This window comes from Aquarana catesbeiana, linkage group LG04 (genome assembly GCF_042186555.1).
Source record: "Aquarana catesbeiana isolate 2022-GZ linkage group LG04, ASM4218655v1, whole genome shotgun sequence".
Taxonomy (NCBI): Eukaryota; Metazoa; Chordata; class Amphibia; order Anura; family Ranidae; genus Aquarana; species Aquarana catesbeiana.
The window spans coordinates 27,700,746-27,989,103 of NC_133327.1; the positions used below are offsets into that span (position 1 = coordinate 27,700,746).

Sequence of the window (288,358 nt, forward strand, 5' to 3'; positions counted from 1 at the left end):
TATTTACTAAAGGCAAAGACACTTTGCACTACAAGTGCAGTTGAAACTGCACTTGTAGTGCAAAGTGGATTTGCCCTTAGGAAATAACACCCATTGTCACAGAAAACACCCATTAGAGCACAACAAAAGTGTTGGAGCGTTGAAACAATAATCCACACATTCTTGATTATCAATCTTTTTTTTTACTTTCAAAAGATTTTTATTGTTTCCAACATTTGACAAAAATGTAAAGAGTCATAATATCAGAGAAATTAATGAACACATACTGTTTGCATTGAAAAAAGAGAAGACGAATAAATTCAATATGCAATAATATGAGAATCAGGAGCCTGTTGTCATCGCGTTATAACGTGCCTCTTACTTGGGATCTTGCCTATACCCGTTATCATATTCGAGAGGACCCACTAAGGAGACCGAGAGGTCCCCTGGGCACCCCCTCTGGGGATCTTGCTGTGCCCAGAGAGAGCCCCCACAGTACTCCATGCAGCTCCCCCGAATTGAGGTCTGTAGGGCTCGTTTTTCATGTAAGAAATCACATATTCCCTGATCCAAGTCCTCGGAACCTGGGGTCCACTATAGTATATTCGCATTTACAAAATTCTCTATTGACGCAATGATGGAGAGGGTAAGTTAACATTACATGGAGAGAAGAGAAAGTAAAATAAAAGAGTGCAGAAAGGAGAGAATGGAGGGTAAAGAGAAGAAAAGACAAAGATGTCAGTCCACAGCTCTGGCATACTGGGAAAAGTCCTTTAAACTATCATGCCAGGTATGATAGATATGCCCACATATTTGGCCCAAGGTTCCCAGGTGGCCTCGAAGTCCTTGTTTTTGTCTAAGAGTCTTCCTGAGAGTTTTTCTTGTGACATAATCCATGAAATTTTACGTTTCGTAGATAGTAGGGATACTTTGGGTTGCTTCCAAGCTTTGGCGATTGTTAGTTTTGCCCCCAGTAAAATGAAGTGGATCAGTTTACACGTGTATTTAGGTAACCTGGGAAGGTTGGCGTTTAGGAGAGCAGTAGCTGGGGTTCTAAGAATTTGGTGAGATGTGACTTTTTGGATCATGGCGAACATCCTATTCCAGAAAGACCTGATTCTTGGACATTCCCACCATATGTGGGCCATAGTGCCCTTAAGTAGGCAACCTATAAAACATTGGGGGTCAGTAGGGATGAGCTTCGTGTTCGAGTCGAACCCATGTTCGACTCGAACATCGGCTGTTCGATCGTTCGCCGAATTGCGAACGATATGGGCCGTTCGCGCCAAATTCGTGTGGCGCATCACGGCCCATAATTCACTGCGGCATTGCAGTGCATTGCTTGCTGATGATTGGCCAAGCATGCACTATGACCCGCATGCTTGGCCAATCACAGCGCCGCCTTAACAGAGAGCCATAATTGGCCAAAGCCAAGGAGGCTTTGGCCAATTATGGCTCAGGGGATTTAGTACACGCCCCACACTATATAAGGCCGCCTGCACGGCGGCCCTGTGCAGTGTGTTCCGGTGTGCTTAGAGAGAGAGAGAGACAGTGTCATTTCATTTGAGTTAGCTAGATTAGGCAGGACAGTCAGTCAGTTAGCTGCACTTAAAGTGTATTGTGTATATATATGCATCCCAGGTGTTGCATATATATGTATATATATATATATACACTGTATTCAGTTTAGCTAGATCCGTTCCTGTTATCTTCTAGACTATTTACATTTAGTGCAGTGCGTCCTGCTCACAGTGTTCAGCTAGATCCGTTCCTGTTATATTCCTACTGACAGGCAGGCTTGTCTTGTTACAGTATTTTGAAGAAAATTACTGGTGTTCTTTTGATCCTATTAGTACCACAGTCAGGCAGCTAGACTATTTACAGTTAGTGCAGTGCGTCCTGCTCACAGTGTTCAGCTAGATCCGTTCCTGTTATCTTCTTACTGACAGGCAGGCTTGTCTTGTTACAGTATTTTAAAGAAAATTACTGGTGTTCTTTTGATCCTATTAGTACCACAGTCAGGCAGCTAGACTATTTACAGTTAGTGCAGTGCGTCCTGCCCACAGTGTTCTGCTAAACCTACAAGTAAGTGGGGTGCGTCCTGCTCACAGTGTTCAGCTAAACCTACAAGTTAGTGGGGTGCGTCCACCTCACAGTGTTCAGCTAAACCTACAAGCTAGTGGGGTGCGTCCTGCTCACAGTGTTCAGCTAGATCCGTTTCTGTTATCTTCTTACTAACAGGCAGGCTTGTCTTGTTACAGTAAATACAGCTACCTGAAGAAAATTGCTGGTGTTCTTTTGATCCTATTAGTACCACAGTCAGGCAGCTAGACTATTTACAGTTAGTGCAGTGCATCCTGCTCACAGTGTTCTGCTAAACCTACAAGTTAGTGGGGTGCGTCCTGCTCACAGTGTTCAGCTAAACCTACAAGTTAGTGGGGTGCGTCCACCTCACAGTGTTCAGCTAAACCTACAAGCTAGTGGGGTGCGTCCTGCTCACAGTGTTCAGCTAGATCCGTTTCTGTTATCTTCTTACTGACAGGCAGGCTTGTCTTGTTACAGTAAATACAGCTACCTGAAGAAAATTGCTGGTGTTCTTTTGATCCTATTAGTACCACAGTCAGGCAGCTAGACTATTTACAGTTAGTGCAGTGCGTCCTGCTCACAGTGTTCTGCTAAACCTACAAGTTAGTGGGGTGCGTCCTGCTCACAGTGTTCAGCTAAACCTACAAGTTAGTGGGGTGCGTCCACCTCACAGTGTTCAGCTAAACCTACAAGCTAGTGGGGTGCGTCCTGCTCACAGTGTTCAGCTAGATCCGTTCCTGTTATCTTCTTACTGACAGGCAGGCTTGTCTTGTTACAGTAAATACAGCTACCTGAAGAAAATTGCTGGTGTTCTTTTGATCCTATTAGTACCACAGTCAGGCAGCTAGACTATTTACAGTTAGTGCAGTGCGTCCTGCTCACAGTGTTCTGCTAAACCTACAAGTTAGTGGGGTGCGTCCTGCTCACAGTGTTCAGCTAAACCTACAAGTTAGTGGGGTGCGTCCACCTCACAGTGTTCAGCTAAACCTACAAGCTAGTGGGGTGCGTCCTGCTCACAGTGTTCAGCTAGATCCGTTCCTGTTATCTTCTTACTGACAGGCAGGCTTGTCTTGTTACAGTAAATACAGCTACCTGAAGAAAATTGCTGGTGTTCTTTTGATCCTATTAGTACCACAGTCAGGCAGCTAGACTATTTACAGTTAGTGCAGTGCGTCCTGCTCACAGTGTTCTGCTAAACCTACAAGTTAGTGGGGTGCGTCCTGCTCACAGTGTTCAGCTAAACCTACAAGTTAGTGGGGTGCGTCCACCTCACAGTGTTCAGCTAAACCTACAAGCTAGTGGGGTGCGTCCTGCTCACAGTGTTCAGCTAGATCCGTTCCTGTTATCTTCTTACTGACAGGCAGGCTTGTCTTGTTACAGTATTTTAAAGAAAATTGCTGGTGTTCTTTTGATCCTATTAGTACCACAGTCAGGCAGCTAGACTATTTACAGTTAGTGCAGTGCGTCCTGCTCACAGTGTTCTGCTAAACCTACAAGTTAGTGGGGTGCGCCCTGCTCACAGTGTTCAGCTAAACCTACAAGTTAGTGGGGTGCGTCCACCTCACAGTGTTCAGCTAAAGCTACCTGTAGAAGGTTGGTGGTGTTCTCATACTACAGGCAGGCAGTTGATTTTGCTAGCTGCAGTATCAGTACATATATATATATATATATATATATATATATATATATATATATATATCCCAGCTTAGTGCAGCTACAGGCCATTAGTATGTCTGGAAGGCCAAGAAGGAGAGGCAGACAGTCACAAGCCAATAAGAGAGGGCAAGCAGGCTCTGTGTCTAGTGCTGGTCGTGGAGACGGTGCATCCTCATCAGCACGTGGCCATGGGACACGCTTGGCCTTTTTTTCGGCAGCTGGCCATGTTGAGCCGCAACATGCGGAAGACTTGGTCGAGTGGATGACCAAGCCGTCCTCATCCTCCTCATCCTCTCTCACCCATGCCCAGGGTACTTTGTCTGGCAAAGCAGCGGCCTCTTCCCTTGGCTCAATGTCATCAGTGACTCCTTCCCTAGCCCCACCATGTCCTCCTGAGGAGTCCCTCGAACTGTTTGACCACAGTGTTGGGTACATGCTCCAGGAGGATGCCCAGCGTTTGGAAGGCTCTGATGATGATACTGAGCTCGATGAAGGCAGTAACACGAGCACGGACAGAGGGGGTGCCCAAGAAGGACAGCAATCTGGCAGTCATGCTCCCCCTGCTGCAGCATACTGCCAGGTTTGCTCCAGTGATGAGGAGGGAGGGGATGATGAGGTCACTGACTCAACGTGGGTGCCTGATAGGAGAGAGGAGGAGGAGGAGGAGGAGGAGGCGGCACATCACCAACGAGGCAGGATGCCCTCCAGGGGCCAGCCTAAGGGCAGCACATTGACTGCATCACACCCCAAAGCTCCACATGTGCAGGGCGCTGCAGTCTCTGCGCGTTTTTCAAAAAGTTCTTTGGTGTGGGCCTTTTTTGAGACAAGTGCATCAGATCGCACCGCTGCTATTTGCAACATATGTCTCAAGCGTATCTCGCGTGGCCAAAACATCTCCCGCTTGGGTACCACATGCTTGACCAGACATATGTTGACCTGCCATGCAGTTCGTTGGCAAGCGTATCTAAAAGACCCACACCAAAGAACAAAGAGGACCTCTGCTAGCTCCTCATCAGCTGAGATTTCCAACCCCACTAGACCTTCAGTCCTCTCTGAGACCTGCACTGAGAGGAATGAAGGTGTAGAATTAGGTGTGTCACAGCCACGTACTTGTGGGCAATCTGATTTTGGTACACCGACGTCAGATTGTACCAGACAAATTTCCCTGCCCCAGCTGCTGCACCGCCGAAAGAAGTTTGCTCCCAGCCATCCACATGCCCAACGGTTGAATGCTAGCTTGGCAAAATTGCTAGCACTTCAACTGCTGCCTTTTCAGTTGGTAGACTCTGCCCCCTTCCGTGAGTTTGTGGAATGTGCGGTTCCTCAGTGGCAGGTACCCAAACGCCACTTTTTCTCACGGAAGGCAATTCCGGCTCTCTACCAGCATGTGGAAGGCAATGTCCATGCCTCGCTGGACAGGGCGGTCAGCGGTAAGGTGCATATTACCGCTGACTCATGGTCCAGCAGGCATGGACAGGGACGTTACCTAAGTTTCACGGCGCATTGGGTGACTCTGCTGGCAGCTGGGAAGGATGCAGGACAAGGTGCAGTAGTGTTGGAGGTTGTTCCGCCACCACACCTCCAAAATGCTAATGATTGTGACACACCTCTCTCCTCCACCCCCTCCTCTTCTTCTTCCTCCATGGCCTCTTCCTCGGAACCAGCGGTGCTCCGTAGTCGTTCAAGGGGCTACGCAAGTACGCAGGCCAAAAGATGCCATGCAGTGCTTGAGCTGGTGTGCTTGGGGGACAGGAGCCACACTGGGGCAGAGGTTCTGTCAGCTCTGCAGGGGCAGGTTCAGAGGTGGTTGACGCCACGCCAACTTAAGGCAGGAATGGTGGTTTGCGACAATGGCACCAACCTCCTCTCTGCCCTCCGACAGGGACAAATGACCCATGTGCCCTGTTTGGCTCACGTCCTTAACTTGGTGGTGCAGCGGTTCTTGGGCAGGTACCCGGGCTTACAGGATGTCCTGAGGCAGGCCAGGAAAGTCTGTGTGCATTTCCGCCGGTCATATAATGCCAGTGCTCGGCTGACGGACCTCCAAAAGGAGTTTAACCTGCCCAAGAACCGCTTAATCTGTGACATGCCCACCAGGTGAAACTCAACGTTGGCCATGCTGCAGCGGCTGCACACGCAGCAGAGGGCCATCAATGAGTACCTGTGCGACTATGGCACCAGGACAGGGTCAGGGGAGCTTGTTTTTTTTTCCCCACGCCAGTGGGCCATGATCAGGGATGCATGCACTGTCCTGTCACCATTTGAGGAGGCCACGAGGATGGTGAGCAGTGACAGTGCATGCATCAGTGACACTGTCCCCCTTGTCCACCTGTTGGAGCACACGCTGCGTGGAATAATGGACAGGGCACTTGAGGCAGAACAGAGGCAGGAAGAGGAGGACTTCCTTAGCTCTCAAGGCCCCCTTTATCCAGACAGTGTTCCTGCGTGCCCGCCGATCACACAGGAAGAGGACGAGGAGGAAGAGGAGGAGGAGGAAGATTGTGTCAGTATGGAGGTGGAGCCTGGCACTCAGCATCAGCAGCAGTCTTTAAGGGATCAGTCCCAAGAAACACATGGACTTGTACGTGGCTGGGAGGAGGTGGCTGCGGACCATGTCGTCCTTAGTGACCCAGAGGACTCCGGACCGAATGCCTCAGCAAACCTACGCTGCATGGCCTCCCTGATCCTGCAAAGCCTGCGTAAGGATCCTCGTATTCGTGGTATCAAGGAGAAGGACCAATACTGGCTGGCAACCCTCCTTGATCCACGTTACAAGGGTAAGGTTGCGGACCTTATCTTGCCATCGCAGAGGGAGCAGAGGATGAAACATCTTCGGGAGGCCTTGCAGAAAGGTCTGTGCAACGCGTTCCCAAAGACTGGGAGGTTACAAACTCCTGTTTCTGGACAACGTGTTGCTGAGGCTTCGGTCAGTCAAAGAAGGAGCGGTGGAGAAGGTGGCCGTCTGACCGATGCGTTCAGACAATTTTTTGGTCCGCAGCCCCAAGGTATGATCGGTTCCAGCAACCATCGCCAGCGTCTGTTTTACATGGTGCAGGAATACCTAGGGGCAAGATCAGACTTGGACACCTTTCCCACCGAAAATCCTCTGGGTTACTGGGTCTTGAGGATGGATCACTGGCCAGAGCTTGCACAGTATGCAATTGAGCTACTGGCCTGTCCTGCATCCAGCGTTCTTTCGGAACGCACATTCAGTGCTGCTGGAGGCGTGGTAACCGATCACAGGGTGCGTCTGTCCACTGACTCGGTCGATCGACTGACCTTCATAAAAATGAATGAGTCTTGGATCACCACCAGCTACCAAGCACCTGATGCTGATGTAACCGAATAATTTTTTTTGAAATCTCAGATCCCTTCAAAGACTGCCTATGCTGATGCCGAGTGACTATCCCTGAGTAATTATCCTCTTCCTCCTCAATCATCACGCTGATAGCTTGTAAGAACATTTTTGGTTCTGGGTGCCACCACCAGTGCCTAAGGCACAATTTTTCAGCCCCTGTTTAACAGGGGCGTGTAATTACGATTTTTGATGTAATACTTTGCAGCAGGGCTCGTTCCTGCATTCCAACTAGAGTGTCTGTGAGGGGTTGCAGTGTTGTGGCACCAGCACCAGTGCCTAAGGCCCAATTTTTCAGCCCTTGTTTAACAGGGGCGTGTAATTACAATTTTTGATGCAATACTTTGCAGCAGGGCTCGTTCCTGCATTCCAACTAGAGTGTCTGTGAGGGGTTGCAGTGTTGTGGCACCAGCACCAGTGCCTAAGGCCTAATTTTTCAGCTCCTGTTCAACAGGGGCATGTAATTACAATTCTTGATCTAATATTTCACAGCAGAGCCCTGTGAGGGCTTACAGTGTTGTGGCCACAGCAACACCTAAGGCCCAAATTTCTGCTGAGTATATAGGGCAGGACCCTACTTTCAAACAACTAACTTACAAACAACTCCTACTTGCAAACGGAAGGAGACAACAGGAAGTGAAATCTACCCCTAGGAAGGGAAATTCTCTCCTGTAAGAGTTAATATGGGAAAAACATTTCTCCTTTCCACTGATGCTTTCCAATCCATTGGGACAAAAAGTGAGGTGAAATCTTCTGAAGAGGAGGAAAGACAGCAAAACAAATGTCACAGGGGTGATAACCCTTTCCTATGTTTTCCAAAAAGCTTAAAAAAGATTTTTTGGCTGGAGCTAAACACGTTAAAAATGTACCCGTTCAAAATTACAAAGAGATTCTACTTAACAACAAACCTACAGCCTGTATACTGCTGTTCAGAGTATATAGGGCCTGGTGGCCCCACACCTTTCCTTATTTTAATTTGGGTGCGGGGTTCCCCTTAATATCCATACAAGACCCAAAGGGCCTGGTAATGGACTGGGGGGTACCCATGCCGTTTGTCTCACTGATTTTCATCCATATTGCCAGGACCCGACATTACATTAAACCCGCAAGCAGTTTTAAATGAGATTTTTTCCTTTAAAAATGACATTTGGTGCAGGGACTGTTCTAAACACGGGAAACACGCGTCACTTTACAGGCATACTATAGACACCCCTCAGGTACAATATTTAAAGGAATATTTCACTTTTTTTTTTTTTACTTTAAGCATCATTAAAATCACTGCTCCCGAAAAAACGGCCGTTTTTAAAAGTTTTTTTTGCATTGATACATGTCCCCTGGGGTAGGACCCGGGTCCCCAAACCCTTTTTAGGACAATACCATGCAAATTAGCCTTTAAAATGAGCACTTTTGATTTCGAACGTTCGAGTCCCATAGACGTCAATGGGGTTCTAACGTTCGTGCGAACTTTCGGTCCGTTCGCAGGTTCTGGTGCGAACCGAACCGGGGGGTGTTCGGCTCATCCCTAGGGGTCAGCTGTCCAGTACATGGCAGCCAACCTCGCTGGTGTGAGGTACCATCTGGTCATTACTTTCAGATTAGATTCTATCAAAGAGATGTTCTGAATCCCCTTGAAAGCTCTACAGAATGATGTTCACCAGGAATCCAAACTCCAACTTATTTGAAGCTCTTCTTCCCAGTCTCTCATATATGGGTTTTTTTGGGTCGTATGGGCTAGTGACTGGTAGACTACAGTGATCCCTCCTCTCTGTTCTACGGTCTGACCGCACCGAATTTCAAAAGGGGTGAACTTGAGAGGGGACGTTGTAGATTTCCAGATTCCCTGGAGAAAGTGTTGAATTTGTTTGAATCTGAAATGTTCTGTGACTGGAATTTCTAATTGTTTGGTAAAAAATTTCATGGAAATTGGTCCTCCTGAATTAAAGAAATAGCAGATCCGGTACAACCCCTTATCCAGCCACCATTTAAAGTCTTTAATTTTTAGACCTGGTATGAAATCGGGGTTATGAAAGATATGTGAAAGGGGTTTGCATTCTGAGATTAATGAGCGATTCGATTTCAGTGTGTCCCACAGTGCAAAAGATTGGGATAGAATGGGTGAAAGGATCGGGGGGTCTGTTTTTTGCAGGAATCCCCAAGAGGTAATCAAGGGTATTTGAGGGGGCTGCCTGTCTCTCTATATAGATCCAGTCGGGTTTCTCTGTTTTAGAGAATACTGTAGAAAGCTGTGAGAGTCTGGCTGCCTGGTAATGCCAAAGCAATCTAGGTAGCCCCAATCCCCCTTCCGCCCTCAAACTGTACATTGTGGTCTGTGGAAGTCTATGGCCTGACGCCCCTCAAATGAATTTATTGACTTTTTGTTGAAATGTTTTCAGATGGTGCTTTCTAATACAAATTGGGAGGGCTCTAAAAAGATATAAAAGTCTAGGCAATAGTGTCATCTTGATAGCATGTATCCTGCCTAGCCAGGATAGTGCCCCTTTCGTTCAATTTTTTAAGTCAGTTTCAAGTTTCCTATATGTGGGAACAAAGTTAGTGGAATAGAGGTCCTCAATTTTAGCTGTGAGGGTGATCCTTAGATATTCTATGGATGAGTTGTTCCATTTGAAGGGAAAGGAATTTTGAAGAGATTTTGCTATATCTGGTTTCAGAGAGATATTCAGGGCGTGGGATTTTTCAAAGTTCATTTTAAGACCTGATACGGAGGAGAAGTCCCGAAGGATTTTGCATAAATTAGGTAGGGATGTGATCGGGGATGTTAAAAAGATGAGCATGTCGTCAGCGAATAAGCCGCATTTGTGGATCTGTGTGCCGCATGTAACTCCTTGGATGTTGGTGTTTGTGCGTATTGCTATTGCCAACATTTCTATGGCTATAGCGAAGATTAAGGGGGATAAGGGGCAAAAGAAGGAGGGAGCCCTCCCCTCCTTAAAGGCACAGGGGTGCACTGGACACCCAGCATATATCACAATCGCAGCCAAGGTTTCTAATGCATCCCCTCACCAGTATTCCAACAGTACAAGCAAAAGTCCACTGCCCCCACCTATAACTGGCCTTTGCAGCAAGGAGCACATGAAAGGGGTGACACATGTCAAGCAAAACCAAACCAACCATCCGAATTATCCTGTCTAACAGTATGCGTTAAAAACCGGGGTTTAGTTTAGTTTTCTTTGGTTTTGTTTGACATGCGTCGCCCCTTCCATGTGATCCTTGCTGCAAAGGCCAGTTATAGGTGTGGGCAGTGGCCATTTGTTTGCACTGTTGGAATACTGGTGAGGGGGCACACTGGACACCTTTGCTGCCATTGTGCTACAGTATATGCTGGGTGTTCAGTGCGCCCCTTTACCTTTAAGGAGGAGTGGGCTGCCCACCTGCCCTCTGCCTATCCATTATAATGCATGTGGTTCTACTATGGAGGCTCTCAAAATCTAGAGTTAGGACAACAGGTAATACTGGGGTGCCGTGAAGTGCTCTGCAGCTTATGCATGTATTTGCAAATGTGTGCAAACTAAACCCCTGTTTTTAACGCATTCTGTTAGACAGAATAATTTGGTTGGTTGCAGGCTGGTCGGTAAGTTGAGCTGGGAATTTTCTTCGGTTTTGTTTGACATGCGTCACCTTTCATGTGCTCCTTGCTGCAAAGATCAGTTATAGGTGTGGGCAGTGGCCATTTGTTTGTACTGTTGGAATACTGGTGAGGGCGCGCACTGGACAAATTTGCTGCTATTGTGCTATATGCTGGGTGTCCAGTGCGCCCCTGTGCCTTTAAGGAGGGGTGAGTTCTGTCCAGGCTCACCTGCCCTCTAGCTATCTATTATAATGCTTGTGCTTCCACTATGGAGGCTCTCAAAAATTGGAGTTAGGACTACACATCAATCATGATGCCTGACACCCACCAAAAGAAAAACCCCATAGACCACTGATGCATGCCTGTTCCATGGCTTCTCTTGGCTGAATGACAGTCCCTGTCACTAAAATGTAAACAAAAGAATAGAGTCTCTCGAGTGATGTGATTGACCAAATATAGACTTGACCATATTTGGTCAAAGATATAACAGGGATCCCCATGATATCAATGACCAAGTTACAGCTAACAAGATTCCTGACAAAATCTATAGATAATTTTAGAATCTATTAAGCAGATATAATAGAGCACTTTCAAAAGTATATTTAACTGACCAAAAGAGAGCAAATAAGAGAAGTACATTGTTAGTACCACATACACTTTAAATGAATAAAAACAAGATTCTAAGTGCATTTTTTTCCACAAATATTTTTTTATTGAGAACAATAAAAGTGGTACATACATTACATTACAGAAATCAAATGTAATCTTATCTTTAAGCGATCATGACGTGCATACATTAACAAGAACATTATTGCAAATAAGTCATGGAACATAGTAACCAGGAATAGACCAGGACAGTAACCAATAGGAAAAAGTATCATATAGATCTGTTCCAAATCAGAATAATGGTAACAATATCCCCACTGCATGTGTTTTATGGGGAGGCTTTAAATTTCAAGTAGTGGGGCTCAAACATTATTGCGTGAAACCAGAAAAATAAAGGGAGGGGTGAAAGAGGAAAAGAAAGAGAAGAGAGGAGAGAGGGAGAAAAAAGTAAGAAAAATAAAAAAAAGGTGGGGGACACTGGTGGATAGAAGAGGTAGAGGGGAGGGGAGGGGGGAGAGGATGGGGATAGGGAAAAGGGGCAGGTATATACCAGGGATATGAACAACTGGGATTAGTCCCACTCTGTCTTTCCACCCGCTCACCTGGGAAGAGTAGAGTCAGTTTCCACTTCCATGGTATGAACCGTGTTCAAGGAACATAATAACGAAAATGCACTGTAGTTTTAAAATGGATCCAACATGTCCATGTGTTTGTAAATTTTTGTATCCTTTCTTGGGAGATATGGATCAGTTCTTCCATCTCCTCTATCCTAGAGAGCCTGGTAATTCCTGGTGATTCCTTAATCATTGCGATGCGTGTGGAGCGCCAGTGACTTGTAGTACAGGGGGTATAGTCTAGGGCAGTGTTTCTCAACTCCAGTCCTCAAGGCGCCCCAACAGGTCATGTTTTCAGGATTTCCCTCAGACGAAACGGCTGTGGTAATTACTAAGGAAGTGAAACTGATCAAATCACCTGTGCAAAATAATGGAAATCCTGAAAACATGACCTGTTGGGGCGCCTTGAGGACTGGAGTTGAGAAACACTGGTCTAGGGGGAATGTGGTAATATGTGCGACAAGGTCATGGACTTCCCTCCAAAAGGGTTGGAGTGGTTCACATTCCCACCAGATGTGGAGCATGGGGCCTTCCGTTTACCCCCATTTCCAACAAATGTTGGGAATGGTGGGGGGGAATTTGTGAAGGCGTGCAGGCGTTCTGTACCATCTGGTTTCAATTTTATAACAGTTTTCTTGGATCACTACATTCAGGGAACCCTTGTGTGTGTATTCATGTATGGTGTCCCATTCCGCTTCAGTGAGGGATATCTGGTGGTCTCTTTCCCAGGACACCCATGAAGGGTCCGGAGTGGAGGGAGCACCTTCTGACAAAAGGGTGTATATGTAAGATATTAAGTGGCTTTGCAGTGGTTTCTGAGAGCATAGGGATTCAAAAAGTGTGCACTTGGTTATTGGTTCTTGGGTTGAGAGAAAATGTCAGAGCTGTCTATATACGTCCAAAAGGGGAGGGGATTTCTTTTGAGAAAAATTAGTGTGCTAGCACATCATCATGAGGCAATTCTTGTTCTAGAAAGGAGCTTGATTCACCAGGGGGAAAGTCTGGGTTTCCTCTTAGCGTGGTTAAGGGCCCTGGAACTGTGGAGAACGTTGCGGACGACATCGTCCTTCTAAAGGCTTGCATGGAGGGATGGATGAAAGGGTGCGTCTAAGCTCCCTTGGCCAATGCAGATGAAATAACCAGGGAAATGTGTGTATGCACAAAGGTGTTCTCTAGAGTCACCCATATCTTCCTAGACTTATGGATATTCCAATCCACAATCCTCGTGAGGTGACAGGCTAAAAAGTATTTATGTAGATCAGATAGCCCAATCCCCCCCCCCTTACCTTAGCTTTTGAGCGTGTAAGACGGGCGTATTTTATACCTGGGGGGGAGTTTCTCCAAATAATTGCAGAGCAGACCTTCTTGTAAAGTACAAAGAAAGATAGAGGGAGGTGGATTGGGATAGTTTGTATTAGATAGAGCAGCTGTGGTAAAATGATAATTTTGACAAGGGCCGAATGGCTAGGTCTGCCCAAACTTTCAAGTTCTTTTGGGTCTTAGTTAGGGCCACTAGGTAGTTCCAATTGTATAGGTCTGATAGTTTGCTTGTAATTTGGATACCAAGGTACGTAATTACATATTTTTTCCAGAGGAATGGGAAAGAGTCTTGACAATGGATCACTTTCTGTGTAGGAAGGGTAACATTCAGGGCATGAGATTTTGAGTAGGTAATTATGAGGTTCGACAGACCTCCAAATTGTTCTATGTCCTTCAGTAGGTTGGGAAAGGTGGTCCGTGGCGAATTCAAAGAGAGGAGAATATCGTCCGCGAATGCTGCAACCTTAAAGTCTCCGTCTCCTATGGTCAGTCCCTTGATGTCAGGATTGGATTGAGGAGGGGTTCTAATGTCAAAATGTAGGTCAGAGGGGATAACGGGCAACCTTGGTGGGTTCCTTTGCTAGTGGTAAAGGCATTCGATAGGCGGCCATTAACATATACCTTCGCTGAGGGAGTGGCGTATTGTGTCATTATGTGAGCGAGCATGCGGGGTTCAAGTCCAATTGCTCTTAGAACCTCTTGCATATAATCCCAGGCCACTCTGTTGAATGCCTTTTCTGTATCAAGTGAAAGGAAAAAGCCCTAAGTGTAAGATGTTGTAAGCCAGTGATGGAGATTCAATGTACGAATGGTATTATCCCTGGCTTCTCTTCCAGGGACAAAACTAGCTTGGTCTAAAGAGATAAGGTTGCGTATAAACGGGAGCATCATGTTAGCTAGAATCTTTGCGTATAGCTTGATATCCACGTTTAGCAAGGATATAGGTCTGTAGTTTGAAACTTGTGTGGGATCCTTGCCTTCTTTTGGTATAACAGTTATACTGTATGTGCTTCTAACATTTGTCCTGGAGAGGGCTGGGGGTTGGAAAGGGCATTGCAGGTTAATAGTAATTTAGACGATAAAACATCTAAGAAGCATTTATAATACTAAAGGGTGAATCCATCTGGCCCTGGGCTTTTATATTTTATATTGGTTTCTATTTATTTTATAGTGAGGGGGCTTTCCATTTCTTTGGCTTGTTGGGGGGTAATCGCTTTTGGGCTATATTGGGACAGGAAATCTCTAATCTGTTTAATGCGAGATTCTGTTGATGTCGGATCCAGATAATCAGATGTTCAAGATGATCAAGTTGTAGAGTTTTGAGTAAAAAAGTTCAAACTGCTTTGCAATATCCTTGTTTTTAGAGGCAAGTGTGCCCTGAGAATAAGGTGGATTGTAGAGGACATTTTAGATTCTTGTATCGTACGTGCTAGAAGCTTCCCACTTTTGTTGCCATGCTCATAAAATACTTTTTGACTGACAACATAGCATCTCCTTGTGCGCTTCCCTTGTTCCTCTAATTCCCGTGTACACACGAGCGGACTTTCGACGGACTGAACTCCGAAGGACTTTTTGACAGACTTTCGACGGAGTTCTGACGCAACGGACTTGCCTACACACGATCACACCAAAGTCCGACTGATTCGAACATGATGACGTACGACCGGACTAGAATAAGGAAGTTCATAGCCAGTAGCCAATAGCTGCCCTTGCGTCGTTGTTCGTCCGTCGGACTAGCATATAGACGAACTGATTTTTAGACCGGACTCGAGTCCGTTGGAAAGATTTGAAACATGTTCTATTTCTAAAGTCCGTCTGATTTTTCGACAGCAAAGGTCCAATGAAGCCCACACACGATCAAATTGTTCGGCGGATTCGTTCCATCGGACCTTTGCTGTTGAAAAGTCCGGTCGTGTGTAAACGGCATAATAGGGCGTACACACGGTCGGACTTTGTTCCGACATTCCGACAACAAAATCCTAGGATTTTTTCCGTCGAATGTTGGCTCAAACTTGTTTTGCCTACACACGATCGCACAAAGTTGTCGGAATTTCCGATCGACAACCACGCGGTCACGTACACCACGTACGATGAGACTAGAAAAGGCTGGTTCAGAACCAAGCGCGGCACCCTTTGGGCTCCTTTTGCTAATCTCGTGTTAGTAAAAGTTTGGTGAGAGACGATTCGTGCTTTTTCAGACTCGTGGCTTTCAGATCGTTTTCTGCCGTTCAGTTTGTGCTTGTGGGTTTGTATCTGCTCTTCAGTGCGTGCAGTCAGTTCGTATCAGAGTTTTCTGTGTGATCTTGCCTGCTCGTTGCTGTTTTTCAGGTCGCTCTTCACAGGCCTTGCTGTTCTTCAGTGCGTTCTGTTACTTCGTTCTGAGCAGCCGACCGTTTTCTAGCCATGTTTCGTATGCGTACTCCTCGTAGAGTTCGTGCTGTGCGGGGGCTTGGTGTTGGGGTCCTGACCTTGACACAAGTCCAGTCCATGAACAGGGTGGGGAGGAGTTCATGGACCAAGAATTGGTTGCTTCAGCATGACCAGTTCTGTCATATGCCTTTGCTCCGTGAGATCCGTGAGAATAATCCTGATGATTTCAGGAACTTTCTCAGGATGACAGACCCCGTGTTTCACCATTTGTTGGCTTCGCTGACCCCCTATATCAGCAGGCAGGATACCTGCATGAGGCAAGCCATCACTCCGGAGCAGAGGTTGGTCGCTACCTTGCGGTATTTGGCCACAGGGAGAAGTCTGCAGGACTTGAAGTTCTCGACAGGCATCTCCCCCCAGGCTCTGGGTATCATCATCCCAGAGACCTGTTCTGCCATCATACAGGTCCTGCAGAAGGAGTATATGAAGGTAAGATTTTTATCCTTTAATATCACATTTTATTGTATTGAATGTTTGCTAATATATTGTATTTCTTTCCTCATTCCCTAATTACCATGATTGTAATATGCTGTGAATGTCCCCTTTGTTCTCATGCATGCTGGATTTTTATGTAATTATTATTTTATGTCCTTCATACATATTTGCCCTTCAATAACCTCCCCAGCATGGTGTCTCCTGCCCTATATTCACCTCATGTAGTCACTTAACAATGTATTTTATCAGCTCTATAGTAGTGCTTTACCCCAAACACCCCCTAAAATGTTTGGAAATGTTATTTTTGATTTAAATTCAGGCAGAGTGCCAGAGGCTTTTTTTTGTGGTGTCCCCAAATTTTTTGGAACCCTCCCTCCCCCCAACTGCTAAGTCAGCTGATCACAATTCTCTATCCTCAATCATCTATCTGCTGACTTTGCCAAACCCATACACACTATACCCATCTCTTTAGTGCTCAGATTTATGGATGAATTCCCCAAAGCATGTAGTGCAAGGGCCTGCCTGTATACTTTCCAATGGTACTGTTTAAAGTTTTTGTATCCTATTATTATCTTGATAGGTAATATCAGAATGTTCAAATGTGCTCAAATGTGTACAGTGTGTATTTATATCTTTGTATTCAGACACTTCTTACCTGTCCAGTGGTCTGCCAATAGTGTAACTAAGGAGGGGCTGTTCCAAGTAATACCCATTATTTAGGCATTCATCTCTCAATGGAGTGAAGAGGGTTACCTGTCCAAGAGTCCCCCCCCCCCCTATAATGTTAGAAATGGCCCATGAGAGGGGGGGAGGGGGAATATGATAGGTGTACCTTATACTTTGTTGTTGTTAAATTCCCCTTAATAAATGCTATCTGGAGGTTGCCCAATAATGTTTGTGTCTAATCTGCTTGCCATGTTTCTGTGAAAAAATAGTAATGTTTATTGTTTTTTCCTCAACAGTTTCCTTCAACGCCACAGGAATGGCAGACTGTGGCCTCCCACTTTGCCCAGCGGTGGGACTTTCCTAACTGCGGAGGGGCAATTGATGGGAAACACGTCCACATCGTCCCACCACCCAACTCGGGGTCGTACTATTATAATTACAAGGGGTTTAAAAGTATAGTGATGTTGGCGGTGGTGTCGGCTAATTACGAGTTCCTGTATGTGGACATGGGGAAGAATGGCCGGATGTCCGATGGTGGAGTCATCGCCCAGACGGAGTTCTACAGGCATCTCCAGAATGGCAGTTTGGACTTGCCACCTCCAGAGGACAATGTTGAAGGTCTCCCATTTGTGTTAGTTGCTGATGAAGCGTTTGCGCTGGGGGACCACCTGATGTGGCCATTCCCGATGAGGACCCTCACCCCGGAACAGAGGGTTTTTAATTACCGGCTGGCCAGAGCCCGAAGAGTGGTGGAGAACACATTTGGAATCCTGGCCAGCTGGTTCCGATTATTTCTGACACCCATCCATATGGCGGAGTATAAACTGAACCATATAATACTTGCCTGCTGTGTTCTCCATAATTTTTTAAGAAAACATTCAGCCAACTATGCTGGCTCAGTTGGGCCTGAGGCCGGAATCCCAAATCCATCAACACTGACGGCGCTTGAAAGTGGCCGTCCTGGCTTGCCCTCCCTGAATGCCCGTGATGTCCGGTTACGATACCTGGAGTTCTTTGCGGGTAGGGGGGCTATCAATATGCCAGACAATCTGTGAAACCTTTTTCAAATAAAAAACAACCAAAAGAAATTATTTGTGGACATTTACTGCTTGTGTTTGTTTTAGCTGACCCTGACAGAAATGTGTTGAGTGCAGAAAATGTCGTGATTGGGTAACCTTATAAAAAACACTGTTGGCTGGTACTTCCTAAATGCAAAAACACATTTCACTACAAGTGCACTTGCAACTGCACTGAAACTGCACTTGTAGTGCAAAGTGTATTTGCCCTTAGGAAATAACCCCCATGTTTGCATAAAACAGCAATTACATCACCCCAAAAGTGTTGTAGCGTTGAGACAATAATCCACACATTCTTGAGTAACCAACTTTTTTATAGCTGCACAATCACATGTGCATTTACCAAAGGTTTTTAAAACGAACCAACATGTTTGTTGTATAACAATTTTTGCTGTAGCATTATCAAAAATTGAAATGTCCTTTTCTGATAAAACAGGCCTGTGTAAAACCAACAAGAAAGCCAAAAAAATTGAACTTACAAAGTTCACATATGGTAAAACCTGAAGGCTATATCAGACATGAGTATTTAGGAACTGTGTTTGATATAGCGTTCAGATGGGGGGAAATCACCTCTGGAAAAGCCAAATTTGGAAGATGCACACCAAGTTCAGAATGTCAACATGTGCTAGCTGCCATCAGGGGGGATCAAGGGACGTGTTTTGGGGGAGCAAGCCCTTCCTCACCGCTACTTTATAATTGAGGAAGGTGTTGCACCCCCAAAACGCATCCATTGATCTCCCGTGATGTCAGATAGCACATGGTGGCACACTGTGTGCATCCTCCAAATTTGGCTTTTCAAAACATTGCAAAAATATTTTAAAGATTGGACCACAATCCAAAAAGGTGATTTTGTGGCCTTTTAAATTCGCCCCAAAACATCAATGATGTTATTATTTTTTTTAATAACATCACTGATTTGTTGCTGTATGTTGTGCAATTTGAGATTACACCCCATGATCTCCCCGATCAGGATCTGGGCACTTTCAGAAGTAAAGCGTTCTCTCTCCCTCACATCATGATCACCTAAAAAGAAATAAAGAAAACAAAAATAGGTATCAAAAATCTGCCACCATCCATCTTTTTTACCTGAGCCTGTGGTCGCAGACACTCACCTGTTGTGGTGCCAGTCTCCACCACATCTTCTTCTTCCTCCTGCTCTTCTTCTTGGGTTTGCGGTATTTCACCTTCTTCCAGAGGTGGGGGGTCTCTGGTCTCCTGGGATGAGGGGTGTCCTCCGAGTCTTTTCTCCCCTATGTAAAACAAAAATGGTATACTTAGCACACAGATATTTGATGGCAGAACTAGAAATAGGAAACATTGCTTGGAAGTGGGGTACAATTGTCTATTTTAGCAGAGTTCCAAGATGTATATTTTTTATTGCCCTTTGTCAAGCTGCAATACTTTACCTGTCTTGTACAAGCTTCGCAGATGGAGACCCCCCTATAGTATACACTGGAGCACCTGTGTGGCCCCCTAATAAAAAGGGTGTTCTGGGGTCCCACACTAGTGCTCCAGTGTCCAGATGTGAAAACAGCTGCTCAGTGTCCTCTCCTTACACACAATCTAGTTGGCATTTCATTCTAGTAACAAACCCATCTACACAAACAAATATTTGGCATCCAAGTAGGCCCAAAAAAAATGTGGGAAAATGCATATGGCCTAAACAATGGTGTTTTAGAGGCCCAAAGAAAAATGTTTGATACGAACGAATAATGGGCCCATGAACATTAAAGTTGCCCTTTTAAACATTACAATTACTAAAAGCATATTGAGCAGAATGAACGGAATAAAGACAGAAAGAATAGGAACACAGCACAACTACTTTCTTTTTTGCAGCACTCTCCGGATCTTTCGGTACTGTTCTGGCTCTCTCAATTTCAGGTCCGACCACCGCTTCCTGAGCTGATCTTTTGATCTTCGGACCCCGAAATTCCTCTCAAGACTCCTGACCACTTTCGCCATGATCTTGGCCTTTCGGATGTTCGGGTTGGGGTAAGGCCCATACTTCCCATCATAGTTGGACTTCTTCATGATGTCGACCATCTCCAACATCTCCCCAAAGGACATATTTGTGGCCTTAAGACATCTCCTTCTGGATCGGGACGTGCCTGGATCCGGGCTTTCCTCCTCCTCCTCCTCGTTCCTGCAATTATCACGCACCTGCTGTGACTCCGCCATCATGCTCTTCACCCACTGCGCCAAAGAAAAGGGTGGGGAATAGACTAGAAAGAACGTCAGGGGTGGGCGGAGTTACACGCATGCGCAGTGTATATAAAGCGTAACACGCGCGCGTATTACGTACGATCTGTGAGCGGAGGAAGGAGCATTGGAGGCGCCGATCGTAAGAACGAAGGTAAGAGACAAACTTGTGCCTATACTGCTTCTACATTGAGGCCTATATTGTAAAAGATTAGGAGAGTTTTGTCTGACATTAGGCTTTGTCTTGTGTTGTGTCTTGCAGTGAACATGGATATGGTACTCAAAGATAATGACTTCATGTCAGTATTCGTAGATATGTTAAGGGAGCTGCCCTGTCTGTGGGAGATTAAACACCCCCATTTCAAGAACCAAGCAAAGAGGAAGGCAGCACTGGTGCAATTGTTGGTAATTGTGAAGCAGGTGACCCCCGCGGCAGACATCACCTATTTAAAGATATTAATTGGTGGCCTGAGGAGTACATATCTAAGGGAGCGCAAGAAAGTCCTGGATTCACAGAGATGTTGTACTATGACAGACTGCATTTTATGGCAGGCCAGACTGAACCCAGGCCATCCCTCTCCAGTCTTCCTTCCACGCTTCCTTCCCCCCCGGCTGAGGCTTCTGACGCCCAACCTGGGCCTTCCAGGCAGCAACACATGGAGGAGCCCAGATTGAGCCAGGTATAGCATTCCTCTAAATATTTCTGCTTGTCCAATCAATGATGTTAACTAGATGTTAGTTGGGAGTACTAATTTAGGATTGTGATTGATGAAGCAACAACTAAAACCATGTCCCTTTTTCATACACAGGGAAGTCTCAGCCAGGAGGTGGCCGGGCCGAGCCGGCTGGCTGATCTGCAGGTCCCTCCACCCCCCCTGAAAAGAGAAAGTGGCAGTAGGAGGAGTGCCCTAGAGGAGGCTACCGGAGGACTCTTTTGGAGGGCTACAGAGGTCCTGGGAGCACGACGGACCGTGGAGGAGGACATTGCTGCCGTCATTGCATATAAAATGCAGAGCATGGAGGAGGGCCAACAAGTAATGTGTGAGGCCCTCATATCGGAGGCTCTGGAGAAAGGTATGAGGGGCCAAATTACACCTGAAACACACCTTTGTGATGGTCCTCCTCCTCCTCCTGCAGGTCCTCCTCCTCGTCCTCCCTCTCCTCCAGGTCCTCCCAGTCCTCCTCAAGGTCCTACTCCTCCTCCTGCCACATCTCCAACTGCACAGCCACAGCCGGGAAGGAAGCATGAAAGGAAGACCAGAAAGTGAGGACCCTGGATCCAGTCTGGTCGGCCAAAAGATGCAGCCTCTTGTGGTACCACAGCCTGGGGACATACATGTCATCTGCTGCTATCCAAGTCTCTGCGAATCCCGGACCAGACTGCCCTCCCTTACATATGGACTCCTCAGGCCACCAATTTTGATGCTGAAGAATCGATGTCTGCCGTGGGGGTCCCAGGCTTCGCTAATTTCTCTTGTTGATCCAGTGTTGCCTTCCTCTTTGTTTGGTTCTGATCCCTTAATAAAGGATTTTTGTTTGGAATTCTACTCTCCTATGTGTTTTACTTTAAAAATGACAGTTGGTTTGTGAGGATTCAGGTACATTTCAAATATACAATGTGAAATGAACAAGGGACACCAACACCAAACAATCTCCTGGAGATTAAATAATACAAGATATCAATGGTGGTGGGGTAACTTGACACACAAAACACACACAAAAATATTCTGGAGTAAAAATAAAAATAACATTGAACAAAGATCAGCCTTGGAAAAAATCCAAACATTAAAGAAAAAAAAAGGCTGAAAATACAAAAAAAAAAAAAAAAAAAAGTCAGATGTGACAACTAATAATAATATATTCAGGGAATCCCACTAAAAAAACACAAATAAAACTTTGTGAGAAGTGTGTGTGAATATGAGCAGCAAAACTACTTAATTCTTGTCACATTATAAAGAAGAAGAGAGTGTGCTGTATTAAACCATTTTGAACATTGCAGCGTGACGAAAGTGCTGTATCCATTGCGAACGCTAAGTTTACCAGAACGAGCTGTCCCGTCTCGGAATTTCTTCTGAGCATGTGTGGCACTTTGTGCGTCGGAACAGGCCACACACGGTCGGAATTGACGCGATCGGATTTTGTTGTCGGAAAATTTTATCTCCTGCTCTCCAACTTTGTGTGTCGGAAAATCCGATGGAAAATGTCCGATGGCGCCCACACACGGTCGGAATTTTCCGACAACACGCTCCGATCGGACATTGTCCATCAGAAAATCCGACCGTGTGTACGGGGCATAAGAGGAGAGAACGTGTGTAATATTAAAAAGAAAAACTGCGCCGGTATGACGACTAAAAAAGCTGTAACTCAAAAGTGAAATATACACCAAACAAGTAAAGAGCAAAAAAGGAAGCTGCACTGATAGTGAATGAAGTAAACAAATCAATGTGATCTAGTGAAAAAATAAACCTATGACTTGATTGACAAATATAATAAAAACCCTGCAATATTGAACTAATAAAGGGTCATTAGAAAAACAGATGCAATAAATAATAAACCAAGTAGATCCTGGAAAGTGACAAAACAAAAGTAACCTGTTGAGTGAAACAAAGACAACCAATCCAGCAGATAAGTGAAAAATAATGCAATATGGGGCCCCAGGACAAGGTCCATATAGTGACAAAATGTGTAGGGAGCAGCGACGTGCTGATGTCACCGTGTGGTTCTCACGCTCCACTTACATGGGCGTGTTTGTACTATTTGCCAGCCGGCTTTGCTTGTTTTTATGGAAATTTTTGCATAGTCTGTTTGTCTGCACAGACTTTTTACAATAAACACCACCTGCTTTTACCGATGGCTCTTTTTATGGGCCTAAACTCGCTCACCGAGGATATGTTCATGGCTGCTTAGCTGATTGCTGGATATACATCAAATCTTCAGGAACGCCTGGCTCGCTAGCCACTGGAGGTATCGGGAGGATTTAAAGGCCCTGGCTGGGTATTAGCCACAAGCTCTAACAGCTTGTTTAGCTGGTAAGCCTTCAATTTATATGGTGGTGGATTCACGGTGTCCTTTAAGTATTGAAGATCCCTCACAGGGTGTTTCAATATCTATTCCCTGTTGAGAAGCATTTGGAAGAGACTTTTACAAACTTTTATTTTTATTTTTATTTTATTACACATTCTCAATTTTTTGTTGTGTGTAGTATTCCCTCTAGATGTTGACATCTTTATCCCTGGCTGCTTGAACCAGCAGGGCTTATACAGTCATGCTCATCTGTATCTTCTTTTTTGGAAGAGTCTGAAAAAGACTGTTTGCCTTGAAGGCTAGGAGACTACTCCTTGATAGAATAGATAACCCATTCACTGGGTGAGGAAACACTCCTTTAGAGTGACAATCTACTAGGTATCTTAACCTTTGTTGCTTGAACAAAGAAGCATTCATGCAGTCAAGTGCATCCACATCGCTCTCTTTGGAAACTCCGAAGAGGGCTATTTCACCTGGTATGGCTAGTAGGGATGAGCCGAACACCCCCCTGGTTTGGTTTGCACCAGAACTTGCGAACAGGCAAAAAATTTGTGCAAACACCGTTAAAGTCTATGGGACACGAACATGAAAAATCAAAAGTGCTAATTTTAAAGGCTTATATGCAAGTTATTGTCATAAAAAGTTTTTGGGGACCCGGGTCCTGCCCCTGGGTCATGCCTGTACAGTATCAACGCAAAAAAAAAAAGTTTTAAAAATGGCTGTTTTTTAAGGAGCAGTGATTTTAATAATGCTTAAAGTAAAACAATAAAAATTAAATATTCCTTTAAATATCGTGCCTGGGGGTGTCCTCAGTATGCCTATAAAGTAGCGCATCTTTCTTGTGTTTAGAACAGTACCACAGCAAAATGACATTTCTGTAGGAAAAAAAGTAACTTAAAACTGCTCTCGGCTGTAATGAATTATCAGATCCCGGCAATATAGATAAAAATCATTGAAAAAAAACGGCATGGGTCCCCCCCAGTCCTTTACTAGGCCCTTTGGGTCTGGCATAAATATTAAGGGGAACCCCACACCAAAATTTAAAATAAAATTGCTTGGGGGTCCCCCCAAAACCCATAGCAGGACCTTCAGGTCTGGTATGGATTTTAAGGGGAACCCCGAGCCAAAATTAAAAAAAAAAAGGAATGGCCCCCCCCCCCCAAATCCATACCGGATCCTTTTAGAACACGCAACCTGACAGGCCTCAGGAAAAGGGGGGGGGACAAGAGAGCGCCCGCCTTCCTGAACCGTACCAGGCCACATGCCCTCAACATGGGAAGGGTGCTGATCGGGCTCATCCCTAATGGCTAGGTGACTTCTCATTGCCAGAGCAGATAATCCTCTGAAAGAGTGAGGGAGAGCCACTCCTTTAAAGTGTATTGACAAAGTGCTTATTGAATGTAACATCCTGTTAGGTATCATCATCTCTATCCCTGGCTGCTTGAACCAGCAAGATACATTCTTGCCCATCTGCATCTTCCTCTTTATAGAGTATGAAGAGGGCTGTTTTGCCTGGGAAGGCTATGAGACTGCACATTGTTAGAACATATAACCCCTTCACAGGGTGAGTGGAAACACTCCTTATTATGCCCTGTACACACGGTCGAATTTTCCAACGGAAAATGTGTGATAGGACCTTGTTGTCAGAAATTCAGACCGTGTGTGGGCTCCATCACACGTTTTCCATCGGATTTTCCGACACACAAAGTTTAAGAGCAGGCTATAAAATTTTCCGACAACAAAATCCGATCCTGTGTACACAATTTCGATGCACAAAGTGCCACGCATGCTCAGAATAAATAAAGAGATGAAAGCTATTGGCTACTGCCCCATTTATAGTCCCGACGTACGTGTTTTACGTCACCGTGTTCAGAATGATCGGATTTTCCGACAACTTTGTGTGACCGTGTGTATGCAAGACAAGTTTGAGCCAACATCCGTCGGAAAAAATCCTAGGATTTTGTTGTTGGAATGTCAGATCAATGTCCGACCGTGTGTACGGGGCATAAGTGTACTGGCCACTTGTTTAATGAATGTGACAACCTGTTAGGTTTCACCATCCTCATCTCTGGTTGCTTCAATAAAGAAGCAGGATTCATACAGTCATGTTCATCTGCATTTTCTTTTTTGAAGAGCCTGAAGAGGGCTGTTTTGTTTGGGAAAGCTCTAAGACTGCTCATTGCCAGAATAGATAAGCTTTTCACAGGGTTTTGCCTGCCACTTAACAAAGCAGCCCACAAAAATAATTCAATGCAGTATAAAATAGTTTGCTTAGTAACAAACCCAAAAGAGTTAACTACTGCCAGAGAAGGATGCTTCCATCCACAGCCCTGATTCACCAGATGGTTAATGAACCAAACCTTGCCCTGCCAGGAATCAGGACATAATGAAAATGTTTTGTTCAGAACAGCAAAAAAAAGGTAGGACAATAATATTCTTCAATGTACACAAACCACCCAAGGGAAATTTAGACATCATAAAAGCATGCTTCTCACTTTTTTTGGGGGTGAAAAACTGGAGAGCACATAGAAATATAAAAGGATGTCCTATACTTCAACAGGCAATAGCTGGCTACAGTAGTCATCCACAGGCGACTCCTCTACCTTCTCTGGGAATGCTGATCTTCTGAGGCAGCTGGCACATGGCACAATAGTAAAGCAAACATGAGAAGCCACTAACGGCTTAATGCCATGTGTGAACAGACAAAGTATTACTTTGTGCACCTGTTATACAGAGTACTTCCTGTGGGGAGCTCAGGGTATGCATAGTGGCTGCAGGGAGCAAGGCACAACAATACAACATTACCTAGCAATGCAGTATTCATTTGGTACAAAGCATTTTTAAATTGAGCTCACCCAACCTCCGCCATCTGCCTGTAAACACCGGCACAGCGTGGGTGTGCGTGCCTAGGAGAGACTCTACCGACACCGCTGCCCACCAACATAGACCCAGCAGACCCCAGACAAGGCTGTTAGCAATGAAAAAAGCCACCCCGAGGACCAGCAGGGGCTCCCTGGATTATGGTTTACTTAGCTGAGACACAAGGGACTGTGTCCAGCCTAAACCCACACGCATGGACGGATGGCCAGCCAGGTAGAGGAGCACAGCAAGGCCCTGCACATAGGAGGAAAAAAAAGAGGAACACATAGGCTGCAGGTGGGCTCAAACTTGAGTTAAGGTCCTGGAAGCATAGTGGGGGCAAGGCCTATAGCCAGTTATACTGTCATGGAGCCGTCAGGAAAGGAGTTACTGATTTTTAGAGCAGTTTGGTCCATGCTTTATAAAGGTTTTCAGTGGATCAAGTGTAGGTGTAGAGTCCTGCAAGGGGAGGGGTAATTTTTATAAACTTGCTAGACATATGACTTTTACTAATCTGAATAACTTTCAAAATTATACATCTTGCCTTTGTTGTATGATATAATATTACACTTTTCAGAGTTCCATATTATCTAAAGGTATGCTCTGGATTTAAATAACAGTTACAAATGCTGTGAAAAAAACTGTAAACCATGTTTGGGAAATCTAATCTAATCTTATTCAATCTTCTCAACCAGACAAAAACGTGGCCCTTCAAGGCCGTGCAACTCAATCTACAAATTATGAAACTTTAAGCACAGCAACAAATGTCATTGATGGAAATTTGGACTCAGAATATACGCATGGTTCCTGCTTCTCCAGCAAAAGCCAACTGTCACCTTGGTGGAGGGTGGATTTATTGGTGAGCCATAAAATATCCCATATAATGATAACCAGTAGAGGAGACTGCTGTGCAGACTATCTAAATAAAGCAGAAATCCTTATTGGAGACTCTCTGGCCAATAATGGAAATAACAATCCGAGGTAAGTTATTCCTCTTCTCACGTTTCCCCTCTTTTCTCATATTCTCATTACCTCTCTTCCGCTCTTCTCACAGTATACCCTCTTCTTCTTTCCTCTTTCTTTTCCTCATAGTTTCCTCTTCTCTTTTCCTCTCCCATCATTCCTCTTATGATCCGCTCCTCTCATATTGTCCTTTTCTCTCACATTCCTTATCCCTAGAATTCTCATTTTTTCCTTTTCTATTATATTTTTTCCTTTTTTCCTGTCCCCTAATATTCATTTCTACTCATATTCTTTTTATTTGTTATTTTTCATTCAAATTCTCCCCTTTTCATCTCCTCTCTTCTTATATTATCTTCTCTCAAATTCTTCTCTTTTTCTCTCCTTCTCTCTTCTCACTTCTCCCTTTATAGTCTCCTGTTCTTTCATATTGCAATATCCTCTCTATTGCACCTCTTATATTGTCATCTTCTCTTTTCCTCTTCTCTTTTCCTATCCCCTAATGTTCTCCTCACCTCTTTCTATTTATATCATAGTCTCCTCTCCTTTTTACCACTTTTCCTATGTTATCCTCTGATATTCTCCTCTCCTTTTTCTCTCCCCCATATTATCCTGTCCATTCATATTCTTTCTCCTTTTGTATCCTCTGATCTCTTCAAGTCTCCTCTTATATTTCCTTTTCCCTCTCTTCTGTTACTTTCTACCTCCCCTCTCATATTCCTCTCTTCTCCCATTTTCTTTTCTCCATTCATATTTTCTTTTTTTTCTCCTCTTGTATTCTCCTCTTGTCATTTGCTCTCACATTCTTTCATTCTTCCATTATATTCTCCTCCTTTTTCTCTCATATTCTCCTTTCTTCCTCTATTTTAATATTCTCCTCTTTTTTTCTATTCTCCTCTTTTCCCCTCCTTTCTTCCATCTCTTCTTTTTTACAGTACTTCTCTCTATCCACTTCTACTATCATCCCTTTTTCTACTGTTCTCTTCCCTTCTCCTCTATTTTCCTTCTTTTCTTTCATATTCTTCTTGCCCTTGTGCCTTTTCATCTCCACTTTTTATAGCCTGATTTTTTTGCCCTGTTTATTCTTTTTTTTATATTTACTATCATACATAATCTCAAAAAATCCATATTCTCTTTGTTTATGTGCTTTTTCTTTTGGCATAGATGTGCTCAGATTACATCAATTCCACAGGGTTCCACTCAAACCTTCCACTGCTTCGATATGAAGGGCCGATACGTAAATGTCATCTTACCTGGAAAAACAGGATATCTCACATTTTGTGAAATTCAGATCTACGGAGTACCTGTGATTAATGATGAATGCTGGGTCTGCACAAAAATATGTCCCAATAATGACGATCAAGATTGCTGTCACTGCTGACAGATAAAACATAGTCTACATTGTAAACAATACAATATAGCAGATGCCAAGGGGTATGATCTGTGTTTATAAATTATAGCCCATAACAATATACAAGATGAGTTATTATGAGACACTATTTAAATGTAAATGATGTAAATGTAATTTTTAAATCATGGGCAGCCATATATAAAATATTTTGGATGGGTACTACATTCCTTAAGCGTGGTAGGATTTGATCAACTGCGGTTCAGTCATTATGGACAGGCAGTGTATGTACAAAAAAGAATGTTGTTCCCTTTGGCAGCAATTTGGAAAATCTCTGCTTCTGATGGCATTGTTTATTTATTATTGTATTGCTTCCTTGGAACGTCCTACATGGAGCCTTTGTGTATGAGTAGTTTTCCATTTACGGTGCCTCATACATCTGTATTACAGTGCCACGTACCTCTTATTTATGCACAGTGCCACTTTCTTCTATTTTCTAGGCTGTTCAGGGAAATTTAGTTCAATCAGACCTTGCATTAATGAGCAAGGGAAAAAAGTTCTCAAATAAACTTACAAAACAAAAAAAAGAGAGGTCGAGAGAGAGTGTACATCCACCCTAGTGTGACACAGCTTTATTACGTTAATTCAATAAAAAGACTTTAATCAATACACTCACATTTAACAGACAATAAAAAGGCACATCAATGTTGTCTGGCTATTCTACTGGGTCACGACTATAACTTCCGAAGGTCTCAGAACTGCTGGCTGGATGCCCGGATCCTAGCATACCCTAATGCGCATGGGGTATGCACATCCGCCCGGTCCAGCCGGTGCCGCACATCCTCAGTGAACCAACAACACCAGGGAGGTGAGGACAGGAGAGACAGGCTGGGAACTTCTCCTCCTGAACAAGAACCCGTCTCCTCTAGACCTCAAACTAGACAAAAAATTGTATGCACTTTCCAAGTCACTTACTGGGTGTCCTCCCCCAGGGATTGGCTGGGACCACATAAATATTCAGGCTGTAGATTTGACTCTTCCAGCCCACTACTTTCCAGAGGAGGACAGGAAAGAACACACATCAGACAGTTGCCATTGCGACATGTTTAGGAGTTGTCAAGGTTAGAAGTCACCTTGATAATGGAGGCCACAACTCTGAAATGTGTCCATCATGGCAACTGTCTGATGTGTGTTCTGTCCTGTCCTCCTCTGGAAAGTAGTGGGCTGGAGAAGTCAAATCTACAGCCTGAATATTTATATGGTCCCAGCCAATCCCTGGGGGAGAACACCCAATAAGTGACTGGGAAAGTGCATACAATTTTGGTCTAGTTTGAGGTCTAGAGGACCTCAAACTAGAGGTCCTTCTTGTTCAGGAGGAGAAGTTCCCAGCCTTCTGGGCAATCCAGCTGTGTTTTTTTCTGCTCATCAAGGTCCCAGCTGTGTTAGATGGGGGCCTATTCTACTGAACTTTGCTGGAGCCGACTGAGAGATTTATCTGGGAATATGGTCTGAAGAGTTCACAGGAGACATACTGTATCTGGCTCAAATTGTAAGGAGGCATCCGCATATCCAGGGACATTTGTGAGTACAGACCGGGACTGTGTGACTAGCTGCTAATACACTAGCTTGGGCAAAAACCTTGGGACAACATAGTGGGCCCTTAAAGGGGTAAGCGCTACACTTGAGATCAGTTGACTGGTCTTGTAACATAAGGAAATTATTCCAGATGGCTGCACTACCAATAATTCTTTTATTGAAGCTTCATATGACCAGTGGTTGACAGATGGAGCAGGGGACATTTGCACGAATATTTGCACGAAACGCATCTACCTCTTTGTTCCCTGGTCCAGCTGTCAACCACTGGTCATATGAAGCTGCAATAAAAGGATTATTGGAAGAGCAGCAGTCCGAAATCATTTCCTTATGTTACACAACATGCGAGCTGGGCTAGCACCTGGCTAGTGTGTGTGGGGATTAACCAGAGACTCACTCGCCTGGAGCGGCTTTTTTTGTTTCATTGATGACTGGTCTTGTAGTCTTCTGGGATGTGTAATGTTAACCCAGGAGGGTATGGGGAGGGGAGGTGTGACAACATTATCGTCCCCATGCGAGAAATAAGTAACTGGGAGCTAGTACCTCCTGAAAATGTGTAACAGGTAGGGTTAGAAGGAGGCTATGGAGAAATTGTTTGCTGCTGCCAGACTCATCTACCTTACCAACCTCTCAGTGTCTGCCACCCCTCTCTGCCAATCCCTACATTAGCTCCCAATTGCCCAGCAAAATTTTTTTTTTAAATATGTCTTTATAAATGTTACAAAAATAAAGTGTATTTACAACCAAGAAGTAAAAAAAGATGAGATTGCAATGTGTGTGTTCAGCATTAAACTTGCCGCCATATAGTTTGATTATATAACCATTGTGTAAGATAAACCAATAACTATGTAGAATACAAACATGAGCAATTATTATATTTAGATGCAGTCAGATGAACCTGTGCATTACAAAGTGGATAGTATATCTAATAGAGATTGTATAATCAGATTGCATTAAATGTGAATTCTGCTTATGCCTACCAAAGAAAAACTTTTCTGATCATTGTTTCATTCAACCTCATTCAAACCTTATCAATGCACTAGATATGAGCCCACCCAACTTTAGATTCCATAAAATCTGAGTAGATTGTATGGTAAGATTGTAGCATGTGTGGGCAGTTCTGATGGACACAATAGCAAACCTCAGAGCTTGAAATTTAAATCTAAGTCCAACACAAATTGTACTATAATTTAAAGGGTTAGTTCACCTTTAGCAAAAAATAAAAAAATGTCTATGCAGGTAAGAGCTGCCTGTGGATAAAAACCAACTGCAAAGTTTTGACTAAAGCTTGATAATGCCCTTGCTATAGGTGTAGGCAGGAATCATGGCAGAAAAACTCCCAAAGATAGTATTCCTCCATCCTCCCTTGTTGCTAGGATGTTGCTAAGACAACCCCAGCTGTTGCTGCTCGCTCCCCAACATCACAGGAATGAGCTCTGAAACCCCCACCCATGTTTGGTCAACTAACTCCTCCATTGCAGCATCGCTAAACTCAGAGATCCTGCAACAGGAGAGAGAGAGCGCAATGCGAGGGGGTTTGAATCCACTCGCAGTGCCTTTCAATGTCCTAGCCAGGTTTTGGGAGGTATGCAAATGGCCTACACCTATAGCAAGGACATTATCCACGTTTGGTCAAAGATGTGTAGTTTGTTTTTATGTACAGGCACCCCTTACCTGCATAGATAACACCACCATTCCAGAGTATCTGTTCAAGAATTGGGCACACATTTGCTTTTACAATAAAAAAATGATTTTTGGTATCCTCATCTTTTAAAGTGATCCAAAGTGCAAGGTACATTTATTACATACTGGCTCGATCCACTCCAAAGTAGCTGCATTAAGCATGAGGGAAAAAGTTTAGATGAGTGTGACAGATAGTGGGAGACTTATACGGTCACCCTCACCTAGGTACTAGGTAGGGTACAGTAAGTATATATTAAGACTGTCCACAGGTGTATTTTCTTAATTACAGGTAGAATACTGCTATTTTAGATGGGGATAGTATGTAATAAGCAAACCCTGATTTCTAATGAAGGGTCTGCTTTAACAAATAGAAGGTCCAAGGAAACTTCTACTGAGAGAAAATGGAGACTGCAGTTGCTAACTTCTCAGACCTCTCGGTATTCAATGCTGAAGGCTGTGCCCCCCCCCCCCCCCCCCAAAAAAAAAAGTCAGACAGGGGACAAAGGATCATTTACCAGTAAGGCCTGCAACTGATCTTTCCCCAATTCTGATTTACCATGCCTTGTTCTGCAGTGTGTCAGGGTGGAGGAGACATTTTTGGTAGAGGCAAGACTTCCTAGTATCACAGCTTCCAACAAGTATAACAGTGAGTAGCACAGGAGTGACATCACAAGAGCTCACTTCAGATCTACTCAAACTAGCAAACAAAGGCAGCATTTCTGAGCGAAACCCATTAGGGGGCACCCTGTTAGGGCCCTTTCACACATTGGTCCACCTGTCAGCTTTTTAGGCGGACCATATCAGACAATCCATTGCCCTCTATGAAGTGGCAGATGTAAAAATCCAAAATGAACAAACTAATATATATACAAGTAGCAGGAAAAATAGGGCAAAGTGGGGTCAGGCTGAGGAGCAAGGAGTAGCACATCAGTAATAGGCCAGAACAAGGGGAAGGTACACTAAAGCAGGTAGTACAGGTTCAAGGTTACAGGTACAGCGCACATGAGCAAAACACTGAGGCACCATAGACTGCTAGAGAAGGGGTTAAATACCCCTCCAGTTTCCCGCATCAGATGGGGATTAATTGCTTGGATCTGCTAGCTACTAGGAGACACGTGCTGGTGGATACTGGAACTATACCCTTCAGGTCCTGGAATCGCAGCACCACCAGCAGGTGATTAATTTCCTGACAGCAGGTCTTTTGGGGCTTCCCCATTAAGAAAAGTGCTAGCATACCAGCCCACAGGCAGTTTCTCACATTGTGCAACTCTCTCAAAGAATCCTCCAGAGTGAAGGTATAGACATCGGCCACTGTGCCTCCAGATAGGTTCACTTGTTGTCAGGTGCAACTTGCAGACTCAGGAGCCCGCAGGTAAATGAAGCTTCCAGGGGACTGGGAAAACACTGTCAAATTTCAGGTAACTCCAGAGATTTCTGCGTGACTTTTAGCTTGGTCCTTAATGGCTGGAAATTTGCTCAATTACAAAGATGTGGTTAAAAGCTTGACTAAGAACCACATGGGTGTTTTTGCTAACCTGGTAAAACTAAAAAAAATGTTTTTTTGTTTGTTTTTTCATACCAATAAAAGTGACATGGCCTTTTTTTGCCAGCTTCTGAGTCTGTGATCATTTTTTTATCTTTTTATTGAGGTAAGTATGGCAACATACACGAGAAATTTTCTCTTAGAAAATGTTTTCCAAATATTTTCAAAAAAAGAAAAAAACAAAAAAGACAGTGCTCTTACAACTAGCAAATCTGCAGTGAACAAGATAAAAGTACAGTGTGTGGTCTGACAATAGACCTATAGCAACAACATATGAACATATAGAGCAAGAGCCATCAAAATACAGATGTATATGCTGCCGGGAGACTCTTTATATTTTAGAATGATGACTATAAGGCAATTCCCATTTCTCCGGGATTAGATAACAAGGCTAAAGTAGCATCCCGGAGGGAAACCTTGGGGGGGGGGGTCTCCCGGGTTATTTTAAGAGGTGAATCTAGAAAAGAACAAGAAGAAAAGAGAGAGAGCGAGAGAAAGAAAAAAGAAGGGGGGGGGGAGCAAGACAGAAGGGTGGGGGGAATCAGGGCAGGGGATCCTGTCCCACTCTTCCTACTACAGTGTGATCTCCTTCAATACAGGATAGTGCAGAAGCACAAAATTCGCTGTATCCTGTGAGACAGGAAACGGACATGAAGCTTAGCTCCGGAAAGTGAGTTGATCCACAGTGAAAGATTCTTGTATTGCTCAGTTGTTTTAAAGTGAAAGAGCCATGTAAATGTAAACTTGGGTAATCAGTCTTATGAAATATGAATCAGCTCCTCCATTTCCTCCTTCTTGTTAATTCTAGCATATCATTCCCTGGCCAAAGGGACATGTGTGGACCACCAATGACCCGGGATGCACAATCTGGCTGCATTAATCAAATGCATAGCAACAGAATTTTTGTAAGTCTTACTAGAGAGAGAAGTGTGGTGCAATAAATATTGTTCTGGTGTAAAGTCTAATGCCGCGTACACACGAGTGGACTTTACGGCAGACTTTGCCCGGCGGACTTTTCAACGGACTTTACAACGGACTTTCTGAATGAACGGACTTGCCTACACACAATCAACCAAAGTCCGCCGAATTTGTACGTGATGACGTACGACCGGACTTAAATAAGGAAGTTCATAGCCAGTAGCCAATAGCTGCCCTAGCGTGGCTTTTTGTCCGTCAAACAAGCATACAGACGAGCGGACTTTTCGACCGGACTCGAGTCCGTCGGATAGATTTGAAACATGTTTCAAATCTAAGTCTGTCCAACTTTTGAGAAAACAAAGTCCGCTGGAGCCCACACACGATCGAATTGTCTGACGAAATCCGGTACGCCGGACCAAGTCTGCCGTAAAGTCCGCTCGTGTGTACGCGGCATAAGGTATAGGCTGTGACTCACACAATCTTATCATGGACCGTTTTCCAAAACAGATGAATCATTTTGCAGGCCCACCAAATGTGTAGCATTGTACCCACTGGTGATATTTTTAAATGATTGCATTATGGCTAGTTCTGTATGTGTGTTCATTCTGTGTGCTACCTTCAGTCCACTGCCTGGTAGACTTTAAATAAACTAAACTTCTTGTGAAATGTGCATCTGTGTGGACAGGCTTATCTCTCTAGCATCATGTCAGAAGGCTAAAGGCCAGTGTCAAAACCCACTCAGAGCAGGTCAAATGTAGAACAGAAGAAGGACCAGGCCATTGAATCATAAATGGTCTCACAACCATCTCAAACTTATGTCAGACTAATGTAATCAACACAAGCCCTAATACTATATCTGCATAAGCCACAAAGCAGTGCATGAACTGGTTGGGAATATAAAGCTTGATTATTAAAGGCATAGATGGGTATGTGCCTCAATCTACTGGCTAGTAAATTCTAAGAATAAATACCTTAGATCACGCTTGAAGCAAAACATACTCCTGTCCTCTGCACTCTGTGTACTACTTAGCGCTGACCCCTGCGGTACAAGTATCACGTGCAGTACTCAGTTGTTTCTGTCGCAAGTGCACTAATACGGCTACAATCACCTCATCCTTATAGTAAATCAGTCCAATTTATGGAGCTCACTAACTCTAGGGAGGATGCTCTCTTTAAACAGGGTTCTCCTTAGCTAGAGTAAAGGTTAAATGCGAAGAGATTTATTAAGGGCACCCAAGCAATGGAGAGTCCAAATACACTTAATTTAGTTCCCGTTTGAATATTTTATTAAAGAAAAAGGAAAACATACAAAGGAGAAAGACACAGGAGAATTAACCCCAAAATGAGGGGGAAGGAGCAGGATGCACAATAATGCTTCAAAGGGACAGTGACGCAGCCCAAAAGTGCATAAAAGTGGAGTTAAACATTTGACAACTGCAATACAAGGTATATAATAATAAGAACTGTCACTAGTGCCTATTGAGATCACACAATTGCATACCCTCATGACATCTGAACCAATGGTTGGTACCATATAGTATAGGTCACGAGCGATAAAAGACAATGTGCAATGTGAGAAAAGGACACTAATGGACCCAATAATGCAGAAAGGAGAAGGGAGATAAACTACCATTACATAAGTTCAGGGTCGGTGCTACCACTAGGCAGACTAGGCAGCTGCCCAGGGCGCACTGCCGCCTATGTCGCCCGGCCACTGGTGACCCTCTTCCCTCTCTCTGCAGCCAGCAACTATGTCAGTCTCAACACAGCAGGCCCCGCTCCCGAGGCTCTCCGTACAGTGTCAGAGGTGCTGCGGCGGTGGGAGAAGGACTGTGTCTTCTGTGACAGTGTCCTGACTGAATCAAATGGAGGAAGATAAGGAGACATCCCATGTGCTGTGTCGCTGCGTGCCTCTGATCATCAGTGCCAGACTGCCAGTGACCTGTCTATCTGTGTTTCCCACCACATGCGGTCACCAGCTCTGGCTCTCTGCCCAGTGCCGCACGATCCGTTACCCCCGAGAAGGTTGCTCTCCCTCCTGGCCTTGCCTGTCCTCCTGAACAATGGCAGGTGTCAGTGGAGTCACTGGTGGCGCTCCGGGCTTGGTGACAAGTGGAGCCTGCCTGGACTCGAGGCGAGCAGCGCTTGAAATGGTTTGTTCCTTGCACTGGCAGCGGCAGGGTCACGTCGTTGGATGCAGAGAGACTAGAATACATCTGCAGAGGTGAGCCCCAGATAGTCACTTGGTAAGTAAAAGTTTTCACTGTTACTGAAATTGCATAATAATGTTTGTAAAATGTATATACAGATATAGTGTATAATGATCTGCCAATCACTGATTTGTGTGTACCGAGGGGTCCCCCCTACCTCCCTGGTAAGGTTGCATTTGATTGGCACTGATAGGCTGCATTTGATGGGCACTGGTAGGCTGCATTTGATCGGTGCTGGTGAGACTACATTTGATGGGCGCTAGTAGGCTGTATTTGATCAGTGCTGGTGAGACTACATTTGATGGGCACTGGTAGGCTGCATTTGATCGGTGCTGGTGAGACTACATTTGATGGGCGCTAGTAGGCTGTATTTGATCAGTGCTGGTGAGACTACATTTGATGGGCACTGGTAGGCTGCATTTGATCGGTGCTGGTGAGACTACATTTGATGGGCGCTAGTAGGCTGCATTTGATCAGTGCTGGTGAGGCTGCATTTGATCGATGCTGGTGAGGTTGGATTTGATCGGTGCTGGTGAGGCTGCATTTGTTCGATGCTGGTGAGGTTGGATTTGATCGGCGCTGATGAGGCTGCATTTGTTCGATTCTGGTGAGGTTGAATTTAATCAGTGCTGATGAGGTTGCATTTGATGGCGCTAGTAGGCTGCATTTGATCGGTGCTGGTGAGGTTGCATTTGTAGGCTGCATTTGTTCGGTGCTGGTGAGGTTGCATTTGATGGGTGCTAGTAGGCTGCAATTGATCGGTGTTGGTGAGGCTGCATTTGATGGGTGCTGTTAGGCTGCATTTGATGGGTCCTGGTAGCCTGCATTTGATGGGCGCTGGTAGGCTGCATTTGATGGGTGCTGTTAGGCTGCATTTGATGGGCGCTGTTACTAGGGGTGGAGCCAATTTTTGAAAATTCCTTTATTAAAAAAAATTAAAAAACAATGTTCTCCGATGTAGATCCATCTTCAATCAAACACCCACCACACCGCCGGACCCGAAAAAAAAGAAGCCAGTGATGGAGGCAAACTGCCGAATGCCTGCTCCGCCATTTGACAGTTCTTAAAAAGGTATAGGCGGGGCCATCTGACAACATTACCCGGTGGCACCAACCCTTGTGATGTCACCGACCCAGCATGCACTGGGGCGATGATGTCTCAAGGAGGGCGGGGCCATCAGGTCGCCCCACTCCTTACCTATTTAAGAACTGTCATACGGCGGAGCAGGCATTCACCGATTAACCTTCGTCATGGGTGGAGCTTTTTTTTTTCCAGGTCCATCGTTGTGGTGGGTGTCATGATTGACGATGGATCTACATTGGGGGACAATGTTTTTTTATTTTTTTAAATAAAGGAATTGTCAAAAACTGCTTCCTGTCTTTATTTATTTTTGACACTTTTTTTTGGTGAATGAGTAGGGGGTAAATGTACCCCATACTCATTCACATAGTGAGGGGGCCAGGATCCGGAGGCCCCTTTGTTAAAGGCCCCCTGCCCGCAGACCCCCCCAACCACCGCCCAGGGTTTTCAGGAAGAGACCATTTTCCCCATCAACATATTGAGGGCATGTGGCCTGGTATGGTTCGGTTGGGGCGCTCGCTTGTACCCCCCCCTTTCCTGACCAGCTGGGCTGCATGCTCAGATGAGGGTCTGGTATGGATTTTGGGGGGACACCACAATAATTTTTGTGTGGGGTTACCCTTAAAATCCACACTGTTCAGGAGTCATCCAGTCACAGCGTAGCACGGGACAGCCACAGGTCACTATTGAAAAAGAAGTTTCCCCTTTTTCCCAAATTATTCAAGGATTTCCGATCTGCAAAGATTTTCACCTATTTGGATCTACTCAGGGTTTTTAACTTAATCGGGATCTAAGAGGGGATGAATGGAAGATAGAGTTTCTGACACAGCTTAGGCATTTCGAGTACCTTGTAATATTCTTCAGGCTTTGTATCGCCTCCGTTACTTTATACCATTTTGTGAATTACTGTACATCTTTAGAGACTTAATTGAAGTCCTCATAGTTGTGTACTTGGATGGCATCATTTTCCCATTGTCCTTGGAGGTTACAGTGATCACATGGTACAGACAGGGCCAATTACAGCCCATCTGTACCAAGTGATTAGTTGTGATAAATTACATCTTACCACAACAAAAATCACTGAATTAGGCCCTTTTCACATGGGTGGATAGAATTCAGCTTTTAGCTGCGGATAGATCAAGTTATCTACCGCAGCTAAACTCACACAATGCTTTCCTATGGCCCCATTCACACACTGCATTTAAAATGGAACAGTTTTGTTACATGGGGTTTGGTGCGGTTAGAAAAAATGAATTTGACTGCGTCCAGGACCGATTTATTGTAGCTATCTGCACATAACTGCAAGTAATCGCAGTGTACTATTTCTCCTGCAGATAGCAGCGGCAACAAGGAAAGAAATACAACAGGAAGCACATCAGAAATGGCAAGAATGTTCCAACGCAGCTAAACGCAGCTAAACACAGCCACATGTAAACACAGCTAATCGCAAAATACAACTGAAAGTGAATGCTGTGCCAGGATTCTCTGAATTTCAAAATAACAAAACATGCTTTTAACAGCGGAAGAACAGCCGCCCGTGTGAAAGGGGCCTTAATCAGTTTCATTCAGTAAAAATGGTTGCTTATACCAGTAAAATCCATTGGTACTATAAACAGTCATTATGTGTAAAAAAAAATCCTGATCACTTACCCTGAGTAGTACAGTATTCCTATTGTTACACTGTATTGCTCTGGTCAAATTGTTAAAAAAAAAAAAACATAAACAATTTTAAAAATAAAGAAAACAATAATAAAGAAAACAAATTAAAAACATTGGGAAAAAAATTTCAGTATTTTTTTTACTTTTTTTACATACTGTCACCAGTCAGGGTCCCCCACACCTGTTATATGATAACGTTGTACTGCACTAGTGACAGTATGTAAAACAAAAACAAAAAAATTGTGATTTAAAAAAAAAAATTACAACTTCAAAAAACTCATACTTGGACTTTCTACTTTCCAAAAAGGAGTAATTTGGGGATATTTGTACTGTCCTGGTGTTTTTGAGCCTCATGGATATCTATGTCCATAAAGACATGGAGGAGCGATTTTGGGGTGGAGGAACTTGACTGACCTCAACCTTATAGAACACCTTTGAGATGAATTAGACTGCGAGCCAGGCCTTCTTGTCCAACATCAGTGCACAAATGCACTTCTGGAAGAATGGTCAAACATTCCCATAGACACACTCCTAAACCTTGTGGACAGCCTTCCCAGAAGAGTTGAAGCTGTTATAGCTGCAAAGGGTGGGCCAACTCAATATTGAACCCTACGGACTAAGACTGGGATGCCATTAAAGTTCATGTGTGTGTAAAGGCAGGTGTCCCAATACTTTTGACAATACAGTGTATAATGTGTCCCATAAGAAGGTATCCTGTGTTTCCCATATCTAATTTCTCAGTTGTTCCGGTAGTGGATTTCCTGTGCTGGAAGATAAGAATTAAAAAAAAAAAATAACTGTTGCACAATAATTATCCTGACACAACAAAAAACTGTAGCGCTGTCTCATCAGAAACTGTAAATGTTTGTAACCGTTCTTGTAATTTTACATAGTATTAGAGGAAGATTCCCTATGGTAGAATGCTATTCTTTCTTAGGTATGTTGTAGTAGTAGCAATAATGATGATAATAATAATAATACTAATAATACTAATAACACTAATAATCATAATAATATAACTAATAACACTAATAATAATAATACTAATAACACTTACAGCATAATACTAATAACACTAATAATTATAATAATAATAGTAATTATAAGAATAACAATATTAATAATAATGCTAAAAATAAAACTACCTTATTTGGAACGATCACATTACAGCAATTGCTGATTCAGTACTCTTTGATTGTCCTAAATATTTTTCTGTACATTCTGTCTGATCACGTAGTTTAGGAATCCAGATCATTTTTTGTAAATCAGATGATTCTCCATATGTATCTTCAGTAGATGAACATACACAAGACACTAATCACACAATTTGTTTAGTTTTTAAATCGACGCACTCACCAACAATTACTTGTTTAATTTTTTTATGTTGTGCTGTTTCTACTGACAGTAGCAACACAAATGTATATTTTGATCTAAGTTTTTATTTATGGTCTCAAACCTTTTTTTTTGTACTATCGGGTAATGTGTATACTTGTTAACCACTTCAGCCCCGGAAGGATTTACCCCCTTCCTGACCAGAGCGTTCTTTGCGATTCGGCACTGCGTCGCTTTAATTGACAATTGCGCGGTCGTGCGACGTGGCTCCGAAACAAAATTGACGTCCTTTTTTTCCCACCAATAGAGCTTTCTTTTGGTGGTATTTGATCACCTCTGCGATTTTTATTTTTTGCGCCATAAACAAAATAAGAACGACAATTTTGAAAAAAACGCATTATTTTTTACATTTTGCTATAATAATTATCCCCAAAAATTATCTAAAAAAAACATTTTTTATCCTCAGTTTAGGCCGATATATATTGTTCTACATATTTTTGGTAAAAAAAAAAAAAATCGCAATAAGCGTTTATTGATTTGTTTGCGCAAAATTGATAGCATTTACAAAATAGTGGATAGTTTTATGGCATTTTTATTAATAATTTTTTTTTTTACTAGTAATGGTGGCGATCAGCGATTTTTATTGTGACTGCGACGTTATGGCGGACATTTTTTACACATTTTTGGGACCATTGTCATTTATACTGCAATCAGTGCTATAAAAATGCACTGATTACTGTGTAAATGACACTAGCAGTGAAGGGGTTAACCACTAGGGGGCGGGGAGGGGTTAAGTGTGTCCTAGGGGAGTGATTTCTAACTGTCAGGGGGATGGGCTAGTGTGTGACGTCACTGATCTCTGCTCCAATGACAGGGAGCAGAGATCAGTGACACTGTCACTAGGCAGAACGGGGAGATGCTGTTTACAACGGCATCTCCCCGTTCGTCCTCTCCGTGAGGCGATCGCGGGTACCCCCCGCGGCGATCGAGTCCGCGGGACCCGCGACCCGACTCACGGAGACCGCGGTAGGCGCGCGTGCACACGGCGGCAAATTCAAAGTAACGTACGGGTACATTACTTTGCGCAGCCGTGCCATTCTGCCGACGTAAAAGCACAGGAGCCGGTCGGGAACCGGTTAAAGACAGTCCATTTCAGATAAGGTTCACATGCAGTGTCTGCTGTGTAAATAAAAGGAAAGCTGGCATTCATTTTTTTTTTCAATCTGACAGCAGGGGATTTTATATTAGTAATATGGCAGGCAGTGCTGGGACAAGGTCCCCCAGCACCCAGGGCGAACTTTTCAAACTGCGCCCCCCCCCCCCAATCATCTTGCCTACACATGATCATTATACCTACAATTGGAGTGTAGAAGTCAGGATTGGATAAATTACAAAGTGCAAGGAGCACAAAGAAATGTGAGTGCAGGAGTCAGGAACAGGGTTATTTTTAAAATAATAAATTGGGCCCTGCTTCTAGAGGATGTGGCTTTCACTGTGCTGGCTATTGGGTGAGGCTTAAAGGGATGCGCAGTGCAAGGGTTCAGTAGCAAGTGATGCAGATTTCAGGGGTCAGTAGTGATGCAGAGTTCAGATCTTTATGACTGTGGAAGGGGGGTATTCAGAAGATCCAGGGCCGTCTTTAATATTGATTGGACCCTGGGCAAAACTTTTCTTGGGGCCCCCCCTCGATGCAGTTTCACTCTCCACCTGCTCTGAGACATACAATAAATAGCAGCTAGACTCAAAATCAGCTTACTGATCTAGATCAGGCAGCGATTGGTTGCCAGAGGTTACAGTGTATCATTACCGCTCACTGACTGGTTGCTAGAGGTTAAAGCACACATTACGGCTCACTGATTAGTTGTTAGAGGTTACAGCAAATGATTTCTGCTTGTTGATTGGTTGCTAGAGGTTACTGTGGATATGACCTCAGGGGGGCATGATACATATCAATGCTGCCAGCCAAGGCTATTTACATATGAATGTCGCCGCTATTTACATATGAATGTAATTTACATGTAAACACAGGGTCTGTCAGGTGAGTCATCTGTATACAACTGTAGGGCAGAGCTGGGCAGCATTTGTAGCAGCACTTCACACTGAGTTATTGGGACACAGCACGGGACTAAAACCTCGAGGGACGAGGGAATTTTAATCAGGATAGTTGGCAAGTATGAAGCAGCTGCTTTGGGCCCCACAAAAATGGCAGGGCCCAGGGCAGCTGCCCCTTTTGCCCTGCCTTAAAGACGGCCCTGAGAAAATCCAAATGTTTTTAGGGTCGGGAGGGTCTACTTTAAAGTACTTTTGCTGTTTTTGTTCAGAGTATCTACAATACTTTAGTGTGCATGAACTGGGGAGTGGTTCAGAAATATTAACCTGAAAAACAAAAATGTAATATATTGCAGCTTACCAATCATTAGATGTGGTGGCTGCATTTGTTTTCTTTTTTTTTTAAGGCTTTAGGCCTCCACTCTGGATAAAGGAGCACAGGGGGCACAGCAGACAGCAGCACTATCAGTCCGGGGGGAGGGGAGTGTTCATTTATCTAACAGATTTAAATACACTAACCAATTGAAGTAAAACTCCAGTTCACACTTTATAATTTACTGTAACAAATGTTTTCCCCATTTTTAGTAAAAAAATTTCACCTAAATATATACTGACCATTGTAAGCACCCCCCTGTCAGTGGTAAATGGTTTGTCTCATCTCTGTATCTGCAAGTGAGCTTGTTCTTTTGAAAAACAGCAGATTTGCTGGCTGGATCACCAGATAAAAACAAAAGAAAGCCTAAAAAAAGAAAACAAATGCAGCCATCACATCTAGGAATTGGTAACCTGCAATATAATAAATGTTTGTTTATGGGTTTAATGCCGCTTTAATGTCTATTCCACACTTGTGACCATGTTGCTGGTGACAGGTTTGCTATTGAGAGCAGAGAAAGTCATCACCTGACATTGCTACCATCCTGACAGGCTAGTCCTGCTGCTGGCTAGTTGACACCAACAACTGGATCATAAGGCCCCTTTCACACTGGGGAGGTAGGGGCGTCGGCGGTAAAACGGAGCAATTTTTAGCGCTGCTTTACCGTCGTTTTAGCGGCGGTATTCGGCTGCTAGCGGTGCGGTTTTAACCCCCGCTGGAGGCTGAAAAAGGGTTAAAACCGCTTGCATAGCGCCGCTATCCTATTGATTTCAATGGGCAGGAGCTGTTTAGGAGCGGTGAATACACCGCTCCAAAGATGCTGTTTGCAGGAGTTTTTTTTCCTCTCCTGCCAGCACACCACTTCAGTGTGAAAGCCCTCGGTCGAATCCCAGGTATGGCCTGTGATAGGAAAGCTGTAGAAATGCATGGACAGTCTCTAAGAAAGATCCCACTGAGATTCGAACTCGGATCAATGGATTCAGAGTCCAGAGTGCTAACCATTACACCATGGAAACTCTGGCACAGAAGTTGTCTCTGTACTCAGATATCCACAAGTTTCCTTTCTGGTGCATCTGTATGTCAGCATGCGCGTCGGTTAATCTGTGTCCCCTTTCATCTCATAGGATCTACTAGTCTACTATATTTTCCCTAGACCATCTACCCACACTTTTCCATTTAGACTTGGTCAACCAAGGGCCAGGAACTTAGACGCTGCCTTACCGAGGTCTCTGGGGTCAAACCTGGGATTTTGCAGGATGGTGCCAATGACCATGCGATAAGGAGCTTGTTGAAAAATAGAGTAGAGAGGGAGCTTGTTGAAAAGTTTGAAGATAATTAATGGAAACAAAAGAAATAAAAATACCCCAGCGTAAAATTCCATACATGCTTTAAAGCATCTCTGTCCCCTCCCTCTCTCCCTCTCTGAAGTGGAAAATGTGACCCTGGGCAGAAACCCTTTAGACTTGGCGTTGATCAGGGTCACCATAAGATGAATTTCTAGAATCCCCATGTTGTGCAAATCTGACCAAAAAAGGCCCCTCTTGAAAGACCTTTGAATTGAGCGTAGCTGGTGAGGTATGTGGGTACAAAAGGACACGCATCTCCCCGTCGGGGAAACGAACCCCAATTTCCCACATGACAGGTGGGGAGACTTTCCACTATACTAACGAGGACCACTTAGTTGCTGAGGCTATCGTCACCTCCCTTGAGTTGAGCGTAGCCGATGAAGTGTGTGAAAAATTAAAACTCATCGCCCTGTTGGGAGATCGAATCCCGGGTATGTCCCGTAATAAGAAAGCCGTAGAAATGCATGGACAGTCTCTAAGAAAGGTCCCACCGAGATTTGAACTCGGATTCAAACTCCAGAGTGCTAACCATTACACTATGGAACCTCTGGCACCAACGTTGTCTCTGTACTCAGATATCCACAAGTTTCCTTTCTGGTGCATCTGTATGTCAGCATGCGCGTTGGTTAATCTGTGTCCCCTTTAATCTCATAGGATCTACTAGTCTACTATATTTTCCCTAGACTATCTACCCGCACTTTTCCATTTAGACTTGGTCAACCAAGGGCCAGGAACTTAGACACTGCCTTACCGAGTTGAGCGTAGCTGGTGAGGTATGTGGGTACAAAAGGACGCGCATCTCCCCGTCGGGCAATCGAACCCTGGTCTCCTGCGTGACAGGCGGGGATACTTTCCACTATACTAACGAGGACCACGTGGTGGCCAGGGCCACCGTCACTTTCTTCACACTGGAGAAACAGTAGCGGCAGTTTTAGGTTGGTTTGCAGGCGCTATATAACACCTGCAAACCGCCCCAGTGTGAAAGGGGCCTTATTGTGACATAATGTACTTCAAGTCTGGTTTGCTAGGAGTTGGGTAATCCTGACAGTTTTATCTGTTACTATATCCCTGGTAGTTCCTAGGCCAAGTTAGAACATACTGTTCATCACAAGCCTATGGAAAACAGGATCTACCATACCACACTTCAGCACACCTCTACTTTCTGCTCGCCTATTCCAAGTGGACCTGGGAAAGGTAACAAGGAGATCACACTCTGACATGGGGGACTCTGATTCCCAACGAGGTTTATGGCAAATAATGTGTTTGTACAGCTGGAATCTCCCAGCGCTGCCCCAGTCTGCACATACACAGAGCTCTGTACTTAGACCTCAGGACTTCTCCTCCATCTCTGCTGACAATGTGGAAGGAGGGGGGGGGCTGTTAGAGCAGCTCTGTACCTTTTCCTGTGCTTGCACTGAGCTGTAATTTAGAGGCAGGGTATGAATGTAGCAGGGCACACTGACAGAGAGATCAGGGGAGCTGACAGCCATGTTTACACATACAGAGCACAGAGGAAAGAAACTTACATTTTGGCTGGGTTCCTTACATGGCAGCAAGGGATGGGGGCCATCTAACACTGTGCTCCATAACCACTGTATCGCTCTTTGCTGCAGCTACAAGTGTCACTCACAGATGCAGCAAAGACATGGAATGGAGATTCTGCACACTTCACACTTTGTAGAACACTGAAAACTCCCTGCATATCACACCTTATTAAACAGGTTTACTTTTTTTTTTTCTTTTTTACGTTTAGTGCAGAGTCCAGCAGGTTTACAGCACAGCCAGATAGAGTTTAGATTTCAGAATAGATCAGGATTCACAGTTGCAGAAGACAAAAACTATCCATCAATCCACTCACATCTTCACTCTGCCCTGTGCTGAGCTCTGATGTCTGCAGTGCTGAGCAGGAAGCAGTGATCGGGGCTGCAGTTTAGTGTTATGTTCTTGCTCCGCCCCCTGTAGAGAAGCTCTTCCTGTGACAGCCCCGATGGAGCTGGCCAGACTGAGAGGAACTCGAGCCCGGCCTGGGAGAGAGCGTCCCTCTAGCTTCTGAGATAGGACATGGATGTCACTCAGTGACAGTCACTGTACAGAGGAGGCAGCCAATGGGTGTGGTTGCATCGTTAGCCCCGCTTCTGGGCAGACTGTAGCAGCAACAGAGGATGCAGCATAGAGCGGTGTGAAAGCCTGACTATTCTGTGATTCTTATTACTGGCAACCCGCCGCCCCTCCCACGCTCCGCCCAGGGCAGCCACCCCTCCCGCCCCCCCTTGTACCGGCCCTGATGGCAGGTGGTCCAACGTTCTGGTAGTCCCAAGGAGTCTCAGGGATATCCAGAGGTGTAATTCTATGGTAGCATATTCTGAAGTGGCCAGCAGATGAAAGCCACAACTCTCCTGGTTACTGGGAAGATAGCTAGGCTGTCTGAGACAGCATGGAAGCCGAACCCAGGAAGTGACGTCAATGGGAAGGGACCAACAACCAGCATGGACAGCAAACCGTAAGTGATGTCTTCAACATGCGACGTGTTTCGGAACAGCTAATTGATTCCTTCCTTAAGCAATGACTCTTTGCTTGAAGAATCATCTTCATCTTTAATCTATCTGTCGGCCACTTCAGAATATGCTACCATAGAATTACACGTGCGGATATCACTGAGACTCCTTGGGACTACCAGAACGCCGAACCACCTGTAATCAAGGTCCTTCAAGGTTCTGTTCTTGGACCTCTCCTATTCTCGATCTATACCTCCACCCTGGGTCAGTTAATAGCCTTCCATGGCTTCCAATACCACCTTTACACCAATGACACTTAAATGTATCTCTCTACTCATCAGCTCACTTCTTCAGTCTCCTCAGGTGTCACAAATTTACTAACAGATATAATCTGTAGCACCCTCTAGTGTGCTAGAAGGATAGTACAGGTTTTTTTTTGAGAGTAGGTAAATTTCCAGGGTGTGTTTTTTGTGATCTGGGTTGGGAGTGACCTAGAATAGAGCTGGGTGACTCGCAGGTGGTGTCACTAGAACCTCCCACTTCTTTTCAGAATCTTCTAATGCTTTCTGAAAAGAGAGGTGGAGAGTGGAGGTGGAGTCACCTGGGGTATTCTGAGGAGCCCTGACCAATCCCCAATCTGGATTGGCAGGGGCCAGGCCTCCTTAAATACCCAGGTTCAGCCCAGCTGGGGAGGAGTTGATCGAGTTGAAGATGGAGATGGAGTGTTAGGCTGTCGGGGCCTTTGAGGGAGCTACCCAGTCTGGGGGGAGGGGGTGACCTTGGGCCTGGGCTTGGGTGCGGACGGACCCTCTTACACAGAGGTGCTCTGGTCAGGAGGCACAGGAGGAGCAAGAGAGGACAGTGGGAGAACACTGCCAGGCAAGTCTCCAGGAGCTCCACAGAGGCAGCCAGGAGGGCTGATGAGTGTTCACACTGTTGGGAGATCTAGGAGGCACGCCTGAGAGGACTGAGATGCAGCAGTTTGGGATGGGTGCAGAGCCAGTCTGGAGGATGGTGGTGGCACAGGCAGTGGAAAGGGGCAGCTGCAGCCAGGAGGGCTGGCAAGGCCTGAAGAGGTGGTGCTGGGAGCAGTAGCCACAGGGATAGCTAGCACTGGAACTTTACATTTTGCTACACCATAGGGGCCCATGGTCCCTGCCTGTAAAGGGGGTCTGCTTTAGGCCTGGCTAAGCTGTCAAGCCTACAGTGCTAGCTAGTCCAGGAAATACAGCAAGTAATGTGCTGGAGGAGTGAGGAGCGACAATCTGCAAGAAAGAAAGCGCAGGAGGAGAAGAGGAGATTGTATATACTGTGGTGTATATAGTAGTCCCAACTTTGACTGTTGATTACTTGGGCACCTCATAAGTTTCCTATCCCCCATCCAAGTTAAATTCCCCTCAATAAAACATAAAAAACAAGTGCAAGGACTGCTTTCATGTCTCTGTGCGAGTAAGGAGTATGTGCCTGGCTGGGCAGGGTGACAGACGGACCACTACATTCAGCAGCCCCTATGGGGTACCGCTACATATCATTCTGGATGTCACCCACTTCCTCAGACTCAATCTATCCATAACCAAGCTCATAATTGTTCCTCCTCCACATGCCCCTTCCCCTCATCTCTCTGTCAAGATCGATGGCACAAGCATCAACCCATCCCCGTGTGCCAAGGTTCTGGGTGTATTCCTGGACTCTGATCTATCCTTTAGGCCCCACATCCAATCACTGTCCAAATATTGGCACCTCAACCTCCCCAACATCTGCAAAATATGCCCCTCCCTAACCAATGGCACCACAAAGCTCCTAGTTCACTCCCTGCCATCTCTCACCTCCACTACAGCAACTCCCTCCTCATTGGCTTACATCTACATAGTCTATCCCCCTTCAATACATCATGAATGCTGCTTCCAGACTCATCCACCTTACCAATCGCTCTGTGTCTGCTACTCCTCTCTATCAATCCCTCCACTGGCTTTCATTCAACCCACCCTCCCAACAAATTCAGTTCAAAACAACTTGCAAAGCCATCCACAACTCTGCCCCCCAGCTACATCACTAACTTAACTCCTAAATAAAAAACCTACTCGTTCGCCTTGCTCCTCCAAAGACCTCCTGCTCTCTAGCTCCCTCGTCACCTCCTCCCATGCTCACCTCCAGGACTTCTCCCGAGCCTCTCCCATCCTATGGAACTCCCTACCCCAATCTGAGTATCTTCTACTTTTAGACAATTCTTGTAAACCCTCCTCTTCAGAGAAGCCTATCCTGCCCACACCTAACATCTGTACTTTTATTTTCTCCATCAGATCATCCTCACAGTTATTATCTTTTGTATCACTTGACCCTCCCTTTTAGATTGTAAGCTCTAACAAGCAGGGCCCTCTGATTCCTCCTGTATTGAATTGTATTGTAACTGTACTGTCTGCCCTCATGTTGTTGGCACTATATAAATATTGTATTACAATAATAATAATACCAAAAATGTGTTTATATATTTTTTTATTTATTTGATATAATTATTTTTTTACACTTTATTTTTTAATTTTTATTGCTATCACAAGGGGGTGAACAAGCATGGACAGATGAAAGATAGTTATTATGGAGGCACTGAGGGTCTAGCTGTATCCTTGGCCACACTAGCTGAGCTGTGACCCCGAAAGTGACGTAATACATGTTGTGCTTCCAGGGTCATTAGTCACAGGAGGGATCAGGGAACATGTGATCACTTTCAGAGCCCCATAGAAGTGATCGAGCAGATCAAAATCCCTTTTATTGAAAAGCCCTTCACTCCTAAAGGCTCCTAAAGCCACCACCAAGCTCACAGCTTGATTTACCTTCTTGTCTACCATGACATTTTTAAATGTATCTTGGTAGATAAGTGGCAAAAGATATTTACCTTTACTTACTGTCCTGCTAACAATGTTTTATCAGACACAAAGTAAGGGAAAGTCTGCAACAAGGACTCAGATAGCAATTGAAAGGTTTTTCTTTAGTAGAATAGGCTGGAATCATTTACAACTGTTTTTTTCTGTTCATGTCCCTGTTGCAGATTTTTCCTCACTTATTTCCGATGAAATCTGGAGACAGCATCCCAAAATCAGGGATGGACACTTTTATTCTGAGGACAACATTCTAAAATCAGGTGTGTCTGGTCATACTATTGTAAGCTGGGCAAAGTGGAAAGCAATGACATCAAGTCTCTGGCCTTGCTTGATACAGAAAAACAATCGATTCTGTAGGTTGGGGCTATATGCTCTGTTATATAAACACACTAGTATAATCAATTAACATTTGACGTGCCCTATCCATTCCTTTTAGTTACAGTACCTTGCAAAAGTATTCACCCCCCTTGGCTTTTTAGCTATTTTGTTACATTACAGCCTTTAGTTTAAATGTTTTTTTAATCTGAATTATATGTGATGGATCAGAACACAATAGTCTAAGTTGGTGAAGTAAAATTAGAAACATATACACACAAAACTATTTTTCAGAAATAAAAAACTGTTAATTGGCATGTGCATATGTATTCACCCCCTTTGTTATGAAGCCCATAAAAAGCTGAAACCAATTACCTTCAGAAGTCACATAATTAGTGAAATAATGTCCACCTGTGTGCAATCTAAGTGTCACATGATCTGTCATTACATATACACACCTTTTTGAAAGGCCCCAGAGGCTGCAACACCTAAGCAAGAGGCGCCACTAACCAAACACTGCCATGAAGACCAAGGAACTCTCCAAACAAGTAAGGGACAATGTTGTTGAGAAGTACAAGTCAGGGTTAGGTTATAAACAAATATCCAAATCTTTGATGATCCCTAGGAGCACCATCAAATCTATCATAACCAAATGGAGCTAACATGGCACAACAGTAAACCTGCCAAGAGACAGTCACACACCAAAACTCACGGACCGGGCAAGGAGGGCATTAATCAGAGAGGCAGCACAGAGACCTAAGGTAACCCTGGAGGAGCTGCAGAGTTCCACAGCAGAGACTGGAGTATCTGTACATAGGATGACAATAAGCCGTACGCTCAATAGAGTTGGGCTTTATGGCAGAGTGGTCAGAAGAAAGCCATTACTTTCAGCAAAAAACAAAATGGCACGTTTTGAGATTGCGAAAAGGCATGTGGGAGACTCCCAAAATGTATGGAGGAAGGTGCTCTGGTCTGATGAGACTAAAGTTGAACTTTTTGGCCATCAAAGAAAACGCTATATCTGGCGCAAACCCAACACATCACATCACCCAAAGAACACCATCCCTACAGTGAAACATGGTGGTGGCAGCATCATGGTGTGGGGATGTTTTTCAGCAGTCGAGACTGGGAAACTGGTCAGAGTTAAGGGAAAGATGGATGGTGCTAATTACAGGGATATTCTTGAGCAAAACCTGTACCACTCTGTGTGTGATTTGAGGCTAGGACGGAGGTTCATCTTCCAGCAGGACAATGACCCCAAACACACTGCTAAAGCAACACTTGAGTGGTTTAAGGGGAAACATGTAAATGTGTTGGAATGGCCTAGTCAAAGCCCAGACCTCAATCCAATAGAAAATCTGTGGTCAGACTTAAAGATTGCTGTTCACAAGCGCAAACCATCCAACTTGAAAGAGCTGGAGCAGTTTTGCAAGGAGGAATGGGCAAAAATCCCAGTGGTAAGATGTGGCAAGCTCATAGAGACTTATCCAAAGCGACTTGGAGTTGTGATAGCCACAAAAGGTATTGACTTTAGAGGGGTGAATAGTTATGCACATTGACTTTTTCTGGTAGTTTGTCCTATTTGTTGTTTGCTTCACAATAAAAAAAAAAAAAAGTTGTGAGGCAACAAAACACAAAAAAATGACAAGGGGGGGTGAATACTTTTGCATGTCACTGTATGTAAAATCTCTCCAGCAGGGACTCAGAAAAAAGCACATTTTTAATAGAATTGATGGATTTGGACTTTCAAAGATAAAGGTTTTGATTGTTTTCTGTATGTATACCTTTAGGTGTATCCGCAGCATCATAAGAATGATATTTCTACAGTCTGCTGCCCTCTTGTGGACCTTCTTTGGAGTTACTGCCGAATGTAAGAACCAAGTATAATATACAGTACAGCTATCATTATAGTGACTTTGTCACCACCACAAAGTCATAAGAAAGACCTTTTCTTACCTTTCTGATGGCCCATGTCTTGATACACTTCATTGTTACCTCTCCCCGGCTTCTGTAGGTATTCAACCCTTCTGTGTAAGTTGAATACTTATGCAATGGGCCTGTCTATTACTCTTTGTTGAGAAAGTTGTTCTTATTGTTACTTGTGGGATATTTATTAGTTTATCAAGTATGTTAGAGGGATACAGGTGCTATATTGGTATATTTATTTAACGGTAACTTGTGGGCTTAGTGTTGTAACTTTGTCTTTTTTTGTTGCTATTTGTTTATATTTATCTTTTTTTTTATATTTTTAGTTCTTTTATTTGCACGACAGTATGTCTCTGTGCTATTCTGTAATTGTAAAGAAAAAAATCTCTAAATAAAATTTGTAAATAAATACTAATGCGCAAACCACCAAAAGCAAGATAAAATCAAATCTAAATACAGTAGCTGCCAACAAAATAGGTGTTCACACACATAAACAAATTAATATAAAAGAGAATGCGGCACTTACTAAACCTCAAGGGTAAACTACAACTAATTAAAGCAGCTAAAGATAGCTCTAGAGAACAAATAACCACTGAAAGTGACTGTGCAAAAAAATGTGCAAATAGTGCAAAAATAAAAACTACAACTAATTAAAGCAGCTAAAGATAGCTCTAGAGAACAAATAACCACTGAAAGTGACTGTGCAAAAAAATGTGCAAATAGTGCAAAAATAACAGCTATGGTAAACAATGTGCAAGCTAATGATACAATCTCGCAAACAGCAAATATAAGTGCATAAAACAATTATGCAGTGATTGTGCAAAATAGGCCAAATATAGTTAAAAATAACAATTCAGGACTTTCAATAGTGCAAGCAAATTCTTGTGCAAGTAAAAACAAAGTCCAATGTGTAACAAAACAGTCTTTTAAGAAGTGCAATAAATCCAAATAAAGTGCTGAATCCCAATGTGCACGACTGTTCATCCAATATATCCAAGTGCATGTGCCACATTCCAATTAGCATACTCCATCCAATGTGAGTGATACCGTTTCCCCCAGCCTCTCACCTCATATATCAAGTAAGCAAGCCAAACTTGGACGATCCACACTGACCGATCAGTTTCTGGCAGATCGATTCCCCCGGTCACTCAGGAACAGTCAAGCTCTCAGGCTGGCAGCGCTCAGTGACATAAAAAAGCAAGAGGAGGGCTCCATGGTGTAGTATTTAACCAACACTTTAATAAAAAAAATAGTAGTAAATTACAGTAGAAGTAACGAACAAACAGCATGTAAACAGGACAGACTTCCGATCTCGGCCGCGACCGGAAGTGACGTCACCGCAGCTCTTTTCTCTGATGCGTTGCGTCACTGTCCACATGACTTTTTCAAAGGGTTTAGAGCCGTTGTTCTGCTGAGAAAGTCCCGCTTGGCGGATAAGGACCCCCCTCTACTGCAAAGGTGCTGTGCCTGCGCAGTAGGATCCGGCGGAAATAGGCAAAGATAAATAGGGGAAAATCAGCTTCGCTTCGCTCGCCACGCTTCGGGCACGGCCTCGCTTCGCTCGGCTCTTTTAGATTCCCCCTCTAGGTCCACTTGCATGGTGGGGAAGGAATCTGGACCCAGGGCGCAGGCGCCGTGTACAGCTGATTGTAGATTTTGATGTTCGGCTATCTCCGGCGGCTGCTAGTAGTTCGTACTGCGCAGGCACTGAGCCTGCGCAGTACAGGGGGGAACTTATCCGGCGAGGGAACTTTCCCGGCAAGACACCGTGAGTGTGGAGGTGACTTATATAGTGAATCGCAGTCATGGAAACCAACATTACAATAACCTACTAGAATATTTATCCAAATTCCTAAATGTTCCTATACCTCATCATCTAAAGAAAGAATCTAAGTATTTTCTTAAAAATATAATTAAAATTCATCACTGAAGGACAAAATTTACATAAGAACATGGTCCCTATTGAGAAATCATTCACAGCGCTCCATCTAGTGGCCAGTTATATAATAACATTCCTCGAAACAGGAGGAACAGCAGGGGCTTCACATGAATAAATATCTGGTGACATCTAGTGGATAATTACAAGGATGCGATCCACACTATAGAATGATACTCTGTGCAAGATAAATGATCATGATTCCTTTTAACTATAGGGAAGCCAATTTAATGGCCAGTTAAAAATTACTCCTCAACAACTGGGGAAAAAAAACACAGCGGGGCCATCTAATGGTTAAATAAGTAACTGCCAATTGTGACAATAATAATTGTAATAGGTTAAAATTATGTTAAAATGCAATGCATTGTGTCGAAGGATGCATACCTCAGTACAGGGAATGCATCATAGTAATGGACAATAAATAGATAAAAATATTTAAAATATATAAAGCCCCAGCATCTATTAAACATCAATTTAAAAATATATGAAACAAAGAGAATAAAAATCAATAATTGGAGATAAAACAATTTAGGTCAAATTCCACATCGTGTCCTAGTGGTACTAAAGTAAGGAGCTCATGTATCCATTGAGATTCTGCCTGGCTAAGTTTTATGATTTTATTATCCCCCCCTCCAGTGAGGTTTATACTTTTCTATCCCCCATACTAGTAGGGAGGAGGGGTCTCTGTTGTGATACTGATCATAATGCCTGGAAAGACTATGCTTTGGAAATCCATTTTTTATGTTTTGTGTATGTTCTCTAATGCCCTGTATACACGGTCGGATTTTCCGATGGAAAAAGTACGTTCGGATTGTGTTGTCGGAAATTCCATTGTGTGTGGGCTCCATCTGACTTTTTCCGTCGGAATTTCTGACACACAAAGTTTGAGAGCAGGATATAAAATTTTCCGACAACAAAATCCGATCAGTTAAATTCCAATCGTGTGTGCACAAATCCGACGCACAAAGTGCCACACATGCTCAGAATATATTAAGAGACGAAATCTCTTGGCTACTGTCCCGTTTATAGTCCCGACGTACGTGTTTTATGTCACCACGTTCAGAACGATCGGATTTTCTGAAAACTTTGTGCAACCATGTGTATGCAAGAAAAGTTTGAGCCAACATCCGTCGGAAAAAAAAAAAACATGGATTTTGTTGTTTGAATGTCCGATCAGTGTCCGATCGTGTGTACAGGGCATTAGTCTTTTCCAAAGCTCCCTTTTAGTTCTTCCAACATATTGTATCCGACAAGGACATTCAAGAAGATAGACCACCCCTTCCGTCTTACATGAGATGAAATCTTTAATCTGACACTCTTTCCGGGTGACTGCTGATCTCAAACTCATTTTTTTCTATTTGCTCTCTTTCGTGTGTCTACAGGTGTAACAGGCTTTCCCTTCAAAAAATATAAAATTCCTTTGGGCAGGTGGTTCCAACACATTTTTCCCAATGAGATCTCTGAGGATTGGGGCCCTCCGATAAATAAATGTAGTTTTTTCAGGTAACACGACTCCCAGATGTCGGTCGGCTTTTATGATGTTCCAGTACTTTTTGCATATTTTCTCGATCTGTTTGTGCTGGATATTATAATCCATTACCAGTGGGACACCATTCATACATTCTTTAATCTTAACTGAATCTTGTATCAGTGTTTCCCTATCTACGGCGGAACATCCTTTATTTTTTCTTTGTTGGTACAAAGTTTGCACAAACCTTTCACCAATGAATTCTGCTTGTTCGAGGAACACCTCCTTCTTTGTGCAATTTCTCCTTAGCCTAATCAGTTGGCCTTTGGGTATGTTATCCAACCATGGAGCGTAATGACAGCTATCTAATGGGAAGTAGCTATTCCTGTCCACCGACTTGAAATGTATTTGTGTCACCAAACTTCCATTCTCTTTTGAAATCTCCAAATCTAGAAAATTAATTTTCTCATCACTTATTTCCCCAGGTTAATTCGATATTTTTATTGTTCGTGTTCAGATCAAAACCAAAATCTATCAGACTTTCTCTGTCCCCTGCCCAGATTACGATGATATTATCAATAAATCATTTGAATAGCAGGAGTTGCTGTGCTTTGTTATATAGGGCTTCCTTCTCCCATTCTGCCATATATAGATTGGCCACACTGGGTGCGTATTTAGCACCCATTGCTATACCACAGATCTGTTTGTAGTAAATTTTCTCATACCAAAAATAATTGTGGTCCAAACTGTATTTCAGGCAATTGACGAGAAATTTCCTTTGCTTACGCTTCAGTCCACTGAGTTCTCTTAGAGCCCATTCAGTTGCCTGTATTGCCTCTTCAAGATTAATGATCGTATATAATGACTAGGGATGCGCCCGATGTTCGAGATGAACGTAAGTTTGACTCGAACATCGGGTGTTCGCCGAATAGCGAACAATTTAGGGTGTTCACAGCAAATTTGAAAGCCGCCGAACACCCTTTAAAAGTCTATGGGAGAAATCAAAAGTGCTAATTTTAAAGGCTTATATGCATGATATTATCATAAAAAGTGTTTGGGGACCTGGGTCCTGCCCCAGGGGACATGGATTAATGCAAAAAAAAGTTTCAAATACGGCCGTTTTTTCGGGAGCAGTGATTTTAATAATGCTTAAAGTGAAACAAAAAAAGTGAAATATTCCTTTAAATTTCGTACCTGGGGGGTGTCTATAGTATGCCTGCAAAGTGGCGCATGTTTCCCGTGTTTACAACAATCCCTACACAAAATGACATTTCTAAAAGGAAAAAAAGTCATTTAAAAGTACTTGCAGATATAATGAATTGTCGGTCCCTGCAATACACATAAAAGTCATTTTAAAAAAGGCATGGGATTCCCCCACAGTCTATTACCAGGCCCTTTGGGTCTGGTATGAATATTAAGTGGAACCCCGTACCACAATTAAAAAAAAAAAAATTGCGTGGGGGTCCCCCCAAATTCCATACCAGGCCCTTCAGGTCTGGTATGGATATTAAGGGGAACCCCGCGCCAAATTTATTTTAAAAAATGGCATAGGGTCCCCCCAAAAATCCATACCAGACTCTTATCCGAGCATGCAACCTGGCAGGCTGCAGGAAAAGAGGGGGGGACGAGAGAGCTCCCCCCTCCTGAACTGTACCAGGCCACATGCCCTCACCATGGGGAGGGTGCTTTGGGGTAGCCCCCCCAAAGCACCTTGTCCCCATGTTGATAGGGACAAGGGCCTCATCCCCACAACCCTTGCCCGGTGGTTGTGGGGATCTGCGGGCGGGGGGCTTATCGAAATCTGGAAGCCCCCTTTTACAAGGGGACCCGAGATCCTGGCCTCCCCCCCAAATGTACCCCTACCATTTCACAAAAAAAGTGTGAAAATGGTAAAAATGACATGACACGGCTTGAGGACAAGTCCTTTATTAAAAAATAAAAAAATAAAAATGTCCCACGAAGTCCTCTTCTTCTTCTCTTGCTAAGCCAATGGATCGAAAAAGAAAAAAAAAAACCTGCACGCCGCCACCGATCCGCCTCCATGGAAGGCACCCGCCATAATGACCGTCCTCTCAGGTGACAGTTCTTTTATAACTGAGGGCGGGGCCACATGGTGACGTCACCGGATGACCCTGGCCCCCTCTGACGCATGGGGACATTGCTATGGCTTCCCCGTAGCGTCAGAGGGGGCGGGGCCACTCGGTGATGTAACCAGGTGACCCCGCCCCCCCTCTGACACCACTTTACAGGCATACTATAGACACCCCCCAGGTATGAAATTTAAAGGAATATTTCACTTTTATTGTTTCACTTTAAGCATGATTAAAATCACTGCTCCCAAAAAAACTGAAGTTTTAAAACTTATTTTTGCATTGATACATGTCCCCTGGGGCAGGACCCAGGTCCCCAAACACTTTTTATAACAATAACTTGCATATAAGCCTTTAAAATTAGCACTTTTGATTATTCATGTTCGTGTCCCATAGACTTTAACGATGTTCGCACAAATTATTTGCCTGTTCCCATGTTCTGCTGAGAACCGAACCGGGGGGTGTTCGGCTCATCCCTAGTAACGATGCAACATCGGCTGTAGTAAGATACACAGGTCTATCATCCAGTTTAATGTTGTCAAGCAGTTGGAACAAATGTTTCGTGTCTCTAAGATATGAGTTATAGGGCGTACACACGGTCGAACTTTGTTCGGACATTCCGACAACAAAATCCTAGGATTTTTTCCGACGGATGTTGGCTCAAACTTGTTTTGCCTACACACGGTCGCACAAAGTTGTCGGAATTTCCGATCGCCAACAACGCGGTGACGTACACCACGTACGACGAGACTAGAAAAGGCCGGTTCAGAACCAAGCGCGGCACCCTTTGGGCTCCTTTTGCTAATCTCGTGTTAGTAAAAGTTTGGTGAGAGACGATTCGCGCTTTTTCAGATTCGTGGCTTTCAGATCGTTTTCTGACGTTCAGTTTGTGCTTGTGGGTTTGTATCTGCTCTTCAGTGCATGCAGTAAGTTCGTATCGGAGTTTTCTGTGTGATCTTGCCTGCTCGTTGCTGTTTTTCAGGTCGCTCTTCACAGGCCTTGCTGTTCTTCAGTGCGTTCTGTTACTTCGTTCTGAGCAGCCGACCGTTTTCTAGCCATGTTTCGTATGCGTACTCCCCGTAGAGTTCGTGCTGTGCGGGGGCTTGGTGTTGGGGTCCTGACCTTGACACAAGTCCAGTCCATGAACAGGGTGGGGAGGAGTTCATGGACCAAGAATTGGTTGCTTCAGCGTGACCAGTTCTCTCATATGCCTTTGCTCCGTGATATCCGTGAGAATAATCCTGATGATTTCAGGAACTTTCTCCGGATGACGGACCCCGTGTTTCAACGTTTGTTGGCTTTGCTGACCCCTTATATTAGCAGGCAGGATACCTGCATGAGGCAAGACATCACTCCGGAGCAGAGGTTGGTCGCTACCTTGCGGTATTTGGCCACAGGGAGAAGTCTGCAGGACCTCAAGTTCTCGACAGGCATCTCCCCCCAGGCTCTTCTTTGTGGACATTTACTGCTTGTGTTTGTTTTAGCTGACCCTGACAGAAATGTGTGGAGTGCAGAAAATATCGTGATTGTGTAACCTTATACAAAGCACTGTTGGCTGTTATTTACTAAATGCAAAGACACTTTTCACTACAAGTGCACTTGCAACTGCACTGAAACTGCACTTGTAGTGCAAAGTGAATTGCCCCTTAGGAAATAACCCCCATTTTCTCATAAAACAACAATTACATCACCCCAAAAGTGTTGTAGCGTTGAGACAATAATCCACACATTCTTGATGAACAATCTTTTTAATACCTGCACAATCACATGTGCATTTACCAAAGGTTTTTCTGACAAACCAACATGTTTGTTGTATAACAATTTTTGTGGTGTCATTATCCAAAATCAAAATGTGCATTTTATTGAAAACAGGCCTGTGTAAAACCCACAAGAAAGACACAAATCTTGATCTTACAAAGTTCACATTTGGTAGAACTTGAAGGCAATATCAGACATGAGTATTTAGGAACTGTGTTTGATATAGCGTTCAGATGGGGGGAAATCACCCCTGGAAAAGCCAAATTTGGAAGATGCACACAAATTTCACAATGTCAACATGTGCTATCTGCCATCACGGGGGATCAAGGGACGTGTTTTGGGGGAGAAAGCCCTTCCTCACCGCTACTTTATTATTGAGGAAGGGGTTGCACCCCCAAAACGCGTCCATTGATCTCCCGTGATGGCAGATAGCACATGTTGACACACTGTGTGCATCCTCCAAATTTGGCTTTGGGAAAAATCACAAAAACATTTCGCACATTGTAGCACACAAAAGAAGAAAGTGATTTGGAGGGGCTTTAAACTCGCCCCAAAACATCAATGATGTTTTTATATTTTGGAATAACATCATTGATGTTTTGCTTGATGTTTTCCAATTGTAAATTACACCCCATGATCTCCCCGATCAGGATCTGGGCACTTTCGGATGTGAAAGGATCTGGATCCACAACCTCACGATCACCTAAAAAGAGAGGAAACCCAACATAAATTAGGTTTCAAAAAAATGCCGCCATCCATCTCTTATCGGAGCCTGTGGTTGCAGACACTCACCTGTTGTGGTGACTAGTTCCACCACATCTTCTTCTTCCTCCTGCTCAGCTTGTGTTGGGGGGATTTACCCTTCTTCCAGGGGGGGGGGGGGAGGGGCTCTGGTCTCCTCGGATGAGGGGTGTCCTCCGAGTCTTTTCTCCCCTATGTAAAACAAAAATGGTATAATTAGCACACAGATATTTAATGTCAGAACTATAAAGATGAAACATTGCTTGGAAGTGGGGTACAATTGTCTATTTTAGACGAGTTCCAAGATGTATATTTTTTATTGCCCTTTGTCAAGCTGCAATACTTTACCTGTTTGGTAAAAGCTTCACAGATGTAGCCCCCCCTATAGTATACACTGGGGCACCTGTGTGGCCCCCCTAATAAAAATGGTGTTCTTGTGTCCCACACTAGTGCTCCAGTGTCAAGATGTGAAAACAGCTGCTCAGTGTCCTCTCCTTACACACAATCTAGTTTGCATTTCATTCTAGTAACAAAGCCATCTACACAACCCAATTCTTTGAAGACAAGTATAGGGTGTCAAAATGGTGGCCAAATGCATATGGCCTAAACAATGTTATTTTATCGTCCGAAATAACAATGTGTGATCCGAACGAATAATGTGCCCATGAACATGAAAGTTGCCATTTTAAACTGTACAACAGTTCCTAAAAGCACATGGAGCAGCACGAACGTCATAAACATAAAGAATAGGAACACAGCACAACTACTTACTTTTTTGCAACACTCTCCGGATCTTTCTGTACTGCTCATGTTCTCGTAATTTCAGGTCCGACCACCGCCTCCTGAGCTGATCTTTCGATCGTTGTACCCCGAATTTCCGGTGCAGACTCCTGACCACTTTCGCCATGATCTTGGCCTTTCTGACATTGGGGTTGGGGTAAGGCCCATACTTTCCATCATAGTCGGCCTTCTTCAGGATGTCCACCATCTCCAACATCTCCCCAAAGGACATATTTGAGTCCTTTAATCTCCTTCTGGATCGGGACGTTTCAGGCTCCAGCCTTTCCTCCTCCTCCTCCTCCTCGTTGCTGTACTTAGCACTATCCTGCTGTCTCTCCGCCATGTGCTCTTCCTCCACTGCGCCGAACGAAAAGGGGCGGGGAATAGACTAGAAAGAACGTCAGGGGCGGGCGGAGTTATACGCATGCGCAGTGTGTATAAATCGTAACGCGCGCATCTTACGTACGATCTGTGAGCGGAGGAAGGAGCATCGGAGACGCCGATCGTGCTAACGAAGGTAGGATCTAAACTTGGGCCTATACTGCTTCGAATTGGAAGCCTATATTGTAACAAGATTAGGGGAGTTTGGCCTGACATTAGGCTTTGTCTTGTGTTGTGTCTTACAGAGAAAATGGATGGGTTCAACGACCACAATTTCCTGCCCCTGTTCATAGACAAGTACAGGGAGCTGCCCTGTCTGTGGCAAGTGAGACACCCCCACTATAATCACAAACAGAAGAGGCAGGCAGCGCTGGAGAAACTGCTGGAGTTGGTGAAGCCGGTGGTCCCCACAGCAACCATCCCTTATTTGAAAGCTAAAATTGGGGGCCTGAGGAGCACGTATCTGAGGGAGCGCAAGAAGGTCACAGATTCCCAGAGGTCCGGAGCTGCAGCAGATGACGTTTATGTCCCCAGGCTGTGGTACTACGAGAGACTGCGATTTCTGTCAGACCACACTGAAGTCAGGGAATCCCTCTCTACTCTTCCTTCCATGCTTCCTTCCATGCCAGCTGAGGCTTCCGATGTCCAACCTGGGCCTTCCAGCCAGGAAGAAGTGGAGGAGCCCAGCTGGAGTCAGGTATAGCATTCTTCTACAGATTTCTGGGCAATAAAGAAATTATGTTTACTAGATGTTATTATTGATCACTAATTGCTGATTGAAAGTGCTTTACATATCAATAGACAGTAGTGGGCACCCAAAATTGGGAAAAGAATGAAAACTGCTGGGCTCAGAAGGATAGTCTGTTATATTTGTTAACATTCAATTTGCAGCAATCAGGAGGTGAAAATTGTGTGTGATTGATGAATAAAAAACTAAAACTATGTCCCTTTTTCATACACAGGAAGACCTCAGCCAGGAGGAAGTTGTGGAATGTGGCAGCCAGGAGGAGGCGGAGATTAGTGGCAGCCAGGAGGAGGCGGGGCTAAGTTGCAGCCAGGAGAAGCCTGGGACCAGTCGCAGCCTGACTGAGTCTCAGGTTCCTCCCCTCCGCCTTCCATACAAAAGGGCCATGAAGGCCACTCCGAGTCCCGTGCAGGATTCAGCATACAGGCTGATCCAGAAGGCTTTGGCGTCCCTCAGAGCCTTCCCCAGATCTGAAGAGGCCTTTGCCTGCATGGCTGCCACAAAATTGCAGGGCATGCAGGAGGGCCAACGCAAGATCTCTGAGGACCTGATTTATAAAGTCCTACGTAAGGGGTTGAGTGGGGAACTGACACACAAGACGGATGTCATGGAGAGGGACGATCCTCCTCCTCCTCCTCCTGCTGCCACAACTAGACCACCACAGCCAAAGCCTGGAAGGAAGCGTGGAGGGAAGACCAAAGAGTGATGGCCCTGGGTTCAGTCTGGTCTGACAGAATCTGCAGTCTCTTGTATGACCACAGCCTGGGGACACAGATGTCATCTGCTGCTTTCCGGATCTCTGGGACTTCTGGACCAGACTGCCCTCCCTTAGATAAGGACTCCTCAGGCCACCAATTTTGCTTTGAAATAATTGATGTGTGCCCTGGGGGTCCAAGGCTTCACCCACTTCTGCAGTTTCTCCAGCATTGCCTCCCTCTTTGTTTAGTTGTGAGCCCTTAATAAAATTTTTTTAGGGAAATTCTACTCTCCTGTGTGTGTTTTCATCCAAAAAGGACAGTTTGTTGGTGAGGATTCAGGTACATTTCTAAAGTACAATGTGAAATTAACAAGGGACAACAACACCAAACAATCTCCTACAGATTAAATAGAACAACATATTAGTGGAGTTGTGGGAACTTGTCACCAAAAACACACACAAACATTTTCGGGCGTACAAATCAAAATCACAAAAAAAAAAAAAAAAAGAGAAACACGAAAAAAGAATCGACATTAAAGTCCAAAAATAACAAAAAATGTTGTTGTCAGATGTGAGAAATCTAAATATATTGAGGGAATCCCGATAAATATAACGAAAGAAGTTTGTGAGAAGTGTGTGTGAATATGAGCATCAAAACGACTTAATTCTTGTCACATTATAAAGAAGAAGAGAGTGCGCTGTATTAAACCATTTTGAACATTGCAGCGTGACGAAAGTGCTGTATCCATTCCGAACGCTACGTTTACCAGAACGAGCTGTCCCGTGTTGGAATTTTTTCTGAGCATGCGTGGCACTTTGTGTGTCGGAACAGGCCACACACGGTCGGAATTGACGCGATCGGATTTTGTTGTCGGAAAATTTTATCTCCTGCTGTCCAACTTTGTGTGTCGGAAAATCCGATGGAAAATGTCCAATGGAGCCCACACACGGTCGGAATTTCCGACAACACGCTCCGATCAGACATTGTCCATCGGAAAATCCGACCGTGTGTACGGGGCATTAGTTTTCCTTACTATTGGCTGCAAAAACCAGTCAATGTATTCCCCAATTCTTGCTCCCATGGAGTTTATTCCATTCACAATCATTCTTCCCTGGAATCTTGGGGAGGGTGTATATAATGGGGATCTTACATCCCACAGGCTGAAGATATCTCCCTTCTTTCATGTTTAACAGACCTTTTGCCATACCCTTTTCTATCAGGTTAGCCAGTTCGTCTTTATACCTCACTATTGGGTTGCCAGGTAATTTTAGATAAGTATCTTCATCACATAATTGCCGATCAAGTTCTTCCTTGTAAGCTTGTTTCGATTGTATTACTATGGACCCTCCTTTGTCTGCTTGTCTTACTATGACATCTTTTCTTTCTTCCAATTTTTTTTTTTTGTTTTCAAAAAGTTTTTTATTTTGTTTTTAAGAATAACAGAGAAAGGGTTACAAATCCAAGACAATCAGAGCAATGAATACAAAGAGTGTAGGGATACGGATTATATGCAAAGACCAAGTACAAATATATACTGTTGAGTTATATATATCTATTAGAGCTATCGACATATTCTGAAAGTCTGAGATTTAGCTAAATAGATAAAACATGTCTAAAGACCAAATCAAAGAGAAAAGAAAAAAAAAAAGCCCTAAGCAGGAAAATAAAACGTACAAAATCAAAAAAGAAAAAGAAAAGAAAAACATAGAACTATCAGGTTTGGAGCCTAAATAAGAACCAAGGATTCCAGATGGCATCATATTGAGGGATAGTGTCATGTAGGGTGTGGTAGATCTTGTCTGCCAACATCATGTGGTCTATTCTTGCGATAACTTGAGAAAATGGTACTGAAGCTGATTTCCAATGCAGAGCAACCACCCAATGCAAAGCTATACAAATAGAGTGGATCAGTTTAACTAACGGTTTAGGGGTGTCTGAAGGGGATTGAAATAATAGACAGTGTTGGTATGAGATATTAAGAGGTTTGCCCGCTAATTTGTCTATTACTTTCAGGATCTCAGTCCATGTAGGGCGTAGTTTCTTGCAGTCCCAAAATATGTGGAGAAAAGAGCCTTGTTGCATGCATCCCCTAAAACAGAGAGGGGATGATTGTGGGTAGATCTTGTGAATATGCATTGGGGTGTAGTACCAGCGTGTCATCAGTTTAATGGCAGTTTCACGTACCATGATAGATTTAGTGCATTTGCGTAGGTTCTGCCAGCCCTTCACCCAGTCTATATCATCGACCTCAGGGTCTAACTCCGCTTCCCATTGGGATCTATATTTTAGGGTTGTGACCTCTGTGTTAACTTCCAGGTTAACATAGACTAGTGAAATTAGACCTTTTTGGCGGGGTGAGTCGTGGCATATGTCCTCATATAGAGTGGTGGAGGTCGCAGAAGAGCCAGTGTAATGCTTTTGGAAGAAGTGACGTATTTGTAAAAAGTGATAGAATTCAGTGTTTGGGATGTGGTACGTGGATTGCAACTGAGAAAAGGAGATAAATTTTGAGTTTATAAAAAATTTATCTAACGTAGTTAGTTTTAAATCAATCCAGAGTTGGAAAGAGGAGGGTCTATCAAAGGCCAATGGGAATCTAGAATCTCCTAGAAATGAGGCACACGGAGGGACAGCTGAGATGAGATTATAAGTTTTTTTATATGAGTCCCAGAGTTGAAGGCCAGCTTGCGTAATCAAATTTTTAGTGCCTAGGTCTGGTCTAGTCTGATTGTTTGACCACATAATGCCAGGGAGATATAGAGGGGCGATGGATTCGCTTTCAAACTGTACCTAAGGGACTCTGGAGTTATGAATATTCCATTGCGCTTGTTGAGTGTATCTACTGGCTACGTAGTAAAGCCATATTTGAGGAACCCCTAAACCTCTCTTCCAATTTTTTGATGCCATTTTTATGTTGCCGGAATCGTATACCTTCTTTATCTTCAGATCATGTTGATCTTTTAAGACCATCCTTCTAAAAACTTCAATATGTCCCTCATTGCCGATTGGGGGGTTGAACAGAGATTTATTTCTCAAGTTACTGAACTGGAGCTCATTCTCCACAATGTTATTTCTCCTTATGTTTTCTCCAGGTTTCTTCCGCATATATTTCTTTATATGTAGACTCCTGGCAAATTTATTAATGTCTACATACGCATTGAATTTGTTCAGGTTCCTTTTAGGGGCGAATTTGAGGCCTTTATCCAATATTTTCATTTCCTCTTTTGTAAGTTCTACCCCACTAATGTTAATAATCCTTTCTCCTATCACTCTCTTCTTCTTCTGTTTCTTGACACCTGCTCTGCATCCTCGCCTCTGTTTCCATTTCTTCCTGATCTGCTCGCTGACATTCTTCTCGGTGTTCCTTTTTTCTCTTCCCTGTCTTGAATTTTCTGGTGATCCTGATATCTCTCTTCTTCCTTTCTCGTTTTCCTTCCAGGTTTCTGATCCAGGCTCCGTCTGGTTGATCTCCTGGGTCCACTCTCTTGTTGATAACGCCTTGGAGAGTCTCGGCGTCTCATCTCTAAAAAACGCCACGGAGTTCTGTCTCGCATTTCTCTTTCATATTGATGAGACCGTTTCGGAGTTCTACCACTTTCATATTGGTCTCTAGGTATTCTTCCTTTTTTATCGTTTCTTTTCAGATGTTCATATCGATTATATGTGGGGACATTATACTGATTTTCATATCCTCCTCGTTCTTGTCTTTCATCATAATGGTATGGTCTATCCTTCCTTCTTCCATTTTCAAACTGATAGTTTTCATCCCTAGTTGTACGATTTCTCCATGGTGGTGTAGGGGATCTTCTTCCATAGACAGGCTGTTGAAACGGTCTAGGTGAGTTATAGGAATTATTTTTGTACCAATTGTCTTTCCAAAAGGGTTTTTTTCCAATTATTGTTCCCATTCCATCTTTGTTTTTGATTTGGAGTGTTAAAATTATTATGATTTCCATCTGTGCCATTATTAGGCTGATTCTTCACTCTATTCTTATCGTTTTTTGTTCTCACTTCCTGCTCTGGAGAACTATTATTGGATTTTAGCACAGGTTCTTCCAATTTATTCTGCCACTTAAAAACAAGGTCTTCTTCATAATCTTTCATATCCCTTTGATATTTCTTTTTTTCCCCGCAGCTGTTTCTTTATCTTTTTGTTCCATATCTCTATGTAGTTGGTTTGACAGAGCAATGAATTCAGGGAGTTCTTTTGATGTTTCCACATTAGCTTTTAGTTCAGAGATAGTTTGATCAAATGCCCTAATGCCCTGCTCTAAATAAAATTTGATTTAAAAAAAAGTATACTTGTTCCCCAAACTGCACCCAGTGGCACTGATTTACTAAAGGAAAGTAAGCTGTTAATTTTGCAAGGGAGCTTTCCCTGAGGTTAGTGAATGAGATGAAGGTCGGCTGGCTTCTATCATCTAAATATTTATTTTCTCTAGACTGGAATGGATGATTGTACTGGTTGGGCTGTACTAAGGAGTTAGGATGGGGGGGGGTGGTCTGTACCAGGAGGTGCCTCTCCTCAGGGGGAGTCTGTATTGGGTGGGGGTCTCATCTCAGGTGGTCTGTATGGGGGGGGGGATACTGTGCTGAAGGTTTAGGCTGGGAGGGGGGACTATACTTAAGGGGGCCTGTGCTAAGGGGTTAGGATGGGAGGGTGGTTTGTACTTGGTGTTCTGTACTGAAGGATTAGGATGAGCAGAAAGTTGTACCGAGGGGGGGAAGCTGTACTGAGGGGTTAGGATAGGAGGGGGGTCTGTATTGAGGGGTTATAATGGCAGGGGGGTTTGTACAAGGGGTCTATACTAAGGGGTTAGGATGAAAGGGGAGTTGTACTGGGGGCTGTACGCAGAGTATTGCGGGGTATTACGCAGAGTATTGCGGGGTATTATGCAGAGTATTGCGGAGTATTACGCAGAGTATTGCGGGGTATTACGCAGAGTATTGCGGGGTATTATGCAGAGTATTGCAGGGATGGCTGAGCATGGAGGGATGGATGGATGTGACTGCAATTGTCACTGAGCACCGCTGTGGGCACTACACATGCAGCCCACAGCGGTGCTGCCATCCGATCCCTCCCCCTCTCCCCTCACACTGTACCGATCGGTACAGAGAGGGGAGGGAGGAACCGGCGTCATGACATGACGCCGGTCTGTTGACATGTGATCGCTCCGTCATTTGACGGAGCGATCACATGGTAAACGGCCGCGATCAGCGGCCGTTTACCGTGATCCGTGATGCGCCGGGTCCTCTGGACCCGGCGGTCACGGAAGTTCTCGGGTGCGCGCCCCAGGGGGCGCGCGAGAGCAGTATTCTGGGAGGACGTCCCACGGACGTCCACCCAGAACTAGCCGACCGCGCTGCAGCCGTCTTTCGACTATGGCCCGGTCGGCAAGTGGTTAAAAAAAATATATATATTTTTTACTTTTTGCTATAATAAATATCCAAAAAAAAAAAAAAAAACTTTCTTCATCAGTTTAGTCCAATATGTATTCTTCTACATATTTTTGGTAAAGTAAGTGTATATTGATTGGTTTGCGCAAAAGTTATAGCATATACAAAATAGGGGATAGATTTATCGCATTTTTAATTTTTTTTAATTAGTAATGGCGGCGATCAGTGGTTTTTAGCGGGACTGCAACATTGCGGCGGACAGATCGGACACCCAACTGACATTTTTGACACTTTTTTGGGAACCATTGAAATTATTACAGTAATCAGTGCTAAAAATATGCACTGTTATTGTACTAATGACACTGGCAGGGAAGGGGTTAACATCAGGGGCGATCAAGGGGTTAAATATGTTCCCTCACTGTGTGTTCTAACTGTATGGGGGACTGTGTGACTGGGGAAACACACAGATCCATGTTCCTGCTTAGCAGAAAGACAGGATCTGTGTGATCTCCCCTGTCACAATGGAGATTTGCCTTGTGTACACGGGCAGATCCCCGTTCTGTCACTGCGGGGAACAATCGTGGGTCGCAAGCGGACATCAAGTCCACCGAACCCACTGATTGGCTCCCCCGCTGGTCAATGAAAGCGTGCCCACGCCCACTAATCGCCGCGTAAGAACTGGCGTACACCTACGGCGATTTGCGGGATCGAGCCACATTGCCGCAGTATAATTAATCATTTCACTAATGCTGCAATTGCTGTTTGTACCTGTAGTAGGGCCTACATTTTTTTTTTTATCCTACCTAAAACACACTTACACTGACGCTAACTGACGCTGATACTAATTATTATTATTTATTTTTTTTTAATCCTACCTAAAATACACTGACATTTGACCATGACCTTTGACCCTGATTTTGACCTTTGACCCTGACCTTGACCCTAACTCTAATCCTGACACTGACCTAGATGAAATCCTGATCTAGCTATTATACCTATTTTTTCTGTTATTTTCTTCCTTTTTTTTACAGACACTTTTACTTGTTTTTACAATGTTCTCCTCTAGCAAGGAGATAAAGGAGATGTAAATAAAATGTATCTCTCTCTCCATTCAAACCTCTCCATCCACAATGCAATTTTGATCCAATGTGCGATTATAGTATAACTAGCTTGTGATTTGATGCGATTTTGGCACGATTTTAATGCAAGTTTTACATCTCTGCCCTGGGGTAGCATGCCTGGGCGGAGGGTAAAAAAAAAGCATTGCAATCGCTTTCAGAATCACAAATAGCATGCAGAATTGATTTCTGTGTTTGCATTGAAGTCTATGGGGCCAAAATCGCACTGGAGTCTCACCAAAGTAGTACAGGAACCTTTTCCAAAATTATTACGTGGTGAGTTGCATTGATGTGAACAGGCACCATTAAGTTAATGGGGGTTATTTACTAAAACTGGAGAGTGCAAGATGTGGTGCAGCTCTACATTGAAACCAATCAGCTCCCAGGTTTTATTGTCAAAGTTTAATTGAATAAGCTGAAGTTAGAGGCTGATTGGCTACCATACACAGCTGCACCAGATTATGAGTGCTCCAGTTTTAGTAAATCTCCACCAATGTGATTATCCTTGTCATGAGATTCTGTATGACTCAAGTCACATCTGAAATCACACTAGTGTAAATCAAGCCTCCGAGTATAAAAAAAACACAGGGGTGGGCTGAACAATGACTGATCACAGTCAGAGGCCATCACAGTGATCAGGTGATCAGGTGCTTCTCCCGGCTCCCAATCATTAGTACAAAATGCAGTGCTCAAGGTGCTTATGTACACACATATGAGGTCTCAAGGAAGAAGATCCACTTCAGTGAGGTTGCATATACACTATATTGCCAAACGTATTGGGACGCCTGCCTTTACACGCACAGGAATTTTAATAGCATCCCACTCTTAGTCCTTGAGAACAGTTTGGGGAAGGCCCCTTCCTGTTTCTGTGCCTCTGGGTTAATACCGAGTCATTAAATCTTGGTCAATCCCTGGTGCCTCCCCTGTTTTTAGGACATTGGAGAATGTTCTGGAACTAGAGGACGGGTTTAGGAAGGGCTGCCATGAATATTTATGGGCCCTTAGTCAATCCCCAGGGGTAGGCCTGACAGGGGACTGAGAAACCCATAAATAAACATGGGCTATGCCAGCAGAGAAGTCAGGTGGAGATTGTAGAAGCAGTGCTGAGGGGGGCTGTCGGTGGCCCTTGCGGGATCCCTTACGGGGAGGGTTGAGCCTCAGTTAAGGCTGGCCTGCAAGGATCCCACCACAAGAGGCATTTGGAGGGATTCAAGCTGGAGAGAGCAAAAAGAAATAGTGAGTAGACCAGCACAGTGTAGGGACAGACAAGGGGAGAGACTGCCAGCTGTAGTAGTGCTCTTTTGAAGACAGCGGTGTGCCAAGTCTTCATCAAAACTTGCCCTGGGGAATCTCAATGTGCATGTCAGTCAGGAGGACTGGGAACAGGAAGACAACCAGGTGTGACTGGTGGCAGCCAGGTGGGCTAGCATCTTCTGCAAGCAGTGGAACTGGGATCATTGGCCACAGGGAAGCAGAAGGAAAGGTTATATGCTGTTTCACTTGTAGCGGTACCCCCCATAGGGGCTGCTAAGTGTTGTGGCCCACCTGTCACCCTGTCTAGCCTGGCGTTCACCTCTCAGACACTCCAAGACAGAAAAACAGTCCATGTGTTTTTATATTTTATTGAGGGATTTGAACTTGTATGGGGTAAAGAAAGTATGGGATGCTCAATGGAATTTCGCAGAACTTGCTGGGACAAATTAAATACAGCCCAGTATATACTCTCCATTTCTCCTCCTGCACATCACCTTCTCCCTAACGTTCAGGTCTTTCTCCTCCAGCGCATTGCTTCCTCTCTAATGTTTCCAGGTACAGCTAGCACAAAGTGATTAGGCCTAAAACTGGCTCAGCCAGCCTTAGTGATTGCCTTTTGCAGGCAGGGACCGCGGGGCCCTATAGTGTAGCAGAAATATAAAGTTAATGTTAGCTGTCCTACATGGGGCTATTGAGTCCAGTCAGTCATCTTCAGGCCCTGCCAGCCCTCCTGGCTGCAGCTTTCCCCTCTCCACTGCCCATGACACCACTGTCCACTCCTCCGGTTCTACACCCATCCCAGACTGCATTCTCCCAGTTCTCTCAGGCATGCCTCCTCAGTTCTTTCAGGCCCTGCGCATATCACTCACCAGCCCTCCTGGTTGCAACCAGTTGTTCCTCTCCCTGGAGACTTTCCTGATAGTGCTCTCCTGCTGTCCTCTCTTGCTCCTCCTGTGCCTTCTATCCTGGACACCCCTGTGGTTTGTATGAGGGTCCAGTCTACACCCGAGCCCAGGCCCAGGTTCAAGGCCCCCCCCAGACTTGGGAGCTCCCTCAAAGGCCCCGACGGCTGGCACTCCATCTCTAGCTCTTCCACCCGAACAACTCCTCCCCAGCTGGGCTGACCCTGGGTATTTAAGGAGGCCTGCCCCCTGCCAACCCAGGTTAGGGATTGGTCAGGGCTCCTCAGAACACCCCAGGCAGCTCCACTTCTCCTCTCCTCCTCTCTTTCTAGATCTTTCTAGAAAGAAGAGGGAGGTCTCAGTGATGCTGCCTGTGAGTCACCAGCTGCTACCCTGAGCCACTCCCAGCCCAGACCAAACCAAAACAAACAGGCCTGGCTGCCAGCGAGGCCTGCCTAAATTTACCTAACCTGCAAAAACTCTCTCTAGCACCTACCTACCGAGATGTTGCCACACACTCAATATGTGCTACTTTTCAATTGACTGAGAGTTCCTGCCTATAATGGGCTGTTGCTGAACTGAAAAGAAGCCTGTGCAAAAGATGAACGAAGTTTGTGCAGGTGGAAGGCTGAAGAGGAGTCTGTAACTAGGGAGGAAGTGTCCCTGAAGTTAAAGTTGTCATACTGGGCATCCTATAATCCCTTACCCCATCCAAGTTATTATCCCCTAATAAAACAACAAAACAAAGCCAATAGACTGATTTCTGTGTTCGGGTGAAACAAGGAAAGGCTGAGTAACTGCCTGTGCAGCAGTGGGGAGTCTTTTCACAATTTGCACAATTTGCAATTTACATGTGTAATTTGATTACATTACACATGTAATCTAGTTTCTTGTTGGCAGGTGCAGTTAGCTTGCCAGCCACTAGAGGGCTCTGTTGCCATTATAGCATGGAAAGGGGAAAGATGTAATTAGGTGTTAGCTCCCCTTTTAGAAAAGTCCCTCCTTAGTGAATGCAGGTAGTGCCCTTATAAATAGCAGTGTAGGTGGGGCCCAGGGAAGATGGGGCATGAGTGAGATACTGCACTTTTCTAAAGATGTAGTTTCCTGCAGTGCTGATTTAAAATGCCCTTGTGCAGGGCAGGAGTCCCAGGCGAGATGGTACAGAACATGGGGGAATAGCTATAGCACCCTGTTTCCCCCTGACCTTCCTCTGCACGTCCTGCAGCAGGGTGCCTAAGGCCTTGGAGGCCTGGAAAGAGTCCTCCTATGTGAGTAATAGTGGGAATGAGCGTGCTATCTGGGAGCATGCCTGGCTGAGCAGAACTATAGAAGAGACACCGAGAGAGACTGGTATACTAATGAAAGCAACTTGATACCCCTGACCCTCAGCTGCAGATCCTGTCACAAGGTGATGGAAGCTAATGTTATGGATTTACTATATATGGGAAAGTGGTCCCAATTCTGTGGTGCTCCCAAGGAGAGGAATATAGATGTAGAGGGAAGATGGCTTAAAATTATTATTATTATTATACAGGATTTATATAGCGCCAACAGTTTACGTATCGCTTTACCACTTGAGGGTAGACAGTACAAATACTTTAATACAGTAGGAATCAGAGGGCCCTGCTCCTTAGAGCTTACAATCTAGGAGGGAAGGTCAAGAGATACAAGAGGTAATAACTGTGGGTGATGTGCTGATTGAGAAGATAAATGTACAGTTGTTAAAATATGTGTACTTGTGAGCCGCTCTAAAGTGACAGCTACAGAATGTCTAACAGTTACATGTGGCAGTCTATGCCGAAGATTCTGCTGGTATGTGAATGTGATATGTTAAGGGAGTTGTGGAGTAACAGTAAACTTCAGAAAATGCATTTCTATGTAAACATTCCATTATTCTTTAATATTAAAGCCTCTGGCCAGGGATTTTGTGAGTGGGCCTCAGGTCAGGAGTATGACACAATATGGTGGAAGGTTCTTAACAACAGGTGTGAGGCTGTCCTATCCGAGAAGAAGACTTGTAAAATTTGGCACAAACACCTGCCCAATAGGAGTGCCCCTTAAAAGTTGGCCAACTCAAAGTAGAATTCCAGATTTAATTTAACTTAAAATGTTTGTTTGGGCCAACATGGCCCAAACAAACTGTTTTTGTTTCAAAATGATATGACCATTGTGTGTACTGTAATGGACTGTGGTAACATTGGCTACAAACAGGGAGTAGAGCTGTGTTCTGGCAGCAGTATGGGCAACTTTCTGTCTGCTTCTGGAATTAAAGATAGTTGGGCTGAGTGCTTCTCCACTATTTAGGAGAAATCTTGTATTCATATGAATAAATTCAAGGTATTTTCTGATTGGCTGAGGTTGAGAGGCTGGCAGACGATGTCACGATTTCCACCTTGGACAATCAGCCACTTTTTTGTTTCTTGCTAAATTGCTCAACCTCTCTGTTAGTATGCTGTTTATACAGACATGGGTGCAACAGCCACTCTCTTAGATTACACTGTTGAGTACTAGTTTTGCTACTGGATGGTACTGTTGTGTTTCATGTATTGTTTTATCCCATGGAACTACATGATTGTGATGTAATTTCCTGTCTCTGTGTTCCTGCTGTTTTCCAATGAAACAAAAAAGGCTCTTTGTTAGGGTTTACATACACTTTAAATAGAACTTAAAAGAGACTCTGTCACCAGACCATTCATTTCAACAATACCATTCTCCCTAGCCCAATTCCTAGTCTACCTCTCTCCCTTATCACACAAGACATTCCACAAATCACTAGCGATGCACATGAAAAATGCAGCAAAACAATGTATCCCCGTACACTGGAATTCAACACATGCCCCCACAACTCGAGAATGGTTTACTAAAATCCAAAAAATATCAGAAATGGAAGAACTAATTCATATTGCCCACGATAATCCTACCAAATTCACCAGGAAATGGAGCTGTTGGTTTCACTTTCAGTCGACACCTGAATACCACAATCTCAATAACCCATCGAACTAAAACAATCAAACACACATGCTTGAAGCAGTATCCTATATATATGGACCGCCAAATCCTTATCAAAACTGGTTTATAACCTTTCATTCCATCCCCCCTTAGGATTAATATTACTAACCGTGTCTTCAAAATACACAAACAAAACTGAGGTGGGAAGTCATAGAGGACCCTACACTTTCCGTCCCCCCTCCCCTTTTTACTACCCCAGCTCCCCTTCTCTCCTCCTTCCCGCCCCCTTAATTTGACCTACTCCCCATTTTCCTTATCCTCATCCCCCACCCCTTTCGAGATACCTAAGCCAATTACATACCTGCTATTCATACATACATACTCTGCCACATCCATTACCATCTAACACTTCAACTGATACACATACCCTACATTTATCACCCCTCCTCTCCCTAGAGGGGTGGACACCGGGTCGGAAAAGGATACCTAACAAACTAGTCCTTTTATTTACAATACAAATAGCTTACAGTAGTCCCTATTCCTGTATTCAACGTCACGCTAGGCATTAAACTCATGAGACATGCAAGCACTAATGGAAACACGAAATGGAACCAAGACCTGTATAACTGGGTATTCCATCTGAATTATCTTCACGGTATATTGGTGCCACATGTACTTTCGCTGTTTACTTGTATGTTGAGCTTGCTGTAAACGCTACTCTTATATTTAAATAATGGATGCTGTAGGATAAAACACAGGGACAGGAGATGTCGTCTCTCTCCCCCAGTAAATACTATCACAGTAAATACCCAATTGGGGTGTTTGGGGTTGATAGACAGAACTCTCAGCTCTACCCATAGCACCCATACGGTATATCACTGCTGGAATTGTTTACACATGTTCGTATTCTACTATGTCATATATACCTGTATAGTGAACTTCGCAATAATGAATCTAGATGTATGACAATGTTCATTACCTATATATGTTATCTGTAAAACTTCAATAAAAACTACTGGAAAAAAAACAAAACAATAACCTTCCCTTAAGAATATATGGCATTTAATGTCTTTGATGCTTGCTGTTGTTGGAAAGCTGCTGCAATAATTTTGCCATTTAAAATGTTGCTGGACAGATGGCTGAGCCCTTCTTGTTTTATTAAAAAGGACAGGAAAGCAATGAGGCTGTACCAGGAATTGACCAGTCAGATTTTCCAGAAATAAGAATTTATGGAAAGGTAATATACTGTAAGTAATTATATAAGTTACTACATATTTTACAGTTAGTGACAGGGTTTCTTTAATAAGATTACTAAATACTACGCATAGTATTTATTTGCATATATACTAATATACTACAATTGCATGAGGGGCAATATATCATTTTTTGCTGCTCACTAAAAACTAAGGTGTGTGTATCATCTTTACTATAGGTCCACAGTCTACACTAAGGTGACCAGGTGTCTTCAGTTTCCAGGGACAGCCCCGAAATTTGAGGAGACTGTCCCCTAATAGAAAGTGCCCCTGGATGTATCCTCAGTTGTATATTGTGTCCTTGACTGCATCCCTGGCTGGTGGCCCCATTGACATTCAGGAGACACTTGGCCAGGCTCTAGTTGCTAAGAATTGGATCTCTAACCCTCTCCTCCGTACCACTTGATTGGACAGTGCGGCCCCAGGAGAGGGTGGGAGGCGCCAATGTTGCTGGCAGCATCAGTGGTTAGGAACTTTATCTCCCTCTCTAGATGCACATGAACCAGGGCAGGGGAGAGAGCAGCAACGGAACCTGGGAATGAACTCCAAGTTCACTATCAACTACTGGAGAATCCCAAGCCCAAGGACAGGCTTAGTGCAGATTGCAATGGTGGTGGACAACTGAGACTTGGGGAAAGTTATGGTGGAGTCTGTGTGTACTGTCTGTTTTCCACTATTTACTGTCTTCTTCTGTACTGACTGTCCCTACCATCAACTACTCCCTCTATACTGCCTGCCCCCACTATCAACTGCCCCCTCTGTCCTAGCTTTCCCCACCATCCCCACCCCACTCCCTCTGAAAAAGTCCATTCCCACTATCAACTGCCCCCTCTGTCCTAGCTTTCCCCACCATCCCCACCCCGCCCACTCTGAAAAAGTCCATTCCCACCATCAACTGCCCCCCTCTGTTTTTCCAGTACCCACCTCCAACTTCCCTTCTCTGCACTGCATGTCCCCATCATCAACTGCTCCATTTGTACTGCCTTTCCCCACTATCAATTGCCCCCTTTTTACTGCCTGTCCCAGCATTCAACTGCTCCCCCTGTACTACCTGTATCCATCATCAACTGCCTCTGTCTATACTGCCTGCCTCCAACATCAACTACCACCCTCTGTACTGCCTGTCCCCACAATCAGCTTCCTCCCTCAGTATTGACTGCTTTCCCCATCAACTGCTTTCCTCTGTGCTGCCCATACTTGCCATCAACTGCACCCCTGTAATGCCTCTGTCCACCCTCAACTTCCCTCCTCTGTACTGCCTGTTGTCACCATCAACTCCCCTCTCTAGACTCCTTGTTGGCACCATCAAGTACTTCTTCTATACTGCCTGTCCCCACAACAAACTGCTCCTCTTTACTGCCTTTCCCCACCATCAATCACCTGCTTTGTACTGTCCGTCCCCACCATCACCTGACCCCCTCTGTACTAGCAGTCCCCACCATCAACTAACCCCTCTGTACTGCCTGTCCCCACCATCTTTTTCCTCCCTTTGTACTGCCTGTTTTTTTTCTTTCATTGCATTGACGCCAACACAATGGCATTTTTTGCTCCCTCTGACACCAATGTAGGGGCATTTTTCCCTTCCCAAGACACCACTTTTTTTTAAGTCCACGGTGGTGTAAAAACCTAAAATGGAAAAACTATTAAGTGAACAAAAAGCATGCATGTGAAGCACACACTAAAAAGTGCACATAAGGGTGTGCTTTAGTCCACCCCCTGAAGGAGTAGGACCTCTGCCCTGATCTCCCAGGGTACAAGGCTTCTGACAGGGTTAACAGGTTACCATGGTCTGCCTAGCCAGAAGGCTTGGCAGACCCCATTCTTCTAGGCCAGCCGAAGCCGACAATCGAAAACTTGGAGCTCTCCCGAAGAGAGACCCCCCCCAGAGCCAGGGGAGGGAAGAACCTGATGGCCACACATCATCCCCCTAGACATCAGGGCAAACCCAAGGACTCACACCCTTCATCTAGTGAGAAAACACACACAAAAGTGAAAGTGAGACAAATGTGGGAGAAAAATAAATAGTAAAGAAAAAAAAATTGTACACTGGCCGGGCCCTGAGGCACCACTGATGCAGGACATTTTTTTCCTCCCACTGACACAAAATCACAGACATTTTTCCCACTCTGTGGCTGGGGAAATTCTTCCTTCCCCGCTTTTATTATTGCGAGTACAAGGACTGAGCCATATGTATGCATTGAATATAGCAAATAGGCAAAAGTTTTATTGAACCATCTTTCTTTAAGCCATGCCTCAGGTTTTTTATATAATTCTGATCATGCTCACATTTTGCCACGCTGTTTCACTTTTTGACTGTAAAACCAGGCAGATTACCCTCATGAGTATTGTTAACATTTACATATTGTTTATAATATTTGAATATTTTCAATATTGATTGAAAGGGGGGGGGTATAATTTTGTGGGTATGCCTGTAGACGTGGTCAGTAGTGTGTTCTGGGACTTATTTTCAAAACCTGGTTAATTTTTTTTGTAAAATGTCTTTATTAATATTTTCTGCACAGTACAAAAAAAACAGATGAAACAAAAGAAGGAAAACAAAACCGCGCCACGCAGAACGGGATTCCAAAAACAGGTAGCAGTTAGAAAAACATCCAAAAACACACAAGGGTTCCTTCACAGGGGCAAAGCAGGTTCCATTAATTTCTGAACACAATCCCAGGCCTTAATGGTGGCTCGCATTGTGCCCATCAGTGGAAATTTAGCCCCAGAGCCTCTGTACACGAGGATACGCAGACTCTCATAGGAACCCAGTACTGCTGCTTCCAAGATCGTGGCAAAATCTCAGTCGTCCCCAAGAAGCCATCTACGTGCAAAAACGTCCTGGTAAGCCAAGAAATATTTATAAAGATCAGGGAGAGCTAGGCCCCCTTGTCCCCAGGGCTCCTGAAGTGCTTTAAGGCCTATTCTGGGAGGGGAGTTTCCCCATACGAACAAACCAAAAATGCCATGTGCCCGACAGAAAAAGGAGTGTGGAATCAAAATAGGGGAGTTACGTAAAAAATATTTTAAAAAATGGAAGTATCTTCATTTTTATAAGGTTTATATGTCCCAACACCGATAGCGGAAGATTCCTCCATATCTCAATTTTCCTTTTAAGGAGGTCCAACAGAGGCTGCAGATTCAGACCAAGGTAATCCGCTACCCTTGTAGATATGCAAACCCCTAAATAAGTAAATTGCATGAACCACTACAGTGGCAGCCCAGGGTCTGCCGTGGCCCTTGTACCAGAGTCAAGTGGTAGAAAAATGAATTTGTCCCAATTTACTTTTAGGTCTGAAAATTTCACAAAGTTATCAAAAATGCTAAGGGCTGCTCGAAGGGACAGGCCCAGACCCTTCAAAAACAGCAGCATATCATCTGCTAAATATTCCTTAATGTTCCCAACTTCCAAGGCCCCCACCTCAGGAGAGGAATGCAGCACCACTGCTAATGGTTCAATAATTAAGGAAAACACTATGGAATACACACCACAAAGAAGGGGGCCATGGAAGACCCAATTTTTAATGCCATCCAAGGCTTACTGTCTAATAAGGACACCCACTTACAATAATGTGACCCGAAACCCATACATTCTAACACCACTTTAATATAACCCCAATCAACAGAATCGAAGGCTTTGGCCATATCCAGTGAGACCACCATACTAGTTCCAGTTATTTTGTGAGAAAACCTGGTTACTTTTTTCTACACACCTAGAACATTTTCAGAAAACAGCAAGAGAAACTGGGTGGACCTGAGTAATTAAACTCAGCTTCTTTTTTTACTTTTCACTAACTTCACTAACTACTTCACGCCGTGCATTTAACCCTTTTGTGATGGAGGTAAAACAAATCCTAACACCTGAACAGAATTTCACAACTTAGACATGTGTTAGTAAAACTGTACATGTCATCACAACAACCTATTGTATCCAGGTGAATTATAACTTGATTTGTTTAAGACAAAACGGAAAATTGTATACTCACCTTTCCGTAATTTTCCTTTCCTGACGTATCTTCATGGCAGCATACACTTTGGGTTGTGACTCCGCCCCCACAACCTGATAGGACTACATAGCTATAAGTTGTAGAGATGGCCCCTGCCCAGTATTCTCCGTATATATATATCTCACCTTAGACGGGTGGGAGATTGTATGCTGCCATGAAGATACGACAGGAAAGGAAAATTACGGAAAGGTGAGTATACAATTTTCCGTTTTCCTGTCGCATCATGGCAGCATACACTTTGGGGAGTAACTCGCAAAGACTGGGTGGGAATTCAAACTAAGTTTATTAATCAAATAATAGAGGAATTGGCCTGGATAACGGATCTTCCGAAATCCACCGTGGATAAGCAGGCGGAATCCACCTTGTAATGAGACATGAAGGTGTTCCTGGAGGACCAGGTAGCCGCTCTGCAAATCGTCTCCGCCGAGACTCTACAATATGCCGCCCAGGAGGTTGCCACTGCCCTGGTGGAGTGTGCCCTTAAGCCCTCAGGTACTTGATGGTTACTCAGTGAGTAAGATCTCTTGATGGTCTTTACTAGCCATGAAGCAATGGTGCGTGAGGATGCCGCTTGACCTCTCCTGAAACCATGTGGGATAATTAGGAGGTTTTCCGACTTTCTGATGGATTTTGTTGCTGAGAGGTATTCTATAACGGTACCCTTAACATCTAGTGGATGAGGGTCTCCCTGATCCGTGCTGAGTGCTGGAAGATTAATCTCCTGATTAAAATGGAAGGATGAGGACACCTTGGGGATGAATCGATCCGAAGGCCTTAGGACTAGCCTGTCTGGAAGAACAACCAAGTATGGTTCGTTAACCATTAGAGCTTGCATCTCTGACACTCGCTTTGCCGATGTTATGGCTATTAAAAATGAAACCTTCAGCGTCAGATCCCAGAGGGATATGTTCTGCATTGGAAAAAAGGGTTCCTTGGATAATGACTCTAGAACAATTGAGAGATCCCAGACCGGGAATGACGGTTTTCTGGGGGGCCTCAGCTTTAGACAGGCCCTCTGAAACTGAACCACCAGAGGCTCTTGCGCCCATTTAACTCCTGTCAAGGCAGACAGGGCCGATACCTGGACCTTCAGGGTGCTTGACCTAAGGCCTTTCTCTAGGCCTGATTGAAGGAACTCCAAGATGTGAGACACCGACGGGGAGGACGAGTCCCAACCTTGCTGGTGGGAGAAGGAGACAAATTTTTCCCAAACTCTTCTGTACGTGATGTTGGTAGTAGGCTTTCTGGCCTGGAGTAAGGTATCCACCACCTTCTGGGAACAGCCCTGCTCTAGGTACCTAGCCCTTTCAGTCTCCAGGCCATCAAGTGTAGCTTCCCCGGGTTCGGGTGAAGAAGATGTCCCTGGGAGAGTAGGTCTGTCGTCAATGGGAGAGGCAGAGGCTCTGCCGTGTTCAGCTGCATGAGGGTAGTAAACCATGGCCTCCTCGGCCAGAAAGGGATCACTGCTATCACCAATGCTGTTGACTTCTTGAGCCTCAGGAGGAATCTCGCTATGAGAGGCGTCGGGGGGAAAATGTACCCCAGGTGAAAGTTCCAGGGGTGTTGGAGGCAGTCCGTCCCCTCTGCCGAAGGAAACGGTGTCCTTGATAGGAATCTCTGACACTTTGTGTTCTCCGGAGTTGCTGCTAGGTCTATCTCTGGAGGACCCCAGGTTCGGGATATGAGAGCATAGGCTTGTGGACTCAGAGACCATTCGTTGTTGGAGTGGAAATTTCTGCTTAGTGAGTCGGCTAAGGTGTTCTGGACTCCCGGGACATAAACCGCCCTTAGGTCCAGTAGATTCAGCTGCGCCCATTCCAGAACAGGACGGACCTCCTGTAACATGGACCTGCTTCTGGTGCCCCCCTGCCTGTTGATGTAGGCAACGGCCACCTTGTTGTCCATCCTTAGGAGGACGTGCTTCCTCCTCAAGTGAGAACTGAAGGCCAGGAGAGCCTGGAACGCTGCTCTCATCTCCAGAACGTTCGACACTGTATCCTGTGCCCTGAAAGGCCAACGACCCTGAGCCGCAAGGTCCTGATAGTGGGCTCCCCATCCCTGTAGACTGGCATCTGAGGTCACGGTTTCTTGATAGGGAGTGACTATCTGCCTGCATCTTCCCAAGTTGTGAGGACGTACCCACCACATCAACGATTGCTTTACCTCCTGAGAGATGAGGATTGGTTGGGACATTGATGTGCCCTTCCACTGACGTAGGAAGGAGATCTGGAGAGGCCTCGAATTCCATTGCGCCCATTGGACCATTGGAATGGTGGAAGCTAGGGAGCCCAGGATACTGAGACAGGTCCTGGCCGGGAGCATTGTAGCGGAGATTGCCCTTTTCACCTTTTGAATTAGAGGAGGGATTTTTTCCCCCGGAAGTTCCACCGTATTCTCCCTTGTGTCCAATTCGGCCCCCAGAAAGACCATTCTCTGTGTGGGATGGATGTTGCTCTTTTTCCAATTTATCAGCCACCCTAGGGACTGTAATGTGGAGACCAGGATTTCCCTGTGAAGGACAAGAGAGTCCTGGCTGTCTGAGAGAAGTAGGATGTCGTCCAGGTAATGGTGGACCCTCAGCCCGTTTTCTCTCAGGTGGGCTATTACAGGTAATAGGACTTTTGTAAACGTCCTGGGTGCGGTAGAGATCCCGAACGGAAGGCTTCGGAATTGGAAGTGCCGATGATTTAGGGTAAACCGGAGGAATTTTTGGAACTCGGAATGGATAGGGATATGCAAATACGCGTCCTGGAGGTCGATTGACAGCATCCAATCTCCCAAGTTTATTGCTTGGAGGATTGATTGAAGGCTTTCCATCTTGAATGTTTCCAATCGTATCGACCGGTTGAGGTTTTTTAGGTCCAAGACTGGACGAAGGTCCCCTGATTTCTTTTTCACTAAGAAAAGTGGGGAGTAGAAACCTTTGCCTCTTTGGGATGGCGGTACCTCCACTATTGCTTGTTTCTGGAGCAACTCTTGGATATACTGGACTAGGGATAGTCTTTTCTCTTGAGAGGGAGGAAGTCTGGTTGAGCAGAATTGGTCTCTTGGAGGACGACCTCTGAATGCCCACCTGTGTCCGAAATGAATGGTGGACACCGTCCATGGGTCTTTTATCATTCCCGCCCAGACCAACTTGAACTTTGTGAGTCTGGCCCCCACTACCGCTGGTTGGGCGGGCGAACCTTCAAAAGGACTTCTGGTCATTGGAGGCAGGGGTCTTGGGTTTCTGGAACTTAAGGAAGGACGTCTGGGGGTTCTTCCAGCTCCTTCTGTATTCCTTCCCGGGTCTATAGGATTTCGCATCCCTATATCTTTCCGGAAGGTTACGTTTAAAGGGAGGTGGCCTTTGTTGCTTCGGCCTTCTGTCCGATGGTATGAGACCCGACTTCCCGCCTGTTACTTTAGAGATTGCGGAATCCAGCTTTGCTCCAAAGAGGTTCACCCCATCATATGGAATCCTGCACCAGTTTGACTTTGAGGCGGGGTCAGCCGACCAAGGTTTAAGCCATAGCGCCCTTCTGGCCATTACAGAGGCTAACATGGACCTTGATGTGGATCTGATGGTATCTACGGAAGCCTCCGCCACGAAATCTCCCGCAAGGCTAAGTTCTTGTAAGGCCTTAGTGATCTGTTCTTGATCTGCGCCCTCAGTGACGAGCCTCGCTGTAGCTGAGGACCAGCTGGAGATAGCTTTCCCAACCGCCGCTAATGCCACCGCTGGCCTGCAGGCGCCTCCTGCGAACAGGTAAGCTCTCTTAAGGTCTGTATCCACCTTCCTGTCAAGCACGTCTCTGAACGTTACTGCATCTTCAATGGGGAGCGTCACGTGCCTGGCTAGACGCATCAAAGATGCATCCACTACTGGAGGAGAAAGTAAAGGAGATACTTTGGGTTCCTTGAGAGGGTACAGTTTGGTGAGTCTGTTGGACAGACTGAACTTCTTTTCCGGATTCTGCCACTCCTCCTTAATGAGCTCTTCTAACTCGTCGATGAATGGGAAAGCCTCCGGAACCTTCTTGAGGTTTGGGAAATATTTTCTCTGTTTAGGCTGTGTCTCCTCAAGCTCCTCCCAGTTAATCGCTTCCTTAACCGATCTGATGAACGGTTCTATGAGCGCGAAATCAAAGCCAGCTGAAGCTTCCGGCTCCTCATCATCCGACGGTAGGTCTTGCTCTCTTGATGCACTGGGAATGGTGGGTGAGGTGCTATAGGCCGTAAACTCCACATCAGGAGTTGAGACCTGGGGAGTAGAGACTCCAGTGGGTTCTATGGAATCCGGCTCTTTCTCCCTGGTGGCTTCATCTATGCACTTGCGGCAGGCTAGTTTGTCTGGGAGGGCCGTGGCCCCACATACCCAGCAAGCGTTCCCGGCTGGACGGGAAGGATGCGTAGAGGATTGGTGTCCTCGTGCAGGGTATCTTCTGCGGTGGGAACGGCTATGCCTTGAGTGGGATCGACTCCGTCTGCGACTCCCTTTGCGGCCTGAGCGACTTCTTCCGCGTGAGCGGCTGCGTCTATGGCCGGAGCGGCTTCTCCTGTGCGAAGATTCTCTTCGTCCTGATTTAGATGATCTTGCGGACCTGACAGGGCTGACCAATTAGGTAGCATTAGTACGGTCCTGCTCTCTTTTTCAATCTTCTGTACTTACCGCTGGAATCCCCCCCCCTTACCTATTAGGCTGGTGGTGATCTGCTGGGGCAGCGGCCTCCATAGGAGAGGAAGGTGAATACCTGAGAAAGGTATAGGAAGGTAAGAGCATGCAGCCAGGTCCCAAAAAACAGTGCATAAGTATTAGACACTTACCCAGAGGGAGAGGGTAGCTTTAGGAATGCAGAAGTTCAAAACAGCAGCAGTCAGAAGTCTTCCAGGGAGCAAGGAGAGTTCAGAAATGAAAAACAGGGCTTTTAAATCTGCCGCCATGGCCGCCGAGGTCACGACCCGCTCGCACATGCGCAGTAGCGGCGCGATGCGCCCGGCGCCATCTTGGAAACTGGCAAAATCGAAAGGACGCCCTGACGGCGCGCACTGCGCATGCGCGGAAGTGCCGAGACGCTCGGGAAGCCTGTAGGGAGGCACAGAGGGACCACAGAACCCAGCATAGAGGGAAAAAGACAAAAAGTGAGAATAAGAGGCATGGCGACCGCTGCACAACAACTAAGCCTGTTTAAGGCTTATATCAGACCGCAACATACCCCCGAGATCACCAGAGCGGGGCTCCTTCCATCTAGCTCGTTTAGAGGCTGTACAGGTAAGGACTTCCACCCAGGAGAGGCTAGAACCTGGCTGGGGCGAATTCGGTAAGGGGGTGCTTCTGATATGTTCAGTCCTTCAGGTGAGGAAAAATAAGAGAATACTGGGCAGGGGCCATCTCTACAACTTATAGCTATGTAGTCCTATCAGGTTGTGGGGGCGGAGTCACAACCCAAAGTGTATGCTGCCATGATGCGACAGGAAATCGGGCTTTCATTTGGTGGTGACTAGCAATAGATGTCTCCTGTTTTTTCTTTTTGTGTTTTTTCAAAGCAAACTAGCCCAATTTTTTTCTTGTTATTACCATAACCTACTGCCAAAGAACAAATACATTCTTATGCTCCTGAAAATCACAGTGGTACCACATATGTGTATGTTAGTTATTGTTTGTACCTATAGTAGGGCCCAGGAAACAATGGCGCACTTTATGTATCTTTTTAGCCTACCTAAAATTCACTGACCCTGACATTTGACCCCAACCTTTGACCCTGGCATTGACTTTTGACCCTGATCTTGATCCTAACTTTAACCCTGACATTGAACTAGATAAAACCCAGAACAAGCTCTTTCTTTCTTTCCATCTTTCCATTCAGGCCTCGTTCGTACTACTGCAATTCAATTTTGATCCAATGTAATTTGTGATTATGTAGTGCGACTTTCTTGTGACTTCATGCAATTTTGATTCAACTTTAATTCAACTTTAATGTGCCTGTGTTGGGGGAGTAAGGATGTGCCTGGGAGGAAGTTTGAGAAGTTCCAAAAACCCCACCAAAATCACTTGTAAAACTGCATGCAGAAGCAATTTCTATGAAGTCCATGGGGCCAAAGTGGAGTCACACCAAAGTAGTACAGGAATCGTTTCCAAAACCGCACCATGCTGAATGGGCACCATTGCATATAATGTGATTTGATTCTGTACGACTCACATCTCAAATCACACTAGTGTGAACCAAGCCTCAGAAAAGAAAAAAACACAGGGGTGGGCTGAACAATGACTGATCACTGTGATAACCAATCAGAGGCTATGACAGTGATCACGAGATTGGGAACTGGGCTTCCCAGTTCCAGATTGTTAGTATGAGACCCAGGGCTTGTGGTGCTATGTATGCATATATGAGGTCTTACAGAAGAAGTATTTCTACAGTCAGGGGCAAGCGGTTAATTAAGAAGTAGGGAACGTGTATTTCTGCTGTGACGTTTATAAACAGCACTGCAGAAATAAGCCATGGGTTCCCACTGTGCCTGGCAATGCCTGTGATCTGTGCCATCACCGGATGATGCACAGAGCCAGTGTGAGTGGCTCTGTACCTTAGAACCATTGTGATGATCAATCACAGCGATTAGGTGCAAACACTATAGAGGAATGAAAAGTATAAAGATTTGTAAAAAGGATCAGCAACAGATGATGGTTCATGATGATGGGTTTTCATTTATTATGGGATTGTTTTTTTAAACCTTTCCTTTTGCTCCCCTTCTCTCCTGTACACCAATACACCGTGCCTCTTAAATACATTGGACTGTCTACTTTGTAAAAAACGGTCATTGGGGGGGGGGATTATTTGTATTGTCCTGACTTTTTAGGACCTCAGGAAATGAGATAGGCCATCAGTACATCAGGATTGATCAATTTTTAAATATATACACCATGGTTTGGAGACTCTATAACACAGACTACATAATATACACCTATATGTTTTTTTTCCACCAAAGAAAGGTAGCAAAATACTTTTTGACCTACTTTTTGAAGAAAGATTGTTTTTTGCAAAGTTTTATAACAAAAACTAAGAAAAACAACTTTTTTTTTTTTTTTAAATGTTCAGTCTTTTTCTTTTATGTAGTAAAAAAATAAAACAACCTTGTGGTGATTAAATACCACCAGAGGAAAGCTTTATCTATCTCAAAAAATAATATAAAATTCATTTGGGCACAGCGTTTCATGACTAAGTAATTGTAATTCAAAGTGCGACAGCGCTGAAAACTGAAAAATGGCCTGGGCTGGAAGGAGGTGATACAGTCTGGTCTTGAAGTGGTTATGCACACATACACCTACAAGATTCACCTGCAGTAAAAGTTTGGTGAATGTCAGAGCATGCCCTACAGCCAGGCTCTCTGGAGTCAAGGCAACAAGACTGTATTGCTGGGATATAAATTAAGGTTTAGGTGAAGTTCTGTAGTCCTGCAGAGAGAGATGGGATGGGCTGACAACACTGCTTACCATTTCAGAGCAGCAAAGGAACTGTTTTTTTGTTTTTTGTTTTTTTATTATTATTATTTTTTTTAATCACATTTTTATTAATTTCCGATTATACAAAATATAAATACTTTATTCACAATCACTTTCACAAAATTCTTCCCTTTTTTCCTCTCCCTCCCACCGTTATCCCTCTTTCTCCTTTAACATATAATACATCTATTTTATTTTCCTCTGTACCCTTCACTTCTCCTCTCAGACTCCCACCAACATTGAATATTTCCTTGTACTCTTAACCACTTCAGCCCCGGAAGGATTTACCCCCTTCCTGACCAGAGCACTTTTTGCGATAAGGCACTGCGTCACTTTAACTGACAATTGCGCGGTCGTGCGACATGGTACCCAAACAAAATTTACGTCTTTTTTTTCCCCCACAAATAGAGCTTTCTTTTGGTGGTATTTGATCACCTCTGCAGTTTTTATTTTTGCGCTATAAACAAAAAAAAGCGACAATTTTGAAAAAAAAGCAATATTTTTTACTTTTTGCTATAATAAATATCCCCCAAAAAAATAAAAAAACAAATTTCTTTCTCAGTTTAGGCCGATATGTATTCTTCTACATATTTTTGGTAAAAAAAAATCGCAATAAGCGTATATTGATTGGTTTGCGCAAAAGTTATAGTGTCTACAAAATAGGGGATAGATTTATGGCATTTTTATTATTATTTTTTTTTTATTAGTAATGGCAGCGATCTGTGATTTTTATCATGACTGCGACATTATGGCGGACACATCGGACACTTTTGACACTATTTTGGGACCATTGTCATTTATACAGCGATCAGTGCTATAAAAATGCACTGATTACTGTGTAAATTAAATTGGCAGGGAAGGAGTTAAACACTAGGGGGCGATCAAGGGGTTAAGTGTGTCCTAGGGAGTGATTCTAACTGTGGGGGGGGATGGTCTCACTAGAACATGACAGAGATCACTGCTCCCGATGACAAGGAGCAGTACATCCCTGTCATGTTGCTAGGCAGAACAGGGAAATACCTTGTCTCCCCATTCTGCCGCTCCGTGATACGATCGCGGGCCACCGGCGGACATCGAGTCCGGGGGCATGGTCATGGAGCACGCGGCGGGCGTGCACGTGCCCCCACAATGCCACGATTTAAAGGGAACGTACCTGTACACCCATTTGCCCAGCCGTGCCATTGTGCTGATGTACATCGTCGTCGGCGCTGGTCGGCATGTGGTTAAACTGTATCCAACCACTCCATATATTTACACATTTTTCTATTTTATCCTCTCCATAATGATACCATTCTTCCATGTTATAGATAAATTCTACCCTTTTAACCCGATCTCTTATCGTTAGGCTTTCTGGTGATTGCCAATATTTTGGAATCCAGTATTCTGCTGCATTTATTAGGTGATATATTAGATGATTATCACTGATTTCTGTATTTGCGGCATTTTATACAGTCAAAACAAGGGAAAATGTGCATGTATTGTGCAGAAGAACTGTGTATCATTTTTTTTTAATAATGTTGACCTGACATACACATTAAAGCATAATGCCCCATACACACGATCGGAAATGCCGCCAGCAAAACTCCGATGAGAGCTTTTGGTCGGAAAATGCGACCATGTGTATGCTTCATCGGACTTTTGCTGGCGGAATTCCAGCCAGCAAAATATTGAGAGTAGGTTCTCTATTTTGCGGTCTGAAAAAGTTCCTATACGAAAATGCGATCGTCTGTATGCAATTCCGACGCGCATAAAATCACGCATGCTCGGAAACAATTCGACGCATGCTCGGAAGCATTGAACTTCATTTTCTCGGCTTGCCCTAGTGTTGTACGTCACAGCGTTCTTGACGGTCGAAAGTTCAGAGAACTATTGTGTGACTGTGTGTATGCAAGACAAGCTTGAGCGGAATTCCGTCGGAAAAACCATCCAAGATTTTTCTGACGGAAATTCCGCTCGTGTGTACGCGGCATAAGGGAAATAAATAATTTCACAATAGATAAATCCAAATAAATCCTTTTTTTAAAGGAATCAGCGGATTGGTCAGTCTCTGGCTGTGAATAGATGTGTTACATGTAGCATTTTACTGAGAAGCAATATAATTTTCAGCAAGTGCTCAATCTGCACAAATGAATGCAGCACACTTGAATATGCCCAAGAACTGCAGTACTGGAATATCATATCAAACCAAAATGATGTCTTTACACAATGTACTCTAGTTGCACTAAATAATAAATGCAGTATTATATCCGAAAAGTACTTTACAGCTTTAAATTTGAAATACAAACTTGAAATCCATATCATCTTATCTTAAACATTTAGAAATAGAAAGTTCTCGTTTTTCTGCAGATGTGACGGTTATTTTCTACACTTCCTGATGACTGAAGACATAACCATAGTTGCTGTTTCTAATATGATCTATGTCCTTATACAGAACGTACCGTTTTTTTCATTGATAATTATGACATACATGTAAAAGAAATCAACTTAATAAAAATATTGTTATTAATGGGTTTCTGTGTATTGTCTGTAATTATATATGTACATGTAGGAGACCATATGCATGAACATGTGCTGATTATATATGTAGGCTTGTGGTCTTGCTTTGCAGCGTTACACACAGTGGTTGCACTCCACTGCTCTTTCTTACAATGCGAATCTGTGTGTTTGTTGGCAGGTGCAATTAGCTTGCCAGACAGCAGTGGGCCCTGTTGCCATTATAGCATGGGCAAGGAAAATATGCAATTAGGTGTTAGCTACGCTTTTAGAAAAGTCCCTCCTTAGTGCATGTAGTTAGTGCCCTTATAAATGCCAGTGTAGGTGGGGCCCAAGGTAGATGGGGCATGGGAGTGAGATACCCCAAAGCTGCTAAAAATGTAGTCTCCCGCAGTGCTGATTTAAAATGCCCATGTTCAGGGCTAAAGACCCAAGTGAGGTGGTACAGAACATGGGGGAATAGCTGTAGTCACCCTGTTTCCCCTGACCTTCCTCTGCAGGCCCTGGACTAGGGTGCCATAAGGCCTCTTATGCAGTGGCGTTTGGTGGAGCAAACAACCTCCCCTGGGCCGCCGGTGGAGCGGCACTACCCCCCCCCCCGCTGCACTAACACAGCCCACCCCACCACCACCCACTGTCCTTACCTTGGATGTGGGCAGTGAGAGCGTAGCAAGCTCAGGGAAAGCTGCTCCGGTGAACTGTGTCCTCTCCTGGAGCAGCTTCCATGGTGTCTCCTCCTCCCGGCGCTAGGCGTCCAATAGAATCGCCTGACGTTTTGGTCCATCAGAAAACAGGTTCCATACCTGCTTCCCAATCCTGATTGGCGGGGAGGAGGATCAGTGTTGCAACAGCAAATTTTCAACACACCTGGGTGGGCTCCAGACGCAATGCTCTGCGTCCTGAGTCCACCCTATTTTGAAGCCTATTAGAGTATATGGCTCTAATCAGGTTCTTCAAAAAAACCCTGGTCACTCTAATTCATATGCCCGGTGACCCTAAAGGGGCCAGGCACATGAATAGGGGGCGGCAGCGGTGGCCGTGGATAGATTCACTCTACATGATTGTGATGTCATTTCCTGTTTCTGTGTTCCTGCTGTTTTCCATTGAAGTTAAAAAGGCTCAGCCATGGAAGCAAATAAGCAGATTTCATTGTTAAGGTTTGCATATATTAAGCAAATGTATGAAGTTTTAAATAGAGGTATGGCGCTTCCTTATAAAGTATGTACTTGATATTAATGTGACCGATATGAACTATACCATACACAAACAGTGATAAATAATCATATAAGTGCCCCCATAACTGGTAAAATATATGTGATACGAAACGTGAAGAAGACCCTAATTAGGTACCATATACCTATATGCCCAGGTAGTTTCCAAAAAGTACCACTAAGTGTGGCTGCTGATACACTATGCAGCTAATATGATGATTCCAACATATATATATGCAAAAAATATAAAAATTAATATAATATAACAGTGCAATCAAATCCAAAAAATTGTTATGTACCCAATGTGTAATAGCTTATATGGATAGAAAAAATGTTCTGTCACAAGTAATGCATCCCAAACTGCAAATAGCAGAAAATTATATGTATATAAATATGCAAAAAAGTTGTATACCAGTGCAATCAAATCCAAAAAATATGTATCCAAATGATCTACACAATGTGTCTCAACATAATTGAATAAAGAAAAAATAATAAAAAATAAAAAACACAAAAAAACTGTCACACGTGATACGTCCCAGATTGCAATTAGCAGATGAAAAAAAGTTCCAAGAGCTTGGTGACTGTGGTGCCCTTATAGATGAAAAATCCGTGACTTCTGTGCTCCCCCTTTTGGCTCCCCACTCACCGACTCCCACTGCCCCTGCAGGGGTAACAGACACTTCAGGATCCCAATCCCGTCCTCTTGGCCGATATCCCGTGGTCACTGAGATAGGATGTCCTCTCTCCCAGGCGTTTCCAAATAGCCTCTTTGTACCACCTCCTTATACCACGTCCAAGACAGGGATCCCCAAAGAAATCCTCATAAAAAGAGATGCCACCTCATAGTTTAGTAATTAAATTAAAACTTTATTACCGTAAAAAAGCTCCCCACATGGGAGAGATTAAAAGCATGTAACACTACACTATGGGTGAAGCCGAAAGCCAGGAAGTAATTCACCGCAGCGTGCGGTCCAGCTGCGTTCCAGGCTCTCTCGCTCCGTACCCGGAAATGACGTAAGTGCGTAGCTCCGCCTTACGCGTTTCGTCATCGACGTTTTCAAAGGCGGCCTTTATATGATTATTTATCACTGTTTGTGTATGGTATAGTTCATATCGGTCACATTAATATCAAGTACATACTTTATAAGGAAGCGCCATACCTCTATTTAAAACTTCATATATATGTTAGTCCTCTTTGAGGGCTTAACTAAAGGTGGCAGCATACCTTTCTTTCTTTTTTCTTTTTCCTCTTCCCCCTTTTTTCTCTCTTTGGGGTTTTTTACCCCTTGCACCTTCTATTACTAACCCCCTTCCCCTCCCCCCTCCCCACCCCCTTGGTCTTTTTCCTCCTCCCTCTTGTTTCCATATCTTGTCCCCCTCTTTCTGTCCTAAGCGCAGAGGTTTGTGTTTTTTGTATTAAGCAAATGTAGGCTATATACATACATTTTTTTTGTTTAATTAGTTTTTATTGAAAAACAAAGAAAGAGAATACAGTATACAGAGCATATACTGAGCAATATACATAACAAAACCGTAAGTGGTCCATATATCATAAATGACATGTTGTTAACACGACAGGAGACTGACTATTGCATAACATAGGTATTGTGTTATATGGTCTTAATTACTAATGTTGTCTGCCATCAAGTGATGTATGCAGCAGAGACTGCTCCAGAGGGGGCCACCAAAAAAAAAAAAAAAAATCTGATCATGGTATAATCCTCAGTATAGAGAATAAGAAGGGATAGGGTAAAAAAGAGAGAGGAAAGGGAAAGAGGTGGAGTAATTACAGGGGGAAGAAGAGGGGGGGAAGAGAAAAAGGGTTGAGTTAAGGGGGGGGAAGGGGGGTCTGCCTCAGTCCACACTCCCTAGCATGGCAAGATTAACAAGGAACGCAGTATTTATTTACCTTTCGACATAATCTCTGCATAGGCAGTGGTATATTTAAAGGTGAACCAGCAGGACCATATTTTCGTTACCAGATCTGATTTATTCCTAAGGGAGTGTGTGAGGTCTTCCATGTAGTATGTGTGATCTACTTCTAATAGCCATTGGCGTAGTGATGGAATGGTTGATTGTTTCCAAAAACGTGGAATGAGTGCTTTTACTGCGTTAAGCAAATGTGGCATTATTGATTTTTTATATGCTCCTGCTGGTGAGCCTGTACAATGAAGTAGCACCACCCATGGATCATTAGATATTTCAAAACCTTGGATCTCTTTTATCCAATATAAGATAGTTAGCCAGTACGGGCGAATAAATGGACAATACCACCAGACGTGGGCGTGTGTAGCTCTCTCGCCACATCCCCGCCAACATAGAGGTGATGTCTGTGGAAACGTCTTATGAAGCACCGCCGGAGTATAGTGCCATCTTGTAATCAATTTATAGTTCACCGCCACTGTTTTGGATGCCGTGGAGGATGTGTGGGCCATTAGCAGGATAGTAGATTTCTGTGCCTCTGATATCTCCTTATGGAGATCTTTTTCCCAACTGGCTAGGAAAGTAGGGTGTCCTGTGGTTGATAAAGACTGTAGTGCCTGATAGAAGTAGGAGGTAGGTTTCTCAACTGGTTGATCATCCAAAAGGCCCCTTCTATAAGCGTGAGTTCTGATGTGGTCCGAAAAGGTTTTGGGAGGGAGTGAAAAAAAGCTTTCAGTTGGCGGTATTTCCAGTGTTCCAAGGGCGTGGTCGTTGTGTTAGGTGACAGTGTGGACATGGGTACTATGCCCACCTGAGTGGTGACCTGGTGAAGAAGAGGTGTGTTGCCCATGTTCCAAGTGTAGGATCTGGGTTCCATGTTTCCGGGTGGAAAATAGTCATGGCCAGTTAGTGGCATAAGAGGGGAATTGTATTGCCATTTATGTGTCTTACTTAGAGAGTCCCATACCATAAGAGTTGAAAGTGTGAGCAGTGAGGTATTTGCAGATAGAGTCCTGTGTTTCTTAGAAATCCAAACTTGGGTAAAGAGATTTGATTGGCTTAATGACATTTCGAGGTGAACCCATATTTTGGAGTCTTTATGATATTTCCAGTCAGAGATTCTATTCAGCATTATGGCCAAGAAATATTGCTTAACGTTAGGTAAAGCCAAGCCCCCTTGGCGTTTAGATCTGACCAGAAGGTCCCTGGCTAATCTGGGACGCCTTCTGTTCCATATATATTTGCTTATCAGTGATCTGATCAATATAAAGAATCCCGCAGGAATTCCAAAGGGTATCATCTGAAGCATGAATAGCAACCTGGGTAGAACGTTCATTTTTACAACACTAATCCTCCCTAACCAGGAGTGCGCCAATTGTGTCCATTTTTGTAAATCTGATCTGATTGTGTTAAGGAGGGGTATGAAGTTAGTGCGAAATAGAGATGTTAGTTTAGGAGTAAGGTATATACCTAAGTATTTCATTTTTTCTTTTTGCCAGCTAAAGGGGAAGGATTGTTTAAGTTGGGATACAGTATGGGTAGGTACAGGAATATTTAGTATTTCTGATTTGGTTTGATTTTAAAATTGGAAACGACACTGAATTGTGAGAAGGCTGACATGAGATTAGGGAAAGAAATTTAGGGCTGTTGTATATAGAACAAAATATCGTCAGCGTAAGCTGCATATTTGTGTTCAAAGTTATCTACGGTGATTCCATGAATACAAGGGTTATGTCTAACTGTCGAGAGAAAGGGTTCTAGGGATAGAGCAAATAAAATAGGTGAAAGAAGGCAGCCTTGGCGCGTGCCATTAAAGAGTGTGAATGGCTTACTCAAAGTGCCATTTATACGTATTTGTGCCGTGGGGAAGTTATATAAGGTGGATATGTGTGAAAGGAGGGAGGGGCCAATTCCCAGGTGAGACAGCGTCGCCATGAGATACTCCCAGTCCACCCTGTCAAACGCCTTTTCTGCATCTGTTGAAAGTAAAAGGGTGGGCTGGGAGGATCTTCCCGCATAGTCTATTAAAGACAGGGTACGGAGTGCATTATCACGGGCCTCTCTGCTGGGAATAAATCCAGTTTGGTCTGCAGAGACCCAACTTGGAATTAGAGGTAGGAGTCTATTCCCGATGACCTTGGCGTATAACTTAGCATCTAAGTTCAACAGGGAAATGGGGCGGTAGCTCCAAAAGCTGCTAGGATCCTTGCCAGGCTTAGGTATCACGGTGATGTGCGCATGCAGGGTTTCAGGTCTTAGGGTCTCACCCGCAGAGTTCGCATTTGCATATGAGGCCAGGCGGGGCAGTAGGATATCTGCGAATGTTCTATAGTAGAAAACTGTAAAGCCATCTGGCCCAGGTGCTTTGCCATTGGCCATGGCCTTCAATGCAACGCGAAGTTCCGAGGTAGTAAACTCCCCCTCCAAAGCAGCTAGTGTGTCTGGTGGAAGTTTGGGTAAGTTAGCCTGTAACATATAATCGCGTATTAAGGTTGCCCGCGTGTCACTGTCTTTCACCGTGTTTTGAACGTGGTACAAATGTTGATAGAATGTTTGGAATTCTTTGGCTATGTCCGACGTTTCATATATTAGGTTGTCGGATGAAGTTTTAATTTTGTCTATGAAGGAGGCGGTTTTTTTCTGTTGTAACGAGCATGCTAATAGCCGCCCAGGTTTATTGCCCCATTCATGGTAACATTGTGCCACTATGCGTGAATGTCGCTTTTGTTCTATGTGAAACAGGGCTTTGAGTTCCTCCCTCTTTAATGTTAGAGTATGGAGTACTGCTTGTGCTTGACTAGTTTTATGTTGCTTTTCAAGAACACTGATGTCTCGTATCAGCTCAGCTTGTTGGTGTGTGTGTGTGTTCCTTCTTCTTCCTAGAACCTAGTTCAATAAATTTACCTCGTATGTGGGCTTTGTGCGCCTCCCAAAGTACAACAGGTGATGTGTCTGGATGTGTGTTTTCTTTAAAGTAGAGGTTCAACTCTTCACTGATCAGTTTTTTGTCAATATCATCATTAATAAGAGTTTCATTAAGTTTCCAATTTGTAGTTCTATGGGGCATTGAGGGGATTTTTATTTTGAGTATAATCGGGGCATGGACGAAATGGGGGATGTTTCGATCTCGGCATTGATAGTGAGCGACAAGTGATGGTGGTCTATAAAGAAGAGGTCAATTCTAGAGTAGGTGTGGTGAACTTGTGAGAAATGGGTGTAGTCTCTCTCCTTTGGATGTATAATCCGCCAAACGTCCATCAACTGTGAGTTGAATAGCCGTTTGCGTATGTATAACAGGCGTTTTTGTGGGATGCAAGATTTATCTTGGGAAGTGTCTATGCTGGGCTCTAAATTAGTGTTAAAGTCCTCGGCGAGAAGAACACAACCACGTGCGAAGTCGTGTAGTTTTTTTAGAGGTTTTTTTGGATGCAATAAAACTTGCTTGGTGACGGTTAGGCGCATATAAGGTTGCTAGTGTACATAACATGCCACCCAGGTTGCCCCGTAGGAACAGAAAGCGTCCATTAGGGTCACTAAGCATAGATTCTAATGTAAATGATACTCCCCTGCGGAACCCAATAGCCACCTCCTTAGCTTTGTGAATCTCCGATAAACTATAATACCAGATAGGGTAGTGTGGAGAAAAAAGTTTTACAGAGGTGGTGTGTGTGAGGTGGGTCTCCTGCAGGAAGACAATGTCACCCCACAAACTATCCAACTCCCTATAGAGATTGTGTCTCTTACCTGTGGCGTGTAGGCCTCTCACATTCAAGGATAGTAAGTTCACTGTGGCAATGGGGATCCGCAGAGAAGTACTATAGATAACCTATTTCCAAGGAGTGGGACCTGAGGCAGAGAGGAGAAGAGGCAAGAGGGAGGCAGGGAGAAGAGGGAGGGGTGGGTAAAGAAAGAAGGACATCGAGTGAAGAGAAAGAGCATACAATTAGCATTTTGTGGTAGACTTTTCGCAGACCATGCTGAATCATGGTCAACATGTGCACGCATTTGACTGCTGTGCAGAGGAGGGGTAGCCGTGCAGACCAACATCCCTGTGTCCACCGCCCTCAGAGGGCCCAAGGCATGAAAACGCAGGGCCACCCAGCGCCCCACGTGGGGGGGGGGGGGGGGGGGCGGACCGCCACAGCCATCAGACAATGATCACCAAATACGGCGAATTGATCGTCCCATAGCCCCGACGCCGACCCAGCAAACAAATAGACCTCATAGGGACGTAGTCCCATGTAAACATTGAGTATAAGGTTACATATTAAATACTGAAGAGAAGAAGCGTGAACTTAAAAACTTTTAATGTAAAATATAAAACATATAGCTCCTGGTACCTGGGGTGTATAACCCAAAATATGTCCGAGCACCTCTGTGTGATTAATAACCCACATGTAATCAATCGGGCTAATTATACCGCAATATGGTATGCATTAGGTGTAATGACAGAGGGGTTATATACTTGCGGACCAAAATGATCAGGAGCAGCAAGCCAAAGGAGTTGTAACGAAGAGAAAGCATGAACTGCCAGGGGCTTCGGTTAGCCTAGTTGAGGTGGAGTGCCATTTGCCAAGGAGCATGTTTGCGTTCAACTTTCTGCCATCTTGCTTCTGAGTTGCCGGGAAGGGGCGGGATGGTGTCCTGCCAACCCGGGAGTTCTGGTGGTGAAATGTTGACATCCATGCAGAATTTTTCTAGGTCTTCCGGGAACCGTAGAACTGATGTCTTCCCATCTCTGTGAGCAATCAAGGCAGCTGGAAATCCCCACCGATATGTAATAAGAATATTCCTGCGCTACCCAATTGGAAAAAGAAAAGAAAACAAGAACTCACAAAAATAGTAAAAACGCACGTATGCGACTGGACAGCTGCATGCACCGAAACAAGGGTCAGACATAAGCCCAAAATCAAACTGAGGTATAGGGGGGGAGGTGCTGCGCTAACCAGAAGAAAGCTGTAAATCTCTGTCTGTGGTCAATTAATAAAATGACATAAAATTGCATAATAAATCGCATAAATAAGTGTTGACACTAAAAAACATTCAAGTCTTAATAATCAGCATCATGTGTATGTGAAAAAAAGTGCATAAAAAATCCTTTTCAATTGGTATATACTAAATGACAAAAAAATTGCATGTTAAATCGCATAAATAAGTGTTGACACTAAAAACATATAAATCTAGATAATCATGTGTTGGTGCACAAAGGGACATAAACACTACTTCATGTGAATAATTCTAAATAAAAATACATAGAATAAATCAGAAATAACCTTCAAAAACATATCCTTATAAATGGTGCAAAACGTACAAAGTGCCAGTGCTTAAAGGTGATCTAGATATCGCAAATAAAACACATCAATCCAACGCAATATGGATAATAAATAATATAAATAAATGTCCCAATAATAGTGATATAAAATATATTGTGCTGGCCTGCGAAACAAATGACCAATGACATGCCAGTAAGTGCAGCAAACTTAAAGTGCCAGTGTAAGAGTCATTGAAGGTGCAAAAGCAAGTTCTGGTGTATTCAATAAAACAACAGTGGGGTGTCTGGGATGCAATTCACTCAGTGTCCTCTTCGTGCATAAAACACTAATATAAGCAGTGGCCCCTTACCTAGCGGTGCTAGGACAACCGCATGAATTGTAGCTAAAACGCCAGGTCCTGAGCCTCAATCGCGTCCCTATATCCAGGCTTGCCGGTGTTGGGTTATCCTAATGGCAGCTGATTACAAGTGGCTATGGTCCTATCAGGGGTCCTGGACCAGCGCGGATCCTAGCTCAGCCTCAACATCTCAGGTATGTATGTACAGGAATATGCAGGACAAAGGTACTTGATAGTGAATGATGTATTAACCAGGTAATGCTTTATTAAAAATCTTTAAGTAGATGTACTCACATAAAAACAATGCAGAGCAAACCTCTCTACTACGAGCAGCGAACTCATTCTGTGTCTAGCAATGTGAAACAGCCTATTCCGTCCCTACGCGTGACATCACCGATCACGTGACTTCTTCATCCCCACCGATAGTTGATTGAAGCTGTGCGTAACTTCTCGGTTAAAGGTCGCAGGGCTCTGCGACGTTCCAGTGTGTCCCTTGCCAGATCAGGGAAAAAGGAGAGTAGTGCGCCATCAAAGTCCAGGGACTTGGCATCTCTGGCCTTCCGCATGATTAGTTCTTTCTCCTCAAAGTAATGAACTCTGCAGATCACTTCGCGGGGGGTGTCTGCCGCAAGGTTGCCGTGGGCGAAGAGCTCTGTGCACCCGGTCTATTTTTAAGGGGTGATCCGCCGCTTGTCCCAGTAGATCGTTAAAAATACCTCGCACAGATGGGAGGAGGTCTTCATCCCCCGTGGCTTCAGGAAGACCCCTGATGCGGATATTGTTCCGGCGATTACGGTTCTCCTGGTCCTCGATCTTGTATAGGGCCATCCTGTGAGCGATGGAGAGTGAGCGAGTGGATGTCTGCAGATTCCTGATGGTGACTGCGTGTCTGTCCAGGCGCTGCTCCAATTCCTCAACTCGGTCCAGTACTTGGGAGAGTATTTGGGAGAGGTCCGCATGAACTGTGGAAACCTCTTTTTTAATTGCTCGTTCCAGTCCCAGTAGCATAGATGCTAACTCCGTTTTGGTAGGAAGCCCGCTTACTAAGGCTAAGCCCGCTTACTAAGGGATCGGCGCCGGAGCTCAGGGGAGAAGCGTCCTCACCGCTGCATGCCGAAACCACACCCCATATACATACATTTTTAATTAATATATAAATATCCTTTTTTTGCTGCTTAGCTTAAAAAAAAAAAGTGTGTGTGTAATCTTTACTATGGTTCCACAGTCTACGCTACCACACATGACCAGATGTGTTCAGTTTCCAAGGACATCCCCCAAATTGAGGAGTCTGACCCTTAATAAAGAGTGCCCCTGCATGTGTTCCCAGTTGTATATCATGTTCCTGACTGCATCCTGGACTAGCGACCATAAGAATTGGCGACCATAAGAATCTCTCACCCTCTCCTCCCCACAACTTGATTAGACAGTGCGGCACATGAGAGGATTGAAGACTGCAATATGGTTGGCTGCATCAGTGGTTAGGGACTTTATCCTCACTCTCTATACCCACATGAACCAGGGCAGGGGAGAGGGCAGCAACAGAGCCTCGGAATGGACTCCTAATCCACTACCATTTTGGAAGACCCAAGCCCAAGGACAGACTCGGTACAGGTGGCAATGATGATGGACAACTGAGACTTGGGGGAGAATGATGATGGAGTTTATGTGCACTGTCTGTTTTCCACTATTAACTGTCTTACTCTATACTGCCTGTCCCCATCATCAACTACTCCCTCTATACTGCCTGTCCGCACCATAAACTGCCCCTTTCTACTGCCTTCCTCAACCATCATTTACCTCCTCGGCACTGCCTGCCTCCACCATCAACTAACCCCCCTTTGTTATAGTTTTATCCACCATCATCTTCTCCCTCTGTACTGCCTGTTCCCATTACCAACTGCAATTTCTGTACTGCCTGTTTCTATCATCAACTGCCCCCTCTGTATTGCCTGTTTCCACCATCAAATGCCCCCTTTGTACTGTCTTTCTCTACTATCAATTGCCCCATTTTTACTGCCTGCCCCAGGTATCAACTCCTATACTACCTGTCCCCATGAGTAACTGCCTCCATCTGTACTACCTGCCTCCACCATCAACTGCCCCCCTCTGTACTGCCTATCCCCACCATCAATTTCCTCCCTCTGTATTCACTGGTATCACCATCAAATGCCTACTGCTTTGCTGCCCATCCCCACCTTCATCTCCCCCCCTGTGCTGCCTGTGTCCAGCTTCAATTACCTCCCCTGTACTGCCTATGCCCAGCTTCAACTTCCCCCCCCCTGTACTGCCTGTGCCCAGCTTCAACTTCCCCCCATACTGCCTGTGCCCAGCTTCAACTCCCCCCCTGTACTGCCTGTGCCCAGCTTCAACTTCCCTCCTCTGTACTGCCTGTGCCCAGCTTCAACTCCCCCCTCCCTGTACTGCCTCTGTCAAGCTTCGACTTCCACCCCTGTACTGCCTGTGCCCAGCTTCATACCCCCCCTGTACTGCCTGTGCCCAGATTCAACTCCCCCCCCGTACTGCCTGTGCCCAGCTTCAACTCCCCCACATATTGCCTATGCCCAGCTTCAACTTCTCCCCGTACTGCCTGTGCCCAGCTTCAACTCCCCCCCTGTACTGCCTGTACCCAGCTTCAACTTCTCCCCCTGTACTGCCTGTGCCTAGCTTCAACTCCACCCCTGTACTGCCTGTGCCCAGCATCAACTTCCCCCCTGTACTGTCTGTGCCCAGCTTCAACTCCCCCCCATTTTGCCTGTGCCCAGCTTCAAATCCCCCCCTGTACTGCCTGTGCCCAGCTTCAACTCCCCCCCTGTACTGCCTGTGCCCAGCTTCAACTCCCCCCCTGTACTGCCTGTGCCCAGCTTCAACTTCCCTCCTGTACTGCCTGTGCCCAGCTTCAACTTCTCCCCGTACTGCCTGTGCCCAGCTTCAACTTCCCCCCGTACTGCCTGTGCCCAGCTTTACCTTCCCCCTTGTACTGCCTGTGCCCAGCTTTAACTTCCTCCCTGTGCTGCCTGTGCCCAGCTTCAACATCCCCCCGTACTGCCTGTGCCCAGCTTTACCTTCCCCCTGTACCCAGCTTCAACTCCCCCCCTGTACTGCCTGTGCCCAGCTTTAACTTCCTCCCTGTGCTGCCTGTGCCCAGCTTCAACATCCCCCCGTACTGCCTGTGCCCAGCTTTACCTTCCCCCCTGTACCCAGCTTCAACTCCCCCCTGTACTGCCTGTGCCCAGCTTTACCTTTCCCCTTGTACTGCCTGTGCCCAGCTTTAACTTCCTCCCTGTGCTGCCTGTGCCCAGCTTCAACATCCCCCCGTACTGCCTGTGCCCAGCTTTACCTTCCCCCTGTACCCAGCTTCAACTCCCCCCTGTACTGCCTGTGCCCGGCTTTAACTTCCTCCCTGTGCTGCCTGTGCCCAGCTTCAACATCCCCCCGTACTGCCTGTGCCCAGCTTTACCTTCCCCCCTGTACTGCCTGTGCCCAGCTTTAACTTCCTCCCTGTGCTGCCTGTGCCCAGCTTCAACATCCCCCCGTACTGCCTGTGCCCAGCTTTACCTTCCCCCTGTACCCAGCTTCAACTCCCCCCCTGTACTGCCTGTGCCCAGCTTTAACTTCCTCCCTGTGCTGCCTGTGCCCAGCTTCAACATCCCCCCGTACTGCCTGTGCCCAGCTTTACCTTCCCCCCTGTACCCAGCTTCAACTCCCCCCTGTACTGCCTGTGCCCAGCTTTACCTTCCCCCCCGTACTGCCTGTGCCCAGCTTTAACTTCCCCCTGTGCTGCCTATGCCCAGCTTCAACTTCCCCCCCGTACTGCCTGTGCCCAGCTTTACCTTCCCCCCCTGTACTGCCTGTGCCCAGCTTAACCCCCTCCGTACTGCCTGTGCCCAACTTCAACTCCCCCCCTCTACTGCCTGTGCCCAGCTTCAACTTCCCCCCCTGTACTGCCTGTGCCCAGCTTCAACTTCCCCCCCTGTACTGCCTGTGCCCAGCTTCCACTTCTCCCCCTGTACTGCCTGTGCCCAGCTTCAACTCCACCCCTGTACTGCCTGTGCCTAGCATCAACTTCCCCCTGTACTGTCTGTGCCTAGCTTCAACTCCCCCCCATTTTGCCTGTGCCCAGCTCCAACTCCCCCCCCTGTACTGCCTGTGCCCAGCTTCAACTCCCCCCTGTACTGCCTGTGCCCAGCTTCAACTATCCCCCCTGTACTGCCTGTGCCCAGCTTCAACTTCCCCCCGTACTGCCTGCCCCCAGCTTCAACTCCCCCCCCCCGTACTGCATGTGCCCAGCTTTACCTTCCCTCTTGTACTGCCTGTGCCCAGCTTTAACTTCCTCCCTGTGCTGCCTGTGCCCAGCTTCAACATCCCCCCGTACTGCCTGTGCCCAGCTTTACCTTCCCCCCTGTACCCAGCTTCAACTCCCCCCTGTACTGCCTGTGCCCAGCTTTACCTTCCCCCCCGTACTGCCTGTGCCCAGCTTTAACTTCCCCCTGTGCTGCCTATGCCCAGCTTCAACTTCCCCCCCGTACTGCCTGTGCCCAGCTTTACCTTCCCCCCCTGTACTGCCTGTGCCCAGCTTAACCCCCTCCGTACTGCCTGTGCCCAACTTCAACTCCCCCCCTCTACTGCCTGTGCCCAGCTTCAACTTCCCCCCCTGTACTGCCTGTGCCCAGCTTCAACTTCCCCCCCTGTACTGCCTGTGCCCAGCTTCCACTTCTCCCCCTGTACTGCCTGTGCCCAGCTTCAACTCCACCCCTGTACTGCCTGTGCCTAGCATCAACTTCCCCCTGTACTGTCTGTGCCTAGCTTCAACTCCCCCCCATTTTGCCTGTGCCCAGCTCCAACTCCCCCCCCTGTACTGCCTGTGCCCAGCTTCAACTCCCCCCTGTACTGCCTGTGCCCAGCTTCAACTATCCCCCCTGTACTGCCTGTGCCCAGCTTCAACTTCCCCCCGTACTGCCTGCCCCCAGCTTCAACTCCCCCCCCGTACTGCATGTGCCCAGCTTTACCTTCCCTCTTGTACTGCCTGTGCCCAGCTTTAACTTCCTCCCTGTGCTGCCTGTGCCCAGCTTCAACATCCCCCCGTACTGCCTGTGCCCAGCTTTACCTTCCCCCCTGTACCCAGCTTCAACTCCCCCTCTGTACTGCCTGTGCCCAGCTTTAACTTCCTCCCTGTGCTGCCTGTGCCCAGCTTCAATATCCCCCGTATTGCCTGTGCCCAGCTTTACCTTCCCCCCTGTACCCAGCTTCAACTCCCCCCCTGTACTGCCTGTGCCCAGCTTTACCTTCCCCCCCGTACTGCCTGTGCCCAGCTTTAACTTCCTCCCTGTGCTGCCTGTGCCCAGCTTCAATATCCCCCGTATTGCCTGTGCCCAACTTTACCTTCCCCCCTGTACCCAGCTTCAACTCCCCCCCTGTACTGCCTGTGCCCAGCTTTACCTTCCCCCCCGTACTGCCTGTGCCCAGCTTTAACTTCCCCCCTGTGCTGCCTGTGCCCAGCTTCAACTTCCCCCCTGTACTGCCTGTGCTCAGCTTCAATTTCCCTCCTCTGTACTGTCTATCGCCACTATCAACTGCTCTCCATAGACTCCCTGTTCACACTGTCAACTACTCCCTCTTTTCTGCCTATCCCAACCATGAACTGCCTCTCTTTACTGCCTTTCCCCACCATCAATTGCCTGCTTTGTATTGCCTGTTCCCACCATCAACTGACCCCCTCTGTACTGCCTAACCTTACCATCAACTGCCTCCCTCTATACTGCTTTTTTTTCCCTTACTAAGACACTACTGATACGAGTCATTTTTTTCCTCCCACTGTCACCAAAGCGTGGAAATTTTTCACACACCAATGTTAGGGTAATTCTTCCTCCCACACTGTTATTATCATAGCTCCCAACTGTCCCTGATTTGGAGGGACTGTCCCTGATTTGGAACAAAGTCCCTCTGTCCCTCATTCCTCCTCATTTGTCCCTCATTTTGATCTGATCTATATAGTTGTATATAAAATGCACCTTTCAAAAAGTGTTTCTCCGTGCTAAACCTTTCATCCAATTTCTAAATTGCTGCATTTGTAAATTTTAAAAGCCAATATAAAGGAATAGTAGTGGTAAAAAAAAAGCCCTTGTGTATTTAATTAACCTTTTTTTGGTTAATTCTCCTTTAAGGGGGTGTGGCAGGGGGCGTGTCCTATGCTACATACGTTTTCTAGTAGGTGTCCCTCATTCCCATCTCAAAATGTTGGGAAGTATGTTATGTATACAGCAAATAGGCAGATGTTTTATTTAACCATCTCCCTTTAAATCCATGCCTCAGGTCTTTTATAATTCTGATCATGCTCACATTTTGTCACACTGTTTTCACTTTTTATCTGTAAAGCAAGGCAGATTACCCTCATGAGTATTGTTAAGAATTACATATTGTTTATAATGTTTGAATATTTTCAATATTGATTTTGTAGGTATGCCTACAGATGGGATTGTAATTTTGGGGTGTGAGAAAAAAACATGTGTGGTCAGTAGGGTGCCCTGGGGCTTATTTTCAAAACCTGGTTACTTTAATCTACACAGTTAGAAAATCTCCTTAGCTATAAATTGTTAGAAATCAGCATGGAAAAGCGGGTGGACCTGAGTAATAACATTTAGCTTCTTTTTTTACTTTTCATTTACCTTTCGTTCAGCTGCCAGAAGCAAAGAAAACACTTCGGGAGGACTTTGGAATTTGGATGACCATGTACCTCACTCAGCTTCCTACAATATTGGCCCAGTGTTATGAAATGGTGGCAGGTCGGGATGAGCCAAACTGTGCTGGGTTTGGTTTAAGCAGGGCTCAGTGTCAGAAACCATGAAATCAGACCAAGACAGAAGTACAGTTAAATCACACTTGTTTAATAATAAAAGTAAATAGAACAAACGTAGCCAGAGTTCAGGAACCTGAATGGATAGTCAGATAAGCCAAACGTCAGGGAGCCGGAGATGAGTGTAGTAAAACAGCAAGCAGGATCTGGAGCCAGACGAGATTTCAGCCAAGCAAGACTTTTAACAGGAATGCAGGAGAGCGTCTCTGTGATGTTGACTAAGACGAAGGCAGAGCTCCTCTGGACTGGACGGCTTAAGTAGGCAGGACTGATGAGCAGGATATCATCAACAGCTGAGTACCCGTGGAGAGATAGGAGCTGGTAATTAGCCAACAGCTGAGTGGCCAGCTCAGAGAAGGAAGGGCTGAGCCCAGCCCTGACACTCAGCAAACTTCAAAGTAGTTCAGATGCTGACCCGAACCCCATGGAAGCATTAAAAATGCCCAACTCCTTTGAATAACATTCTTGGGGGGGGGGGTCATTGTGGGTGCCCTAATCCTTCTTTTGAGGGGGCACATCTCTGTGACCTACAGCAGCCCTGATATTTATGAAGGAAAAAAATTGTTAAAATTGATGGCAAATTACATTTCATTCCTATTTTTATAAACAGCACAGAAACCCCCTCAAAGGGTCTGCTATAGATTTTGGGGGACCTTTAGAGCAGTATGTGCACTGCTTTCTTTCTTTGCAAATGTCAAAAAAAAAACATGATAAATGTATGAGGTTTCCCAGGAAATCCAAGGATTACATACATAATATGAATGAACTTTCAAAGCCAATTTGTTTTTCTTTACATTATGCTGTTGATCTTATAGCTGTCTGATTGATGGACTTCCATATGTTCAACATATACCAGACGGGTGGTCACCCACTACAATGTGAAGGATATGTGATAAATATATCTGAAACATTAATGTTGGTTTGACAGGCCTATAGAATTTTAGAGTTATTTTGTGGCATCAAAGGGCCAGTCAATAGAAGCAGGCTAGCTGGAACATGTTTTAATGTGTCTTGTGATATATGTGATTTTTATATTTTTGCAATAAAGGTCGATTTTGTATGTGACCATTGCTAATATTTATCAATATCTCTCTCTGTTTTATTCCCCCCTTGTGGGGACAATATGATTTCAGGATTTAGATGAAAATATTTGAGTTTGATTAGTTTTGGTGTTTAACCGCTTGCTGACCAGCCGTCGCAGTTTTCCTGCGGCAGAATGGCACGGCTGAAATGACGTTACCTTAAGTTGCTTCGACTTTTGCCCACTAGGGGCGCGTGCACACCGCCAGAGGTGCGCGCCTGCAGCGTGTGCCCAGAGCCGATGAGAGGGCTCGGCGGGTGCAATGACCGCCAGGCTCCCGCGATCACACATGACAGAGCGAGAACTGGGATCTGTGTGTGTAAACACACAGATCCCGGTTCTTTCAGGGGAGAGGAGACAGATCGTGTCCCAAGCCGTTGTTTACAAAATAAAAAAAGCTTGCAGGGAAAAGCAATTTAAATGTCTTTTTTTTTTCTTTATATATGTCAGTTTTGCTGCAGCAGGTTCTATACATTGTACAGATGCACCACTTTACAGGCAGGCTAAGGGGACCCCCCCCCCCCCTTGCAGGGAAAGCTTGCAGGGAAAAGCAATTTAAATGTCTTTTTTTTTACTTTATATATGTCAGTTTTGCTGCAGCAGGTTCTATACATTGTACAGATGCACCACTTTACAGGCATATTTAAAGGAATTTTAATTAAAATTAAAAAAATTGCTTAGATACATGTCCCTCAGAGCAGTACCTGGTCCCCCATACCCTTTTTATGGCCAATAACTTGCATATAAGCCTTCAAAATGGGAACTTTTGATTTTTCAAGTTCGAGTCCCATAGACTTCAATAGGGTTTGCGGTTCGGGTTCCAACTTTTACGATGTTAGAGAGTTCTGGAGCAAAAAGAACAAGGGGGTGTTCGGCCCAACTCTAGTGATCACTGTAATTGGTTGGTCCTGCCGGTTGCTGACTGCTAGTGGGGATTGAGAACTGTTCTTGACTGCTTGGTCTCTATGCTGGGAGCGCACAATGAGCAAACTCTCAGCACAGAAACAATGGCCGCCTAACGACGCATATGTGTGGTGTGTGGGCAATAAAGCACACCCTGTTGCCACATTTTAAAAAATTAAGAACCCCAAAAAAGTCCCATGATATATATTCATCATCCATCACGTCATCCAGCAATGTAGATCCACATCAGTCAAGGTGAATGATGCCAGCTGACTGGATAATTAATCAAATACCAATACCTCTTTTTTTATGTGGCCAGGGAATTCATGATGGACTAGCAAAAGTAAGGTAACTATGTGCAGCTGCTTTTTCTCAATCTAGTTTTGCTTTTTTTTATAACTGGTGGCAGGTGGGGGGGGATGTCCCCTCTCGCTGCTTGTAAAAGCAATCCAGTGGCTAGTTAGCTGCTAGGATTGCTTTTACAAGAGAGCTGACTGCCACGATAATGGGGTGATCCATCATTATCATCCTGGTATAAACGCCGGAGTCCAGCGAAGTATTGGGACGTCACTGGTAAAAGCGATTCAAATTTTTTTTAAACAGTGTAAAAAAAATGCTCCGCAAATAGCATGCAACATAAAAAAAATTGCAAAACCCACCAATTTATTCTCCAGGGCCTCTGCTTTAAAAAATATATAATGATTGAGGGTTTTAAGTAATTTTCAAGCAAAAAATACCGACTCTTACATGTAAACAAAATTTGCCAGAAAAGGCCTGGTCTGGAAGTGGCTATTCATCTATGGAGTTTCCTTAGCAAGTGAGGAAGCCATCTAGATGAGTTGTGAAATATCTTCAAAATTACAGAACAAATCCAAATGATTGTGGCTAACTACTAATAAATAAACCGTGACTTGGATAAATGAGAACCTTTAATTCGGATTGCCCAGGACAGTCCTGCAATATGCAGTTTTGTCCCGGGTCCCGCAATATGCAGGGCTGTCCTGGGTCCCGCAATATGCAGGTCTGTCCCGGGTCCCGCAATATGCAGGTCGGTCCAGGGTCTCGGGCACCTTCATTCCGGGACAATACAGTGTACCGGAATGAAACTGACACAGCCACCCTGCACAGTGAATTCTGTGCCCTGAGTGGGCAAAGCTTTGCCCACTCAGGGTGCAGTAAAAGCTGGTTATTAAGGAGCGGGGCTGGAAAGGCGGCCATGATGTGGCCATGATGTGCCATGATGTGACAGCTGAATAATAATAAAAAAAAAACTTTGGGTCTGGTATGCATTTTAAGGGGAACCTTAAAAAAAAGATAAACGGTGTGGGGTCGCCCCCAAAATCTATACCAGACCCTTATCTGAGCATGCAGCCTGGCAGGTCAGGAAAGGGGGGGGTGAGCAGCTATTTTTTTTTTTCAATAGCTGGGTGTCGGCAATTACAACCATGAGTCAATTTAAATGTGACTTGACTCTATGCATGCTACAGATGCGCCACTTTACAGGCAGACTAAAGAGACCCTTGTGATGTACAAAGTATCCCGCTGTCACTAAGTGACTTAGTTAAATCACATTGTATACCACCTGTCTAAACTGGAGGCCACTGTTTGCTTACGTTTTTCCAAAAATTGGCAAATAAAAGGTATCAGCAATCATCTTTTTTTAGGAAAGAGGAGGGTAACCTATCTAATTATATACTGTATGTATCATCTCCTTGTGTCCCCCATCAATAACAGTTTGTTCATAAAATATATCTTAATCTTAAGTTTGCACCAATGTATAAGTAATACAGGGGTTATGTTATCAGGTATTGGGTTTCCTGTGCTGGAAGATAGTGTTTATAAAGAAATTGATTGCAAAAAAAAAACTGAAAAAATGGTGGTCTTATCAAAACCTACAAACGTATAAGATTGTTCCTCTAATTTTACTATAAATAGTAGACATCCACTAGCAATCACAATTAAGGAAAATTCTTTATAGCAGGAAGTTATTCTTTATACGGTGTGTTATCATTATTATATTACATTGACTACATTTTTTACATGTCGTTATTGATGTATACTATTATTATTATTAATAATATTATTATTATTATTATTATTGCTAATATTATTTTATTTTCCTTTACATCTAATGGATCACATCACACGGTTTATAAATCCAGAATATTATAATTTCTAAATCATATGGTTTAATGCAGATTGGACAATTTTATGTTTATTTTTTAAATAACATTCAATTTTATGTCCAAACCAAAGTTTTGTAAATTTTAAATAATCAATCTACAATTTACAGGTTTGACAATTTGTCTGGTTATCAAAGTAACATTTAAAAAAAAAATTGCATTGTGTTCTACAGATAGTAGTGACGAAATTCACTGTTATCTGTGGCAAAAAAATACATTCTGCAAAATGAAAAAACTATTTTATTTGACAAGGTAGCAAGAGGAGTTGAAGTGTATCTAAACCCAAAATATAACAAAATAACTATTCAAGCATTTTTTCCCTTTGCATATTGTGAATTAATATAAAATCTTTTTACACTATAGGGACAGAAGACACCGGAGCTGATTGAAGGGTAAGACATAATTCCAGATAAGATAAATGTGTCTCTGGTACACCTGAAGTAAGGACCTGGATCACCTGCTGGTGGCACTGTGGTTCCCAGAGCGGAAGGTTGTAGTTCTGGTGTCCACCAGCGGGTGTCTCCCAGCAGCCAGCATTAGATGGAGACCGATTACTGGGATCTGGGGCTGCTCGTGGCTACTCTGGAAGTCACAGTGCCACCAGCAGGTGATCCAGGTCCTGACACCATTGTAGGGAAGGTTGCGTTTCTCGGCTTCAAAATGCATCATGAATGATTTTTTTCTAAGCACCCTGAAACTGTATTGGTGTAAACAATCCATACACATAGCAATGGGTTCTCTCAAGAACCTTTTTATTTATAAAACTCTCCCTTCATTCATGGAACCTATTGCCGTTTCACTGTTATCTGTGGCAACAAATACATTCTGCAAAATGAAAAACAGATTTTATTAGAGGCAGCAGGAGGAGTTAAAGTGTATCTAAACCCAAAAACAAAGTGTATTGAAGTTTATCAATTCTTAATGTGGTGGCTGCGTTAGTTTTCTCTTTTTAGCCGCTTTTCCTTTATTTTCATGTGATGATCCAGCCAAATAACACACTTCCTGTTTTAGGGTGGCTACACTAACTCCTCCACTCCGTCTATAGAGGAGCAATATAGCCACCATTGGACAACAGTGTTCTAGTAGAGTTAGATAAACTAGCAGATTTAGATGGACTTTACATACATGAATAACAAATTAAAGCTGAACTCCAGATAACACTTTTTAACCACTTGCAGACCGCTCCCATAGCAGTTTTACTGCTACAGGGCAGATGTTCGCAGGATCACCTGTATATATGTGATCCTGCACTTCCAGGTAGCAGGTGCCAACATGGGCTGCCGGCGTGTCGCTCCCGTTGTGATTACACACATCAGGAGCCGATCGGCGGCTATCGCAGACTTGATGTCTGCCGGCACCCGCTGATCATCCTGCAGAGAGACAGAACAGCGATCTGCCCATGTACAGTAAACAAGGCAGATTGCCGTTCTGACAGAAGGGAAGGCATGGATCCTGTGTTCCTGCAAATCATCCATCCAAGGATCCATGCCTTCCTCTAGTAAAAGCACCTTCCCACTGTAGTAAAGCACAGACTAGGCACACATTTAACCCTTTGATCGCCCCTGATGTTAACCCCTTCCCAGCCAGTGTCATTAACCGTTTCATCCCCGGAAGATTTTACCCCCTTCCTGACCAGAGCGTTTTTTGCGATTCGGCACTGCGTTGCTTTAACTGACAATTGCGCGGTCGTGCGACGTGGCTCTCAAACAAAATTGACATCCTTTTTTTTTCCCACAAATAGAGCTTTATTTTGGTGGTATTTGATTGCCTCTGCAATTTTTATTTTTTGCGCTATAAACAATATAAGAGCGACAATTTTGAAAAAACGCATTATTTTTTACATTTTGCTATAATAAATATCCCCCCAAAATATATAAAAAAACATTTTATATCTATATATAACAGTTTAGGCCGATCGTATTCTTCTACATATTTTTGGTAAAAAAAAATCGCAATAAGCGTTGATTGATTGGTTTGCACAAAAGTTATAGCGTTTACTAAATAGGGAATAGTTTTATAGCATTTTTATTAAAATTTTTTTTTTTACTAGTAATGGCAGCGATCAGCGTTTTTTATTGTGACTGCGACGTTATGGTGGACATGTCGGACATTTTTGACACATTTTTGGGACCATTGTCATTTATACAGCGATCAGTGTGATTAAAAATGCACTGATTACTGTGTAAATGACACTGGCAGTGAAGGGGTTAACCACTAGGGGGCGGGGAGGGGTTAAGTGTGTCCTAGGGGAGTGATTTCTAACTGTCAGGGGGATGGGCTGGTGTGTGACGTCACTGATCTCTGCTCCCAATGACAGGGAGCAGAGATCGAGTGACACTTGTCACTAGGCAGAACGGGGAGATGCTGTTTACATCAGCATCTCCCCGTTTGTCCTCTCCGTGAGGCGATTGTGGGTATCCCCACGGCGATCGACTCACGGAGCTCCCGGCCGGCGCGTGTCGGAATTCAAATGGACGTACAGGTATACCCATTTGCCCAGCCGTGCCATTCTGCCAATGTACATCGGCGTGCGCCGGTCGGGAACCGGTTAATACAGTGACAGCGCATATTTTTTAGCACTTATTACTGTATTAGTGTCACTGGTCCCCAAAAAGTCTCAGCTAGTGTCAGAATGTCAGCCGCAATATCGCAGTCCCGCTATAAGTCGCAGATTACTAGTTACTAGTTACCATTACTAGTATAAAACTAAAAATAAATAAAAAATATCCCTTGGTTTGTAGACGTTAGAACTTTTGAACAAACCAATCAATAAACACTTTTTACCAAAAATATGTAGCAGAATATATATGGGCCTAAATTTATGAAGAAATTCGATTTTTTTTTTCAATTTTTTTTATTGAATGTTTGAAAAAATGTTTTTTTCAAAATTGTTGTTCTTCTTTCGTTTACAGCACAAAAAAAAATAAAAAATGCAAGAGGTGATCAAATACCACCAAAAGAAAGCTCTATTGTATGACCGCGCAATTGTCAGTAAAATAATGCAAAAAACGCCCTGATCAGGAGGCGGGGGGGGGGGGGTAAATCTTCCGGAGGTCAAGTGGTTAAACAAGTACAGGTAGAAGCTGACCATTGTAAGCACCCCTGTCAGTGTTACAAGGTTTGTCTCTTCCCTCTAGCTGCCATCTTTGCTGGACGGCTTAGTCTGTTAATCACTTGCTTACTGGGCACTTAAACCCCCCTCCTATCCAGACACATTTTGAATGACAATTGCGCGGTCATACAACACTGTACCCAAATTACATTTTTATCATTTTTTTTTCCCCACAAATAGAGCTTTTTTTTGGTGGTGTTTGATCACCTCTGCGGTTTTTATTTTTTGTTTTTTTTTTATATTTTGTTATAAAACATTTAAAACAGGTAATTTTTCTCCTTTATTGATGTACGCTGATGAGTCGGCACTGATGGATGGCAGTGATGTGCACTGATGGATGGCAGTGATGGGCAGTGATCTGTTACACTAATAAGCAGCACTGCTAGGTGGCACTGATTGGCATCACTGGTGGGCATTGATACGTGGCACTTGTGGGCATTGATAGGTAGCACTGTGGGCACTGTTAGCTGGCAATGGCAGGTGGCACAGATGAGGCAGATGTTCCTCTTCCTCTTCGGGACCGATGTCCCTTGCAGCTGAGCCAGTGATCGGCTTTTTTTTCTCCTCACGCTGTCAGCATGAGAAGAAAAAAAAAAGATTACAGATCGTTTGTTTACATCATGTGATCAGCTGTCATTGGCTGACAGCTGATCACATGGTAAGGGGCCGGGACCGGCCCCTTACTCGGATCGGTGATCACTCAAGTCTCAGTGCGTGCATATGATGGCCTCCCGGAAATTCAGGTCCGCGCTGTGGCCGTCATTCGGCTATAGCTCGGATGTCAAGTGGTTAAAGAAAAAAAAATACACAGGTTATTGGCAGGATCAACAGGTGATAAAAGTATGTTAAAAGGGGGACTCAGAAAGACAAAAAATTGTTACTGCTATTGACAGACTGTATTATATATGTCCTTTTAAAATTTGTCTATATAATCTTGATCTCGTCAAATTTTAACCACTTCCCATACGTCGGTACTAAATACCAGGGTTATGGCAGGATCTAGCCCCCCTTCCGCCGCTCCGGCAGGTCCGGTAAGCGGCAGAGACGATCGCATCCTCTCCTGTGGATACCTGGCTGCCAACTGAGGGGAAGATGGCCCCCCGCTCGGCTCCATAGCATGGGAGGGCAGAAGCTACGTGAAATGTCACTTCCGCCCATAGCTCTTAAAGGATCATTTTTTTTAAATGTTTCAAGTGACATTTTTTTTTATTGCATTTTAGTGTAAATATGAAATCTGAGGTCTTTTTGACCCCAGATCTCATATTTAAAGGGGTTGTAAAGGTTGGTGTTTTTTTACCTTAATGCATCCTATGCATTAAGGTGAAAAACACCTGGCAGTGACCGACCCCCCCAGCCCCCCCACCCCCCATTTTACGTGCCGTCTCTCAGCTAGGGGGTTCTCGGCTGTTGATTGGATAGATTGATAGCAGTGCAGCCATTGGCTCCCACTGCTGTCAATCAAATACAATGATGCGGTCGCCGGGGGGCAGTGGACTCCGAATGCTGGACTCAGGAGTGCGCCCGCAAGGTGACCCCCCCGGGAGAGCACTTCTCCCAGGGGGTTATCTGATGTGGGGAGGAGCCGAGAGAGCCGCCAAGGGACCCCAAAACGAGCTGCACAGTGGAGGTAAGTATGACACGTTTGTCATTTTTTTTTTTTGCAGAGCGGAAACAACGTAAAAACATTACTTTTTTCTATTTAAATCATTTTTTAAACATCGCCTATGGAGATTTTTAGGGGTAAAAGTTTGTCGTCATTCCACGAGCGGGTGCAATTTTGAAGCGTGAGATGTTGGGTATCACTTTACTTGCCGTAACATTATCTTTCACAATCTAAAAAAAAGGGCTAACTTTACTGTTGTCTTATTTTTTTTATTCAAAAAAGTGTATTTTAAAAAAAAAAAGTGCGCTTGTAAGACCGCTGCGCAAATATGGTGTGACAAAAAGTATTGCAACGACCGCCATTTTATTCTCTAGGGTGTTATAAATATATATATATATATATATATATATATATATATATATATATATATATATATATATATATATATTGTTTAGGGGTTCTAAGTAATTTTCTAGCAAAAAAAAAATGATTTTAACTTGTAAACAACAAGTGTCAAAAAGAGGCTCTGGGCTGAAGTGGTTAAAGGGGTTGTAAAGGCAGAAGTTTTTTTTATCTTAATGCATAGAATAAAAAAACTTTGTGTGTGTAGCGGCCCAGAACCCCCCCCTAATTACTTACCTAATTACTCACTCCAGCGTGTCTCACTCCAGTGTCATGAAACACTGTACACATGACATTTTTTTCGTTAATTTTCACACAAATAGAGCTTTCTTTCGTTGGTATTTAATCACCACTGGGTTTTTTTTTTGCTAAATAAACAAAAAAAAGTGTATTTCTATTAAAAATTTTTGCAAGTAAATACCGTATTTATCGGCGTATAACACGCACTTTATTCCCCTTAAAATCAGGGGAAAATCGTGTGTGCGTGTTATACGCCGATCCCCCACTGATCCCCCACCGATCCCCCGCTGATTGTGAGCGGAGGAGCGAGCGCCGCCGAAATACACATAGCCAAGTGTACTCAGCTAGGCTCGGCTCCTCTCACAGTCACACCCAGTCCCGCCCTATGATGGACAAAACACAGGTCCAATGGCGGGACTGGGCGTGACTGTGAGCGGAGCTGAGAGGAGCCGAGTACACTTGGCTATGTGTATTTGGGCGGCGCTTGGCTCCTCTCGGCTCCGCTCACAGTCACGTCAAGTCCCGTCATTGGACCTGTGTTGTGTCCATCATAGGGCGGGACTGGACGGGACTGCGAGAGGAGCCGAGCACCGCCGATATACACAGGACATCCGGCTCTTTAAACTGGCGCCGCCGATGAAATGCAATGACACTGACATGGCTGCAAATGACACTGGACAAGGCTGCAGATGGACACTGATAAGGTTGTATTGATGGGCATTTAAATGTAAGTTTTTTCCTTAAACTTCCCCCCTAAAAGTTATTTTCCTTAAAATTCCCTCCTAAACTTGGGGTACGTGTTATAAGCCGGCGCGTGTTATACAGGCATACCCCACTTTTAAGTACACAATGGGGTTTATTTACTAAAGCTGGAAAGTGCAAAATCAGGCTCATGCTGCATAGAAACCAATGAGCTTCCAGGTTTTATTACCAAAGCTTAATTGAACAAGCTGGGGTTAGAAGCTCATTGGTTTCTATGCAGAAGTGAGCCTGATTTTGCACTTTCCAGCTTTAGTAAATAAGCCTCATTGTGTACTTAAAAGTGGGGTATGCCTGTACACCGATAAATACGGTAATCTTTTTTTCATAAATGTGGGCCAAACTGTAATCTGCTACATTTCTTTGGTGAAAATGTCCCAAATCACTGTATATTATTTAGTCTGTGTGAAAGTTATAGAGTCCACAAACCATGGTATATATCTGAAAATTGATCATTCCTGATGTACTGACGGCCTCATTTCTTGAGGCTTAAAAATGCAGGACATTAGAAATATCCCCAAAAAATGACCCCTTTTTGGAAAGTAGACAGTCCAAGGTATTTAGTAAGAGGCATGGCAATTTTTTTGACGTTATCATTTTTTGGAAAAATTTTACAGCGTCATCATACAGGTTGTGGTAGTGATCAGGGACACTGACTGTTCACAGTATGTAACAAAATAAAAAAATACTATAGATAGATAGATAGATAGATAGATAGATAGATAGATAGATAGATAGATAGATAGATAGATAGATAGATATCTCACAAAAGTGAGTACACCCCTCACATTTTTGTAAATATTTTATTATATCTTTTCATGTGGCAACACTGAAGAAATGACACTTTGCTACAATGTAAAGTAGTGAGTGTACATTTTGTATAACAGTGTACATTTGCTGTCCCCTTAAAATAATTCAACACACAGCCATTAATGTCTAAACCGCTGGAAACAAAAGTTAGTACACCCCTAAGTGAAAATTGTGCCCAATTAGCCATTTTCCCTCCCTGGTGTCATGTGACTCGTTAGTGTTACAAGGTCTCAGGTGTGAATGGGGAGCAGGTCTGTTAAATTTGATGTTATCGCTCTCACTCTCTCATACTGCTCACTGGAAGTTCAACATGGCACCTCATGGCAAAGAACTCCATGGGGATCTGAAAAAAAAGAATTGTTGCTCTACATTGTTGCTCTACACTATATATACATTACATTTCCAGAAGTATTGAGATACCTGCCTTTACACACACATAAACTTTAATGGCATCTCAGTCTTATGCCTCTTACAAATGTTCCGATTATCGTACAACGCATCGTTCGCATTTTGTTGCATGAAACTAATATCGAATACAACAGTGCAAAATGGGTGCAAGATTTTTGTCTTACGATTCTGGAAAAATCTTCCGCTGTGCGTAGCTATGTATTTTTAATGATGTCAAATACGTGTGACCCCTGTGTCCTTCTGGTTTATTTTTGTGTTTCCGAGTATGCGTGGTGTTTGTCTATCGACTTTTAGCGGACGCATACTGTACTGATTACACGATTGTCGTACGATGAGCTGTGGTCCGAGCAAAGTTTTTGTGTTTGTCCCTTCGGATTTGGTTGGATGGACTGTCGTGATCGGCTGTCGAAAGCTGTGTACTAACAATCAGATTATCAAACGATCTGTCCGAAAGTGATTTTTATCATCCGATAATCGGAAAGTGTGTACGGGGCATTAGTCTGTTGGGTTTAATATAGAGCTGTACGATTAATCGTTAAAAAAATTGCGATCTCGATTCAACCCCCATCACGATCTCTATGCAGAATTTCCCAATTCATTCATGTAACAAGTGTGTAAAGTTCTCTGCTCACTCAGCTGTCAAATAAAAGGAACTGGGCAGTCTGCCAAGTTTTTTTACAACATTGTCAGTGCTAGTAGAGAACTATTACATTGTAACTTTTCCTTCTTAGATCAAAGCGATTAACTTGGGAGTGTAAATGAAGAAAGTTTAACCACTTAAAGTGTAAACCTTTTTCTGACAAATGGTGGTTGTTGCAATATTTTATAAACTTTAATGAATTAAAAAAAAATTAAACAGTAAAGTTAGCCCAATTTTTTTTGTATAATTTAAAGGAGATGATGTTACGCCGTGAGAATCGTGATCTTTATTCTAAGCAAAAAAATCCTGATTCTCATTTTAGCCAGAATCATGCAGCTCCAGTTCAATGCTGAGTTGGCCCACCCTTTGCAGCTATAACAGCTTCAACTCTTGGGGTTGGCCCTTCCTGTTCCAACATGACTGTGCACCAGTGCACAAAGCAAGGTCCATAAAGACAAGGAGGAGCGAGTTTGGGGTGGAGGAACTTGACTGGCCTGCACAGAGTCCTGACCTCAACCCGATAGAACACCTTTGGGATGAATTAGAGCGTAGACTGTGAGCCAGGCCTTCTCTCCAACATCAGTGCCTGACCTCACAAATGCACTTCTGGAAGAATGGTCAAACATTCCCATAGACACGCTCCTAAATCTTGTGGACATCCTTCCCAGGAGAGCTGAAGCTGTTATAGCTGCAAAGGGTGGTCCAACTTAATACTGAACCCTACAGACTAAGATGGGGATGCCATTAAAGTTCATGTGTGTGTAAAGGCAAGCGTCACAATACTTATGAAAATATAGTGTGTGTGTGTGTGTGTGTGTGTGTGTGTGTGTGTGTGTGTGTGTGTGTGTGTATATATATATATATATGTATATATGTGTGTACATATAGATATTAGAGCTGTACGATTCTGGCTAAAACGAGAATCGCAATTTTTTTGCTTAGAAGTTAGATCACAATTCTCTCACGATTCTCGCGGCGTAACATCATCTTTCACATTAAACAAAATAATTGGGCTAAGTTTACTGTTTCGTTTTTTTTTTTTTTATTCATTGAAGTGTATTTTTCCCAAAAAATGTAGTTTGAAAGACTACTGTGCAAATACAGTGTGACAAAATATTGCAACAATCCCCATTTTATTCTCTAGGGTCTCTGCTAAGAAAATATATATAAGGTTTGGGGGTTCCAAGTAATTTTCTAGCAAAAAAATCTGGTTTTAACTGTAAGAAACAAGTGTCAGAAAAAGGTTTAGACTTTAAGTGGTTAAACTTTCTGCATATTCACACAGAAGTTTTATCCCTTTGATCTAAGCCAGAAGAGTTACAATGTTGTTAAAATCTTGGCAGACTGCCAGAGTAAGCAGAGAACTCTATACTTGTTACATGAAATAATCAAGACACTTTACAACATAGATTGTCAGAGGGGATGAATCGAGATCGTGATCTTTTAACGATTAATTGTGCAGCTCTAATATATATACAGCTGTATATATATATATATATATATATATATATATATATATATATATATATATATATATATATATATATATATATATATATATATATTTATATATATATATATATATATATATATATATATATATATATATATATATATATACACACACACATTTTAAGATTTTTTTTTAAGTTTTTAGCACACTGTGACCAGAGCAATACAGTGTTACCATAGTAACATTGTACTACTTTGGGGAAATTATGAGGATTTGTGTTTTCTTTACAAACTATGATAGCTTATACCAGTGAATTTCACTTTTCACAGATATAAGCAACTATTTTTACAGAATGAAATTGATGTGTATTGTTGTGATTAGCTGTGATTGGACACAACTAATTACATGGTAAAGATGGGCTTTGATTGGCCCTGTCTGTACCATGTGATCACTGTGACCAATCACAGCTAGCAACAAAATTGTACACAATGAATGGCATGAATGCAAGCCATTCATTGTTTAAAAATGTCATGTGGCATTGGTACTCTCAGTGGCCTGATAAAGTGATCTCTCTTCAGCTGTGTCTAGTGGACACAGATGGTGATCGATCGCTCCGCAGCACAGCCTGTGGGGCACTTGCAAGGTGCGTTCCAGGAGGATGTCATATGGTGTACACCCGGAACAACGAGTTTCCCACTCAGCTGTCATTTGCCTGTAGGTTTATTATTAGCCAACCAATGGGCAGAAACATAAAAAAAAAATGTTTGAGTTTGAATATTGATTAATGTGTAGCATATTTTGTATATTTGATTGTCCAAATATTTAAACCAAATGATTTTCTCCTATTAGTCTTGAGTACAGGGACTCAAATAGGTGTGAAGTTTGATACACATGTCAGTGCTATATGGTCAATAATTGTGTTAATACAATTGTGTGTATGTTGTGTAAAGCATCACTAGGGGTAGGTACTGTATGTAAGTGCGTCCACACTGCTTATGTGTATGTATATGCTTGCTGGTGTGTAGGAGAGGGGTTTTTTTTATTTAATACTGTGCTTGCTTAATTATTTATTTTGCTTATTTATTTATTGTCCATTATTTTATTATAGTTTACTCTTTCTTTTATTTTTGCTGGTTTTCCTATTCGCTACTATCTCAAGAGATAAATGCGGGTGCATAAAATGTTTGCAAAAGCTGGAAGCTGTCTTTAAAGTTACCCTGTCACCACAGGGTCACTTGTAGAAGAAAGCCAGTAGAGTTGGGTGAATGGTTCGGGCCGATCAAAAGTTCGGCCTGAACATTGCCTGTTAACCCATTCGGTGAACACCCAAATTTGAGTGGAGCTCCCACCAAGTGCCTCACAAGGCACTGCGTACTGCACAGTGTATTCTAAGCCCTGATTGGGCACTTTACCCAATCAGGGCAAAGTGAATAGCTGCCCTTTGGGTCTGGTATAAATTTGAAGGTGAACCCCATGCCAAAATTTAAAGAAAAAATGGCGTGGGGCCCCCCTTTAAAATCCATGCCGGATCCTTAGGTCTTTTATGGATTTTGAGGGAAACCCCCAAACCAATTTATTTTTTAAATGGCATGGGGACTACCCCAAAATTCATACCAGACCCTTATCCGAGCATGCAGTCTGGCAGGCCAGGAAAGGAGGTGATGAGCGAGCGACCCCTCCCTCCTGAACCATTCCAGGCCACATGCCCTCAACATGGGGTGGTGCTTTGGGGTGGGGGGGGGTCTCTGCCCCCCCCGCTCCAAAGTACCATGTCCCCATGTTTAAGGGCCTCTTCTCCCACAACCCTGGGCTGTGGTTGTGGGGGCCAGCGGACAGGGGGCTTATCGGCTTTAACAAAGAGGCCCCCAGATCCTGCCCCCCCATGTGAATGAGTGTCAAAAAGAAATAAAAACACACAGACACAGTTTTTGACAATCCCTTTATTAAAAATAAAAAGCAATGTCCCCCGATGTAGATCCATCGTTGATCACGACGCCCGTCGCCACTGCCAGACAAGAAAAAAGAAAAAAAGCTCAGCTCATGCTCAGATAAGGGTCTGGTATGGATTTTAGGGAGGCCCCAATACCAAAGGGCCTGGTATGGATTAAACAAATTCACATACACACAAAAACACAATTCACATAAAAACAAACCCATACCATAATAGTGTAGTGATAACCCCTGGAGGGGCTGCTGGAAATACATTCCCTTACCTGTTAGGAGGCTGCCAGCCCTGGTACTAGCTTTAGAAGTACATCAACAAAATTCAACATCAACATAGGCAGGAAGGATGGGGGTGCAGGATACTCAAAACACATACAGGTCTCTGAGGACAGATAGCCTTATAATAATGCAGATCCTAGAGGTGACAGCTAGTTGACCTGAGACCCTATGCGATCATATGATTACCATAGATAATGGAAGTCAGCAGACCTCCACGTCATTCACTACCAAAAGAAAAATTCCCTTGCAAAGTGAAGAGACAATTTTCCTCAACCTCAATAAATCATCACAGCGGTAACCTCTCCATTTTTAGTTACACTGTGTGTTAGGAGAATACCTGTAGTGAGTAGGGACCAATGGTCGAAAGCATCAGGTTAGGCACAGTCATAGTTGGCAACATTGTAAAAAAAATTTTAGGGGCACTTTTTTGGCTGTAGGCGGAGTCTTGTAGTAGTCTTGTAGTAATTAGGGGGGGGGGCATGCGTCTGTGGGCGTGGCACAGGGAACAGAAAAATGTGGCGCGCAAAGCAAAAAATGGGTGTGGTTTACGCGAAATAGTGGGCGTGTCTTAAATAGGCGTGGCTCAAAGGGAGTGTGGTTAGAATCTGAGATGAATGAGGGATGGAGAGGGAAAGGGGGGGAGAGGGATGGAGGGACAGCAGCCCCAGATCCTACACAACAATAGAAATATGTTTATTCTAGAAAGTTTAACAATCAGCAGATAAAGATACTCCAAACACCTGGTGTTAGCGCTTCAATCATCCCGGCGCCATGGTTGTTATGGTGTCAAGATGATTGAAGTGCATTATTTCTATTGTAATATAAAATGAAATCATTCAACTCACCATAATGCTGAATCAGTGGGATCCCTGAGCGTGTCACCTGCCACGTCGCCTGCCACCAGCCGTCCGTCCTTGCATTAGGTGTCCCAGCAGAGTCTGTCCTTACATCAGGTGCCCCCCAGCGGAGCCCCCCTTACATCAGATGTCCCCAGCGGAGCCCCCCCTCACATCAGGAGTCCCCAGCGGAGCCCCCCTCACATCAGGAGTCCCCAGCGGAGCCACCCTCACATCAGGAGTCCCCAGCGGAGCCCCCTCACATCAGGAGTCCCCAGCGGAGCCCCCCCTCACATCAGGTGTCCCCAGCGGAGCCCCCCCTCACATCAGGTGTCCCCAGCGGAGCCCCCCTCACATCAGGAGTCCCCAGCGGAGCCCCCTTCACATCAGGAGTCCCCAGCGGAGTCCCGCCTCACATCAGGAGTCCCCAGGGGAGCACCCCCTCACATCAGGAGTCCTCAGCGGAGCCCCCCCTCACATCAGGATTCCTCAGCGGAGCCCCCCCACACATCAGGAGTCCCCAGCGGAGCCCCCTCTCACATCAGGAGTCCCCAGCAGAGCCCCCCCTCACATCAGGAGTCCTCAGCGGAGCCCCCTCTCACATCAGGATTCCTCTGCGGAGTCCCCTCTCACATCAGGAGTCCTCAGCGGAGCCCTCCTCACATCAGGAGTCCCCAGCGGAGCCCCTTCTCACATCAGGAGTCCCCAGCGGAGCCCCCCTCACATCAGGAGTCCCCAGGGGAGCCCCTCTCACATCAGGAGTCCTCAGCAGAGCCCCCTCACATCAGGAGTCCTCAGCAGAGCCCCCTCTCACATCAGGAGTCCTCACCGGAGCCCCCCTCACATCAGAAGTCCTCAGCGGAGCCCCCTCTCACATCAGGAGTCCTCAGCGGAGCCCCCCTCAGATCAGGAGTCCCCAGCGGAGCCCCCCTCTCACATCAGGAGTCCCCAGCGGAGCCCCCCTCACATCAGGAGTCCCCAGGGGAGCCCCCTCACATCAGTAGTCCTCAGCGGAGCCCCCCTCACATCAGGAGTCCTCAGCGGAGCCCCCTCTCACATCAGGAGTCCCCAGGGGAGCCCCCCTCACATCAGGAGTCCCCAGCGGTGAATCCGCCACCATTACAGAAGGCCAAGGGAGCCGGCCGCATGGTTACAATAGAACCACTGCCCACCCCCGCCCCTTTCCATAACAGACTGGCAGCGAGGAGGAGTGGGGCGGAGTGGGGATGTACGGAGCGGGGCGGAGGGTGGGCGGAGCGCGGGGGGGTGTGCGGCGCCGCAGCAGCTCGGCTTCTATTGAAGACACTCAGCTCCACTCCACTTCTGGTCTTCTCAAAAATGGCGACCGGCGGAGACATTGTCTTGGACCTCTAGCGGCGGCGGCGAAAAATCCGGAAAAAGTGAATTTTTCGGGACATTCCCCGGGAATTAATAAAATCGGGAAAAGAGTCTAAATCCGGGGAATGTCCCGGGAAATTCGGGACTGATGGTAAGTATGCACAGTTCTCAGTTTTTAAGATGTTGAATTGTCTGAACAGATGACTAGATAGATGATCAGTATCGGAGTCACAAACCAAGGTCGGTGCAGGATGAAGAGTTTCGTAGTCGGGGGTCACAAGCCAAGGTCGATTCCAAGTAGCAGTAGAGATAGCTCGAGGCAGCGCGCAGGATAATATGTGAAAATGTGAGTAAAAAAGGGCGCTAAATACGCTGCTATATTTGTGCTAAAATTACTTAGAAAATTAAATTATATAATTGTGCTATAATTACTTAATTATTAAACTTATCGTGAATAAATTGTGGCAGATATAATCCATAAAAACAATCATGCAGTAGTCCTAAAGAAATAACAGGTCCACATACTGCATTATGAATATAAGAAGCTGGTATGGAACACAGATAAAACAAAGGAATCTCTGGTAAGATGATTATCTCCTTTATAGATGGAGTTCAACATATGTTACGATTGCACTCTATATCAGCTCACTGTTTTTGTTGGTAATCCGCTGTTAATCCTCTCCGGTGTTGTATTTCAATCATGCAATCAAAACAGAAAAAACATTCATTGCGCAATGAACTTTTCACTATCTTCTTGGCAATACACTAGATACACTCACTTGTATCCATCTGATATAATAGCGCATAGAACAGTCAGCCGCCCACCAACGATCTCCTGTCGTGCTGAGCTGCGAGTATCACTACGGCACTATGGATGATGTCACTTGGCTTCTCCCGACGTGTTGCGTCACATGTCACGTGACTTTATCAAGGGTTTAACAGCGGATTACCAACAAAAACAGTGAGCTGATATAGAGTGCAATCGTTATGAAATTGCTCTTATTTTGCAGCTTTATTAGCAATCGCACTTCTGGAAGAGTTTAGACAAAATTTGGTGCCCATTTGTAAAGTCAGGTAGTGATGATGAATGAGAAGACCTAGGGTACAATCAGTGTTCCAAATCATCCCAAAGGTGTTCAGTATGGTTGAGATTGGGGCTCTGTGCATTTCTTGGCATTCTGACTGTGGTAAGGTGGCTTAGGAAGGTCAATAATGGGGTTGGCTTATGTTTTAGCCCCCCTCACCATAAAAATCAGGGTTCCCAGTGGTTTTTGGTCAGTTTATGTTGGAGATACTTGGGGTATATAGGGAGAGCTCACAGAGTGTTTAAATCAAAACATTTATTTCAAGTTTTAAACAAGAACTGGAGGGTTAAAGTATCAGATTTTAGTTTCAAACAAGGCCTGGTGGATTAAAAAATCCAAAAAAAAATTTTTTTTTGACTCTTAAGCACTTAGGTGTTAATTGCTGTGCATTTCCCTTTTGGGTAGATTCACCCTTTCTTTTTGCCCTGGTCACCATTAGACATGTGTGTTTCGTTTTGTTATGATTTGTTTTTCTAACAGAAATTTTAGTTTTCGGAGATTCGGATGTATACAAATCTCTGAACAGACAAATGTCAATGAATTCAAATAATTAAATTAGCAGATTCATTTGTTTCATTTGTTTCATTCGGATGACATTACATGATAGTAGTTCAGGCCCATGGGTAAATTAATTAACTTTTCAAATTAGTTCAATAATTCGGATTCAGATAACAAATGGATCCAAATCTCATTCCATTCATTAATTCGGATGCACATGATGCCAGTGAATATTGTCCAATCAGCTCATGCCCTTTTTCTTGGTGGGTTTGGAATAGCGTCCAAAAATATTGAATCCTTTCTATTCAAATCCATCCGATTCAATAATATTGCAAATACGTAGCAATCTTATGGAACAGCTGCAACATTTTTTGGGGGGTGAGATGTCAGTGGGGAATGACCAATGTGTGTTGGATGATGTTACATATGCTGTTTGTGTGGTGAATTGTGAGTACTGCATGTCATGTGCATTCTAGGGGTGGCATCTCATTGGGGAAAGACCAATTTGTGTGGCGGAATCTCACAAATGTGTGATGTCACTGCAGGAGCATGCTCTGTTCAGCTAAGTTCTAGAGTGGAATCCATCAATAACACATGACATGACAGTGAAATCAGAACTTACACATTATATCCATTCATCTTAATTGCAGGTTAAAATGGGACGTGCCATCTTGACATTGCTGTGCCTTTGGAGTTGCATCACAACAGTCACATTGCTTACTGATATGCAAGTTCACAGGGCGACGGAGTACATCAAAGCCACCTTTAATCTGTAAGCATTGTTACTCGTTTGTGTAATATTTACATTAATTATAGCTAAAGAAAACCTGCCAGATAATCTCCAAGGGAAATAAAAGAGTGTTTGATAGAGGAAAGAGAGGAGAAGAAGGAAGGAAGGAGGTGTTTTGTACTAGACATACTGTAGAATCTAGGGGTGGTTACTTATTTTTACTTCATGGCAAATACATTTTACTACTATTGACATTCTGATTACTACAGGCCGATCTTATCCTGTAGTATGGGGAAAGAAATGACGTCCAATAATTTGAAATTAGAGACCACCAGTCACTAGCCTTGTGGCTAAATAAAAGCTTGTGTCAAAGAGCATTGTGCTTGTGAAGATGGAATCAGTTTGACATCAGTTTTAGATGCTTCTGAGATCCATCAGAGTTTGTTTACAGGTACATTTGATCTGCATTTGGCCTTTTTCAAGCAAGTTTTGGATTGCCATATTCAAGAGTATTGCTACAACATTGAAAGTGTAGAGTATTTTCTAAAATGTCTATGTATGATGTAACGTTACCAGTGTTCTCCACTGGAAACACCTAAACTTAATCAATGGGAGGTTAGCACACATACGTTTAGTCATATAGTGTAGCTTTAGGGATTAGTATGTTCAGTTTTGACTGGGAAGGTAGCTAAACATCTTAAAATCTGTTATAAAGGCAGTTTATAAAATTGAATTTTTCCAAAAAATGATAATTCAAAGACTAGGAAAGAATCTTGCACATGCATGAAGAATTAGTTAAACTACAGAGACACAATGGTGGTTGTAAATAAAACATTTCAGTGGTCTTCTTCAGTATTCTGTACTGGATCAATTAATTTTCATTCAATTAAAAAAATAAAAATAAAGTTAGCAGCATAGTGACGCAATACAGGAATACATGGCAACAGGAATACATTTTGAAGGAACATGAAAACATGTGAAGAGATGCACATGTAAACTAGTTGCAGGTTGGGAGTTTTTCAAAAATATTAAAACTCAGTATTAAAGCTCAGTTTATCTTTCTATGTAAATCAGTTAGACCGCAAACTGTGCACTGAAAAGCATTAAATCACATTCATAGGTGTGAGCAGCCTATTGCATTAGGGTGTGCACCTCAAACAGAACCTCAAACACACATGCCGATAGATAGATAGATAGATAGATAGATAGATAGATAGATAGATAGATAGATAGATAGATAGATAGATAGATAGATAGATAGATAGATAGATAGATAGATAGATAGATAGATCATCTCACAAAGGTGAGTACACCCCTCACATTTTTGTAAATATTTTATTATACCTTTTCATGTGACAACACTGAAGAAATTACATTTTTCTACACATGTAAAGTAGTGAGTGCACAGCTTGTATAACAGTGTAAATTTGCTGTCCCCTCAAAATAACTCAACACACAGCCATTAATGTCTAAACCGCTGGCAACAAAAGTGAGTACACCCCTAAATGAAAATGTCCAAATTGGGCCCAATTAGCCATTTTCCCTCCCCAGTGTCACGCGACTCGTTACTGTTACAAGTTCTCAGGTCTGAATGGGGAGCAGGTGTGTTAAATTTGGTATTATTACTCTCATTCTCTCATACTGGTCATTGGAAGTTCAACATGGCACCTCATGGCAAAAAACTCTCTGAGGATCTGAAAAAAAGAATTGTTGCTCTACATAAAGATGGCCTAGGCTATAAGAAGATTGCCAAGGCCCTGAAACTGAGCTGCAGCATGGTGGCCTAGACCATACAGCGGTTTAACAGGAGAGGTTCCACTCAGAACAGGCCTTGCCATGGTCGACCTAAGAAGTTGAGTGCACGTGTTCAGCGTCCTATCCAGAGGTTGTCTTTGGGAAATAAACGTATGAGTGCTGCCAGAATTGCTGCAGAGGTTGAAGGGGTGGGGGGGTCAGCCTGCCAGTGCTCAGACCATACACTGCATCAAATTGATCTGCATGGCTGTCGTCCCAGAAGGAATCCTCTTCTAAAGATGATGCACAAAAAAGCCCGCAAACAGTTTGCTGAAGACAAGCAGACTAAGGACATGGATTACTGGAACCATGTCCTGTGGTCTGATGAGACCAAGATAAACTTATTTGGTACAGATAGTGTCAAGCGTGTGTTGCGGCAACCAGGTGAGGAGTACAAAGAAAAGTGTGTCTTGCCTACAGTCAAGCATGGTGGTGGGAGTGTCATGGTCTGGAGCTGCATGAGTGCTGCCAGCACTGGTGAGCTACAGTTCATTGAGGGAACCATGAATGCCAACATGTACTGTGACATACTGAAGCAGAGTATTATCCCCTCTCCTCGGAGACTGGGCTGCAGGGCAGTTTTCCAACATGATAACAACCCCAAACACACCTCCAAGTCGACCACTGCCTTGCTAAAGAAGCTGAGGTTAAAGGTGATGGACTGGCCAAGCATGTCTCCAGACTTAAACCCTATTGAGCACCTGTGGGGCATCCTCAAACGGAAGGTGGTGGCGCGTAAGGTCTCTAACATACACCAGCTCTGTGATGTCGTCATGGAGGAGTAGAAGAGGACTCCAGTGGCCACCTGTGAAGCTCTGGTGAACTCCATGCCCAAGAGGGTTAAGGCAGTGCTGGAAAATAATGGTGGCCACACAAAATATTGACACTTTGGGCCCAATATGGAAATTTTCACTTAGGGGTGTACTCACTTTTGTTGCCAGCAGTTTAGACAATAATGGCTGTGTGTTGAGTTATTTTGAGGGAACAAAAAATTTACACTGTTATACAAGCTGTACATTTACTACTTTACATTGTAGCAAAGTATCATTTCTTCAGTGTTGTCACATGAAAAGATATAATAAAATATTTACAAAAATGTGAGAGGTGTACTCACTTTTGTGAGATACTGTGTATATATAGTATTTATTTCACACAAACACACAGAACTCTTTGTACTGAATAGTGATCCGGCCCTTTCTTCTCCATGAAAACAGCCAGATTAGTAAGTAAAAGCAGCACACTTTACACATTGTTAGACACACAGTTAACCCCTTATTGCCCCTTGATGGTAACCCTTTCCCCGGCTAGCGTCATTAGTACAGTGTATAGTATTATCACTGATCACTGTATTCGTGTCACTAGTGACATCAGTGTCAATTTGTGACCCTTCCAGCTAGTGTCAGTTAGTACCAGATTGCCCACAGAGGGGCTGAGTGCCCCCTTACTTCAGAATCATGGCACAGTGCCTTCTTACTTCAGCATCCTGGCACAGTGTCCCATACATCAGAGCATGGCACAATGCCCCTTTACATCAGAATCCTGCCACAGTTCCCCCTTACATCAGAGCATGGCACAGTGCCCCCTTACATCAGAGAATGGCACAGTGCCCCCTGACATCAGAATCCTGGTACAGTGCCTCTTACATCAGAATCCTGGCACAGTGCCCCCTTACCTCAGAGAATGGCACAGAGCCCCCTTACATCAGAGAATGGCACAGTGTCCCTTACACAAGAGAATGGCACAGTGCCCTCTTACATCAGAATCCTGGCACGGTGCCCCCTTACCTAAGAGAATGGCACAATGCCCCTTACATCAGAGCATGGCACAGTGCACCCTTACATCAGAATCCAGGTACAGTGCCCCTTATATCAGAGAATGGCACAATGCCCCCTTACATCAGAATCCCGGCACAGTGCCCCTGACATCAGAAACCTGGCACAGTGCCCCTGACATCAGAGAATGGTGTTAGCTGTACAAGAAATCAACTTGGCAGCTCCTGGAAGGGGGGGACAAATGGTGGAGAAAGGGGAGGGAGATGGGGGACTGTTCACTCACCGGAGGCTGGTATCTGCAGGATCAGAATCAGTGTAGCAGCCCCCACAGATCTGCCAGCTGCGGGGCAGACACAGGAGATGGGGGCTGGAGGATCAAGCCCTCTCTCCTCTCCTGTTCGTGCTGTTTGGGGGGAGGAAGGGGGGATTTCTGCTGACTGTGTATTGTAAGGGAAGTGAAATCTACCCTCCTAGATTCGGCCATGATCCCCACTAGATGCTGCTGACCTCCTATCCTATGAAAGCAGAAGAGGCACTGGAGGGCAGGCGGAGTGCATAGTGCCACTTGCCACGCCTCCTGCCACCAGATGTCATCAGGTGTACCCAGCAGAGTCCCTCTTTACACCAGGCATTCCCAGCAGAGTTCCTCCTTACATCAGGTGCCCCCAGCGGAGTCCCTCCTTACATCAGGTTTCCCCAGCGGAGTCACTCCTTACATCAGGCATTCCCAGCAGAGTCTCTCCTTACATCAGGTGTCCCCAGCGGAGTCCCTTCATACATCAAGTGACCCCAGTTGAGTCCCCCTTAGATCAGGTGTCCCCAGTGGAGTCCCCCTTTACATCAGGTATCCCCCAGCGGTGTCCCCTTACATCAGGTGTCCCCCAGTGGAGCCCCCCCTTACATCAGGTGTCCCCCAGTGGAGCCCCTATTACATCAGGTATGCCCCAGCGGTGTCCCCCTTACATCAGGTATCCCAAAGTGGTGTCCCCCTTTTTTTAATGTTGTCCCCCCAGTGGAGCCCCCTTTACATCAGGTGTCCCCCAGTGGTGCCCGCTTTACATCAGTTGTCCCCCAGTGGAGCCCCCTTTACATCAGGTATCCCCCAGCGGAGTCCCTCCTTACATCAGGTGTCCCCAGTGGAGTCCCTCCTTACATCAGGCATTCCCAGTAGAGTCCCTCTTTACACCAGGCATTCCCAGCAGAGTCTCTCCTTACATCAGGTGTCCCCAGCGGAGTCCCTTCATACATCAGGTGCCCCCAGCGGAGCCCCCCTTAACATAGTTACATAGTTACATAGTCAGGTTGAAAAAAGACACAAGTCCATCTAGTTCAACCATAAAAAAAAAATTATACCATCCCATATACCCAATCCTATACCCACAGTTGTTCTGGAGGAAGACGGAAAAAACCCCAGAAAAGCATGATCCAATTTGCTACAGCAGGGGAAAAAATTCCTTCCTGATCCCAGAGAGGCAATCAGATTTTCCCTGGATCAACTTTACCTATAAATGTCAGTAACCTTAGGAAAGAATCCAGGCCTTTCTTAAAGCAATCTACTGAGCTGGCCAGAACCACCTCTGGAGGGAGTCTATTACACATTTCAAGGCTCTTACTGTGAAGAAACCCGTCCGTATTTGGAGATAAAATCTCTTTTCCTCTAGACATAAAGAGTGCCCCCTTGTCCTCTGTGTTGACCGTAAAGTGAATAACTCAACAACAAGTTCACTATATGGATCCTTTATATATTTATACATGATGATCATATCCCCCCTTAATCTCCACTTCTCAAGAGAGAATAAATTCAGTTCCTCTAATCTTTCCTCATAGCTGAGCTCCTCCATGCCTCTTATCAGTTTGGTTGCCCTTCTCTGCACTTTCTCCAGTTCCCCCATATCCCTTTTGAGAACTGGTGCCCAAAATTGAACTGCATATTCCAGATGAGGTCTTACTAATGATTTGTACAGGGCAAAATGATATCTCTCTCTCTCTGGAGTCCATACCTCTCTTATACAAGAAAGGACTTTGCTCGCTTTGGAAACCGCAACTTGGCATTGCATGTTATTATTGAGCTTATGATCTACCAAAACCCCCAGATCCTTCTCCACCATTGATTCCCCCAGTTGTACTCCCCCTAGTATGTATGATGCATGCATATTCTTAGCCCCCAAGTGCATAACTTTACACTTCTCAACATTAAACCTCATCTGCCACATAGTTGCCCAATTAGACAGTGCACTGAGGTCGGCTTGTAAATTGGAGACATCTTGTAAGGTCGTTATTCCACTGCATAGCCTAGTGTCATCTGCAAAGACTGAAATGGTACTTTTAATCCCAGACCCTATATAATTTATAAAGATATTAAAAAGTAGGGATCCCAGCACTGAACCTTGGGGTACACCACTGATCACCTTAGACCATTCAGAGTAAGAATCATTAACCACTACTCTCTGAATTCGGTCTTTTTGCCAGTTTTCTATCCATTTACAAACTGATATTTCCAAGCCTGTAGACTTTACCTTACACATGAGCCGTGTGTGCGGAACTGTATCGAACGCTTTTGCAAAATCCAAGTAAACCACGTCCACAGCCACTCCTCTGTCCAAGGTTTTACTTACCTCCTCATAAAAAGAAATCAGGTTTGTTTGACAACTTCTGTCTTTCATGAATCCATGCTGTCTGTTGCTTAAAATATTTTTTTTCAGCAAGAACTTGTCTTTGTGGTCTTTTATTAAACTCTCCAGTATCTTCCCAACTATAGAAGTTAAACTAACAGGTCTATAGTTACTTGGTAATTTGGTAGTCTTTACATCAGGTATCCCCCAGCGGTGTCCCCCTTACATTAGGTGTCCCCCATTGGAGCCCCCTATACATCAGGTGTCCCCCAGTGGAGCCCCTTTTACATCAGGTTGCCCCCCAGCGGTGTCCCCCTTACATCAGGTGTCCCCCAGCGGTGTTCCTCTTACATCAGGTATCCCCCAGTGGTGTCCCCCTTGCATCAGGTGTCCCCCAGTGGAGCCCCCTTTACATCAGGTATCCCCTAGTGGAGCCCCATTTACATTAGGTGTCTCCAGTGGAGCCCCCTTGACAGCAGGTATCCCCGCAGCGGAGTCTCCGCCGCCATTACAGAAGACCATAAGTAACAGGCCCAGTGGAACAAAATAGAGACGGAGCCAGCTGGGTGGTTGCCAATAAAAATTGAGCTGCGGCGCCGCCCACCCCCCACTCCGTGGCCTTTCCCACAACAGGTCACAGACAGACCGGCAGCGGGGCGGGGCATACGCGGCAACTCAATTTCTATTGGCAGCCACCGGGCCGGGTCCGCTTCCTCTTTCTCCTCAGCATTACTTCTGGTCTTCTGTAAAATGGTGGCCAGCGGAGACATTGTCACGCTAAAACGCTAAAATTAGGAAAAAGGTCTAAATCCCGGAAATTCGGAACAGTTGGCAAGTATGGGACAGTAGTGATAGGTCTGTGGGGTATATGAATTATCTAAATTCCCCTTATAGTATGAGTGATACCCCAGCAAACACAAAATATGTCTACTAATCATATAACACACGTCAAATGTCGCACAGCATAGATAATTCTACAGCATCTGGAGAAAAAGCCAGAGGCTATATTCCATTATGTGCATTTGCTAAAAGCCATATACCAATGCGGTGATGTGCGTATAGGTTATGTGTATTAAATTAATACCCTATGCGTTTTGGGTATAGCTTAAAATCGCATACAAACAAAACAGCTAATAAAAAACATTCAGCAACTAGATTTCCAACATATATTATGACAGTCCATATACTGATGTTCCTATGGCAATTTCAGATTCCCAATGGTGACTTTGGTGATGAATCAATTTGTCAGGTGACTCTCGTGCTCCCCCTGTTGGTTGCCTACTCACCAGCTTCCAGAACCCCACCAGGGGTATACCGCATATGGTGTAATATGTTGGGTCACTTCTCTGGCTGTTTCATCTGGTAAATCTTGCTGTAATCAGCTCCACAGACCCCACGACGGGGAAATGCTCCTGTGCCTTCTAGCTGTTATATATTGTGCTGGATTACTCCTATATTTTTTCTCTTCCCATCCATAGGGGCGCTGCTTCCACTCATATATTCAAAAAGAAAGGAAAAGCTTCCATGGCGTAATAAAGTATAAACACTTTATTTAAAATATATATAAAAGCCCACACAGCAAAAAAAACTGGGCTAAAAATAGTGAATTCAAACAGGCAGGGCTAAATCACAAAAATAATTTGCAGAGTAAAAATTAAAATTAAAAAATAAAAAAGAAAGAAAAAATCAGGCGCTATTGTATGCCTCTGTCCAGATGGATTAGGACAGCAATAGACCTGAGCAGTACAAACTTTTGTTAAAAAGTCCCTCCTATCAGTCATAAGTAGCGAGGTGGGGGTATGTAACCACCAGCCGCTCACAGCGTCCTCCTCTCTCGTATGCCCTGGAGCTGACTGACAGAGCGTGATGCCGTTGTGCGCGCTTCATCACATGACGTCCTCAGCAACGGTATCACACTCATGCTTCTGTTGGATTTTATAGGGAGAGGGTGTGCTTGCACAGCCCTCGCTTTAGACTACAAAGCTATGGAGATAGATACATCCACTCCAAAGCCAATACCTAATAATACAACAAATTGATCTCCCATTCACTTTATGTTAGACCTTTTATGCAATCTATATATCTGTATTACTATATTATTATCTATACATGGGTTTTGAAAGCGCTCTCCATTAACCAGAATCAGTTATAATATACAATACTCCCCCTGCTGGTTCAAAAACAGAAACCAGCAATACAAGTCAATTCTGTATAGTACTAGTACAAGGGAAATTCCTGAGTAATATCTCATATGAAATTAATATCATACTTAAACATGGACATACGGGTACAGCCACATTCCCAACATATATTATTTACATGCTAACCCCCACTTTTCTATCATAAAAAATTATATGTTGCAAATTAATAATGACATAAAATTATATGTTATATCAGGAGGTCTGATCTCTCACAGATTGAATAGTGTAAATTCCATAAGACATAAATCTAAAAAATCTGAAAATAACTAAAAATAATTATGTATATAAATGTGTATATAATGTGAATATTAGTGTCATGTGTTAATAACACCCATGTGCAAATGAGTAAGTGTGTTGGTAAGTATCATCACCAGATTTTGACACTATGCCATACATGATCTATTTAAGAATTCTACCTAGTAGAGATTGTATCCTGATTATATAAATATATAATATATACTATAAAGTGTATGTGCCTTATTCAAACTAAACCACCCATAGTATTAGGCGTGTAAGTGACCTTAACTATATGTGAAAGGTGTGCCCCTATGGGTAGTTTAGAGAACAAATCATAAATAACTAATTATTATGTGTACAACCAGTGCCTATAGAGTTATATTTACATATATCTATATATGAGTTACGTTAATTTATAAGAGGGGGAGAACCAGGCTTATAGGGACCTAACTGTAATTCCTACATGTCAAATTAAGAGGGGATTAACTATACCCCACATTCACGTAAAGGTAGAGAGAACCTGAGCATATCAGGAATCAGCTATGAAACAGTTCAAATCTATATCCAGGTTGAGGCCCCTAGGCGCCAGGGACCTCAACCTGTATATCCAAGCCGTTTCATTCTGTGAAATGAGGGTGGTCTTATTCCCTCCTCTCCAGTGATCTTTAATGGAATCGATACCATAAAAGATTAACCCTGATGGGTCCCTTTTGTGCACTTGATCAAAGTGACGTGACAGATTGTGTTTAGGGAAACCTTTCCTTATGTTCTGGATATGCTCTCGAATACGTACATGTAAGGGCCGAGTAGTTCTACCCACATATTGGAGGTGGCAAGGGCATTCGATAACGTACGTTACGTGAGTACTATGACACGTAATCAAGTTTCTGATTTTATATTCTTTCTGATCGACCTTTGATCTAAAGGTTTCTCTCCTCCTGGGTACCTTCTTACTAACCCTGCAGGGTAAGCATCTTTGGCATTTATAAAAGCCTTTTAGGTTAGGGAAAATCTCTATTTGCTTGGGAGGATCGGTAACATTATGGACCAGGTGGTCACGAAGGTTGGGGGCTCTTCTGTAGACAAAATTAGGTTTGTTCGGTAGTATCTTGGCCAGCACTCTATCCTCCTTGAGGATAGGCCAATACTTCCTGATAATTTGTTCTAAACTTTTATATTGACTATTAAATCCCGTTATGAACGCTGTGTCCATTACTTTGTTTTTTCTTATGTTTTTCGTGAATAGTTGTCTTCTATTCATACCTGCTACAATCGCTTTCAGTTTTACCAGTTCGTCCTTTTTATAGCCTTTTTCACAGAATTGCTCAATCAGCCCATCTGCTTGGGCCAGAAAATCCTTGATGTTGTTGCAGTTTCTGCGTAATCTCAGTAGCTGTCCTTTAGGGATATTTCTCTTCCATTGTGGATGATGGCAGCTCGTGGTGGGTATATACCCATTTTTATCAGTGGCCTTGAAGTACGTTTTGGTATACAATCTATCTTCATTCTTGAAGATCACTAAATCTAAATATTCAATATGTTGGTGGTTCCATTTCCCAGTAAAGGTAAGGCCATATCTATTATTGTTGAGATTATTTAGAAACTGTTCAAACTCTTCTGGTGTTCCTTCCCAGATTATAAACAAGTCGTCAATGTACCTCCGATAGAACTTGAGGTGGGGGTTGCTTCCTGTGTATAGATACTCCTCCTCCCACATATTCATCAGGAGGTTTGCTACGCTCGGTGCGTAGCGTGACCCCATTGCGACTCCTTTCTGTTGGACATAATAGTTGCTATTGTACCAGAAGTAGTTGCAACTCATTGCCAATTCTAGGCCTTCCAGTATATAATTGATTTGTGGTTGTCTCATCTCTGTGTGTTCATGTAAGGCTTTCTCCACACCATGTAGGCCATCTTTTTGCACAATACTGGTGTAGAGAGAATTAACGTCAATTGTTAATTGTTAAGGCCTTCGTACAAAAAGGGAAAGATAGTGGAATACTCAACACCCAGGAAGCTGAATACCTCATATCCAATTCTACCAAGATCCCGGTCATATATTATACCCCCAAGATTCATAAAAGGCTGGAGAAGCCCCCTGGAAGACCCATAGTTAGTGGGATAAATTCAATTTTCTCAAGGTTGGGTGAATACTTAGACAAATTTTTGAAACCAATGGTATGCAAGGGTAAATCCTATCTACGTGACAGCTCACAACTCTTGCAAGACCTACAAGAAATTAGAGGAGCTCAGAATTACATACTTGCTACAATTGACGTTAATTCTCTCTACACCAGTATTGTGCAAAAAGATGGCCTACATGGTGTGGAGAAAGCCTTACATGAACACACAGAGATGAGACAACCACAAATCAATTATATACTGGAAGGCCTAGAATTGGCAATGAGTTGCAACTACTTCTGGTACAATAGCAACTATTATGTCCAACAGAAAGGAGTCGCAATGGGGTCACGCTACGCACCGAGCGTAGCAAACCTCCTGATGAATATGTGGGAGGAGGAGTATCTATACACAGGAAGCAACCCCCACCTCAAGTTCTATCGGAGGTACATTGACGACCTGTTTATAATCTGGGAAGGAACACCAGAAGAGTTTGAACAGTTTCTAAATAATCTCAACAATAATAGATATGGCCTTACCTTTACTGGGAAATGGAACCACCAACATATTGAATATTTAGATTTAGTGATCTTCAAGAATGAAGATAGATTGTATACCAAAACGTACTTCAAGGCCACTGATAAAAATGGGTATATACCCACCACGAGCTGCCATCATCCACAATGGAAGAGAAATATCCCTAAAGGACAGCTACTGAGATTACGCAGAAACTGCGACAACATCGAGGATTTTCTAGCCCAAGCAGATGGGCTGATTGAGCAATTCTGTGAAAAAGGCTATAAAAAGGACGAACTGGTAAAACTGAAAGCGATTGTAGCAGGTATGAATAGAAGACAACTATTCACGAAAAACATAAGAAAAAACAAAGTAATGGACACAGCGTCCATAACGGGATTTAATAGTCAATATAAAAGTTTAGAACAAATTATCAGGAAGTATTGGCCTATCCTCAAGGAGGATAGAGTACTGGCCAAGATACTACCGAACAAACCTAATTTTGTCTACAGAAGAGCCCCCAACCTTCGTGACCACCTGGTCCATAATGTTACCGATCCTCCCAAGCAAATAGAGATTTTCCCTAACCTAAAAGGCTTTTATAAATGCCAAAGATGCTTACCCTGCAGGGTTAGTAAGAAGGTACCCAGGAGGAGAGAAACCTTTAGATCAAAGGTCGATCAGAAAGAATATAAAATCAGAAACTTGATTACGTGTCATAGTACTCACGTAACGTACGTTATCGAATGCCCTTGCCACCTCCAATATGTGGGTAGAACTACTCGGCCCTTACATGTACGTATTCGAGAGCATATCCAGAACATAAGGAAAGGTTTCCCTAAACACAATCTGTCACGTCACTTTGATCAAGTGCACAAAAGGGACCCATCAGGGTTAATCTTTTATGGTATCGATTCCATTAAAGATCACTGGAGAGGAGGGAATAAGACCACCCTCATTTCACAGAATGAAACGGCTTGGATATACAGGTTGAGGTCCCTGGCGCCTAGGGGCCTCAACCTGGATATAGATTTGAACTGTTTCATAGCTGATTCCTGATATGCTCAGGTTCTCTCTACCTTTACGTGAATGTGGGGTATAGTTAATCCCCTCTTAAGTTGACATGTAGGAATTACAGTTAGGTCGCTATAAGCCTGGTTCTCCCCCTCTTATAAATTAACGTAACTCATATATAGATATATGTAAATATAACTCTATAGGCACTGGTTGTACACATAATAATTAGTTATTTATGATTTGTTCTCTAAACTACCCATAGGGGCACACCTTTCACATATAGTTAAGGTCACTTACACGCCTAATACTATGGGTGGTTTAGTTTGAATAAGGCACATACACTTTATAGTATATATTATATATTTATATAATCAGGATACAATCTCTACTAGGTAGAATTCTTAAATAGATCATGTATGGCATAGTGTCAAAATCTGGTGATGATACTTACCAACACACTTACTCATTTGCACATGGGTGTTATTAACACATGACACTAATATTCACATTATATACACATTTATATACATAATTATTTTTAGTTATTTTCAGATTTTTTAGATTTATGTCTTATGGAATTTACACTATTCAGTCTGTGAGAGATCAGACCTCCTGATATAACATATAATTTTATGTCATTATTAATTTGCAACATATAATTTTTTATGATAGAAAAGTGGGGGTTAGCATGTAAATAATATATGTTGGGAATGTGGCTGTACCCGTATGTCCATGTTTAAGTATGATATTAATTTCATATGAGATATTACTCAGGAATTTCCCTTGTACTAGTACTATACAGAATTGACTTGTATTTCTGGTTTCTGTTTTTGAACCAGCAGGGGGAGTATTGTATATTATAACTGATTCTGGTTAATGGAGAGCGCTTTCAAAACCCATGTATAGATAATAATATAGCAATCAGGGCCGGTCCTAGACGGGGTGCACGGGGTGCAGTGCACCCAGGCGCCAGAGAGGTGGGGGCGCTGAAGCGCCAGAGTGCTCCCTTCCCTCCTCCTCCTCCTCTTGATTGCATCCGGCGGCGGCGCTCTCCGCCGGTGTTAAAAGAAGAAAGGCGCCGCCGCCGCTGTGTGTGCTGCTCAAGCCCCTCCCTCCTCCTGTCAGAGAAAGAGAGATATCGGAAGCAGAGCGGCTGGTCTCTGCGTGGAGAGAGACCAGCCGAACAGTGATGTCGCGCAGGGGGGGGAGGGGAGGGGAGCGGAGCGGAGGAGCGGTCCGTGCCCGACACATTCTGCTCTGTGTCTCTCACTCCTGCTGTACTAATGGAGGGGGCTGTACTAATAATGGGAGGGGACTGTACTAATGGGGGGGTCTGTACTAATGGAGAGGGGGTCTGTACTAATGGGGTCTGTACTAATGGAGGGGGGTCTGTACTAATGGAGGGGGTCTGTACTAATGGAGGGGGGTCTGTACTAATGGAGGGGGGGTCTGTACTATTGGGGTCTGTACTAATGGAGGGGGGTCTGTACTAATGGAGGGGGGGTCTGTACTAATGGAGGAGGGGTCTGTACTAATGGTGGGGTCTGTACTAATATGGGGGTCTCTACTAATGGAGGGGGTCTGTCCTGGGGGGTCTGTACTAATGTGGGGGTCTGTACTAATGGAGAGGGGGTCTGTCCTGGGGGGTCTGTACTAATGGAGGGGGGGTCTGTCCTGGGGGGTCTGTACTAATGGAGGGGGGTCTGTCCTGGGGGGTCTGTACTAATGGAGGGGGGTCTGTACTAATGGAGGGGGGGTCTGTACTAATGGAGAGGGGGTCTGTCCTGGGGGGTCTGTACTAATGGAGGGGGGTCTGTCCTGGGGGGTCTGTACTAATGGAGAGGGGGTCTGTACTAATGGGGTCTGTACTAATGGAGGGGGGTCTGTCCTGGGGGGTCCGTACTAATGGAGGGGGGGTCTGTACTAATGGAGGGGGATCTGTACTAATGGAGGGGGGGTCTGTACTAATGGAGGGGGGCCTGTACTAATGGAGGGGGGGTCTGTACTAATGGGGTCTGTACTAATGGAGGGGGGGTCTGTACTAATATGGGGGTCTCTACTAATGGAGGGGGGGTCTGTCCTGGGGGGTCTGTACTAATGGGGGGTCTGTACTAATGGGGGGGTCTGTACTAATGGAGGTGGGGTCTGTACTAATGGAGGGGGGTCTGTACTAATGGGGTCTGTACTAATGGAGGGGGGGTCTGTACTAATGGGGTCTGTACTAATGGAGGGGGGTCTGTACTAATGGTGGGGTCTCTACTAATATGGGGGTCTCTACTAATGGAGGGGGGTCTGTACTAATGGGGGGGTCTGTACTAATGGAGGGGGGTCTGTACTAATGGAGAGGGGGTCTGTCCTGGGGGGTCTGTACTAATGGAGGGGGGTCTGTCCTGGGGGGTATGTACTAATGGAAAAGAAAAAAGGAGCAGAGAAGAGGATTGTGGGACATATAGTCCCGAGAACTGGCAGCCCCACTGTAACACGGAAACTGCAGACCACACAGCATGCTCAGCTGAATGGGAAAGAGAGAGAGAGAGAGACAGCAGCCTAGGAAAGTTTTCAGGGAAGTACACCCAGGACTCCAGAGGGAGAGGACAGTGCTGAGAGAACACCATCAGAGAGAGAACCCTGCTGCCCTGCGCCACCAGAGGGAAAGCCACACAGCCTAGCGCCATGGCTGGCATTGAAAGGAATGGAGTCATTGCAGGAATACAGCGGAGTCACCATGGGCAATTCAGAGTGAGCTGACTCCTGATCAGAGGAACCGTTGCTGTATCGCTGAGTCAGGTTAGAGGGCCGATCGGCCAATATGTACTATGTCTGCAGTCTCTGACCATCTCCTGTAGTATGTCTGCAGTCTCTGACCATCTCCTGTATTATGTCTGCAGTCTCTGAGCATCTCCTGTACTATGTCTGCAGTCTCTGATCATCTCCTGTAGTATGTCTGCAGTCTCTGATCATCTCCTGTAGTATGTCTGCAGTCTCTGGCTATCTCCTGTACTATGTCTGCAGTCTCTGATCATCTCCTGTAGTATGTCTGCAGTCTCTGATCATCTCCTGTAGTATGTCTGCAGTCTCTGGCCATCTCCTGTAGTATGTCTGCAGTATCTGATCATCTCCTGTTCTATGATTGCTTTCTCTGACCATCTCCTGTACTATGATTGCAATCTCTGATCGTCTCTTGTATCATAACTACAGTCTTTGGGCATCTCCTGTACTATGTCTGCAGTCTCTGACCATCTCCTGTACTATGTCTGCAGTCTCTGGGCATCTCCTGTACAATATCTGCAGTCTCTGGTCATCTCCTGTACCATGTCTGCAGTTTCTGACCATCTCCTCTTTTATGTCTGCAGTCTCTGACCATCTCCTGTACTATGTCTGCAGTCTCTGACCATCTCCTGTACTATGTCTGCAGTCTCTGATCGTCTCCTGTACTATGTCTGCAGTCTCTGACCATCTCCTGTTCTATGATTGCAGTCTCTGATCATCTCCTGTATTATGTCTGCAGTCTCTGACATCTCCTGTACTATGTCTGCAGTCTCTGATCGTCTCCTGTACTATGTCTGCAGTCTCTGACCATCTTCTGTACTATATCTGCAGTCTCTGACCATCTCCTGTACTATGTCTGCAGTCTCTGATTGTCTCCTGTACTATGTCTGCAGTCTCTGACCGTCTCCTGTACTATGTCTGCAGTCTCTGACCATCTCCTGTTCTATGATTGCAGTCTCTGATCATCTCCTGTATTATGTCTGCAGTCTCTGACCATCTCCTGTTCTATGATTGCAGTCTCTGATCATCTCCTGTACTATGTCTGCAGTCTCTGACCATCTCCTGTTCTATGATTGCAGTCTCTGATCATCTCCTGTATTATGTCTGCAGTCTCTGACCATCTCCTGTTCTATGATTGCAGTCTCTGACCATCTCCTGTTCTATGATTGCAGTCTCTGACCATCTCCTGTACTATGTCTGCAGTCTCTGACCATCTCCTGTACTATGTCTGCAGTCTCTGACCATCTCCTGTACTATGTCTGCAGTCTCTGATCATCTCCTGTACTATGTCTGCAGTCTCTGATCATCTCCTGTACTATGTCTGCAGTCTCTGATCATCTCCTGTACTATGTCTGCAGTCTCTGGCTATCTCCTGTACTATGTCTGCAGTCTCTGATCATCTCCTGTACTATGTCTGCAGTCTCTGATCATCTCCTGTACTATGTCTGCAGTCTCTGATCATCTCCTGTACTATGTCTGCAGTCTCTGATCATCTCCTGTACTATGTCTGCAGTCTCTGATCATCTCCTGTAGTATGTCTGCAGTCTCTGGCCATCTCCTGTAGTATGTCTGCAGTCTCTGGCCATCTCCTGTACTATGTCTGCAGTCTCTGGGCATCTCCTGTACAATATCTGCAGTCTCTGATCATCTCCTGTATTATGTCTGCAGTCTCTGACCATCTCCTGTATTATGTCTGCAGTCTCTGACCGTCTCCTGTACTATGTCTGCAGTCTCTGACCGTCTCCTGTACTATGTCTGCAGTCTCTGACCATCTCCTGTACTATGTCTGCAGTCTCTGATCATCTCCTGTATTATGTCTGCAGTCTCTGACCATCTCCTGTTCTATGATTGCAGTCTCTGATCATCTCCTGTACTATGTCTGCAGTCTCTGACCATCTCCTGTTCTATGATTGCAGTCTCTGATCATCTCCTGTATTATGTCTGCAGTCTCTGACCATCTCCTGTTCTATGATTGCAGTCTCTGATCATCTCCTGTATTATGTCTGCAGTCTCTGACCATCTCCTGTTCTATGATTGCAGTCTCTGACCATCTCCTGTACCATGTCTGCAGTCTCAGACCATCTCCTGTACTATGTCTGCAGTCTCTGACCATCTCCTGTACTATGTCTGCAGTCTCTGACCATCTCCTGTACTATGTCTGCAGTCTCTGACCATCTCCTGTACTATGTCTGCAGTCTCTGATCATCTCCTGTAGTATGTCTGCAGTCTCTGATCATCTCCTGTAGTATGTCTGCAGTCTCTGGCTATCTCCTGTACTATGTCTGCAGTCTCTGATCATCTCCTGTAGTATGTCTGCAGTCTCTGATCATCTCCTGTAGTATGTCTGCAGTCTCTGGTCATCTCCTGTAGTATGTCTGCAGTCTCTGGCCATCTCTTGTAGTATGTCTGCAGTCTCTGGCCATCTCTTGTAGTATGTCTGCAGTCTCTGGCCATCTCCTGTACTATGTCTGCAGTCTCTGGCCATCTCCTGTACAATATCTGCAGTCTCTGATCATCTGCTGTACTATGTCTGCAGTCTCTGACCATCTCCTGTTCTATGATTGCAGTCTCTGATCATCTCCTGTATTATGTCTGCAGTCTCTGACCATCTCCTGTATTATGTCTGCAGTCTCTGACCATCTCCTGTACTATGTCTGCAGTCTCTGATTATCTCCTGTACTATGTCTGCAGTCTCTGACCATCTCCTGTACTATGTCTGCAGTCTCTGTCCATCTCCTGTACTATGTCTGCAGTCTCTGATCATCTCCTGTACTATGTCTGCAGTCTCTGACCATCTCCTGTTCTATGATTGCAGTCTCTGATCATCTCCTGTATTATGTCTGCAGTCCCTGACCATCTCCTGTTCTATGATTGCAGTCTCTGATCATCTCCTGTACTATGTCTGCAGTCTCTGACCATCTCCTGTTCTATGATTGCAGTCTCTGATCATCTCCTGTATTATGTCTGCAGTCTCTGACCATCTCCTGTTCTATGATTGCAGTCTCTGACCATCTCCTGTTCTATGATTGCAGTCTCTGACCATCTCCTGTACCATGTCTGCAGTCTCTGACCATCTCCTGTACTATGTCTGCAGTCTCTGACCATCTCCTGTACTATGTCTGCAGTCTCTGACCATCTCCTGTACTATGTCTGCAGTCTCTGACCATCTCCTGGACTATGTCTGCAGTCTCTGATCATCTCCTGTACTATGTCTGCAGTCTCTGATCATCTCCTGCATTATGTCTGCAGTCTCTGATCATCTCCTGTACTATGTCTGCAGTCTCTGACCATCTCCTGTACTATGTCTGGGGGTTCTTTCTAACAGACTCTCTAACAGAAGCCCTCTTTGTGTGCATCAGAGAGACTCCCCTCCAGGTCTCATTAGTGTACGCTCTTCCTGTATTTTTTTTTATTGTTAAAAGATCATGGGAGGATCCTAGGGTAACAAAGACTTCTTAGGGGAGCATCTCTGTGTTTGAGTCATTGCCATAGAAACATTTGTAAAGGGGAGGAGTTGGTAAGATGACCACGCCCATGTGGGGGCGCCAGAAATATTTCTGCACCCCGGCGCCGGTGACCCTAGGATCGGCCCTGATAGTAATACAGATATATAGATTGCATAAAAGGTCTAACATAAAGTGAATGGGAGATCAATTTGTTGTATTATTAGGTATTGGCTTTGGAGTGGATGTATCAATCTCCATAGCTTTGTAGTCTAAAGCGAGGGCTGTGCAAGCACACCCTCTCCCTATAAAATCCAATAGAAGCATGAGTGGGCTTTTATATATATTTTAAATAAAGTGTTTATACTTTATTACGCCATGGAAGCTTTTCCTTTCTTTTTGAATATATGAGTGGAAGCAGCGCCCCTATGGATGGGAAGAGAAAAAATATAGGAGTAATCCAGCACAATATATAACAGCTAGAAGGCACAGGAGCATTTCCCCGTCGTGGGGTCTGTGGAGCTGATTACAGCAAGATTTACCAGATGAAACAGCCAGAGAAGTGACCCAACATATTACACCATATGCGGTATACCCCTGGTGGGGTTCTGGAAGCTGGTGAGTAGGCAACCAACAGGGGGAGCACGAGAGTCACCTGACAAATTGATTCATCACCAAAGTCACCATTGGGAATCTGAAATTGCCATAGGAACATCAGTATATGGACTGTCATAATATATGTTGGAAATCTAGTTGCTGAATGTTTTTTATTAGCTGTTTTGTTTGTATGCGATTTTAAGCTATACCCAAAACGCATAGGGTATTAATTTAATACACATAACCTATACGCACATCACCGCATTGGTATATGGCTTTTAGCAAATGCACATAATGGAATATAGCCTCTGGCTTTTTCTCCAGATGCTGTAGAATTATCTATGCTGTGCGACATTTGACGTGTGTTATATGATTAGTAGACATATTTTGTGTTTGCTGGGGTATCACTCATACTATAAGGGGAATTTAGATAATTCATATACCCCACAGACCTATCACTACAAGTCTTAAAAATAAAAAATAAGGGGGGATATATGTACAGGCCATCCCAGTATTTAATGTTTATAGGTAGCGCCAATATACCCTAACTTTTTACTTTCATATACTGTGCAAGGTACCTTATTAGGGACTTTGTGGAAAGGGAGGCAGCAACCTACGCTTTCTGATCCTATAGCCAGGCCCTAAAGCGCAGTTCTTTTCCATTTATATTGCTTTAAGTATGGGACAGTCCCTGGAAATCAGGAACAGTTGGGAGCTATGAGATTGTAAAGCTCTGGTTCTGACTCAGCAGGGATACCCTAAAGACCTCTGCAGACAGAACACTGCTTCCGCACAGAGAGCAATGTTTTTTCTCTGCAACATGTGGACAACATTTCTACTCAGGGTGCTGCTGATTTCTAAAGAAAGCCAATTTAGCACACCTTTTATTTTGATGCAAACTGGGAATATCTTTAGCTAGTCTAAACTGAAGTTGTAGATAGGCCTACAAAAACGTTTTCTTTTTATTCATTTAATCCATGTTCAATAAATTTAGGGCTGATACAAGGCAATACGCCTATGTTGCTGTTTTCTCCAAACAAGAATGTGAAAGTCTCTCCAATAACAACAATCTCCAAATCTTGCAAAATGAAGATGCCGCTGGAATTACTGATGCCTTAAATAATGAGCAGGAAATCTACACAGGAAGACAAATGGTTTTGGCAACCCATGGAGCCCCTGGCTTTCATGCTGAATATCGTCTACTGTTTCCATTACCTGGATCCGATGTCTCCGCTGTCCAGCAATTAGTGAATATTAATCATAATGCAGCCTGCGTCATCTTCTACAGTCTTAACACCCCATGTGTGGGCATATGCACCAACACAACAAACAACAGGAATATTATCCAGAAACTTACGGTGTTTAATAAATATAACAACAAAGCATTTGTATACAGTATAATATATTTTCAGGATCTCATTGCCAAAAATATAGGAAAAGAGAAAATTTGGGATGGTTTGGCAAAAATTAATACTAAAATGGATGTGTTTCGCTGCTTTCCCAGCAAATGCCTCCGATGCTTTGAAAAGGTGAGTAACAAGCTGACGAATAAAGGTCACTGTATTAATTAGATGAGCAGGAATCCAAGTCCAGCTCATTGTTTATCATGGCTTTAAATTATTTGTTTGGGTGAAGCTGGCCCAAATGAACTGTTTCCTTTATTAACAGATGTTCCCGCTCGAAGTGCTGCTCAGCTACATACAATATATAGTGCTGAGCTCCAGCAGTAGGGCAGGGACTTTCCATCTCACTCCCAGAACAAAATTGGGTTGAGCACCGCTCAGCCATTCACAGGACTTTTTGTATTTTATGAATGAGTACATTCCAGTCCACCTCATTTTATGAATGAGGTGGAGAGGTAGGCGGACGATATCCTGATCTCCACCTCGGCCAATCAGAGGAAAGCTTGCATTCTATTATAATACAAAGTTCTTGTATATGGCCGAGCAGTACTTAGCCCAAATGGACTTTGTTACAGAAAAGGGATGGGAAATGCCCATACTGCTTCCAAAACATACTGCTGTATACTGTATGTAGTTGATGTAACATAAGGTTTATACAGCGCTCCCTGCAGGTATATTTGTTATTCAAGGAAATAGCTCATTTAGGCTAGCTTCATAGCTTCCAACTGTCCCTGATTTTGAGGGACTGTCCCTGATTTGCAGCAATGTCCCTCTGTCCCTCTTTCCCTTCATTTGTCCCTCATTTTGGTCTGATCCATATATTTGTATACAAAATGCACTTTTTATCTTTCAAAAAGTGTTTCCCAGTGCTAAACCTTTCATCCAATTTCTAAATTGCTGCTTTTGTACATTTGAAAAGCCAGTATAAAGGAATAGTAGTGGTAAAAAAAAAGTCCTTGTGGATTTAATTAACTTTTTTTTGGTTAGTTCTTCTTTAAGGGGATGTGGCAGGGGGCGTGTCCTATGCCTACATACATTTGTTAGTAGGTGTCCCTCATTCCCATCTCAAAATGTTGGGAGATATGTAGCTTGGCCCAAACTAACTATTTTGAAGTCACGGTAAACATGTCAGTAGGCTTTATAGAACTACGCTTACTGCTACCCTAAGGAATTATTCTCTCGCATCTCTGAAAGCCCAGCTTCATTCAAAACTATTTTAAGTTTAAATTGGTAGTAAACTCTTACATATACCCAGGGAAGTGACTAGTCTCAGGTAATACACAGAGATGAAACAACGTCTCCTACATAAGCTGTACCTGTTTATCTGGAGTCTTCTCTTCTTTACATTCTTTCAAAGTCCAGAATTGGTAATGCTTGTCTGAGCTGTCAGAAAACAGGGTGCGGTTGGCTAAAGTTACTCACTGCAGAGCCCAGTGAGAGCTGGTTTGAGGGAAGAAATGATACACTCCCTTCATACAGGACAGAGCTGAGGCTGTCAATTACAGGCGGTGTGCTGGAGCTCTCTCCTCTGTCACCTTTTTACCTCTTGATTTCAGGAAAACTTGTCAGAAGTGACTCATGCAGATAGCAGAGGAACAAGACAGCAGACAGAAATGTCACTCTAGATTGAGACAAGTACACACTATAGAGGGATATGCTTTGTTCAAATTTCATCCCTGAGGTTTACAACCACTTTAAGATACAGAGGGGAAGGGCTAAAGCCTCTGTCTGGTTTATTATTGCTGTCTATGTCCCTATCTGGGACATTTCCTTTCACTTCCTTTTTATTAACTTGTGAAAGAGGAAGCAAGAGAGAAATCTCCATCCTGAGAACAAAAACAATAATAATTAAAAAAAAACAAAAAAAAAAACTGCTTCTGTGTCCTGGTTAAGGGAAATGTCCTCTCACTTCCTGTTCAGTCTTCACCCATCAACCAGTCAGGAAGTGAGGGGAAATCTCCCCATTGAAGAGAAGGATATTTGCATAACCCTTTATATGTCTCACATTTCCTCTTTGTTTTTCCTATATAAAAATAAAAGTATAATCACTGCATAGCAAAAGATGGGCTGAGATTCTCTTATTTCTGTGTAATATATGGCTGGACAGCAAAATAAATAACAAGCTTCCTGGGTTTCTAATCACTACAGTAAAAGTGGCATTAAACTAAAAACCAAAAAAAACGATTATACTACCAATTCTTTTTTGCCCTTTTCGTTTTCCTCTTGTGTACTGCCAGGTAGGTCTGCTATTTTCCTACCTCCTGCAGCACACTGTCTTAAACAGGGACTACTACCCACATTTAGTTTTCACTGTGTGGCAATCATTCTAGACTGATTTGTAGAGTTTTTCACTTGGGCTTTCCCTAAATTTAGTGGGGTTGTGACTTCTCACTGTTGCCAGTAGGTACAACTGGTAAATGAGATTTCATAACAAGACTGACTTATGAATATTTATATTTCTTTTTGCCAACCCAGTAGGGGATCCATGGCCACTGGTGCATGCTGGGGGAGGAAATCCAGTAAATATTTGAAACAGGCCTTATGGTTTCTCACTTCTTCCAGGCTTAGGCCTGGGAAGGGTCTGTTGGACCCAACTATGCTATTAGGCCCAACAGCCTTTGTGGGGCCTTCCATTTGCTATGGAGATGGGCCTGAAGTGGTCCTGGAACTGTCCTGCCTGTTGATGGAAGATACCAATGATCGAGATCCAGGGGTGAACCTTGTTGTTACAAGGCCTACTGAATCTCTTGGAGAAGGATGTACTGAAACCTAAGAAACAGAACATAGGGCATTAGAACCAGCAAGAGGAAAGTTGGTGAACCAGCTAGGATGCTACCTACAGTGTCACCAGGTAAAATTAAAGGTGCTGACACTTTTGGACATTGAGACGTCAGTTAAAGTTAGAAAATTAAAACAAGGGTAGGGACTGGGGGTGGGGCAGGGGGGGCAATTGCTCCTGGCACAGTGGTTTATTGTGCTGAAAGGGGATGCTGTGTGAAGAAGTCCTTCTACTACAGGCTGACAAGCATAGTGACAGCTGCATCACTACTCCTTTTACCCAAGTTCTGGAAGTGGGAACTAGGAGGAGGTGTTGGCTGTGCTCTTCCCCTCCATCTCCTCCTTCCTGCCAGTGAAGCTCCATTTCACACTACCTCCTCCCTAGACTGCTCCGGTCCTGGCAGCAGAAAATGTGGGTAGGCAAATCCTGTAACCTGTATTAACATGGTGGTGGTGCTGTCTTCATCTGAGGACACTCCTCTCCATCTCCAACTTGCACAGCAGCAGCCTCTGGGGATCACTGGTATAAATGGCTTTGACTATCTTCTCACCCATTGGTTATGTAAGGTGACCAAAAACATTCATATGTATGTAGAAAGCTGAAGTGAGGACAATGGTGACTTTTCAGTCCAGTGTAGTCATTCCAAGCTCAGTCAGAACTATGAATTGTTATGCTAACAAACACAAATCCATTCATAAATGTAAAACGAAATTGCTAACAGACAAACATAAAATAACTGCAAAACTTTCTCTTTTCATGTTGCTATAACATCATTGCACACTTAAATGCATTTTAATACACATACCTCCCAACATTTTGAGATTGGAATGAGGGACACCTACTAAAAAATATATGTAGGCATAGAACACGCCCCCTGCCAAACCCCCTTAAAGGAGAATTAACAAAAAAAAGGTTAATTAAACCCACAAGGGCTTTTTTAACTACTACAATTCCTTTATATTGGCTTTTAAAATGTACAAATGCAGCAATTTAGAATTTGGATGAAAAGTTTAGCACTGGGAAATACTTTTTGAAAGCCAAAAAAGTGCATTTTATATACAACTATATAGATGAGACCAAAATGAGGGACAAATGAGGAGGAAAGAGGGACAGAGGGCTATTGCTCCAAATCAGGGACAGTCCCTCGAAATCAGGGACAGTTGGGAGCTATGAATACATACAAATAAAGGGAAAATGATCAAAGTGTACATTTATTAAACTGAGACATTTTCTCTCAGTTCAGTTCTCGGCAGCTCTCAGAGGAAAATGATTTCCTCTGCAGCCTGTTTATGAATCCGAGAACCTCAGTTCTCAGAGGAAGAACAGAGGAGACGTTTTTCCTCTGAAAATGGCCGAGATCTGTATAGATGGAGGTGGGCTGCCTGTAATCTCATGAGATATTGTGAGATTACAGTGCTGCTAAAAAGTGAAACCAAAATTTAAAAGAACATGTAATTACATGTATGGACATGTATGATAATTAACTAAATAATTATATATCTATCTTTATCTATCTATCTGTCTATCTATCTAGATATACTATATTGCCAAACGTATTGAGACACCTACCTTTACACACACATGAACTGTAATGGCATCCCAGTCTTAGTCCGTAGGGTTCAATATTGAGTAGGTCCACCCTTTGCCGCTATAACAGCTTCAACTCTTCTGGGAAGGCTGTCCACAAGGCTTAGGAGTGAGTCTATGGGAATGTTTGACCATTCTTCCAGAAGCGCGTTTGTGAGTTCAGGCAGTGCTGTCAATCAAATCCAATGACGCGAGCGCCGGGAGGCTGGTCCAAGACCTGCATTCGGCGTCTCGGAGGGGGTTACCAAATGTGGGGAGGAGCCACGAGAGCCGCCGGGGGACCCCAGAAGAGCAGGTTCGGGGCCACTCTGTGGAAAACGAGCTGCACAGTGGAGGTGAGTATATGTTATTTTTTTTTTATTTACCTTTACAATCACTTTAAGGTGTCAGCATGCCAAGACATTTTGGACAATTTCATGCTCCCAATTTTGCGGGGACAGTTTGGGGGTGGCCCCTTCCTGTTCCAAGACCAGAGCACAAACAAGGTCAATAAAGACATGGATGAGCGAGTTTGGGGTGGAAGAACTTGACTGGCCTGCACATAGTCCTGAGCTCAACCCGATAGAACACTTTTGGGATGAATTAGAGCTGAGACTGCGAGCCAGGCCTTCTCGTCCAACATCAGTGCCTGACCTCACAAATGTGCTTCTGGAAGAATAGTCAAACATTCCCATAGACACACTCCTAAACCTTGTAGACAGCCTCCCCAGAAGAGTGGAAGCTGTTATGGCTGCAAAGGGTGGGCCAATTGAGTATTGAACCCTACGGACTAAGACTGGGTTGCCATTAAAGTTCATGTGCATGTAAAGGCAGGTCTCCCAATACTTTTGATAATATAGTATATATATTATGTATATTCATTTTTAACCCACTAGTGCTGATATATACGAAGAAAGAAGTCTTCTTCCTCTAATCGCACCAGCTTCTCCCCCAGATTCTCCAGCTCTTAGCTGGAGAATCTGGGACGGGGATATTTCAGTGTAATGACCAGTGATATCTTCAGATCTCTAATTCATAAACTAGCCGTTTGTGACAGAATGGTTGTGTGCTGTGATGAGAAGCTGAGAACATGTTTTCTGCTCCTCATTTCTGCTACATAAACTAGAGATCAGCCGTGATCCTGAGGATCGTGGCTTTTCTAAATTTCAATAAACGGACATCCAACCTTGAACATTACATCACAGTCCATAGGGCATATTGTCAATATCTATTGCTTTTTTCTTTATCAAGGGTTCCAAATTGAAAAAGAAAGAAAGCAAGGTATGAGACAGTAAAGGAAAAGCAAGAGTGGCAGAGGAACACTGCCATTCCTACAGGGAAGGTAGAAATGGGGATGTAGAAGACTGGAGAAAAAGCATGGGTATGGAGGAGAAAAGAGAAGGGAGATTGAAAAGAAAAAAAAATATTTTTTTTTTGGGGGGGGGGGGGGGGGGATAAGGGGTAGGGAGGTGAGAGAATCTGTGGTGGTAAGTTTCAACATTTCTCAGTTCAAGTAGCGTTAATATTCCTCTGCATTGATAAAGCCTATCCATTCAAACCAAGGGTTACAAAATGTTTCATCAGAGCCCTTAAAAGAACTGGTAAGGTCCTCCATATGTTTAATAGGTTTAATGTCATGTATGTAATGTACAGTTATCAACTCTTTCCCTCCAAATCAGTATTTTTTATACTTGAAAGTAATCCCAGGGAACGGGTTTTGGTATAAAGCCAGTGCACCATGATTTCTCTCCTGGCCATGTATGAACCCAAGTCACTGATTCCTTTCAAATAATTTATGGTGTAAAGTTTCAAATCTAATAAATGAGCACCAGTGTGTAGTTGAATATAGCATATCACTTATCTGATCATCCAATTATAAGAAGAGCTGGAATCTGATGATTTATTGTCAGTACTCATAATATTACCCCAATAAGTGCAGCCCTACAAAGACCTTCTCATTACACAATGACCAACACCATCTGTTACATGTTATACAGTATATAAACATTAAGGGCTTTTTCATAATACATTTCCATTACCTTATTATTTTATATTTTAATAATAACCCCTTTAAATTTGCTGCCGTGCCATTGTCGCGAGCTCCGCGAGTGTGATCGCGGGTCCTGCAGACTCTATGTCCACGGGGATACCGGCGATCCTCTCACGGAGAGGAAGAATGGGGAAATGCTGATGTAAACAAGCATTTACCCGTTCTGCCTAGTGACAGGACACTGATCACAGCTCCCTGTAATCGGGAGTGGTGATCAGTGTTGTGTCACACATAGCCCCTCCCCCCCACAGTTAGAATCACTCCTTAGGACACACTTAACCCCTACAGTGCCACCTAGTGTTAACCCCTTCACTGCCAGTCACATTTACACAGTAATCAATGCATTTTTAATCGCACTGATCGCTGTATAAATGTGAAGGGTCCCAAAATAGCGCCAAAAGTGTCCGATGTGTCCGCCATAATGTCGCAGTCACAATAAAAATCGCTGATCGCCACCATTACTATTAAAAACATTTTTTTTTTTAAAAATGCCATAAAACTATCCCCTATTTTGTAGACGCTATAATTTCTGTGCAAACCAATCAATAAACGCTTGTGATTTTTTTTACCAAAAATATATAGAAGAATACGTATCGGCCTAAACTAAGGAAAAAAATGTTTTTTTTTTATATATTTTTTGGGGATATTTATTATAGCAAAAAGTAAAAAATAATGTTTTTTTCAAAACTGTCACTATTTTTTTGTTTATAGTGCAAAAAATAAAAATCGCAGAGGTGATCAAATATCACCAAAATAATTCTCTATTTGTGAGGAAAAAAGGACAACAATTTTGTTTGGGTGCCACGTCGCACGACCGCGCAAATGTCAGTTAAAGCGACGCAGTGCGGAATCGCAAAAATCGCTCTGGTCTTTGCCAGCCAAATGGTCCGGGGCTTAAGTGGTTAACTCAAAACAAAGCACATGCTTTCTATATTAAATAATTTTATTAAAACAACCAGATAAAACACTTACATTGTGCGATGCCCCACATATGGTGCACTCAGCTCATACACCTGTATACTCATATTCCTGACTCTTGCTATGAGTGCAGACACCATACTACCCCAGCCTTTTCTTTTATCAGAGACTTCAAGGGGATCTTCCAGTGTATAAAATGGAGGTAAAAAACATGCCCTTTTATCACACATGGCCAATCAACTTTACCAGCTACTCTGGGCAAGAGTCACACATTCCACAGTTCATTTATTGCTCTACTGAGTATGTAGTATTTGGGGTGATCTACCAGTGTGGCCTTTTATACATTGGGAGGACTACATAAAACCCAAAGAAGACGGTTTGGCCAATACAGGCGTAATACCTAATTAGGACTCCTAAACCACATAATTTTGCTATAAAACATCATAAATCAACAGAAAGATTATCACTATTTGTAATTTGACATTTTCCTGCTAACATTCTCCAAGCAGAAAATTTTAGGAAACGGTACATTAAAGAGACTTTCCACTCTAGATGTCTCTAGAGAGCTAAATGTCACAATCTTATAAGCATAACTGCCAATATATCTCTTGGTAAACATTCTCACACTGAGATTCTGTTATGTTGTTTAATTTTCCTGTTCCTGTCCTTTGATTTTTCATAGCTTATATATATATATATATATATATATATATATATATATATATATATATATATATATATATATAGTGCCTTGCAAAAGTATTCACCCCCCTTGGCATTTTTCGTGTTTTGTTGCCTCACAACCTGGAATTAGCATGGATTGTTTGAGGATTTGTATCATTTAATTTACAGAACATGCCCACAACTTTGAAGATGTTTTTTTTTTATAATGTGAAGAAAAGAACAAATAGGACAAAATAATAGAAAAAGTCAATGTGCATAACTATTCACCCCCCTAAAATCAATAATTTGTAGAGCCAGCTTTTGCGGCTATCACAGCTCCAAGTCGCTTTGGATAAGTCTCTATGAGCTTTCCACATCTTACCACTGGGATTTTTGCCCACTCCTCCTTGCAAAACTGCTCCAGCTCCTTCAAATTGTATGGTTTGCGCTTGTGAACAGTAATCTTTAAGTCTGACCACAGATTTTCTATTGGATTGAGGTCTGGGCTTTGACTAGGCCATTCCAACACATTTACATGTTGCCCCTTAAACCACTCAACTATTGCTTTAGCAGTGTGTTTGGGGTCATTGTCCTGCTGGAAGGTGAACCTCTGTCCTAGCCTCAAATCACACACAGAGTGTTACAGGTTTTGCTCAAGAATATCCTTGTATTCAGCACCATCCATCTTTCCCTCAACTCTGACCAGTTTCCCAGTCAGAAAAACATCCCCGGGGGCGTGTCCTGGAAGTGAAACTGTGAGGACGTGAGGATACTGAGCTCTCCATACCCAGAGCCAATCCACCGCCATCTGCAGGCCCATCCTTGCCCTGGGGACTCCCGGATTGCATCCCTACGTGCCTGGACCTTCCCTAACTTGTTCCAGGGGGCTGATGTGCTTGGCGGCTAGCAGGGCCCGGATCGGTGGCGGACTATACAGCGCGGCGGCCTACGCCATCTTGGGGCCTATAGACCGTCCGGCATCCTTCTGCCTCTGAAGGCCGTGGTCCGTGGAGAGAGCATGTATCCGGACCTCGGCCGTGGACTAATCCGCCTCCGGAGGGCATCGGGCAGAGTGTCAGTCGAGGGACAGTGAGAGAGACCCCTCCTGCTCCGCGGCCGGACGTTCTCGGGAGGCCGCCGGTCTCAGTTACAGATCTCCCGGGCCACAGTGAGTAATACCACCCCCTGGGAGACAATCCTTGCAGTGCCTGTCCTCCAGTTTAACGGCACCTGTCCTTGGCTGGGGGTTTTGGGCCTCAACGGAGCAGATCTTACACACCCGGCGGCCGCTCCTTAGGAAAGTCCATGGCTTTGGCCTACTCCTGGAGGGTGGCGGCCATCTTGGTACTCCAGAAACTCTCAAACGAACTCCTATTCTATTATTCGGCTGGCCGTTCTTTCATGGAGTTTTAAGTATCACCTGCCCTAATAGTCACCCCCTCACAACCCTTACATAGGCCCACAGGACTATTGACCAATGACCACACCATGTTTGATAGAGCCCTTTCTCTAGTTATGTAAAACACGGCCTAAGAGGGGCGCATACGCGTGAGCGAAGGCAATGGACGACTGATCCCTCCACTCCGCGCCCTCGGATACTGTTACCCGGCCTAATCTGACATAGAAGTTACGAGGAGAGGACCGTTATACCCCACAGGATAGAGGAATTCCTGGAGTTGCAAGCGGTGATGTACCGCTCTACAAAAAACAAGCAAAAAAATGGGCAGAGCGGCACCAAAACCCCAGCCCCAGGCAAAGGCAGATCTAAGATGGCGCCTGAGCCTCCAGAACCTGATTATAATACACAGCTCTCTGATCTGGGACAAGGTTCTCCTGCTGAAAGCCTCCATCTGTTCCCCACGGACCACATAAGTCCTCACCCTGCTGACTCTGATGCTATGCTAGCTAAGTTCTGCAGCATTGTTCGAGATGAGATAACGGCTGCCTCCCGAAAGCTTTCCTCAGATTTGGTCCACAGCCTTAAAGAGATAGGCCACCGCACTAATCAATTGGAACGTCGTATGGACCTGGCTACCAACGTGTTGGAGGGCCATGAGGAAGAGGTAGACAAAATGTCCGCAGAATTGGACGCTCTCAGAGATAAACTAGAGGACGTGGAAAATAGGGCCCATAGAGACAACCTTCGTATCCGCGGAATCCCTGAAACAATCACCGACCTGCAGGTAACAGTCACCGCTTTTTTTCAAGAACTGGCCCCTGAAATCCCGGTGGACAGGCTGGAATTTGACCGCATTCATCGGTCACTGGCCCCTTAACCTTCCGAAGGCCCCCCAAGGGATGTCATCATTAAATTCCACTATTATAGGACCAAGGAGAAACTCTTACAGTCAGCTCGAGAACAGCGGGATATCTCTTTTCAAGGCAATCATCTCCAAATATTCGCAGACCTCTCGCAGGTCACCATTGCCAGGCATCGAGGTCTTAAGCCTTATCTCCAAGTTCTATAATCCCACCAGATCAAATACAGGTGGGGTTTCCCCTTTAAACTTTCCTTCTTCTATCAGGGTCGCCAGTTCCATGCCACCTCACCATCAGGTCTAAAACAACATCTCCAGGACCTGCAATTGGATATCCCTCTGTCTCAATCTGATGCCCAGGCTTCACATTCCCAACCAGGTCCCTCTAGGCCTCCTCGTAAATCCTCTCAAGCATCACAACGTTCACAATCTGGATCCCAGGCGCTGCGGGACCTGCAGGCCCAACGATTCCAACAAGCTAATACTGGATGATAATCCCCATCTTTCCTTGATGTGCAGTTCGCTTTTCTTGGCCGCTTCAGTCGGTGTGTCACTGACTATTTTTGTTCTAACTTCTAACTTCCAACCTTACTGGAGGATTTCAGTAGCTTGTCTTGGGGGATGTCCCCCTGCTGTACCCTTGCCCTGCCGAGTTGACTGTAGATTGGCAGGGGGGGTCGGTGCTCCATTGTAGACTGCCCCACCTGTGAGATGGCGGTCTTGGGCATGGACCACCCCATATGGGATTCCCTGAATGGGTCCCCAACAATAGTTTGCCCCCGAACCACCTCTACATTGCTGATGGCCCTCAGGGAGTAGAGGGTTCATCAGGCATAGGCAAATTACTCTCAGGACCTGGTGGGGTGGGGGGAGAGGGGTAAGAGGTTTCAGGCTGGGGACCTGCCTCCAATGACTGTCATGGCGGATTTCTCCCCCTCCCTCTGCTCGCTGACTCTGAGCATAATGTGAGAGCCACTCCGACCGATCTGCTCCCTCCCCCTCAGGAGAGCGACTTCAGAGGGATTGAACCAGCAGGGGGAGGGGCGGACAAGCCTCCCATTATCTTGGTAATTGTGAGAAAACAGACTGATTTCTCCCGTCCGTAGGATAGGAGAATCAGTCTGTAACATTGTGAGACTGGTGGCTGCAGCTGTGTAAGTGTGTCTGACTGTGACACTTACACAGCCCAGCGAACACATTACCTCCCCCCCTCACTGACAGGAGATCAGGGAGGAATACAGCTCCTCCCACCTCTGCTCCTCCAGTGACTTCCCGCCCCGCCCACACTATCCCCGGCGTGCAGATGTATCTGAAGTGAGGGGATGTGTGGGCGGGAGATATGAAAATAGCAGCTGCCTTTAATATCGAAAGAGGTACCCGACAGGGTTGCCCATTATCTCCCTTATTATTTGCCCTTATACTCGAACCCATGGCCCAATATATCAGAACAAACCAAACTATAACTGGCATTGAAGTAGGAGGTATTACACACAAATTATGTATATTTGCAGATGATATATTACTTTTTCAATCATCACCACAGGTCTCTGGTCCTAACTTAATACCAGCTCTTGATGGATTTGCAGCCCTATCCGGCCTTATGATTAATCCTAAGAAATGCCTAGTGCTTAATATTTCACTCACAAACATGGAATTGATCCCGGCTAGGGCTGCACTCCCATTCACATGGGCAGAAAAATCAATCCCATATCTTGGAATTCATTTAACAGCCTCTCATTCTGACTTATTCTCAACCAATTATCCTCCTGTATTAAGAAAGATCATAAATCTAATAAAACAATGGTCGCAACTTCCTTTATCCTGGATGGGGAAGATTAATGCAATCAAAATGACTATTCTACCCAAATTGCTTTATCTATTCAGAGTCCTCCCTATTCCAATTCCTTCCTATTTTTTGAGAATAGTACAAAAAAGAGCAACTTCGTTTATATGGGGCTCTTCTAAACCACGTATACCTATACACACACTACATCTTCCCAAAAATAAAGGAGGCCTGGGATACCCTAATTTTACTAACTACTACAGAGCGGCACATTTGGCCAGTCTGTCCAAATACCATGCAAAACAGGAAATCCCATTATGGGTATTTATAGAGACGTTTCAGAAAATGACCCTCTATTAATATCAAATTTTTTATGGCTTGATCCTAAAGACCACTTTAAAATTCATAATCCCATAACTAAACACTTCTTATCTCTCTGGGATAAACTAAAAACCAAATATCAGTTACAATCTCCACACAATCCTCTCCTTTCTTTTATCAGAAATCCGGCCTTTTATCCGGCATGGATCTACCCAAATTCTTTTAAAGCTTGGACAACATCAGGCATTCAGACACTAAATGACTTCATAGCATCTAAATCATTCCTTTCATTCCCATCGCTTAGAGAAAAATATGATCTACCAAACTCTGAGATATTTAGATATCTTCAAATCAAAAATTTCTATACACCATTCCTAAAGGGGGATACACCATTATCCCAATTATCCATTTTTGAATCAATCTGTACAAAAGATCCATTTGCTAAAGGTACAATTTCATCACTTTATAATCAATTATATGGAGTAGCAAATCTTAATAGACCCTCTTACGTTCAGAGGTGGGAGGAGGACCTGGGACGAACTTTAGAAGACACGGACTGGTCTAACATATGGCTCACATCTAAGTCATCTTCACCCAACATCTTAGCACTAGAGACAAATTATAAAGTCCTAACTCGCTGGTACCTTGTACCCACTAGAGTGGCAAAATATTCACCTAATACCTCAGCTCTTTGTTTTCGAGGATGCCCAGAAATAGGCACATATTTACACATATGGTGGACGTGCCCAGTAATCCAAACCTTCTGGAAGGAAGTCTTCGTGATTGCATCTAAAATATTTAAAAAAATAATACAACCAGATCCATATTTAACTTTTACTTAATCTAAAACCGGAATGGTTAACACTCTCTCAATTCAAACTTATGATCCAACTAATAACGGCTGCAAAACAAACAGTGGCCAAGGCATGGAAATCTCCTACATTGGTACTAGCAGAAACAATTCACAGAATGAATAATACAATGTCCCATGCTAAGATGGTAGTCATCGATCAAAATCAAATTCCAAAATTTGAAAAACTTTGGCATCCTTGAATAAAACAACAGTTCCTGTCAAACTTCAATGACTCTGTCCTGTTGCCATGGTAACAGATTAAATGACTTACAGAGACACCCATTCTAAGGCTTCAAAGAGAACTAAAAAGAATAATAAACTGACGAGCGGGACAACCTTGTGGACAATACCTCTACCTTTCAACCCTTTTTCTTCTTTCTCTTTCCTTTTCTCCATCTTACGATTAAAGCTCATTATCAGAATTTATTTGACCTATATACACTCTACTTGTAAACAATATGTATAGTAAGTATAAATCATTTAAATACCTACAAAAGTAACTAAGGAAATGATATATATCTTTAATTTAGGTTTACGTGAACCCAATGTTTAATATTTGAAATTTCATGATATTTACCTATATAAACCCTACTGTAAAACAATGAGCTTACTTTATAGATCCTTGTAAACTTACTTTATGTATCTTTATAACATTGTATACTCAATAAACTTCTTTTGACAAGGAAAATAGCAGCTGCAGGCTCCAGATTCCAAAGATGCCTGAGCATCCAGCCTGGACCTGGGTGAGTGAGCAACTGTGTACACCACAGTACAATGTAATCACTGAACTGTCCTTATCTCCATCTGTCTCCCCCTCACCCTCCCCCCCTCATGTTCTTTCAAGATATTCACTAACTTTCACTTTCACTTTCAGTTAGACAATAGATGGTACAAATTTCTTTCCAGTAACCACAGATTGCATGAAAGAAATTGACACGATTCCCCTGTCAGCACAGTCAGTGCTGACAGGGGAATCCCTTCTGCTGAGCAATTGTATTGTCCCCACAAACGGTGATTATCACTAGCAGATATTGCAATCGCTAGTGATAATCATAAGAGAATCCGGCAGGCTGGTTGCACCCAATTTGATTGATCAACTTGGTACATTCAGCCTGCCCATTAATGGTTCCAATCTCAGCCAGTTCTCACTGAAACAGCCGACATTTAACCACTTGCTTACTGGGCACTTAAACCCCCCCATCCAGACCAATTCTCAGCTTTCAGCGCTGACGCATTTTGAATGACAATTACGCGGTCATACAACACTGTACCCAAATAAAATTTTTATAATTTTTTTCCCCACAAATAGAGCTTTCTTTTGGTGGTATTTGATCACCTCTGTGGTTTTTATTTATTGTTAAAAAAAATGTAAAAAGACCAAATGAAAAAAAAAAAAAATGTTATTATATTTTGTTATAAAATTTTAAAACAGGTAATTTTTCTCCTTCATTGATGTACGCTGATGAGGCGGCACTGATGGGCACTGATCAGTTACACTGATAGGTGGCATTGATAGGTGGCAGTTGTGGGCATTAAAAGGTGGCACTCATGGGCATAGGTAGGTGGCAATGGCAGATGGCACAGATGAGGCATAATTGCCTCTTCCTCTTCGGGACCACAGAGCTTTTGTTTTGATCATGTGATCAGCTGTCATTGGCTGACAGCTGATCACATTGTAAGGGGCCGGGACTCGGTGACTCGGTGATCACAGCGCGCATAGGGCACGTGCACTCCGGAAATTCAGGTCCGCTCTGTGGCTGTCATTCAGCTATAGCGTGGATGTCAAGAGGTTAAACTATCTTAGTCTTCGCTCTTGGGCAGCCCATACATTGATCACTTTTTTCATTCAACTATTAGGTTGAATGAAAAAATAAAAGAATGTTCCAATTCCCCCATCTACACATTCCAGGTGGAAGGGGGAATCCTCCCATTGTGGACCAGTGGTGGAATCCATTGTGGTGGTGTATAGAGCCAAAAAGATTAGAATTGTGTCAATGTCCCAATATTTATGGACCTGACTGTACATATAATTAAAAGGTGTGAGTGAACTCTGTTTCTATCACAATAAACCTAATTGAATTTGTATTGTTTTAAGTATATCCTTGTTTTGAAATGACATTGATTCTTTCTTAAAAATGGGGGGGGGGGCGCAGTTTGCCATCTTTGCCCTGGGCACCAAATGGCCTTGTCCCAGCACTGCAAGTAGGTTGTTTGTTTCGTTCACGCGCCGTGACCCTTCGCTCCTGTTCAGTGGGGTGATGGGGCTGGCGCCTTGATTTTGATGTGGGGTCCCGCCCCGCCTCCTGGGGGTGATGGTCTTAAGGCTGTCGCCCCTGGGGGGCGGGGGGGTCCCCTGCATCCACACCCTCAAATGCCTATACTGCACTGAGGTTCTCATACTGTAACTCATTTTAAGTTGCTTGTTTTGATGCTATCTTCACTATAGGCCGGTGGCTCCGACGGACCACTGCTCCCCCCCATGGGTTGGCACATGGCTAAGATATTTGCCTTGGCTATGGTCCCACCCCGTTGTGGGCTCTATTGCCCACGGCGTGATACGTCAACGTATTCACTACATACTCTAATTAGAGTTCTTTTTGGTATTCTCATACACTATGTCCTTTCCTGTTTTTTCTATTCTTCTCTCACTTTTCTTTCTCTCCCCCCTTCCCTTTTCCCTCGGCCCCTGGGGTGTGCGGATGGAGTAGTTCATAGCATTATATCTCAGTCCCAATGACCCTTCGCTGGCTGTCCCTGAATGTTCAGGGCATGAATTCCCCACAAAAAAGAGTCAAGATTTTTAAATATCTTAAGCAACAAAAAATAGACATAGTCTGTTTACAGGAAACTCACTTTTCTTCTTCTTCCTGCCCCAAATATTTTGCAGCAAACTATCCCCAAGTCTATTTCGCTAACGGTCCTACTAAGCAGAGAGGGGTTCTTATAGCTATACGAAAATCGGTCTCATTTGTCTGCAATAAGCAGATAGCTGACCCTAATGGCAGATACCTTCTCTTGCAGGGCTCTGTTCAGGATAATGAAGTAACCATTATGACCTATTACGCCCCGAATGACAATCCGGGTCCGTTTCTGTCTCATGTCTGTTCTTTGTTACAGGTCCACCAGAGAGGCACCCTCCTGTTGGCGGGTGATTCTAATGTGACGCTCAATCCTGCCCTTGATAAATACCCGGCGGATCATAAAGCCCCCCCTCCTGCGGCAAAAAAGTTTTTGTTGGCCTTACAAAATCTAGATCTAGTGGACATATGGCGGGAGTTTCATCCCGTGGGCAGGGTCTACACCCACTATTCCCACCCTCACCATTCTCACTCTAGAATCGACCATTCGTCTGTGTTACGGAAACATCTCCCTTTAATAGATTCGGTATCGATCCTAGCAGTCCCGTGGTCAGACCACGATCCGGTTCTAACTGTTTGTCGTTCTCTACTCACTAAACCACAACACGCTCCCTGGGTGATGAACGATTCACTTTTATCTTTAAAACCGATCCTCAGTGAACTTAAAGAAGCTTCTGTGGAATACTTTTGACTTAACACAGGTTCGGTCTCGTCCCCAATAACATTATGGGAGGCTTATAAGGCGGTCCTCCGAGGTCGTGTTATTCGAATAGCATCTCAACGCAAAAGAGAAAGAATTCAGGCCCGACGCAAGCTAGAGCAGAACTTGGAGGACCGCTCGGCGGCCTTTAAATTAACCCCCACCCCTGCTAATCGCAGATCTTTAGACAAAGCCCGTACAGACTTGGATCTATGTCTGTTAGATGAAGCGGACCGTACCTTACGTTGGGCCCGCCAGAAATGGTATGCTAAGGCAAACAAACCCAACGCGCAGTTGGCTAACAGACTGCGTACCTTTACCTCGAAATTTACCCCCATAACCTTGCGCACCCGTCATAACATCCTCACGGGAAACCCCCAGCGGATTTTGGAAGAATTCCGTTACTGACTTACTAAGCTTTATTCCCCCCCAAATCCCCTTGCAACACAGGGCCTTAATGCTTTTTTTAAGTGAGCTATCTTTACCTTCCCTATTGGAATCCCATATTTCCCTAATGGACCGGGACATACAGGTCTCTGAGGTTCTCTAGTGTATTAAGGAACTGAAAGCGGGCAAAAGACCAGGTCCAGATGGTTTCACTGCTTTGTATTATCAAAAATTTGCAGAGGTTCTGGCCCCACACCTAGCGGCTTTGTATAATTCGGTCAAGGGGGGTCATCCATTTACACCAGACTTACTGACTGCCAACATAGTGATGATCCCTAAGCCAGACAAGGATCATTCTTCCTGGGCAAATTTTCGGCCAATCTCTTTAATCAACATTGACATGAAGATATTGATGAAAATTCTGGCCAACCGTTTGAATTCCTTTCTACCACACCTGATAAAAAAAGATCAGGTGGGTTTTGTCCCCCGCAGGCAGGCAGGAGATGCCATTAGACGACTCCTTCAAATCCAACATATAGCACATGAAAGGTCCCTGGAGACAATGTTTCTTGTGTTAATAAGGCTTTTGATACTTTATCCTGGCCCTATTTGACACAGGTCCTCACACATTATGGTTTTGGCACCTCCTTTCTGGGTTGGGTCTCAGCCATATATCACTCCCCTCAGGCTAAAGTGCGTTATTTTGGATATGAATCACCTACTTTCCTTATTAAGAGGGGAACCCGCCAGGGATGCCCGCTCTCCCCACTTCTATTTATACTAGCACTTGAACGCCTGGCGGAGGCCATGCGCTCTCACTCAGATATATCAGGAGTGGAAATAGCAGGGACTGCGCACAATTTGTCTCTGTTTGCAGATGACATTTTATTAACCATTACTAAACCCAGAATCTCCCTCCCCAATTTATTCTCTCTCTTAGACTCCTTAGCCTCGTTTTTGGGCCTTTCAGTTAATCCGGCAAAATCTAAAGCGATGTCTATCAACCTTCGGGCCCCGGAATTAGAATCCCTACAATCGGCATTTTCATTTCAGTGGTTAACCTCACTACCCTATCTGGGTATTAAACTTACCCCGAAGTATTCAGGATTATATCAAGCCAATTTTCCTCTGCTCTTCCGAAAGCTGGAGGCTATGCTTGCCTCTTGGTCCACACTTCCGATCTCTTGGTTCGGCAGAATAGCGACGGTGCGCATGACATACCTCCCCAAATTGCTCTATTATTTAAGAGTTCTGCCAGTCCAAGTGCCCCCCCCCATATCATTCGAATACATCAACGTAAAATTATGCAGTTTATATGGGGCCCCAAGAGACCCAGGATCAAGAGACAAGTGCTTTACGGGCGCAGGGTCAATGGTTGCCTTTCAGTTCCTAATTTGCAAGCATATTATACAGCTGCTGGTATCGCCCCATTATCTCACGTTTATGAAGAGCAACAAATGCCACTATGGGCCACCATTGATTTAGTCGACGCATACCCAACGCCTCTAGCTTCTCTTCCTTGGCTTCCTAAAACACATTGCCCCCATACCATAGGTCCCTGTCTAGCTCACTCCCTTAAACTGTGGGATGCGGTTAAGTACTCAGCAGGCCTAATTTCTCCTCATCTCCCATTACTTTGTCTCCTCCACTGCCCTTTATTTAAACCAGGTTGTGATAATCCACTGCAGTTTAAATGGTGGTCCGATATTGGTTTCACAGGTGTTCATTAGAGGTCGACCGATATGGGTTTTTCTCTGGCCGATGCCGATGCCGATATTTAGAAATCGCGGTGGCCGATGGCCGATATGTGATGCCGATTTTTTTTGGGCCGATATATTTGGTCGATTTTTTTTTTCCTTTCTTTTTTCCCTTCATCTCATAAAATCTAACAGTTAGACCCCTTTTACACTGGGGCGTTTTTCAGGCGCTTTTGGGCTAAAAATAGCACCTGTAAAGTGCCTGTAAAACGGCTCCCCTGCAGTCTCAGTGTGATATCCTGAGTGCTTTCACACTGAGGCGATGCGCTGGCAGGATGTAAAAAAAAGTCCTGCAAACGGTATCTTTGGAGTGGTGTATACCGCTGCTCCACCACTCCTGCTCATTGAAATGAATGCGCACCGCAACCGAAGCGCCTGCAAAGCGTTTTGGCAGCGGCGCTTCAGGGGCGCATTTAACCCCTTCCTCGGCCGCTAGCTGGGTTATAAGCGCCCCGCTAGCAGCTGAATAGCGCCTCTAAAATGACGGTAAAGCGCCGCTAAAACTAGCAGCGTTTTACCATCAACGCATGCCCGCTCCAGTGTGAAAGCAGCCTTAAGTAATACAGAAATTTTTTTTAATTTAAACATTAAACAAAACAAACCTTCAATCAGTTCACTTGTATGTATAATTTAAAAAAAAAAAAAAAAAATATCAAATAATAAATACACAAAAACAGGTAATCAAAACTTTTGGACAAAAAAAAAATGGCCTAACTTTACTGCTTAGGTTTTTTTTTTTAATTCATTACTGTATTTTTTTTTTTTTTTAAATTGCGTTTGAAAGACCGCTGCGCAAATACCGTGTGACATAAATATTGCAACAATCACCATTTTATTTCCTAGGGTCTCTGCTAAAAAAATATATATAATGTTTGGGGGTTACAAGTGATTTTCTAGCAGAAAATACAGGATTTTGACTTGTAAGCAAAAAGTGTCACAAAAGATTTAGTCTTTAAATGGTTAAACTGAGAGCTTCTACACAGGGAGTTCAGTCTATTGATAAAAAGAACCTGAAAGATACAATGTATCTTCTTATCAGACTTGGCAGGCTGCCCAGAGGAGGAGAGAATCCTCTCCATAGATAACTTAGGGAAACTTGCATTAACTTCTATTACAGAAGTCATTTGCAAGTCACAGCTGAAGTTATAATCTGCCTTTTTTATCAGCACAATCTGCCGATGCCGATTAAGTAAAAAACGCCAAATATCGGCCGATATATCGGCCGGCTCATTCGCTATTCACCCCAACCAAGATCATCTCTTTCGCGGCTTAACGTTTCTCACACGATATCCCCCTTAGGGAGCATTATAGTTACCTACAAATTAGACATTTTCTCCAACAGCTTACAAAACCCCATTCTGCCCCCTTTACCATGACCCAATTTAAAAGCCTTTGTAGATCGCGCCCCCAATCCTCGGGTTTGATTTCCCTAATATATATCGCTATAATTGAGTCTAAGACACCACCATTGAGACCCTACCATCTCCAATGGGAGGCCGAGCTTGGGAAACAATTAGACCCGGAGGATTGGCAAAACATGACTACTGCGCTATCTAAATGCTCTAATAATGTTCTCTTTTTGGAGAACGCTTACAAAGTCTTCTATTGATGGTATTATACCCCGGCTAGATTAGCAAGCTTCATTCCATCCTATTCCCCTCTTTGTTTTCGTGAGTGTTTACAGGAGGGCACGATGGTGCATATTTGGTGGACTTGTCCCAGGGTTTGCAGACTATGGGTCAGAGTATATGCAGTACTATGCAATCTTTTTTTTTTTTTTTTTTTTTTTAAATAGATTTTTATTACTTTTTTTTTGCCAGTTGACAATAACGTAATACAGATTTACAGTATATCTTGCATTAGTTATTTAAAAGCATTCAAGAACAGTATTACACATGTTACGATGTATAAAACAGAAATGGTGGTACAATAACAATAGTGTAATATAGGGTCATATTTAAAAAGTGGGATGAATAGAATAGTAGGGGTATGGGGAGGGGGACGGGAAGGAAGGAGAAAGGGTAAGGGTAATGAGAGCATTATTTGGAATATGCATATATTAGGTCATCCATTCAAGTGTACATCATTTCAGAAGAATAATTTTGTGAAAAGAAGTTTATGCTATTCTGTTATTATACCAGTTTTTCCATTGAGACCATTTTGTTTGGATGTTGTGATGCGATGTAGAACCTCTTGTTCCTATTAGTTCGTAGGTATAGTGTGAGTGAACTAGAGTAATCACTTCCAGTATAGTTGGGACGTTATGTGTTTTCCAGTTTCTAGTTAGAAGTAGTCTGGTTGCTAGGAGAATGTGCGTGAGGATCGTTTTGAATGTGTGGGGAATCGTATCTGGTATCATGTTTAGTATGGCCAGCTGTGGTGTTAGGATGATATTGAAGTGTCCTATTTCTTGTATTTAGTTTATTACTTCTTTCCATAGGTTTGTTATTATTGGGCAGTGCCATTGAATGTGGAATAGAGTTCCTGTGTGGTTGCATTGCCTCCAACATAGGGCTGAGGTGTTGGGTTGGAATTTAGCTAGTTTGCGTGGTGTCAAGTACCATCTGAGTGTGATTTTGTTTGTAAGTTCCCATAGAGAAGTGCATCTTGCGGCTTTGTAAATCATTTTTAGTGCCTGTATCCATTGTTGGTCTGAGTATTGTTCGTGGGTGTCTGTTTCCCAGTCAGTAAATGGTTTGGATTTGTTAAAGGTATTTTTTTCTTGCAGTGTGGAGTAGATAAGAGAGATGCCCTTAGATTTGGATTCTTGTGTGAAATAGAAGCTCCAGCGTTTGTTTGGTAGAGATCCTTCTATATTTGGGTTTCTAGATAAGCATGATTGAATACGCAGGTAGGTGAGAAAGTCTGATGTGGGTGCTTTGTGGGTGGATTGGAATACTGTAAATGGTTTATGATGAATTGTGTTTCTAAGTTCTTCTGTGGATGACGTCTGTGAGAGTAGCCAGTTGGGGATGGTTAGGTCAGGAGATAGTAGGCGTAGGGTTTGTAGTGGAACGTGTATAGGTTTAGTGGTTAGTGATGACCATTTAGTGTTGTGGAGGATTTTCCAGGCTTTAACTGACGCCTGAATGGTTGGAGAATACAGATGAGTATTCGTGATCAGTGCAGATGTACTATATAGCCAGTAGGGATGAGCCGAACACCCCCCTGTTCGGTTCGCACCAGAACATGCGAACAGGAAAAAAGTTCGTTCGAACACGCGAACACCGTTAAAGTCTATGGGACACGAACATGAATAATCAAAAGTGCTAATTTTAAAGGCTAATATGCAAGTTATTGTCATAAAAAGTGTTTGGGGACCTGGGTCCTGCCCCAGGGGACATGGATCAATGCAAAAAAAAGTTTTAAAAACGGCCGTTTTTTCAGGAGCAGTGATTTTAATAATGCTTAAAGTCAAACAATAAAAGTGTAATATCCCTTTAAATTTCATACCTGGGGGGTGTCTATAGTATGCCTGTAAAGGGGCGCATGTTTCCTGTGTTTAGAACAGTCTGACAGCAAAATGACATTTTGAAGGAAAAAACTCATTTAAAACTACCCGCGGCTATTGCATTGCCGACAATACACATAGAAGTTCATTGATAAAAACGGCATGGGAATTCCCCAAAGGGGAACCCCGAACCAAAATTAAAAAAAAAAAATGACGTGGGAGTCCCCCTAAATTCCATACCAGGCCCTTCAGGTCTGGTATGGATATTAAGGGGAACCCCGCGCAAAAAAAAAAAAAAAAAACGGCGTGGGGTCCCCCCAAAAATCCATACCAGACCCTTATCCGAGCACGCAACCTGGCAGGCCGCAGGAAAAGAGGGGGGGACGAGAGTGCGCCCCCCCTCCTGAACCGTACCAGGCCACATGCCCTCAACATTGGGAGAGTGCTTTGGGGTAGCCCCCCAAAACACCTTGTCCCCATGTTGATGAGGACAAGCGCCTCATCCCCACAACCCTGGCCGGTGGTTGTGGGGGTCTGCGGGCGGGGGGCTTATCGGAATCTGGAAGCCCCCTTTAACAAGGGGACCCCCAGATCCCGGCCCCCCCCCTGTGTGAAATGGTAAGGGGGTACAAAAGTACCCCTACCATTTCACTAAAAAACTGTCAAAAATGTTAAAAATGACAAGAGACAGTTTTTGACAATTCCTTTATTTAAATACTTCTTCTTTCTTCTATCTTCCTTCATCTTCTGGTTCTTCTGGTTCTTCTGGCTCTTCTGGTTCTTCCTCCGGCGTTCTCGTCCAGCATCTCCTCCACGGCGTCTTCTATCTTCTTCTCCTCGGGCCGCTCCGCACCCATGGCATGGGGGGGAGGCTCCCGCTCTTCTCTTCATCTTCTTCATCTTCTTCTCTTCTTCTTTTCTTCTCTTCTTCTCTTCTTCTCTTCTTCTCTTCATTTTCTTCTCCGGGCCGCTCCGCACCCATGCTGGCATGGAGGGAGGCTCCCGCTGTGTGACGGCGCTCCTCGTCTGACCCCCTCTGACGCACGGGACATGAAGGGACTTCCCTGTGGCATTCCCTGTGACGTCACAGGGAAGTCCCGTCAAGTCAACGTGCGTCAGAGGGGGGCGGGGTCACCGGGTGGCCCCGCCCCCCGTTATTTAAGAACTGTCAGACGAGGAGCGCCGTCACACAGCGGGAGCCTCCCTCCATGCCAGCATGGGTGCAGTGCGGCCCGGAGAAGAAAATGAAGAAGAGAAGAAAAGAAGAAGAGAAGAAGATGAAGAAGAAGAGAAGAGCGGGAGCCTCCCCCCATGCCATGGGTGCGGAGCGGCCCGAGGAGAAGAAGATAGAAGACGCCGCGGAGGAGATGCTGGACGAGAACGCCGGAGGAAGAACCAGAAGAACCAGAAGATGAAGGAAGATAGAAGAAAGAAGAAGTATTTAAATAAAGGAATTGTCAAAAACTGTCTCTTGTCATTTTTAACATTTTTGACAGTTTTTTAGTGAAATGGTAGGGGTACTTTTGTACCCCCTTACCATTTCACACAGGGGGGGGCCGGGATCTGGGGGTCTCCTTGTTAAAGGGGGCTTCCAGATTCCGATAAGCCCCCTGCCCGCAGACCCCCACAACCACCGGCCAGGGTTGTGGGGATGAGGCCCTTGTCCTCATCAACATGGGGACAAGGTGTTTTGGGGGGCTACCCCAAAGCACCCTCCCAATGTTGAGGGCATGTGGCCTGGTACTTTTCAGGAGGGGGGGGCGCACTCTCGTCCCGGATAAGGGTCTGGTATGGATTTTTGGGGGGACCCCACGCCGTTTTTTTTTTTTTTTTTTGGCGTGGGGTTCCCCTTAAAATCCATACCAGACCTGAAGGGTCTGGTATGGAATTTAGGGGGAACCCCACGTCATTTTTTTTTTACATTTTGGCCGGGGTTCCCCTTAATATCCATATCAGACCTGAAGGGCCTGGTATGGAATTTAGGGGGACTCCCACGTCATTTTTTTTTTTAATTTTGGTTCGGGGTTCCCCTTTGGGGAATTCCCATGCCGATTTTATCAATGAACTTCTATGTGTATTGTCCGCAATGCAATAGCCGCGGGTAGTTTTAAATGAGTTTTTTCCTTCAAAATGTCATTTTGCTGTCAGACTGTTCTAAACACAGGAAACATGCGCCCCTTTACAGGCATACTATAGACACCCCCCAGGTACGAAATTTAAAGGGATATTACACTTTTATTGTTTGACTTTAAGCATTATTAAAATCACTGCTCCTGAAAAAACGGCCGTTTTTAAAACTTTTTTTTGCATTGATCCATGTCCCCTGGGGCAGGACCCGGGTTCCCAAACACTTTTTATGACAATAACTTGCATATTAGCCTTTAAAATTAGCACTTTTGATTTCTCCCATAGACTTTTAAAGGGTGTTCCGCGGCATTCGAATTTGCCGCGAACACCCCAAATTGTTCGCTGTTCGGCGAACTTGCGAACAGCCAATGTTCGAGTCGAACATGAGTTCGACTCGAACTCGAAGCTCATCCCTAATAGCCAGCATGCGAGGTTTGGCCCGGGCGTGGCATTGTTTTCAATATTGCCCCATAATGTATTTTGGTGGGTTTGAGTCCATTCTTGGAGTTGTGACAAGTTAGTGGCTAGGTAGTAGTCTTTTATGTCAGGGTAGCCCATTCCCCCTACAATTCTGTGTTTGATGATTTTAGAGTGGCTGGATCTCGTTTTTTTATTTTGCCAAATATAGCGGCTAATTATAGTTTGCAGAGAGTTTAGGTAGGAATTGGATAGTGGAATAGGAAGTGTGCGAAATGTGTAGAGTATTTTAGGTAGTATGAGCATTTTGAAGGCTGCTAGCCTACCTGACCATGTGATTTCAAATTTGGCTAATTTAGTGGTTTCCTGTAGTAACATTTGTTTAGTATCTAAGTAGTTGCTGTTGAACAGTCCTTCCGTTGATTTAGTCAGTGTGATGCCTAAATAAGATATACCTGTTTCTGCCCACGGGTATATATATTGATTACGTAGGATATTGCTGGTTACTGAATCTAGGCCTAAGTCTAATATGTAGGATTTGGTAGCATTAACCTTATAATACGAAATACAGCTGAATTTCATTAGTACATCTTGGACCGAAGCCAGGGAAGATATTGGGTTGGTGAGCATCATTACAACGTCATCCGCAAACAGGTTAATTTTATGTTCTATGTGTCCGATTTTGAAGCCACTGATATTTCTGTTAAGTCTAATGTGTTCCGCCAGGGGTTCCATAATTAGGTTGAAAATAAGTGGCGATAGGGGGTATCCCTGGCGGGTACCATTAGTAATCTGGAATGGTTTTGAGATCATGCCTTCTGTGTAGACTTGGGCCGACGGGGAAGAGTATAAAGCTAGTATTGCTGACAGGATAGGTCCCTGGAAGCCAAATTTGTGGAGCGTCGCTTGTAGGTAGTCCCAGTTGACCCTGTTGAACGCCTTCTCTGCGTCCAGAGATAGGAGCAGAGAAGGCGCTCTGTTGGTCTCAGCATGGTGGATTATGTGAATAAGTCTTCTGGTTGCGTCGTGTGATTGTCTACCTTTTCTGAAGCCAGATTGGTCTGGATGTATTAATTTGGGCATGATTTGTACTAGTCTAGCGGCTATGCTTTTGGCGTAGATCTTTGTGTCTATATTAAGAAGTGAGATTGGGCGGAAGTTTTGGGGTGAGGTAGGTTCTTTCCCTGGCATCGGTAAAGTGATTATTAAGGCATTAAGCATTTCACTGGGGAGAGAAGAGGAGGAGGCAGCGTCATTGCATACTTGAGAGAAGTGGGATGCCAAGGTGGTACTAAATTGTTTGTAATATTCGCTAGTTAGACTGTCCGGTCCGGGTGATTTGTTGGATGGTAATGCAGATATGATATTTAGGATCTCTAGGTGGGTGAATGGCTTGTTTAGCTCATGGAGTTGGTGTTGTGAAGGTTTCGGGAGTTTAATTTCCTGTAAGAATGTGTTGATATCCACTATAGATGGTTGGTTGGTGGTAGTGTCTTCTTTTAGGTTGTATAGTGATTGGTAGTAGTGGCTGAATGCGTCTGCAATAGCTTGCGGGTCAATGAGTTTTTGTTTTGTGGCTGCATGAAAGAGGTGTGGGATCTTTGATTTGATGTGGTGTCCTTTTATTCTGAGTGCGAGTGTTTTCCCTGCTTTATTGCCTGTAGTATAATGGTTTGCTTTAAATTTTGTTTGGATTTTAGTGTGGGATTCTAAAAGAATGTTCCTAAGTTCTTGTCTAAGGAGAACTAATTTCTCTTTTATTGTAGGGTCTGGAGTGGATTGGTTCTGTTTATCCAAAAAGTTAATATTAGATATGATAGTATCTAGACGCTTTGATCTCCTCCTTTTTTCTCTTGCACTAAGCTGTATAATAATTCCTCTAACAAACGCCTTATGGGCATTCCATAGGATTGTGTTGTTTAAAGTCGATCCTTTATTTAGTTCAAAAAATTCTTCCAGGTGATTTCGTATGTATAGAGAGTGTTCTGGGGATTGGATGATTGACGCATTAGCTCTCCACATCATGTGGTGAGGATGTGAAGGATGGTCAGCTATTTCGATCGACACTGGGGCATGGTCCGACCATGTGATTGTTCCAATGGAGGAATCTGTGGTTTTGGTAAGGGTCCATTTGTCAACAAGAAAATAGTCAATCCGAGTGTACGAATTATGTCTGCTGCAAAAGAAGGAGTAATCTCATTCTGAGGTGTGATGACATCTCCAAACATCGTATAGGTTGTTGTTTCTTATAAAGGTGTTCATAGGGGTTGAGGTGTCTAATTCTGTGTCAGGTGCTATGTTGAAGTCACCGCATAATAAAATTTCCTCGGCGAAACTTATCAAGTTTTTTCACAAGTTTGGATAGAAATCTAATTTGGCCAGTGTTGGGCGTATAGACATTGACGATGGTATATCTGGTGTTATCTAAGGTACAGTCCAGCGCCAAATATCTCCCCTCTTCATCGGTCAAGCTATTGTGAAGCGTGAAAGTGAGGGAATTTTTTACTGCTATCATGACCCCATTTTTAAGGCTTTGAAAATGTTAATAAATTGATGGTGTGTGCATCGGGGTTCAGCTGAAATTTTGAAATGAGTCTCTTGGAGACAAAGGATGTCATATTTAGAATCTATAGCCGTTTTCTACATGGAGGTTCTCTTGGCTGGGTGATTGAGTCCTTTGACATTAATCGAAAGGAATTTTGGCATCTTGTGTAGTTTGAGGTGGTGTCAAGCAAAATAAGTGGTTACTCACGGTTGGAAGAGGTGGCTGTGTGGTCCTGGGAGGTTACGTGGAGCGAGTTTTGGTGGTTCTTCAGTAGTAGCTCTCCGGGGGAACGAGTTGAGAGTAGGAGAAGAAGAAGGTAGGTTAAACAGTGCTTTACGGTATAAGCAGTACTAAGCGTAATTATAACTGAACAACTGCTGCAAACAGCCTGACAACATTAGGCTGTGTTAACTGAGCGGGGTAGAGTTTGTGGTTTAAGCTGCATGAGCAAGGCATCCGACTGGATGATATGGTAACTGTGTGTTCCATGGTATCGCCTGTCAGGGTCGCTTCAGCGTGCATTGTAGGGTTGCTTGAGACCTGAGGTCCGTGTGGGCCATCTGTGGGTATTAATTGGTATCTCAGGTGATTCCAGGATAATGTCCCATTGTTTGAGAAGTTTTATTCCTTCCTGAACTGTGGTAAAACGTGTTTGGCTCCATTTTTGGTGATAATGATTTTTGTTGGGAATCCCCATTGGTATGGGATTTTGTGGTTATTTAGTGGTTTGGTTATGGTATTCAGTTGTCTCCGGAGTTGTCGTGTGTATTGCGACAAGTCTGCAAACAGCTGTAGATTATTGAAAGGTGCTGGGAGTTTGCCCAGATGTCTGGTTTTAAACAGGAGTTGATCCTTAGTGTGGAAGAAATGAATCCTCATTAGAACATCTCTGGGTATGTCTGCGGCTAGATATGCTGGTTTGGGGATGCGATGTATGCGATCTATTATAGTCTCCATTGGTGACAGGTCAGGTAAAACAGTGGAGATCATCTTTCTGGCATATGAATTGAGATCATGTGGCAGGACAGTTTCGGGTATGCCTCTTATTTTGACGTTATTACGTTGAGACCTGTCTTCTAGGTCCGCCATCTTGGATTTCATCCATTGCTGTTCAGCATGAGTATGATCTTGTGCATCTACAAGATCATTCACTGTTGTAGTTAGGTCATTCATGTGTTTTTCAATATGGTGGATTTTGTTCCCCATAATGTGTACATGAGAGGAGAATTGCCTAAACATGGATGCTATTTCAGTATGCAGGGAGCTCTGCAACGAGATGAGCATCTCCTTCATGGTTGTGTCTAGAAGAGGTTGATCTGAGGTGGGGAAAGCTGCTATAGCTGATGGCTGAGGTAATGCTGTGAGAGATGCAGGGCTTACCTCAGTGCCGTTTTCTGTTGAATCCATTCGCATCCTCGCTTTTGCTGGGCTGTTGCAGGCTGAGGAGGAGGGATATTGAAGGGATGACTCTGGGGAGTGTGGATGAGGCATTATTTCAGTGTCATCTGCATCAGGGAGGTCTGTGTAGGCTGATGAATCCTGTGCAGGGTCGCGAGCGCCATCTTGGATTTCTGTGTCCAGCTGCAGTGTAAAGTAATCTGTCAGTTTCTTTGGCGGCCTGTATTCTTTCCTCTTGCGAGTTGGCTGAGACATTGCTGGTCCCTGTGGCAGTGTCCCTGTGTATTTAGGGGTCAGTAGGAGCTGTATAAGCGGCGATGTTTGTATAAATCGTTCCGGTCGGTGCAGGAGCTGAGGGTTCAGACGTCCATCTTGCTCGGCGGTTAGCCACGCCCCCCCTACGCAATCTTTTTAATACCACTATAAAGCGGGACCCTTTTGAAGCCCTTTTATGGAAACCGATTACAGAACTTCTTCGTCCTGAACGTCAACTAGCAGCACATATTTTCACTGCAACTAAATTGACCATAGCAAGGGCCTGGAAGATTCCGAACCTTAGTTTTGAAGCAGTTAAAAACAGTGTGAATGATATCATGGTAAACGAGAAACTTACAGCCATATTGTTGGACACACATGACAAGTTCCTCAGGATATGGCAACCCTGGGTGACTTATAACCGCCCATCAAGATTTGACCTAACGCTCCTTTCCCTATAATGAGCCTCCGTTCCCCCCACCCCAGGGTCCTTCCTTCCCTTCTTTCTACCCCCTTCTTCTCCCACTTTCATTTTCTTTCTCCTTCTCCTCATTCAGGCCCTCAGGCTTAATTCTGCAGAGATTGGATATTTAATATAACATACAAATTATCACATGCAGAGGTATGTTCTCCTCTTTGAAGTTATTCAATTTAAGCTGATTTTATTTTTGGTTCTTTTTGTTCCTCATTTTTTTTTTTTTTTGCATGTAACGTTACATATTGCAACAATATCTTGCTATGTATTTTTTTTTAGTTATTCATGTGTGTTTGCAAAGATAATACTCTGTGCTGGTTCTATATCGTTACGCCAGTAAACACGAGATGGGGATATGCCTTGGTATGTCGCCTGGCCTCGGCTTAGAGTCGCCTGAGACCAGGCTTAAATTTTTGATCATTAGCTCTAATGGCCGGTTACCGGCAGCCATGTACCTGTTCATTTATTATGTATCCATCACTGTTTTGTACTTTTCTGTTGATATATTTTCAATAAAAACCTTTGTACAAGAAAAACATCCCCACAGCATGATGCTGCCACCACCATCTTTCACCATAGGGGAATAATGTTCTTTGGGTGATGTGATGTGTTGGGTTTGCACCAGACATAGCGTTTTCTTTGATGGCCAAAAAGTTCAATTTTAGTCTCATCAGACCAGAGCACCTTCCTCCATACATTTTGGGAGTCTCCCACATGACTTTTTGCAAACTCAAAACGTGCCATTTTGTTTTTTGCTGAAAGTAATGGCTTTCTTCTGGCCACTCTGCCATAAATCCCAACTCTATGGAGCGTACAGCTTATTGTTGCCCTATCTACTCCAGTCTCTGCTGTGGAACTCTGCAGCTCCTTCAGGGTTACCTTAGGTCTCTGTGCTGCCTCTCTGATTAATGCCCTCCTTGCCTGGTCCGTGAGTTTTGTTCTTTCCATTTGGTTGTGATAGATTTGATGGTGCTCCTAGGGATCATCAAAGATTTGGATTTTTTTTATAACCTAACCCTGACTTGTACTTCTCAACAACATTGTCCCTTACTAGTTTGGAGAGTTCCTTGGTCTTCATGGCAGTGTTTGGTTATTGGTGCCTCTTGCTTAGGTGTTGCAGCCTATGGGGCCTTTCAAAAAGGTGTGCATATGTAATGACAGATAATGTGACACTTATATTGCACACAGGTGGACATCATTTCACTACAATGTAAAGTAGTGACTGTACAATTTGTATAACAATGCAAATTTCCTGTCCCCTCAAAATAACTAAACACAATGTCCAAATTGGGCCCAAAGTGTCAATATTTTGTGTGGCCACCATTATTCTCCAGCACTGCCTTAACCCTCTTGGGAATGGAGTTCACTAGAGCTTCACAGGTTGCCACTGGAGTCCTCTTCTACTCCTCCATGACGACATCACGGAGCTAGTGGATGTTAGAGACCTTGTGCTCCTCCACCATCTGTTTGAGGATGCCCCACAGATGCTCAATAGGGTTTAGGTCTGGAGACATGCTTGGCCAGTCCATCAACTTTACCCTCAGCTTCTTTAGCAAGGCAGCGGTCGTCTTGCAGGTGTGTTTGGGGTTGTTATCATTTTGGAATACTGCCCCGCAGCCCAGTCTCTGAAGGGAGGGGATCATGCAGTATGTCACAGTACATGTTGTCATTCATGGTTCCCCCAATGAACTTTAACTACCCAGTGCCAGCAGCACTCAAGCAGCCCCAGACCATGACACTCCCATCACCATGTTGACTGTAGGCAAGACACACTTCTATTTGTACTCCTCACCTGGTTGCTGCCACACACGCTCAACACCATCTGAACCAAATAAGTTTATCTTGGTCTCATCAGACCACAGGACATGGTTCCAGTAATCCATATCCTTAGTCTGCTTGACTTAAGCAAACTGTTTGCAGGTTTTCTTGTGCATCATCCTTAGAAGAGGCTTCCTTCTGGGACAAAAGCCATGCGGACCAATTTGATTCAGTGTGCGGTGTATGGTCTGAGCACTGACAGACTGACCCCCCACCCCTTTAACCTCTGTAGCAATGCTGGCAGCACTCATACATTTATTTCCCAAAGACAACCTCTGGATATGACGCTGAGCACGTGCACTCAACTTCTTTGGTCGACCATGGCGAGGCCTGTTCTGAGTGGAACCTGTCCTGTTAAACCACTGAATGGTCTTGGCCACCGTTCCGCAGCCCAGTTTTAGGGCCTTGGCAATCTTCTTATAGCCTAGGCCATCTTTATGTAGAGCAACAATTCTTTTTTTCAGATCCTCCACAATGCCGTACGCGTTACGTCCCTAAAAGTGGGCGGGACTTCCTCAGCGGCCGCTGAGGAAGTCCCGCCCACTTTTAGGGACGTAACGCGTACGGCATTGTGTACGTGCCTTGTTCGTGACGTCACCCGCGCTCCGCTCGTCCATCCTGAATGGGACATCCATTATCTATTGCATCCATGCTGTTATCCTTCGCACTGGGGCACAGTGCATTACATTGTGAGTGTATTTTCGCTTATTTTAAATAAACCTGCTTGAGTATCATTCAGAGAGCACTAGATCCTTTTTAAATCTCTTACATGTGAATACTGCCTGGGTGTCTGCTATTTGAAGCTGCTGTTGCTGATATCTGATTGTGCATTCATCTCCTGTGTTATTATCCCTGTGAGGGAACAGCCGTTTTGACCTGACTGATTCACTCAGGGGTCCATCCATTGAGGTGAGCGGCCATTACTACCGAAGGTGGAGGTCCATGTTTTGTCACCACAGTCACCCTGTTTTCTCATGTCACTTTGTCACCGGAGGATTTATTGAACTTTGCCTGCATCCTACTTTTATTGGACTTTTTAGCTTTGCCTATTCATTCTTTTATGTATGCGCTGTACTGCCTTTTTTATATGTCATTCTATGGGATTTGATAAATTTACCCTCAGTACCACAGCTGCTTTTCGTTAGGGTTTGGGGTTTTGCGCTGGTTGACTTTGTTTATATTGGTACTCTATTGATACCCTATTGAAACTTCACAGAGCATTTGACCTTTTGGTCATTGTTGGAGGTGAGCGGCCAATCTATAAATTTTACAAATGATTTTGGACTGATGCTTTGTTTTCCTTCTATCAAGTTACCGTTCTATGAGATCTCCATCCATCTCTATATAAACTGATTCCTACCATTTGGTTTTACTTGGACTTTTTTTGCACTTTATTTTATTTTATTTTATTTTATTTTTGGGTTTTATGGTAAAAGGCACACTATATTGAATAAGTGCACCACTCCCCCCTTCTTTTTTCATTGGTAAATATTTTAGTACATCATTTGGTTCAGAATATTTTTTGTTTTGTTTTCCTCCTCTAAAACCTAGGTGCATCTTATGGTCAGGTGTGTCTTATGGAGCAAAAAATAAATGAACAGAAGAGAAATCTAAATCAAATCAATATTTGGTGTGACCACCCTTTGCCTTCAAAACAGCATCAATTCTTTAATTCTTCTAGGCACTCTTGCACAGTTTTTGAAGGAACTTGGCAGGTAGGTTGTTCCAAACATCTTGGAGAGCTAAGCACAGATCTTCTGTTGTAGGCTGTCTCAAATCCTTCTGTCTTGTCATGTAATCCCAGACATACTTGATGTTGAGATCAGAGTTCTTTGGGGGCCAAACCATCACTTCCAGAACTCCTTGTTCTTCTTTAAGCCGAAAATAGTTCCTAATGACATTGGCTGTATGTTTGGGGACATTGTCCTGCTGCAGAATAAATTGGGGCCAATCACACACCTTCCTAATGGTATGACATGATGGATAAGTATCTGCCTGTGTTCTCAGCATCGAGCACACCATTGATCCTGACCAAATCACCAACTCCTTTTGCAGAAATGCAGCCACAAACTTGAACCTCCTCAATGCTTCACTGTTGCCTGCAGACACTCATTATTGTACCTCTCCAGCCCTCCAACAAACTGCCTCCTGCTACAGTCAAATATTTAAAATCAGGACTCATCTGTCCAGAGCGCCTTCTGCCAATTTTCTGCATCCCAGTTCCTATGTTTACATGCATAGTTGAGTCACAGCCTTGTTAGTGGTATGGCTTTTTGGCCATAATTCTTCCATGAAGACTACTTCTGGCCAGACTCCTCCGGAGAGTAGATGGTTGTACTTGGTTCCCACTGGTTTCTGCCAGTTCTATGCTCATGACACTGCTGGACAGCTTTCAACTTCAAAGGGAAATATGCATGACCAAGTTTCCTTGGTCAACCACTGGGTCTACAGTACCCGTTCCTTTGTGCTTCTAATGCTGTGTACACACGACCGGACTCTTCGACCGGACTGGTCCGACGGAACAAATCCGTTGGACAATCCGACCGTGTGTGGGCTTCATCGAACCTTCAGCAGACCTTTTCTGTCGAAAATCAGACGGACTTTAGATTTGGAACATGTTTCAAATCTTTCCGGCCGAAAAATCAGTTCGTCTGTATGCTAGTCCGACGGACAAAAAACGATGCAAGGGCAGCTATTGGCTACTGGCTATGAACTTCTTTATTCTAGTCACTTCGTACGTCATCACGTTCAAACCAACGGACTTTCGAACGGACTTTAGTCCTTTCGTGTGTGTCCAAGTTCGGTCATTCGAAAGTCCGTCGTAACTCCGTCAAAAGTCCGTCGGAAAGACCGTCGGACCTTTGATGCTGAAAAGTCCGCTTGTGTGTACACAGCATTAAAAAGAGCTTGAACAGCCCATCTTTAAACCCCGGGCTGCTTTGAAAACTTTGCCTGGGAGAGACCTTGCTGATTCAGTATTACTACCTTGTGTTTTTGTTTTTGTGCTCAGTCTTGTCATGGCGTTTGACCTGTGACATGAAACTGTCTTCCACAACCTACATTAGTAGCACAGTTTGGCTGTTCCTCGCCCAGTTTTATCCCACCTATGCAGCTGTTTCTGTTTCAGTTAACAGCTGTGTTTCAATCTACATATGAAATGAATGATCATTAGCACCTGCTTGATATGGTATAATTGGTTAGTCATACACCTGACTCTAATCCTACAAATTCCCTGACTTTGTGCAAGTGTACAAAGTGTGCAAGTGTAGGAATTGGTGCTGGTTTGAAGCCACAGGGTAGTCACACCAAATATTGATTTAATTTAGATTTTTCTTCTGTTTGCTCACTTTGCATTTTGTAAATTGATTAAAATAAACAATTAAAATACATATTTTTGAAAGCATTCTTACTTTATGGCATTTCTTCACACCTGCCTAAAACTTTTGCAAATATTGTATATACAGGGGTAGATTTACTAAAACTGGTGCACAAAGAGAATACGGTTTAGCTGTGTATACTAGTATACTAACCAATCAGCATCTAACTTCAGCTTATTCAATTAACGTGGAACTAAACCCATTGCTTTAAAGGTTTCGAAAAACATTTACTGTGTATTCCAGGCATGCCGGGAATGCTGTGACATTAGCTTGTGCTCACAACCAAACTGTCAAACCATCAGATGGCTGGTATCATAACTGATCACATGTGCAGCACCATGGCAGTTACAGATCAAACACAGAATGAGATTGCAGCTTTCTTGGTTGAAAAGAACTGGAGGGTTTAGTTCTGCTTTAAGTTTTGACAATAAAACCTAGAAGCTGATTGGTTGCTATGCACAGCTGCATCAGATACTGTGTGCACCAGTTTTAGTAAATTCCCCCCATAATGTGCATACACAAGCCAGTAAGTACTCTTTATGCAAAAAATAAATAAAAGTAATACAAGTTCAAACAGTCCCAGATGGTTGTGAAACATGAAGTAAGTGCAATATTTCACAAAAATCATCCAGTGTTAGAAATCAAAAATTTCCCAGCAAGCTGGTTCCATCCATCCAAGTGCTCAGTTTTGCCCTCACCTATTTCAGTGGACCTCAGTGTTAACAGATCATATACAGTAATACCAAAGCCTCCACAGGTTTTCTTGAGGAATCTGGGCCTTTTTCTGAGAACTGCTTATTGCCCAATATACTCATAAGGAAAAACAGAAAAAAAAACATAATTCTCACTATATATTTATTAGAATCATTTTCTAAAATCACACTCACATATGTATAACAGAGTTACTCATATAAGCAAAACTCTCCAGTAAACAATTGTTACTAGATACGGACTCTATCCGTCTCACATTGAGTTCGCCCTGCATGATGATGTCACAGGCTGCTCCCACCCGATGCGTTGTGTCCTCCTGGACATTCTTGAAGGCAAGGAAGCACTGAACACGAATTACGTTTTTTAAAAAGAAAACAGTCGACAACTGCCATAATAACCAGTAAAATATAATATAAAAAAAAAACAATAAAAAAGATAAATAAAAGATAAATATACATATACTGTATTTTTATACATATTTATTACTCGATAAATAATAAACGCAGTGGTAATGAAAAACCTTTAACGTTTATATATATAAAATTATTTTGGAGAATCAAAATTCCCACAAAAAAAATCAACAATATTAAAAAAAAAATAATAATCTAGGTAGACTTTCTAAAAAGGATCACACTGGTATGCACAGAACATATCAAGCAGAATAGCTCTATAGCTCTACCCCTGGCTACTATGTGTGGCACCATCTTAGGTATGTTGCTAGATAAATGTAGCTTTTTGTAATTATTTAGTTTGATATGTTCAGAGCTCCACAGACTGAGAGCTTGATTGTTCCCTCCAGCCTTTAGAAGAAGCTTCTAGAGCTTAGGTCAGGAGAATTTCAACTATCCAGCCTGGATATTTAGCAGGGCTTAGCCAATCCCTGGGTTTCTATGCATTATAATGGATAGGCAGAGGGCAGGTGAGCCTGGAAGAAGCCCAACCTTCCTTAACCCTTTTACTGCCAAGTCCATACGCTGTATGGACCTACAAATGGGCCTGCAGGTGGCCAGGTCAGTACGGCGTCTGGACCTCTTTCTCCCTCTCCTATAAGCTTATGGTCACTTCAATGACCATAAGCTTATATCGGAACCGTTCAGACTCAGACTCTGCTGAACAATTCTATAATGCTGATCAGCGGATTACAACCCGCTGATCAGAGTTATTAACCCCTAATGTGACCCCCCCTCCATGCCACCGCTTCCCTGTCCCCATCCTCTCTACCTCCTGCAGCTCCCTTCCACCTAAAACTACTCCCCCCACTCTCCTTTCCTATCACCTTCCCCCCCAGCACTGACCTCCCCCCACACCCAATTAGGTGATAATGGAAAATTTTGGGACTTTAAATGAGGCATGGGATAGTGCCTCCATCCCGGGTTCAAAGGGAAAAAAAGGGGGGCAGTGTGACTTTAAATGAGCCAGTTGACAGATTGGGGTTAAGATAAAAAAGTTCAAGTTTATTGCATAAAAATCATACTGGTGTATATTACATGTAAAAGGTTGCTTGTGCATGTGCACCAGGCATGTCCTACATAAATACATGTATATAAAACAATCAACATGATATCTGAGCAATGAATAGGTAACACATATGTCATATATAAAACTGGGAAGCACAAGACAACATGATGTAAAAAATGAGTCTAAAAAATGATGCATAAAAAAATTGATAAGAGTAGGATCCTATAGAAAGCACGGTGGCTACTTCCTTGGTGTCCAACGCGTTTCTGTGAATATACTTCTTCAGGGGCAGATGCTATAGGATTTCTGAAATAACAAAGTATAATGGCATCAGGAAGTAGACTAAGTGCAGCCAGAAAAGACAGTATGTCAATTTCTGGATACTTACAAACGTAACCAAGCTATGGTGTGGTGCAAGGACTGGGCCAAAAAGGGTTGCCCTTCCCCGGAGCTGAGGTGGCAAGGGATCCAACACATGACAGGCGCAAACAGGCATCATCCACAGAGCGCAAACCATCTCCTCCACAAGGTGGCCAATAATTGATCAAAATGATGGAAAGGATATCTGAAATGGATAAGTAAATCCATTAAGATACACCAGAAGTGTTAAACTTGAGAGTAGGAAAGGTAGGGACTTGAAGATAAAGTCACGGAATGTTACCTTTGATGTGCTAAAGACAGAAGCTTTCCAGAGCTGTGGCGTCTGCACGTGTGTGGAAGAGAGGACTGCGCCAGGGGGGACGCCTGATATGCAACCCGCCTGCGCCGGCGATTACCACCAACATCACGCTGGGCTGACGAGGCATGGGGCAGGGCCCCTGTCTGGGCGGCGGAACCCGCCCATGACTGGCGCCACCACGTCCATCTTCCAGATGGAAAGGTCTGCGCCCGCACAACGGTGCCAACCAGTGACGTCATGTGCGGGAGCAATGCGTGGCGCTGATGCGATTCTGTCTTTAGCACATCAAAGGTAACATTCCGTGACTTTATCTTCAAGTCCCTACCTCTCCTACTCTCAAGTTTAGCACTTCTGGTGTATCTTAATGGATTTACTTATCCATTTCAGATATCCTTTCCATCATTTTGATCAATTATTGGCTACCTTGTGGAGGAGATGGTTTGCGCTCTGTGGATGATGCCTGTTTGCGCCTGTCATGTGTTGGATCCCTTGCCACCTCAGCTCTGGGGAAGGGAAACCCTTTTTGGCCCAGTCCTTGCACCACACCATAGTTTGGTTACGTTTGTAAGTATCCAGAAATTGACATACTGTCTTTTCTGGCTGCACTTAGTCTACTTCCTGATGCCATTATACTTTGTTATTTCAGAAATCCTATAGCATCCGCCCCTGAAGAAGTGTATTCACAGAAACACGTCGGACACCAAGGATGTAGCCACCGTGCTTTCTATAGGATCCTACTCTTATCAATTTTTTATGCATCATTTTTTACATCATGTTGTCTTGTGCTTCCCAGTTTTATATGTATAATTTCTATATGACATATGTGTTACCTATTCATTGCTCAGATATCATGTTGATTGTTTTATATACATGTATTTATGTAGGACATGCCTGGTGCACATGCACAAGCAACCTTTTACATGTAATATACACCAGTATGATTTTTATGCAATAAACTTGAACTTTTTTTATCTTAACCCCAACCTGTCAACTGGCTCATTTAAAGTCCCACTGCCTGCCCTTTTTTCACCACACCCGATTAGACCCCCCCAAATCCGATCCCCCAGCAGCCACCATCATAAGCCGGAATCACACCTCTGCCGCTCCCGCTGGCTTCAGGTGCTACTTGGGGCTTGGGGGGGGGGTCCAGATGTGTCACCCTATCACTCAGATAGCCCCCTATACCGCCCCCCCTCGATCCATCCCTGCTTTGGCGGCATCTCTTCCTCCCCTCCTGTGGCCTGCAGCTTCTGCTCCTGTAAACTGACAGGCTGGGGATCGCGGCGGGGGGGTGATGTTTGGGCTTTGGGGGGCTTGGTAAACATGTGTTTACCACCCCCTTAATGTAGCACCATGGGAGCATGCAGTGATCACTATGATCGCTCCTATATGCCCACTGACATCTGATAATAGTAACCGCAAGAGTTACTATGTATCAGACTGTGAGTTTATGAATGAATGGAATCTCTATACAGATTCCTTTCATTCAAGTAAAGCGATACAGAGAAAATAACTATCTTCAGTCCCTTTCTCTGTCTCAAAAAAAGAGATATGTCTGTTTAGACCTCTGATATCTTACCATCTCAGCTTCTCCTCCCGGCCAACCCGATCCATCCTGATTGGCCAGGAGGAGAAGCCGGAAGACGATAGCAAATATTCATTCCCCATTATCACAAGTGGGTGGGTTTGGGGTGCAATACTTTGCGTCCCGAGCCCAACCTTTTTCAAGCCAATTAGAGCCTCAGGCTCTAATCATGTGGCTTGAAAAAAAACTCATACATGATTCCCTCGCCCTGCAGGGGGATGTCGCCCCTTCACCCCTAATGGACCGGCCGCTCCTGGAGCGGACCCTGTCAAGCAGATCCGCCTGTTCAGCAAGGGATCTGTCTGCTGATCCCCGCTGAGCAGGCCAATGACAGGTCCCTGTCTGCTCCCCTGATGCAGAGCAGACACGGACACAGCCCGCTGTTCTCTATGGGACAGTGGGATGGAAACGGACCACCTGTCTATCATGGGATGCCATCCGATCTGATCTGCTAGATGGATGGGGAATGGAATCCCCATCCGTCTGTTTTTAGTGGGCACATGTCAATTTACCTCAGTCTCTTCATAGAGAACAATGGGTGGTCCGATTTTGCCCGCCTGAAAAACGGACATGCAGACCCAATTGGTGTCCTTGTGTGAAAGGGGCCTAAGGCCTTGTTCACACAGGGCATACAAAGCGTACCTTTACAGGGATGCACAGGTGTTCCGTGCATCTCTGTGCAGGCAGTACCATTGATGTAATTTGGGATGTAGTACCTGCACGAACAGAGCTGATGCTCCCAATTTTACATCCATGTATGTCTGCATGCATATCCCTGAGCTCACACTGTCTGCGTTTGGGGTCATGTACCCACACCCACACGAATGTCAGATTGGGAACAGCAGCTATGCCTGTGCAGCCGTTGCATCCCAATTTACATAAATGGGACTGCCTGTATGGGGATGCATGGAACACCTGTGCATCCCTGGGCGGGAAAACATTGCCCTCCATGGGCATACACTTTAGAATGCCACATGTGAATGAGGCTTTAGTACTAATTTAGCAGGAGATTTGTAAGTTATGTTGTGTTTATGTGCAATATTACTGATTTTAGTGTATTTTTAGTGAAAATAGCGACATGATGAACATTTGCGCAATTATTGCAGGGCCCAAAAAATCAATAGCACTTTTTTAAATTTTTTTTTTATTCTACAGGTCATGTGGTTTTAGAAAATGTCTAGTTTGAGGGGTCTTTATAAATTATGAAAGCTGTAAGTGAAAAATAAAAAACAGATTTTTAGAGAAATTATTGGGTACGTTCGATTTCCACCATTTTGCAAAAGGCTTAATGTAAAAATTAAAACTTTTTGATATTTATTAACTCCATACAGTTTAAGCTTTTATATTTAATAGGGATTTAGCAGGCATTTTGTAAAATTATCTGTGTTTTTATCTGCTTATAATGGTTTTAGTGTATTTTTTGCCAATATATTGGTTTGATAAACATTTGCGCAAATACACTGGGGTCTAAAACATTAGTAGCACCTTCTTTTTATTCTAGAGGTCACATGCTTTCAGAAAATATATGGTTTTGGGGGTCTTTCACAAATTCTGAAAGCTGTAAGGGAAAAATGAAAACCTTCAGACTTTTTGAGAAACATAGATATTTACACTTTTGCGTCTGTTCAATCTTCACCATTTCACAAAAAGGCGCAATTTAAAAGTTACAAATATTTGTTATTTATTAACTCATTACAGGTTAAGCTTTTATATTTACTAGGACTTTTGTAAAATTTGCCGTGTTTTTATCTGCTAATAATGGTTTTAGTGTATTTTTTGCAAATATATTGCTTTGATAAACATTTGCGCAAATACCGCAGGGTGTAAAAAAATCAGTAGCACCTTCTTTTTATTCTACTGATCATGTGCTTTCAGAAAATATATGTATTGGGGGGTCTTTCCCAAATTCTGAAAGCTATAAGTGAAAAATAAAAAAGCAAAGGAAAAAGTGTAAAAATGGTCTGGCCACATGAGTGTACAAAATGGAGCTCAGGGCCTGGCAGCGAAAGGGTTAAAAGCATAGGGTTGCACTGGACACCGAGCACATAGCACATATATGTGCTTCCTGTGGAGGCTCTCAAAATGTGGAGTTAGGACTGCAGAAAATACTGGGGTGCCATGAAGGGTATTTGCAAATGTGTGCAAACTAAACCCCGGTTTTAAACGCATACTGTTAGATGGAATGATTGGTTGCAGGCTGGTCGGTAAGTTGGGAATTTCTTTGGTTTTGTTTAGCCTGCATTGCCCTTCCATGTGCTCCCTGCTGCAAAGGCCAGTTATACGTAGGTGAGGGCAGTGCTCATTTGTTTGTACTATTGGAATACTGGTGAGGGGATGCACTGGAAACCTTTGCTGCCATTATGCTATGTGCTGGGTGTCCAGTGCTCCCCTGTGCCTTTAAGGTGGGCTCCCTCCAGGTTCACCTGCCCTCCGCCTATCCATTATAATGCATGTGCTTCCACTGTGGAGGCTCCCAAAATTTGGAGTTAGGACAACAGAGAATACTGAGGTGCCATAAAGTGGCTCTGCAGCTTACGCATGTACTGTATTTGCAAATGTGTGCAAAGTGAACCCCTGGTTTTTAACACATACCGTTAGACAGGGTAATTTGTTTGGCTGCAGGCTGGCCGGTAAGCTGAAATAGGAATTTCTTTGGTTTTGTTTTGTATCTGTATTTATATTCACAATGATTATATGTTTGGGTTTATTTTTATGTGCATTTTTACATGTAAGGTAACAATTATTTTTATCTAAAAAAACTGATTAAGTAGGTCTGCACTATCTATTATACAGTATATATATACTTTTTTGTGTTTAATGATTTCACTAGGGTGTTAACTGTTGCTGAATTATCCATATGCAAGATTACATACAGTATAGTGTATCATTAGGAGTAGTGTGGGGATATACAGTAGGAAAGGGAAGTCAACCTCTTCACAATAGATAAATCTGCTGGATTGGTGGATCGTTTTTTTTCTATGTATAGATGTGTTACTTGCAGCATATTGCTGAGAAGTACTATAATTTACAGAACGTTCCTGATCTGCACAAGTGAATGCAGCACCCCTGATTTTGCCCAAATTATGCTTTACTGGAAGTTCATATTAAACCAAAATTATGTATTTACACGATTTTCACTAGTTGCATTATTAAAAAAACTGTATCACATCTAAAAAGTGCTTTACAGCTTTTAATTTGAAATACAAACGTGTCTTATCTTAAAAAATGTGGAAATTGAAAGGTCTTTTTTCTACAGATGTGACAGTTATTTTCTCCACTTTCCTATGACTCAAGACATAACGAAAGCTGTTGTTTGTGATATGACCTATGCCACTATGCAGTTTTTTTTTTTTTTTTATTATACATGTGAAAGAAGTAAGCTGAATATAAATAAAATTATTCATTTTTTGTACATTGTTTATAATTATATACAGTGCCTTGCAAAAGTATTCACCCCCTTGGCATTTTCCGAGCTTTGTTGCCTCACAACCTGGAATTAACATGGATTGTTTGAGGATTTGCATCATTTAATTTACAGAACATGCCCACAACTTTGAAATTTTTTTTTTTATTGTGAAGCAAACAACAAATAGGACAAAATAACAGAAAAAGTCAATAAGCATAACTATTCAACCCTCTAAAGTCAATACTTTGTAGAGCCACCATTTGCGGCTTTCACAGCTCCAAGTTGCTTTGGATAAGTCTCTATGCGCTTGCCACATCTTGCCACTGGGATTTTTGCCCATTCCTCCTTGCAAAACTGCTCCAGCTTCTTCAAGTTGGATGGTTTGCACTTGTGAACAACAATCTTTAAGTCTGACCACAGAATTTCTATTGGATTGAGGTCTGGGCTTTGACTAGGCCATTCCAAAGCATTTACATGCTTTTGGCACTTATCAATAACATTCCATTGATGTTACACTTTATCACATAGATCCCATCACTTAATTAATTTTTTTTCACATACTATCCCACCACCCAGTATCATCACCTTCGTAAGGTGAGGCATGAAAATATAGAGCTTGTTTAAAGTGATTTTTGTTCATCAAGTACTCTATATACTCAGTTCAACCCATCATATATTTACATATCACAATTTAGATCCAAAAATTATTAAAATATGAGCAAAGGGACAATATTAATGGAGACCACCCTATTAATTGTTTTGAACATTAAGCTGTCTGGCTACATAGGACAATACGGAAAACTCACCTGACACCCGCTGACTACATATTAATTTTTACAAATATCAAATTACAGGTGCCTCGCCCTACACCTTCCCCACTGGGTCCAAATGCATGGCTCCTTGCAAGCCCCTTGGACTATGGACGCGCCCAGAGGTGACAGAGGAAATGAGCAACATTGTGGGACCACCGCACGCAACGGTTTTTATTATGTCAAACTATGCGACACAAGCCCACTTTCCTATTCCCAAATGGTAAGTGCTTCGCCATATGTATGGAGATGTACTTTCAAAACTTTCAAAATATCACGAAATGATCTATCATGTTTTGTATATTGTAGAAAATCCTAATGGAATTTTTTGATGTATCTCTTTAGAATTTAAACCCCCCCTGAAGAAGACCAGAAAAGGAAGAAGGGTTGAAATGCATTGGGGTATTCATGGGGATTCATATGGATAGTATTGATACAATGTAACTGTACAATTAGAACTTTTTTAATGAATTGATTGCCATGGGAGATGGTCCTTTGTTGTAGCTTGTGTCGACTACTGGAAATTTTATGTGATATTGATTGTATCTATGTAATGCATTCTATGTCTGAATTAACCACTTCAATACAGGGCACTTAGACACCTTCCTGCCCAGACCAATTTTCAGCTTTCAGCGCTGTCGCAGTTTGAATGACAATTGCACAGTCATGCTACACTGTGCCCAAACTAAATTTTTATCATTTTGTTCCCACAAATAGACCTTTCTTTTGGTGGTATTTGATCACCTCTGCGGTTTTTATTTTTTGCTAAACAAATAAAAAAAGACCGAAAATTTTGAAAAAAATAAAAGTTTTGCTTTTGTTTCTGTTAAAAAAAATTGTAAATAAGTAAGTTTTCTCTTTCACTGATGGGCACAGATAAGGCGGCACTGACAGGCACTGATACGGCAGCACCGATGAGGTGGCACCAATGAGCGGGTACTGACGGGCACTGACGATGGGAACTGATATGCGGCACTGATGGGCACTGGCAGGCGGCACTGATGGGTGGCACTCATATGCAGCACTGATGGGCATTGATAGGTAGCACTGATGGTTAGCACTGGGTGGCACTGGTTGGCACTGATGGGCACTGATAGGCGACACTGATGGGCAATGAAAGGCGGCACTGCTGGGCACTGATAGGGTGGCGCTGATAGGCGGTACTGATAGGCGGTACTGCTGGGCACTGATGGGCACTGATAGGCGGCACTGCTGGGCACTGATGGGCACTGATATGAGGCACTGATGGGCATCCCTGGTGGCACTGGCTGTGGTAGGCATTGAAGTGGGCACTGACTGGCAGCTGCCTGGGCACAGATTGGCAGCTGCCTGGGCACTCAAAGGAATTTCCCTGGTGGTCTAGGGGCATACCTGGTGGTCCAGTGTGGATCGCTTCCCTGGTGGTCCTGGGCGGCTTCCCTGGTGGTCCTGGGTAGGATCCAAAGGGGGGCTGTGCTGATAAACAATCAGCACAGACCCCCCTGTCAGGAGAGCAGCCCATCGGCTCTCCTCTACTCGCATCTGTCAGACGCGAGGGAGGAAAAGCCGATCACCGGCTCTTTCTATTTACATCGTGATCAGCCGTGATTGGACACGGCTGATCACATGGTAAAGAGTCTCCGTCAGAGACTCTTTACCTAGATCGGTGTTGCAGGGTGTCAGACTGACACCCCGCAACAACGATCGCCGCAATGGGGGCGCGCAGCGGCTCGATATTCCTGATCACGTTATATGACGTCCGATCAGGGATATCAAACCACTTTGCCGCCGTCATTCTGCAATAGGGCGGGTGGCAAGTGGTTAAATAACACTTTTACTAAACATGGTTACTAAACATTGTTTCAGAAATATTTTGCTGCTCAAAAGCCCCCTGGGTAAACTTTTCCACTAATTTTGCAAGCATTTACATGTTGCCCCTTAAACCACTCAAGTGTTGCTTTAGCAGTGTGTTTGGGGTCATTGTCCTGCTGAAAGGTGAACCTTCGTCTTAGCCTAAAATCACACACAGAGTGGTACAAGTTTTGCTCAAAGATATCCTTGCATTTAGCACTATCCATCTTTCCCTCAACTCTGACCAGTTTCCCAGTCCCGACTGCTGAAAAACATCCCCACAGCATGATGCTGCCACCACCATGTTTCACTGTGGGGATGGTGTTCTTTGGGTGATGTGATGTGCTGGGTTTGCTCCAGACATAGCCTTTTCTTTGATGGCCAAAAAGTTCAATTTTAGTCTCATCAGACCAGAGCACCTTCCTCCATACATTTTGTGAGTCTCCCAGAAGCCTTTTCGCAAACTCAAAATGTGCCATTTTGTTTTTTGCTGAAAGTAATGGCTTTCTTCTGGTCACTCTGCCATAAAGCCCAACTCTATGGAGCGTACGGCTTATTGTTGTTCTATGTACATATACTCCAGTCTCTGCTGTGGAACTCTGCAGCTCCTCCAGGGTTACCTTAGGTCTCTGTGCTGCCGCTCTGATTAATGCCCGGTCCATGAGTTTTGGTGTGCGGCCGTCTCTTGGCAGGTTTGCTGTTGTGCCATGTTCTTTCCATTTGGTTATGATAGATTTGATGGTGCTCTTGGGATCATCAAAGATTTGGATATTTGTTTATAACTTAACCCTGACTTGTACTTCTCAACAACATTGTCCCTTACTTGTTTGGAGAGTTCCTTGGTCTTTATGGCAGTGTTTGGTTAGTGGTGCCTCTTTCTTAGATGTTGCAACCTCTGGGGCCTTCCAAAAAGGTGTGTATATGTAATGACAGATCATGTGACACTTAGATTGGACACAGGTGGACATCATTTCACTAATTATGTGACTTCTAAAGGTGATTGGTTGCACCAGAGCTTTTTATGGGCTTCATAACAAAGGGGGTGAATACATACGCACATGCCAATTATCATTTTTATATTTCTGATAAATCGTTTTATGTATATATTTTTCTAATTTTACTTCACCAACTAAGACTATTGTGTTCTGATCCATCACATATAATTCAGATTAAAAAAACAAACATTGAACTAAAGGCTGTAATGTAACAAAATAGGTAAAGGCACTGTATAGTGTATCATTAGGAGTAGTGTGGTGATTAGGGATGAGCTGAACACCCCCTGGTTCGGTTCGCACCAGAACCTGCGAACGGACCGAAAATTTGCACGAATGTTAGAACCCCATTATATGTAGAAATTTTGCGCCAACTCTTATAAAGTGAAGCAGCCAACACAACAACCTGACCCGTGTAAATGTGTGAAAAATAATAAAGTGTGGCGCTAAAAATAGGTAAAAGTGCACAGTACTAAGGTATGTGCAAAGAGTGTTAGTACTGATTTTGTAAGGTGAGTTAGGAGATAGTGGTCTCCATAAATGTATACCAAATACACTAGTGATGAACCTAGGAGTGTATGAGGGGATAATAACCTCCCCACCCAAAATATCGCATAAATAAAATCAACTATAAAGTTACATATGCAGTGATATAACTACATCCATTGGGTGAAACAACTCAACTGATACCTGAAGATTCAACTGCAAAGTATAAACATGAAAAAAAAGGACAAAAATATATGGAGTAATTAGAAATGACGCAGTGATGTGTATTAAATAACCTGCGACCCTAAAAATAGACCAAAATGTGAAATTAAAAGTCCTTCAAGGTAAGGATGTTTAAAGTCCACCACCATACGATGGGATGATTCTGGATCATTTCTTATCAATCTAGGTGCAGACAATCCTTTTAGGTATAGTAGAGCAGGAGCAGTTGGACGTATCCCTGCGCATAGGACAATTCTTCCCTTAATATGGTGATATTAACTCAAACAAATAGATGTACAATGCCCTTACCAGACAAGGTGGACTCACAGGCCCTTGGCGGTGAGTCAAATGAGCTTATACCGTCAAGCGGTGTATGGCTGTAAACCCGTAAGGTGGTCCCGGAAAGGATCTCCACTGGTGTTGCTGAATGGCACATCTATAGCCCAATAGAGCTCGACAGATGTCATCTAATGGTGTATCCTCGGCAAGGCTCAGCCAGAATCCAGGGTCGGTCTCAGTCATCAAACAAGGGAAGGAGGTTTCCTCAGTGACCGTTACCATATAGATGGGCAAAAGAGGAAAAAAAAACTTCCACATAGTGTAAATCTTTCTCAAACGTAACAACGTTTATTAAAAAAGGGGTACTTTTGCAATCAATGCAAAAATTGGGCGGTAAAAACTCGGCTCAAAACAGTATAAAAAGTACCAAAATTTAAAAATGTTACGCAGTAGGTGATGGTAGGGGTGAATACACAAGAACCCGACGCGTTTCGTCCTCAAAGACTTCTGCTGGGGTATGAATTAGCCCCCCATCCACTAAGCTTATATATACTTTAACTAACATTCAAAAAAATTGCATTGGCGCTGAAGCCGGGCTTGACTTCCGGGTAGGGGCGGCGTCATTGGTGACCAACAGGTCACATGTTGTTAGAAAGGCCAATCCTGTCCTCCATGGTTGGTTAGGAGCCAAGCCTCCCTTCCGGCCTCCAATCAGCGGTGACGCGTCTTCCCTAGTATCACATTGACCACGCCGCGGTCACGTGATCTTTTTACTGCGGGATGACGTCATACCGCTCAGGGTCTGCGTGTCACAGGCTATAGGAAGTGATAATTTATCACTCCGAGGCCTGGAAAGCAAACAGTGTGGCGATCGTGGATGGGGGAATATTTAAAATGAAGTATACCTAATCAGAGATACCGGAAGTCATATCACCGGATCTTTACATGCCAATTTCAGACACAGTCCACTATTGCGATGCCTACAAAGATGGATCCTTCCTAAAACATTTGTATGTCATAAGACTAGTGGAAACATAAACAATTAAAAATCAGGGTTATATGAATTCTTAGTGAGACATCAATATATAATAGGGAAACATACAGTAATATGGATCTATCATAAGACATTTAGATGCAGCATCAAAAAAAGGGAAATAGTGATGCAAAAAATCAAAAAATTATGGGTTTTGACCATGCCTGTCAGCATAGGCAGGCTTAATTTACATATAAAAACCATTAATAGAACACTAATGGTCCCAATGTATGTATAAAAACAAAAAGGGGCTCTTGAATAAAACCCAAAAGGGTGAGGGGACCAGGGAAAAACATATATATATCTATATTTTAGCCAAAGTCCACCCCACCATCCTAAACGTAAGAAGTATTGGTGTAATGGAAGAAAACAAGAACAGTGAGGAATGCGTGACTAAGGTATGTGTTGGTGGGAGATCAATGTGGCTCCCTAAAGACCCCAAAGGGGAAACATGTAGATAGAGGGGGAGGGGGGGAGGAGAGGGGGAGAAAGGGGGGGGGGAATTTTCGCAAATAAGCTTGACGCTATAATCCCAAAAAACTCGTTACAGGCAACCATTAGAGAGGGACATCAAAGTCTATGATTGATTGATAAAGGCATTGATGTCCCAATCAACGTTAAGTCCATGGGGTACATAACATTTAATCAGGTGTATCCAGAAGGTCTCTAGCTTAGAGACGCCTCTTACGCTTGGTTCCCCCCTCCAATGTGGTATAAATTTATCTATAATTTGGAACTTTGTTCCAGCTGGATTTTGATTATGATGGTATAAATAGTGTTTTGGTACACTATGGTTTGTGCGTCCTTTTCTTATAGCTGTGATATGTTCGTTCACTCTTATAGCAAAATTGCGTTTTGTGCGGCCTATATATTGCTTTCCGCAAGGACAAGTGATGAGGTATACAATGAACTTTGTGGTACAAGTGGCAAATCTTTTCATCTTATATTCCTTCCCAGTTGTAGATGAAGTGAATGTTTCGATTTTTCGTGCTTTGCAGGTGTTAAGTTTGCATACTGTGCATTTCCGACAGGGGTAGAAGCCTTTCAGATCATGGAAAAAGGATGAAATTTTCAGAGGTTCTATCACTCCTGGTGCGATCTGCCCTCCTATTGCTGGTGTGCCTTTGTAAATCACTCCAGCGCGTTCTGGGAGTAAAGGGCCTAATATACGGTCGTTTCTTAATACTTTCCAGTGTCTTGTGATAATGTCCTTAATTTGCTTGTGTTGGATGGGGTAATTAGTAAGGAAAGCCCATCTGTGTTTATTTTCAGGGGGTCTCCGAGGGTGCTCATCCAACTGAGATAGTCGGTCGATACGGGCCACTTTTTGAATTTCTTGATCAATTTGTACTTCATCATATCCTTTTTCCTGGAATCTTAGTTTGATGGTCTCAGCCTGCACATAGTAGTCTGATAGATGAGAGCAATTGCGTCTAATTCTCATCAGCTGGCTCCGAGGGACTGATTTCAGCCAGGCTGCATGATGACAGCTGTCGGTTGGGATGTATCCGTTGCGGTCGGTCACCTTAAAAAAGGTTTTAGTTTCCAAATGACCATCGACAGCTGTAATCACCAGATCCAGGAAATGTATTGAGGAGGCACTGGAATGCCAATCTCGTTCTCATTAAGATGGAGCATAAAACTGTTTAGTGAATCCATAGTACCTCTCCATAGGAGGAGGATGTCGTCAATATACCTAGCCCAAAGAACCAGTTGAGGGGGGTTCAGGGCTCTGACGACATCCTCCTCCCACTTGGCCATGAAAATATTCGCCAAGCTGGGGGCAAATTTTGCCCCCATGGAGACCCCCTTGATCTGTAGATAATATTGATTATCGTACCAAAAATAATTCGACTTAGTGGCAAAGTGTAAAAGATCCATGATGAACCTTTTTTGTGTCCTGGGAATGGTCTTGTCTCTTGACAGAAACATTTCAACAGCTCCCAGGCCAAGCTCATGAGGGATATTAGTGTACAAAGACGTCACGTCAGCGGTGACTAATATAAAATCATTACTGTAGGTGATCTGTTGTAACTTAGTGATGGTATCCCTAGTATCCTTCAGGAAAGACGGTATGTTTTTAACTATAGGCTGCAGGTAATGATCGATATATTTCCCTATACGTGATGTTATGGAATTAATCCCGCTAATAATCGGGCGGCCAGGAGGTTGGGTGGTGTTTTTATGTACCTTGGGTAGGTAATATATTATAGGGATCCGTGGGGCAACCGGAACTAGAAAACATTTCTCCTTTCTGTCCAGGATGCCCAAATGCAAGCCTGTATCAATCAAATCCACCAGAGTTCTTTTAAAATCTGTAGTAGGATTTTTACTGAGAGGTAAGTATGTCTAGGTGACTAGGTCCTGGAATAATCAGTCAGCCAATCTATGTGTGTGTGGGGGCTTTTCTTGCATGTGCTCCGCCAACGCATGCCTTTCCCACCTCAACTCCCGGTAAGGACCACCACCTTGGCCTCGGTCCCACCATTGCCACATCCCCGTGTACTGACCTCATGTAAGTACTCAGGGGGACCTATGTACTTCCCCCTGTTATTAACAGTCGCATATAGCACATATATTAATTGATACTTTAACTACGTTTTACAGATACTGTTGAGCATCTTGCCCCTGATGAGTCGTTTACACGAAACGCGTCGGGAATTTTTGTCACGCAGATACATGCTCACAATCCACCAGCAAGTTAGAACATATTTCTTCAATCAATTATGGTTTCATGTTGTGTCATTAATTTTATTTTCACCGCTTAGTGCTGTTTTTACGTGTATATTACATGCATTCATTGTATGTACCTACTTATCAGTTACGACCACTATGTGGCGTCCTGTTGACATAATTGATGTACTCTCGATGCCCTATTGTATGCGCACATACATATGTGTGTATAAACAATTTTGGAATGACATTTATTACAATGTGCTTTTCTCTTATGTGGTTTTTGTTGTGATATGTTTGATACATTTTATGATCAATAAATACACTGTATTCAGTTCATCTCCACGCTGTCTATGGACCTCATTTTAAAGTCCCAAAACTCCCATTTTTCTCTTTTTCATTTCTGGAATTGGACGTGGGGGGGCCACTGGAGTAAATGGTGGCCTATGTTCAGATAGACCCCCCACTTCCATAGGCGGACATTCACTATCATGTATACTTTTTGTCTGGTCATTAGTTTGCCAACTAAAAACATTCCCATTCTGATAGTCACTAAGATCTCTACTGTATTTCTTCTGTTTCTTAGTCTTCTGTTCTCGTTCTTCCTTTTCCAGATGGTTCTTCAAGTTAGTGGAAAGATTATTATATTCCATGCTGGATTTGTGTGGAAGGAGTTTCTCTCTTATTTCCTTAATTTCCTTATCTATAATAATTCTTCTGGTTCGTTTTCTGTCAATAAGGAACCCTAATAAGGAGATCCCTGCCTCATTGAAATAGTGGAACCATGATTCAGTGTCGAGGTCCCCTTGTTGTGGGTGAATTGTCCACCTTAGGCCTCTTGGAACCATACGCTCTTTCGAGTACTGTTCCAAGAAGGCAATATCCCATTCTAAATGTAGCTCAGAGACCATCAGGTTCTTGAGCCTTAAGAATAGGCCTCCTATCTCTGAGTCTGTATTAAGGGCTACAAACACCCCTTTTGTGTTGAAAGTACGATTGGTTCGATACTCAAACACATCCATATTTTATGGATCACCCAGAGTGAGTAGAGAGGCTGCAAAAATAATGTCAAATAAGTGTATAAATTTATATGTAGAAATTTTGCGCCAACTCTTATAAAGTGAAGCAGCCAACACAACAACCTGATCCGTGTAAATGGGTAAAAAATAATAAAGTGTGGCGCTAAAAATAGGTAAAAGTGCACAGTACTAAGGTATGTGCATAGAGTGTTAGTACTGATTTTGTAAGGTGATTAAACACCTTACACCTGATTAAATGTTATGTACCTCATGGACTTAACGTTGATTGGGACATCAATGCCTTTATCAATCAATCATAGACGTTGATGCCCCTCTCTAATGGTTGCCTGTAACGAGTTTTTTGGGATTATAGCGTCAAGCTTATTTGCGAAAATCCCCCCACCTCTTTCTCCCCCTCTCCCCCCCCCCTCTATCTACATGTTTCCCCTTTGGGGTCTTTAGGGAGTCACATTAGATTAGTTCATGTGAAGGAGTTGGGTGAGATTTACCTCTTCTTTGGATTAACATTTTTCGATACTTAACAGTCACTGAGATCATAGCCCATCGTCTTGAGATATTGGTGGGATCTCCCATCAACACATACCTTAGTCTCGCATTTCTCACTGTTCTTGTTTTCTTCCATTCTTTTTACACCAATACTTCTTACGTTTAGGATGGTGGGGTAGACTTTGGCTAAAATATAGATATATATATGTTTTTCCCTGGTCCCCTCAGCCCTTTGGGTTTTATTCAAGAGCCCCTTTTTGTTTTTATACATACATTTGGCACATTAGTGTTCTATTTATGGTTTTTATATGTAGATTAAGCCTGCCTATGCTGACAGGCATGGTCAAAACCTATTATATTATCTATATTATATTATCTATTATAGATAAGGAAATTAAGGAAATAAGAGAGAAACTCCTTCCACACAAATCCAGCATGGAATATAATAATCTTTCCACTAACTTGAAGAACCATCTGGAAAAGGAAGAACGAGAACAGAAGACTAAGAAACAGAAGAAATACAGTAGAGATCTTAGTGACTATAAGAATGGGAATGTTTTTAGTTGGCAAACTAATGACCAGACAAAAAGTATACATGATAGTGAATGTCCGCCTATGGAAGTGGGGGGTCTATCTGAACATAGGCCACCATTTACTCCAGTGGCCCCCCCCACGAACATTCACCCAGCAAACCCCCCCCCCTATCCCTACAACCCATTACAATGGACCTCCGTCTAACCCTGGAAACAGAGGGAGGAATAATAGGGGAAAGGGAAAAGGGAATAGGGATCGTACAGTGCACTACGAACAATACAGACAGGACTACTCCCCTAGGAGACGTAAAACCAGCCAAAGTGATTATTACCACTATCAACCATATCCACAAAGAACTCCAATCAACACTAGGAATCGATTTTCACCATTGAGGGAAGAAAGATCTGATGATTATCGAAACTCCCAATACCGTTATGATTTTAGGGACAGGGACTATCCCGAGAGATCACCGTTTAACTACAATCAAGATGTACCAAAGTATCCATATTCGGGGGGTTTTCCCAGAGAACAAGAATACCCCAAACGAAACCAGGAACAAAACGCGGTATCCGAGGGGGGAGGAGCACCAGGAAAAAGAAAACGGATATGAAAGATAACGGTATCTTTTAATTTAAGTAAAGCTAACTTCACCCCAGCTGAACAGGGCGTTTTAAATAAAGGATTAAAATTTGCTCCTCCAAAGCAAAGTCAATTTTCTACATTCATAGATGTGCACAAATTTGTGCGCAAATTGAATGTACAAAGGTATATTGCGTCTAATCCAAGTGGGCTTTCAAACCCACTCACTAATTCACATATTGTTCACTCCGGTCTAGCCAATCCATCTTTATTTAACCCTCCAGCCCCTATAGCTCCTTCTATCAAAGTGTTCCGTGATTTAGTGTTGGAAGACCTAGAGGCGCTTCCAAAGAAGAAATTCTACACTGATCCTAACATCAAAATCGGGTTAAAATCCCTTTGTGAGCGCAAAGACCTTGTCATCCGTCCAGCCGACAAGGGTGGGGGAATTGTCGTGCTTGACAGAAAAGACTACCACACCGAGATGACAAGAATCCTTAGTGATACTGAGACATACTTACCTCTCAGTAAAAATCCTACTACAGATTTTAAAAGAACTCTGGTGGATTTGATTGATACAGGCTTGCATTTGGGCATCCTGGACAGAAAGGAGAAATGTTTTCTAGTTCCGGTTGCCCCACGGATCCCTATAATATATTACCTACCCAAGGTACATAAAAACACCACCCAACCTCCTGGCCGCCCGATTATTAGCGGGATTAATTCCATAACATCACGTATAGGGAAATATATCAATCATTACCTGCAGCCTATAGTTAAAAACATACCGTCTTTCCTGAAGGATACTAGGGATACCATCACTAAGTTACAACAGATCACCTACAGTAATGATCTTATATTAGTCACCGCTGACGTGACGTCTTTGTACACTAATATCCCTCATGAGCTTGGCCTGGGAGCTGTTGAAATGTTTCTGTCAAGAGACAAGACCATTCCCAGGACACAAAAGAGGTTCATCATGGATCTTTTACGCTTTGCCACTAAGTTGAATTATTTTTGGTACGATAATCAATATTATCTACAGATCAAGGGGGTCTCCATGGGGGCAAAATTTGCCCCCAGCTTGGCGAATATTTTCATGGCCAAGTGGGAGGAGGATGTCGTCAGAGCCCTGAACCGCCCTCAACTGGTTCTTTGGGCTAGGTATATTGACGACATCCTCCTCCTATGGAGAGGTACTATGGATTCACTAAACAGTTTTATGCTCCATCTTAATGAGAACGAGATTGGCATTCATTTATCATATGAAGCCAGTGCCTCCTCAATACATTTCCTGGATCTGGAGATTACAGCTGTCGATGGTCATTTGGAAACAAAAACTTTTTTTAAGGTGACCGACCGCAACGGATACATCCCAACCGACAGCTGTCATCATGCAGCCTGGCTGAAATCAGTCCCTCGGAGCCAGCTGATGAGAATTAGACGCAATTGCTCTCGTCTATCAGACTACTATGTGCAGGCTGAGACCATCAAACTAAGATTCCAGGAAAAAGGATATGATGAAGTACAAATTGATCAAGAAATTCAAAAAGTGGCCCGTATTGACCGACTATCTCAGTTGGATGAGCACCCTCGGAGACCCCCTGAAAATAAACACAGATGGGCTTTCCTTACTAATTACCCCATCCAACACAAGCAAATTAAGGATATTATCACAAGACACTGGAAAGTATTAAGAAATGACCGTATATTAGGCCCTTTACTCCCCGAACGCGCTGGAGTGATTTACGAAGGCGCACCAGCAATAGGAGGGCAGATCGCACCAGGAGTGATAGAACCTCTGAAAATTCCATCCTTTTTCCATGATCTGAAAGGCTTCTACCCCTGTCAGAAATGCACAGTATGCAAACTTAACACCTGCAAAGCACGAAAAATCGAAACATTCACTTCATCTACAACTGGGAAGGAATATAAGATGAAAAGATTTGCCACTTGTACCACAAAGTTCATTGTATACCTCATCACTTGTCCTTGCGGAAAGCAATATATAGGCCGCACAAAACGCAATTTTGCTATAAGAGTGAACGAACATATCACAGCTATAAGAAAAGGATGCACAAACCATAGTGTACCAAAACACTATTTATACCATCATAATCAAAATCCAGCTGGAACAAAGTTCCAAATTATAGATAAATTTATACCACATTGGAGGGGGGAACCAAACGTAAGAGGCGTCTCTAAGCTAGAGACCTTCTGGATACACCTGATTAAATGTTATGTACCCCATGGACTTAACGTTGATTGGGACATCAATGCCTTTATCAATCAATCATAGACGTTGATGTCCCTCTCTAATGGTTGCCTGTAACACGTTTTTTGGGAATATAGCGTCAAGCTTATTTGCGAAAATACCCCCCCCTCTTTCTCCCCCTCTCCTCCCCCCCCTCCCCCTCTATCTACATGTTTCCCCTTTGGGGTCTTTAGGGAGTCACATTAGATTAGTTCATGTGAAGGAGTTGGGTGAGATTTACCTCTTCTTTGGATTAACATTTTTCGATACTTAACAGTCACTGAGATCATAGCCCATCATCTTGAGATATTGGTGGGATCTCCCACCAACACATACCTTAGTCTCGCATTCCTCACTGTTCTTGTTTTCTTCCATTCTTTTTACACCAATACTTCTTACGTTTAGGATGGTGGGGTGGACTTTGGCTAAAATATAGATATATATATGTTTTTCCCTGGTCCCCTCATCCCTTTGGGTTTTATTCAAGAGCCCCTTTTTGTTTTTATACATACATTTGGCCCATTAGTGTTCTATTAATGTTTTTTATATGTAAATTAAGCCTGCCTATGCTGACAGGCATGGTCAAAACCCATAATTTTTTGATTTTTTGCATCACTATTTCCATTTTTTTGATGCTGCATCTAAATGTCTTATGATAGATCCATATTACTGTATTTTTCCCTATTATATATTGATGTCTCACTAAGAATTCATATAACCCTGATTTTTAATTGTTTATGTTTCCACTAGTCTTATGACATACAAATGTTTTAGGAAGGATCCATCTTTGTAGGCATCGCAATAGTGGACTGTGTCTGAAATTGGCATGTAAAGATCCGGTGATATGATTTCCGGTATATCTGATTAGGTATACTTCATTTTAAATATTCCCCCATTTACGATCGCCACACTGTTTGCTTTCCAGGCCTCGGAGTGATAAGTTATCACTTCCTATAGCCTGTGACACGCAGACCCCGAGCGGTATGACATCATCCCGCAGTAAAAAGATCACGTGACCGCGGCGTGGTCAATGTGATACTAGGGAAGACGCGTCACCGCTGATTGGAGGCCGGAAGGGAGGCTTGGCTCCTAACCAACCATGGAGGACAGGATTGGCCTTTCTAACAACATGTGACCTGTTGGTCACCAATGACGCCGCCCCTACCCGGAAGATATGCCTGGCATCAGCGCCAATGGGATTTTTTTGAATGTCAGTTACAGTATATATAAGCGCAGTGGATGGGGGGCTAATTCACACCCCAGCAGAAGTCTTTGAGGACGAAACGCGTCGGGTTCTTGTGTATTCACCCCTACCATCACCTACTGCGCAACATTTTTAAATTTTGGTACTTTTTATACTGTTTTGAGCCGAGTTTTTACCGCCCAATTTTTGTATTGATTGCAAAAGTACCCCTTTTTTAATAAACGTTGTTTTGTTTGAGAAAGATTTACACTATGTGGAAGTTTTTTTTCCTCTTTTGCCCATCTATATGGTAACGGTCACTGAGGAAACCTCCTTCCCCTGTTTGATGACTGGGACCGACCCTGGATTCTGGCTGAGCCTTGCCGAGGATACACCATTAGATGACATCTGTCGAGCACTATTGGGCTAAAGACGTGCCATTCAGCAACACCAGTGGAGATCCTTTCCGGGACCACCTTACGGGTTTACAGCCATACACCGCTTGACGGTTTAAGCTCGTTTGACTCACCGCCAAGGGCCTGTGAGTACACCTTGTCTGGTAAGGGCATTGTACATCTATTTGTTTGGGTTAATATCACCATATTAAGGGAAGAATTGTCCTATGCGCAGGGATACGTCCAACTGCTCCTGCTCTACTATACCTAAAAGTATTGTCCTCACCTAGATTGATAAGAAATGATCCAGAATCATCCCATCGTATGGTGGTGGACATTAAACATCCTTACCTTGATGGACTTTTAATTTCACATTTTGGTCTATTTTTAGGGTCGCAGGTTATTTAATACACCTCACTGCGTCATTTCTAATTACTCCATATATTTTTGTCCTTTTTTTTCATGTTTATACTTTGCAGTTGAATCTTCAGGTATCAGTTGAGTTGTTTCACCCAATGGATGTAGTTATATCACTGCATATGTAACTTTATAGTTGATTTTATTTATGCGATATTTTGTGTTAGAACCCCATTGACGTCTATGGGACTCGAACGTTCGAAATCAAAAGTGCTCATTTTAAAGGCTAATTTGCATGGTATTGTCCTAAAAAGGGTTTGGGGACCCGGGTCCTGCCCCAGGGGACATGTATCAATGTAAAAAAAACTTTTAAAAATGGCCGTTTTTTTCGGGAGCATTTAATGATGCTTAAAGTTAAAAAAAAGTGAAATATTCCTTTAAATATTGTACCTGGGGGGTGTCTTTAGTATGCCTGTAAAGTGGCGCGTGTTTCCCATGCTTAGAACAGTCCCTGCACAAAATGTCATTTTTAAAGGAAAAAAAGTCATTTAAAACTGCTTGCGGCTTTAATGTAACGTCGGGTCCTGGCAATATGGATGAAAATCAGTGAGACAAACAGCATTGGGTACCCCCCAGTCCATTACCAGGCCCTTTGGGTCTTGTATGGATATTAAGGGGAACCCCGCACCCAAATTAAAATAAGGAAAGGTGTGGGGCCACCAGGCCCTATATACTCTGAACAGCAGTATACAGGCGGTGCAAACAAGACAGGGACTGTAGGTTTGTTGTTAAGTAGAATCTGTTTGTAATTTTGAACTGGTACATTTTTAACGTGTTTAGCTCCAGCCAAAGCTTTTTGGAAAACATAGGGAAGGGTTATTATCCCTGTGACATTTGTTTTGCTGTCTGTGCTCCTCTTCAGAAGATTTCACCTCATTTTTTGTCCCAATGACAAATGTTTTTTGAAAATTTGGGGTTTTTTGTGAAACAAGGATTGGTGATAAAGCATCAGTGGAAAGGAGAAACGTTTTTCCCATATTAACTCTTACAGGAGAGAATTTCCCTTCCTAGGGGTAGATTTCATCTCACTTCTTGTTGTCTCCTTCCGCTTGCTATAGGAGTCGTTTGTAAGTTGGATGTTTGAAAGTAGGGGCCTGCCCTATATACTCAGCAGAAATTTGGGCCTTAGGTGTTGTTGTGGCCACAACACTGTAAGCCCTCACAGGGCCCTGCTGTGAAATATTAGATCAAGAATTGTAATTACATGCCCCTCTTTAACAGGGGCAGAAAAATTGGGCCTTTGGTGGTGGTGGTGCTAGTGCCACAACACTGCAAACCCTCACAGATACTCTAGTTGGAACGCAGAAACGAGCCCTGCTGCAAAGTATTGCATCAAAAATTGTAATTACACACCCCTGTTAAACAGGGGCTGAAAAATTGGGCCTTAGGCACTGGTGCTGGTGCCACAACACTGCAACCCCTCACAGATACTCTAGTTGGAACGCAGGAACAAGCCCTGCTGCAAAGTATTGCAGCAAAAATTGTAATTACACGCCCCTGTTAAACAGGGGCTGAAAAATTGGGTCTTAGGCACTGGTGCTGGTGCCACAACACTGCAACCCCTCACAGATACTCTAGTTGGAACGCAGAAACGAGCCCTGCTGCAAAGTATTGCATCAAAAATTGTAATTACACGCCCCTGTTAAACAGGGGCTGAAAAATTGGGCCTTAGGCACTGGTGGTGGCGCCCAGAACCAAAAATGTTCTTACAAGCTATCAGCGTGATCATTGAGGAGGAAGAGGATAATTACTCAGGATAGTCACTCAGTATCAGCATAGGCAGTCTTTGAAGAGATCTGAGATTTCAAAAAAAAATTATTCGGTTACATCAGCATCAGGTGCTTGGTAGCTGGTGGTTATCCAAGAATGATTCATTTTTATGAAGGTCAGTTGATCGACCGAGTCGGTGGACAGATGCACCCTGTGATTGGTTACAAAGCCTCCAGAAGCACTGAATGTGCGTTCCTAAAGATCGCTGGATGCAGGACAGGACAGTAGCTCAATTGCATACTGTGCAAGCTCTGGCCAGTGATCCATCCTCAAGACCCAGTAACCCAGAGGATTTTCGGTGGGAAAGGTGTCCAATTCAGATCTTGCCCCTAGGTATTCCTGCACCATGTAAAACAGACGCTGGCGATGGTTGCTGGAACTGATCATACCTTGGGGCTGCGAACCAAAAAATTGTCTGAACGCATCGGTCAGACGGCCACCTTTTCCACCGCTCATTCTTCGACTGATGGAAGCCTCAGCAACACGTTGTAAAGAAACAGGAGTTTGTAACCACCTAGTCTCTGGGAACGTGTTGCACAGACCTTTCTGCAAGGCCTCCCGAAGATGTTTCATCCTCTGCTTCCTCTGCAATGGCAAGATAAGGTCCGCAACCTTACCCTTGTAACGTGGATCAAGGAGGATTGCCAGCCAGTACTGGTCCTTCTCCTTGATACCACAAATACGAGGATCCTTACGCAGGCTTTACAGGATCAGGGAGGCAATGCAGCATAGGTTTGCTGAGGCATTTGGTCCGGAGTCCTCTGGGTCACTAAGGACGACATGGTCCACAGCCACCTCCTCCCAGCCACGTACAAGTCCATGTGTTTCTTGGGACTGATCCCTTAAAGACTGCTGCTGATGCTGAGTGCCAGTCTCCACCTTCATACTGACACAATCCTCCTCCTCATCCTCGTCCTCTTCCTGTGTGATCGGCAGGCACGCAGGAACACTGTCTGGATAAAGGGGGGCTTGAGAGCTAAGGAAGTCCTCCTCTTCCTGCCTCTGTTCTGCCTCAAGTGCCCTGTCTATTATTCCATGCAGCGTATGCTCCAACAGGTGGACAAGGGGGACAGTGTCACTGATGCATGCACTGTCACTGCTCACCATCCTCGTGGCCTCCTCAAATGGTGACAGGACAGTGCATGCATCCCTGATCATGGCCCACTGGCGTGGGGAAAAAAAATAAGCTCCCCTGACCCTTTCCTGGTGCCATAGTCGCACAGGTACTCATTGATGGCCCTCTGCTGCATGTGCAGCCTCTTCAGCATGGCCAACGTTGAGTTCCACCTGGTGGGCATGTCACAGATTAGGCGGTTCTTGGGTGGGTTAAACTCCTTTTGGAGGTCTGCCAGCCGAGCACTGGCATTATATGACCGGTGGAAATGCACACGGACTTTCCTGGCCTGCCTCAGGACATCCTGTAAGCCTGGGTACCTGCCCAAGAACCGCTGCACCACCAAGTTAAGGACGTGAGGCAAACAGGGCACATGGGTCATTTGTCCCTGTCGAAGGGCAGAGAGGAGGTTGGCGCCATTTTCGCAAACCACCATTCCTGCCTTAAGTTGGCGTGGCGTCAACCACCTCTGAACCTGCCCCTGCAGAGCTGACAGGACCTCTGCCCCAGTGTGGCTCCTGTCCCCCAAGCACACCAGCTCAAGCACCGCATGGCATCTTTTGGCCTGCATACTTGCGTAGCCCCTTAAATGGCTACAGAGCACCGCTGGTTCCGAGGACAAAGCACAGGAAGAGGCCATGGAGGAAGAAGAAGAGGAGGGGGTGGAGGAGAGAGGTGTGTCACAATCATTAGTAGTGGCATTTTGGAGGCGTGGTGGCAGAACAACCTCCAACACTACTGCACCTTGTCCTGCATCCTTCCCAGCTGCCAGCAGAGTCACCCAATGCGCCGTGAAACTTAGGTAACGTCCCTGTCCATGCCTGCTGGACCATGAGTCAGCGGTAATATTCACCTTACCACTGATTGCCCTGTCCAGCGAGGCCAAGACATTGCCTTCCACATGCTGGTAGAGAGCCAGAATCGCCTTCCGTGAGAAAAAGTGGCTTTTGGGTACCTGCCACTGAGGAACTGCACATTCCACAAACTCACAGAAGGGGGCAGAGTCTACCAACTGAAAAGGCAGCAGTTGAAGTGCTAGCAATTTTGCCAAGCTAGCATTCAACCGCTGGGCATGTGGATGGCTGGGAGCGAACTTCTTTTGGCGGTGCAGCAGCTGGGGCAGGGAAATTTGCCTGGTACAATCTGACGTCGGTGTACCAAAAACAGATTTCCCACAAGTACTTGGCTGTGACACACCTAATTCTACACCTTCATTCCTCTCAGTGCAGGTCTCAGAGAAGACTGAAGGTATAGTGGGGTTGTAGATCTCAGCTGATGAGGAGCAAGGAGAGGTCCTCTTTGTTCTTTGGTGTGGGTCCTTTAGATACGCTTGCCAACGAACTGCATGGCAGGTCAACATATGTCTGGTCAAGCATGTGGTGCCCAAGCGGGAGATGTTTTGGCCACGCGAGATACGCTTGAAATATATGTTGCAAAGAGCAGCGGTGCGATCTGATGTACTCGTCTCAAAAAAGGCCCACACCAAAGAACTTTTTGAATAACGTGCAGAGACTGTAGCGCCCTGCACATGCGGAGCTTTGGGGTGTGATGCATTCAGTGTGCTGCCCTTAGGCTGGCCCCTGGAGGGCATCCTGCCTCGTTGGTGATGTGCCGCCTCCTCCTCCTCTCTCCTATCAGGCACCCACGTTGAGTCAGTGACCTCATCATCCCCTCCCTCCTCATCACTGGAGCAAACCTGGCAGTATTCTGCAGCAGGGGGAGCATGACTGCCAGATTGCTGTCCTTCTTGGGCACCCCCTCTGTCCGTGCTCACGTTACTGCCTTCATCTAGCTCAGTATCATCATCAGAGCCTTCCAAACGCTGGGCATCCTCCTGGAGCATGTACCCAACACTGTGGGTACAGTTCGAGGGACTCCTCAGGAGGACATGGTGGGGCTAGGGAAGGAGTCACTGATGACATTGAGCCGAGGGAAGAGGCCGCTGCTTTGCCAGACAAAGTACCCTGAGCATGGGTGAGAGAGGATGAGGAGGATGATGATGGCTTGGTCATCCACTCGACCAAGTCTTCCGCATGTTGCGGCTCAACACGGCCAGCTGCCGAAAAAAAAGCAAGCGTGTCCCACGGCCACGTGCTGATGAGGATGCACCGTCTCCACGACCAGCACTGTTGCCTCTAGACACAGAGCCTGCTTGCCCTCTTTTATTGGTTTGTGACTGTCTGCCTCTCCTTGTCGGCCTTCCAGACATACTAATGGTCTGTAGCTGCACTAAGCTGGGATATATATATATATATATATATATATATATATATATATATGTACTGATACTGCAGCTAGCAAAATCAACTGCCTGCTAGGGATGAGCCAAACACCCCCCTGTTCGGTTCGCACCAGAACATGCGAACAGGAAAAAAGTTCGTTTGAACACGCGAACACCGTTAAAGTCTATGGGACACGAACATGAATAATCAAAAGTGCTAATTTTAAAGGCTAATATGCAAGTTATTGTCATAAAAAGTGTTTGGGGACCTGGGTCCTGCCCCAGGGGACATGGATCAATGCAAAAAAAAGTTTTAAAAACGGCCGTTTTTTCAGGAGCAGTGATTTTAATAATGCTTAAAGTCAAACAATAAAAGTGTAATATCCCTTTAAATTTCGTACCTGGGGGGTGTCTATAGTATGCCTGTAAAGGGGCGCATGTTTACTGTGTTTAGAACAGTTTGACAGAAAAATGACATTTTGAAGGAAAAAACTCATTTAAAACTACCCGCGGCTATTGCATTGCCGACAATACACATAGAAGTTCATTGATAAAAACGGCATGGGAATTCCCCAAAGGGGAACCCCGAACCAAAATTAAAAAAAAAAAATAACGTGGGAGTCCCCCTAAATTTCATACCAGGCCCTTCAGGTCTGGTATGGATATTAAGGGGAATCCCGGCCAAAATTAAAAAAAAAAAATGACGTGGGGTTCCCCCTAAATTCCATACCATTCCATACGGGACATGACGGGACTTCCCTGTGGCATTCCCCGTGACGTCACAGGGAAGTCCCGTCAAGTCACCGTGCGTCAGAGGGGGGCGGGGTCACCGGGTGGCCCCGCCCCCCGTTATTTAAGAACTGTCAGACGAGGAGCACCGTCACACAGCGGGAGCCTCCCTCCATGCCAGCATGGGTGCGGAGCGGCCCGGAGAAGAAAATGAAGAAGAGAAGAAAAGAAGAAGAGAAGAAGAGAAGAAGATGAAGAAGAAGAGAAGAGAGGGAGCCTCCCCCCATGCCATGGGTGCGGAGCGGCCCGAGGAGAAGAAGATAGAAGATGCCGCAGAGGAGATGCTGGATGAGAACGCCGGAGGAAGAACCAGAAGAGCCAGAAGAACCAGAAGAACCAGAAGATGAAGGAAGATAGAAGAAAGAAGAAGTATTTAAATAAAGGAATTGTCAAAAACTGTCTCTTGTCATTTTTAACATTTTTGACAGTTTTTTAGTGAAATGGTAGGGGTACTTTTGTACCCCCTTACCATTTCACACAGGGGGGGGGATCTGGGGGTCCCCTTGTTAAAGGGGGCTTCCAGATTCTGATAAGACCCCCCGCCCGCAGACCCCCACAACCACCGGCCAGGGTTGTGGGGATGAGGCCCTTGTCCTCATCAACATGGGGACAAGGTGTTTTGGGGGGCTACCCCAAAGCACCCTCCCAATGTTGAGGGCATGTGGCCTGGTACGGTTCAGGAGGGGGGGCGCACTCTCGTCCCCCCCTCTTTTCCTGCGGCCTGCCAGGTTGCGTGCTCGGATAAGGGTCTGGTATGTATTTTTGGGGGGACCTCACACCGTTTTTTTTTTTTTTGGCGCTGGGTTCCCCTTAAAATCCATACCAGACCTGAAGGGTCTGGTATGGAATTTAGGGGGAACCCCACGTCATTTTTTTTTTTTTAATTTTGGCCGGGGTTCCCCTAAATATCCATATCAGACCTGAAGGGCCTGGTATGGAATTTAGGGGGACTCCCACGTCATTTTTTTTTTAAATTTTGGTTCGGGGTTCGCCTTTGGGGAATTCCCGTGCCGTTTTTATCAATGAACTTCTATGTGTATTGTCAGCAATGCAATAGCCGCGGGTAGTTTTAAATGAGTTTTTTCCTTCAAAATGTCATTTTGCTGTCAGACTGTTCTAAACACAGGAAACATGCGCCCCTTTACAGGCATACTATAGACACCCCCCAGGTATGAAATTTAAAGGGATATTACAATTTTATTGTTTGACTTTAAGCATTATTAAAATCACTGCTCCTGAAAAAACGGCCGTTTTTAAAACTTTTTTTTGCATTGATCCATGTCCCCTGGGGCAGGACCTGGGTCCCCAAACACTTTTTATGACAATAACTTGCATATTAGCCTTTAAAATTAGCACTTTTGATTTCTCCCATAGACTTCTAAAGGGTGTTCCGCGGCATTCGAATTTGCCGCGAACACCCCAAATTGTTCGCTGTTCGGCGAACTTACGAACAGCCAATGTTCGAGTCGAACATAAGTTCGACTCGAACTCGAAGCTCATCCCTACTGCCTGCCTGTAGTATGAGAACACCACCAACCTTCTAAAGGTGGCTTTAGCTGAACACTGTGCAGAGCTCGCAAAAAACTAACTTGTAGCTTTTTTAGCTGCCTGCGGTAGTGATAGGATCAGGAAAACACCACCAACCTTCTACAGGTAGCTTTAGGTGAACACTGTGCAGAGCTCGCCAAAAAATAACTTGTAGCTTATTTAGCTGCCTGCGGTAGTGATAGGATCAGGTAAACACCACAACCTTCTACAGGTAGCTTTAGGTGAACACTGTGCAGAGCTCGCACTACACTAACTTGTAGCTTATTTAGCTGCCTGCGGTATTGATAGGATCAGGAAAACTTCACCAACCTTCTACAGGTAGCTTTAGGTGAACACTGTGCAGAGTTCACAAAAAAAGAACTTGTAGGTTTAGCTGAACACTGTGAGGAGGACGCACTACACTAACTTGTAGCTTTAGCTGAACACTGTGAGGAGGACGCACTACACTAACTTGTAGCTTTAGCTGAACACTGTGAGGAGGACACACTACACCAACTTATAGCTTTAGCTGAACACTGTGAGGAGGACGCACTACCCTAACTTGTAGCTTTAGAGGAGAACGCACTACACTAACTTGTAGCTTTAGCTGAACACTGTGCAGAGGTCGCACTACACTAACTTGTAGTTTTCGCTGAACACTGTGAGGACAACACACTACACCAACATGTAGCTTTAGCTGAACACTGTGAGGAGGACACACTACCCTAACTTGTAGCTTTAGCTGAACACTGTGCAGAGGTCGCACTAAACTAACTTGTAGCTTTACTGAACACTGTGAGGAGGACGCACTACACTAACTTGTAGCTTTAGCTGAACACTGTGCAGAGGTCTCACTACACTAACTTGTAGTTTTAGCTGAACACTGTGAGGAGGACGCACTACACTAACTTGTAGCTTTAGCTGAACACTGTGCAGAGGTCGCACTACACTAACTTGTAGTTTTAGCTGAACACTGTGAGCAGGACGCACTACACTTACTTGCAGCTTTAGCTGAACACTGTGCAGAGGTCTCACTACACTAACTTGTAGCTTTAGCTGAACACTGTGCAGAGATCACATTAAACTAACTTGTAGCTTTAGCTGAACACTGTGAGGAGGACGCACTACACTAACTTGTAGCTTTAGCTGAACACTGTGCAGAGGTCTCACTACACTAACTTGTAGTTTTAGCTGAACACTGTGAGCAGGACGCACTACACTAACTTGTAGCTTTAGCTGAACACTGTGCAGAGGTCTCACTACACTAACTTGTAGCTTTAGCTGAACACTGTGCAGAGATCACACTAAACTAACTTGTAGCTTTAGCTGAACACTGTGAGGAGGACGCACTACACTAACTTGTAGCTTTAGCTGAACACTGTGCAGAGGTCTCACTACACTAACTTGTAGTTTTAGCTGAACACTGTGAGAAGGACACACTAACTAACTTGTAGCTTTAGCTGAACACTGTGCAGAGGTCGCACTCCACTAACTTGTAGCTTTAGCTGAACACTGTGCAGAGGTCTCACTACACTAACTTGTAGCTTTAGCTGAACACTGTGCAGAGATCACACTTAACTAACTTGTAGCTTTAGCTGAACACTGTGAGGAGGACGCACTACACTAACTTGTAGCTTTAGCTGAACACTGTGCAGAGGTCGCACTGCACTAACTTGTAGTTTTAGCTGGACACTGTGAGCAGGTCGCACTACACTAACTTGTAGCTTTACCTGAACACAGTGCAGAGGTCTCACTACACTAACTTGTAGCTTTAGCTGAACACTGTGCAGAGGTCGCACTACACTAACTTGTAGTTTTAGCTGAACACTGTGAGCAGGACGCACTACACTAACTTGTAGCTTTAGCTGAACACTGTGCAGAGGTTGCACTACACTAACTTGTAGCTTTAGCTGAACACTGTGCAGAGGTCACACTAAACTAACTTGTAGCTTTAGCTGAACACTGTGAGGAGGATGCACTACACTAACTTGTAGCTTTAGCTGAACACTGTGCAGAGGTCTCACTACACTAACTTGTAGTTTTAGCTGAACACTGTGAGGAGGACGCACTAACTAACTTGTAGCTTTAGCTGAACACTGTGCAGAGGTCTCACTACACTAACTTGTAGTTTTAGCTGAACACTGTGAGCAGGACGCACTACACTAACTTGTAGCTTTAGCTGAACACTGTGCAGAGGTCTCACTACACTAACTTGTAGCTTTAGCTGAACACTGTGCAGAGATCACACTAAACTAACTTGTAGCTTTAGCTGAACACTGTGAGGAGGACGCACTACACTAACTTGTAGCTTTAGCTGAACACTGTGCAGAGGTCTCACTACACTAACTTGTAGTTTTAGCTGAACACTGTGAGAAGGACACACTAACTAACTTGTAGCTTTAGCTGAACACTGTGCAGAGGTCGCACTCCACTAACTTGTAGCTTTAGCTGAACACTGTGCAGAGGTCTCACTACACTAACTTGTAGCTTTAGCTGAACACTGTGCAGAGATCACACTTAACTAACTTGTAGCTTTAGCTGAACACTGTGAGGAGGACGCACTACACTAACTTGTAGCTTTAGCTGAACACTGTGCAGAGGTCGCACTGCACTAACTTGTAGTTTTAGCTGGACACTGTGAGCAGGTCGCACTACACTAACTTGTAGCTTTACCTGAACACAGTGCAGAGGTCTCACTACACTAACTTGTAGCTTTAGCTGAACACTGTGCAGAGGTCGCACTACACTAACTTGTAGTTTTAGCTGAACACTGTGAGCAGGACGCACTACACTAACTTGTAGCTTTAGCTGAACACTGTGCAGAGGTTGCACTACACTAACTTGTAGCTTTAGCTGAACACTGTGCAGAGGTCACACTAAACTAACTTGTAGCTTTAGCTGAACACTGTGAGGAGGATGCACTACACTAACTTGTAGCTTTAGCTGAACACTGTGCAGAGGTCTCACTACACTAACTTGTAGTTTTAGCTGAACACTGTGAGGAGGACGCACTAACTAACTTGTAGCTTTAGCTGAACACTGTGCAGAGGTTGCACTACACTAACATGTAGCTTTAGCTGAACACTGTGCAGAGGTCACACTAAACTAACTTGTAGCTTTAGCTGAACACTGTGAGGAGGATGCACTACACTAACCTGTAGCTTTAGCTGAACACTGTGCAGAGGTCTCACTACACTAACTTGTAGTTTTAGCTTAACACTGTGAGGAAGACGCACTACACTAACTTGTAGCTTTAGCTGAACACTGTGCAGAGGTCGCACTACACTAACTTGTAGTTTTAGCTGAACACTGTGAGCAGGACGCACTAAACTAACTTGTAGCTTTAGCTGAACACTGTGCAGAGGTCGCACTACACTAACTTGTAGTTTTAGCTGAACACTGTGAGCAGGATGCACTACACTAACTTGTAGCTTTAGCTGAACACTGTGCAGAGTTCTCACTACACTAACTTGTAGCTTTAGCTGAACACTGTGAGCAGGACGCACTACACTAACTTGTAGCTTTAGCTGAACACTGTGCAGAGGTTGCACTACACTAACTTGTAGCTTTAGCTGAACACTGTGCGGAGGTCACACTAAACTAACTTGTAGCTTTAGCTGAACACTGTGAGGAGGACGCACTACACTAACTTGTAGCTTTAGCTGAACACTGTGAGGAGGACGCACTACACTAACTTGTAGCTTTAGCTGAACACTGTGAGGAGGACACACTACACCAACTTATAGCTTTAGCTGAACACTGTGAGGAGGACGCACTACCCTAACTTGTAGCTTTAGAGGAGAACGCACTACACTAACTTGTAGCTTTAGCTGAACACTGTGCAGAGGTCGCACTACACTAACTTGTAGTTTTCGCTGAACACTGTGAGGACAACACACTACACCAACATGTAGCTTTAGCTGAACACTGTGAGGAGGACACACTACCCTAACTTGTAGCTTTAGCTGAACACTGTGCAGAGGTCGCACTAAACTAACTTGTAGCTTTAGCTGAACACTGTGAGGAGGACTCACTACACTAACTTGTAGCTTTAGCTGAACACTGTGCAGAGGTCTCACTACACTAACTTGTAGTTTTAGCTGAACACTGTGAGCAGGACGCACTACACTAACTTGTATCTTTAGCTGAACACTGTGCAGAGTTCTCACTACACTAACTTTTAGTTTTAGCTGAACACTGTGAAGAGGACGCACTACACTAACTTGTAGCTTTAGCTGAACACTGTGCAAAGGTCACACTAAACTAACTTGTAGCTTTAGCTGAACACTGTGAGGAGGACGCACTACACTAATTTGTAGCTTTAGCTGAACATTGTACAGAGGTCTCACGACACTATCCTGTAGTTTTAGCTGAACACTGTGAGGAGGACGCACTAACTAACTTGTAGCTTTAGCTGAACACTGTGCAGAGGTTGCACTACACTAACTTGTAGCTTTAGCTGAACACTGTGCAGAGGTCGCACTACACTAACTTGTAGTTTTAGCTGAACACTGTGAGCAGGATGCACTACACTAACTTGTAGCTTTAGCTGAACACTGTGCAGAGTTCTCACTACACTAACTTGTAGCTTTAGCTGAACACTGTGAGCAGGACGCACTACACTAACTTGTAGTTTTAGCTTAACACTGTGAGGAAGACGCACTACACTAACTTGTAGCTTTAGCTGAACACTGTGAGCAGGACGCACTACACTAACTTGTAGCTTTAGCTGAACACTGTGCAGAGGTTGCACTACACTAACTTGTAGCTTTAGCTGAACACTGTGCGGAGGTCACACTAAACTAACTTGTAGCTTTAGCTGAACACTGTGAGGAGGACGCACTACACTAACTTGTAGCTTTAGCTGAACACTGTGAGGAGGACGCACTACACTAACTTGTAGCTTTAGCTGAACACTGTGAGGAGGACACACTACACCAACTTATAGCTTTAGCTGAACACTGTGAGGAGGACGCACTACCCTAACTTGTAGCTTTAGAGGAGAACGCACTACACTAACTTGTAGCTTTAGCTGAACACTGTGCAGAGGTCGCACTACACTAACTTGTAGTTTTCGCTGAACACTGTGAGGACAACACACTACACCAACATGTAGCTTTAGCTGAACACTGTGAGGAGGACACACTACCCTAACTTGTAGCTTTAGCTGAACACTGTGCAGAGGTCGCACTAAACTAACTTGTAGCTTTAGCTGAACACTGTGAGGAGGACTCACTACACTAACTTGTAGCTTTAGCTGAACACTGTGCAGAGGTCTCACTACACTAACTTGTAGTTTTAGCTGAACACTGTGAGCAGGACGCACTACACTAACTTGTAGCTTTAGCTGAACACTGTGCAGAGTTCTCACTACACTAACTTTTAGTTTTAGCTGAACACTGTGAAGAGGACGCACTACACTAACTTGTAGCTTTAGCTGAACACTGTGCAAAGGTCACACTAAACTAACTTGTAGCTTTAGCTGAACACTGTGAGGAGGACGCACTACACTAATTTGTAGCTTTAGCTGAACATTGTACAGAGGTCTCACGACACTAACTTGTAGTTTTAGCTGAACACTGTGAGGAGGACGCACTAACTAACTTGTAGCTTTAGCTGAACACTGTGCAGAGGTTGCACTACACTAACTTGTAGCTTTAGCTGAACACTGTGCAGAGGTCGCACTACACTAACTTGTAGTTTTAGCTGAACACTGTAAGCAGGATGCACTACACTAACTTGTAGCTTTAGCTGAACACTGTGCAGAGTTCTCACTACACTAACTTGTAGCTTTAGCTGAACACTGTGAGCAGGACGCACTACACTAACTTGTAGCTTTAGCTGAACACTGTGCAGAGGTTGCACTACACTAACTTGTAGCTTTAGCTGAACACTGTGCAGAGGTCACACTAAACTAACTTGTAGCTTTAGCTGAACACTGTGAAGAGGACGCACTACACTAACTTGTAGCTTTAGCTGAACACTGTGAGGAGGACGCACTACACTAACTTGTAGCTTTAGCTGAACACTGTGAGGAGGACACACTACACCAACTTATAGCTTTAGCTGAACACTGTGAGGAGGACGCACTACCCTAACTTGTAGCTTTAGAGGAGAACGCACTACACTAACTTGTAGCTTTAGCTGAACACTGTGCAGAGGTCGCACTACACTAACTTGTAGTTTTCGCTGAACACTGTGAGGACAACACACTACACCAACATGTAGCTTTAGCTGAACACTGTGAGAAGGACACACTACCCTAACTTGTAGCTTTAGCTGAACACTGTGCAGAGGTCGCACTAAACTAACTTGTAGCTTTAGCTGAACACTGTGAGGAGGACGCACTACACTATCTTGTAGCTTTAGCTGAACACTGTGCAGAGGTCTCACTACACTAACTTGTAGTTTTAGCTGAACACTGTGAGGAGGACGCACTACACTAACTTGTAGCTTTAGCTGAACACTGTGCAGAGGTCTCACTACACTAACTTGTAGATTTAGCTGAACACTGTGCAGAGATCACATTAAACTAACTTGTAGCTTTATCTGAACACTGTGAGGAGGACGCACTACACTAACTTGTAGCTTTAGCTGAACACTGTGCAGAGGTCTCACTACACTAACTTGTAGTTTTAGCTGAACACTGTGAGCAGGACGCACTACACTAACTTGTAGCTTTAGCTGAACACTGTGCAGAGGTCTCACTACACTAACTTGTAGCTTTAGCTGAACACTGTGCAGAGATCACACTAAACTAACTTGTAGCTTTAGCTGAGCACTGTGAGGAGGACACACTACACTAACTTGTAGCTTTAGCTGAACACTGTGCAGAGGTCTCACTACACTAACTTGTAGTTTTAGCTGAACACTGTGAGAAGGACACACTAACTAACTTGTAGCTTTAGCTGAACACTGTGCAGAGGTCGCACTCCACTAAGTTGTTGCTTTAGCTTAACACTGTGCAGAGGTCTCACTACACTAACTTGTAGCTTTAGCTGAACACTGTGCAGAGATCACACTAAACTAACTTGTAGCTTTAGCTGAACACTGTGAGGAGGACGCACTACACTAACTTGTAGCTTTAGCTGAACACTGTGCAGAGGTCTCACTACACTAACTTGTAGTTTTAGCTGAACACTGTGAGAAGGACACACTAACTAACTTGTAGCTTTAGCTGAACACTGTGCAGAGGTCGCACTCCACTAACTTGTAGCTTTAGCTGAACACTGTGCAGAGGTCACACTAAACTAACTTGTAGCTTTAGCTGAACACTGTGTGGAGGACGCACTACACTAACTTGTAGCTTTAGCTGAACACTGTGAGGAAGACGCACTACACTAACTTGTAGCTTTAGCTGAACACTGTGCAGAGGTCGCACTGCACTAACTTGTAGTTTTAGCTGGACACTGTGAGCAGGACGCACTACACTAACTTGTAGCTTTAGCTGAACACTGTGCAGAGGTCTCACTACACTAACTTGTAGCTTTAGCTGAACACTGTGCAGAGGTCGCACTACACTAACTTGTAGTTTTAGCTGAACACTGTGAGCAGGACGAACTACACTAACTTGTAGCTTTAGCTGAACACTGTGCAGAGGTTTCACTACACTAACTTGTAGCTTTAGCTGAACACTGTGCAGAGGTCACACTAAACTAACTTGTAGCTTTAGCTGAACACTGTGAGGAGGACGCACTACACCAACTTGTAGCTTTAGCTGAACACTGTGCAGAGATCACACTAAACTAACTTGTAGCTTTAGCTGAACACTGTGAGTAGGACGCACTACACTAACCTGTAGCTTTAGCTGAACACTGTGCAGAGGTCTCACTACACTAACTTGTAGTTTTAGCTTAACACTGTGAGGAAGACGCACTACACTAACTTGTAGCTTTAGCTGAACACTGTGCAGAGGTCGCACTACACTAACTTGTAGTTTTAGCTGAACACTGTGAGCAGGACGCACTACACTAACTTGTAGCTTTAGCTGAACACTGTGCAGAGTTCTCACTACACTAACTTTTAGTTTTAGCTGAACACTGTGAAGAGGACGCACTACACTAACTTGTAGCTTTAGCTGAACACTGTGCAAAGGTCACACTAAACTAACTTGTAGCTTTAGCTGAACACTGTGAGGAGGACGCACTACACTAATTTGTAGCTTTAGCTGAACATTGTACAGAGGTCTCACGACACTAACTTGTAGTTTTAGCTGAACACTGTGAGGAGGACGCACTAACTAACTTGTAGCTTTAGCTGAACACTGTGCAGAGGTTGCACTACACTAACTTGTAGCTTTAGCTGAACACTGTGCAGAGGTCGCACTACACTAACTTGTAGTTTTAGCTGAACACTGTGATCAGGATGCACTACACTAACTTGTAGCTTTAGCTGAACACTGTGCAGAGTTCTCACTACACTAACTTGTAGCTTTAGCTGAACACTGTGAGCAGGACGCACTACACTAACTTGTAGCTTTAGCTGAACACTGTGCAGAGGTTGCACTACACTAACTTGTAGCTTTAGCTGAACACTGTGCAGAGGTCACACTAAACTAACTTGTAGCTTTAGCTGAACACTGTGAGGAGGACGCACTACACTAACTTGTAGCTTTAGCTGAACACTGTGAGGAGGACGCACTACACTAACTTGTAGCTTTAGCTGAACACTGTGAGGAGGACACACTACACCAACTTATAGCTTTAGCTGAACACTGTGAGGAGGACGCACTACCCTAACTTGTAGCTTTAGAGGAGAACGCACTACATTAACTTGTAGCTTTAGCTGAACACTGTGCAGAGGTCGCACTACACTAACTTGTAGTTTTCGCTGAACACTGTGAGGACAACACACTACACCAACATGTAGCTTTAGCTGAACACTGTGAGGAGGACACACTACCCTAACTTGTAGCTTTAGCTGAACACTGTGCAGAGGTCGCACTAAACTAACTTGTAGCTTTAGCTGAACACTGTGAGGAGGACGCACTACACTAACTTGTAGCTTTAGCTGAACACTGTGCAGAGGTCTCACTACACTAACTTGTAGTTTTAGCTGAACACTGTGAGGAGGACACACTACACTAACTTGTAGCTTTAGCTGAACACTGTGCAGAGGTCTCACTACACTAACTTGTAGATTTAGCTGAACACTGTGCAGAGATCACATTAAACTAACTTGTAGCTTTATCTGAACACTGTGAGGAGGACGCACTACACTAACTTGTAGCTTTAGCTGAACACTGTGCAGAGGTCTCACTACACTAACTTGTAGTTTTAGCTGAACACTGTGAGCAGGACGCACTACACTAACTTGTAGCTTTAGCTGAACACTGTGCAGAGGTCTCACTACACTAACTTGTAGCTTTAGCTGAACACTGTGCAGAGATCACACTAAACTAACTTGTAGCTTTAGCTGAGCACTGTGAGGAGGACACACTACACTAACTTGTAGCTTTAGCTGAACACTGTGCAGAGGTCTCACTACACTAACTTGTAGTTTTAGCTGAACACTGTGAGAAGGACACACTAACTAACTTGTAGCTTTAGCTGAACACTGTGCAGAGGTCGCACTCCACTAAGTTGTTGCTTTAGCTTAACACTGTGCAGAGGTCTCACTACACTAACTTGTAGCTTTAGCTGAACACTGTGCAGAGATCACACTAAACTAACTTGTAGCTTTAGCTGAACACTGTGAGGAGGACGCACTACACTAACTTGTAGCTTTAGCTGAACACTGTGCAGAGGTCTCACTACACTAACTTGTAGTTTTAGCTGAACACTGTGAGAAGGACACACTAACTAACTTGTAGCTTTAGCTGAACACTATGCAGAGGTCGCACTCCACTAACTTGTAGCTTTAGCTGAACACTGTGCAGAGGTCACAGTAAACTAACTTGTAGCTTTAGCTGAACACTGTGTGGAGGACGCACTACACTAACTTGTAGCTTTAGCTGAACACTGTGAGGAAGACGCACTACACTAACTTGTAGCTTTAGCTGAACACTGTGCAGAGGTCGCACTGCACTAACTTGTAGTTTTAGCTGGACACTGTGAGCAGGACGCACTACACTAACTTGTAGCTTTAGCTGAACACTGTGCAGAGGTCTCACTACACTAACTTGTAGCTTTAGCTGAACACTGTGCAGAGGTCGCACTACACTAACTTGTAGTTTTAGCTGAACACTGTGAGCAGGACGAACTACACTAACTTGTAGCTTTAGCTGAACACTGTGCAGAGGTTTCACTACACTAACTTGTAGCTTTAGCTGAACACTGTGCAGAGGTCACACTAAACTAACTTGTAGCTTTAGCTGAACACTGTGAGGAGGACGCACTACACCAACTTGTAGCTTTAGCTGAACACTGTGAAGAGATCACACAAAACTAACTTGTAGCTTTAGCTGAACACTGTGAGTAGGACGCACTACACTAACCTGTAGCTTTAGCTGAACACTGTGAAGAGATCACACAAAACTAACTTGTAGCTTTAGCTGAACACTGTGAGTAGGACGCACTACACTAACCTGTAGCTTTAGCTGAACACTGTGCAGAGGTCTCACTACACTAACTTGTAGTTTTAGCTTAACACTGTGAGGAAGACGCACTACACTAACTTGTAGCTTTAGCTGAACACTGTGCAGAGGTCGCACTACACTAACTTGTAGTTTTAGCTGAACACTGTGAGCAGGACGCACTACACTAACTTGTAGCTTTAGCTGAACACTGTGCAGAGTTCTCACTACACTAACTTTTAGTTTTAGCTGAACACTGTGAAGAGGACGCACTACACTAACTTGTAGCTTTAGCTGAACACTGTGCAAAGGTCACACTAAACTAACTTGTAGCTTTAGCTGAACACTGTGAGGAGGACGCACTACACTAATTTGTAGCTTTAGCTGAACATTGTACAGAGGTCTCACGACACTAACTTGTAGTTTTAGCTGAACACTGTGAGGAGGACGCACTAACTAACTTGTAGCTTTAGCTGAACACTGTGCAGAGGTTGCACTACACTAACTTGTAGCTTTAGCTGAACACTGTGCAGAGGTCGCACTACACTAACTTGTAGTTTTAGCTGAACACTGTGAGCAGGATGCACTACACTAACTTGTAGCTTTAGCTGAACACTGTGCAGAGTTCTCACTACACTAACTTGTAGCTTTAGCTGAACACTGTGAGCAGGACGCACTACACTAACTTGTAGCTTTAGCTGAACACTGTGCAGAGGTTGCACTACACTAACTTGTAGCTTTAGCTGAACACTGTGCAGAGGTCACACTAAACTAACTTGTAGCTTTAGCTGAACACTGTGAGGAGGACGCACTACACTAACTTGTAGCTTTAGCTGAACACTGTGAGGAGGACGCACTACACTAACTTGTAGCTTTAGCTGAACACTGTGAGGAGGACACACTACACCAACTTATAGCTTTAGCTGAACACTGTGAGGAGGACGCACTACCCTAACTTGTAGCTTTAGAGGAGAACGCACTACACTAACTTGTAGCTTTAGCTGAACACTGTGCAGAGGTCGCACTACACTAACTTGTAGTTTTCGCTGAACACTGTGAGGACAACACACTACACCAACATGTAGCTTTAGCTGAACACTGTGAGGAGGACACACTACCCTAACTTGTAGCTTTAGCTGAACACTGTGCAGAGGTCGCACTAAACTAACTTGTAGCTTTAGCTGAACACTGTGAGGAGGACGCACTACACTAACTTGTAGCTTTAGCTGAACACTGTGCAGAGGTCTCACTACACTAACTTGTAGTTTTAGCTGAACACTGTGAGGAGGACGCACTACACTAACTTGTAGCTTTAGCTGAACACTGTGCAGAGGTCTCACTACACTAACTTGTAGATTTAGCTGAACACTGTGCAGAGATCACATTAAACTAACTTGTAGCTTTATCTGAACACTGTGAGGAGGACGCACTACACTAACTTGTAGCTTTAGCTGAACACTGTGCAGAGGTCTCACTACACTAACTTGTAGTTTTAGCTGAACACTGTGAGCAGGACGCACTACACTAACTTGTAGCTTTAGCTGAACACTGTGCAGAGGTCTCACTACACTAACTTGTAGCTTTAGCTGAACACTGTGCAGAGATCACACTAAACTAACTTGTAGCTTTAGCTGAGCACTGTGAGGAGGACACACTACACTAACTTGTAGCTTTAGCTGAACACTGTGCAGAGGTCTCACTACACTAACTTGTAGTTTTAGCTGAACACTGTGAGAAGGACACACTAACTAACTTGTAGCTTTAGCTGAACACTGTGCAGAGGTCGCACTCCACTAAGTTGTTGCTTTAGCTTAACACTGTGCAGAGGTCTCACTACACTAACTTGTAGCTTTAGCTGAACACTGTGCAGAGATCACACTAAACTAACTTGTAGCTTTAGCTGAACACTGTGAGGAGGACGCACTACACTAACTTGTAGCTTTAGCTGAACACTGTGCAGAGGTCTCACTACACTAACTTGTAGTTTTAGCTGAACACTGTGAGAAGGACACACTAACTAACTTGTAGCTTTAGCTGAACACTGTGCAGAGGTCGCACTCCACTAACTTGTAGCTTTAGCTGAACACTGTGCAGAGGTCACACTAAACTAACTTGTAGCTTTAGCTGAACACTGTGTGGAGGACGCACTACACTAACTTGTAGCTTTAGCTGAACACTGTGAGGAAGACGCACTACACTAACTTGTAGCTTTAGCTGAACACTGTGCAGAGGTCGCACTGCACTAACTTGTAGTTTTAGCTGGACACTGTGAGCAGGACGCACTACACTAACTTGTAGCTTTAGCTGAACACTGTGCAGAGGTCTCACTACACTAACTTGTAGCTTTAGCTGAACACTGTGCAGAGGTCGCACTACACTAACTTGTAGTTTTAGCTGAACACTGTGAGCAGGACGAACTACACTAACTTGTAGCTTTAGCTGAACACTGTGCAGAGGTTTCACTACACTAACTTGTAGCTTTAGCTGAACACTGTGCAGAGGTCACACTAAACTAACTTGTAGCTTTAGCTGAACACTGTGAGGAGGACGCACTACACCAACTTGTAGCTTTAGCTGAACACTGTGCAGAGGTCTCACTACACTAACTTTTAGTTTTAGCTGAACACTGTGAGGAGGACGCACTACACTAACTTGTAGCTTTAGCTGAACACTGTGCAAAGGTCACACTAAACTAACTTGTAGCTTTAGCTGAACACTGTGAGGAGGACGCACTACACTAACTTGTAGCTTTAGCTGAACACTGTGCAGAGGTCTCACTACACTAACTTGTAGTTTTAGCTGAACACTGTGAGGAGGACGCACTAACTAACTTGTAGCTTTAGCTGAACACTGTGCAGAGGTTGCACTACACTAACATGTAGCTTTAGCTGAACACTGTGCAGAGGTCACACTAAACTAACTTGTGGATTTAGCTGAACACTGTGAGGAGGACGCACTACACTAACCTGTAGCTTTAGCTGAACACTGTGCAGAGGTCTCACTACACTAACTTGTAGTTTTAGCTTAACACTGTGAGGAAGACGCACTACACTGACTTGTAGCTTTAGCTGAACACTGTGCAGAGGTCGCACTACACTAACTTGTAGTTTTAGCTGAACACTGTGAGCAGGACGCACTACACTAACTTGTAGCTTTAGCTGAACACTGTGCAGAGTTCTCACTACACTAACTTTTAGTTTTAGCTGAACACTGTGAAGAGGACGCACTACACTAACTTGTAGCTTTAGCTGAACACTGTGCAAAGGTCACACTAAACTAATTTGTAGCTTTAGCTGAACACTGTGAGGAGGACGCACTACACTAATTTGTAGCTTTAGCTGAACACTGTACAGAGGTCTCACGACACTAACTTGTAGTTTTAGCTGAACACTGTGAGGAGGACGCACTAACTAACTTGTAGCTTTAGCTGAACACTGTGCAGAGGTTGCACTACACTAACTTGTAGCTTTAGCTGAACACTGTGCAGAGGTCACACTAAACTAACTTGTAGCTTTAGCTGAACACTGTGAGGAGGACACAATACACTAACTTGTAGCTTTAGCTGAACACTGTGCAGAGGTCACACTACACTAACTTGTAGCTTTAGCTGAACACTGTGAGCAGGACGCACTACACTAACTTGTAGCTTTAGCTGAACACTGTGCAGAGGTCTCACTACACTAACTTGTAGCTTTAGCTAAACACTGTGCAGAGGTCTCACTACACTAACTTGTAGTTTTAGCTGAACACTGTGAGGAAGAAGCACTACACTAACTTGTAGATTTAGCTGAACACTGTGCAGAGGTCGCACTACACTAACTTGTAGTTTTAGCTGAACACTGTGAGCAGGATGCACTACACTAACTTGTAGCTTTAGCTGAACACTGTGCAGAGTTCTCACTACACTAACTTGTAGCTTTAGCTGAACACTGTGAGCAGGACGCACTACACTAACTTGTAGCTTTAGCTGAACACTGTGCAGAGGTTGCACTACACTAACTTGTAGCTTTAGCTGAACACTGTGCAGAGGTCACACTAAACTAACTTGTAGCTTTAGCTGAACACTGTGAGGAGGACGCACTACACTAACTTGTAGCTTTTGCTGAACACTGTGCAGAGGTCTCACTACACTAACTTGTAGCTTTAGCTGAACACTGTGAGGAGGACGCACTACACTAACTTGTAGCTTTAGCTGAACACTGTGCAGAGGTCTCACTACACTAACGTGTAGTTTTAGCTAAACACTGTGAGGAGGACGCACTATACTAACTTGTAGCTTTAGCTGAACACTGTGAGGAGGACGCACTACCATAATTTGTAGCTTTAGAGGAGGACGCACTGCACTAATTTGTAGCTTTAGCTGAACACTGTGCAGAGGTAGCACTACACCTAACTTGTAGTTTTCGCTAAACACTGTGAGGAGGACACACTACACCAACTTGTAGCTTTAGCTGAACACTGTGAGGAGGATGCACTACCCTAACTTGTAGCTTTAGCTGAACACTGTGCAGAGGTCACACTAAATTAACTTGTAGCTTTAGCTGAACACTATGAGGAGGACGCACTACACTAACTTGTAGCTTTAGCTGAACACTGTGCAGCGGTCTCACTACACTAACTTGTAGTTTTAGCTGAACACTGTGAGCAGGACGCACTACACTAACTTGTAGCTTTAGCTGAACACTGTGCAGAGGTCTCACTACACTAACTTGTAGCTTTAGCTAAACACTGTGCAGAGGTCTCACTACACTAACTTGTAGTTTTAGCTGAACACTGTGAGGAAGAAGCACTACACTAACTTGTAGCTTTAGCTGAACACTGTGCAGAGGTCGCACTACACTAACTTGTAGTTTTAGCTGAACACTGTGAGCAGGATGCACTACACTAACTTGTAGCTTTAGCTGAACACTGTGCCGAGTTCTCACTACACTAACTTGTAGCTTTAGCTGAACACTGTGAGCAGGACGCACTACACTAACTTGTAGCTTTAGCTGAACACTGTGCAGAGGTTGCACTACACTAACTTGTAGCTTTAGCTAAACACTGTGAGGAGGACGCACTATACTAACTTGTAGCTTTAGCTGAACACTGTGAGAAGGACGCACTACCATAATTTGTAGCTTTAGAGGAGGACGCACTGCACTAATTTGTAGCTTTAGCTGAACACTGTGCAGAGGTAGCACTACACCTAACTTGTAGTTTTCGCTAAACACTGTGAGGAGGACACACTACACCAACTTGTAGTTTTAGCTGAACACTGTGAGGAGGATGCACTACCCTAACTTGTTGCTTTAGCTGAACACTGTGCAGAGGTCACACTAAACTAACTTGTAGATTTAGCTGAACACTGTGAGGAGGACGCACTACACTAACCTGTAGCTTTAGCTGAACACTGTGCAGAGGTCTCACTACACTAACTTGTGGTTTTAGCTTAACTCTGTGAGGAAGACGCACTACACTAACTTGTAGCTTTAGCTGAACACTGTGCAGAGGTCGCACTACACTAACTTGTAGTTTTAGCTGAACACTGTGAGCAGGACGCACTACACTAACTTGTAGCTTTAGCTGAACACTGTGCAGAGTTCTCACTACACTAACTTTTAGTTTTAGCTGAACACTTTGAAGAGGACGCACTACACTAACTTGTAGCTTTAGCTGAACACTGTGCAAAGGTCACACTAAACTAACTTGTAGGTTTAGCTGAACACTGTGAGGAGGACGCACTACACTAATTTGTAGCTTTAGCTGAACACTGTACAGAGGTCTCACGACACTAACTTGTAGTTTTAGCTGAACACTGTGAGGAGGACGCACTAACTAACTTGTAGCTTTAGCTGGACACTGTGCAGAGGTTGCACTACACTAACTTGTAGCTTTAGCTGAACACTGTGAGGAGGACACACTACACTAACTTGTAGCTTTAGCTGAACACTGTGCAGAGGTCACACTACACTAACTTGTAGCTTTAGCTGAACACTGTGAGCAGGACGCACTACACTAACTTGTAGCTTTAGCTGAACACTGTGCAGAGGTCTCACTACACTAACTTGTAGCTTTAGCTAAACACTGTGCAGAGGTCTCACTACACTAACTTGTAGTTTTAGCTGAACACTGTGAGGAAGAAGCACTACACTAACTTGTAGCTTTAGCTGAACACTGTGCAGAGGTCGCACTACACTAACTTGTAGTTTTAGCTGAACACTGTGAGCAGGATGCACTACACTAACTTGTAGCTTTAGCTGAACACTGTGCAGAGTTCTCACTACACTAACTTGTAGCTTTAGCTGAACACTGTGAGCAGGACGCACTACACTAACTTGTAGCTTTAGCTGAACACTGTGCAGAGGTTGCACTACACTAACTTGTAGCTTTAGCTGAACACTGTGCAGAGGTCACACTAAACTAACTTGTAGCTTTAGCTGAACACTGTGAGGAGGACGCACTACACTAACTTGTAGCTTTTGCTGAACACTGTGCAGAGGTCTCACTACACTAACTTGTAGCTTTAGCTGAACACTGTGAGGAGGACGCACTACACTAACTTGTAGCTTTAGCTGAACACTGTGCAGATGTCTCACTACACTAACTTGTAGTTTTAGCTAAACACTGTGAGGAGGACGCACTATACTAACTTGTAGCTTTAGCTGAACACTGTGAGGAGGACGCACTACCATAATTTGTAGCTTTAGAGGAGGACGCACTGCACTAATTTGTAGCTTTAGCTGAACACTGTGCAGAGGTAGCACTACACCTAACTTGTAGTTTTCGCTAAACACTGTGAGGAGGACAAACTACACCAACTTGTAGCTTTAGCTGAACACTGTGAGGAGGATGCACTACCCTAACTTGTAGCTTTAGCTGAACACTGTGCAGAGGTCACACTAAACTAACTTGTAGCTTTAGCTGAACACTATGAGGAGGACGCACTACACTAACTTGTAGCTTTAGCTGAACACTGTGCAGCGGTCTCACTACACTAACTTGTAGTTTTAGCTGAACACTGTGAGCAGGACGCACTACACTAACTTGTAGCTTTAGCTGAACACTGTGCAGAGGTCTCACTACACTAACTTGTAGCTTTAGCTAAACACTGTGCAGAGGTCTCACTTTACTAACTTGTAGTTTTAGCTGAACACTGTGAGGAAGAAGCACTACACTAACTTGTAGCTTTAGCTGAACACTGTGGAGAGGTCGCACTACACTAACTTGTAGTTTTAGCTGAACACTGTGAGCAGGATGCACTACACTAACTTGTAGCTTTAGCTGAACACTGTGCAGAGTTCTCACTACACTAACTTGTAGCTTTAGCTGAACACTGTGAGCAGGACGCACTACACTAACTTGTAGCTTTAGCTGAACACTGTGCAGAGGTCGCACTACACTAACTTGTAGTTTTAGCTGAACACTGTGAGCAGGATGCACTACACTAACTTGTAGCTTTAGCTGAACACTGTGCAGAGGTTGCACTACACTAACTTGTAGCTTTAGATGAACACTGTGCAGAGGTCACACTAAACTAACTTGTAGCTTTAGCTGAACACTGTGAGGAGGACGCACTACACTAACTTGTAGCTTTTGCTGAACACTGTGCAGAGGTCTCACTACACTAACTTGTAGCTTTAGCTGAACACTGTGAGGAGGACGCACTACACTAACTTGTAGCTTTAGCTGAACACTGTGCAGTTGTCTCACTACACTAACTTGTAGTTTTAGCTAAACACTGTGAGGAGGACGCACTATACTAACTTGTAGCTTTAGCTGAACACTGTGAGGAGGACGCACTACCATAATTTGTAGCTTTAGAGGAGGACGCACTGCACTAATTTGTAGCTTTAGCTGAACACTGTGCAGAGGTAGCACTACACCTAACTTGTAGTTTTCGCTAAACACTGTGAGGAGGACAAACTACACCAACTTGTAGCTTTAGCTGAACACTGTGAGGAGGATGCACTACCCTAACTTGTAGCTTTAGCTGAACACTGTGCAGAGGTCACACTAAACTAACTTGTAGCTTTAGCTGAACACTATGAGGAGGACGCACTACACTAACTTGTAGCTTTAGCTGAACACTGTGCAGCGGTCTCACTACACTAACTTGTAGTTTTAACTGAACACTGTGAGCAGGACGCACTACACTAACTTGTAGCTTTAGCTGAACACTGTGCAGAGGTCTCACTACACTAACTTGTAGCTTTAGCTAAACACTGTGCAGAGGTCTCACTACACTAACTTGTAGTTTTAGCTGAACACTGTGAGGAAGAAGCACTACACTAACTTGTAGCTTTAGCTGAACACTGTGCAGAGGTCGCACTACACTAACTTGTAGTTTTAGCTGAACACTGTGAGCAGGATGCACTACACTAACTTGTAGCTTTAGCTGAACACTGTGCAGAGTTCTCACTACACTAACTTGTAGCTTTAGCTGAACACTGTGAGCAGGACGCACTACACTAACTTGTAGCTTTAGCTGAACACTGTGCAGAGGTTGCACTACACTAACTTGTAGCTTTAGCTGAACACTGTGCAGAGGTAACACTAAACTAACTTGTAGCTTTAGCTGAACACTGTGAGGAGGACGCACTACACTAACTTGTAGCTTTTGCTGAACACTGTGCAGAGGTCTCACTACACTAACTTGTAGCTTTAGCTGAACACTGTGAGGAGGACGCACTACACTAACTTGTAGCTTTAGCTGAATACTGTGCAGAGGTCTCACTACACTAACTTGTAGTTTTAGCTAAACACTGTGAGGAGGACGCACTATACTAACTTGTAGCTTTAGCTGAACACTGTGAGAAGGACGCACTACCATAATTTGTAGCTTTAGAGGAGGACGCACTGCACTAATTTGTAGCTTTAGCTGAACACTGTGCAGAGGTAGCACTACACCTAACTTGTAGTTTTCGCTAAACACTGTGAGGAGGACACACTACACCAACTTGTAGCTTTAGCTGAACACTGTGAGGAGGATGCACTACCCTAACTTGTAGCTTTAGCTGAACACTGTGCAGAGGTCACACTAAACTAACTTGTAGCTTTAGCTGAACACTATGAGGAGGACGCACTACACTAACTTGTAGCTTTAGCTGAACACTGTGCAGCGGTCTCACTACACTAACTTGTAGTTTTAGCTGAACACTGTGAGCAGGACACACTACACTAACTTGTAGCTTTAGCTGAACACTGTGCAGAGGTATCACTACACTAACTTGTAGCTTTAGCTAAACACTGTGCAGAGGTCTCACTACACTAACTTGTAGTTTTAGCTGAACACTGTGAGGAAGAAGCACTACACTAACTTGTAGCTTTAGCTGAACACTGTGCAGAGGTCGCACTACACTAACTTGTAGTTTTAGCTGAACAATGTGAGCAGGATGCACTACACTAACTTGTAGCTTTAGCTGAACACTGTGCAGAGTTCTCACTACACTAACTTGTAGCTTTAGCTGAACACTGTGAGCAGGATGCACTACACTAACTTGTAGCTTTAGCTGAACACTGTGCAGAGGTTGCACTACACTAACTTGTAGCTTTAGCTGAACACTGTGCAGAGGTCACACTAAACTAACTTGTAGCTTTAGCTGAACACTGTGAGGAGGACGCACTACACTAACTTGTAGCTTTTGCTGAACACTGTGCAGAGGTCTCACTACACTAACTTGTAGCTTTAGCTGAACACTGTGGGGAGGACGCACTACACTAACTTGTAGCTTTAGCTGAACACTGTGCAGAGGTCTCACTACACTAAATTGTAGTTTTAGCTGAACACTGTGCAGAGGTCTCACTACACTAACTTGTAGCTTTAGCTAAACACTGTGCAGAGGTCGCACTACACTAACTTGTAGCTTTAGCTGAACACTGTGCAGAGGTCACACTAAACTAACTTGTAGCTTTAGCTGAACACTGTGAGCAGGATGCACTACACTAACTTGTAGCTTTAGCTGAACACTGTGCAGAGGTCTCACTACACTAACTTGTTTCTTTAGCTGAACACTGTGCAGAGATCACACTAAACTAACTTGTAGCTTTAGCTGAACACTGTGAGGAGGACGCTCTACACTAACTTGTAGCTTTAGCTGAACACTGTGCAGAGGTTGCACTACACTAACTTGTAGCTTTAGCTGAACACTGTGCAGAGGTCACACTAAACTAACTTGTAGCTTTAGCTGAACACTGTGAGCAGGACGCACTACACTAACTTGTAGCTTTAGCTGAACACTGTGCAGAGGTCTCACTACACTAACTTGTTTCTTTAGCTGAACACTGTGCAGAGATCACACTAAACTAACTTGTAGCTTTAGCTGAACACTGTGAGGAGGACGCTCTACACTAACTTGTAGCTTTAGCTGAACACTGTGCAGAGGCCTCACTACACTAACTTGTAGTTTTAGCTGAACACTGTGAGGAGGACGCACTACACTAACTTGTAGCTTTAGCTGAACACTGTGCAAAGGTCACACTAAACTAACTTGTAGCTTTAGCTTAACACTGTGAGGAGGACGCACTACACTAACTTGTAGCTTTAGCTGAACACTGTGCAGAGGTCTCACTACACTAACTTGTAGTTTTAGCTGAACTCTGTGAGGAGGACGCACTAACTAACTTGTAGCTTTAGCTGAACACTGTGCAGAGGTTGCACTGCACTAACATGTAGCTTTAGCTGAACACTGTGCAGAGGTCACACTAAACTAACTTGTAGCTTTAGCTGAACACTGTGAGGAGGACGCACTACAATAACTTGTAGCTTTAGCTGAACACTGTGCAGAGGTCTCACTACACTAACCTGTAGTTTTAGCTGAACACTGTGAGGAAGATGCACTACACTAACTTGTAGCTTTAGCTGAACACTGTGCAGAGGTCGCACTACACTAACCTGTAGTTTTAGCTGAACACTGTGAGCAGGACGCACTACACTAAATTGTAGCTTTAGCTGAACACTGTGCAGAGGTCTCACTACACTAACTTTTAGTTTTAGCTAAACACTGTGAGGAGGACGCACTACACTAACTTGTAGCTTTAGCTGAACACTGTGCAGAGGTCGCACTACATTAACTTGTAGTTTTCGCTGAACACTGTGAGGACAACACACTACACCAACATGTAGCTTTAGCTGAACACTGTAAGGAGGACACACTACCCTAACTTGTAGCTTTAGCTGAACACTGTGCTGAGGTCGCACTAAACTAACTTGTAGCTTTAGCTGAACACTGTGAGGAGGACGCACTACACTAACTTGTAGCTTTAGCTGAACACTGTGCAGAGGTCTCACTACACTAACTTGTAATTTTAGCTGAACACTGTGAGCAGGATGCACTACACTAACTTGTAGCTTTAGCTGAACACTGTGCAGAGTTCTCACTACACTAACTTTTAGTTTTAGCTGAACACTGTGAGGAGGACGCACTACACTAACTTGTAGCTAGGGATGAGCTTCGAGTTCGAGTCGAACTCATGTTCGACTCGAACATTGGCTGTTCGCAAGTTCACCGAACAGCGAACAATTTGGGGTGTTCGCGGCAAATTCGAATGCCGCGGAACACCCTTTAAAAGTCTATGGGAGAAATCAAAAGTGCTAATTTTAAAGGCTAATATGCAAGTTATTGTCATAAAAGTGTTTGGGGACCTGGGTCCTGCCCCAGGGGACATGGATCAATGCAAAAAAAAAGTTTTAAAAACGGCCGTTTTTTCAGGAGCAGTGATTTTAATAATGCTTAAAGTCAATCAATAAAAGTGTAATATCCCTTTAAATTTCGTACCTGGGGGGTGTCTATAGTGTGCCTGTAAAGGGGCGCATGTTTCCTGTGTTTAGAACAGTCTGACAGCAAAATGACATTTTGAAGGAAAAACTCATTTAAAACTACCCGCGGCTATTGCATTGCCGACAATACACATAGAAGTTCATTGATAAAAACGGCATGGGAATTCCCCAAAGGGGAACCCCGAACCAAAATAAAAAAAAAAAATGACGTGGGAGCCCCCCTAAATTCCATACCAGGCCCTTCAGGTCTGGTATGGATATTAAGGGGAACCCCGCGCCAAAAAAAAAAAAAAAAACTGCGTGGGGTCCCCCCAAAAATCCATACCAGACCCTTATCCGAGCACGCAACCTGTCAGGCCGCAGGAAAAGAGGGGGGGACGAGAGTGCGGCCCCCCCTCCCTCCTGAACCGTACCAGGCCACATGCCCTCAACATTGGGAGGGTGCTTTGGGGTAGCCCCCCAAAACACCTTGTCCCCATGTTGATGAGGACAAGGGCCTCATCCCCACAACCCTGGCCGGTGGTTGTGGGGGTCTGCGGGCGGGGGGCTTATCGGAATCTGGAAGCCCCCCAGATCCCGGCCCCCCCCTGTGTGAAATGGTAAGGGGGTACATAAGTACCCCTACCATTTCACGAAAAAAGTGTCAAAAATGTTAAAAATGACAAGAGACAGTTTTTGACAATTCCTTTATTTAAATGCTTCTTCTTTCTTCTATCTTCCTTCATCTTCTGGTTCTTCTGGTTCTTCTGGCTCTTCTGGTTCTTCCTCCGGCGTTCTCGTCCAGCATCTCCTCCGCGGCGTCTTCTATCTTCTTCTCCTCGGGCCGCTCCGCACCCATGGCATGGGGGGAGGCTCCCGCTCTTCTCTTCTTCTTTTCTTCTCTTCTTCTCTTCTTCATTTTCTTCTCCGGGCCGCTCCGCAATCCATGCTGGCATGGAGGCAGGCTCCCGCTGTGTGACGGCGCTCCTCGTCTGACAGTTCTTAAATAACTGGGGGGCGGGGCCACCCGGTGACCCCGCCCCCTCTGACGCACGGTGACTTGACTTGACGGGACTTCCCTGTGGCATTCCCCGTGACGTCACAGGGAAGTCCCGTCAAGTCACCGTGCGTCAGAGGGGGGCGGGGTCACCGGGTGGCCCCGCCCCCCCCGTTATTTAAGAACTGTCAGACGAGGAGCGCCGTCACACAGCGGGAGCCTCACTCCATGCCAGCATGGATTGCGGAGCGGCCCGGAGAAGAAAATGAAGAAGAGAAGAAGAGAAGAAAAGAAGAAGAGAAGAGCGGGAGCCCCCCCCCATGCCATGGGTGCGGAGCGGCCCGAGGATAAGAAGATAGAAGACGCCGCGGAGGAGATGCTGGACGAGAACGCCGGAGGAAGAACCAGAAGAGCCAGAAGAACCAGAAGATGAAGGAAGATAGAAGAAAGAAGAAGCATTTAAATAAAGGAATTGTCAAAAACTGTCTCTTGTCATTTTTAACATTTTTGACACTTTTTTCGTGAAATGGTAGGGGTACTTATGTACCCCCTTACCATTTCACACAGGGGGGGGGCCGGGATCTGGGGGTCACCTTGTTAAAGGGGGCTTCCAGATTCCGATAAGCCCCCCGCCCGCAGACCCCCACAACCACCGGCCAGGGTTGTGGGGATGAGGCCCTTGTCCTCATCAACATGGGGACAAGGTGTTTTGGGGGGCTACCCCAAAGCACCCTCCCAATGTTGAGGGCATGTGGCCTGGTACGGTTCAGGAGGGAGGGGGGGCCGCACTCTCGTCCCCCCCTCTTTTCCTGCGGCCTGCCAGGTTGCGTGCTCGGATAAGGGTCTGGTATGGATTTTTGGGGGGACCCCACGCCGTTTTTTTTTTTTTTTTTTTGGCGCGGGGTTCCCCTTAAAATCCATACCAGACCTGAAGGGCCTGGTATGGAATTTAGGAGGACTCCCACGTCATATTTTTTTTTAAATTTTGGTTCGGGGTTCCCCTTTGGGGAATTCCCATGCCGTTTTTATCAATGAACTTCTATGTGTATTGTCGGCAATGCAATAGCCGCGGGTAGTTTTAAATGAGTTTTTTCCTTCAAAATGTCATTTTGCTGTCAGACTGTTCTAAACACAGGAAACATGCGCCCCTTTACAGGCATACTATAGACACCCCCCAGGTACGAAATTTAAAGGGATATTACACTTTTATTGTTTGACTTTAAGCATTATTAAAATCACTGCTCCTGAAAAAAACGGCCGTTTTTAAAACTTTTTTTTGCATTGATCCATGTCCCCTGGGGCAGGACCCAGGTCCCCAAACACTTTTTATGACAATAACTTGCATATAAGCCTTTAAAATTAGCACTTTTGATTATTCATGTTCGTGTCCCATAGACTTTAACGGTGTTCGCATGTTCGAACGAACTTTTTTCCTGTTCGCATGTTCTGGTGCGAACCGAACAGGGGGGTGTTCGGCTCATCCCTACTTGTAGCTTTAGCTGAACACTGTGAGCAGGACGCACTACACTAACTTGTAGCTTTAGCTGAACACTGTGCAGAGGTTGCACTACACTAACTTGTAGCTTTAGCTGAACACTGTGCAGAGGTCACACTAAACTAACTTGTAGCTTTAGCTGAACACTGTGAGGAGGACGCACTACACTTACTTGTAGCTTTAGCTGAACACTGTGCAGAGGTCTCACTACACTAACTTGTAGCTTTAGGTGAACACTGTGAGGAGGACGCACTACACTAACTTGTAGCTTTAGCTGAACACTGTTCAGAGGTCTCACTACACTAAATTGTAGTTCTGGCTGAACACTGTGCAGAGGTCTCACTACACTAACTTGTAGCTTTAGTTAAACACTGTGCAGAGGTCGCACTACACTAACTTGTAGTTTTAGCTGAACACTGTGAGCAGGACACACTACACTAATTTGTAGCTTTAGCTGAACACTGTGCAGAGGTTGCACTACACTAACTTGTAGCTTTAGCTGAACACTGTGCAGAGGTCACACTAAACTAACTTGTAGCTTTAGCTGAACACTGTGAGCAGGACGCACTACACTAACTTGTAGCTTTAGCTGAACACCGTGCAGAGGTCTCACTACACTAACTTGTTTCTTTAGCTGAACACTGTGCAGAGATCACACTAAACTAACTTGTAGCTTTAGCTGAACACTGTGAGGAGGACGCTCTACACTAACTTGTAGCTTTAGCTGAACACTGTGCAGAGGTTGCACTACACTAACTTGTAGCTTTAGCTGAACACTGTGCAGAGGTCACACTAAACTAACTTGTAGCTTTAGCTGAACACTGTGAGGAGGACGCACTACACTTACTTGTAGCTTTAGCTGAACACTGTGCAGAGGTCTCACTACACTAACTTGTAGCTTTAGGTGAACACTGTGAGGAGGACGCACTACACTAACTTGTAGCTTTAGCTGAACACTGTGCAGAGGTCTCACTACACTAAATTGTAGTTCTGGCTGAACACTGTGCAGAGGTCTCACTACACTAACTTGTAGCTTTAGTTAAACACTGTGCAGAGGTCGCACTACACTAACTTGTAGTTTTAGCTGAACACTGTGAGCAGGACACACTACACTAATTTGTAGCTTTAGCTGAACACTGTGCAGAGGTCACACTAAACTAACTTGTAGCTTTAGCTGAACACTGTGAGCAGGACGCACTACACTAACTTGTAGCTTTAGCTGAACACCGTGCAGAGGTCTCACTACACTAACTTGTTTCTTTAGCTGAACACTGTGCAGAGATCACACTAAACTAACTTGTAGCTTTAGCTGAACACTGTGAGGAGGACGCTCTACACTAACTTGTAGCTTTAGCTGAACACTGTGCAGAGGTCTCACTACACTAACTTGTAGTTTTAGCTGAACACTGTGAGGAGGACGCACTACACTAACTTGTAGCTTTAGCTGAACACTGTGCAAAGGTCACACTAAACTAACTTGTAGCTTTAGCTGAACACTGTGAGGAGGACGCACTACACTAACTTGTAGCTTTAGCTGAACACTGTGCAGAGGTCTCACTACACTAACTTGTAGTTTTAGCTGAACTCTGTGAGGAGGACGCACTAACTAACTTGTAGCTTTAGCTGAACACTGTGCAGAGGTTGCACTGCAATAACATGTAGCTTTAGCTGAACACTGTGCAGAGGTCACACTAAACTAACTTGTAGCTTTAGCTGAACACTGTGAGGAGGACGCACTACAATAACTTGTAGCTTTAGCTGAACACTGTGCAGAGGTCTCACTACACTAACCTGTAGTTTTAGCTGAACACTGTGAGGAAGATGCACTACACTAACTTGTAGCTTTAGCTGAACACTGTGCAGAGGTTGCACTACACTAACTTGTAGTTTTAGCTGAACACTGTGAGCAGAATGCACTACACTAAATTGTAGCTTTAGCTGAACACTGTGCAGAGGTCTCACTACACTAACTTTTAGTTTTAGCTGAACACTGTGAGGAGGACGCACTACACTAACTTGTAGCTTTAGCTGAACACTGTGCAAAGGTCACACTAAACTAACTTGTAGCTTTAGCTGAACACTGTGAGGAGGACGCACTACACTAACTTGTAGCTTTAGCTGAACACTGTGCAGAGGTCTCACTACACTAACTTGTAGTTTTAGCTGAACACTGTGAGGAGGACGCACTAACTAACTTGTAGCTTTATCTGAACACTGTGCAGAGGTTGCACTACACTAACTTGTAGCTTTAGCTGAACACTGTGCAGAGGTCACACTAAACTAACTTGTAGCTTTAGCTGAACACTGTGAGGTGGACCCACTACACTAAATTGTAGCTTTAGCTGAACACTGTGCAGAGGTCTCACTACACTAACTTGTAGTTTTAGCTGAACACTGTGAGGAAGACGCACTACACTAACTTGTAGCTTTAGCTGAACACTGTGCAGAGGTCGCACTACACTAAATTGTAGTTCTGGCTGAACACTGTGCAGAGGTCTCACTACACTAACTTGTAGCTTTAGTTAAACACTGTGCAGAGGTCGCACTACACTAACTTGTAGTTTTAGCTGAACACTGTGAGCAGGACACACTACACTAATTTGTAGCTTTAGCTGAACACTGTGCAGAGGTCACACTAAACTAACTTGTAGCTTTAGCTGAACACTGTGAGCAGGACGCACTACACTAACTTGTAGCTTTAGCTGAACACCGTGCAGAGGTCTCACTACACTAACTTGTTTCTTTAGCTGAACACTGTGCAGAGATCACACTAAACTAACTTGTAGCTTTAGCTGAACACTGTGAGGAGGACGCTCTACACTAACTTGTAGCTTTAGCTGAACACTGTGCAGAGGTCTCACTACACTAACTTGTAGTTTTAGCTGAACACTGTGAGGAGGACGCACTACACTAACTTGTAGCTTTAGCTGAACACTGTGCAAAGGTCACACTAAACTAACTTGTAGCTTTAGCTGAACACTGTGAGGAGGACGCACTACACTAACTTGTAGCTTTAGCTGAACACTGTGCAGAGGTCTCACTACACTAACTTGTAGTTTTAGCTGAACTCTGTGAGGAGGACGCACTAACTAACTTGTAGCTTTAGCTGAACACTGTGCAGAGGTTGCACTGCAATAACATGTAGCTTTAGCTGAACACTGTGCAGAGGTCACACTAAACTAACTTGTAGCTTTAGCTGAACACTGTGAGGAGGACGCACTACAATAACTTGTAGCTTTAGCTGAACACTGTGCAGAGGTCTCACTACACTAACCTGTAGTTTTAGCTGAACACTGTGAGGAAGATGCACTACACTAACTTGTAGCTTTAGCTGAACACTGTGCAGAGGTTGCACTACACTAACTTGTAGTTTTAGCTGAACACTGTGAGCAGAATGCACTACACTAAATTGTAGCTTTAGCTGAACACTGTGCAGAGGTCTCACTACACTAACTTTTAGTTTTAGCTGAACACTGTGAGGAGGACGCACTACACTAACTTGTAGCTTTAGCTGAACACTGTGCAAAGGTCACACTAAACTAACTTGTAGCTTTAGCTGAACACTGTGAGGAGGACGCACTACACTAACTTGTAGCTTTAGCTGAACACTGTGCAGAGGTCTCACTACACTAACTTGTAGTTTTAGCTGAACACTGTGAGGAGGACGCACTAACTAACTTGTAGCTTTATCTGAACACTGTGCAGAGGTTGCACTACACTAACTTGTAGCTTTAGCTGAACACTGTGCAGAGGTCACACTAAACTAACTTGTAGCTTTAGCTGAACACTGTGAGGTGGACCCACTACACTAAATTGTAGCTTTAGCTGAACACTGTGCAGAGGTCTCACTACACTAACTTGTAGTTTTAGCTGAACACTGTGAGGAAGACGCACTACACTAACTTGTAGCTTTAGCTGAACACTGTGCAGAGGTCGCACTACACTAACTTGTAGTTTTAGCTGAACACTGTGAGCAGGATGCATTACACTAACTTGTAGCTTTAGCTGAACAATGTGCAGAGGTTGCACTACACTAACTTGTAGCTTTAGCTGAACACTGTGCAGAGGTCACACTAAACTAACTTGTAGCTTTAGCTGAACACTGTGAGGAGGACGCACTACACTAACTTGTAGCTTTAGCTGAACACTGTGCAGAGGTCTCACTATACTAACTTGTAGCTTTAGCTGAACACTGTGAGGAGGACGCACTACACTAACTTGTAGCTTTAGCTGAACACTGTGCAGAGGTCTCACTACACTAATTTGTAGTTTTAGCTGAACACTGTGAGGAGGACACACTGCACCAACTTGTAGCTTTAGCTGAACACTGTGAGGAGGACGCACTACCCTAACTTGTAGCTTTAGAGGAGGATGCACTACACTAACTTGTAGCTTTAGCTGAACACTGTGCAGAGGTCACACTTAACTAACTTGTAGCTTTAGCTGAACACTGTAAGGAGGACGCACTACACTAACTTGTAGCTTTAGCTGAACACTGTGCAGAGCTCTTACTACACTAACTTGTAGTTTTAGCTGAATACTGTGAGGAGGATGCACTAACTAACTTGTAGCTTTAGCTGAACACTGTGCAGAGGTTGCACTACACTAACTTGTAGCTTTAGCTGAACACTGTGCAGAGGTCACACTAAACTAAATTGTAGCTTTAGCTGAACACTGTGAGGAGGATGCACTACACTAACTTGTAGCTTTAGCTGAACACTGTGCAGAGGTCTCACTAAACTAACTTGTAGCTTTAGCTGAACACTGTGAGGAGGACGCACTACACTAACTTGTAGCTTTAGCTGAACACTGTGCAGAGGTCTCACTACACTAAATTGTAGTTTTAGCTGAACACTGTGAGGAGGACACACTACACCAACTTGTAGCTTTAGCTGAACACTGTGAGGAGGATGCACTACCCTAACTTGTAGCTTTAGAGGAGGATGCACTACACTAACTTGTAGCTTTGGCTGAACACTGTGCAGAGGTCGCACTACACTAAGTTGTAGCTTTAGCTGAACACTGTGCAGCGGTCTTACTACACTAACTTGTAGTTTTCGCTGAACACTGTGAGGAGGACGCACTACACTAACTTGTAGCTTTAGCTGAACACTGTGCAGAGGTCGCATTACACTAACTTGTAGTTTTCGTTGAACACTGTGAGCAGGACGCACTACACTAACTTGTAGCTTTAGCTGAACACTGTGCAGAGGTCGCACTACACTAACTTGTAGCTTTAGCTGAACACTGGGCAGAGGTCACACTAAGCTAACTTGTAGCTTTAGCTGAACACTGTGAGGAGGACCCACTACACTAACTTGTAGCTTTAGCTGAACACTGTGCAGAGGTCTCACTACACTAACTTGTAGCTTTAGCTGAACACTGTGAGGAGGACGCATTACACTAACTTGTAGCTTTAGCTGAACACTGTGCAGAGGTCACACTAAACTAACTTGTAGCTTTAGCTGAACACTGTGAGGAGGACGCACTACACTAACTTGTAGCTTTAGCTGAACACTGTGCAGAGGTCTCACTACACTAACTTGTAGTTTTATCTGAACACTGTGAGGAGGACGCACTACACTAACTTGTAGCTTTAGCTGAACACTGTGCAGAGTTCGCACTACACTAACTTGTATTTTTCGCTGAACACTGTGAGGCGGACACACTACACCAACTTGTAGCTTTAGCTGAACACTGTGAGGAGGACGCACTACCATAATTTGTAGCTTTAGAGGAGGACGCACTACACTAACTTGTAGCTTTAGCTGAACATTGTGCAGAGGTAGCACTACACCTAACTTGTAGTTTTCGCTAAACACTGTGAGGAGGACACACTACACCAACTTGTAGCTTTAGCTGAACACTGTGAGGAGGATGCACTACACTAATTTGTAGCTTTAGCTGAACTCTGTGCAGAGGTCACACTAAACTAACTTGTAGCTTTAGCTGAACACTGTGAGGAGGACGCACTACACTAACTTGTAGCTTTAGCTGAACACTGTGCAGCGGTCTCACTACACTAACTTGTAGCTTTAGGTGAACACTGTGAGGAGGACGCACTACACTAACTTGTAGCTTTAGCTGAACACTGTGCAGAGGTCTCACTACACTAAATTGTAGTTCTGGCTGAACACTGTGCAGAGGTCTCACTACACTAACTTGTAGCTTTAGTTAAACACTGTGCAGAGGTCGCACTACACTAACTTGCGTTCTGTCACCGGTGCGATCCTACGGAGGCAGCGTGATGCTCCCCCCAGTCTGCGTGCCAGACAACCATCTGTAAAATAACATCTTTGCTGGTGATCGCTCTTCTTTGCAGCTATTAGTGAACCTTTTTCACTTGTCTATGATGCCATCCTCACCTATATGACAATATTTGCCGTTATACTTTTATGTTCCAGGGCCACTTCTTAAACTTTATATTCCCCTGTGGTCATAGCATGGCAGCGATACCCCTCATATATGATAACTCCTTGGTTTGAAACCAGCAGCAGTACTGTCATTCCATTGAAGCATTTATATCGGATTAATGTGCTACAGCCTGAGTCCGCCACAATCATTGCCTCTAAACTCCTGAAGAAGCTCGTATTCAGAGCGAAACATGTCGAGAGCGGCTGATTGTCTTGGCACCTTTAAGTAGTTGCTTCTTGTTGCATTGTCTAAATGTGATAATGATTTTTGGGTGACATTATCTATGTCATATTGTTCTTATTAACATGTCTCACTCGTGAAGTGAGGCATAAATATTTTAAATGTGATTTAATACAAATAAATATCAATTTTTACTCAGTATGATTGTACAGAATTTTTTGAATATATTGTCTATTAAATAGCACCTTAAAAGTCCCTGGGGAAGATCTTTTCCCCTCCCCCCCCCCCCTTCTTTAGGCTAAACAGCCTTTAGTTTCTGTTCATTATTTAATCATGGGATGTGGTGCTTTTAGTTGACCATATCTGTCCTTCCTATACTTTATAGCTTGTAGTTTTAGCTGAACACTGTGAGCAGGACGCACTACACTAACTTGTAGCTTTAGCTGAACATTGTGCAGAGGTCTCACTGCACTAACTTGTAGCTTTAGCTAAACACTGTGCAGAGGTCTCACTACACTAACTTGTAGTTTTAGCTGAACACTGTGAGGAGGACGCACTACACTAACTTGTAGCTTTAGCTGAACACTGTGCAGAGGTCGCACTACACTAACTTTTAGTTTTAGCTGAACACTGTGAGGAGGACGCACTACCTTAACTTGTAGCTTTAGCTGAACACTGTGCAGAGATCACACTAAACTAACTTGTAGCTTTAGCTGAACACTGTGAGGAGGACGCACTACCCTAACTTGTAGCTTTAGCTGAATACTGTGCACTACACTAACTTGTAGTTTTAGCTGAACACTGTGCAGAGGTCACACTAAACTAACTTGTAGCTTTAACTGAACACTGTGAGGAGGACACACTACACTAACTGTAAATAGTCTAGCTGCCTGACTGTGGTACTAATCGCATCAAAAGAACGCCAGCAATTTTCTTCAGGTAGCTGTAAATACTGTAACAAGACAAGCCTGCCTGTCAGTAGGAAGATAACAGGAACGGATCTAGCTAAACTGAATACAGTGTATATATATATGCAACACCTGGGATGCATATATATACACAATACACTGTAAGTGCAGCTAACTCACTGACTGTCCTGCCTAATCTAGCTAACTCAAATGAAATGACACTGTCTCCCTCTCTATCTCTCAGCACGCCGGAACACACTACACAGGGCCGCCGTGCAGGCGGCCTTATATAGTGTGGGGCGTGTGCTAAACCCCCTGAGCCCTAATTGGCCAAAGCCACCCTGGCTTTGGCCAATTCCAGCTCTCTCTACCAATGGCGCTGTGATTGGCCAAGCATGCGGGTCATAGTGCATGCTTGGCCAATCATCAGCCAGCAATGCACTGCGATGCCGCAGTGATATATGGGCTGTGATGCGCCACACGAATTTGGCGCGAACGGCCCATAACATTCGCAATTCGCCGAACGATCGAACAGCCGATGTTCGAGTCGAACATGGGTTCGACTCGAACGTGAAGCTCATCCCTAGTGGTGATATACAGTAGGTAAGGGAAGTCAATAGATGTGTTACTTGTAGCATATTGCTGAGAAGTAATGTAATTTACAGAAAGTCCCTGATCTGCACGTGAATGCAGCCCCCCCTGATTTTGCCCTAATTATGCTCTACTGGAAGCTCATATCAAACCAAAATTATGCATTTACACGATTTACACTAGTTGCATTATGCATTGTACCACATCTGAAAAGTGCTTTACAGCTTTCAATTTGAAATACAAACTTGTCCTATCTTAAAAAATGTGGAAATGTAAAGTTTTTTCTGCAGATGTGACAGTTATTTTCTCTACTTTCTTATGACTCAAGACATAACGAAAGCTGTTGTTTGTGATATGACCTATGCCACTATGCAGTTTTTTCATAGTTTTTTTTTAGTATACATGTGAAAGAAGTAAGCTGAATATAAATAAAATTATTCATTTTTTTGTACATTGTTTATAATTATATATGGTTACGGGAGAGAACATAAGTGCTCTTTGCATATGTAGGGTTGACATCTTGCTTTGTAGCACTACACAATGGTTGCACTGCAAATCTATTGGTTGGCCAAATCAGTTAAAGTATAATTCTAGGTAAATCTCATTTGAAATTATTTTTTTGGGCCAAGCTGCCCTAAACATATTCTGAGTATACAGTACTGTAATGGACTGTGGCCATTATCCACAGTGTGTATAGCAAAGAGTCAACATTTTGTTGCTTTGCAGCTGAAATGAAGGCAGACAATGTTGTTTGTTGTTTGTTTTATTCAGCTGTATTTACTCATTGCAACTTATAACATCCAAGCGAAAGATATAACATCAGCATGTCAGAATGTTTTGTTTTTCTAATTCAAAAACAGACTCACTGAGTTGGCAAAGGGATCACCCCTGTGTCAGTGTTTTGTTGAACCACCTTTTTCTTTAATTTCAGCCTTTAATCTGTTGGGATATGTCTTTACCAACTTTTCACATCTAGAATTTCCAATACTTCCCCACTCTATTTTGCAGTACTGCTCAAGTTCAGTTAAATTTGTGGTCTGCAGTCTTCAAGTCATTCCACAGATTTTTAATGGGGTTTAAGTCTGGGCTCTGATTGGGCCATGCAAGGACATTCACCTTTTTCTCCTTCAACCACTGTGTGGTCATTTTTGCTGTGTGCTTTGGGTCATTGTCATGTTGGAAGGTAAACCTTTATCCCATTGACCAATTTCTGGCAGAAGGCAACAGATTTTACTCAAAAATGTGATGGTATTTTGGCCCATACATTTTCCCTTCTATCCTGACAAGTGCTCCAGTCCCTGCTGCAGGGAAACACCCCATAACAGGATATTGCTACCTTTACTGTAGGAATCATGATATTTGGGTGGTGAGTTGTTTTGGATTTCCACCAGACATATCATTTGGTGTTGAGGCCAAATAGTTGAATTTTAGTCTCATCTGACCATAACACTTTTTTCCATGTGGCCTCAGAATCTTCAAGGTGCGTTTTGACAAAGCTCAGCTGTGACTGCATGTGGCCATTCTTGAGGAGTGGCTTTTTTCTTGCAACCCTCCCATACAAACCACATTTGTGGAGAATTTGTGATATGGTTGTCACATGCACACAATGACCACTCTTTGTCCTAAATTCCTGCAATTGTCTAAGAGTTACTGTAGGCCTCTTTGTAGTCTCTCTGACCAGTTTCCTCCTGGCTCTTTCATCCAGTTTGCAGCAACGTCCTGATTCAGGGAGGGTCTGTGTTGTACCAAATACCATACACTTCTTAATAATAGACTTTACCTCCTGTATCCATTTTCTGACTTGTGCCTGTCCACAACATTATCCTGGAGTTCTTTTGACAGTGCCTTGCCAGTTACCACCCATAGTGGATTGTTTGCTTCAGTTGCACTTCCAGGGACTAAAATGCTCTAGGAATGCTCTTTCTCATGCTGAGATAATCAAAATGACCATGGCTGATCACAACTGAAAGTCAAATGAAGGGATGGATGAACTGTTCAGGTCGAGTATTGGTTCGGGCCCGAACAGTGCATGTTCGGAAGTTTTGGTGCGCTCGGCGGGATATTCACCCACTGAGCACACAGTGAATACTATAGGTTGTTAGGGAGTGGGCTGAGAAGCCGGCCATCGCTTCCCTAACTATGGATGTGTCGTCAACTGTCAGCGGCTTTCCCCCAGACAGCTGAATTAAAAAAAACATTGTCAGCAATACAAAATTGTCAATAAAATGGCGTGGGGGGTCCCCCCAAAACATACCAGGCCAGTTAGGGTCTGGTATGAATTTTAAGGGGAACCCCAAGTCAAAATTAAAATAAAAAATGATGTGGGGTCCCTCCCAAAATTCAATAACAGACCCTTAGGTCTGGTATGGATTCTTAGGTGAACCCCCACGTCAAAATAAAAAAAAGGTGGCGTGGGGTCCAGCCAAAATCTATACCAGACCCTTATCTGAACATGCAGCCTAACAGGCCAAGAAAGTTGGGGGTAGGCAAATACCTCCCCTCCTGAACCATACCAGGCCACATGCCCTCAACATGGGGGGTACTTTGGGGCAGGGAGGGCTCTGCCCCCCCACCCGATCTGTCAGACTTACACACTTACACATCTCAATGGACCTCAGCTCCCGGGATAGACTTCTATGGCAGCCCTTCGTTTTGCTGGTATCACCTGGGTGGAAATTTGTACCATACATAAGTGTGTTTTTTTGGGTTTTCTTCTTTTTCTTTTGGGTTGGCTAACGTTATTCCTCCTGATCCCCTTTTTTTTTCTTCCCTTCTATGTGAGTGCAAATTTAGACCACAATGCTGTTCATTTATACTTTCTACAGATATGTGTAGCACAAAACGCGACATGCTTTCTATGAATGCAGCCCTGTTCCAACATGTGGCTTCAACTATATATGCAATAGTTTTTACTTTAATATACAATTCTATTATAGTATATATAGTCTATTTCTGTCACTACTGGTGATTTGGAGACTCCTTCTAGAAAACGTTAGGTTGACTGTAGTTGGATATGTGATTGCCATCATCTTATATAATATTTAAAAAAAATATGAACAAACCTCTATTTTGGGATTTGTTAAGGCAATGAAAAAATTAGATTATGGATAAAATTCATTTATTGTAAATATAGATAGAAAAAATAATTAATTATACTTCAACATGTTATAAACAATACATAGTATTTTAAAATCACATTGCATATTTGAAAAAGATTGAAAGTGATACAGCTTACTACAAGGTACAATAACCACCAATACAAAAAGGTGGCGTCAAGTAACAGGATCCAACGCGTTTCAACAAATGTTATTTAAAAAGTCTTCATCAGGGAAATTGTATCACAATCTACAGAGAATCAAAATAACAATGTTATAGACTACATATGGGTATCTCATTTTGCATAGATAGACAACAATATCTATCATTGTGTCCACCAAACAACTTACATTTTTCTTATGCATTCAATGAATAACAGCTGATGCATTCCCAGTGTCAGAGTAGGAAAGGTTCAAGTCCTCCATTCACCAAAACTGCCGCTCATCCTCTACAGGACAGCTGGATGCTATGCAGATCCCAATAATGGCATGCCAAAAAACGTAGCTTGGTGGCTGTATAATACATATATATATAATAGGCATAGTAAGAAACCCCCCCATTTGCTCCAAATAGTACCCCCACTAATGCCCAGTTATTCCTCAAAAAGGGGAGGCCAGAGACTTACTTTGTACAGGGTTGGGTGCAGGAGCTGTTCCAAAGCCAGACCGGACCATAAGGTGAAGAACCTCCACAGGATTATAACCCCCTTCCGCTAAGCACCGGGGGGGGGGGAGAAATGGCACCATATGCCATCCCTGGCATCCCTTTATATGGTATGGGCGGTGGAAGATGATACGCCACGCCCACCATGGTGACGCGGCATGTCCCGCTGTCAATGACTGCTAACACGTGACGCAATAGCGACACGTCAAGCCGCCAGAGAGCGGCCAGGACGTGGTGCAGCGTCATCTCCTTTCTTTCAGATGTAAACATAACAGGACAACTGCCATGTTGGAAAAAAGGCGGTGTACAACTCCGCGCCACAGCACCCATTCATGCTGCAAACCTTGTAACATAACCATATGGTCATAGCTTCCACCACCTCCAATAAATGGAGCCGGTGGAGAAACGGCAAGTGGGGACTAAAAACCACCGACGCATTAAGTCCCCTCCCCCGGCATGAACAAAATTCAAGCCCTGAGGTAAGGGATGCCGCAGTGTCCACAAAGGCACTGCAGTCCCCCTGTGTCAGCTAGGAATGAATAGGCAGAAGTAATGAAGTTCCCCAAGTCCTACCAGCAGGGAACCGGAAGACAGAAAAACAACCCAACTCTTGACACTGGGAATCCTCTTAGTCATACATGCAATTCGGACCTTAATATAAATTGTTTTCTCCTACGGGTAATCTTGGTCCAAGATACCTAATTATGGAGAGAAAAGACAATAAAAAAAAACACACTCTAAAAACATTAAATATACATAAATATATATATATAGACCCTCAAAGAAGTGCATCTCATATTGAGTGAATCCCCAACGCTCCAGGGACCCAAGGGGGGCACCCCATATCCAAAAATGGAAAAAAGAAGAGAAGAAAAGTGCCTAGAATGGAACATCTTATCCAGAAGACACTAGTCTAGTTTATATAGTACCACATCTGCATTGATTCCACCAATTCAATCCTCTCAAAGATCATTGAGGCCTTTTGAAATAAACTCCACCATCAAGTTCCTAGTGACATAGAAATTTAGAAATATTAAATCACTGTTGTAGTCCGTCTTCCCCAAACTAAAACCATCCAAAAAGGTCTGAAACTCTCCACTTTGTTTGGGCCAGGGGGAGTTGTAGCCTTAAGGTATCTGATCCAGCACATTTTACGCTGAAGCAGAACCTTATTCCAATCACCCCCCCTGATGGGTATATGGAGCCTATCCAAAACTGAAAAGTTCGCTTTCGGTAACCTGTAATTATGTTGTCTAGCAATGTGTCTTCCCAAAGGTAAGTATAGATTGCCTATACGCATGCTATGCATGTGTTTCTCCACTCGCTTGCCAAACTCTTGCCGGGGGTTGCCCACATAGAAGGCACCGCACTGGCACTGCATAAGATAGACAAAATGTTGCAGACAGAACGTCTCCCCATTTGGCAGTGCCAATGCGGTCCTCCTCCCTATAACCATACATTGTGAACAGGATCCACATGGATAAGTACCCCTAGTTTTACATGGGTCTTTTTTTGCATTTCCCTTATATTCGCTCTGTGTTAACATATTTCCAATTGATCCTGCTTTTTTGTATGTAATCTGAGGTTTAGGTGTCACCAGTCTTCCTAGAATGAGATCCTCAGTGAGGATCGACCAATGCTTCAAAATAATCTTTCTTATTAAGTTGTCTTTATTAGAGAATCTCATAATGATTCTAGTTGTCTTGTCTTCTTTGCTTTGACTTTTGGTCTTAAAAATCAAATCCGTCCAAATAAACAGACCTCCTGTGCATAAATAAAATGAATAAATAGTGTAAATAAAAAAAAAGGGAGGAGGAGCCTGTGACGCTCTCAGCAGTGTGTATACTGGAGGTGAATGAGGAGGTTTCAGCTCGGAGCTGAATGTAGCTGACCATTTATTCCTATGCGATCTATATAAAAGGGGGATACGTGAGTGAGACTACTTTTACTTCATTTTAATCACTTGAATTTAATCCCTGCGCAATGGTTTCGTTTCCCAATTTTGTTTTCTATACCGTGGATGGCCGTTGAGAGCTGTGAATTTCACTAGTCAGTACCGGCAGGTGAACGGTACTATTGAATTAGTTGTCAATTCATCCAAGCTTGCTTTACAAGGTTCTGTTTTTTTAACAAGAGGATCTCTTCCTGTTTCATAATTAGTGGACTATTTTATTTTTATTTACACTATTTATTTACTTTATTTATGCACATGAGGTCTGTTTATTTATGCACCTTAAATTATCAGCCTGCTTTACAAGGTCCCGGTTTCATATTAAGAGGATCCCTGCCTGTTTCATAATAGTTGACTGTTTCATATCTACATTATTATTTATCCACTATATTTATGCAAAGAAGGTTTGTTTATTTATGCACCATATACATTCAATTGCATTTAATTTTGTAATATGGTATATGCCATTTGTGGATTTTAGCACCTAGTGTGATATTAATTGGTTAATATTAGCGCAATTATTTATTTCTTTCCTGTAGAGCCTGCTTGTAACTTCGGCAACATGATCTTTCGAGATGTTGATGTCCAGAAAGTTGACCTCATGGGAATCATGTGTCATCGCAAAGAAAAGATTAAAGTTGTTCTGATTCATGAGATTCAGACATTCTTTGAGTTCCCTTTCTGGACCATCCCCTATAATCAATATATCATCTATGTATCTCTGCCACATTAAAATGTGGCGAGTGTACATAGATGGTACCTCTCCTAACAGAAAATCTTTCTCCAACTCCCCTAGGTACAGATTGGCATATGAGTGTGCACAGCACGTCCCCATAACCACTCCTTGCACCTGGAGGTAGTGGGAGCCCTTAAACAAAAAAAATGTTGTGCCTTAAAATAAAGTCCAACATTTGGAGGACGAAGGCATTGAACTTCCATTCCGTAGTGGTCCTTTGTCTAAAGACTCGTTCAATAGCTGCAATGCCTAGGCCGTGCGGGATACTGTTATACAGTGATTCCATATCCACTGTGGCCAATATTGCTGAATTGGGGACCACCAGATTGTCGAGAATTTGTAATAAATAGATCGTATCCCTCGTATATGAGGGTAAGTCCATAACATGAGGCCTTAGGTGTTGATCTATTATTTGACTTCAGTAATGGAACCATTTCCGGAAATGATAGGTCTTCCCAGAGGATCATCTAGATCTTTGTGCACCTTCGGCAAGGCATAGAACGCAGGCAAGCGGGGGTGCCTTGTTCGTATAAAGTCCCATGTGTCTCTTGTGATGACACCCTCATTGAGGGATTCATCAACAAGGGAGAAAAATTCCTGATTGAATTTATTTACCAAAGCCGGGGAGATTTTCCTATAACATTTGGTGTTATTAAGTATGTTCTGGCACATCCTTTCATAGTTACTATTGTCCATAAGGACAATATTTCCCCCTTTATCTGATGCTTTAATTGTAATATCCATGTTGTTCTTTAGAATTTTAAGTGCATGTCTATGTTCCAGACTAAGGTTATTGATAGTGGTATGCTCTCCCAGTTCCTCAATTTCTTTAGTGGTTTGTCTCACAAAGCTATTGCTGGATTTGGGTTAAGAGGTGGAAACTTATGCGATTTCCTTTTAAATTTTTTGACTATATTGTCCGCAGTCTCCTCCCGCTCCTCCTCACTTCCTCCACTGTCCACGCTCATCCTCTACAGCCATCCTGTAGAGGATGAGCGGCAGTTTTGGTGAATGGAGGACTTGAACCTTTCCTACTCTGACACTGGGAATGCATCAGCTGTTATTCATTGAATGCATAAGAAAAATGTTGTTTTTTTGGTGTTTGGTGGACACAAAAGTTGTTTGATGGACACAATGATAGATATTGTTGTCTATCTATGCAAAATGCGATACCCATATATAGTCTATAACATTGTTATTTTGATTCTCTGTAGATTGTGATACAATTTCCCCGATAAAGACTTTTTGAATAACATTTGTTGAAACGCGTTGGTTTCCTGCTACTTGATGCCACCTTTTTGTATTGGTGGTTATTGTATCTTGTAGTAAGCTGTATCACTTTCAATCTTTTTCAAATATGCAATGTGATTTTAAAATACTATGTATTGTTTATAAAATGTTGAAGTATAATTCATTATTTTTTCTATCTATATTTACAATAAATTAATTTTATCCATAATCTAGTTTTTTCATTGCCTTAAAAAATCCCAAAATAGAGGTTTGTTCATATTTTTTGGGGACTCCTTCTTGCTCTTTTTCTCAAGCCTTGGCCACATCCAAGGTGCGCTCACTGACCACCTTGAATGTTACAGGTGATGTACGCACAGCTCCTATTTTTTTATTCCTACAGACAACGGATCTCAAAAAGATCACGAATGGTGAAACAACGGAATCCAAGATACCCACAAGTCAGACAAATTTTAAGTAATAAATCTGTCTTCATATCCCTTAACAAATGATCAGGTTCAAGCCCTTAGCCTGGGATTAACTTTCTGTCCAACTCAAAAAATTGATCGTTTCAAATTAATAGAAGATGTGCCTCTATTTGCTTGCAAATTAATATACAAGGTTATCTATGATAAAAATGATCAATCTTCCGGATTTCACTCCTTAGAGAATGACATTTGAAAGAATTTACCATGGAACATATGAAGTCCCTGAATGAGTTGATGGAGCTTTGGGAGGAAAGTAATTCCTCCCATGAACCAGTATCCAACTGTCTGGATGAAATTGGTGTGTCCTCCATCACCGAAACACCCAAGAGTATCTGCTTCCCTCCTCCTCTACTTTACAAGCCAAAATCACAAGCATTCCCCCTATTACAGGCCAACCCGAACATTTAGTCATTTATCCAACAGGTAACCAAGGAAATAGAGAAAACTAGATGAAAAGATTTCAATACTTCAAACTTGGATCTAGCGTTGTCTCATGCTGTCTCTGGTTTGAAAAATAATCAACAAATAGTGATAAATCAGTCAGACAAAGGTGGGAACATAGTTGTTATATATACCAATCAATATGAACGAATGATCATGGACCTTCTGAACAATAAGGAGTGGTATAGGCAATATCTGGACTTTTTCTTGAAAGAATGATGACAAAATTTAGAAATCCCATTACCCATGCTCATTTAAATAATATCATTGATAATAAAACATTGGGATTTTTGAATGTCAAAACCCCAAGAACCCCTACCCTATATGCTTTGCCTAAAATCCATGAGTCTGATTCAACCACCAGGCAGACCTATTGTCTCTGGCAATGGCTGCTTGATAGAACCAGCAAGTGAACTGATTGATAATTACTTACGTTCCCATGTTTTTGCTCTCATGTCTCATATTCAAGATACCAGTGACCTCATCCGGGCCCTGGACAATGTCCATGCACCCGCGGGTGCATGGCTGGTTGCAGTGGATGTAGAGGCCCTCTACAACTCAATCCCCCATGACAAGGTACCACAGCAGGCCCTTACACTGGGTTCATTTTGGACCTTCTCAGATTTGTTCTTATGAACAATGTATTTTTCTTTGGGCCCTCCCACTAATACCAGGTGCCGCATTGTATGCAAACCTGTACCTGGGGGGATGGGAGCGAGACCTTTTTTGCAGAGATGATTTGCAGGACCTCCTTGTTAGTGTCATGATCTGGAGAGGATTCATTAAAGACGTATTTATCATTTGGACTGGGACATTTAATGTCAGAGTCTTGCTATGCCTCATGGGACTTGTAGTTCGGCAACAGCTGGAGGTCTGCTAATTGCATATCCCTGCTCTATAGAAAGCCATCCTCAGGAAATACAATTCTTCAAGCCACTAGCTCCGACCCAACCTCATTCATGTCCAGTATTCCCTACAGCCAATGGGCTAAATAGCCCAAGGTCGGACTTTAGATGCACATTGGTTACTACTAAGTTTAGAAACTATTAATGACAATACATAGTGCACACAGAGCAAAAAAAAAGAGAATAAAGAATTAAAAACATATAATACACTCTAAGCATAATACATGACATGGAAAAACATGCATTATATACATAAACAGTGAGCCCCTGTGCGTCAACGCGTTTTGCTGTTTAGCTTGTCAGGACACATTCAGGGCTTGTTGGGAAAAAACAGGTCTCACTATCTAAAATAAAACATTTAGGTAAGACTTTATATAACAGCACACATTTAAAATGGATCCTTGTCATATCTGAGTGACATCCGCAGCACATACAAAGGCACCTTGCAAAGAAGTCCATAGAAGTTAATCTCCCCACTAAGCATCAGGTATCACCATATATAGTATTCAGATATTTATGACCAGTAGTAAGCTGGAAAAATTGTTTGTAACAATTATGCTGTGTACACACGAGCGGACTTTTCAGCATCAAAGGTCCGACGGTCTTTCTGACGGACTTTCGACGGAGTTACTACGGACTTTCGAATGACTGGACTTGCCCACACACGAATGGACTAAAGTCCGTTCGAAAGTCTGTTGGTTTGAACGTGATGAAGTACGAAGGGACTAGAATAAGGAAGTTCAAAGGCCAGTAGCCAATAGCTGCCCTTGCGTTGTTTTTTGTCCGTCGGACTAGTATACAGACAAGGGGATTTTTCGACTGGACTCGAGTCCAAGATTTGAAACATGTTCTAAATCCAAAGTCCGTCTGATTTTTCGACAGCAAAGGTCCGATAAAGCCCACACACGATCGAATTGTCTGGCGGATTTGTTCCATCGGACCTTTGCTGTCGAAAAGTCCGCTCGTGTGTACACGGCGGACTTACCCCATATATATATATATATATATATATATATATATATATATATATATGTACTAAACAGAAGCCCAGATTGCCAGCAGCAACCGGTACTGGAACTATAGCAGGTTCAATTGTCCCACAGAGCCACCTGATAAAAAAGAGGAATAGTATACTATCAGCTTAATATGAGCAAACAACAAAGTCTATGAAGCTGCATATACTATTTCAAACACCACTACTTGTACTTACCAAGGCCTGCAATACGTTCAGCGCCCCTCCCCAACAGAAACAAAAGCGCATGTCCACCAAAGTAGGATGTGTCAGGGGGAGGCTATTTTTTAGCCCTCTTGATACAGTTTAGACCCAGCCGCATTGCATTACACGTGGCATGGGTCATAAGCCGGGCGACGGCGCCACCAAATGATGTCACCCAATTGTGCGGCGGCCGGTACGCCCCCCCGCCTGACGTCAGCAGACTCAAGACTAGAGCCCAGCTGCCCTTAGGAAGCACTGAATAGATCGAGTGCAATGTAGGAAAGGATACCCACTCTCAAAACATCCCACTGAGACACAACACACATGAGGGAAGGGGAGGAAACAAGGCAGATACAAACTGAGCCAACAGCACAGCTTATCCACAAAGCAACATTAGCAGAGCTAACGAGCATGCTGTGGTGTGAAAACACAAAAAGTGTACACAGATTCACAAGTGTAGAATAGTTGTGTGTCTACTCAAAGATCAAGGGCCATTAATAGCTCATTTGGATAACGAGTAACAAGTATATACAAGCTGCGATGTAATAGAGTGTCACCCATATAGAAGGTAATACAAGGTAAAAAGATGCGCCCCACATGTCACACAAATAAGCAAATCGATCCAGAGAAAAGGTTGCATTGCTCGGATATCATCATAGCTATACTGTCAACCAAGATTTGACCAAGTATAGTCATTTCTGCCAATACATATTAGTTGCAGAACAAATTACTCTGCCCAATGGTCAAATATGTAGCGGGGACACATTTTCGATGTAACTTGATGCTAATGTTATATCTTATCCTCTGGCGCCATCTAGCGGCCAAAGTACAAAAGGACTGTATCTTTAAACTTTCTTTTTGTTATTGTTCACATGTTGACCTGGAAGTCTTTTGTTTGTTTACATCTGAACATTAACCACAAGTCTCAGGTGACAGAATTGCATTGTGGGAAGCCTATAAAAGGGCTGGGAGCGGCCATCTTAGGGGTCTTGGACACGCATGGCCAGCCTGGAAGGATCTGTGTGAGGTCTCCAGCACAGCGCGGCCTACCTCCACAGAGCAGCGATCCGAGCAGTGGCATTGTGACATTCCACAGAGCTGGACTGACGACGGGGCAAGACTGGGAAGGAGCCAGAGGAGCCTGTTGTAGTCAGCTGGGAGTTGACACCCCAAGCTATTTGCTGAGAGGCATGGTGAGTATTTTGCAGCTCTCATTTGTTTTTGAAAATGAAGAAAGACAAGAAAAATGTATTTTTTTTCTTTTTTCAATTTTCAAAAGTTTGTAACAAAAAGTGAGGTCTGCAAAATACTCACTATACCTCTCAGCAAATAGCCTGGGGTGTCTATTTTCCAAAATGGGGTCACTTGGGGGGGGGGGTTGTGCCATCTGGGCATTCCATGGCCTCCGAAACTGTGCTAGGCAGTGAAGAGTGAAATCAAAAATTTACACCCTTAGAAAGCCTGAAGGCGTTGCTTGGTTTCGGGGTCCCGTGCGCGGCTAGGCTCCCAAAAAGTCCCACACATGTGGTATCCCCATACTTAGGAGAAGCAACAGAATGGGGTGTAATTTCACATATTCCCATGGCATGTTTGAGCAATATATCATTTAGTGACAACTTTGTGCAAAAAAAAAAAAAAGATTTGTCTCTTTCCCGCAACTTGTGTCACAATTTAAAATATTTCATGGACTCGACATGCCTCTCAGCAAATAGCTTGGGGTGTCTACTTTCCAAAATGGGGTCATTTGGGGGGGTTTGAACTGTCCTGGCATTTTATGCACAACATTTAGAAGCTTATGTCACACATCACCCACTCTTCTAACCACTTGAAGACAAAGCCCTTTCTGACACTTTTTGATTACATGAAAAAATTATTTTTTTTTGCAAGAAAATTACTTTGAACCCCCAAACATTATATATTTTTTTTTAAAGCAAATGCCCTACAGATTGAAATGGTGGGTGTTTCATTTTTTTTTTTTTCACACAGTATTTGCGCAGCGATTTTTCAAACGCATTTTTTGGGGAAAAAACACACTTTTTTAAATTTTAATGCACTAAAACACACTGTATTGCCCAAATGTTTGATGAAATAAAAAAGATGATCTTAGGCCGAGTACATGGATACCAAACATGACATGCTTTAAAATTGCGCACAAACGTGCAGCGGCGACAAAATAAATACATTTTTAAAAGCCTTTAAAAGCCTTTACAGGTTACCACTTTAGATTTACAGAGGAGATCTACTGCTAAAATTACTGCCCTCGTTCTCTCGTTCTGACCTTCGCGGTGATACCTCACATGCATGGTGCAATTGCTGTTTACATTTGACGCCAGACCGACGCTTGCGTTCGCCTTTGCGCAAGAGCAGGGGGGGACAGGGGTGCTTTTTTTTTTTTTTTTTTTTATTATTTTTTTGCTTTTTTATCTTATTTTTAAACTGTTCCTTTCGTTTTTATTTTTTTTAATTAATTTTATTGTTATCTCAGGGAATGTAAATATCCCCTATGATAGCAATAGGTAGTGACAGGTACTCTTTTTTTTTAAAAATTGGGCTCTATTAGACCCTAGATCTCTCCTCTGCCCTCAAAGCATCTGACCACACCAAGATTGGTGTGATAAAATGCTTTCCCAATTTCCCAATGGCGCTGTTTACATTCGGCGAAATCTAAGTCATGAAATGCTCGTAGCTTCCGGTTTCTTAGGCCATAGAGATGTTTGGAGCCATTCTGGTCTCTGATCAGCTCTATGGTCAGCTGGCTGAATCACCGGCTGCATTTTCAGGTTCCCTGTTGGGACAGGAGAGCCAGAGAAAAACATGGAAGACGGTGGGGGGGGCATTCCCTCCCACTGCTTGCAAAAGCAGTCCAGAGGCTAATTAGCCGCTAGGATTGCTTTTACATGAAAGCCGACCGCTGGCTGAAAAGAATGATACCAAGATGATACCTAAACCTGCAGGCATCATTCTGGTATAACCACTCAAAGTCCAGCAACATACCAGTACGTTGCTGGTCCTTGTTGGGCATATATTGTAAACTTTTTTTTCATGCAGCCTGTGGGCTGAACGAAAAAAAGATATTGATCGGTGGGTATGCCCACCATTAGAATACCTCCCTTCATCCACCCACTTCTAATGATGGGCATACATGCACCATTTATATATGCATATATGCTGAAGTATGTAACTGTGGTGGTGAAATCACCTCCGACAGCGCTGGAATCACGGCTTTATATATCGTGGGAGCAAACGCTGTTGCTGTCAAGATATATAAATCCGTGCTGCAACTGAATGGCGTACCTGCTAAGCAAATGATGGTTAACAATAAAACAAAGTAACATTACAGTATAACAGTAAGACTTACCATACCTGCAAAGCAAATACAAAAAAAAAACATAGTAAAAAATAAAACATTTAACGCAGCCTGTGCCTAAAATATATATATGCCGAAGCATGGGGGCATCCTCCCGCAAAAGGCAGGAGCAAATCGCTCCTCCACCCACTGTATAGCACATGAGCGTTCAGCAAAGCCAATTGAAATAAATAAACAGACACTTTTTTGTACCAGCGTCTGGCCTTACGGGCAACTAGGTACGGCGCCAACAACTGGTCGTTGAGGTCCACCCCTCCCATATTAAGGTTGTATTCGTGGACACAGAGGGGTTTCTCCACAACACCAGTCGCCGTAGTAATTTGGGTCGTCGTGTCTGCATGAAGGGAGGTGAGAACGAAAACATTCTTCTTATTCCTCCACTTCATAGCGAGCAAATTATTATACTTCAAGCAGGCTCTCTCCCTAAGACGGGAATCTACAAGCCGCTGGGGAAAGCCCCGGCGATTAGGTCGCACGGTGCCACATGCTCCAATCAGATGATCAAACAAGTGACTAAAAAGTGGCACGCTCGTATAATAATTGTCCACGTACAAGTGGTACCCCTTTCTGAATAAGGGTAACACCAAGTCCCACACTATCTTGCCAGCGCTTCCTATGTAGTCAGGGCAGTTTGTCGGCTCTACGTGACTATCTTTGCCCTCGTAAACCATAAAACTACATGTATAGTCTGTGGCCCTGTCACAGAGCTTATACATCTTGACCCCGTATCTGGTACGCTTGCTGGGAAGGTACTGTTTGAATGACAATCGGCCAGAAAATTTAATCAGGGACTCATCAATGCAGACAACTTGATGGGGGGTAAACAAGTCTGCAAAACGTTGGTTGAAGTGGTTTACGAGGGGCCGAATTTTGTAGAGCTGATCGTATGCAGGGTCTCCACGAGGACAAGAGAGTTCATTGTCGTTGAAGTGCATGAACCGCAAAATCTGCTCATATCGTGCCCTGGCCATGGAAGCAGAGAACAAGGGCGAATGGTAAATTGGGTCAGTGGACCAATATGACCGCAACCTACTCTTTTTATTCAACCCCATGAGGAGGGAAAGGCCCAGAAAGATCTTAAATTCGGAGACCGTAGTTGGTCTCCAATCTCTGGCAAGGGAGGACTGGGGATTAGCGGTCGATGTGTTGACCAGCGTATAAATTGCTTTGGTCCACAATAGATCTATAGAGATCTTCGGTGAAAAACAGTGAATAAAAATCCAGTGGCGTAAAGTCAACTGTTTCCACCTGAATTCCGGGTTGGCCAGTGAAAGGGGGAAGTACGGGTGCTGCAGAAGTGGTGGGTTCCCAATTCGTATTGGCGAATGCAGCAGGAAGGGCACTATGGGCACGATGGGCCTGTCTTTGTCTTCTTGGTGGCAGCGGGACACTACTAGTTCTTGTCACCTCACCAGCTTGAACTGCACTTATGGGACTCGCCACGTCACCACGTGATACTGCAGTGCTGGATGTACGACCAGGGTGTACTAGGCTGCTGGTGCTTGCCAGTTCACCAGAAGGAGTAGCGGCACTAGTACTTCTCTGCTCCATACGAGAGCCCTGCGGTTCTTGCACTTCAAGGACAGAAGAAGTTCGGGGTCTGGTACGCCTGACCCTAGCAGGGACCACAACTCTGTCATCAGAGCTATCTGTCATGGAGCCGCTGTCCTCTACAGGATCGTATTCTGAGCCTGAACTTGACAGATGAGTGACTTCCTCTTCACTATCTGTCATGCTCAGAAACGTGTAGGCCTCTTCACTAGTGTACCTTCGATTTGCCATTTTGGGCTCTAAATTTAGGGGTACACTAGTGAGACTCACAGGCTCCTGACTGTCAGCGACTGTATCAAAACGCTACCAAAAAACTGTTAGCGATCGCAGGGATCAGGCCTGACTCTGCGAACGCTGCAGTTATGTGTGCTTAGTGTTTTGTAAGTGTCAGTTATCGATCGATACTGCACTTGGGTGGGCTGGGCAGGGCTGGGCCGAGGGGCAAAACGCAGGTGCTAGCAGGTATTTGGGCTGATCCCGCTAACACTGTGTTTATGGGAACCCTAAACTGCTGGGGAGTATAGATCTGATCGGATCAGATATCGATCCGCTCAGATACTGTAGCACTAAGGGAGGTGTATGCTGCGTGCGTGGGTTTTAGCGGTACTGGCGCTAACCTGACGCTGCCTGGGGCGATGCAGACCTTAGCTGACCCTAAAAACGTAATTTATATCACCGCCGGGCAATTAGGGGGTTAAACCTTTATAAGGTAATAAACGGCGGGTGCCCTAAAACTATAATAAACTATAATAAACTATAATAAACTACAAAAAACAAACTAGCTAACTAGCGTCACCCGTAACACTTATACGGTGATCGCTGGTGAAAGGGTTAACTAGGGGGCAATCAGGGGGTTAAAACCTTTAGCAGGTAGTATATGGGGGTCCCTGTCGCTATAAAACACTGACAGCGAACCTATATACTTACCTCCCTAACTAGCGTCACCTGTGTCACTAATACAGCGATCAGAAAAATGATCGCTTAGCGACACTGGTGACGGGGGGTGATCACGGGGTTAACCTTTATTAGGGGGGGTTAGGGGGGTACCCTGGACCTAAGGGGGGGTACCCTAGACCTAAAGGGGGCTAACCTAACTGCCCTAACACTTGTAACTGACACAAACTGACACCAATGCAAAAAAAAAAAATGCTATTGGTGTCAGAGTGACAGGGGGTACAGGGGGGTGATCGGGGGGTGATCGGGGGGTGATGGGGGGTGACAAGTGTGCCTGGCGTGTTCTACTGTTAGTGTAGTGTTGTGCAGACTTACTTGATGTCTTCTCTCCTCTGCGCCGGATCGAAAAGACCGGCTCGAGGAGGGATGACATCACTTCCTTTCCCTCTGTTTACATTACAGAGGGAAAGGAAGCATTTTCATTCGCCGGGAGCAATCGGGAGGGGGTGGCTAACAATGGATGGCCTCCCCCTGACCTCTCATCGCCCGGGAAGAAATGGAGACCACCTCGGGCACCGGGGGGGGTCCGATCGGACCCCCCATCCGCGGAAGGCAAATCACGTGCATGTACGTGATTTTGCCTGTCCGTGCCACCTTGCCGACGTACATCGGCGTGAGGCGGTCGTCAAGTGGTTAATGATGCTTAAAGTAAAAAAAAAAGTGAAATATTCCTTTAAATATCGTACCTGGGGGGTGTCTATAGTATGCCTGTAAAGTGGCGCGTGTTTCCCGTGTTTAGAACAGTCCCTGCACCAAATGTCATTTTTAAAGGAAAAAATCTCATTTAAAACTGCTTGCGGGTTTAATGTAATGTCGGGTCCTGGCAATATGGATGAAAATCAGTGAGACAAACGGCATGGGTACCCCCCAGTCCTTTACCAGGCCCTTTGGGTCTTGTATGGATATTAAGGGGAACCCCGAACCCAAATTAAAATAAGGAAAGGTGTGGGGCCACCAGGCCCTATATACTCTGAACAGCAGTATACAGGCGGTGCAAACAAGACAGGGACTGTAGGTTTGTTGTTAAGTAGAATCTGTTTGTAATTTTGAACGGATACATTTTTAATGTGTTTAGCTCCAGCCAAAAAATCCCTTTTAAGCTTTTTGGAAAACATAGGGAAGGGTTATTACCCCTGTGACATTTGTTTTGCTGTCTTTCCTCCTCTTCAGAAGATTTCACCTCACTTTTTGTCCCAATGACAAATGTTTTTTGAAAATTTGGGGTTTTTGTGGAACAAGGATTGGAAAGCATCAGTGGAAAGGAGAAATGTTTTTCCCATATTAACTCTTACAGGAGAGAATTTCCCTTCCTAGGGGTAGATTTCATCTCACTTCCTGTTGTCTCCTTCCGTTTGCAAGTAGGAGTCGTTTGTAAGTTAGATGTTTGAAAGTAGGGGCCTGCCCTATATACTCAGCAGAAATTTGGGCCTTAGGTGTTGTTGTGGCCACAACACTGTAAGCCCTCACAGAGCCCTGCTGTGAAGTATTAGATCAAGAATTGTAATTACATGCCCCTGTTGAACAGGGGCAAAAAAACTGGGCCTTTGGTGGTGGTGGTGCTGGTGCCACAACACTGTAAGTCCTCACTCGCTCTTGGTGGGTGCAGAAATGGGCCCTGCTGTGAAATATTAAATCAAGAATTGTAATTACATGCCCCTGTTAAACAGGGGCAGAAAAATTGGGCCTTAGGCACTGGTGCTGGTGCCACAACACTGCAACCCCTCACAGACACTCTAGTTGGAACACAGGAACGAGCCCTGCTGCAAAGTATTGCATCAAAAATTGTAATTACATGCCCCTGTTAAACAGAGGCTGAAAAATTGTGCCTTAGGCACTGGTGGTGGCGCCCAGGACCAAAAATGTTCTTACAAGCTATCAGCGTGATCATTGAGGAGGAAGAGGATAATTACTCAGGGATAGTCACTCAGCATCAGCATAGGCAGTCTTTGAAGGGATCTGAGATTTCAAAAAAAATTATTCGGTTACATCAGCATCAGGTGCTTGGTAGCTGGTGGTGATCCAAGACTGATTCATTTTTATGAAGGTCAGTCGATCGACCGAGTCGGTGGACAGACGCACCCTGTGATCGGTTACCACGCCTCCAGCAGCACTGAATGTGCGTTTTGAAAGAACGCTGGATGCAGAACAGGCCAGTAGCTCAATTGCATACTGTGCAAGCTCTGGCCAGTGATCCATCCTCAAGATCCAGTAACCCAGAGGATTTTCGGTGGGAAAGGTGTCCAAGTCTGATCTTGCCCCTAGGTATTCCTGCACCATGTAAAACAGACGCTGGCGATGGTTGCTGGAACCGATCATACCTTGGGGCTCTGGACCAAAAAATTGTCTGAACGCATCGGTCAGACGGCCACCTTCTCCACCGCTCCTTCTTTGACTGACCGAAGCCTCAGCAACACGTTGTCCAGAAACAGGAGTTTGTAACCTCCCAGTCTCTGGGAACGCGTTGCACAGACCTTTCTGCAAGGCCTCCCGAAGATGTTTCATCCTCTGCTCCCTCTGCGATGGCAAGATAAGGTCCGCAACCTTACCCTTGTAACGTGGATCAAGGAGGGTTGCCAGCCAGTATTGGTCCTTCTCCTTGATACCAGGAATACAAGGATCCTTACGCAGGCTTTGCAGGATCAGGGAGGCCATGCAGCGTAGGTTTGCTGAGGCATTCGGTCCGGAGACCTCTGGGTCACTAAGGACGACATGGTCCGCAGCCACCTCCTCCCAACCACGTACAAGTCCATGTGTTTCTTGGGACTGATCCCTTAAAGACTGCTGCTGATGCTGAGTGCCAGGCTCCACCTCCATACTGACACAATCTTCCTCCTCCTCCTCCTCATCCTCCTCCCCCTCCTCCTTGTCCTCTTCCTGTGTGATCGGCGGGCACGCAGGAACACTGTCTGGATAAAGGGGGCCTTGAAAGCTAAGGAAGTCCTCCTCTTCCTGCCTCTGTTCTGCCTCAAGTGCCCTGTCCATTATTCCACGCAGCGTGTGCTCCAACAGGTGGACAAGGGGGACAGTGTCACTGATGCATGCACTGTCACTGCTCATCATCCTCGTGGCCTCCTCAAATGGTGACAGGATAGTGCATGCATCCCTGATCATGGCCCACTGGCGTGGGGAAAAAAAAACAAGCTCCCCTGACCCTGTCCTGGTGCCATATTCGCACAGGTACTCATTGATGGCCCTCTGCTGTGTGTGCAGCCGCTGCAGCATGGCCAACGTTGAGTTCCACCTGGTGGGCATGTCACAGATTAGGCGGTTCTTGGGCAGGTTAAACTCCTTTTGGAGGTCCGTCAGCCGAGCACTGGCATTATATGACCGGCGGAAATGCACACAGACTTTCCTGGCCTGCCTCAGGACATCCTGTAAGCCCGGGTACCTGCCCAAGAACCGCTGCACCACCAAGTTAAGGACGTGGGCCAAACAGGGCACATGGGTCATTTGTCCCTGTCGGAGGGCAGAGAGGAGGTTGGTGCCATTGTCGCAAACCACCATTCCTGCCTTAAGTTGGCGTGGCGTCAACCACCTCTGAACCTGTCCCTGCAGAGCTGACAGAACCTCTGCCCCAGTGTGGCTCCTGTCCCCCAAGCACATCAGCTCAAGCACCGCATGGCATCTTTTGGCCTGCTTACTTGCGTAGCCCCTTGAACGGCTACGGAGCACCGCTGGTTCCGAGGACAAAGCACAGGAAGAGGCCATGGAGGAAGAAGAAGAGAAGGGGGTGGAGGAGAGAGGTGTGTCACAATCATTAGAATTTTGGAGGCGTGGTGGCGGAACAACCTCCAACACTACTGCACCTTGTCCTGCATCCTTCCCAGCTGCCAGCAGAGTCACCCAATGCGCCGTGAAACTTAGGTAACGTCCCTGTCCATGCCTGCTGGACCATGAGTCAGCGGTAATATGCACCTTACCACTGACCGCCCTGTCCAGCGAGGCATGGACATTGCCTTCCACATGCTGGTAGAGAGCCGGAATCGCCTTCCGTGAGAAAAAGTGGCGTTTGGGTACCTGCCACTGAGGAACCGCACATTCCACAAACTCACGGAAGGGGGCAGAGTCTACCAACTGAAAAGGCAGCAGTTGAAGTGCTAGCAATTTTGCCAAGCTAGCATTCAACCGCTGGGCATGTGAATGGCTGGGAGCAAACTTCTTTCGGCGGTGCAGCAGCTGGGGCAGGGAAATTTGCCTGGTACAATCTGACGTCGGTGTACCTAAAGCAGATTGCCCACAAGTACTTGGCTGTGACACACCTAATTCTACACCTTCATTCCTCTCAGTGAAGGTCTCAGAGAGGACTGAAGGTCTAGTGGGGTTGGAGATCTCAGCTGATGAGGAGCAAGGAGAGATCCTCTTTGTTTTTTGGTGTGGGTCTTTTAGATACGCTTGCCAACGAACTGCATGGCAGGTCAACATATGTCTGGTCAAGCATGTGGTACCCAAGCAGGAGATGTTTTGGCCACGCGAGATACGCTTGAGACATATGTTGCAAATAGCAGCGGTGCGATCTGATGCACTCGTCTCAAAACAGGCCCACACCAAAGAACATTTTGAATAACGCGCACAGACTGCAGCGCCCTGCACATGTGGAGCTTTGGGGTGTGATGCAGTCAATGTGCTGCCCATAGGCTGGCCCCTGGAGGGCATCCTGCCTCGTTGGTGATGTGCCGCCTCCTCCTCCTCTCTCCTATCAGGCACCCACGTTGAGTCAGTGACCTCATCATCCCCTCCCTCCTCATCACTGGAGCAAACCTGGCAGTATGCTGCAGCAGTGGGAGCATGACTGCCAGATTGCTGTCCTTCTTGGGCACCCCCTCTGTCCGTGCTCATGTTACTGCCTTCATCGAGCTCAGTATCATCATCAGAGCCTTCCAAACGCTGGGCATCCTCCTGGAGCATGTACCCAACACTCTGGTCAAACAGTTCGAGGGACTCCTCAGGAGGACATGGTGGGGCTAGGGAAGGAGTCACTGATGACATTGAGCCGAGGGAAGAGGCCGCTGCTTTGCCAGACAAAGTACCCTGGGCATGGGTGAGAGAGGATGAGGAGGATGAGGACAGCTTGGTCATCCACTCGACCAAGTCTTCCGCATGTTGCGGCTCAACACGGCCAGCTGCCGAAAAAAAGGCCAAGCGTGTCCCACGGCCACGTGCTGATGAGGATGCACCGTCTCCACGACCAGCACTAGACACAGAGCCTGCTTGCCCTCTCTTATTGGCTTGTGACTGTCTGCCTCTCCTTCTTGGCCTTCCAGACATACTAATGGCCTGTAGCTGCACTAAGCTGGGATATATATATATATCTATACATACATATATATATATATATATATATATATATATATATATATATATGTACTGATACTGCAGCTAGCAAAATCAACTGCCTGCCTGTAGTATGAGAACACCACCAACCTTCTACAGGTAGCTTTAGCTGAACACTGTGAGGTGGACGCACCCCACTAACTTGTAGGTTTAGCTGAACACTGTGAGCAGGACGCACTGCACTAACTGTAAATAGTCTAGCTGCCTGACTGTGGTACTAATAGGATCAAAAGAACACCAGTAATTTTCTTCAGGTAGCTGTATATACTGTAACAAGACATGCCTGCCTGTCAGTAAGAAGATAACAGGAACGGATCTAGCTGAACACTGTGAGCAGGACGCACTGCACTAACTGTAAATAGTCTAACTGCCTGACTGTGGTACTAATAGGATCAAAAGAACACCAGTAATTTTCTTCAGGTAGCTGTAAATACTGTAACTAGACAAGCCTGCCTGTCAGTAGGAAGATAACAGGAACGGATCTAGCTAAACTGAATACAGTGTATATATATATATATAAATATATATATATATATATGCAACACCTGGGATGCATATATATACACAATACACTGTAAGTGCAGCTAACTGACTGACTGTTCTGCCTAATCTATCTAACTCAAATCAAATGTCACTGTCTGTCTCTCTCTCTCTTAATTAACGCCGGAACACACACTACACAGGGCCGCCGTGCAGGCGGCCTTATATAGTGTGGGGCGTGTACTAAATCCCCTGAGCCATAATTGGCCAAAGCCTCCTTGGCTTTGGCCAATTACGGCTCTCTGTTCAGGCGGCGCTGTGATTGGCCAAGCATGCGGGTCATAGTGCATGCTTGGCCAATCATCAGCCAGCAATGCACTGCGATGCCGCAGTGAATTATGGGCCGTGACGGGCCACACGAATTTGGCGCGAACGTCCCATATCGTTCGCAATTCGGCGAACGACCGAACAGCCGATGTTCGACTCGAACACGAAGCTCATCCCTACCCACAAGTAGAGTCAAGAGGATTCAATACTAAGTCACTGCATCAAAGTTAGTTATAGTGCTGCTGCACTAGAACTTTGTCTTATATCTCAGGTTACTTTGACCAGGAGTTCATTAACCCTTTGGATTACAAAACCTACTTTGTCTTGCTAGCGAAGAAAAAGAAGATAAAGAAGGACTGTTAAGTAACACATAAGTTCTTGGGTTATTTTACTACATCAGGGTGGTGTGATATTAAAGGGGGGAGCTCCCTAGTGTTGTATTGTACTTAATCAAAGTCAGCATCTGGTTTTTTGTATAGCCTTAAGCGCGCAGGAAATAGGATAGTGCTCAGAGTGAGATACTCTCACTCGGGAGGTTATCCTATTTACTTTGTCATATCTCTCATATATCATTTCAGATGTTATACACCTGTATTGCACCTTTGTAAAGTTTAGTTGTCTGTCAGGCTATGTTGGTCTGATAGCACAACCATTGTAGTTTAACCCTTCTAATACAATTACAGTAAATACGATTATTATTTAAGTACAACTGTGTGAGTGCTGTTTTACTCTTCATCACCAGCCAAGAGGAGGGTAAGGTAACTACAGACAGGTATGCTATATTGAGTATTGTGAACTTGCCTTTGTGATTTTGGTTCTAACTGCACACTATTACACCACAGCTGTGTCAGGGAGACTGAGATATTTAAGGGGGTATAAAGCAGAGTACAGGCAAAAATAACTCAGCAGCTCCTTCGGGGGTCAGTGCTACAAATATATAGACCAAGATTTTTCATAAATTGTCAATCTATAGTAATTGTTTAATATATGAGATGTGACTGCGGTATTTTCTACATTGGTAAGACAAAACGATCGTTCTTCCATCGTATCCGTGATCATGTCTCATTGATAAACAAGAAAAGAATGGAGACCCCAATTAGTTGCCATTCAAGTCTATATCATAATTTTAAGTCATCTAAAATGACATTTTTTGCCTTAGAGCACATCCCCCAACATGAAAGGGGTGGGGATATTGGCAAATCACTATTGCAACGTGAGACTAAATGGATTTATAATTTATCAGCTACTACCCTGTTTCCCCGAAAATAAGACCTAGCGTGATTGTTGGTGATGGCTGCAATATAAGCCCTACCCCCCAAATAAGCTCTAGTTAAAGTCCTTGTAGGTCTTATTTTCAGGGTAGGGCTTATTTTCGGGGAAACAGGGTAGGGCTTATTTGGGGGGTAGGGCTTATATTGCAGCCATCACTGACAATCACACTAGGTCTTATTTTCGGGGAAACAGGGTAGGAATCCTGGGCTAAATTAAGCCATTAGTTTCAGACCATCCCTTTAAGATGCCGTTCCCCCAATTAAAAGGCCGTAATGTTCTATATTAATGCTTTAATGCATATAATCTATGGTGGTTATTACCACTATGGATGACTATTCAAATCTACAAACATATTTCCAAATATAAAGTTATTCTTTATTCTGCTTGAAATGTATTGTTTTGTTTTTTTGAATATCATATTGTATGGATCATCTGACTGTTTCTTATAGGATCGTTTCCATCAGATCCAAGTGGGCTTGTCATTTTGGATTGGTGGTCATACAGACGCCCAGGGCATCATGTTGGGAGGATCCAACTGTGGTTTATCTGAGTGGCCCTCTCAGGTGGCGCCATTTAGTGTGCCAATTTTTCCCTTTGTGTGATCATCCTTTTGTAATAGTCTTAACCAGTGGATTGAATTGCCTAGGAAGTTAGTAAGTGGCCCTTTATTAGGATGTTTTGTCTTATTTGATTCTGTAAATCTTTAATAGTTTTTGGGACGGGTCCTTTAATGAGGGTGCTTTTTGTTCCGTTGGTGCTGGGATGTCCAGTTGCTGTTGGATTGTTTTCCCATGTATTATCAAGTGTTGTTTTGGCTCTGATGCCCTCTAGCCTAATTTTAAACACTTTCTTAATGAATGTTTGATTATGGCCATTTTTCTGTATCCACTGTATTACAGATTTTCCAAAATGGCCGGCGGGACTTTCCGCATGTGTGTGACGTCATCGCATCTGCACATGCGCAATTGGCACCATACAGCTTGTGCACTTGATTGGCAGAAGCACCTGACATCAAGTGGGAGGACCATAAATATCTCTGCATGGTGGGGAGTCCATTCGCCATGCGTTCACCCAGGAGCATTGTTTTGCCTTGCAGTTTCAGTTGAGTTGGAGTTTGGGAAGCGTGATGTCTGTGCAGATTAATGCAGCTTGATAGCCATCTCCAAACAGCCTCTGTCTCCCCTGCTTGTATAATTGCAAGATGAGAGGTTTTTTTAATCCACTGAAAATTGAGTCACAGATTGGGAGATATAGAGGTTTTAACATATGGTCCTCTCTCCTTTCATTATACCTACAGCTTTTTGATATTGTAACTCTCTGGCTCCCACAGGTGGTCGAAAAAAGAAATTACAATCTGGAAATTGTAATTTGTTCATTAATTCCAGTCCTGCAGTTTTATAGGTAATTACTATTTAAATATGATTTTTTTTTTTTTTGGAGGCAGAGAGTCACTGTGGACCTTACTGGGTGTTTTTCATATGTAGTTATTGGATGCACATGTTACAGTTCAAATATTTGAATTTTTTTAGATCTTTAAACAGGCACTTTGTCACACTGATATCATCAATATTTGGCGGGGCATTGGCCGTACTGACCTGAAAATTGCTTCGGGGTAAGAGCAGTACCAGATGATATACAATATTGCTTTGTTTTAAGATAAATGATTGAGGGCATTTTGGCCCCATTATCTGTATAGTTTCATTTTGCCTTATGTATTTTTTTATGTATTGCAGTGAATATGCTGTACACAAACAATTATGAAAAACTCCTGAAGAAGCCATATCTTGGCAAAACATGTCGAGAATAACGTTGTTGTACAGTAGGTTCGATTACATCTGTATACTTTTTTGGTCTGAATATGATTTTTTAATAAGAAGATTATTATATCTTTTTTAACAAATGTATTTAATAAAAAATGTGTTATATTTTATAAAATGATATAGTCCATTACTTTTTTAAGGCACCTTAAAAGTCCCCCTTCCTACTTTTCCATATAATTCAAATTTTTTGGGGATGTGGTGCCTTGCTCCACTTATCCTTGGCTGATTTATCTATTACACACAGTATATATAGCCTCATTACTTCATTCACCCTATGATACTATTTTACATTTTCTACTATATGACCAAATGCAATGTGTTACTATATAAATATGCTAATGTCTACCTAGTGATGTACTCTGTATGTCTGAGGCATTTTTATACATGTATGTATCCATTGCAAAGGTTTTCCATTGTTGATGACAATAAACATGACAACCTATTTTAATTTTGTTAATTTTTTCTTTCTTCTTGCCTCATATAAAGTCCCAAATTCCCCCACTTCATCTTAAATGATTAGGGATGGAGGCAGAATTTTACATGCACTTAATATAAAGTCCCAACATGCCCTTTCTCTTTGTTAGTCTAGTTGTATACAGTGCCTTGCAAAAGTATTCACCCCCCTTTTTTCCTGTTTTGTTGCCTCACAACCTAGAATTAACATGGATTGTTTGAGGATTTGCATCATTTAATTTTCAGAACATGCCCACAACTTTGACGATATATTTTTTTTATTGTGAAGCAAACAACAAATAGGACAAAATAACATAAAAAGTCAATGTGCATAACTATTCACCCCCCTAAAGTCAATAATTTGTAGTGCCACCTTTTGCGGCTATCACAGCTCCAAGTCGCTTTGGATAAGTCTCTATGAGCTTGCCACATCTTACCACTGGGATTTTTGTCCATTCATCCTTGCAAAACTGCTCCAGCTCCTTCAAGTTGGATGGTTGGCGCTTGTGAACAGCAATCTTTAAGTCTGACCACAGATTTTCTTTTGGATTGAGGTCTGGACTTTGACTAGGCCATTCTAACACATTTACATGTTTCCCCTTAAACCACTCAAGTGTTGCTTTAGCAGTGTGTTTGGGGTCATTGTCCTGCTGGAAGGTGAACCTCCATCCTATAGCCTCAAATCACACATAGAGTGGTACAGGTTTTGCTCAAGAATATCCCTGTATTTAGCACCATCCATCTTTCCCTCAACTCTGACCAGTTTCTCAGTCCCGACTGCTGAAAAACATTACCACAGCATGATGCTACCACCACCATGTTTCCCTGTGGGGATACATACATTTTGGGAGTCTCCCACATGCCTTTTCGCAAACTCAAATCGTGCCATTTTGATTTTTGCTGAAAGTAATGGCACATGCAGAGACCCGAGTGACGGTCAGGCAATGCCCAGACCTGTGTCAGTCATACAGAGACACACTCATAGCCACTTGCCAGAGGTGACGATCTGGAAAGATTTCAAGATCGACGGTCAGATAGGGGAGAAGGGACAGAAAGACAAACTGTCCTACACAAACCTCCTACATCAGATTGACCTGGGACTTCAAAGAGGATATCTGGAATCTGAAATTGTAGAGGCTGTAATCAACACCATTAGTCCAGGCCTAAGTATCAGGGGCATGCTAGAAATGAAAAATGGACTGACTTTAGTACAACTCAGGAGGATACTAAAAGAGCTATTACAAAGAGGAAGATGCTGATGAACTGTATCATCAACTGATAAATATGACACAGAGTAGTCAAGAGACTCCCCAGAATTTCCTATTTAGAGCCATCGAATTGAAAGACCGCCTAAGGGCTCAGATGAACATTTCGGGGCTGAACTGATCCAGAAGAAATTCCTGAGGTCCATGGCTACAGGACTGAGGAGTGACTATGTCAAATTCCAGTTAAGGCAGTACTTGGATGATCCCTCCATTCCAGATGAGGTGGTCATTGAAGAGACTAATGAAGCAGCCAAGATGGAGATGGAAAGGGACAAGAAACAAAGGAAAATCCAGTCTAACAGCACAACCAGAGCCAAAGGACACCAGCCTGATGTTCTACAGGGCACTCGAGAACTCAGTGTCCTGACGGTGATCACTGATAAAATGTCTTGGTCCTTACCTGCACAGGATCTGTCAACATGCGAGTCTGAACTAGGAAAATTGCTTCAGATGCAGAAGGAGATGTTAGAAATGATAGTACTGTTGACTGCCAACCTGGTCGAACCATAGGGAAATGAAGTCTCGTTACCCAAGACCCTGATGGGTCCTGCAGCAACTCAGACAGAGAAACCGGTGAAGAAAAAAATCTGTTTCAACTGCGGGGGAGTTGGACATTATCGTCAAGTATGTCCGAGCCCAGCAAAGCCTGAAACAAAATGCCAAAAGCCGGCGGAAAACTTCAGAGGGCCCCAGTGAAGGAGTCAACTGGGCGCCCTATTACAGCAGCCAACTCCAAACAAGCCCATACATACCAGGCCCCTGGGGTCACATTTAGGCCAAAGCCGGATAAGAATCCACGAAAGCAAGGCATAAAAGTACAAACTACCAAATAGGTTAAACCATGGATTCCCTCCCAAACTAGTGGGACCTTCTCCAATTGTCCCTATCCAAGTGGGAGGGATCTACACCAAAGCCCTTTTGGATACTGGAGCCCAAGTGACTCTTCTTTACAGAGACTTTTATGAGAAACATCTCAAACACTTGCCACTGCAGAAGCTGGAGGAGTTAGAAATATGGGGCCTAGCGACCCAGAATTTCCCTTATGACGGCTACCTACCCATTAAGCTCACTTTCGACCCGAGTGTGGCGGGAAAGGTTGAGACCTTCGATACCTTGGCAGTATTGTGTCCTTGCCCGCCAGGAGCTGATAGAAGTTCCCTCATCAATGGGACCAATACTGACCTGGTCGGAAGACCTTTGACACCAATTGTCCAAGCGAAGAGCACTCCAGCCGCGAGTGTACACCCTATGCCGGCACAAGTGTACCAGAATCTAGTGCAGGAGCAGAAAGCCCCGTCAGAAGGAGTGGGAAAAATCTGGCACCTAGACAGGAGTGAGAAGGTTGTGCAACCGGGTGAAGTAGTCTGCCTAAAAGCTTCTATCAAACTGAGTTGGAGACAACCTGGCCCTTTTGTCGTCCTTGAGACGGACCGATAGAAGGAAGATAAGGGGCTGGAAATAATCCCAGAAGTGTTGTCGACCAAGGCACTTCAGAGAAGTCGAGGGAAGGTCTCAGTCAGTGTCTGAAACACAACAGCTTCACCTGTGAAGATGCCAGCTAGAGTGCTGCTGGGGCAGGTTAATCAAGCAACCCCAGTCTCAATTTGTGGTATCGTGGGAGGACAAGAGGGAGAGATTCCTATTGAAGAATTCTACCTGAAAAACACTCCCCTTACACCTGCTTGGATGGAGAGAGCAAAAACCCAGCTCTTAAGATGGAGAACTGCCTTTTCAAAAAGTGAGTTCGATGTGGGGCTTGCAAAAAGTGCTGAACATAAGATCCGATTGGAGGAAGATAAACCCTTCCGAGAGAGGGTCAGACGGATTCCACTGGGAGACTTGGAAGACCTGCAGAAACAGCTGGCTGAGTCTCAGAGTCCATTTGCTTCCCCAATAGTGGTAGTGCGGAAGAAGAATGGGTCATTACAGATGTGTATTGACTATAGGACATTGAACTGAAGGACCATTCCCGACCAATTCACCACACCCCGAATAGAAGATGCCTTACAGAGCCTGTCAGGGGCGAAGTGGTTCAGCATGCTGGATTTTAAAAGTGGGTATTACCAGATCCCCATGCACCCCGAAAATAGGGAGAAGACCACTTTCATTACCCCTGTAGGATTCTTCGAATTCAACCGCATGCCACAAGGTCTGTCTGGAGCCCCGGCCACTTTCCAGAGATTGATGGAGAAGACTGTGGGGGACATGAACTTGATTGATGTGCTGGTATATTTGGATGATGTCATAGTGTTTGGCAGAACATTGGAAAAGCACAAAGAGCGCTTGGAGAAAGTCCTGAAGAGACTCCATGATGAAGGCCTGAAGCTCTCCATGGAAAACTACCAATTCTTTCAACCTTTAGTGAATTACCTGTGTCCGCCGAAGGAGTGGCCACAGACCCTCAGAAGCTGGAAGCTGTCACCTTGGCCCAGAACCACGAATGTGACCGAGCTTAGGTCATTCTTAGGGTTCATTTCGTACTACCAAAGGTTCATAGAAAGGTTTGCCAAGATAGCTCACCCACTCACTGAGCTGTTGAAGAACCAAGAGGAAGCTGGTTTAGACTCAGATAAACCTGGGAAACCGAAAGAGGGACCCAGGAAGAAGAAAGAGTCCATCCAAGACCAATGGAATCCACAAAGCGAAGAAACCTTCAGACAGTTGAAGTGGAGCCTTACCACTGCCCCGGTCTTGGCCTATGCAGACACTACCAGACCCTACGAACTGCACGTGTATGCCAGCAAAGACGGGCTGGGCGGAGTGCTTTACCAAGAACATGACGGGCACTTAAGGCCCATTGCTTATGTGAGCCGGAGTCTGGCACCTGCCGAGAAGAACTACCCCACCCACAAGCTTGAATTTCTGGCCTTGAAGTGGGCTGTGGTAGACAAACTAAAAAACTATTTATATGGTGCCGAATTCATGATCAAGACGGACAATTACCCTCTCACGCACTTGCTCACTACACCACAGGCCATAGATGGTTGGCTGCCCTCTCGGGATTTACCTTCAGCCTGAAATATAGACCAGGAGTTGGGAACCGAGACGCAGATGCACTGTCAAGAAGGCCCCACTGTTCCCAGGATCACTCACAAGGATGGACCCAGCTTAACCCTGAAGTAGTAAGAGCCCTTTGTGAAGGGGTAGAACAACAAGTAAAAGGTGGAGCCAGGGCTGGAGAAATCGGAGTGTCCACTGTGGGGGTGCCTAAGTGCTATTGTGATGTCACTCAAATTGTGGAGGATGGTCTGCCTAAACTATCTCGGAAGGACCTCTGGAGGGACCAACATTAAGATCCCCTCTGTAGCCTGGTGCTAAAGGCCTTGGAGAGCCAACACCCTGATCTACTTCTAAAAAGCACTTAGAAGGAAGCTCGACTGCTACGTAAAGAGTGGGATCAGTTGCAGCTGCAACAAGGGGTGGTCTACCGAAGGGGCCCCTCTGAAGATCCTGAATTGAAGTGGCAGTTGTTTCTGCCAGAGAAACATGGAGAGAAAGTGCTGATCGCATTGCATGATCACCATGACCATCTGGGATCAGAAAGGACTCTTCAACTAGTAAGGGACAGGTTCTATTGGACTTACATGAGGACTGAAGTGGAGAGATACTGTCATTTCTGTCTCAGGTGTATACAAAGGAAGACCTTACCTCAGCGAGCCGCCCCAATGGGCCATTTAGAGAGTCAAGGGCCAATGGATCTGGTTTGCATAGATTTCCTATGTTTGGAATCTGACCTGAGTTGGCAAGAAAATATCTTGGTAGTAATTGATCACTTCACCGTTACGCTCAGGCGTTCCCTACCAAGGATCAGCAGGCATCTACAATGGTGAAGACTCTAGTGGAAAAGTTCTTCATTCACTATGGCTTGCCTCAACGGATTCACTCAGACCAGGGAAGAGACTTAGAGAGTACTCTTATTAGATGACTGTTGGACTACTCTTTACCACCCACAAGGAGACCCTCAAACAGAGAGGTTTAATCGAACTCTTCTCAACATGTTGGGGACTCTAGCCTCTGAACAAAAACAACAATGGAGTAAACACATCACCGCCATGGTACACGCCTACAATAGCACCATAAGTGATGCTACAGGGTATTCGCCCTATCGTCTGATGTTTGGACGAGAAACCCGACTACCAGTGGATTTGGCTTTTGGAACTTCTCTGGACCACACCTCAGAGACTTCTCATTGAGGGTATGTAGACAGATTGCGGAGGAGTCGCATATGAAAAGGCTCAGGCCACATCAGACACCAAGGAAGTAGAAACAAGAAGAACTTCGACCTCAAGGTATGGATTCAGGATCTACAACCTGGTGACCGAGTCTTGTTACGAAATCTGGGTCTACCAGGAAGACACAAGCTGGCTGATCAGTGGAAGTCACAGCCATACATCGTATGCAAACAACTCCCAGGGCTGCCAGTGTATCAGATTAGACCAGAAGGACCTCCGGAGGGACCAACAGGAAGATCCTCTCTGTAGCCTGGCGCTAAAGGCCTTGGAGAGCCAACACCCTGATCTACTTCTAAAAAGCACTTAGAAGGAAGCTCAGAACTCAGAAGGAAGCTCGCCAGCCATACATCGTATGCAAATGACTCCCAGGGCTGCCGGTGTATCAGATTAGACCGGAAGGGAGCACGGGTCCATTAAAAACTTGGCATCGGAACCACCTTTTACCCCTCACAGAATCATTCAATATAACCCCACGGCAGGAACTGCCATCTATGTCTACTACTGTACCTAGACCATTAACTAGGTCTCAGTCTGGACCCCTCCCAACAGAAGATAGTGAGGAGGGGGAAATGGAAATAAGCTGGTTGTGGTCATCTGAAATGCCAGGAGATTATACAAACTGTTCCCCCCACCCAAGAGGAAAGGATAATGGAACTCTTAGGCCAGAAGCCCCAGACTTTGTGCCACTAGATGGACACTCTGAGCAGCATTCGTCCTTCATTGACATTGAAGTGCAAGAGTCTGAAGTGGGAAAGGATAGTACTTGTCCAAAGGTGGTGACTACACCCAAAAGACAGAGAGTCAAGAGAGAGATTCATCCACCAAAAAGACTAACTTATGATGTGCTGGGTGAATGCTCCGAAAAGACTTACATAGTTACATAGTAGGTGAGGTTGAAAAAAGACACAAGTCCATCAAGTCCAACCTATGTGTGTGATTATGAGTCAGTATTACATTACATATCCCTGTATATTGCGGTCATTCAGGTGATTATCTAATAGTTTCTTGAAGCTATCAATGCTCCCCGCTGAGACCACCGCCTGTGGAAGGGAATTCCACATCCTTACCGCTCTTACAGTAAAGAACCCTCTATGTAGTTTAAGGTTAAACCTCTTTTCTTCTAATTGTAATGAGTGGCCACGAGTCTTATTAAACTCTCTTCTGCGAAAAAGTTTTATCCCTATTGTGGGGTCACCAGTACAGTATTTGTAAATTGAAATCATATCCCCTCTCAAGCGTCTCTTCTCCAGAGAGAATAAGTTCAGTGCTCGCAACCTTTCCTCATAACGAAGATCCTCCAGACCCTTTATTAGCTTTGTTGCCCTTCTTTGTACTCGCTCCATTTCCAGTACGTCCCTCCTGAGGACTGGTGCCCAGAACTGGACAGCATACTCCAGGTGCGGCCGGACCAGAGTCTTGTAGAGCGGGAGAATTATCATTTTATCTCTGCAGTTGATCCCCCTTTTAATGCATGCCAATATTCTGTTTGCTTTATTAGCAGCAGCTTGGCATTGCATGCCATTGCTGAGCCTATCATCCACTAGGACCCCCAGGGCCTTTTCCATCCTAGATTCCCCCAGAGGTTCTCCCCCCAGTGTATAGATTGCATTCATATTTTTGCCACCCAAATGCATTATTTTACATTTTTCTACATTGAACCTCATTTGCCATGTAGTCGCCCACCCCATTAATTTGTTCAGGTCTTTTTGCAAGATTTCCACATCCTGAAGAGAAGTTATTGCCCTGCTTAGCTTAGTATCGTCTGCAAATACAGAGATTGAACTCTTTATCCCATCCTCCCGGTCGTTTATGAACAAATTAAATAGGATTGGTCCCAGCACAGAACCCTGGGGAACCCCACTACCCACCCCTGACCATTCTGAGTACTCCCCATTTATCACCACCCTCTGAACATGCCCTTGTAGCCAGTTTTCAATCCATGTACTCACCCTATGGTCCATGCCAACGCACCTTATTTTGTACAGTAAACGTTTATGGGGAACTGTGTCAAATGCTTTTGCAAAATCCAGATACACCACGTCTACGGGCCTTCCTTTATCTAGATGACAACTCACCTCCTCATAGAAGGTTAATAGATTGGTTTGGCAAGAATGATTCTTCCTGAATCCATGCTGATTACTGCTAATGAAATCATTCTTATTACTAAAATCTTGTATATAGTCCCTTATCATCCCCTCCAAGAGTTTACATACTATTGATGTTAGGCTAACTGGTCTGTAATTCCCAGGGATGTTTTTTGGGCCCTTTTTAAATATTGGTGCTACATTGGCTTTTCTCCAATCAGCTGGTAGCATTCCAGTAAATAGACTGTCTGTAAATATTAGGAACAACGGTCTGGCAATCACCTGACTGAGTTCCCTAAGTACCCTCGGATGCAAGCCATCTGGTCCCGGTGATTTATTAATGTTAAGTTTCTCAAGTCTAATTTTAATTCCGTCCTCTCTTAACCATGTAGGTGCTTCCTGTGATGTGTCATGAGGATAAACACTGCAGTTTTGGCTACTGAAGCCCCCCGATTCACTTGTGAAGACTGAGGAGAAGAATAAATTCAATACCTTTGCCATCTCCCCATCCTTTGTAACCAGATGTCCTTCCTCATTCTTTATGGGGCCAATATGGTCTGTCCTCCCTTTTTTACTGTTTACATACTTAAAGAACTTCTTGGGATTTCTTTTGCTCTCCTCCGCTATGTGTCTTTCATGTTCTATCTTAGCCATCCTAATTGCACCCTTACATTTCTTATTGCATTCTTTATAAATTCTGAATGCTGAGGATGATCCCTCAACCTTGTATTTTTTGAAGGCCTTCTCCTTTGCTTTTTTATGCATTTTTACATTGGAGTTAAGCCATCCAGGATATTTGTTCGCTCTTTTAAATTTATTACCCAATGGGATACATTGGCTAATGCCCTTATTTAATATGCTCTTAAAGCAACCCCATCTCTCCTCCATATTTTTTGTTTCTAATATTTTATCCCAATTTATGCCTTTTAGCAAGGTTTGTAGTTTAGGGAAGTTGGCTCTTTTGAAATTCAGTGTCTTTGTGTTCCCTTCATGTTTCCTATTTGTGTGATTTATACTGAAACTAATTGACCTGTGATCGCTGTTACCTAAATTGCCCCGTATTACCACATCTGTTATCAGGTCTGTATTGTTGGTAATCAGTAGATCTAGTAATGTTTTATTTCTAGTTGGTGCGTCTACCATCTGACCCAAAAAATTGTCCTGCAAGACACTAAGGAACTGGCGAGCCTTAAATGAATGCGCGGTTCCCTCCGCCCAGTCTATGTCTGGATAATTAAAATCCCCCATTATGATAACACTTCCCATCCTTGCTGCTAATCCAATTTGTGATAGGAGATCCGTCTCCACTTCCTCCCTCAGGTTTGGGGGCCTATAGCATACTCCCAGTATTATTTTCCCCTTAGCTTCATCCCTTTGGAGCTCTACCCATAAAGATTCCACCTCCTCCCTAGCCCCCTCAGTGATGTCATCTCTCACACTCACTTGTACATTATTCTTGATATATAGGCATACCCCTCCCCCTTTTTTACCTCCTCTATCCTTGCGGTATAGGGTATACCCTTGAATGTTTGCCAGCCAATCATGAGAGCTGTTGAACCAGGTCTCTGAAATTCCCACAAAATCCAAATCCTCCTTGTACAACAGTATCTCTAGTTCACCCATCTTGTCTGCCATGCTCCTGGCATTGGTGAACATGCCACATAGTTTAGACTGGTTGCATATTGTCCTCGTATTGGGAGTTTCAAGATTGCAACTAGGACTTGCTACTATACTCACCTTGTGTTTTTGTGCTTTGGTTAACCTACCACTAATGCCCCCAATACTACCCTCTGGAATATCTTCCGCGCTGGCTATCACTGTCTCTGGACCCCCCCCCCCCCCATCGCCTAGTTTAAAAACCCCTCTAACTTTTTGGCCATCTTCTCCACTTGATTGATTTACCGCCAAAAGAAAGTCTGAAATGCCTGGTCCCTCTACTGTCAATTCCGAAAGGGACAACCCCATCTCACCCCTTGACACATCTGTACCAGACACCATGGTGTCAGCTGTGAGTGCACAGAACAGTCTCCCATCACATGAGAACTGGTGGGAGGCTTCTCTGTCAGAATTGTGCAATTGCCTAGAGGCAAAAATGTGTAATAGAGCAAAGATTTTGAATGTGTCTTTAGGAACCAAAGATTTAAAGCAGGGGGAGTATGTAGCGCTGGAATTTTTGCCATGCAATGTTATATAATAGGCAATGCTGCTAGATTGGTACTTGGCTCCCTCTGGTGGTATTCAATGTAAATAGACTTGTTATTTTTTACATTAAAGCTAAGCAGGAATTGACTTAATTATTTACTTTGTGAAAGGACTTACCTACCCACAATGCCCACTCACCTACCTATGAACACTAAGTGGCAGAACTGCATGCTGGGTAGGTAATAAAAGGCCCGGCACGACCATTTTCTCTCTCTTCTGGACGCGTGGCCTGCCTACAGGGATCTGTGAGGGAGTGTTCCAGAGAGCCTGGCCTGCATTGTGCAGAGCGGAACATCAACCACTGAAAGTGTCTTACCACAGTGTGCTGGAGAAGCTGTGTGATCGGGTCTGATGATCCAGAACGCCTGATAGAGCCAGACAAGGGTCCTGGTCATCTTGCAGAGCGGAGCAGCGTGATGGTGCTGGCCGGTGGCAGGACTGAGACTACCAGAGGGAGGCATTCAACTTTCCGGGCCTGGTGTGGTGAGAGGGCTGTTGCCCAGAAGTTATATACAACACTTTACACACTAAGACTAACTTCACAGTGTTGCTGAGACCTGCTATTTCACAGCTAGGATCTAATTTAAGTAGACTGAGTCCAACCAGGCCTCAAAGCTTATACTCCACTAGGTACTGACTAACGGCCTGAGTGTGCTTTCACTGGAGACAGTTACACGTGTGTTCCATAACCGGAATTGCGATCACCATTCACTTTATGCCACCTTATTATCTGTCAAACCTTTGGATTACAAACACTTCAGTACAATAGCTAGCAGAAGAAAGAAGACCAGAGACTATATCTTTCACTGAGAGACTTTGTGTTACAGTCACTTGCAAAGAACTGCATTATACTCCAGGGGGAGCTCTTGCGCAATTATACTATACTGTGTGTAATAGCCTTGCATAGAGTGCCTAGTACGAGCGTACTGGAAGTGGGAAGGTACCCAGTGTCAGGGCTTTATCACCCTGAGCACTAGTCCCACTTGGAGACACGCCTGCAGAGATCATTCAAGAAATCTTTGAGTGCTAATAATTTACGAATACTCATTGCATTATTGTGTTAAGCTTGTGTGTTGATACAGTTATTGTAATCACTGTTTAGACCAGTCTTAGAAAACTACATTCTGGTTAAAGTACAATTGTTGTGAGGCTTGTTCATTCACCTAGACAGGTGGAACAAGTAACGACAAAAGGTACATTATATGCATATTGTTATTGTGGGATTGTTCCTTGATATTAAGTTTCATGCCAACACTGTTTCACAGCTGTGTCAAGTGGATTGAGTTAAAGGGGTTGTAAAGGTAAATTAAAAAAAAAAAAAAAAAATAACAAACATGTCATACTTACCTTCACTGTGCAGCTCGTTCTGCACAGAGTGGCCCCGAACCTGCTCTTCTGGGGTCCCTCGGCGGCTGTTTCAGCTCCTCCCCGCAAGCACTAACCACCTTAATGCAAGCTCCCTCGCATGGTGGTTAGTTATTGCGGGCGCGCTCCCGTGATACAGCCGGCAGCTATAGCCACTCACTGTATCACTCGGCCCCGCCCCCCGCCGCGCCGCTTCATTGGATGTGATTGACAGCAGCGCGAGCCAATGGCTGCGCTGCTTTCAATCCATCCACTGTAGCCAATCAGCGACCAGGCTGAGCTGCAAAAGAGAAGACGGGAGCGAGCAGCGGAGATTCGAGGTGTCAGGTAAGTAAAACGGGGGGGCTGGGGGCGGCGGTATTGTCAAAAGTTTTTTCACCTTAATGCATATAATGCATTAAGGTGAAAAAACTTTTACCTTTACAACCCCTTTAATTCATTAAGGGTGGAAGAGCAGAGTTCAGCCCCAAATAATTACTAGCAGCTCCTTCGGGGGTCAGCGCTACACATGCATAAGAAAGGAAATTTACTCCAAAGATAATATGATAAACCTGTCCGTTTATAAAACTCTGGCTCAGCCACATCTAAAGTATTCCATCCAGTTCTGGTCACCAGTTCTCAGGAAGCATGTGCTGGAACTAGAGAGAGTCCAGGGAAGGGCAACAAAATTAATAAGAGGACCTGTCAGGAATGAGTGGCAAGGAGACCAGACACGTAGCTACACCTAGAAACTGAGACCAAACAAAGTATATATCCTTAAAGTGATATTTATTATTAGTGAGCACACACCTATAAACATACACAGGAACCAATGAAAACATAAACCACTCCAGGAAACAAGAACAAAAATAACTAACAAATCTAACTATATACAAGATATGTACAATATAAAGGACAAAGGTAACAGGGGTGCAAGGAATAGAATTACGAATGGGTACTAGAGCAGAGAGCAGGAGCAAGGCAGAGGGGTGCAGGAAGGATCAGGGTACAGGAAGCACAAGGATCTGGTAGCAGGGCTGGACTGGGACAAAAATTTGGCCCTTGACTTCCTCATGACCGGCCCACTTTAATTTTGAGTGTCCCCAACAGCATCCCCCTTTCATCATAGTGTATCCAACAGCGTCCCCCTTACATCAGAGTGTCCCCAACACCGTCCCTCTTACATCAGAGTGTCCCCAACAGCATCCCCCTTACATCAGAGTGTCCCCAACAGCAGCTCCCTTCACAGAGAGTCCCAATCAGCAGCCCCCTTCACATCAGTGTGTCCCCATCAGAGAGAGAGTCCCCATCAGAAGCCCCCTTCACATCAGAGAGTCCCCATCAGCAGCCCCTTCACATCAGAGTCCCCACCAGCAGCCCCCTTCACATCTGTGTGTTCCCATCAGAAGCCCCCTTCACATCAGAGTCCTCATCAGCAGCCCCCTTCATATCAGTGTGTCCCCATCAGAAGCCCCCTTCATATCAGTGTGTCCCCATCAGAAGCCCCCTTCATATCAGTGTGTCCCCATCAGCAGCCCCCTTCACATCAGTGTGTTCCCATCAGAAGCCCCCTTCACATTAGTGTGTCCCAATCAGAAGCCCCCTTCACATCAGAGTCCCCATCAGAGTGTCCCCATCAGCAGCCCCTTCACACCAGAGAGTCCCCATCAGAAGCCCCCTTCACATCAGTGTGTCCCCATCAGAAGCCTCCTTCACATCAGAGTCCCCACCAGCCGCCCACTTCACATCAGAGTCCCCACCAGCAGCCCACTTCACATCAGCGTCCCCATCAGAGAGTCCCCACCAGCAGCTCCCTTCACATCAGTGTGTTCCCATCAGAAGCCCTTCACATTAGAGAGCCCCCATCAGCAGCCCCCTTCACATCAGAGTGTCCTCCCCCTCCCACGTATATTCACAGTTTTGAAGGCAGCTTCTCGTTCCTCTCTCCAGTCATGTGATAACAAGTGATAAGGGGAGAGAGGAAAGAAAGTCTGCCGTTGGTCTATCTCCCCCTGCAGGCTGGAGGGAGCATAATGCCTAATGCTCTCTCCAGCATATGACAGAAGCTGCTCCTCCTGACAGGAGTAAAATTGCGATCACTCAATTGCAAATCTCCCGGTGGTCCCGAAGGCCAGTACATGCCTGTCTGGTAGCAAGGGGGCAATCAACAGGATAGTGACATGCTGGGGGAAGGGAGGAGCAGCCTTAAATATCCACCTGGAAGCTGAACTCTGGTATCACTGATCATTCCAGCCTGCTGACTCTTGGGAGACACCTGCTGGTGGACACTGGAGCTGCAGCAAACAGCCCAGAGCAGCACAGTGCCACCAGCAGGTGAACTCAATCCTAACAGGGCCTCAATTATGAGGAACGACTACAAGCACAACATTTTTTCATGCTGGAGAAGAGACGCTTGAGATGAGATAATAGGATTTTTTAAAACAGCTTACCTGTAAAATCCTTTTCTTTTGATGTACATCACGGGACACAGAGCCTCAGTAATTACTGATGGGTTATATAGGGTATCACTAGGTGATTGGACACTGGCACACCCTAAACAGGAAGTTCAACCCCCTATATAATCCCTCCCCTTACAGGGATACCTCAGTTTTGTAGCAAAGCAATATAAGTGTATTAGAAGAGGGGCGGGACCTCTGTGTCCCGTGATGTACATCAAAAGAAAAGGATTTTACAGGTAAGCTGTTATAAAAAATCCTATTTTCTTTCTCGTACATCACAGGACACAGAGCCTCAGTAATTACTGATGGGACGTCCCAGAGCAATGCTATTTGAGGGGAGGGGACCACACAACGTAGGGTGTAATCAGACCTGAGGACCTCGTACTTCTGCCTGCAGCACACTACGCCCAAAGGCGATATCCTCATGCCTTCCCACATCCACCCGATAAAATTTGGTGAATGTATGGACTGAAGACCAGGATGCGGCCTTGCAGATTTGAGCCACAGAGGCCTGGTGATGCACCGCCCAAGAAGCACTAATAGCCCTTGTGGAGTGTGCCTTGATTTGAAAAGGTGGAATTTTCCGTTTCAAACCGTAAGCTTGAATAATCATTTGTCGAATCCATTTTGAAATGGTAGATTTTGACGCTGCCTGTCCTTTATTGGGACCTTCTGGCAGTACGAACAAAACATCTGTTTTGCGAATTTGAGCAGTTGCTTCCAGATAGGCCTTGACTGCTCTTACTACATCCAAAGAATGTAGTGACCTTTCTTCCGTAGAACAGGGATCTGGAAAAAAGGAAGGCAGAACAATATCTTGGTTTAGATGAAAATCTGAAACCACCTTCGGTAGAAAGCTAGGATGAGGGCGCAATACCACTCTATCCTTGTGTATGATTAAATAAGGCTCTTTACAGGAAAGAGCTGCTAATTCTGATACTTTTCTAGCAGAAGAAATGGCTACCAGAAAAATTTACTTTCTTGTCAACAAGACCAAGGGAATTTGACGTATTGGTTCAAAAGGCTGTTTCTGTAAAACTGACAGAACCAAATTCAAGTCCCAGGGGTTTAGGGGCACCCTAACTGGAGGATTAAGACGCATCACCCCCTGCATAAAGTTTCGGACCAAAGAATGTATAAGCAAGTGGCTGTTGAAATAATACTGATAAGGCCGAGACCTGGCCCTTGATGGTACTCAAGGCCAGCTTCATTTCTAATCCCATTTGTAGAAAGTCAAGAATTCTACCTATTACATATTTTCTGGGATGCCAACCCCTGGATTCACACCAGGATACATACGCTTTCCAGACTCTATGATAAATCACTCTGGAAGCTGGCTTCCTTGCATTGATTAAGGTACAGATCACAGGACCTGAAAGCCCACGACTCTTCAGAACGTGGGTTTCAATAGCCAAACCTTCAAATTTAGCATTTGTAAGGCAGGATGGAACACTGGATCCTGAGATAACAGGTCTGGACGTGACGGTAGGGTCCACGGGGAACCCACTGTCATCCTTACTATTTCTGCATACCAGGCTCTCCTGGGCCAAGCTGGGGCCACCAGAAGTACTGACTTCTTTTCCTGCCTGATCATGCGAAGGAGTCATGGCAGTAACAGAACAGGAGGCAATGCATAAATCAGTGAGAACCGATGCCACGGAATCACCAACGCATCTGTCCCGCATGCAAGAGGATCCTTTGTTCTTGCCACAAACTTGTCGATCTTTTTGTTGAATCTGGATGCAAAGAGATCTACATCTGGAACCCCCCATCTTTGGCATATGGCCCAAAAGACATCGGGGTGAAGAGACCATTCCCCTGGGACTAACCGCTGGCGACTCAAATAGTCCGCCTGCCAGTTCTCTATCCCTGGAATGAAAACTGCCGATATGCATGGCACATGCATTTCTGCCCAGACTAAAATCTGGTTCACTTCTCTCTGAGCTGCCCGACTCCTGGTGCCTCCTTGATGATTGATATAAGCCACTGCTGTGGCAATGTCAGACTGGATCCTGACAGGGCAACCCTGTAGCCTGAGAGTCCAGGCCTTTAGGGCTAGATATGCCGTACAAATCTCCAGAATGTTGATGGGTAAGGTCCTCTCGATTTTGGACCATTCCCCTTGGACCGCAGACTGTTCCAGAACTGCTCCCCAACCCGAAAGACTGGCATCCGTTGTTACCACCGTCCAGGTAACCTGTAAAAAGGATTTCCCTTTCTGCAGGCTTTCGGGTATTAACCACCAACTGAGGCTCTGACGCACTGCACAAGACAGGTGCATCGGAAAATCTAATGCCTGAACCTTCTTGTTCCAGGCAGACAGGATACTGTGTTGCAGCAGTCTTGAATGAAACTGAGCATAGGGAACTGATTCGAGTGAAGCCACCATCTTTCCCAGCAGCCTCATACAAAGACGGACAGAAGGACCCTTTTTGGTCCTGACTACCTGAATCAGCTCTCTTAAGGCACTGATCTTTGCCTGAGGTAAAAATACCTTCTCTTGGTTTGTATCTATGACCAGGCCCAAATACTCTAGTCTTCTTACAGGTTTTAAGAAAGACTTTTCTAGGTTGAGAATCCAACCTAGGTGTTCCAGGTAGTTGACTGTGGTCATCAAGTTCCCGCTCAAACAGGCTACTGACCGGTCTATCAAAAGCAGGTCGTCTAGGTATGCTATGACAGTTATACCCTGAGCCCTTAATCTGGCCAGAGGAGGAGCCAAGATCTTTGTAAATACTCGAGGTGCAGTGGCTACCCCGAAAGGCAGGGCCACAAACTGAAAATGGCATCCTTCTATTTCGAAGTACAAGTACTTTTGATGAGCAGGAAAAATGGGTACATGCAGATACGCATCTCTGATGTCTATTGATGCCAGAAATTCTCCTCCCTGTAGGATGGAGACTACTGACCGGATTGATTCCATGCGAAGGGATCGAATCCTTAGGAATCGATTTAGATCCCGGGTGGGTCTGACATCTCCATTTGGTTTTTGAAGTGTAAAAAGGTTGGAATAAAATCCCAATCCTTGATCTTTCGTGGGAACCACCACGGTGACCTTTTGCGACAATAGTCGCTCTAATGCTAGAAGGAGCGACTGCTTTTTCTCTGGATCTCTGGGGACATTTGATCTGAGGAAATGAGGAGAGGGGAATTCTTCAAACTCCAGTTTGTAACCTAGAGTTACCGTGGAGATTACCCATCTGTCCTGGAAATCCTCCTGCCAGAGCTTTGAGAACCATAGCAGTCTTCCCCCCACCCGAGCGAGCGGGGGCGCTCCTTCATAAGAAAGCTTTAGCGTCTTGTCTAGTAGGCTTCTTCCCCCAGGACTTCTTTTGTCCCTGGGGTCGTCTCTGAAATTTATTTCTAGACCCTGACGGAGGAGGCCGTCGCGACTGCCTGGAGGCTGATGCTCCTGGCACTGGGGAAAGAGCCAGTTTGAAAGAGGGACGCTTACTCCTTATTTTAACAGGTAAGAGAGTGCTTTTCCCACTAGAGATCTTTTGGATATAATTGTCCAAATCCTCTCCAAACAGCCTTGCACCACGAAATGGAAATCCAGCCAGAAGCTTCTAACATAGTGCTTCGGCTGACCAATTTTTCAACCATAAGATTCTACGCATATGCACCAACCCAAGTAAAAGTCAAGAGGTTTGGATGATAGAATCTCTGATGGCGTCAACAGCAAAACATAAGGCCGCTGGAAGGTTAGCCAACCCCTGGGCCTGTTGTTCAGGTAGAACTTTGAGGACCTGCTTAACATGGTCTCTTAAGTATTGACAGACTCCGATCGCTGCCACTGCAGGATGAGCTACTGAACCTGCTAAGGAGAAAATATCTTTCAACAGGGATTCCATTTTTTTATCAACAGGATCCCTGAGCATCTTGAGCATTGTCTACAGGACAAGTCAGACTCTTATTTACGGTGGAAATGGCGGCGTCAACAGCCAGTATCCCCCACATCTTTATAAACTTTTCTTCCATAGGATAAAGTGTTGAAAACTTTTTAGGTGGAAAAAAACGTTTATCTGGGTGATCCCACTCAGAATAAATGAGCTTTTCTAGCAAATTATGAACAGGAAAAGCATGTGTTGTTTGAGGAGGCTTCAGTGAACCCAAAGAAGAAAAGGGTTCTTTAACTGACTCAGATACGGGTAATTTAAATGTGGAGCGGACCAATTTAGCAAGGATCTGTACTAAGACCTTCTCATCCTGAGAAGCTGAAGAGAGCCCTTCTCCACTTGATTCATCAGAGGAGGAATCATCAGTCCCATCCCGATCCTCTGAAAGGGATTCTTCTCCTTTTTCCCAGAGCTCCTCTGCCTGAGGGTCCTGGGTAACAGAGGAAGACCTAGTGCGTTTTCTACCACTGAGTGAAGATGTGATTAAGGCCATTAATCTTTTCTCTAGTCCATTAATGGTTGAGGAAAAAAACCTCCTGTGTAATATATACAGGGGCTGAAGTGCCAGAAGCAGATGCAGCCCCCGACCCCAACAGCTCTCTCTGGCCGGCCATCCCAGGTCCTTCAGGGGGGAAAGTGCTGCAGAAAGGGGGTCCTCAGAGCCTGAGGGAGATCCCCTAGAGCCTCTGGTTTTTGGGGTATTTGTACCTCTTCTACCCATAGTGCAAAGCAAACAAGGTGGAGGTATCACACAAAAAAAACACTGACTGCTGAGCGATGTGGTACAGCAGCTGCTACCAATGCCCAGTCAAATGTTTCTAAGTAAATGCTGCCTAGCAGAATTCCTGTGTCCCACCTTACATGCAACCATCAGCTCTGTGTCCCTCCATAGGCTGTGAGCACCTGAAAAAGTATGCTTTTTATAGCCTGTGCAGTCGGCGATGTGGGCGTCTAAGCACGGCGGACGTCGCGCTAACGTTCTGCCCCCCTCCTCTGACCACCCCCCCCGCCCCCTCCTCATTTTTTTCAAAAAACGTGCGCTTTCCCGCGCGAGCCGACCCTCTGGGACAAGCGTGCAGGGGAGGCTGGGGTGGAGGAGGAAGTAGAGA

At 44.2% G+C, this 288,358-nt stretch overlaps 1 protein-coding gene and 1 long non-coding RNA gene across 4 annotated transcripts; both read left to right on the forward strand.

Moving 5' to 3' along the window:
- Positions 1–780: 780 nt before the first annotated feature.
- On the forward strand, positions 781–28,231 carry LOC141141139 (fucolectin-like). The gene is made up of 3 exons (XM_073628845.1): positions 781–988; positions 26,586–26,871; positions 28,015–28,231. Exons 1-3 carry the CDS (start codon positions 781–783, stop codon positions 28,229–28,231), a joined length of 711 nt encoding a protein of 236 aa, XP_073484946.1.
- Positions 28,232–39,634: 11,403 nt separating this feature from the next.
- On the forward strand, positions 39,635–189,635 carry LOC141139117 (uncharacterized). 3 transcript variants are annotated; one of them, XR_012243718.1, is made up of 6 exons: positions 39,635–39,821; positions 51,461–51,540; positions 109,168–109,196; positions 124,862–124,983; positions 188,873–189,050; positions 189,173–189,635. It is a non-coding gene; the product is annotated as an uncharacterized lncRNA (long non-coding RNA). The 3 variants fall into 3 exon arrangements; XR_012243719.1 differs by lacking the exon at positions 124,862–124,983; XR_012243720.1 differs by lacking the exons at positions 39,635–39,821; positions 51,461–51,540; positions 124,862–124,983 and adding an exon at positions 108,578–108,620.
- Positions 189,636–288,358: the final 98,723 nt, after the last annotated feature.

Bases quoted from the DNA above. Each gene is read 5' to 3' on its own strand.
- LOC141141139 (XM_073628845.1), top strand. From the start codon at position 781: ATGCCCACATATTTGGCCCAAGGTTCCCAGGTGGCCTCGAAGTCCTTG. The intron at 989-26,585 runs GTAACCTGGGAA...CTTCTCAACCAG, and splicing joins CAGTTTACACGTGTATTTAG to ACAAAAACGTGGCCCTTCAA. The intron at 26,872-28,014 runs GTAAGTTATTCC...CTTTTGGCATAG, and splicing joins AATGGAAATAACAATCCGAG to ATGTGCTCAGATTACATCAA.